This window comes from Pongo abelii, chromosome 4 (genome assembly GCF_028885655.2).
Source record: "Pongo abelii isolate AG06213 chromosome 4, NHGRI_mPonAbe1-v2.0_pri, whole genome shotgun sequence".
In the NCBI taxonomy this organism is placed as follows: Eukaryota; Metazoa; Chordata; class Mammalia; order Primates; family Hominidae; genus Pongo; species Pongo abelii.
Window position 1 is genome coordinate 148,754,704 of NC_071989.2, and position 245,507 is coordinate 149,000,210.

Below are 245,507 nucleotides of genomic sequence, written 5' to 3' on the forward strand. Positions count from 1 at the left end.
CACAAGGAACAAAAGAAAAAAAAACAAATTGGACATCATCAAAATAAAAAACTTCTGTGCACCAAATGACACTGCCTAGAAAGTGAAAAGACAACCCACAGAATGGGATAAAATATTTGCAAATATAAAACTGATAAGGGACCCAAGAGAATTTAAAACTTATGTCCACATAAAGACATACACAAATGTTCATAGCAGCATTATTTATGATAGTCAAAAAGTGGAAATAACCCAAATGAGTCACCAACCCAAACTGATGAATGGATAAGTAAAATGTGTTATATCCATACAGTGAAATATTGTTTGGCCATAAAATGGAATGAAGCACCCATACATGCTACAATAAGAATAAACCTTGAAAAACATCATTCTAAGTGAATGAAGCCAGTTACAAGGGATCATATATTATATTATTCCATTTATATGAAATATCCGTAATAGGCAAATCTATAAAGTCATAAAGTGAGCTAGTGGTTGCCTAGGGCTGGGGGCCTAGGGATAATGGCTATGGGGTGCAGGAATTCTTTTTAGGAGTGATGAAAATGTTCTAAAATAGATGTGATAAGCACGGCATGGTGGCACACAACTGTAGTTCCTGTTACTCAGGAGGCTGAGGCCAGGAGTTAGAGGCCACAGTGTGCTATGATCTTGTATGTGAACAGCCACTGCACTCCAGCCTGGGCAACATAGCAAGATCTCATCTCTAAAAGTTAAAAAAAAAAAAAGATGTGATGGTTGCACAGCTCTGCATATAATAAAAGTTATTGACTTGAACACTTTGAGTGAATTGTGTGATATGTGAGTTATATTTTAAGAAAGCTATTAAGGTGGGGTGCAGTAGCTCATGCCTGTGATCCCAGCACTTTGGGAGGCCAAGGTAGGAGGATTACTTGAGTCCAGGAGTTTCAGGTTGCAGTGAGCTATGGTTGCACCACTGCACTCCATCCTGGGCAACAGAGCAAGACTCTGTCTCTAAAAAAAATAGATAAAAAAAATAAAGCTGTTAAAAAATAAAAAGAATGGTAGGGGCCAGAACCTAACAGCAAGGTCAAAATGGGGAGGTTGAAAACCTCTAGGGCCTCCAAGACCAAAGGAATTACCACTTCTGGACAAGAACTGGGGAATTTTTCAGTACCAATTCCAGGAACCTACTAGCTAAGCGAACCCAAGGGAAGAATCATGGCCTTGGGAAGTTTCTCCAGGTTGTTTTCAGAGACATGTTTGTTCACCTTCCATTAATATATCCACTTACAAAGGGGCTTATAATGTGCAGTGATGCAAACTAGACCATGTTCCTTCACTAGGTCCTCTGCTATTTTCCCTATCTATTTTTGAGCCAGAGTCTTGCTGTGTCACCCAGGCTGGAGTGCATTGGTGGGATGTCAGCTCACTGCAACCTCTGCTTCTTGGGTTCAAGCGATCCTCCCACCTTAACCTCCCAAGTAGCTGGGACTACAGGCACCTGCCACCATGCTCGTTTAATTTTTGTATCTTTTGTAGAGATGGAGTTTCACCATGTTGGCCAGGCTGGTCTCAAACTCCTGAGCTCAAGTAATCTGCCCACCTCAGCCTCCCAAAGTGCTGGGATTACAGGTGTGAGCCACTGTGCCCGGCTTCCTCTGCCATTTTCTTTTTTTTTTTTGAGACAGGTTTCCATTCTTGTTGCCCAGGCTGGAGGGCAATGATGCAATCTTGGCTCACTGCAACCTTGGCTGCTGGGGTCCAAGCAATTCTCCTGCCTCAGCTTCCCAAGTAGTTGGGATTACAGGTGCAGGCCACCAAGCCCGGCTAATTTTTGTATTTTTAGTAGAGACGGGTTTTCACCATGTTGACCAGGCTAGTCTCGAACTCCTGACCTCAGGTGAATCTGCCTGCCTCGGCTTCCCAAAGTGCTGGGATTACAGGCATGAGCCACCACACCCAGCCAAAAAAATTTTTTTCAAAACAAAAAAATTTAATGAGAAGAGTGGCATCTTCAATGTCTGGCTTTATAAAAGCTTGATTCTTATATCTGCTTCTGTATTCAGTCAAATGCACGAATGTTTTGGTTGAAGAATATGAAGAAAATCTGGCTCAACACAGCTATGTAGTTGGAAAAGGAAGAAATACTTCAATAGATTTTTCAGAAAACTGGATACTCCCTTCAATACACCAAAATCCAATAACTGTTAGTTTCTTAAAGGTTGAGACCATAACTATAAAATGTCCATACTCTGTTATATTAAAATCCATTGGTCTATCACATACTTTCATTTTGTGTTGTTTTGAGACAGGGTCTTGCTCAGCTACCCAGGGTGGAGTGCAGTGTCTGCAATCACTGCTCATTTCAGCCTTGAATTTCTGGGCTCAGGCGATCCTCCCACCTCAGACTACAGGCATGTGCCACCACACCCAGCTAATTTTTTATATTTTTAGTAGAGACATGGTTTTGCCATGTTGCCTAGGCTGATCTTGAACTTCTGGGCTCAAGTGATCCTCCGGCTTTGGCCTCTCAAAGTGCTGGGATTATAGACATGAGCCACGGTGCCCAGCCCTAATTAAAAAAAAATTATTTGTAGAGACATGGTGTCCCTATGTTGCCCAGGCTGGTCTGGAACTCGTGGGCTCAAGTGATCCTCCTGCCTCAGCCTCCCAAAGTGCTGGGATTACAGGCCTATTATGTACTTTCTTTTTTTTCTTTCTTTTTTTTTTTTTTTAGATGGAGTCTTGCTCTGTTGCCCAGGCTGGAGTGCAGTGGTGCCATCTCGGCTCACTGTAACCTCTGCCTCCTGGGTTCAAGCGATTCTCATGCCTCAGCCTCCCGAGTAGCTGGGACTACAGGTGCTCACCACCATGCCCAGCTAATTTTTGTATTGTTAATAGAGACGGGGTTTCACTATGTTGGCCAGTCTGGTCTCGAACTCCTGACCTCAAGTGATCCACCTACCTTGACCTCCCAAAATGTTGGGATTACAGGCATGAGCCACCGTGCCTGGCCTAATATACTTTCAATGGATCTTTTACACATGTATGATTTTGTAACATCATGATTGGTCATTTGGAAAACATTGGTTCACTGAACTGTGCAGATCTTTCAAATATTGACACATTTTTATTATACAATATAAAAAAACACATTTATTAATACCATGATTTATCTCATCAAAAAAGTCTTTAAAACTTTTAGAAAACTGTCAACCAGGAATATATACAATTTTCCAAAATTCTCATTTTTGCTCAAAGGTTTTGAATTTTATCATTGGAAATAAATATTGTCAGGTGTTTTCCTTCAAGTGACAGGCTCCAGAGAATGTCTGCCAAATATCCACATCTGAATTACCAACATTTGTCTGTCAGTGCTATTTTCAAGTAAAAATGGTGTTCTATGAAAACAAAAAAGGCCAATGCAGCTTGCAACCAAAATAGCTGTGCTCCTTGAGATAACAAATGTACTTTAATATATAGCAGAAGTGCTCTGTGTATCCTTCTCATTTCCTCACATAGAATATTAAAAACACTTGTACTCAAGGGTCAAGTTTTAATAAAATTAATTTTTACTGCTTCATCAAGGATCCTTAATAAAATCGGCCTTTTCCTGCTTTGAGTGCCCAATGGGGAAGAATACATTTACTGCTAGTACAGTTTGATACCATTGCCTAACACTGTGCTGAGGTACCAGCTATCTTTGTTTGTTTTTTTAGAAACAGGAGCTCACTCTGTTGCCCAGGCTGGATTGCAGTGGTGAGATCATAGCTCACTGTAGCCTTAAACTCCTGGGCTCAAGCAATCCTCCTGCCTCGGCCTCTTGAGTAGCAGGGACTACAGGCATGCACCACCATACCCAGCAGTACCAGCAAATTTTTACCCCCCCCATTGCTTTTGTACCATCAGTGCAAAAGTCAGTATAGTGAAAAATAATATATTAGAATTATAATGAAAATAGTTTTGACTTCATGGATTCCCCCTGAAAAGGTCTTGAGGGCTGCAGGAATCTATAGAGCACACTCTGAGAATTGTGGCAATATGGCCAGGTGCGGTGGCTCCTGCCTGTAATCCCAGCACTTTGGGAGGCAAAGGCAGGTGGATCATCTGAGGTCAGGAGCTCAAGACCAGACTGGCCAACATGGTGAAACCCCATCTCTACTAAAAATACAAAATTAGCTGGGCGTGGTGGCAGGCTCCTGTAGTCCCAGCTACTTGGGAGGTTGAGGCAGAAGAATTGCTTGAACCTGGGAGGTGGAGGTTGCAGTGAGCCGAGATCAAGCCACTGCACTCCAGGCTGGGTGAAAGAGCGAGACTCCATCTTAAAATAAAATAAAATAAAAAGCTGGGTGTGGTAGTGCATGCCTGTAATCCCAGCTACTTGAGAAGCTGAGGCACAAGAATCACTTGAACCTGGGAGGCAGAGGTTGCAGTGAGCTGAGACTGCGCCACTGCACTCCAGCCTGGGTGATAAAGTGAGACTCCGTCTAGCCGGGTGAGGGTAAGAATTCACCGGGTGTGGTGGCTCACGCCTGTAATCCCAGCACTTTGGGAAGCCAAGGTGGGTGGATTACTTGAGGTCGCGAGTTCAAGACCAGCCTGGCCAATATGGTGAAACCCCGTCTCTACTAAATACACACACACACACACAAAATTAGCCAGGTGTGGTGGTGCATGCCTGTAATCCCAGCTACTCTGGAGGCTGAGGCAGGAGAATCACTTGAACCCGGGAATCGGAGGTTGCAGTGAGCCGAGATTGTGCCACTGCACTCCAGCCTGGGAGTCGCAGCAAGACTTTGTCTCAAAAACAACAACAAAATTGTGGTAATATACCCATGTATGTGTGTGTATGTCAAAGTATAAGGGAAATATTTCTTCCCTAAGTTCACATTTCTCTGAGTTAAATGTAACTCCCTAGATTTTGCCCAAAAAAGTACTAACTTTTTAAAATTTTATTTTTATTCTTAATTTGTTGGATAAACATGTTAATAATAACAATAAAGATTTTCAAAAACAAAAAAAAATCTACTAACTATCTGAAGTTTGGTTTTAAGGTAATAACTGGGGTGGTTTTGGAAAATAGTTGTTTGTTACAAAGGTGTTACATACTCATTGTAAACAAATTCAAACAATATATGCACAAATAAAATGATATATTTCTACTAAAAAACTAAAATAAATTCACTTTTTCCCTCACTTGGCAGTGTACCATGCACAATCAGCCTTCTGATTTTCTTCATTCTTTTTTTTTGTATTTTGTTTTTTGTTTTTTTTGAGATAGAGTCTTGCTCTGTCGCCAGGCTGAAGTGCAGTGGCGTGATTTTGGCTCATTGCATCCTCCGCCTCCTGGGTTCAAGCTATTCCCCTGCCTCAGCCTTCCAAGTAGTTGGGACTACAGGCGCGAGCCACCATGGCCGGCTAATTTTTTGTGTTTTAGTAGAGACAGGGTTTCACCATGTTGGTCAGGATGGTCTCAATCTCCTGACCTCGTGATCTGCCCACCTCAGCCTCTCAAAGTGCTGGGGTTACAGGCGTGAGCCACCGTGCCTGGCCTCTTCATTCTTTTTAACAAGTATATTGTAGGTCATGTTATAACTGTACTGCAGCTTACTTAGCCACTTATTGATGGACAAGTAAGGTTTGTTTGTTTTGAGACGGAGTCTCACTCTTTTGTCCATGCTGGAGTGCAGTGGCATGATCTTGCACACTGCAACCTCCGTTTCCTAGCTTCAAGTGATTCTCGTGCCTCAGTCTCCTAAGAAGCTGGGACTACAGGTGTGCACCACCACCCCTGGCTAATTTTTTTTTTTTTTTTTTGAGACAGAGTCTCGCTCTGTCACCGAGGTTGGAGCGCAGTGGTGCGATCTCGGCTCACTGCAACCTTTGCTCCAAGGTTCAAGCGATTCTCCTGCCTCAGCCTCCCGAGTAGCTGGGATTACAGGCATCTGCCACCATGCCTGGCTAATTTTTGTATTTTTTAGTAGAGACGAAGTTTCGCCATGTTGGTCAGGCTGGTCTCAAACTCTCTGACCTCAAGCGATCCACCCGTCTTGTCCTCCCAAAGTGCTGGGATTACAGGTGTGAGCCACCCTGTCTGGCTTTTTTTTTTTTTTTTTTTAAAGTAGAGATAGGGTTTCACCATGTTGGCCAGGCTGGTCTTGAACTCCTGACCTCAAGTGATCCGTCTGCCTCAGTCTCCCAAAGTGCTGGGATTATAGGAGTGAGCCACTGTGCCTAGCCCTGACAAGTAAGGTTTTAATTAATGTCCCTGTACACATTTTTTTTTTTTAGTTAATGTGTGAGGGTTTCTGTGTCACTTTTCCTCCAGAGTTGGAAATGGATTTGCTAAATCAAAGGGTAGTTGCACTTAAAAAAAAAAAAAAAAAAAAAAAAAAAAAAAAAAAAAAAAAAAGAAGGACCGGGCACAGTGGCTCACGCCTGTAATCCCAGCACTTTGGGAGGCTGAGGTGGGTGGATCACTTGAGGTCAGAAGTTCCAGGCCAGACTGGCAAACATGGTGAAACCCCATCTCTACTAAAAATACAAAAATTAGCCGAGCGTAGTGGCGTATGTCTGTAATCCCAGCTACTTGGGAAGCTGAGGCAGAAGAATTGCTTGAACCCAGAAGACGGAGGTTGCAGTGAGTTGAGATCACGCCACTGTACTCCAGCCTGGACGACAGAGACTGTTTCAAAAAAATAAAATGAAGGCACCTCCAAACTTATTTCCCTAAAGATTGTATCAATTACACTACTGCTAATGGTATACAGAGAGTGCAACAGGGAACTTGTGAGAGTAATTGTTGGGCATGAGGATTACCAGGCTCCGAACAGTGGTCAACCAGTGCTTTGAAGGGTTTTTAAATATTTCTGAGCCCTTCAGTCACTCTCCAAGAATTCTAATATTCATTTGAAATCCCTTCATTCTAATATTCATTTGAAATCATTTCAAATATTCATTTGAAAACAGAAAAGTATTGCTGTTTTCTTTGGACTCTCTAGTATGGCTCAATCTTGATTTAAAATGTTGCCAGCTTATGGGTGGAGCCATTGGGACAGTTTAGGGCTTCAACCAAACTCCAGAGGCCACGACAGGCCTGGCCATATGTCCTGCATAACTCTGTAATGGTGATGCAATTCTTTTCAACCGACGAACCTTTTGCATTGACTAAATCTCTGCTGGAGAAGTCCAACTTTGGCTGTTTTTCTTTTCTTTTTGTTTTTCCTTGACATCAGAGGTGTAAATGCCAGGGTCTAAGAAGGGCTTCTAGGTGAAAAGTTTAAGAGTAGAGTCCTGACCACTATATTTCTTAATAGCTTCTGTGAGCTTATATCAGACTCATGTCCGGCCTAGACTTTCTACAAGTGTCCTTTCGGGGCCATAGCCACTTCCTTGGGAAAGAACACTTGGTAGGTGGCACTGTTACCTGCCCTGCAGGTGAACGCCATGCTGTGTCTCCTGATTTATGGTACTGCCTTGATGAAAAAGGGGTGTGGCAAACTGAGTTGAGTTCAAACACTCCACAAGAGTCTCCAAGATCAGCCTTCAGAGTGACTCAGTCCTCACTTATAAGCCCAAATTGCTCTTTGAGTTGGAGTCCTGGGTCTGCTCCTTTCTCATTGTGGTAAGCAATTATGTACTTCAGGTTCTCACAGGAAATATCAGAGGGTAATGGATGGGTCATGTAAAGTCACTTCAGAGATTTTATTGAGAGATACTGATCCTAATGCTCACTCCTCGTTACTCCTCTATTTAAAAAAATTGTAAGGCTGGGCATGGTGGCTCACACCTGTAATCCCAGCAGTTTGGGAGGCCGAGGCGGGCGGATCACCTGAGGTCAGGAGTTCAAGACCAGCCTGGCCAACATGGTGAAACACCGTCTCTACTAAAAATACAAAATTAGCTGGGCATGGTGACACATGCCTGTAATCCCAGCTACTTGGGAGGCTGAGGCAGGAGAATCGCTTGAACTTGGGAGGTGGAGGTTGCAGTGAGTCGAGATCATCCCATTGGACTCCAGCCTGGGCAAGAAGAGCGAAACTCCGTCTCAAAAAAAAAAAAAAAAAAAAAAAAAAAACGCAGGTGGGATTGTGAAAAACTAAAACACCCCTCAAGGGTTCTTCTGACTCAAAAGTACTGATTCACTAAATGCCAGGCCACCATAACCTGTAAAATAAGACGATTCTTGCTGCTGGGGTTGCTATCTAGCTGTTCTCTCATCAGAAAAAGTGCTCAGACCATAAGATTCAAAATTTTCACCAACTCTGGGATCTTCTAAAGTCTGTGGCAGAAGGACATGGTACCAGCCAAGGAGAGCTTCTACAAAAGGTGGGTGTGGCTGCCTAAGTTGCAGTGGTAAGAGGACATGTGAAAAAGGATGTTTGGGGTCACTAGCTTCAGGTTTACCAAGTGTGGAATAGAAGAAGCAGAGGGTTCACTGTAACGCACAAGGTAGGGATCTGGATTTCTCCCAGTAACTTATTGATTGTCAGTTCTTAGAACCCTCTTCTTGACAAAGAGCTTGTGTAACTGTAGACCAGAACATCTGGGCTGAACTACACACTTACTGGTACTTATTTCTCAATGTGACTCTTGGTTTTCCCTTTTTTTTCAGATGGAGTCTCACTCTGCCACTCAGGCTGGAGTGCACTGGTGCAATCTTGGCTAACTGCAACCTCTGCCTCCCAGGTTCAAGCAATTCTTCTGCCTCAGCCTCCTGAGTAGCTGGGACTATGGGCACCTGCCATCACGCCCAGTGAATTTTTGTATTTTTAGTAGAGACGGGGTTTCTCCATGTTGGCCAGGCTGGTCTTGAACTCCTGACCTTGTGATCCGCCCGTCTCAGCTTCCCAAAGTGTTGGGATTATGGGCGTAAGCCACTGTGCTGGGCGGCTTTTCCTTTTCATTAGTACTGAAGTGAGAAAGCTCATAGAATTACTGCTGGCACTCATATTTTCAGTACAATCCTTCCAATGGAAGCAATACACAAAAATATTCACCAAAGACTCACCTGGGGGAAGAGTGGATTAATCTTCATTGTCAACCAATATGACCTTTCTGCAGAGAGATGTTTAACTTTTGCAAAAAGCAAAGCTACAACTTGATGTCTTTTAAAAATTTGGGCCAGGTGTGGTGGCTTACATCTATAATCCCAGCACTTTGGGAGACTGAGGCAGGTGGATCGCTTGAGCCCAGGAGTTTGAGAGCAGCCTGGGTAACATGGCAAAAACCCTGTCTCTACCAAAATACAAAAAAACACAACAAAACAAAACAAAACTAGCTGGGCACGGTGGTGTGCGCCTGTAGTTCCAGCTACTTGGAAGGTTGAGGTGGGAGGGTGGCTTGAGCCTGAGAGGTTGAGGCTGTAGTGAGACTGCACCACTGCACTACTCCAGCCTAGGTAACAAGAGCAAGACCCTGTCAAAAAAAAAAGTTTTCACTTACAGAGTTACAGTAAATCTAACTGTGTTTCTGTCCAGTTGAAGGTTTGAAGGTTTCTGGCTGACTCAGCAAGTAATGTTCTACCTAGGCGAAGTTCTTCTCATTGCTGCAGTCTGAAACCAAACACATAAAGTAAATCCATCACGTTTAGCTTTGTTGTTGTTTTGGGTTTTTTTTTTTTTGAGATGGAGTCTCGCTCTGTCACCCAGGCTGCAGTGCAGTGATGTGATCTCGGCTCACTGCAGTCTCTTGCCTCCCAGGTTCAAGCGATTCTGCCTCAGCCTCCCAAGTAGCTGGGATTATAGCACCCACCACCATGCCTGGCTAAGTTTTGTATTATTATTATTATTATTAGTAGTAGTAGTAGTAGTAGTAGTAGTAGAGACGGGGTTTCACCATGTTGGCCAGGCTGGTTTTGAACTCCTGACCTCAAGTGATCCACCTGCCTCAGCCTCGAAAAGGGCTGGGATTACAGGTATGAGCCACTGCTCCTGGCCTAAGACAAGTTTCGCCTTGAAGAAACTTTCAAACTCTCTTCCAAAATGGCTGTACTGTTTTGCATTCTTACCAGAATGAGAATTCTTGCTGCTCTGCCTTCTTGCCAGTAATTGGTATTGCCACTTATTTGGATTTTAGCTATTCTAATAGGTGGAAATAAAATTTTAAAGAAAGGATCTTGATGCATAATGCCACATTTATTTTCAGAAAGTTTGTAAAGATCTGGAGTAACTTTTGTTCCTATACTCTTTTGTTTCCCACATTTCATCAGGTGCAAAGGTTATACTGATTCTTTTTTTGTTGTTGTTGAGACAAGGTCTCACTCTGTCACCCAGGCTGGCGAGTAGTGGTGCGATCATAGCTCACTGTAGCCTTGACCTCCTGGGCTCAAGCAATCCTCCCATCTCAACCTCCCAAGTAGCTGGGATTACAGGTACACACCTTCATGCTTGGCTACCTTTTTTTTTTTTTTTGTAGAGATGGGGAGTCTTGCTTTGTTGCCCAGGCTGGTCTCAAACTCCTGGGCTCAAGTGATCCTCCTGCCTTGGCCTTCCAAAGTGCTGGGATTACAGGCATGAGCAACTGTGCCTGGCCTTCATGCTGATTACACTTATTGACAGTTTCTTTTTCTCCATTCTGAAAGCCACTTCCCTAATCCGGTGTTCATTATCTCATACCTGGGCAAAAAGCTGCAGCCAGATTGCTTGTTTCCTATACTCCAGTATCTCCTTGTTCTAACCCAATTTACTCAATTCAGCTAAAACAAAAAAAATTTGTAATCTTCCTTTAACAATTTTTATCTTGATAACTTTGCTTTTCAAAAACTATGGTGGGTGGCCTATTGAACCAAATTTATGTATTTATTTTTAGTTTTGTAGAGATAGGGGTCTTGTTATTTTGCCCAGGCTGGTCTCAAACTCCTGGGCTCAAGCAATCCTCCTATGTTGGCCTCCCAATATGCTGGGATTACAAGTGTGAGCCACTGCTCCTGGCCTGAGAAGGATATCCAAAAACCTAATAACATGGTTTGTGTATGAGAGGAGGTCTAGGTATTTAGTGGGGAAAGTAAAAATACTCTTTTCCTCATTTTATATTCTTTTTTTTTTTTTTTTAGTAGAGATGGGGTTTCACCGTGTTAGCCAGGATGGTCTTGATCTCCTGACCTCGTGATCCACCCACCTCGGCCTCCCAAAGTGCTGGGATTACAGGCGTGAGCCACTGCGCCCGGCCCATTTTATTTTTTTCCACATGCCTGCTGTGTCAAATTGTTTTGTTCTTTTTGAAATTTGAACCATGTGAATGTATTAACTATCAGATTTTTTTTTTTTTTTTTTTGAGACAGAGTCTTACTCTGTTGCCCAGGCTGGAGTGCAGTGGCACGATCTTGGCTCACTGCAGTCTCTGCCTCCTGGGCTCAAGCAATTCTCCTGCCTCAGCCTCCCGAGTGGCTGGGATTACAGGGGCCCACCACCACACCTGGCTAATTTGTGTAAACTATTAGATTTTTTAGTGTGAAATTCCATGGTCTAAGAAACTAACAATATAGTTGGAGAAACCAGAAGCCAAGTTTTAAATGTTTCCGACTATTACAAGGGAGGAAGATATATTTGATGGTAGTCAGGGATAACTTCACCTAGGGTGCTGATTAGCAGATTTATAAGAAGGATATAATGGTTGAAGCATGTTTACCTGATTGATGAATTTCCTCTGCTTTTGAGGTTGCCATGAAATCGATGTAATATAGTGGGAAGAGCATGGGTTTTGGGATCAAGCAGAAAAAAATTCAAATCCCAGCTTTTCTATATACTGGCCTTATAACCTTGGGCAAGTTATTTAACAATTTTGAAGTTTCAACTTCCTCATCTATAAAATGGGTAAAATCTGAACAGGATCATTATAAAGGTTAAATGACCTCCAAGTGCAACAAATATGTTGGTTTACTTCTTATATAGATAGGCTGAACTGAGATGGATTGGCATATAGGAATAAAATGTCTGGAGAAAGTGCAGGTTGCATGTGAAACAACTTCATGTAGCTAAAGTCCCTGCATCTATAATTTAGTTTGTCAATCTCATATTATGGGATTTGAAGCCTCTTATTATCTCAGAAGTTTTAGAAACCCTTGGGCTAGCTGGGCACAGTGGCTAACACCTATAATCTCAGCATTTTGGGAGGCCGAGGCAGGAGGACTGCTTGAACCCAGGGGTTAGAGGCCAGCAGCCTGAGTAACATAGGGAGACCTCCGTCTCCACAAATAATTAAAAAAAAAAATAGCTGGGCATAGTGGTCCACTCCTGTGGTCCCAGCTTTGGGAAGCTAAGGTGGGAGAATCGCTTGAGCCTGCGAGGTCGAGACTGCAGTGAGCAGGTGATTGCACCACTGCACTTCAGCCCCGGTGACAGGGTGAGAACCTGTCTCAAAAAAACAAAATAACAAAATAAAAATCCTTTGGCTATACAGTTTTTACGGGTTTTTTTTTTTTTTTTTTTTTTGAGATGGAGTCTTGCTCTGTCGCCCAGGCTGGAGTGCAGTGTTGAGATCTTGGCTCACTGCAAGCTCTGCCTCCCAGGTTCACGCCATTCTCCTGCCTCAGCCTCCTGAGTAGCTGGGACTACAGGTGCCCGCCACCAGGCCCAGCTAATTTTTTTTGTATTTTTAGTAGAGACGAGGTTTCACCATGTTAGCCAGTATGGCCTCAATCTCCTGACCTCGTGATCCACCCGCCTGGGCCTCCCAAAGTGCTGGGATTACAGGCGTGAGCCACCGTGCCCAGCCACGTGTTTTTTATCCTTCTTGATCTGAAAGATGGTCAAAACACAGTGCTTTGAAACACATTATAAGTAGACTCTAAATATTTCCACTGGCTTTTTTTTTCTTTTCTTCTTTATTCCATAGAGACTCAAAATTGCCAATGCTGACTATATTTCAAGTCCATGGCAGGTTATTGGGAAAAGTTTTCAATTAGCAATAATCATGCCTTTGGCTATGATACTGTCACTGAGCAAATCTCCACTCCATTTTTTTTTTCTTGAGACAGAGTCTCGCTCTGTCACCCAGGCTGGAGTGCAATGGCATGATCTCAGCTCACTGCAACCTCTGCCTCCCGGATTCAAGCGATTCTCCTGCCTCAGCCTCCTGAGTAGCTGGGATTACAGGTGCGCACCACCATGCCCAGCTAATTTTTGTATTTTTAGTAGAAACGGGGTTTCACCATGTTGATCAGGCTGGTCTCGAACTCCTGACCTTGTGATCCACCTGCCTCAGCCTCCTAAAGTGCTGGGATTACAGGCATGAGCCCCCACACCCAGCCTACTTTTTGTATTTTTAGTAGAGACAGGGTTTCACCATGTTGGCCAGGATGGTCTTGAACTCCTGACTTCAAGTGATCCACCCGCCTCAGCCTTCCAAAGTGCTGGGATTACAGGCATGAGCCACCATACCTGGCCTGAGTGTGATTTTATTTATTTGTCAAATGTATCACTTGATATTGTGATGATTTATCAATGAGTTTTCAAATTTTAAAACCATAGGAATGTAGTATATATGGAACTATTGAATCACATTTTCTTTTTTTTGAGACAAAGTTTCACTCTTGTTGCCCAGGCTTAAGTGCCATGGTGTGATCTTGGCTCACTGCAACCTCTGCCTCCCAGGTGCAAGCAATTCTCCCGCCTCAGCCTCCTGAGTAGCTGGGATTATAGGCGTGCACCACCACGCCTGGCTAATTTTTTGTATTTTTCGTAGAGACAGGGTTTCATCGTGTTGGCCAGGCTGGTCTTCAACTCCTGACCTCAGGTGATCCACCCGCCTTGACATCCCAAAGTACTGGGATTACAGGCGTGAGCCACCATGCCCAGCCATTAAATCACATTTAATAAAGACTCTATATAGCAGTCACCAAAATACAGGAGACTAGGAGTTCCTAATTCCCATACTACTGTCAAACTACTGACAAGTATCTCAAGTAAAGGTCCTGGTGAAACAAAGATTATTGCTCAATCACATTTCTTTAGCTATACTCGGGGTTAGTTGCTAGGCACTGAGTAAAGAGAGGTTTTCTTCCCTCTCAAATAAATTGAGAAAAATGTATATATATCCAGATTTCCTTTCCCTGTGTCCTTGAGAGTCATTGTATTTGTTTAAAGAATTTAATGAGTTTGTTCAGGGAGTTGCATCAGAAATTATTTTTGTATCAGTAGTAAGCATGACAAGTAGTTCCTTTGTAATGCTGTACCAGTCAATACCTGTTTTTGCCTAAGGATGTATCCATACCAATTCTGGATAATCCAGCTTTGAAGTGGGTTGGGCAGTGCTAGGTTTCTTTTGTTGGTGTTATTAGTTTGGGTTGTGACTTAGTCACACATGCCTTGAAAACTTAACAGCACTGAGGATATAGGCTAATTAAGTTCCACAAATGCTAACTAAAGCCAGTGTACATAGCATTTACATTAAAATAGTTCTCTAGAATAGGTACAAGACTTTTTTTTTTACATTTTCTACAACTTATTTATTATCTAGAAAGAACATTTAACAAACACGTTCTGCTCATAGAAAACACTATCCTTTACATGTGAAATGTCAAAACGAGCAATTACTAAGCCAAAGAAATGTTTATGATCTTCAAAATGTTTTTTAAATAAATGTTTGGCAGAATCCACTTTCAAAGTCATTTTAAAAATCATTATATTCTTATAAAACTTTAAGATCCCAGTTTAAGGATAACGAAATATTAAATATTGCACAGTTGAGATATATAAAGGCCTTTGTTAAAGTTGTAACAGAGAAGAAAATGACTTTTTTTTTTTTTTTTTTTGAGACTGAGTCTTGCTCTGTCGCCAGGCTGGAGTGCAGTGGTGCGATCTCGGTTCACTGCAACCTCCGCCTCCTGGGTTCAAGCGATTCTCGTACCTCAGCCACCCGAGTAGCTGGGATTACACGCACGCGCCGCCACACTTGGCTAATTTTTGTATTTTTAGTAGAGACGGGGTTTCACCATGTTGGCCAGGATGGTCTCCATCTCCTGACCTCGTGATCCGCTCACCTCTGCCTCCCAAAGTGCTGGGATTACAGGTGTGAGCCACTGCGATCGGCCATTTTTTTTTTCAGCCAAATTCTGTTATCATATGGACATTCTCTGGGTCAAAAGATATTTTCCATACAAACCACCAGACTCCTTTTTTGGTCATCTCTGATTAAAGAATTAGATGGAAACAGTTTTTTTTTAATTTAATTTAATTTTTTTTTTTAGACAGGGCACCGCTCTGTTGCTCAGGCTGGAGTTCAGTGGCACGATCTCGGCTCATTGCAACCTCCATCTCCCAGGCTCAGGGGATCCCTCCCACCTCAGCCTCCTGAGTAGCTGGAATTACAGGCATGCACCACCATGCTGGGCTAATTTTTTTTTTTTTTTTTTTTTTTTTGAGACGATGTCTTGCTCTGTCGCCTAACCTGGAGTACAGTGGCACGATCTTGGCCCACTGCAACCTTCGCCTCCTGGGTTCAAGTGATTCTCCTGCCTCAGCTTCCCGAGTAGCTGGGATTACAGGCATGCACCACCACATCTGGCTAATTTTTGTATTTTTAGTATAGACGGAGTTTCACCATGTTGGCCAGGCTGGTCTCGAACTCCTGACCTCAAATGATCCGCCCACCTAGGCCTCCCAAAGTGCTGGGACTACAGGCGTGAGTCACCGCGCCCAGCTCAATTTTTGTATTTTTGGTAGAGACGGGGTTTCACCATGTTGCCTAGGATGGTCTCGAACTCCTGGGCTCAAATGATCCGCCCGCCTCAACATCCCATATTGTTGGGATTACAGGCGCGAGCCACGGCGCCCGCTATAGAATCTGAGCATTTTTAAACCCCCTCTTTATTGACAAGATAAAGACAGAGATAGAGAGATGGATATAGGCAGGAAGAGATCTCCTTAGAGGAGGGAAGGCCACCACAGGTAGCCTTGTTTTGCACCACACAGATCTGATTAGAACTAGAATTAGTTGGGCTGGCAGGACTCAGGGGCGAGCAGAGACTTCCTGAAGGAAGAGGAGACAATAACTAGCAAAAATGAGTCTTTCCTGTAAGTTTGGGACTTTGCTAAGCGCTATGTTATCATCTAATTTATTCATAACAACAACCCAATGAGGAAGGTACTAATATTACTCCCATTTCACAAAGGAGCGAGTTGAAAGTCACAAAAATGAAACAGCAAACGCGCCGAAGTCAGGCAGCAAATAAGTGGCGGCACCAGAACTCGAAACTGCCTCGGAGCATGGACTCTTCACCACCCCGTTCCACCTTGAGGTCGGATTCCGCACGCCGTTCGCGGCATTCCCACCTTCCTACGTGGGACAGTTCCCGGTACTGAGGCCTGGCGCTGTCCAGCCCTCAGGCCCGCAGCCGTCCGCAAGCAGGAGAACGCGGCCCCGCCGGGCGATCCTGCCCGAAGGCGCCCGAACTGCGGCACGCGGCCGGGTCCTGGCGGGCGGGTCGAGTCTCCCCAAGGCGGCCATCCCAAGCAGCTCCCCGGGTGTCCCTCAGACCCGCGCGCTGGGCTCAACTCAGAAAGGCGGGAGGCGCGAAGCGAGATTGGCCTTGCCCCTCGACTTTCCCCTCACCGCTCCCCGTCCTCTATTCCCTCCCAAATAGCCCCGAGCAAATAGTTACGCCTCTTCACCTGTCCCAGAGGTGGTGACTGCTCTAGTGACTGACGCTACGCTCCTCCAACCAGGCAATGGCAGGAAGGTGGAGCCTCCCTAAGACTGATGGCTTCCTTTCTCCAATCCCGGTGCAGCTATTCTTCGGCCATAGTCTCGGCGCCCAGCGGAGAGCGACAGGTGGGAGCTGCGTTACTTCGGCGCCTCTTGCATCCTTGACGTACAAGTTTCACCAAGCGCAGGGTGAAGTCTACTCCAAATTTGACCAATTCTTGCGGGTCATCACTTCAGCAGTCATTTTATTCAGAAGTGGAAATTTCCCGGCCTTTTCCCGTCACCTCAGATGAGGGCGGGATCAATGGTACTCTCACAGGCCAATTGTACCACGCGACGTCCCGCGACAAAGTGACCGACACTTTATGGCGCCAATGAATTCTCCCATTGTTCGGGGTCACTATGACTGACCACAAGGCCAACTAATCCACTTTAAGGTCGTGACGCGATAGTCAGACGGGTTGGCCAATAGACATAGGAAAAGACCGGAAGTCAGCTGGTGAAGGGTGGGAGGCGGGTGTTCGCAACCGCCTAGGCCTGCGCGGGTCAACGCAGCTTGGCGGCTGCGAGCCAGCGAGCGGCGCGTGACGAAGAGCCTGAGCGACGGGTCACTTTGGCCAATGATCTGCAGCCGCCAGGGTATTGCAGCCAGTGGCGAGTCGAGGGGGCGGGAGGCAGCAGGTTAGGCAGTGAGAAGTTAGTGGCGCTGCTGGGACGGGGGGAAGGAGACGCTTCTTCCTCTTGCCGTTCCTCTCGTCCCCGAGATCAGCGGCGGCAGTGACCGCGAGTGGGTCGGCGCCGTCTCGGGCTCCGCGTGCGAACAATGCTGACTGATGGCGGAGGCGGCGGCACCTCCTTTGAGGAGGACCTGGACTCTGTGGCTCCGCGATCCGCCCCAGCTGGGGCCTCGGAGCCGCCTCCGCCGGGAGGGGTCGGTCTGGGGATCCGCACCGTGAGGCTCTTTGGGGAGGCCGGGCCAGCGTCGGGAGTCGGCGGCAGCGGCGGCAGCGGTGCGGGCGGAGGGGACGCGGCGCTGGATTTCAAGTTGGCGGCTGCCGTGCTGAGGACCGGGGGTGGAGGTGGTGCCTCTGGCAGTGACGAGGACGAAGTGTCCGAGGTAAGGCTCCAGGACCCTCGCCTCCCACACAGTGTGAGGCGTGAATTCTCTTTGGGTCGGCTCTGGGCCGGGGCCATCCTCGCGCTTCCCTGGTGGAGTCCTTCTGTGACAGCGGTAGGCTCCATGGCGGCGGTAGCCGCGGTGAGGGCCTAGTGAGCCCTCGGCTTACTCTTTAGCTCGAGCGGGACAGGTTCCCGTCACCATTCGTAGACTCACAATAGGGAGTCCTTTGGTCTCTGAGCTTCGCGCGGGAACAGGGACTCCTCAGGCTGCCTCCCGCCCACCCTGCTTTGGAGTTGGGGGTGGGGGGCGGGGTCTTGCCAGAGTCCCTGCCCTTGGTACTGAGAGAGACAAACAGAGACAGAGACAGAGCTGGTGCAAAGATCGTTTCTCTTCTTTGCCTCTCCTCAGAGTTGAGGGATACGTTTATTTGCCTTCTGCCTTGTGTGTGTGTTACCTGTGTGCTTAAGGACGGTTCTTATTTTCCCTCTTCAGTTTGAGACAGGTTTGAGTATTAGGGATCTCTTGGCTTTTACCCTGAAAAATCACGTGACTCCTCCTTCTGGGACCTTTTGTGAAGTTAGACAGGAAAAGGAAGTTCCAGGGCATCCCTGAGCTTCGGAATAGCTGGGTAGCTGAACTCGGAGGTTTTAGGCTTGGAGAAAGTGGGGCAACCTGTGGAAACCTCTTCTTTTTTTTTTTTTTTTTTTTTTGAGATGGAGTTTCGCTCTTGTTGTCCACGCTAGAGTACAATGGTGTGATCTCAGCTCACTGCAACCTCCGCCTCCCGGGTTCAAGCGATTCTCCTGCCTCAGCCTCCCGAGTAGCTGGGATGACAGGCGTGTGCCACCACGCCCGACTAATTTTGTATTTTTATTAGATACGGGGTTTCATCATGTTGGTCAGGCTGGTCTCGAGCTCCTGACCTCAGGTGATCCGCCCGCCTCGGCCTCCTAAAGTGCTGGGATTACAGGTATGAGCCACCGTGCCCGGCTGGACACCTTCACTCTGCCTTTGCAGTGAAGTCCCTCATTTCTTTGACTCTTCTGTGTGTACTCTAATGTGTACACATTTTTAGGTCTGAGCAACCTGGGATGGTAGGCATTACCTTCTTTTGGGTTCTGGGGAAAAAGGGGCGGGTTTTTTTTTTTTGAGATGGAGTTTCGCACTGTCGCCAGGCTGGAGTGCAGTGGCGCGATCTCGGCACACTGCAACCTCTCTGCCTCCCGGGTTCAAGCGATTCCCCTGCCTTAGCCTCCCGAGTAGCTGGGACTACAGGCGCGTGCCACCACTCCCGGCTAATATTTTGTATTTTTTAGTAAAGACAGGGTTTCACCATGTTGTCCAGGATGGTCTCGATCTCCTGACCTTGTGATCCCAAGGGGCGGTATTTTATGTGTATACTTTTTTCTGTTGACTGTGGCTTGCGTAGAGTACTGTACCGTGATTGTTTTAAGTGCTCAGAGTATTTCTTCTATTTTGGTTCTGAGGTGCCTGATTTGTCACCTGTGACCAGTTATTTTAACCTCTGGTCTTGGTGTTAAAGTACAGGAATTTCTCTGTGTGTACTAACAATCCTGGTTCTTGGATTTGAGAGGAATAAGGAGAAATTATTTGTGGGTTACAGACTGCAGTTAGTATACTGTCTTATCATTCTAGGTCTGAACAGGGTTTTATTTAATATCTAAAACCTTAGTACATTCTGACCCTAACATTTTGCTTTGGAAAAAAAGTGTGTGGGTTATAAGGCGGGTAGTCCCTTGAATGTCTACGTCTTTGAATTTCATGGTAAGGGAAATAACTTCTAAGCCAAGGTGAGAGAAATGTTTTATTTGAGTAGGCAGTTATGGGGAAAGACTCTGGAGTATCCCTACTCTTGGTCTTGTGGAAGGCTTTATTTTATCCTTTCAGTGAAACGTGAGAGATTAAGCTAGAACACAGTACCTTTTAGCTAGGAAATGAAGTGTGGGGGATATCCTTAGACTAAAGATTAGAGCTTATTTTCTTTGAAACTTGTAAATGAGAATCTGAAAGAGTTTGCTTTGGTCTAAATGTGATAGAAAAAGGGGACCTTGATTTTCTTGACCATTTTTACATAATTGTCATGGGTGGGATGAAAGGTCACTCATTTGCCTTTTTTAATTTTAATTTTTTTTTTTTTTTGAGACTGTGTCTTGCTCTTGTCACCCAGGCTGGAGCGCGGTGGCTCAATCTCGGCTCACTGCAACCCCCGTCTCCCAGGTTCAAGCTATTCTCCTGCCTCAGCCTTCCTAGTAACTGGGATTCCAGGTGCCTGCTACCACGACTGGCTAATTTTTTTGTATTTTTAGTAGAGACGAGGTTTTACCATGTTGGCCAGGTTGGTCTCAAACTCCTGACCTCAGGTGATCGCCGTCCCAGCGTGCTGGGATTACAGGCATGAGCCACCACGCCCGGCCTTAATTTTTTTTTTTTTTTTTTTTTTTTTGAGACAGGTTTTGCTATGTTGTCCAGGCTAGCCTCAAACTCCTGGGCTCGGATGGTCCTCCTACCTCAGCCTCCTAAGTAGCTGGGACTATAGGCACACAACACTGTGCCTGGCAACCATTTGTTTTTTTATAAGTAATAGTCTTAAATTTCTTCACAGGTAGAGCACTAGTGTGCCCCCAAAGTCATAAATTTCTCTCTCTCTTTCTGACTGTGCGTGTGTGTGTGTGTGTGTGTGTGTGTGTGTGTGTGTAATGGTCTTTGGAGTCTCCATACCATGTAATTAAAGCTATGGGCAGAATCCATGCCTTTTGTATTTTTGAAGCTTATTGTAGAAGTCATGTGTTGGTGATTCCTATACCCACTTAGTGGTGGCTAATGTTAGAAGAACCCCATATTCTCCTGTTTACTTATGTTTTCTGTGCCTAAAAGGATTTAGAGGTTAAGAGTACATGTAGACCTCATTTTTGGAATGGAAGTTTCTAGGATACCCACTTTAGCCTAATCTAAGATGGTGCTTAGTGGGTGTATAGATGCTTTCTTAATCTGTGTAAGCAGGAAATTTTTTTGGGTCCTGTTTCTCCCATATCACATAGAGAGGAAATTCTTGGAGTATCTAGTCTTTATAGTATGTGTGGTAGAGTATAGTCTGTGCCTTTGTGAATAAAATGACCTGTTTTGGCCAAGCAAAAATTTTCCCTTTTCTTTTTCTGTCTGACAGGATGAGCTGTCTTCTTTTATTATTATTGCCTTTGAATTTTCAGTGTGAAAAGGTAACAGTGTTCTTCAAAAAATACTCATGTAATTGGCATTTGATGAATAATACTAAAATCCTCAGTTTCATCTTTCCTAAATATTTTGTTTATTTTTATTTATTTTTTTGAGACAGGGTCTCATTCTGTCACCCAGGCTGGAGTGCAGTGGCACGATCTCGGCTCACTGCAACCTCCACCTCCTGGGTTCAAGCGATTCTTCTGTCTCACCCTCCTGAGTAGCTAGGATTACAGATATCCACCACCACTCCCAGGTAATTTTTATATTTTTGGTAGAGACAGCGTTTTGTCACGTTGGCCAGGCTGGTCTCAAACTTCTGGCCTCAAGTGATTCTCCCACCTTGGTTTCCCAAAGTGTTGGGATTACAGGCATGAGCCACCATACCTGGCCTTCATTTTTCCTAAATATTTATAACCACCGGGCATGGTGGCTCACGCCTGTAATCACAGCACTTTGGGAGGCCAAGGCGGGTGGATCAGCTGAGGTCAGGAGTTGGAGACCAGCCTGGCCAACATGGCAAAATTCTGTCTCTATTAAAACAAAAAATTAGCTGGGCTTGGTGGAGGGCGCCTGTAGTCTGAGTTACTCAGGAGGCTGAGGGAGGAGAATCGCCTCCTCCAGGCGGCAGAGGTTGCAGTGAGCCGAGATCTCGCCACTGCCCTCCAGCCAGGGTGACAGAAAGAGACTCTGTCTCAAAAAAAAAAAAAAATTAAATTAAAATATTTTAGAAACAAGTACCTAGACATCCAGAAAGATGATGAATTGGTGTGTAGTTTGGGAGTGAAGTTTGTCTTGTTCCTCAAATGGGGCAGGATTAGGTGAGAAATAAGAAATGTGGAGCCCTAGTATTTTTGCTCTAGAATTAGTTGGTCTTCTACATTTTGTGTACAGAGGAGTAGACACTCTAAGGACCTCTTTATATTTAATATCAGAGCCAAGAGCTGAGAAAAAACAAGCTACTCTTTCTTGCTGGCCAAGCAAAAGACCTTTTGGTTAGAGGAATGGACTCACATCTTTCAGTACATTTTTTTTTTTTTTGAGATGGAGTCTTGTCTCCCAGGCTGGCACGATCTCAGCTCACTGCAGCCTCTGCTTCCTGGGTTCAAGTGATTCTCCTGGCTCAGTAGTGAGATTACAAGTGCGTGCCACCATGCCTGGCTAATTTTTCTATCTTTAGTAGAGATAGGTGTTTCACCGTATTGGCCAGGCTGTTCTTGAACTCCTGACCTCAGGTGATCTGCTCGCCTAGGTCTCCCAAAGTGCTGGGATTACAGGCGTGAGCCACCCTTTTGTTATTTTAAACATTGGGGTAAATACCTGCTTCATATTTCTTCAGGCATTCTTAGCATGTTTCTTAGCTATCTAAATAGGCCTTGATTAGAAGAGCTAGCACTGCATTGAATCCTATTGAGAAATGTATCCATGTTCAGAATAGAGGTCAGGTTACAAGTTTCTTAAAAACCACTTTAGGCCTGGTACGGTGGCTAACGCCTGTAATCCCAGCACTTTGGGAGGCCGAGGTGGGTGGATCACAAGATCAGGAGTTCGAGACCAGTCTGACCAACATGGTGAAACCCCATCTCTACTAAAAAACAAAAATTAGGTGGGCGTGGTGGCACGTACCTGCAATCTCAGCCTACTCAGGAGGCTGAGGCAGGAGAATTGCTTGAACCTGGGAGGCGGAAGTTGCAGTGAGCTGAGATCGCGTCACTGCACTCCAGCCTGGGCGACAGAGTGAGACTCCGTCTCAAAAAAAAAAAACACTTTAAAAAATGATTTTTATTTTAAATTTTTATTTATTTATTTATTTATTTTGAGATTAGGATTACAGGTGTGAGCCACCACACCCACCCTATTTTTATTTATGTATTTATTTTTAGAGATGGGCTTTCACTCTGTCACCCAGGCTGGAATGCGGTGGCATGATCATAGTTCACTGCAACCTCGAATTCCTGGGCTCAAGCAATCCTACTGCCTCAGCCTCCCAAAGAGCTAGGTCTAACTAGGGGTGTACTCCACCACTCCACCTGATTTAAAAAAAAAAGTGTTGCCCAGGCTAGTCTTGAACTCCTGGCCTCAAGGGATCCTCCTGCCTTGGCCTCCGAAAATGCAGAGATTACAAGTTGTAAGCCACTGTGCCTGACCGAAAAACCAATTTTTAAATTTTAATTTCAGAATTGTGGTCTTTTAATTTTTTTAGCAAATCGAAATAAAAATACAATTTCTAAAGAAAAGATTGTGTGAGACATGGTTTTTAATTTTTGTCTTAAGAATGAATGTGTGTGTGTATATGTGTGTGTGTGTGACAGCCTCCTTTTAAAATTATTACAAAAGTGGCCGGGCGTGGTGGCTCACACCTGTAATCCCACCACTTTGGGAGGCCAAGGAGGATGGATCATCTGAGGTCAGGAGTTTGAGACCAGCCTCACCAACATGGTGAAAGCCTGTCTCTACTAAAAATACAAAAATTAGCTGGGCATGGTGGCAGGTGCCTGTAATCCCAGCCACTTGGGAGGCTGAGGCAGGAGAATCGCTTGAACCTGGGAGACGGAGGCTGCAGTCAGCCAAGATCATACCACTGCACTCCAGTCTGGGTAACAGAGCAAGACTCCATCTCAAAAAATTGGAAAATAATAAAATTATTACAAAATAGTCACTTGTTGAAAAACTCAACAATATAGATAGTAGGTATAAGGGGAAAGGTAAAAGTGCTTCTTCCCATCCCCATTAATTCTTCAAATTCTACCCTTCAAGGTAACCAATATTAAAATTTTTCGTTCAGTAAATTTTCTAGGCCTATCTTTCTGTGTATATGTGTATATACGTTCATATACACATACTTTAAAGGCATATCAAATTTAAAAGTGTAGCTTTATATCACACTGAGGTTTGTTTCTTGAAGCAGGTGCTGTATTTACAATTATATAAAAGCACGCAGAAATTGTATTTAGCTCTGAAAATATAGCACAAGCTTTGTAGGGATTCCTTTTTCCCTGAAAATTACTTTTAACGTCAAAAGCAAAAGCCATACAGAAATCCCATCCTGATTTTCTCCAGTAGGTAAGGAGTTGGGTCATATCCTTTAAGATTGCTTATGATCTATATATAATCTATTTTTTAATTTTTAATTAATTTTTTTTTACTGTTATGTTTTTTGAGAGATGGGGATCTCGCTTTTTTGCCCAGGCTGGCTGTTGCCCTGGTTACACAGTGCAGTGGCATGGTCATAACTCTCTGTGGTCTCCAACTCCTGGGCTCAAGCAATCCTTCTGCTTCAGCCTCCCAAGTAGTCAGGACCACAGGGGACTATAAGTGTGCACCACCATACTTGGCTAATATGATGTATGATCTAGAGCAGAGTTTCTCAAGAGCAACATATAGACATTTTGGTACAGAGAATTCTTTGTTGTGAGGGGCTCTCCTGTGCATTAGAAGCATCCCTGGCCTCTACCCACTAGATGCCAGTAGAACTCGATTATGATAGCCAAAAATTGTTCAGACGTTGCCAAATGTCTCCGAGGGACAAAATCACTCCTAGTTGAGAGCCACCGGTCTAGAGGCCACTCTTGTCAGGAATGGTAGTTTTGTTATACTCTGTATTCAAACTTAAGGTAAACAAGGTGAGTCACTGCTTTTAATAGCACCTCAGGGCTTACGCTTATAACCTGAACAAGGGAGAAATAGAAGGTACTGAAAGGTTTAATGTAAAACTAGCATGCACTGCTGTAAATTTTCTATGGTAAATGTATCATTTTGGGGAACTTTCACTTAAAATATATTATTTTTCAAAAAGTTCAGTTGTCCATGAAAATGAATTTTTAAAAAACTTTTATGGGGACTTCCAGTTTGTTCAAGGTAGAAATGCTTTATTCCATAAATTATCATTTGTAGTGATAACATAGGAAATATAACTTTGTATTCTAGTGGGCTAATTTTGGAGACTTTGGAAATGTTTATTGAATAAAAAGAGTTATATGTTATTACTGTAACAAGTTTTTTTTTTTTTTTTTGAGTCAGAGGAGCCTTGCTTTGTCACCCAGGCTGGAGTGCAGTGGCACTATCTCGGCTCACTGCAACCTCCACCTCCTGGGTTCAAGCAATTCTCCTGCCTCAGCCTCCCGAGTAGCTGGGACTACAGGCGCGTGCCACCACGCTCGGCTAATTTTTTGTATTTTTAGTAGAGACGGTGTTTCACTGTGTTACCCAGGATGGTCTCGGTCTCCTGACCTTGTGATCCACCTGCCTTGGCCTCCCAAAGTGCTGGGATTACAGGTGTGAGCCACTGCACTCGGCCACAATTTTTTGTATATTGCACAAATATCAACCTTTCACAAGCTTCATGATGTAAAGCCTTAAGACTTTACATATAAAATGATGCATTGATAAGTATATTTATGTGAATGGTGGGGTTGATGCAGAGTTGATTAGTATGGGTGGAGGAAAACTTTTTGGGAAACTTTAAGTATGAGAGGTTTTTGTTGTTATTATTTAGTATATTTTCAATAGATAGTTACATTCATATAGTTCATAAGTCAAAGTAATATAAGGGCAGATACAGTGAAGTCTCAGTCTCACCCTGCTCCCACATACCTTGCTCTTTATACTTTTAATAAAAGTATTATATAGCCTTTCAGAATTTCTTTATGAAAATACACCTATGTGTATTTTCCCTATTGTTACACAGATGGTAAGATGCTACTCATGTGAAATTTTTAAATGGTAAATTTGAGAGGGATTTAGACTTTTTTGAAAAATTAAAGTGATAAATTATGTTATGAATGAAGGTTGGAGGTGAGTTTAAGCACATTCCTTTCTGAGTCTATTTGTTAGTAGAGTGCTGATTGACTAGATGAACTCAAAATCAGTTCTGGCCTTCTGATTCGGTGATCACTAATATAAATAACATATGTTACTTTAAAGGAAAGCAAAACAGTTTTAAACAGTTTTAGCCTTGAATTGGCAAGTAAACAAAATAAATGACAAGTTTACCAAATTTTTTTTTTGGCCAAATTTACTTTCTCAGAACCAAAGTTGTAATAAATAAAATCAATTCTTTTTTTAAACCCACTATAAAGGAACTGTTTCAATGTATCTGTCTTCACAGACCTTATTGATCACATTTCCCTCTCCTATTGCTTGTCTATAGAGTCATAGAATCTTGGTGATAATCCTATCTCATCTCATTTTTAGGTAACTGCTACCATTTATTGAATGCTTATTATATGCCAGTACCGTACTAGATACTTTCGTTATTTTATTTAATCGTTTCATCACCCCTTTGAGGTAGGTATTATCTACATTTTTATAGATGAATAAGTGTAGGCTCAGAGAGTTTTTAGAGTAATGAATCTAAAAAACAAAAAAATGGTTAAAATGTTATATGGCTAGTGACTGGTAAAGGTGGGATTTGAATGTGATACTGAATTCAGAGCCCATACTATTGTTATTTTGCTTCAAATTAAGAAATATGTAGTTTTTGGTTACCAAATGCTGTTTTTTAAATAAATCATTGTTTAGTTCCTATTGAAGTTTTCACAGATGTAAAGTAAAATGGAGAAAATAAGCAGGATGTAGTGAAATTCTAATGAAGCTATTTTTTTCCAGTTTTTTCTATTTTGACAAATACTCTTTCTACTTTTACAAAATGAATTTTTAAAACTATCTGTACTTGACAGAATATCAACTGGAAACTTCAGCTGGGACCCTGGATAAAAGCCTCAGAAGTCTGGGAACTGTTGAGCTAAATGACTTGCCCAGATCACGCAGTTAATGTGTAGCAGTCAAGACTGAAAAATAGGCCATCTGATTCCCATTCTAGTTACCCTACCTTCCAGATTCTCCTAACTTTCTTTTGATGCATTATATTAATGAGTTTAATTAGTTGCTTATAAATGCCTCTTTCAAACTAGTATAGTTTATAATCTGTAGTTGATCTTGTTGGAAAAGTTTTTTTTTTTTTTTGGCTGTTTTTTTTTGGTTTGTTTGAGAACGGAGTCTCACTCTGTTGCCCAGGCTGGAGTGCAATGGTGCAGTCTCGGCTCACTGCAACCTCTGCCTCCTGGGTTCAAGATTCTCCTGCCTCAGCCTCCTGAGTAGCTGGAATTATAGGCACCTGCCACCATACCCAGCTAATTTTTTTTTGTATTTTTAGTAGAGATGGGGTTTCACCATGTTGGCCAGGCTGGTCTCGAACGCCTGACCTCAGACTATCTGCCCACCTCAGCCTCCCAAAGTGCTGGGATTATAGGCTTGAGCCACTGTGCCTGGCCTTTTTTTTTTTTTTTTTTTTTTTTTTTTGAGACAAGGTCCTATTATGTCACCCAAGCTGGAGTGCCGTGGTGCAGGAGTGCAGTGGTGCACGATCACGTGGTGCGATCACGGCTCAGGCAGCCTTGACCTTCTGGGCTCAAGCGATCCTCCCCCGCTTCAGCCTCCCAAGTGTCTGGGGCCACAGGCGCACACCACCGTACCCTGCTAATTTTTAAATTAAATTTAATTAATTAATTAATTTTTTCCGACACACAGTCTTAGTTGCCCAGGCTGGAGTGCAGTGGCGGATCTCGGCTCACTGCAATCTCCGCCTTCTGGGTTCAGGCAATTCTCCTGCCTTAGCCTCCCAAGTAGCTAGGATTACAGGTGCGTGCCACCATGCCCCGCTAATTTTTTGTATTTTTAGTAGAGATGGGGTTTCACCATCTTGACCAGGCTGGTCTCAAACTCCTGACCTTGTGATCTGCCTGCCTCCCAAAGTGCTGCGATTACAGGCGTGAACCACCGTGCCCGGCTATTTTTTTTGTAGTTACGAGGTCTCATTATGTTGTCCAGGCTGGTCTCAAACTCCTGGGCTCAAGGGATCCTCCTGCAGTGGCCTCCCAGAGGGCCAAGATTACAGGCATGAGCTACCACGCCCGGCCAGAAAAGTTTTATATTTTTTAATGAAATTACTGTCATGTAAATCAGCATAAGAGAGTGTACCACTAGAATATAGGAGGAGCACTATTCTAAAGAAGTTTTGTAATGAACTTAATTGGAAAGTTCAGAGCTTTCATTATTCATTTAAAAAGGATTAAGAAATAATTAAAACCACTGAAATAGAAAGGCATATGCCCAACTTTGCAGCTTTGCCAATATGGGAAATATTTGTTTTACAATATTGTTATAGTCTAATGATTTTGTAAAAATTGTAATCTGCTTTTCTATTGATAGTTATAGACAGTGCATGGTTCCTGTGAGTAAAGATCAATTGACTTATGATGATTGACTAGTTTACCTTTCTTCCTGCCAAGTTTACCTAAACCAGGAAGAAAGTAAGGTTGTATATAAAAAAATTTGTTGGACTGAAATTTAGCAACTATTTGTGAAAGAGCACATTTTGCTCTTCCTCTGCTACATAGACTTCTGTTCTCACAAAGTTTTCCGCTTACTGAGTAGATACTGTTTTCAGTAGTAGAAAGGATGTTTTTTAAAAAAAATGTAGATATCCCACTATATCCTAGTGATTGATTCATCTGTATTAGTATGCAATTTTGAAAAGAGAAAGGCAAGTATACCCCTAGAGGTTACCCCTAAGAACCAACTAAGAACCAAAGAGTTAAACAAGAAAACAGTTTATTAAGTTGCCAAGGTAAGTTTGATGTGTTTAAAAGTTTACAGTGAGGACAATTAGATTGAGAATGAGTTTGTTTTTTAGATTTTGGTGAAATAGTCATAACATAAGATCTATCATTTTAACCATTTTTTTGTTTTTGTTTTAAAATTGTGGTAGAATACGTATATATAACATAAACGTTACCATTTTAATCACATTTATACTTTAACCACTGTACATGTATATTAAATGTACAGTTCAGTGGCATTAAGTGTATTTACGTTGTTGTGCAACCTTCACCATCAACCATCTCCAGAACTTTTTCATCTTCCAAACTGAAATTCTGTACTTGTTAAACAATAATTCTCCCATTCTCCCTTCCCCCAACCCCTAGCAACTACCATTCTACGTTTTCTCTCTGTGAATTTTACTACTTATATAATTGGAATCATGCAGTATTTGTCCTTCTGTGACTGGCTTTGTTCTCTTAGCATAATGTCTTCAGGGTTAATCCAGTTGTTGCTTGTGTCAAAATTTTATTCTTTTAAAGTTAAATAAATTCAATTGTGTGTGTATATGTATATGTGTGTGTGTATATATGTACACACACACACACTCCCCATATTTTATTTATCTGTTCATCTGGGTTTTTTTGTTTCTTTTTTTTTTTTTTGGAGATGGAGTCTTGCTCTGTCACCCAGGCTGGAGTGCAGTGGCACTATCTCAGCTCACTGCAACCTCCACCTCCTGGGTTCAAGCGATTCTCCTGCTTCAGCCTCCCGAGTAGCTGAGACTACAGGAGTGCACCACCATGCCTGGCTAATTTTTGTATTTTTAGTAGAGATGGGGTTTTGCTATGTAGGCCAGGCTTGTCTCAAACTCCTGACCTCATGTGATCCACCCGCCTCGACCTCCTAAAGTGCTGGGATTACAGGTGTGAGCCACTGTGCCCAGTCTATCTGTTCATCTGTTGATGGACACTTGGATTGCTTCCACAATTGGGCTATTATGAATAATGCTGTTATGAACATAGATATGCAAATATATCTTTGAGGCCTGCATTCAATTATTTTAGGTATATACCCAGAAATGGAATTGCTGGATCATATGGTAATTCTATTTTTAATTTTTTGAGGAACTGCAATACTGTGTTCTATAGCAGCTATATCATTTGACATTCCTAACAGCAAAGCACAAGGAAGGGTTCTAATTTCTCCATATTCTAGCCAACAGTTATTTATGTTTGTTTTTTGATAATAGCCATTCTAATGGGTATGAAGTGGTATTTCATTGTGGTTTTGATTTGTATTTCCCTAATGATTAGTAGTGTTAAGCATCTTTTCGTATGCTTATTGGCCATTTCTGTATCTTTGGTGAAATGTCTATTCAAATCCGTTGTACATTTAAAAAGAAACTGTATTGCCGATTAGGCACAGTGGCTCACGCCTGTAGTCCCAGCACTTTGGGAGGCTGAGGCACAAGATCATCTGAGCCCAGGAGTTCAGAACCAGCCTGGGCAATATAGGAAACCCTGTCTCTCCAAAAAGTAAAAAAAATTAGCCAGGCATGGTGGCACATGCCTGTAGTCCCAGCTACTCAAGAGGCTGAGGTGGGAGGATTGCTTGGGCCTGTGTGGTCGAGGCTGCAATAAGCTGTGACTGCCACTGTCACTGCACTCCAGCCTGGGTGACAAGAGTGAGACCCTGTCTCAAAAAAAAAAAATTGTATTGTTTGTTTTTTATTGTTTAGTTGTAGGAATTCTTTATATATTCTGGATATTAATCCCTTATCAGATACATAATTAACAAATATTTGCCGTCATTCTGTGGCTTGTCATTTCATTCTGTTGCTGTAGTGTCCTTTCATGAACAAAAGTTTCTAATTTTGATGAACCTAATTTATCTGTTTTTTATTTTGTCGTATGCTTATGATGTCGTGAAATTATTGCCATCTCCAATGTCATGAAGATTTTCAGGCGTGGTGGTTCACGCCTGTAATCCCAGCACTTTGGGAGGCTGAGGCGGGCGGATCACAAGGTCAGGAGTTTGGGACCAGCCTGACCAACATGGTGAAATCCCATCTCTACTAAAAAATACAAAAATTAGCCGGGCATGGTGGCGCCTGCCTGTAATCCCGGCTACTCAGGAGGCTGAGGCAGGAGGATTGCTTGAACCTGGGAGGCGGAGGTTGCAGTGAGCTGAGATCTTGCCACTGCACTCCAGCCTGGGTGACAGAGTGAGACTTTGTCTCAAGAAAAAAGAGTTTTATAGTCTAAGCTTTTAAATTTACGCCTTTGATACTTTTTTTTTTTTTGAAATGGAGTCTTGCTCTGTCGCCCAGGCTGGAATGTAGTGGTGCAGTCTTGGCTCACTGTAACCTCCACCTCCTGGGTTCAAGCGATTCTCCTGCCTCAACCTCCCAAGTAGCTGGGATTATAGGTGCGCACCACGACGCCCAGCTAATTTTTGTATTTTTAGTAGATAGGGGGTTTGCCATGTTGGCCAGGCTCGTCTTGAACTCCTGACCTCAAGTGATCCACCTGCCTCTGCCTCCCAAAGTGCTGGGATTACAGGCCTCAGCCACCGCACCCAGCTGCCTTTGATACATTTTGAGTTAATTTTTAAAAATTTATTTTTATTTATTTATTTTATTATACTTTAAGTTCTAGGGTACATGTGCACTACGTGCAGGTTTGTTACATTTGTACACGTGTGCCATGTTGGTGTGCTGCACCCATTAACTTGTCATTTACATTAGGTATATTTCCTAATGTTATCCCTTCCCTCTCCCCTGACCCCACGACAGGCCCCGATGTGTGATGTTCCCCACCCTGTGTCCAAGTGTTCTCATTGTTCAATTGCCACCTATGAGTGAGAATGTGCGGTGTCTGGTTTTCTGTCCTTGCAATAGTTTGCTCAGAATGATGGTTTCCAGCTTCATCCATGTCCCTACAAAGGATACAAACTCATCCTTTCTTATGGCTGCATAGTATTCCATGGTATACATGTGGTACATTTTCTTAATCCAGTCTATCATTGATGGACATTTGGGTTGGTTCCAAGTCTTTGCTATTGTGAATAGTGCTGCAGTAAACATACGTGTGCATGTGTCTTTATAGCAGCATGATTTATAATCCTTTGGGTATATACCCAGTAATGGGATGACTGGGTCAAATGGTATTTCTAGTTCTAGATCCTTGAGGAATCACCAAGTTAATTTTTGTATATGGTATAAGGTAAGGTCCAATTTCATGCTTTTGCTTGTGGATATCCAGTTTTTTAGCACCATTTGTTAAAGACCATTATTTTCCCATTGAATGGCCTTGGCATCCTTGTCAAAAATCAATTGACTATATATAAGTGGGTTTACTTTCTTGACTCTCTGATCTATTCCATTGGTCTATATGTCTGTCTCTTTGCCACCATCCTCTTTTGATTACTGTAGCTTTGTAGTAAGTTGAAATTAGGAAGCATTAGTCTTTCAAATTTGTTCTTTTTTTAATTTTAATTTTTTATAGAGATGAGGTCTTACTATGTTGTCCAGGCTGGTCTCAAACTCCTGGCCTCAAGTGATCCTCCCACCGTGGCCTCCTAAAATGCTGGGATTACAAGTGTGAGGCACCATGCCTAACCTGTTCTTCTTTTTTAAGATTATTTTGACTATTCTGGGTCTCTTGAGATCCCATATTAATTTTAGGATGGGTTTTTTTTTTTTAAATTTCTGCAAGAAGTGCCATTGAGATTCAATAGGGATTGCATTGAATCTATAGATTGTTTTGGATGAGAAAAACTTTTAATACAAATTTTATGTAATTGTTTTATTATAATAATTATTAGCAAATCAAAGGACTTGATCTTGACAAAATATTAAAAAGCATCTGTGATGGAGAGGCTGCCAGAGCAGTCAACTGATGTTCTCCCCGAAGCCATTGAACCCAAAATAACATGGGATGTTTACTTTGAGTATATGTTTTTGAAATATAATCCTTATTTTTTCCTGATTTATCCTCATATTGACTAATTTGTGAGTGATCAGGATATGTCATATATTGGTTAAATGCTAGAAAGAATATTCTTTATCCTTTATATGATTAGATATGAGCTCAGTCTTGGAAAAATCATCTCAATATGGTATTAAACTTAGATAAATGAACCTGTAGTTATCGTTATGATAAAGGAGCAAATCCCAAAAGGGACAGTAGTGGATACATTCTCTTTTTTTTTCGGTTATTATTTATGTATTTATTTAATTAAAAAAATTTTTAATTACTAAATTTTTAAAAATTTTTACATTAATTTTTTTAAATTAAAAATTTTTTAATTTAATTAATAATTAATTAATTAAAGACAGCGTCTCTGTCACTCAGGCTTGAGTGTAGTGGCACGATCTTGGCTTACTGCAACCTCCGCCTCCAGAGCTCAAGCCATCCTCCCACCTCGGCCTCCTAAGTATAGCTGGGCCTATAGGTGCTTGCCACCATGTCTGGCTAATTTTTGTATTTTTTGTTTGCCACGTTGCCCAGGCTGGTGGTCCTGAACCTCCTGAGCTCAAGCAGTCTGCCTGCGTCGGCCTCCCAGAGTGCTGGGATTACAGGCATGCGCCACTGCACCCAACCCAGTTACTTTTTATTTTGATACAATTTCAAACTTACTGGAAAGTTGTAAGAATAGTACAAGTAATACAAGGCACTTTTCCCATATATTCTTTTTTTTTTTTTTTTTTGAGACGGAGTCTCGCTCTGTCGCTCAGGCTGGAGTGGAGTGGCACAGTCTTGGCTCACTGCAACCTCTGCCTCCTGGGTTCAAGCAATTCTCCTGCCTCAGCCCCCCGAGTAGCTGGGATTACAGACGCCTGCCACCACGCCCGGTTAGTTTTTTTGTATTTTTAGTAGAGATGGGGTTTCACCATGTTGTCCAGGCCAGTCTCAAACTCCCGACCTTAGGTGATCTGCCCTCCTCGGCCTCCCAAAGTGCTGGGATTACAGGTGTGAGCCACCGGGTCTGGCCTTCTTCTTTTTTTTTTTTTGGTGAGATAGGATCTCACTGTTACCTAACCTGGAGTTAAGTGGCACAGTCACGGTTCACTGCAGCCTCAACCTCCCCAGGCTCAGGTGATCCACTTCAGCCTCCTCAGTAGCTGGGACTACAGATGTGCACCACTACACTGGCTAATTTGTTTTTTGTATTTTTTGTAGAGTCAGGGTTTTGTCATGTTGCCCAGGCTGGTCTCAAATTCCTGAGCTCAAGCAGTCCTCCTGCGTTGGCCTCCCAAAGTGTTGGGATTACTGGTGTGAGCCACTAAGCCTGGCCCATTGGTTTTTAATATATTCACAAAGTTGTATGACCATCAACTAACTATTCTAAAACACTTTAATCACTCCCAAAAGAAGCCGTGTACTCCTTAGCAGTCTTTTCCCATTCTCACCTTCCCCCAGCCCCTCATAATCACTAATCCACTTTCTGTCTGTATGTATTTGCCTAATCTGGGCATTTCATGTAAACAGAATCATATAATATGTGGTTATTTGTGCCTGATTTCTTTCACTTAACATATTGTTTTCAAGATTTCTACAACATTGTAGCAGGTATCAATACTTTCTGTTTTGTTTTTGAGTCCGAGTCTTGCTCTGTCACCCAGGCTGCAGTGCAGTGGGGCAGTCATATCTCATTGCAGCCTCCAGTTCCTGGGCTCAAGTGATTCTCGTGCCTCAGCCTCGCGAATAGCTGGGATTACAGGCATGTGCCAACACTACTGGCTAATTTTTGTATTTTTAGTAGAGATGGGGTTTCACCATGTTGCCCAGGCTGGTCTCGAACTCCTGGCCTCTAGTGATCCACCTGCCTTGGCCTCCCAAAGTGCTGGAGTTATAGGCATGAGCCATCATACCCGTCCTACTGCCAGTTCTCTGCAGCTGTACTATTTAACATTCCTACCAGCAGTGTACAAGAGTTCCATTCTTCTCATCTTCACTAACATTTGTTATTTTTCTTTCTTTTCTTTTTTTTTTTATTACAGCCATTCTAGTGAGTGTGAGGTGGTATCTAATTGTGGTTTTGATTTGCATTTCCCTAATGATTAATGATGTTGAGCATCTTTTCATGTGCTTATTGGTCATATGTATATCTTTGAAGAAATATCTATTCAAATATTTTTCCTATTGATTGGGGTTTTTTTTATAGCTATGTGTTTGTTTTTTCTTTTCTTTTTTTTTATTTGTTTTAGGAAAAAAATTCTGGATGCTAGTTCCTTAACAGATCCATGATTTGCAAATATTTTCTCCCATTCTGTGAGTTGTCTTCATTTTCTTTCTTTCTTTTTTGTTTTTGTTTTTGAGATGGTCTCACTCTATCACCCAGGCTGGAATGTAGTTGCCCAATCATACCTCACTGAAGCCTCAAACTCCTGGGTTCAAGTGATCCTCCGACCTCAGCTTCCGGAATAGTTGGGACTACCAGCACGTGCCACTGTGCCTGGCTGATTTTTAATTATTTTGTAGATATGGAGTATCAGTATATTGCCCAGACTGGTCTTGAGGTCTTGAACTCCTAAGCTCAAGTGATTCTCCTGCCTGTCTTTTCTTTCTTTCTCTCTCTCTTTCTTTCTTTCTCTCTCTCTTTCTTTCTTTCTCTCTCTCTTTCTTTCTCTCTCTCTTTCTTTCTCTCTCTCTCTCTTTTCTTTCTTTCTCTTTCTTTCTTTCTTTCTTTCTTTCTTTCTTTCTTTCTTTCTTTCTTTCTTTCTTTCTTTCTTTCGTCCTTCCTTCCTTCCTTCCTTCCTTCTTTCCTTCCTTCCCCCTCCCCTCCCCACCCCTCCCATCCCCTTCCCTCCCCTCTCCTCTCCTCTCCTCCCCTCCCCTCCTCTCCCCTCTCCACATGGTCTCCCTCCCTCTGTTGCCCAGGCTGGACTGTAGTTGCTCCATCATGGCTCACTGCAGCCTCAGCCTCTCAGGCGCAAACAGTTCTCCCCTCAGCCTCCCAAGTAGCTGGACTACAGGTGCACACCACCATGCCCAGCTAATTTTACTGTTTGTACAGACGAGGTCTCACCATTTTGCCCAGGCTGTTCTCAAACTCCTGGCCTCAGGCAGTCCTCCCGCCTTGGCCTCTCAAAGTGCTGGGATTATACGCATGAGCCACCATACCCAGACTTGTCTTCACTTTCTTGTGTCACTTGAAGTTTAAAAATTTTGGTGATGCCCAATTTATATATTTATCTTTTTGCTTGTGCTCTTATTGTCGTGTCTAAGAAACCATTGCGTAATCCAAGATAACAAAGATTTATGATTTATGCCTGTTTTCTTCTGATACTTGCATAGTTTTAGCTCTTACATTTGGGTCTTTGATCCAATTCAAGTTAATTTTTATGTATAAGGTGTGAGGTAGAGGTCTAACTTGATTCTTTTGAATGTGCATACCCAGTTTTTTCAGCATAATTTGTTGAAAAGACTATTTCTATCCCCCTTGAATTGTCTTTGCACCCTTTTCAAAAATCAGTTGACTACATGTGAGGGTTTATTTCTGGACTGTCTATTCTATTCATTGGTCTATATGTCTCCCTATGCCAGTTCCACACTGTCTTGATTACTATAGCTTTTTGCAGTAAGTTTTGAAATGAGAAAGTGTAAGTCTTCTGACTTTGTTATTTTTCATTATTGTTTTGGTTATTCTGGGTTATTGGTTATATTTTTGTTCTCTTGATGTGGTCTTTAGGAGAGGTATAGTAGGAGGTGTTTAGTATGATGCAGAATTTGTGGTAATAGACAAATGATTCAACCCCCTCCTTCCCACTTCCATAACATTCTAGCTCTTGAAATTTCTGTACCTCTCTATATGCTATAGGTGGGGAGAAATTCATGTAATTTAAACCATGTAATTTAAATTTGCCAGACTGCTAGGAGAACAAGTTGTAGTATCAGTGTTTATTTTCCTTTTTTTAACCCGTTTACCCTGTGCATCCCCTCTCTCACAAAGCCTGAGTATATGTTTTAGAAGAGATAAGACTGAAGAGGAAGGAGATGGTTGGTTTGGGTAGTTGTCTTCTGAGTGGACTAGTCTCCAAGAAGAATATGGACAGAATTTCTTTTTCCAGGACAATAAACAAATGGATAATTGAAATACACTATCAAACATGGTAATTAGAGTTTTTACTTTTTTTTTTTTTTTTTTTTGAGACAGTTTCGCTCTTGTCGCCCAGGCCGGTGTGCAGTGGCGTGATCTCGGCTCACTGCAACCTCTGCTTCCTGGGTTCAAGCAATTCTCCTACCTCACCCTCCTAAGTAGCTGGGATTACAGGCGCCCACCACCACGCCCAGCTAATTTTTTGTATTTTTTTTAGCAGAGTTGGGGTTTCACCATGTTGGGCAGGCTGGTCTCGAACTCCTGACCTCAGGTGATCTGCCTGCCTCTGTGTCCCAAGGTGCTGGGATTACGGGCGTCAGCCACCGCGCCTGGCCTAGAGTGGATTTATTTATTTACAATTATTTATTTAGAGCCTACTATTTGTTAAGCTTTGTGCTAGGCTTTGGACTACAAAGATGAAAAAATATGTTCCCTGCCCTTAAAGACATCAGTCTTCCAGCACTTTGGGGGGCTGAGGCACTTTATGTTCTGGGTGGATCATGAGGTCTGGAGTTTGAGACCAGCCTGATCAACATGGTGAAACCCCGTCTCTACTAAAAATACAAAAAAATTAGCAGGGTGTAGTGGTGTGCACCTGTAATCCCAGATACTCAGGAGGCTGAGGCAGGAGAATCGCTTGAACCTGGGAGGTGGAGGTTGCAGTGAGCCAAGATCGCACCATTGCACTCCAGCCTGGGTGACGGAGCGAGACTCTGTCTTGAGGGGGGGGAAGAAAGACATCAATCTTTTCAGGAATATTAATATTCCTGGTAATGAAAAAAGAAGGTAAATTATTGTTTATTTTTTGAGACAGGGTCTCGCTCTTTCGCCCAGGCTGGAGTGCAGTGGTGCGATCATGGCTCACTGCAAACTCTACCTCCTGGGTTCAAGCAATCCTCCCACCTCAAACCTCCCCTTCCACACCCCACCCCTGCAGCTGGGACTACAGGCATCCACAGCCACACTCTACACTCAGCTAATTTTAAAATATTTTTTGGTGGAGGTGAGGTCTCGATACCTAGGGTGGTTTGGAACTTCTGGCCTTAAGTGATCGTCCTTCCTTGGCCTTCGAAACTGCTGGGATTACAGGCATGAGCCACCATGCCCAGCCTATTTATTCAAATTATATTTGTCCTTCTAAACTCTTTTTAGATATTAATAAATTGTATTTGAGTGTTCTAGGCATTGTGCACTTTAATTGCATTACCTCATTTAATTTTCTCATGGTTCTGTGACAGTCCAAGATACCAAATTCAATGTGTGGATCATTGCCCTGTGTTAGTTGGATGATCACTCTAAAGATTGATATTTGAGTGTCTTGCTTCAGGAGATTGATGGGCTCTAAGTGGCAGGTTTAAAGGGGCAGTAATTTAAAATGGAAGGATGCATAGTCCATCAGCATAAGATTGTCTTGTGCTTATTTTTGAGCAAAACCACAACTGCTCCTTATTATGTTCTATAAACTCGCCAAGCCTGTGATGCTTCAGGGCCTTTGGCACTTCTAGTTCCCTCTGTCAGGTACATTCTCTTAGATATCCATGTGGCTTCCCTTTCACTTCTATTATGTTTCATTTAAGAGACCTTCCAACTATTAATACCTACTGTATATATATTGCATAAACATCTCAGGCTCATTAATTCTAAAACTGAACTCATACTTTCCCCTTGCACTCCACTATGATGAATGTGTCCCCCAAAGTTCATGTGTTAGAAACTTGGTTCCTAGTTCAACAGTGTTAGGAGGTTGGGCCTAATAAGAGGTGACTGAGTCATTAGGACTTCTCACAGGAGCTGGTTAACTATCCTGAGTGGTTTTATTGTAAAGCACATTTGGCCCCCTCTTCTATTAGCTCTCTCTCACATGCTGTCTTGTCATTCTGTCACTCTTTTGGCCAAAATCTTTCCCATTTCTTAGATAAAGGATCCAAATTCCTTGGTATGGCAGACATAGTTATTTAGGATTTGGCATTGTCTATCTTTCCAACTATATCCTTATACTCTATTTGCTTTTTATATTCTAGCCATACTAAATTGCTGTTGTTCTTTGAACATATCAAGCTCTTATATACCCTGGTATGTATACTTCCACTGCTTTGGCATCAAGAATAATAATCCTAGCTACTATATATATATAGAGAGAGAGAGAGAGAGAGATAGAGATGTATCACACACACATCTATATATACCTACACGCACTCATCTAGACAAGATCTTGTTCTGTCATCCAGGCTGGAATGCAGTGGCTTGATCATGGTTCACTGTAGCCTTGAACTCCTGGGTTCAAGTCATCTTCCCGCCCCAGCCTCCCAAGTAGCTCTGACTCCACCGGTGCATGCTAGTATGTCTGGCTATTTTTAATTTTTAATTTTATTTTTTGTAGAAATGATATGTTCAAAGAACTACAGCAATTTGGTATGGCTAGAATATAAAAAGCAAATAGAATACAACAAGGATATACTTGGAAAGATAGTCAAAGCCAAATCCTAAATAACTATATATGCCATACAAAGAAATTTGGATCCTTTACCTAAGAAATGGGAAGGATTTTGGCCAAAGGAGTGATATGATTGAACTGGCATTAGAGTTAGTGAGCTTGATAATCAGTTACATTTAATTTAAATTCCAAAGTTATTTTCTGACAATATGATTGTTAGGACAGCTGTAGATTTTCTGTTCACTACACTGGTTAGTATTTGTTTTAGTTACACTCTGTTGTTTAGAAGATTCACTTCATCCACTTTGGTGTAGTGAAAAGGGTGTAAACTTTGTTGTCTGAAACACATAGCTTCAGATCCTCACATGGTTATGTGATCTTGGGCCAGTCACTTAACATTAAGTAGTTAAGATGGTTGAATAAAATAATATATGGAAAAGGCTGGTACATATGAGACATTTTATTAATGGTAGCCTATTATGTTTTTAAAGGTACTTAATAGTAGATTTTTAAAAAGATTTTTCCTTCTCCTGTTTTCATTTAGAGACTTCAAAAGATAATAGATTCTGTGTTAAAGCTATAGTTTTTGTGTTCGAGCAAAGTGGGGATAATTTTCTTCAGCTTTAACGTAGATTTAGGAAAAGCATGATGGTTCTTTCTTGTGCTACGTGAAGCTAACCAATTTCAGAAAACCCAAGATATGATTTCTGTTTTTTATTACTGTTTTTTATTAAGACAGGGTCTTGTACTTTTGCCTAGGCTGGAGTGCAGTGGTGTGATCATGGCTCATGCAGCCTCCACCTTCTGCCGCTCAAATGATCCTGCCGCCTCAGCCTCCCAAGTAGCTGGGACTATAGGTATGCACCACCATGCCCAGCTAATTTTTGTTTTTTATAGACAGGGTTTCACCCTGTTGCCCAGGCTGGTTTCTAACTCCTGAGCTCAAGCAATCTGCTCACCTTAGCCTCGCTAAGTGCTGGGATTACAGGCATGAGCCACTGCCCCAGGCCTCTTTTCTGTTTTTTGAGAAGGGGGGATTTTGAGTCTGAGATTGGGTGGGAATAAAGTTTTCATTGTAGAAAGAACCTTGAAAAGCTTTTATGTCAATGAATATAGCCTTTTTATTCCAGTATTTTAAGATGTTGTTGCTGAGTATATTAGGCCTTCTTGTAAAAACAAAACTCACTCATAAGTTTGTCATTATTTGGTGCTAAATTACAACAGTATTACTTTTTGCCTTTGAGTGGATCTTAGGGCATGATTATGGTGGTTGCTACTGCTGGGATTTTGGAGTACTGTGTGTTTTGCAAAAAGGAATTGTTATGTCCTTCAGTAATTACTTCTTGGAACACTGGCCCATCCTTTTTGCTGTTCTGAGTAGAAATCAACAATAGGCATTCCAAAATGGTGCTGATCCTGACTTAAAGTGGAGGGCTCACATTGGGTAGGGGAAGGATAAGACATTTTGGCCTATTCAAATATACATAAGAAAAAGAGGACTAGCGAGTACATGTTTTAAAAATGTATATTTTGGATGTTTAAAATACCTTCCCATTTTAAATGATCAAATCTGAATTTCTTAAGGGAGCTTCTTTTTTTGAGACAGTCTCGCTCTGCCGCCCAGGCTGGAGTACGGTGGCATGATCTTGGCTCACTGCAACTTATGCCTCTTAGGCTCAAGCAATCCTCCTGACTCAGGCCCCCTAGTAGCTGGGACTACAGGCACACACCACCACGCCTGGCTAATTTTTGTATTTTTGGTAGAGACAGGATTTTGCCATGTTGCCCAGGCTGGTCTCGAACTCCTAACCTCAGGTGATCTGCGTGCCTCAGCCTTCCAAAGTGCTGGGGTTACAAGATGTGAGCCACTGCGCCCAGCTGGGAGCTTTATTTTTGAAGGTTGGTGAGGAGAGGTAGAATGAGATAAAGGTTTAGTCTTTCCTTGAACTTTTTCATAGCTCCAGTTGAAATTCATGAGAGTGGTGATGACTCTTTGTTTTGTTTTTTTTAAATTAACCAGACTAGAATATTATTTTTATTTTTATTGAGACGGAGTCTTGCTCTGTTGCCCAGGTTGGAGTGCAGTGGCACGATCTTGGCTCACTGCAACCTCCGCTGCCTGGGTTCAAGCGATTCTCTTGTGTCAGCCTCCCGAGTAGCTGTGACTACAGGCGTGCACCATGAAGTCTGGCAAATTTTTTTTGTATTTTTAGTAGAGACAGGGTTTCACCATGTTGGCCAGGCTGGTCTCGAACTCCTGACCTCAGGTGATCCACTAGCCTTGGCCTCCCAAAGTGCTGGGATTACAGGCATGAGCTACCATGCTAGGCCTAGAATTTTTTTTTTTTTTTTTTGAGACGGAGTCTTGCTCTGTTGCCCAGGCTGAAGTGCAGTGGCACAATCTCGGTTCACTGTAACCTCCACCTCCCAGGTTCAAGCAATTCTTCTGCCTCAGCCTCCCGAGTAGCTGGGACTACAGGCGCCTGCCACCACGCCCGGCTAATTTTTGTATTTTTAGTAGAGACAGGGTTTCACCATATTGGCCAGGCTGGTCTCGATTTCCTGACCTTGTGATCCACCTGCCTCAGCCTCCCAAAGTGCTGGGATTACAGGCGTGAGCCACCGTGCCCGACCTGTACTAGAATATTCTTAAAGGATACCAGAAATGAAATTTGTGGCTACTAATATTTGACTCTCTAACTCAAAATATAAATTTATTTAACATGTTAAAAGTAAAAATTTCATAATCCAATTCCAAGGGCTCTGTGGAAAACAATGTATTTTTCATTTATATTTAAGAGCTTGGCTGGTGTGCTTTTTTTTGTTCCCTGCATTGTATGACCTGCATTGTAGGACTAGAGAATACATAAACAAATATATGTAATGTACATGTTTTATGATAGAATATTATTTTTTACTATTAATAACTTATTTTCTCTGTTAGCTAGCAATTACTATTTCTAGAAATACAGTCTGAGAGAAGTTAACAATTACTGACCAATGTAATATGAGATTTTATTATTTTATTATTACAGTATAAGACTTAAAGCATATTACTATTATTGGAAGTTTTAATTATAGTGGTACATAGAAACTGTTTTAAAGTGGATGTGAGTTTTGGTTAAATCATAGCTGGATTAATAAATGATTTTTCAAACTAGACTTTGGCCAGGGTGACTGACTGTTCTTTTAGATGGTAGTAGCTGAGTCTGTGGTAATCTCCCTTGGTAACTGTTGCATCCAGTGGTTCATTTCTGAAATGTCAAAATGGAATAAAAATGGACAAAATGCTTGTTCCCCTTCTCCCTACTCCTCCCTTTTGTTTGTTTTAATTGAAGCTAAAAGCCACACTCCCATACTCCTTGTTTTTGTTTTTTGTTTTTTTTTTAAGGCAAGAAGGAAAAATAACTTTTTGAGGAGGAAGACAAAGGTTTTTGTCTTTAGTATTTCAGGAGATATAAGGGAAAAACAGGTAGTTTTTTATGGGCCATATTCCTTTACCACTCTTTTTCCTCCACCCTTTATTCTTGTACCTAGTCAGAGGTAGGAAAAAATATTCTTTGGTGTTTAGAACTTGCCTTTGGCAAAAAATAATACTGCTATAAGTGGATGTATTTATTTGCTGCTGAATGTAGCTACTGAATAGAGATGAGCTATGTAACAGTATCATCAGGCAATAAGAACATTGCTGTGATGTTATAGCTATATGTAAGAAAGTATAAGGCTTTTATATTCATTTGCTTGATGAAGACTAATTTCATTAGACATACTATTATTTTGGGCTTATCTGTTATATATGGACATGGTTTCTGTACTCTATCACCAAGCCTTTTATATTAAGTATACAGAATGTATACAGAATTTGTCACATTTAACATATCTCCACATAGCTATAAATGGTTTCCATCTTTTTTTTTTTTTTTTTTTTTTGACAGAGTCTCACTCTGTCGCCCAGGGTCCAGGTTGAAGTGGAATGGCATGATCATGGCATATAGCAGCCTCAAACTCCTGGGCTCAGGCGATCCTCCCACCTCAGTTTCCTGAGTAGCTGGAACCACAGGCACACGGCCACCATGCCTGGCTAATTTTTAAAAATTATTTTTCGTAGAGACAAGGGCTCACTATGTTGCCCAGGCTGGTCTTGAACTCCTGGGCTCAAGCAGTCCTCCCTCAGTCTCCCAAAGTGTTGGGATTACAGGCATGGGCCACATGTACCCAGCCAGCTGTATTTTGAAGTAATGCTAATGCAATCTGAATTGTAAGAGTATGTTTCAGCAGATTTATTAGGTAAGATATTTGTGAACCGCCAAAAGTAATCTCTCAAATATTTCCAAAATAATAAGCATAATGGGATATTTTGTCCTTTTATTGATTCCACATTGAGACAGACATTTTTAAAGTTATAAAGCGGGTGGGACAAAGGAAACAGTAGTGTTTTTTGGGAAATCTGATTGATACAAATGTATTCATATCATTTATCTGTATGGTTTTGTATTAACTATAACTCATTCTGGGTTTTTTTCCCACAAGTATTGTGGATATTTAAAATTTTATCATATGGGTCAGATCTTAGATGTAAAATGCGTAAAACCACACTCAAAAGTTCAAGTGAGTGCTGATAAAATGCATCGTTAGATTCTCAGTATGATTCTTCTACTTTGAAAAGGTAGAGAAAATAGACACTGTGGTGAGGGACAGGACAAAAGAATTGTAATTACACAGAATCATGTTCTAAAAATTATATTATTTGGTGGTTTATTGTTTCAAAATGCTTTTACCTTCATTACCTCATTTCAGGATTTCAATAGCACTGTAAGGTAGGTGGGGCAGATAGTGTCTTTGTTTATTGAGGCAGAAATAGAATGTCAGAAAGGTTGAGTATTATGTCTGAATTTACACACAATGCCTGATAGAACTGGTACTTTAACCTTATTCTCTTGATCTCCAGTGTAATACTCTCTTCATTATGTCTTACTGCCTAATTGAAACTTGAGTTTACATCCACTGTAAGACGTAGAATTAACTCAAAATACATTGTCTTATGCATTATATTTTCAGAGAAGTTATAAGCCTCTGAAGCAAGGGACAGATCACCATTTTGTATTTTTCTTCTGAAATTGATTCTTCCCAAGCACTTAGGAATGTGCCATCTTATTTACCTGATGCTAACATTATTGACACCCAGGAAGTCATTGCTACTGGTTCTTTCTCTCCCTAATGGTGGTAATCAGGCAGGCAATGAACAATCTGTCACTTTTTATATGGTCTACTCAAATCTATTCCCAGTTGTTCTTTCTAGCCTAATGCCATAGTTGTATTCTAGGTACCTTGTATCTTTTAAAAATTGAGATATAATTCATATGCCATAAGATACAGCATTTTAAAGTTTACATTTCAGTGATTTTTAGTATATTTACAAGGTTGTATAGCAATCACTACTATCTAATGCCAGAACATTTTCATCAATCCAAAAAGAAACTTCAGGCTCACTTACAGTCACTCCTATTCTTCCCTTCTCCACTCCCCAGGCAACCTATTGTCTTTTTCTATGGATTTGCCTATGCTGGACATTTCATATAAATGGGATCATATAATGGGACCTTTTGTGTCTCCCTTCTTTCACTAAGCATAATGTTTTCAAGGTTCATCTATATCATGTATTTATTCCTTTTGATGGCTGCATAATATTCAATTGCATGGATATATATCATATTTTGTTTATTCATCTACTGATGGACATTTGGATTGTTTCTACTTTTTGGCTGTTATAAAGAATGCAGGTATGAACGATTGTCTTTAAGTTTTTGTATGAACATGTATATTTTTAATTCTCCTAGGTATATACCTAAGAAGTAGAATTATTGGGTCATATGGTAATTCTATGTTTAACTTTTGAAGAACTGTCAAACTGTTTCCACAGTGGCTACACCACTATGTTTCCACCAGCAATGCAGAAAGACCTTATATTAATTTTTTTTTTTTAAGAGACAGTGTCTTGCTCTGTCATCCACATGGAATACAGTCGTACAATCATAGCTCAGTGTAACTTTGAACTTCTGGGCTCAAATGATCCACCTCAGCCTCATGAGTAGCTGGGACTACAGTTTTATGCCATGACGCTAGGCGAATTTTAAAATTTTTTGTAGAGACAAGATCTCACTAGGTTCCCAGGCTGGTCTTAAACTCCTGGCCTCAAATGATCCCCCCAGCCTGGCTTCCCAAAGTGCTGGGTTTATAGACGTGAACCACTGTGCTCGGCTCGTACCTTACATTTTTTGAGTGGACAATTCATCTCCAAGCCCCACCCCCTTCCTCCCCCCCAAAAAAACTGGGGATTTCTTTTGGAAATAGTCTTGCCGTGTTGCCCAGGCTGGAGTGCAGTGCCACAGTCTCAGCTCACTGCAACCTCTGCCTCCTGGGTTCAAGCGATTCTTGTGCCTTAGCCTCCCAAATAGCTGATTACAATCATGTGCCACCACACCCAGCTAATTTTGTATTTTTAGTACAGACAGGGTTTCACCATGTTGACCAGGCTAGTCTCGAACTCCTGGCCTCAAGTGATCTGTCTGCCTTGGCTTCGCAAAGTGTGGAATTACAGGCATGAGCCACCACACCCAGCCTCCAAGCCTATTTTTTATTTCATTTTCTGCCTCTATCTGAAGTATACTTCCTCTTCTGCCCACCTCTACCCTTATGTCTAACTACCTATTGAAATTCTGTGCATCCTTCAAAGCCTAGTTCAAATGTTGCTTCTTGTGCAAAGTCTTCACAGGTTACTAGGGCTGGAAGTGATTTCTCCCTCATTAGTGCATATAGTTGTATCATTTATTTCTCTTTGAGGCCTTTTGTAATAGTTGTTGGAATCTTTCTTATTTCTTCTGCCACATTTTTGTATTATCATAGTGAGAGAGAGATATATATATATCTAAAATGGGCCTTTAGTAAATATTGAGAGAATGAGAGACTACTGGAAATCCTTAACTTGGCTTTTTAAAATGTTACATGAGACATATAATATTTATAAAATAGGAATATTAATATCTAAATACCATTTTAAATAAATAATTTTATAATTTTTCCACTGGAATGATGTTTTTACCTGTCCTCCCAACTGGCAGGTATGTATATCTGCAAATATCTCCTAATTTCTTGGCCTTGCATTAAGCTGTTGTGTAAGCAGTTGCTTTTCAAGGTCATTTGACAACTGGTTGCCTGCATGTATCTATTGGATCTGGCATCTTTGTCTGTAGTTACATGTTAAAGAAGCTGTGTTACAGTATAGCTCAATGTTTTTAGGTCTGAAGTTAAAGATTCATTTTGTAAAATTATAGTGCATCATTAGATAATAAAATAAATTATTTTAACTTTACTGTCTTTATTAGGCTATATTTATTTGGTGTCCATTGTGAAAATTGATGACCAACTAGCCAGATATGCCAAATAATGTAGTCCAGATACTGTGGTCCTTTGTTTATAAATGTGTGATATCCTAGTGGTTAAAAGCATGGACTCTGTAGGTATGTGGCCTGAGTTTGAAACCTTTTTTTTTTTATTTGTTAGCTGTGTGACCTTGAAGAAGTACTTAATCTTTCTGTTCCTGATGTTTTTCTCTGTCTACAAATATGTTAATTTTTCCTGGCTATACGTATTTGCATATTACAGTAATTATATAGTATATATAATCTATATATTATACAAATTACATATATGCCATACATGTTTTACGTATATACGTATATATGTATATTATATACATTACATATATTATGTAAATAATATACATATTACATATTACTCATGAGTACTCGTTCATATTTACATATGAACATGTAAATATGTTATGTACATATACACATATGTACATTTAGCAAAATAAGAATCATACTGTTTTGAATCTTGTGCATTTTACTTAATTTTGTGAATATTCTCATATGCCATTAAATATGCTTCAAAAACTTTTTTTTTTTTAATTTTTTATTTCTTCTCACAGCTGAGCCAGTGGTCACAAAAACATTGTTTTTAATGACTGCATAGTAGTCCATCATGTAAATGTACAACGTGTATTTCCCAAATTCTGTATTATAATTTTTCCTCATTTTTGGAATTTCAGTTAATGCTGCAGTGAACATCCTTGCACATTAATTTTTGTCTGGCTTTCAGATAATTTTTTAGTGAGCTTTTTAAGGTATTTTGATACACATTTCCAAATTGCTTCCCAGAAGGGTTGTATATATTTTATTTAAGAAAATTCATTTTGAATTAATTTTATTTGAAATTGGAGGGTTACATGTTTATTTTTGTAAGTTGATTTTTGCTTATACCATTCATTCATTTCAACAAGTATGTATTAAATTCATACTATATGCCAGGTATTCGTAGGCCCAAAATATAGCACTGTAAACAAAGTACAGTTTTTAACCTCATGGAGTGTTCCTGTCTAAAGGACTCCAGGTATCAGTGGGTTAGTTTTTATTTTCCGTTATTTCAGAGTCAGAATTGAATAAATTATTTAGAAAAGAGGAAAACTTTTCTCTTAATGACCTATCTATGCTATCAAGTTTTTGTTGTTGTTGTTGTTGTTGTTTTTTCTATTCTATCTAGTCTATATAGATTTTCTCAGGGTTATGTTCATGTACTTGTTTCAATAAAAAGTAAATGCTTTTATTTTTTTTTGAGATGGAATTTTTGCTGTGTTGCCCAGGCTGGAGTGCAATGGCACGATCTCGGCTCACAGCAACCTGCGTCTTCTGGGTTCAAGCAATTCTGCCTCAGCCTCCTGAGTAGCTGGGATTACAGGCACCCCCCACCACGCCCAGCTAATTTTTATATTTTTAGTAGAAGTGAGGTTTCACCATGTTGGCCAGGGTGGTCTCAAACTCTTGACCCCAGGTAATCCCCCCGCCTCAGCCTTCCAAAGTTCTAGGATTACAGGTGTGAGCCACTGCGCTCAGCCCCTGCTTTTCTTTTTTTAGTATTAATTTTTTTTTTTAAATAGATATGGGGTTTCACCTTGTTGCCCAGGCTGGTCTCAAACTCCTGAGCTTAAGCGATCTGCCCGTCTGGCCCTCCCAAACTGCTAGGATCACAGGCGTGGGCCACTGTGACTGGCCTTAATATTGCTTTTCATGTTCTGTATTAGTCACAGAATATACAATGCTCTTGAGGAAACTTTAGTGTATGTGTGTTATACCTGTAGTCATGTCTGAAGGTAAACAGTCACAATGTCCTTCAAAGTCCATTCCCATGCTCCCTTGTTTCTGTAATAATTTTTCTGCTTATATTTAAGTTCTAATTAAGAAGTCATATTACCTTAAATTGTAGTTATTCTAATCATATTGATATCAGTTTCATGGATATTGCATCTTTATTTCATTAACAGGTTGAATCATTTATTTTGGACCAAGAAGATCTGGATAACCCAGTGCTTAAAACAACATCAGAGATATTCTTATCAAGTACTGCAGAAGGAGCAGACTTACGCACTGTGGATCCAGAGACACAGGCACGACTAGAAGCATTGCTAGAGGCAGCAGGTACTTTATTTTTTGTTTTATCTTTTTCATATCTTTAAAAGTCTAGATCTCTTTACAGTTACATGAGATTATCCCCAAATTCAATAACATTATACAAAATTTAAAATCTCTAAAATTTATTTTAATCTCCCAAAGAAAATGTTCACATTTTGTATTTCTGGGCTCAACTCATATATTTTTAAGGTATTAAGATAATCAGTGTCCGGGCACAGTGGCTCACGCCTGTAATCCCAGCACTTTGGGAGGCCGAGGCAGGCAGATTGCCTGAGCTCGGAGTTCGAGACCAACCTGGGCAACATGGTGAAACCCTGTCTCTACTAAAATAGAAAAAAATTAGCCAGGTGTGGCGGATGCGCCTGTAATCCCAGCTACTCAGGCAGCTGAGGCAGGAGAATTGCTTGAACCCTAGAGGGGGAGGTTGTAGTGAGCCGAGATCACGCCATAGCACTCTATCCTGGGCAACAGAGCGAGACTCCGTCTGAAAAAAAAAAAAAAAAAAAAAAAAAGATAATCAGCTAGTTATCAAGGAAAACTTACCTGTTAGCCATTATAAAATAAAAATGTGGGAGATAAATTTAGTTAATCAGTTTATGACTTCTTTATCTGTACTGATTTAGGGAGCTGCATATTGATTACTTGTGTATTCACTTTAATCTATGTTTAACTTGATTTTAAATAGCTAATTTTTTTATATGTAATGCATATTATCAAATAGCTAAAGCAATGTGAAATATATTAAGTAGATAACAAAACCTTCCCATTTTCTGTCAAGGTTTACATATTCTTCTAGATTTTTCCCCTTATGATAATATAAATACATGTATATGTTTGAACATACATGATTGTTAAAAATGAAGTAGGAATGATACACAAAATACAACTTTTTTTCCCCGTATAATTTATTGTGGGTATCCTTCCATGACAGTTTATGTTGATCTTTCTCCTTTTATTGAAGGGTACCATAATATTCTGCTGCTTGGATGAACCATAATTAATTTTACCAATTTTAGCTTATATCCAGTTTTTCAATATCACAAATAATGCTATAGTTTATAGCCTTATATAACTTGTGCAAGTATCTCTTTAGGACAGATTTTTAGAAAATGTTATCATGGGTAAGAATACATTTGCATTTAAAATTTTAGCAACTGGCTGGGCCCATGGCTCATGCCTGTAATCCCAGCACTTCGGGAGGCCGAGGCAGGTGGATCACTTGAGGTCAGGAGTTCGAGACCAGCCTGGCCAACATGGTGAAACCTCGTCTTTACTAAAAAAAATACAAAAATTAACTGGGTGTGGTGGTGCACACCTGTAATCCCAGCTACTCAAGAGGCTGAGGCAGGAGAATCGCTTGAACCCAGAAGGCAGAGGTTGCAGTGAGTCGGGATCGTGCCACTGCACTTCAGTCTGGGTGACAGAGCAAGACTCTGTCTCAAAAAATAAATAAGTGAAATAAAATTTTGACAACTATTATTAAATTAGTCCCTCAAGTTTGTGCCTGTATTTATTTCTTTATTCACTCAAAAATCAACAATTTTTGAGAGGGCCTCACACCTCAGACATTGTTTTGTCAATTTCATAAATGAAAAATATCTCACCATTTTAGTTTGCATTCATGTTATATCATTAGTAGATTGTGTGGTAGCTCTTTATAAATGACGATATAAATTCATTGGGTATTGTGTATATAATTTTTTAATTTTAATTTTATTTGTAAGAATGAATTTAATTTAAAATGTTGCCCCAGAAGATGGTTGTGACCAAAGGAAGAAACAATTGAATTGTTTGTTATAATATTACAGACTGTCTCCCCTCTGAAGATACTACTGAAAATAGTAAAGACAGATATCCTGTACTAGAGATCTTATGGTGTGACTATGTATTTTGAAAGAAATCTCATTTATTTGATAGACAGCATCATATGAAGTTACATGTGGATTAGGTAGAGGACAAATTAATATTATGTGCATTGTAAAGGTAGAAAGACTAAAACATAGGTGGTTATGCCATGGCCTTTTGACATAAGTGGCAGAATTGAAATGATGAACCTTATCTTCTGTCAACCTAACCTATGGATTCTATACCATTTCTTTTTCCTAGATAATAGTGTTTAGAAATATAATTACAATTTGCACTTTTATACTTTTTTTTTTGTTGTTCTGCACTACCTGATTGATTGATGCACACTGAAGGAATTGGCAAATTGTCAACTGCTGATGGTAAAGCTTTTGCAGATCCTGAGGTACTCCGGAGACTGACATCCTCAGTTAGTTGTGCACTGGATGAAGCTGCTGCTGCACTGACACGGATGAAAGCAGAAAACAGCCACAATGCAGGACAAGTAGACACGTATGTGTTTAATGACTTTTGGATATTAGACATTTTCTTGAATAGATTTTGGGGAAGTAGCCAATTTTGGTTAAATATATCTTTTGGTGGAGCTTATAAACTTTAGCTGAATGAATATTACATTTTAAGTGGATATATAAATGTATATGTATTATGTAGCTATACAAATGGATATTTTTGTTTCTTCATTCAGCTCTAGCCATTGAGCATTCTTGTGGAATATATTACACTAGAGTCTCTGAGAAATCCAAACTGAATAAGATCTGTTTTCCAGTTATAAGGAAGTTACTTATTCTAAAAGTTATTATAGTAAACTCTAAACTGATTGCTTGAGTACTAATACATGAAACGAGTTACTAATGCAGTAGTCTAGTTGCTTGCTACTCAGATATGGTCCATGGACTAGCAGTATCAGCATCACCTCAGAGCTTATGAGAAATGCAAAATCCTGGGCCCTACTCCATATTTACTGAATCAGAATCTGCATTTTAACAAGAAATACGAGTAATTTGTACACATTAAAGTTTGAGACTCGGTGGTCTAGTTAGTCATTCTGTTGTAAAATAGTTTTCTTAGGTTTTCACCTTCACTGTTACTAAGTAAAAATTTCAGCCATAGGATTATATCCCAAAATATCTTTGGGAATCATTATACAAGTAGAGTTTAAAAACTTGTGCATCTAATACAGGGGTGTCCAAATTTTGGGTTCCCTGGGCTACACTGGAAGAAGAAGAATTGTCTTGGGCCACACAGAAAATATAAACACTAGAGGCCAGGCATGGTGGCTCATGTCTGTAACCAAGCACTTTGGGAGGCCAAAATGGGTGGATCACTTGAGGCCAGGAGTTCAAGACCAGCCTGGACAACATGGTGAAAACTCATCTCTCCTAAAAATACAAAAATTAGCCAGGTGTGGTGGCACACATCTGTAATCCCAGCTACTTGAGAGGCTAAGACACAAGAATCACTTGAACCTGGGAGGTGGAGGTTGCAGTGAGCCAAGATTGTGCCACTGCATTCCAGCCTGGGCAACAGAGTGAGACTCTGTCTCAAAAACAAAACAAAACAAAATACAAACACTAATGATAGCTGATGAGCAAAAAGAAAAAAAAATTGCAAAAAAATTTCATAATGTTTTAAAAAAGTTTACAAAAATTTGTGTTGGGTTGCTTTCAAAGCTGTCCTGGGCCATGGGTTGGACATGCTTGGTCTAATGCTTTAAAAAACTTTATTTAAAATTTGTTGTAATATGTTAGGAGATTTTAAAAGATAAAAATGACAGCTGGTTTCAAATTCACTCACTGGCTTTCTGGCTTTGTTGATAAACATGAATAATTGAACTTGCAGACAAAATGCTCAGCAAGTAATATGTTCATATAATTTTTTCTCTTACTGCATTGACATTTTTCTTTGTGTGACTATTTATATTTAATATAACTTATCATAGGACCCCTGAGTCTTTTTGTTTTGGTTAATTGTTGAATGGTTTTGTTTCCAGTCGCAGTCTAGCAGAAGCTTGTTCAGATGGGGATGTTAATGCTGTTCGTAAATTGCTAGATGAAGGCAGAAGTGTAAATGAACATACAGAAGAAGGAGAAAGCCTGCTGTGTTTGGCTTGTTCAGCAGGGTATTATGAATTAGCACAAGTAAGCAGAAATAATCTTTAGTGATTAAAATTGTGGAAGGGTTTTGATATTTTATTTATTTTTGTCACTTATAAGATAGATTATAATTAGAGGCCAGAGTCTTCTCTTCCCCCATCCTCCTTCCCTTTTTGGTAGTAGGTAAAGTAGAAACAGATACACAGTTTATTTTGTTGCCTGTACATGCAACTGAGAATGATCCATTTTTCTGCCACTTACTCAAAGCTACTCCTAATGAATAAGAAACAAATAGATGTAATAATAATTTTAAATTTGTCCTTTGAAATAATATACAACTATAATGGAAAGTAGTCATTATTTTCATCACATTCAGGTTACCCCAATTCTTTTAATTTTTTTTCCTTCTATGTTGGAACAGTACTGGGAATTAACCATGTTTTTACCAGTTTCTGTCTTGTGAGTACAGTTTTGCTGTTCTTTAGCTAGATAACCTCAAGCATAACATTCTTTGACAAGAGCCATCACATTTTATAACAGGATGGCTAATATGATTGTGTACTTTATTTAAATATTAGTATGTAGTGATATTGTAAAATATGTAACCTGGCATGTTAAGCAGTGACTATTGCATAATTTTTTCAAAAGGTCATTATTGATTTTTCCCCACCCCTATTCTAGAAGAATATCTTCAGAGATTCAGTATATTCTCTAGAAATATTATTGAATAGTAAGAATTAACAATTTCTCTGTGTGTATATGTGTTTTAAAGGTATTGCTTGCTATGCATGCTAATGTTGAAGATCGAGGGAATAAAGGAGACATAACTCCCCTGATGGCAGCTTCCAGTGGAGGTTACTTAGATATTGTGAAATTATTACTTCTTCATGATGCTGATGTCAACTCCCAGTCTGCAACAGGTATGTAGAAAATTATGTATTAATTGGGGGAAAAAATTGACATAATTGTTACCTGAGAGAGAGAAAAATTAGATTTCTGAGGAAAATCAGTGTAAACCTACAGAAAAATCTTAGCCCTTGTGTAGAATCTTTGAGTAAAATACAAATTAATTTGACATCCTCAAAAGTCTTTAAAACACACTTGGATTCTCCTTTAGTCAAGATTGAGTTTTTGTGGTATGAACATAATGGAATATTATTCAGACTTAAAAAAAGGAGGAGATCCTGCCATTTGCCACAACATGGATGGACCTGAAGGACATTATGCTAAGTGGAATAAGTCAGACACAGAAAGAGAAGTATTGCATGATCTCAGTTTTTTTTTCCCCACAGTCTTATGGACATATGTATGCATGATCTTACTTACAAGTGGAATATTGAAAATTTACAAAAAGAGTTAAGTATATAGAGATAAGACATTGGTTACTGGGTCAGGGGTGGGGAGAAGAAATGGGAGAAGTAGGTAAAAGGATACAAAGTAGCAAATATGTAGAATGAACAAGTCAAAAAGTCGGATGTACAACATGAGGACTGTAATTAATAATAGTGTATTATATTCAGAATTTTTTGCTAAATGAGTAGATTACGCTGCTCTTGCCACAGGGGGCAAAATTGGGTAACTATATGAGAAAAATATGTTAATTTGTTCTATAGTAACCATTTTACTATATATGTGTCTTACAACAACATGTCTTATATGTTATGTATGTAATATATATGGAGGCAAAATTATAAACTGTATTTCTTATAATTCTTTACCTTCAATACAATACTCTTTAGATTATAGATAAACCTGAGTGTTTACCCTATAGGGTTTTACATGTTGAGTTTGCTGAATACATTTACTATAATAAGATATTCTTTTTTTTTTTTTTTTTTTTTTTTTTGAGATGGAGTCTCACTCTGTCACCCAGGCTGGAGTGCAGTGGCACGATCTTGGCTCACTGCAACCTCCACCTCCCAGGTTCAAGAGATTCTCCCGCCTCAGTTTCCCAAGTAGCTGGGATTACAGGCGAGTACCACCACTCCCGGCTAATTTTTTGTACTTTTTTAGTAGAGATGGGGGTTTCACTATGTTGGCCAGGCTGGTCTTGAACTCCTGATCTCATGTGATCTGCCCGCCTCAGCCTCCCAAAGTGCTGGGATTACAGACGTGAGCCAACCAAGCCTGGCTGAGATATTCTTGTATAGCAACAGTCCCCAACCTTTTTGACACCAGAGACAATTGGAAGACAGTTTTTCCACACATGGGAAGAGGGGATGTTTTCGGGATGAAACTGTTTCACCTCAGATAGTCAGTTGTCTCATAGGAGTGTGCAACCTAAATCCCTCGCCCATCATTTATTTGAACTGAGCAGCTTTGTGCATACTATAGTTGAAACCCTTGAAAGTGGCTCCCTGTATTAATTAAATACAGAAAATATCTCTTATATTTACATAAAAGAAAACAGTTAATGTTAGAGCGTGTTGGTGAACCACCAGATTGATTTACTTAATTTTTTATCTGATTATGAAAATAATATATGCTCATTGTAAGAATATTTGAGAAATGCAGAGAAGTAGGAAGAATAAAAGATTACTCTCCCATAAACTCTGTGGCACAGAAATCACTGCTATTACTGTGTTAGTTTAGTTCCTTCCAGTATTTTTGATATATAAAATTATGTAGTTGAAATTATACCCTATGTGCAATTTTGTTTGACTTCACTTATTTTCTATTTTTTAACTTTTTTTTTTTTTTGAGATGGAGTCTTGCACTGTTGCCCAGACTGGAGTGCAGTGGCGCGATCTCGGCTCACTGCAAGCTCCGCCTTCCGGGTTCACGCCATTCTCCTGCCTCAGCCTCCCTAGTAGCTGGGACTACAGGTGCCTGCCACCACGCCCGGCTAATTTTTTGTATTTTTAGTAGAGACGGGGTTTCACTGTGTTAGCCAGGATGGTCTTGATCTCCTGACCTCATGATCCACCCACCTCAGCCTCGCAAAGTGCTGGGATTACAGGCATGAGCCATCGCTCCAGGCCTATTTTATTAACTTCTTAACAAACTTTTTTAAAGGTTGCATAATATTTCCTTGAATTGATATACCACAAATTTTAGGGGCAGAGGGCATTAATTGGTTGTGAACTATAGCAAAAGTTGTTAAATTAAGATGATAAAATCAATTGCTTTGTTCTGGTTAACAGCATTATGCTATATACACACTCCTTTGAAAAATACTCAAAAAAAGGGCCGGATGTGGTGGCTCACGCCTGTAATCCCAGCACTTTGGGAGGCCGAGGTGGGAGGATCACGAGGTCAGGAGATCGAGACTATCCTGGCTAACATGGTGAAACCCCATCTCTACTAAAAATACAAAAAAATTAGCTAGGCGTGGTGGCAGGCGCCGGTAGTCCCAGCTACTCGGGAGGCTGAGGCAGGAGAATGGCATGAACCCAGGAGGTGGAGTTTGCAGTGAGCCGAGATTATGTCACTGCACTCCAGCCTGGGCAACAGAGCGAGACTCCGTCTAAAAAAAAAAAAGAAAAAGAAAAATACTCAAAAAAGAGGATGCTGCCATCAAGGAAGTTTTAAATTTCTCCTTGAGGATTCTTGGTGATCATCAAATTCAGTGGTTTTTAAGGTTGTTTTCTGTCAAATAACTCTAACTTTAAGCCAAACAGTATATGGAAGCACAGATATAATATCACACAAATAAAGAGGAGTTGATCTAAAGTAGAGATAGTTGGGGGCTTTAATTTCTGGAACCTAGGTCTCCCCATCTTCTGTGCTGAGGAACTTCTTGGAAGGGGGGATTCTAAAGTTCTTTGGAAGACAGTTTGAAAACCACCATATTGTTCTCAGTACCTTTATTTTTAAAAAGTAGGTGAACATTTTGAGAGAGAAAAGGGCTTGGCTGAGATGAAGTCCCCCATTCTTTTTTTTTTTTTTTTTAGCTGAAATAGATACACTATGTAGAAGGACGGGATTATTATATACCATGCAGTAAGCACATGCTCTTTGATAGGCTCCTCCGTACACTCTCCATGTGGCCATTTCAGACATTCTTCTCAAACCCCTCCTCGCTTCCACTGATTTCCTTAACTCATACTTCATTGGGAAAATAGAGATTTCCAGAAGGAAATTGCATTATGTTCTCACCAATAATTTCTAGTCAAGTTCGTATTTTAATTAATTCATTCATTTTGTTCAGTAAGTTGCACCTACTGGCTGCATGTCAGAATCACTTAAGAGAGCTTGTTAAAAATACAGGTTCCCAGAAGTCTTCCTTCTGTACTCCAAAGCAGTCAGTCTCAGGAGAGACCAGGGATGATAAACCATAGCTCTGTATTGCAGCTCTGTGAGGGGATGTGGTCACTATTCTAGTCACCTGCCTTTACTTAATGCATTTTGTTTGGTGCCAGATGTCCTTTTCCGCCTTTACGAATCCTACTTAACTTTTGAGGCCCAGTCCAAATGTAGCTGCTGCTGCTTTTTAAAAAAACAAACAAAAAAAAATCCCAGTTTTATTGAGATATAATTCATATACCATAAAATTCACTTGATTTAAGTATACAATAATGATTTTTAGTAAATTTATAGAGTTGTACAATCATCAGTACAATCTAATTGTAGAATATTCCCATCACCACAGAAAGATCTCTATGCCCGTTTGGAGTCACCTCAGTTATTCAGACAACGATTAATCTACTTTCTGTCTCTATAGATTTGCTTTTCTGGCCTTTTTATATTGTTCCGATCTTTATAACATATAGTCTTTCGTATTGGGCTTTCCAGAAAGTCTTTTGTATTGGGCTCAAGTGATCCTCCCACCTCCTGCCTCTAGAGGAGCAGGGACTACAGGGGTATGCCACCATGCCTGGCTCAGTTTTTTTTAGTAGAGATACTGTGTTGTTCAGGCTGGTCGCAAACTCCCTGGGTTCAAGCAATCCTCCCACCTTGGCCTCCCAAAGTGCTGGGATTACAGGTGTGAGCCATCGCACCTGGCCAGAAAATCTTTTAATTAGTAGGAAAATTGGCTGGGCGTGGTGTAATTGGTGTAATCGGTATAATTGGCATAATTGGCAGATTATACCTGTAATCCCAGCGCTTTGGGAGGCCGAGGCGGGTGGATTACCTGATGTCAGGAGTTTGAGACCAGCCTGCCAACATGGTGAAACCCTGTCTCTCCTAAAAATACAAAATTAGCGGGGCATGGTGGTGGGCACCTGTAATCCCAGCTACTCGGGAGGCTGAGGCAGGAGAATCACTTGAAGCCGGGAAGCAGAGGTGGCAGTGAGCCAAGATCATGCCATTGCACTCCAGCCTGGGCAACAGAATGACACTGTCTCAAAGAAAAAGAAAAGAAAATTAAGGTGATGCTTCTAACCAATGATAATGAAAAAAAATTGAGATAATAGTTGTAGTGATTTGTGTAAGGGAATTGAAGAGGTATACCTAGAGCATTAGCATAATCATAATTGTATCTGTTCTGTCATGATTTTATATTTCTTTTTATTATTATGTTTTTCTTTTTAAATCTTTTATTTTTATTTTTTAAATATGTATTCTGCTCATGTATTATATTTCTTTTTCTTCTTTTTAGGAAACACCGCACTAACTTACGCGTGTGCTGGAGGATTTGTTGACATTGTTAAAGTGCTCCTTAATGAAGGTGCAAATATAGAAGATCATAATGAAAATGGACATACTCCCTTAATGGAAGCAGCCAGTGCAGGTCATGTGGAAGTTGCAAGAGTTCTTTTAGATCATGGTGCAGGCATCAACACTCATTCTAATGAATTCAAAGAAAGTGCTCTAACACTTGCATGCTACAAAGGTACTTAATATATGTATGAATATTTATAATGTTTTTCATAACCACTTTGATTATTTGAGTACTGAGTATTTGAGTTTACTTTATATTGCTTATGTTTTCCCTGTGCTATAAAATTATCTAGTTTATAAGAAATTATATAGAAAGTCTATTTTAGTCTATATCACCTGTAATATAGTTTTCTAGTGTATGTTTATTATTTTAATTCAGATTTATTGGGTTAACTGCGAAGTTAACCCAACTACTTAGCTTAGATTTAGAGGGTTTCCATTATTTAATAACTTTTGTTTTATATGATTTTTCCAATGTTTATTTAAAAAATAGTACATGCCAAAGTAATAATACACACAATACTGAAAACCTGAAAAACACAGAGTAACACAAAGAAAAGAAATTTTTTTTTTTTGAGACAGAATTTCGCTCTGTCACCCAGGCTGGAATGCAGTGGCATGATCTCAGCCCACTGCAACCTCTGCCTCCCAGGCTCAAGTGATTCTCGTACCTCAGCCTCCCAAGTAGCTGGGACTACAGGCATGCACCACCATGCCTGGCTAATTTTTGTATTTTTAGTAGAGATAGGGTTTCACTATGTTGGCCAGGCTGGTCTTGAACTCCTGACCTCAAGTGATCTTCCTGCCTGAGCCTCCCAAGCCTCCCAAAGTACTGGGATTACAGGTGTGAGCCAGCACAGCCAGCTAAAGAAAAGAAATTTTAAAATGACATGTAATGCTACCATCTAAAGATAAAAAAGCATGTATACAATATTTTAGTGTATACATTTCCAGTTTGTTTTTAAGTATGTTTATATACAAACATATATATATATTTTAAACAAAATAGTTATACTCTTAACAGTTTTATAATCTACTTATTTTACTTAGCAGTGTATCATGGACATTTTTCATCTCAATAAATATTCTTTATTTTTTATTTTTCATTTATTATCATTGTTTTTTTGAGATGGAGTTTCACTCTTGTTGAAACAAGAGTGCAATGGCTGGAGTGCAATGGCACGATCTCGGCTCACTGCAACTTCTGCCTCCTGGGTTCAAGTGATTGTCCTGTCTCAGCCTCCCTAGTAGCTGGTATTATAGGTGCATGCCACCACGTCTGGCTAATTTTTGTATTTTTAGTAGAGACAGGGTTTCATCATATTGGTCAGTCTGGTCTCCTGACCTCAAATGATCCACCTGCCTTGGCCTCCTAAAATGCTGGGGTTATAGGCATGAGCCACCGTACCTGGCCTATTTTTTATTATTTTTAGAGGCAGGGTTTTGTTCTATCACCCAGGATGGAGTGCAGTGGCACTATCATAGCTCACCGCAGCCTCAAACTCCTGAGTTCAAGCGATCCTCCTGCCTCAGCCTCCTGATTAGCTAGGATTACAGACTCACACCACCATACCCAGCTAATTTTATTTTAATTTTTTTGTAGAGATGGGGGTCTCACTATGTTGCCCAGGAGGGTCTCAACCTGCAGGCCTCAAGTGATCTTCCTACCTCAGACTCCCAAAGTGTTAGGATTACAGGTGTAAGCCACCATGCCTGGCCTCAATAAATATTCTTACAATGTAACTTTTGATGATTATGTACTATTTCACTATTTCATTTAGGATTAAAATTGGTTGCATATGTCACAAAATCTAAATTAACGATTTGAGCAAGAGAGAAATTCAAAGGTAAGCATTTAGGGCTAGTATGCAGTTCCATTGTCATCAAGAGCTCATAATTCTATTTTTCTGCTCTGCTATCCTAGTATGTGGTTTGTATCCTCAAGGTTACAATAAACCTAAAACCAAGATGATAGCTAGGACCCCAGCAGTTCACATTCTAGGAAAGACGTTAAGGGAGTCTTTTAAGGAGTGCCTCTCAATTTAGTAAGCTCCTTTTAAAGAGTCTTCCTAGGTATGCGGCCTTATAACTACCACTTACATCTCATTGGCTACACATAACTGCAAGATGGGCAGAGAAACATAGTCTTCTAGTCAGGTATGTTGCTGCCCAGATGAAACTGGAGTTCTATTATTAAAAAGGAATTAGAGAATGCTGGGTGCAGTGGCTCACACCTATAATCCCAGCACTTTGGGAGGCTGAGGCAGGAGGATCTCTTGAGGCCTAGATCAGTCCTAGCTACTCGGGCAGCTGAGGCAGACGGATCCCTTGAGCCTTGGAGTTTGAGGCTGCAGTGAGCTATGATCATGCCACTGGGCTATAGCCTGGCCAACAGAGACCTCGTCTCTTAAAGTGAGAAAGAATAAGAGAATGGATATTAGATAGGGAACTAGCAGTCTCTGCCAAATACATCAAATAGATGCACCATAATTGCCTATTGTTGGACACTTAAATTCTTCCCAGGTTTTTACTATTATTAAAAACAGTGATAACATCCTTGTGCAGACATTTTTGCGTAATCTCTGATTATTTCCTTAGGATAAATTCCTGGAAGTGGAATTGCTGGGTCAAAGGGTATGGACATTTTTAAGGGTTTTGCTACATATTGCCAAATTGCCTTCTAGAAAGGTTCAACCAATTTATATTCCCACCAACAATGTTTGAGAGTGCCCTTTGCCCCACCCTACACCCTCACCAACACTGGGTATTATCATTCTTTTTAATATTTGCTATTTTGATAGTAAAAAAATGGTGTCTTGTTTTAATTTGCATTCTTTAATAGGACGGTTTAATATTGTTTTCATCAGTTTAATATTCACTTGCATTTCTTTGTTGAATTATCATTTCATATCCGTCACCCATTCTTCTGGAGTGTTTGTCATTTTCTTATTGACTATCAAGGCTTTTTATATATTCACTGTATCAAGAGGATTGGAATTATTTTAAATGGAGTTTTCTGTGCCTGCTTATTGCCACAGTGGGTTTATGGTTATTTTAAAGCTGTTTTTCTGGAATATATGATGCAAAGATACTTTACTTGGCTTTCTATTTGATCTCAGTGTTTTGATTAGATAAATAATTTATGTATATTCAACCAAGGTAAAAGCATTATTGCTTTACTTAACTTGAATTATGTGCCTTGTACTAATTCAGTCATTAAAGCCTAGATAATAAGACCTTGAAAAAAGCCTGTATATTGCTTTGAATGGACTTTGTAAAACTGTTACTGATTTATTTATTGAATGCAAAATAAGTTATCAAATTCTTGTACAGACATCTGAAGAAAAAGATTCCATACCTCAATATTTAAGTATTAAACTGATAGTGAATTCTTTTAAAATTTTTGTTCCTTTTTTCAAGGCCATTTGGATATGGTTCGCTTTCTACTTGAAGCTGGTGCAGATCAAGAGCACAAAACAGATGAGATGCACACTGCCTTAATGGAGGCCTGCATGGTAATTTTAAATTACACTCACTTGAGATTTTATGGGAAGAAAAGGTCGTATGTGTTTAAGCCTTTAAGAGTGATTAATTGCCGGGTGCGGTGGCTCACGCCTGTAATCCCAGCACTTTGGGAGGCCAAGTCGGGCAGATCACGTGGTCAGGAGTTTGAGACCAGCCTGGCCAGTATGGTGAAACCCTGTCTCTACTAAAGCTACAAAAATTAGCTGGGCATGGGGTGGGCTCCTGTAGTCCCAGCTACTCGGGAGGCTGAGGCAGGAGAATCGCTTGAACCCAGGAGATGGAGGTTGCAGTGAGCAGAGATTGCGCCACTGCACTCCAGCCTGGGCGATACAGCGAGACTCAGTCTCAAAAAAAAAAAAATAAAAGAGTTATTAATGGTGTTGGGTTTATATAATTTCTTAATGCTAAATTAAACAAAGTTGATGCTTGAATGCATCTGCTTTTGGAATAGAACAGTCAAAGTATTTGGCCTTAGGGATATTATTGATAAAACTCTAATTCTGGAGATAGTAAACATAGTTCTTGTGTTTTTACAGTTTCATATTAAAATCTTAAATAGCAAATTGACCTCAAAATATATTGACTCAAACTGTATGGATGGCCTATAAAACATTTAACTGTTTTTTTAAAGGATAATCTAGAATCATACTTTTAATACACAATTCTCTGTGTCACAGAGAATAATCACCTTTAATGCTGTCAATCCAGAAATCCTTTTTCTACTTCTGTAAGCACATATATATCATGTGTATATGCATATCTAAAAGAGAGTGCAAATACAAAGAAACTCAAAGCATTCTCGTAAGTATTTAAGACAAATTTAATGGCAAGAAAATTACCTGGAAGTACAAATGCATTTTTTCAGATGTGATTAAATAAGCTCATCATTACACATGTTAATTTCTATTTTGTTGACTATTGCTGTTTAACAAATCACTCAAAACATAATGGCTTAATGCAGGAGCCACATATTACCTCTATTTTTTTTTTTTTTTTTTTTTGAGACAGAGTCTTGCTCTGTTGCCCAGGCTGGAGTGCAGTGGTGTGATCTTAGCTCACTGCAACCTACCTCCCAGGTTCAAGTGATTCTCGTACCTCAGCCTCCCAAGTAGGTTCAAGTGATTCTCATGCCTCAGCTTCCCAAGCCTCCCACCTGTATCTTATACTGTCTCATATATCATATGATTCTATGGGTTGATTGGGTGGTTTTTCTGTTAGTCTCTCTCTCTCTCTCTTTCTCTCTTTTTCTCTTTATTTTGAAGACAGGCTCTCACTCTGTTACCCAGGGTAGAGTGCAGTGGCACTGTCATGGCTCATTACAGCCTGTACCTCCTGTACTCAAGCAGTCCTCTCGCCTCAGCCTCCCGAGTACCTAAGACTAGAGGGGCATGTTACCATGCCCAGCTAACTTTTAAACTTTTTGTGGAGACAGCATCTCACTATGTTGCCTAGGCTTTAAGAAAAGATTTATTTATTTATTTATTTATTATTATTATTATTTTTGGAATTCCCCTCTTAATATATGTACGCAAGATATGTTAGCAGAATCTATCAAAAAAATATTCAAAAATTTGACTGGGTAAGGTGGCTCATGCCTGTAATCCTAGCACTTTGAGAGGCTGAGGCGGGTTGGATCACTTGAGGCCAGGACTTCAAGACCAGCCTGGCCAACATGGTGAAACCCCATCTGTACTAAAATACAAAAATTAGCCAGGCATAGTAGTGTGCACCTGTAATCCCAGCTACTTGGGAGGCTGAGACACAAGAATCACTTGAACCTGGGAGGTGGAGGTTGCAGTGAGCTGAGATCACACCACTGCACTCCAGCCTGGGTGACAGAGTGAGACTCTGTCTCAAAAAAAAACACAAAAAAACAAAACAAAACAAAACAAAACAAAAACTTCAAAAATTCAAGTAAATTCAAGTAAAACAATGTATCGAGAGCCTAGAGGAGATAGGCAGAATAGCAGTTCCTTGATCTGTTGACATTTATAAATCCTTATTTTCTTTTCAATTAGAAATGTATTTCAACTACCAGATAACTCAGTACAGTAATTTGGTTAAAATATTTTATTTTACATGTATTTGAAGTATTAGTAAAACTAAAATTTTAATGTGAACTCATCTGTTTTTGGCATTATATCAAAAGTGATTAAGGCTGGGCTAGTCAAAGTATAATAAAAATCTTGATGGATATTGAAATTTAACAATTAAGGTTTCTTTATTTAATTCTTTTTTGTTTTTGAGACAGGGTCTCTATCATTCAGGCTGGGTGCAGTGGCGGCATCTTGGCTCACTGCAACCTCTGCCTCCTATGCTGAAGCAGTCCTCCTGCCCTCAGCCTCCCAAGTAGCTGGGACTACAGGTGCACACCACTATGCTTGGCTAATTTTTGTATTTTTTGTAGGAACGTGGTTTCACCCTTTGCCCAGGATGGTCTCGAACATCTGGGCTCAAGCTATCTGCCTGCCTCAGCTTCCTAAAGTGCTGGGGTTACAGTGTGAGCCACCATGCCCAGCCTTATTTCTTTAATTAAAGAACTACTAAACCTTATTTTTCTACTCAGTATTTATTTTTCATTAGCAACATTATGGTCATTTTTGAAATACAGTACAATATAGCCTCTGACCTTATGTGTCACAACAAGCGTTAAGACCTACATAAAGAGCGGTTTCCAAGATGGCCGAATAGGAACAGCTCCAGTCTACAGCTCCCAGCGTGAGCGACGCATAAGACGGGTGATTTCTGCATTTCCAATTGAGCAAACGGCACACCAGGAGATTATATCCCGCGCCTGGCTTGAAGGGTCCCACGCCTATGGAGCCTCGCTCATTGCTAGCACAGCAGTCTGAGATCGAACTGCAAGGTGGCAGCGAGGCTGGGGGAGGGGTGCCCGCCATTGCTGAGGCTTGAGTAGGTAAACAAAGCGGCTGGGAAGCTCGAACTGGGTGGAGCCCACCGCTGCTCAAGGAGGCCTACCTGTCTCTGTAGACTCCACCTCTGGGGGCAGGGCATAGCTGAACAAAAGGCAGCAGAAACCTCTGCAGACTTAAATGTCCCTGTCTGACAGCTTTGAAGAGAGTAGTTGTTCTCCCAGCATGGAGTTTGAGATCTGAGAATGGACAGACTGTCTCCTCATGTGGGTCCTGGACCCCCGAGTAGCCTAACTGGGAGGCACCCCCCAGTAGGGGCAGACTGACACCTCACACGGCCGGGTATCCTTCTGAGACGAAGCTTCCAGAGGAACGATCAGGCCAGGCAGGAACATTTGCTGTTCAGCAGTATTCGCTGTTCTGCTGCCTCTGCTGCTGATACCCAGGCAAACAGGGTCTAGAGTGGACCTCCAGCAAACTCTAACAGACCTGTAGCTGAGGGTCCTGACTGTTAGAAGGAAAACTAACAAACAGAAAGGACATCCACAACAAAACCCCATCTGTACATCACCATCATCAAAGACCAAAGGTAGATAAAACCACAAAGATGGGGAAAAAACAGCAGAAAAGCTGAAAATTCTAAAAATCAGAGCACCTCTCCCCCTCCAAAGGAACGCAGCTCCTCGCCAGCAACGGAACAAAGCTGGATGGAGAATGACTTTAACGAGTTGAGAGAAGAAGGCTTCAGATGATCAAACTTCTCCGTGCTAAAGGAGGAAGTTCAAACCCAATGCAAAGAAGCTAAAAACCTTGAAAAAAGATTAGACGAATGGCTAACTAGAATAACCAGTGTAGAGAAGTCCTTAAATGTCCTGATGGAGCTGAAAACCATGGCACAAGAACTACGTGATGAATGCACAAGCTTCAGTAGCCGATTCGATCAACTGGAAGAAAGGGTATCAGTGATTGAAGATCAAATGAATGAAATGAAGCGAGAAGTTTAGAGAAAAAAGGGTAAAAAGAAATGAGCAAAACCTCCAAGAAATAGGGGACTATGTGAAAAGACCAAATCTACGTCTGATTGGTGTACCTGAAAGTGACGGGGAGAATGGAACCAAGTTGGAATACACTCTGCAGGATGTTATCCAGGAGAACCTCCCCAACCTAGCAAGGCAGGCCAACATTCAAATTCAGGAAATACAGAGAACGCCACAAAGATACTCCTCGAGAAGAGCAACTCTAAGACACATAATTGTCAGATTCACCAAAGTTGAAATGAAGGAAAAAATGTTAAGGGCAGCCAGAGAGAGTGGTTGGGTTACCCACAAAGGGAAACCCATCAGACTAACAGCGGATCTCTCGGCAGAAACTCTACAAGCCAGAAGAGAGTGGGGGCCAATATTCAACATTCTTAAAGAAAAGAATTTTCAACCCAGAATTTCATATCCAGCCAAACTAAGCTTCATAAGTGAAGGAGAAATAAAATCCTTTACAGACAAGCAAATGCTGAGAGATTTTGTCACCACCAGGCCTGCCCTACAAGAGCTCCTGAAGGAAGCACTAAACATGGAGAGGAACAACTGGTACCAGCCACTGCAAAAACGTGCCAAATTGTAAAGACCATCGATGCTAGGAAGAAACTGCATCAACTAACGAGCAAAATAACCAGCTAACATCATAATGACAGGATCAAATTCACACATAACAATATTAACCTTAAATGTAAATGAGCTAAATGCTCCAATTAAAAGACACAGACTGGCAAATTGGACAAAGAGTCAAGACCCATCAGTGTGCTGTATTCAGCAGACCCATCTCACGTGCAGAGACACACATAGGTTCAAAATAAAGGGATGGAGTAAGACCTACCAAGCAAATGGAAAACAAAAAAAGGCAGGGGTTGCAATCCTAGTCTCTGATAAAACAGACTTTAAACCAACAAAGATCAAAAGAGACAAAGAAGGCCATTACATAATGGTAAAAGGATCAATTCAACAAGAAGAGCTATCTTAAATATATATGCACCCAATACAGGAGCACCCAGATTCATAAAGCAAGTCCTTAGAGACCTACAAAGAGACTTAGACTCCCACACAATAATAATGGGAGACTTTAACACCCCACTGTCAACATTAGACAGATCCACGAGACAGAAAGTTAACAAGGATATCCAGGAATTGAACTCAGCTCTGCACCAAGCAGACCTAATAGGCATCTACACAACTCTCCACCCCAAATCAACAGAATATACATTCTTCTCAGCACCACATCGCACTTATTCCAAAATTGACCACGTAGTTGGAAGTAAAGCACTCCTCAGCAAATGTGAAAGAACAGAAATTATAACAAACTGTCTCTCAGACCACAGTGCAGTCAAACTAGAATTCAGGATTAAGAAACTCACTCAAAACCGCTCAACTACATGGAAACTGAACAACCTGCTCCTGAATAACTACTGGGCACATAACGAAATGAAGGCAGAAATAAAGATGTTCTTTGAAACCAATGAGAACAAAGACACAACATCCCAGAATCTCTGGGACACATTTAAAGCAGTGTGTAGAGGGAAATTTATAGCACTAAATGCCCACAAGAGAAAGCAGGAAAGATCTAAAATTGACACCCTAACATCACAATTAAAAGAACTAGAGAAGCAAGAGGAAACACATTCAAAAGCTAGCAGAAGGCAAGAAATAACTAAGATCAGAGCAGAACTAAAGAAGCTAGAGACACAAAAAACCTTCAAAAAAATCAATGAATCCAGGAGCTGGTTTTTTGAAAAGATCAACAAAATTGATAGACCTCTAGCAAGACTAATAAAGAAGAAAAGAGAGAAGAATCAAATAGATGCAATAAAAAATGATAAAGGGGATATCACCACTGATCCCACAGAAATACAAACTACCATCAGATAATATTATAAACACCTCTATGCAAATAAACTAGAAAATCTAGAAGAAATTGATAAATTCCTGGACACATACACCCTTCCAAGACTAAACCAGGAAGAAGTTGAATCCCTGAATAGACCAAGAACAGGCTCTGAAATTGAGGCAGTAATTAATAGCCTACCAACCAAAAAAAGTCCAGGACCAGACGGATTCACTGCTGAATTCTACCAGAGGTACAAGGAGGAGTTGGTACCATTCCTTCTGAAACTATTCCAATCAACAGAAAAAGAGGAAATCCTCCCTAACTCATTTTATGAGGTCAGCATCATCCTGATACCAAAGCCTGGCAGAGACACAACCAAAAAAGAGAATTTTAGACCAATATCCCTGATGAACATTGATGCAAAAATCCTCAATAAAATACTGGCAAACCGAATCCAGCAGCACATCAAAAAGCTCATCCACCATGATCAAGTGGGCTTCATCCCTGGGATGCAAGGCTGGTTTAACATATGCAAGTCAATAAACGTAATCCGGCATATAAACAGAACCAAAGACAAAAACCACGTGATTATCTCAATAGATGCAGAAAAGGCCTTTGACAAAATTCAGCAGCCCTTCAGGCTAAAAACTCTCAATAAATTAGGTATTGATGGGACATATCTCAATAAGAGCTATCTATGACAAACCCACAGCCAATATCATACTGAATGGGCAAAAACTGGAAGCATTCCCTTTGAAAACGGGCACAAGACAGGGATGATGCCCTCTTTCACCACTCCTATTCAACATAGTGTTGGAAGTTCTGGCCAGGGCAATCAGGAGGAGAAAGAAATAAAGGGTATTCAGTTAGGAAAAGAGGAAGTCAAATTGTCCCTGTTTGCAGATGACATGATTGTATATTTAGAAAACCCCGTCGTCTCAGCCCAAAATCTCCTTAAGCTGATAAGCAACTTCAGCAAAGTCTCAGGATACAAAATCAATGTGCAAAAATCACAAGCATTCTTATACACCAATAACAGACAAACAGAGAGCCAAATCATAAGTGAACTCCCATTCACAATTGCTTCAAAGAGAATAAAATACCTAGGAATCCAACTTACAAGGGATGTGAAGGAACTCTTCAAGGAGAACTACAAACCACTGCTCAATGAAATAAAAGAGGATACAAACAAATGGAAGAACATTCCATGCTCATGGATAGGGAGAATCAATATCGTGAAAATGGCCATACTGCCCAAAGTAATTTATAGATTCAATGCCATCCCCATCAAGCTACCAATAACTTCCTTCACAGAATTGGAAAAAACTACTTTAAAGTTCATATGGAACTAAAAAAGAACCCGCATTGCCAAGACAATCCTAAGCCAAAAGAACAAAGCTGGAGGCATCACGCTACCTGACTTCAAACTATACTACAAGGCTACAGTAACCAAAACAGCATGGTACCTGTACCAAAACAGAGATATAGACCATTGGAACAGAACAGGGCCCTCAGAAATAATACCACACATCTACAACCATCTGATCTTTGACAAACCTGACAAAAACAAGAAATGAGGAAAGGATTCCCTATTTAATAAATGGTGCTAGGAAAACTGGCTAGCCATATGTAGAAGGCTGAAACTGGATTCCTTCCTTACACCTTATACAAAAATTAATTCAAGATGGATTAAAGACTTAAATGTTAGACCTAAAACCATAAAAACCCTAGAAGAAAACCTAGGCACTACCATTCAGGACATAGGCTTGGGCAAGGACTTCATGTCTAAAACACCAAAAGCAATGGCAACAAAAGCCAAAATTGACAAATGGGATCTAATTAAACTAAAGAGCTTCTGCACAGCAAAAGAAACTACCATCAGAGTGAACAGCCAGCCTACAGAATGGGAGAAAATTTTTGCAATCTACTCATCTGACAAAGGGCTAATATCCAGAACCTACAAATAACTCAAAAAAATTTACAAGAAAAAAACAACCCCATCAAAAAGTGGGCAAAGGATATGAACAGACACTTCTCAAAAGAAGACATTTATGCAGCCAACAGACACATGAAAAAATGCTCATCATCACTGGCCATCAGAGAAATGCAAATCAAAACCACAATGAGATACCGTCTCACACCAGTTAGAATGGCGATCATTAAAAAGTCAGGAAACAACAGGTGCTGGAGAGGATGTGGAGAAATAGGAACACTTTTACACTGTTGATGGGACTGTAAACTAGTTCAACCATTGTGGAAGACAGTGTGGTGATTCCTCAAGGATCTAGAACTAGAAATACCATTTGATTTCTAGAAATACTAGAACTAGAAATATCCCATTACTGGGTATATACCCAAAGGATTATAAATCATGATGCTATAAAGGCACATGCGCATGTATGTTTATTGCGGCGCTATTCACAATAGCAAAGACTTGGAACCAACCCAAATGTCCATCAATGATAGACTGGATTAAGAAAATGTGGCACATATACACCATGGAATACTATGCAGCCATAAAAAAGGATGAGTTCGTGTCCTTTATAGGGACATGGATGAAGCTGGAAACCATAATTCTCAGCAAACTATCACAAGAACAAAAAACCAGACACCACATGTTCTCACTCATAGGTGGGAATTGAACAATGAGAACACTTGGACACAGGAAGGGGAACATCACACACCGGGGCCTGTTGTGGGGTCAGGGGAGCGGGGAGGGAAAGCCTTAGGAGATATACCCAATGTAAATTAGGAGTTAATGGGTGCAGCACACCAACATGGCACACGTATACATATGTAACAAACCTGCACGTTGTGCACATGTACCCTACAACTTAAAGTATAAGAAAAAAAAAGACCTACATAAATTTTGACATTAAAAATCTGAAATTAAAGAAGGATATTTATGGTGATAGGTAGAATTGATACCCACCATGAGAATATTTTATTGTTAATTGACTATCTGTGCAGATAGGCCATGGTAAAAATTTTTTACAAATGAATGTCTTTATTTTTACATTATTGCAAAATCTTTGCCTCATTGCAACAAGGTGTTGTGATTAGGAAAAATATAGGATAGTGTCAATCCAGAGACGTCTATGTTGGTGACATAATCCCACGTGGTAATGACTTCACATAATTTGTTGTGTTATTTTTTGCTATGCCTTTGTTTCTGAAATAGATGTAATACAGTTTCTACATTTGAATATGACACCTGAGTTTGAGGGTATGACTATATTTGACCTGGCAGTAGTATAATCTAGTTATTTTGAGGTAGCATTGACTATAGATTTCACAGTTTTTTGAACTTCAAAAAATGGAAATTTAAAATATTTGGATTTGTGACTGTTATGTCACCAAGTCTCATTCTTTTGGAGAATTTTGGGCTTGCTCAAAAGTTGGTTAAAATAATTTGAAAATTACTTAAAAACAATATTGATGGACTTTTGATAAGGCTCAGATGAGCATGATAATATATATGCTGTCTATGCTGAATCTTCTAATCTTGTCTTTTTTTTTTTCCTATCTTTTTCCAATCTCTTGCTTTCTTCTCTCCCACTTAAAAAAATCTCAAAACAAAAAATTTCTCTCCTTCTTTCTTTACTTCTGAAAATCTGCAGGATGGACATGTAGAGGTGGCACGTTTGCTTTTGGATAGTGGTGCTCAAGTGAACATGCCTGCAGATTCATTTGAATCTCCATTGACGCTAGCTGCCTGCGGAGGACATGTTGAATTGGCAGCTCTACTTATTGAAAGGGGAGCAAATCTTGAAGAAGTTAATGATGAAGGATACACTCCCTTGATGGAAGCTGCCCGGGAAGGACATGAAGAAATGGTAGCACTACTCTTAGCACAAGGTAAAGCAGTTTTGCTTCTTTTAGAAAAATCAGTTTTCTTTGGATGTTTTGTGTTAGTACTGGTGAAGTTTACTACAGCTAGCATATATATATTGCATTGATGATAAATTCTGAACACCCTGGAGGAAACCACAGAAGCAGAGAAGACAGAGGTGATTATCACAATTCAGAAAATTAATGTCTTTATTATAAGTCTCTTGCAACTAATTTTATCTATTTTTATACTTTCCTAGGAGCAAATATAAATGCCCAGACAGAAGAAACTCAAGAAACTGCTCTTACTTTGGCTTGCTGTGGAGGATTTTCTGAAGTTGCAGACTTTCTTATTAAGGCAGGGGCTGATATAGAACTTGGCTGCTCCACACCTCTGATGGAGGCATCTCAGGAGGGACACCTGGAATTGGTTAAATATTTGCTGGCTTCTGGTATGTGGCTTTAAGATGCCTTATTGCTCAGAAAGACAAATACAAATAATAGTTTATTTATATGTGGAATCTAAAAACGTTGAGCTCATAGTGGATAATAGAATGGTGGTTACCAGAGTGTGGGGATGAGGGTGGGAGGAGAGTACACAAGGAGAGGGGAAATGTTGATCAAAGGGTACAAAGTTTCACTTAGATAGGTGGAATAAGTTTTAATGATATATTGCATAGCAAGGTGACTATAGTTAACAATAATGTATATCTCAAAATTGCTAAGAGTAGATTTAAATGTTCTCACCACAAAGATGTGAGGTGATAAATATGTTAATTAGCTTGATGTAATCATTCCACAACATATACATATATCATAACATCACATTGTACCCCGTAAATATATACAATTATTATTTGTCAATTAAAAATAAAATAAAATAATTAAAATTACCATTTAGAAAAAGACTTACATTGCTTTCTTTAACAATTAACTGTTAACTTTTTCATTTCTATAAAAGTTGAAAGACAGCTGCATAATTTAACTGATCTTAGACTCCTAAGTCTCTAAAACTGATTTTTAAAAAGATTTCTTACTGTTATTAATGTTTGTGTAGTGACCATAAGGTATCTCATTCACCTTCTTTCTCCATCTAATTGTTTGTGGCTTGTGGAAGGGAGATGTTAGTTTCTCCTAGTCTCTGTTAATAAGAGGAGGTGGGGATGATGACATTATTGAGGGTATAATTTGGTACCTTTAAGTCTGTTCATTTCTTGACATTTCTAAGTCATCTGAAAAAAGTGGGAATTAATTTATTTTTACAGAGTACTAATTTTAAAAATATTTGTGCTTTATTGTTAAGCTGTGGTAAGCAATAAGTACTTTTACATAGAATATTTGTAGTTTTATAGAACATACTAAAAAAAAATTAGTCCCAACAGTTGTAAATATATTCTTTGAAAATAATGTCAGATTTTTCTTTTTTTCCAGGTCTGGTGTATTATTTAAAATTTGATATATAGAAAAGTTAATATGTAAAAGAAAATAAAATATTTAGCAAAATTTTATTCATCCTTTTGGGCTTTCATTGTTAACATTAATTTTAATATAGCCCAACCTCAGTTTTTCCTTTGAATTATTATTGAAATGATTTGTTAAACCAGATTTTATTTTATTTTATTTTTTGAGACAGAGTCGTGCTTTGTCATCCAGGCTGGAGTGTAGTGGTGTGAATATGTTCCACTGCAACCTCAACCTCCTGGGCTCAAGTGATCCTTCAGCCTCAGCCTCCCAAGTAGCTGGGACTATAGGCGCATACTACTATGCCTGGCTAATTTTTGTATTTTTTGTAGAGATGGGATTTTGCCACGTTCCTGAGGCTGTTCTCAAACTCCTGGGCTCAAGCAATCCTTCTGCCCCGGCCTCTCAAAGTGCTGGGATTACAGATGTGAACTACCACAGCTGGCCTTAAACCAGATTGTGAATGGTTTGGATGATTTGTGGTTTGGACAAACCAACCATAAATGCTGACTTTTTTCCTGAACAAATACTGATAATCACTCTAGTTATTGTATATATTCAGTCATTTTTCCCCTATCATTTTTAGTAACTGTGTCCTATTCAAGAGTCTTTCTCTGCTAGTGGTTATCTTTGTACATTCTTCCCACATCCCACTCTTAAGCTAAAGTCATGCTATTGTAACATGTTTTTAAAAGAAGGAATAAATGTTTATTAAGAAATTATTGAATATCAGACATTTTGCTCAACTTTTGTGTTATCTCTATTCATTGCCACTGGTTCCTGTGTAGTGAGAAATATTAAACACATTCTTGTAGATGAGGGAACTAATGCACAATGATGTTATATAACTCCGTTTAAGGTAACCAAGCTAATAGGGACAGAGTCAACATTCAAACTTAGAACTCTTGACATTGTTTTTTCTACTGCATTACCATTGATTTAGCTCCTTTTGCTTATTTGAAGTATGTAGCTCGTAGAAACTATCTCAGGGTTTGAGAATCACTTTTATGTGATCACTACCTAAAAGTGTTTTTTTCCCCCCCAGTTTTAAGGGTAATTTATTTACGTGAAGTACTTCTTACAGTGTGGCACTAAAGAAAACTCAAATAAGGCCTATACAATTAAAACAAATTTAACAACCTTTTTGTTATGGCATTTTTTCAAACATATAGAGAATGTAGTATTTGAGATCCTAAGAATCCATCACCTAGTTAGTGTTTTAACATGAATGTCTAATTCATGGCCAATCTTATTTCATCTGTACTTCCTCCACATCCTCATTCTTACAAAATTATTTTTATTTAAAACAAACATTTTTAACTTTTTATTTTTAAAATTTGAAAATTAGTGATTAAAAATGTTACTTTTATAAAAGTGTTAATATTCAGTATTTAAAAGATAATTTTAAAAATAACACAGTACAATTTTCCTACCTAAAAAATTTTAATAAGAGTTTCTTAGCAAATATCCAAGCCGTTTTCATATTTCTCTGATAGTTTTATAAATCTGTATGTATGTATTTAGTGACTTGTTTGAATTAGGATTGAAATAAGATTCATACAATCACTATTAATCAATGTCTCTTAAGCCTTTTTTAATCTATGGGCTACATTTCATTTTTCTTATCGTTCTTCTTGCAATTTTTGGCTGAAGAAATAGAATGTTTTTCCATTAGGCTTCCCAGAGTATGGATTTTCCTGATGATATTGCTATGATTTTGTTTAACTTGTATTTCTATCCTTTGGATTTTCTATAAATTAGTAGTTAGATCTAGAGACTTGACTGTATTCAGGTTTGATTCTTTTTTTTGTTTTTTAATGGGACTACTTCATAGGTGGTATTTGTATACTTTCTTCAGGAGGTAATAAGTATATAGTTGTCTCTCTTTTTGTGATATTATTAGCCATTGATGAGCATTGCTTAGATCCATTAATTCATTAGGGGTTACAAAGGGGTGATACTCTAAGTTCTTTTATTCCTTCTTTGTTTATTCCTTCCTTGAATATCTATAAAGAGAAACTTTCCCTCAACTATTTGCCTGTAAATTAAGTACAAATCATCATATAAGAATGGCAAGAAAGGCCGGGCATGGTGGCTCACGCCTGTAATCCCAGCACTTTGGGATGCCGAGGAGGGCGGATCACAAGGTCAGGAGATGGAGACCATCCTGGCTAACACCGTGAAACCCCATCTCTACTAAAAAATACAAAAAATTAGCCAGGCATGGTGGTGGACGCCTATAGTCCCAGCTACTCAGGAGGTTGAGGCAGGAGAATGGCGTGAACCTGGGAGACAGAGCTTGCAGTGAGCTGAGATGGTGCCACTGCACTCCAGCCTGAGTGACAGAGCGAGACTCTGTCTCAAAAAAAAAAAAAAAAAAGAATGGCAAGAAAAATGTTTGTCTTTTTTTCCCCCTTTATCTGCCAGTTTCCAAAGTGATGAGGTAGTCCCTTAGCATCCTTCAAAGGTCATCAGTGAAGTGTTTTTTTGTTTGGTTTTGTTTTGAGACAGGGTTTTGCTCTGTTGCCCAGGCTGGAATGTAGTGGTGTGATTGTGGCTCACTGCAACTTTGAACTCCTGGGCTCAAGGGATCCTCTTGCCTTAGCCTTCCAAGTAGCTGGGACTACAGGCACGCACCACTATGCCCCGCTAATTTATTTTTTTATTTTTTGTAGAGGTGGGGTCTTGCTTGTTGCCTAGGCTGATCTCGAAGTCTTGGCCTCAAGCAGTCCTCTCACTTTGGCCTCCCAAAGCGCTGGGATTACAGGCATGAGCCACTGTGCCTGGCCCTGTTTTTTTGTTTTTTATTTGAACATCATTTTGAACTTTTGGATTTAAATATATAAGATGGCCTTTACTTCATCACGGTCATTATTATTTTTGATGTAAAAATTGTCAGAAGATGGGACAGTTTGAATATCTTTGGTCAGTAAGGTTAGCTCCTAAATCCTTTTGACATGACCTCATTGTAGTCTCTGATAGTTTCCTTGCTTTCTCATATGGCGAGGTGTTCCAGGCTCATCTTGTATAGTTCCTGCTCCAGCCTTGGGATCAGTCATTTTTCTAAGAAGCCCTAATTTCATTTAGTAGTAAATGGTACTTAGAGACCACAATCTAAGCTAGAGATGCTATTTATGCTTAGTCTACTACCATTGTCTCTAGGCTTTAGTTGGTCAGGGCTGGGAAATATATATTTTTCTTATAGATTAAATATATCAGGAATTCATTGGTCACCTTTGAAGGATGCTAAGGGACCACCTCAGTATTTCCAATTCAGAACCACAAGGGTTTTTTTTTGGTTTTGTTTTGTTTTTGAGACAGAGTCTTGCTCTGTTGCCCAGACTGGAGTGCAGTGGCATGATCTGAGCTCACTGTAACCTCCGCCTAACGGGCTCAAGCAATTCTCCCATCTCAGCCTCCCAAGTAGCTGGGACTACAGGCATGTGCCATCATGCCTGGCTAATTTTTTTGTTTGTTTGTTTGTTTTGGTAGAGACACGGTTTCACCATGTTGCCCAGGCTGGTCTCAAACTCCTGTGCTCAAGTGATCCACCCGCCTCAGCCTCAGCCTCCCAAAGTGCAAGGGTTACAGGTTTGAGCCACCATGCCTGGCCAGAACCACAAGATTTTTACTTAAGTTCAACAATCTTATATCTCACCTAAGGTTGGGAGTTCAAGACCAGCCTGGCCAACATGGTGAAACCCTATCTCTACTAAAAATACAAAAATTAGCCAAGCGTGGTGGCATGTGCCCATGATCCCACCTACTCAAGAGGCTGAGCCACGAGACTTGCCTGAACCCAGGAGGCAGAGGTTGCAGCTGAGTCACGCCACTGCACTCCAGCCTGAGCGATAGAGTGAGACTATCTCTCAAAAAAAAAAAAAAAAATCTTATATCTGTGTTTTCCCTTAACCATGCCCAAAATTTCTGTTCTCACTAAATAATTGCTCATTTGATTTATACCGCAATATCCATAGAACTGTCTCTGAATACAAACCAAAAGTACCACCAATATGATTTCTGAAAAATGGTTAATATTTTTTGGTTTTGCAGCTCTTTTATTCCTTAGGGTATATCTTACTAGTGATGTAAGGGCAAATTACTGTGTTTTAAAATCATTTGGTTTAGTTCTTTTTGGTATGACTCAAATTATTTTTATAAAGCATATTTAAAGGAAAACTAGTATACTTAAAATGCATTTTGATATTTTCACATATTGAATTCTTCAGTTTCACCAGATTGCAAAATTGGACTATCTAATATAATTTTACAGTTCACAAAGTAAATGTATGCTTTTTTGTTTGCTAGGCGCTAATGTGCATGCTACAACAGCAACAGGAGACACAGCCTTAACCTATGCTTGTGAAAATGGACATACGGATGTTGCAGATGTTTTACTTCAAGCAGGGGCTGATTTAGTAAGATATTCTTAATTTCAAATATTTTTGCGTTAATGTTAATATCCATTTATACTTAACATTTAGAAAACACTAAAGATCAATGGTTTGCATACTTTGTATACAGTAACTTAAAAAAAAAAAAAGCTTGGCTACCTGTTCTAGTTGTTGTGTGTATTAAATGTATTTGAAAATACTTAGTGTTGAACGGGGCATACTGTTTCTTTTCCTAGGTAAAACTACTAGTTTGTTTCTTCCTTTCACTCCACCCCCATTTGACATTCCTGTGCTTTTTAAACTGCCCTCTGCTAGATATATCATAAATTCAATGATGTGTTCACAGAATAGAGTAACAAGTCAAGTCACTTTGAGTGATTTATTATTATTTTAATTGACACATGATAATTAAACATATTAATGGGGTACAGAGCGATATTTCAATACATGTATATAATGTGTAATTATCAAATCAGAGTAATTAGTACATCCATCATCACTTTGAATGATTTCTGTTGTTTCTCTGATTAGACATTTCAAAACAAAGCTACTATTGTTAATCATCCTCCTAGTACATTCCTACAAATTCTATTCTTTTTGTGTTTTCTGTTTTGGTTTTTCAAAATTTCAAATTAGGTGGCAGGTTCATATGTGTAATAATCTATATAAAAATAATATTCCATTTAAATGTTCATGCCTCTTGCTGAAATGTGTGCTTTGCCTAGCTTTTATTTTGTGAGAGTGCTTTAAACTGCTTTCTAGAGTTTTTCCCAGAATTCTCTGATACATTTCTTAAAAACCTATATGTGACATACATAGGTTATAGAGAATTAGATTTCTTAGTTTTGCTTATTTAGAAAAAACTATGAAAGTATTACCTTTTAAATCATCCAAGGAGATACCTGAGAACATTATTTGAAAATAATTATTAACCAAAATAAATGTATAGTATGATTGTTATTTATTATCATTTCTACTAATACCAAATATTGTAATGAAAACACTATCATTCATTCTTATTAATTAGGACCTTCCCTGTCAGTTATAATTTTTGGGAGGTATGCTTTTTTGTCTGAGAATTGTGACAGCAATATATGTTAAGCACATCTTAGTCTTTTGACTTCTTTCTATATCTTTTTCCTTTTATAGAGTTGCTTTGAGTCATCTATAAAAATTAGTTGAAGTTCTTCATTCAAAATAAAGAAAAAAGTAGAACTTAAAAGCTTAGATAATATCAGCAAAATTTAATACTCTTATCCCCTAAATTCTTACCTGGATTCTCTCTTCCTTGTATTTTCTACAACAAAGTCACTGTCTTAACCTGTTGGGAGTTCTTCCAAAAAACTGAATAGGGCTGGGTGCAGTGGCTCACGCCTGTAATCCCAGCACTTTGGGATGCTGAGGTGGGTGGATCACCTGAGGTCAGGTGTTCAAGACCAGCCTGACTAACATGGTGAAACCCTGTCTCTACCAAATACAAAAAGTTAGCTGGGTGTGGTGGCACATGCCTGTAATCCCAGCTAGTTGGGAGGCTGAGGCAGAAGAATCACTTGAAGCCAGGAGGTGGAGGTTGCAGTGAGCCTAGATTGCGCCATTGCACTCCAGCCTGGGCAACAAGAGTGAAAACGCTGTCTCAAAAAAAAAAAAAAAGAAAAAAAATTAAATAGGATAAAAGAGGAACTGTCTGGTAAATGTACTCTAATGTATAACAAAACCATACTGATTGTGACCAAGTTAATATGTTACATTTTTAAATATTTTATTTTTACCGTCTTCTGGAATTAGTTAAAATAGAGTGTTTATTATTTAGTTCCTTAGAAGAACTACATTAATTGAACAGATAGAACTATTTGAACTTACCATATTTACTTACATTCAAAACGTAAGATTAAAAATGGCCCAGATAGGCCAGGCGCTGTGGCTAACGCATGTAATCCCAGCACTTTGGGAGACCGAGGCAGACGGATCACCTGAGGTCAGGGATTCGAGACCAGCCTGGCCAACATGGTGAAACCTGTTTCTACTAAAAATACAAAAAAATTAGCTGGGCATGGTGGCGGGCCCCTGTAATCCCAGATACTTGGGAGGCTGAGGCAGGAGAATCACTTGAACTCAGGAGGTGGAGGTTGCAGTGAGCTGAGACCGTGCCATTGCACTCCAGCCTGGGCAACAAGAGTGAAACTCCATCTGGGAGAAAAAAAAAAAAGGCTCAGATAAATACGTATCTTAATTATTCAATACAGAAGTAATGCCATTGTTCTAACATAATTATTCATTTTTTATCTTGCAATCTATTTTTACATTCATGTTTACATGAAATTATAGACACAATATATAATACAGTTGTTTTCTCTTTTTTCACTATGTGTTCTTGTGTTCTATCATAATCTTTACCATATTACTATATAGTCTCTATATTTATAACTCTTGCATCATATTCCATCAAGTTGATGAACCATACTCGTTCATTAATTATGGAACTTTTGCTTTTCATTTTTCACTATTACAAATACTGTTAGATTTAATAACTTTATATGTATAACTTTTTACCTTTTCTTATTTTGAATTATTTTATATATTGATTTTAAGTTTTAAAAATGTATAACCTGTTCCATGCTTTTGATATCTATGGACTGATATCTTAATTTTAATATTATTTATTTTCCTCATTATAAAAAGCAATACTGTTCTTCATATAAAATGTGGAAATGCTGGGCTTGTAGTCCTAGCTACCAAGGAGGCAGAGGTGGGAGGATTGCATGAGCCCAGGAGTTAAAGGCTGCAGTGCACAATGAGCATGCCTGTGAATAGCCATTGTATGCCAGCCTGGGCAACATAGTGAGACCCTTCTCTTAAAATAATTTTTTAGGAGAAAAAGAAAATGTGGAAAGTATGGGAAAGTATAATAATTTTTATATTTAAAACCTATGAATATTTGTGAGTAAAATTTGTGACAGTGAAAAAAATATAAAACCTATGAATAAATTTTATTTCAGGCTTTATTGTAGGCCAGAGGAAAGAAAAAGTTCTAGTCAAAAACAGGGAAACCTCAGAGTAAAGCAGGCAGATTAGTCCCTGAGTCCTGGGAAAAAGTGACTGGTAATTCTTATTAACTTTATCTTACAAGGCAATACCATCTTACTTGTCCTTCATTCTTTGCTGCTGTCTTCTAATATCTGTTTTGGGCTATAATAATTTCCTCCAGCAGTTTGCAGATAGAGGACTGTCCATCCCCCATTGCATGCAGTGGAGATGTGTTTCATTCCTGGTGTCTCATAGATATGTTCTCAGTTTAAGTGTACTAATTCTTTTTTTTTTTGATGCAGAGTCTGGCTCTGTTACCCAGGCTGGAATGCAGTGGCACGATCTCGGCTCAACCTTCTCCTCCTGGGTTCAAATGATTCTCCTTCCTTAGCCTCCCGAGTAGCTAGAATTACAGGTGTGCGCTAAAATCCAGCCTGGATGACAGGGCAAGACACTGTCTCAAAAAAAAAAAAAACGTAGTTTATCACTGACTTTCCTCCCTAACCATAAAGTAAGCCCTCTGACCTTTGTTGCTTTCTTTGGACTGTATTCTGCTGACTGAGTGAACTATATTGGGCATTTTCCAAAAATAGTTGAGCAATTGGAAACTAGGTAATTTAGACATGGGTACATTAGTACTCTGTAGTTCTTCTTCCTGGAACTTATTTCCTTTTAAATGAGATTTGATATGGACCTCCCTTAATAGAAAGAAAAATATCTTATGGATCAGTTTATTATCTATATTAAATCTTATAAATAGAAAACATAGACCAAGTCCTCTTTTATAAGATTTTTTAAAAAATTTAAACAATATATTGTGTATCTCTCTAGACATTTCTGTATACCCAAAATACGTACATTTAATATATGTGATATAACATCTTTCTGTGTTCCAGTAGATTTCCCATTCTTTTTCACAGGTACCCAGTGTTCTGTATAATTTATTAACCATTTATCTACGCATAAACAACTGAGTCAATAGTTTTTAAATATTACAAATGGTGCTGCAGTAAATATTGCTAGGCATATTTATGTATCTTTGCTACTTTTGTGAATATATATAATAGGGATAAATTCCTGGAAGTGAAATTGCTGGTTATAGGGAAATATTTGACTAAAATTTTATTGTTTCGAGAGGTCCACATCTGAAATTTTGATAACTATTGTCAAACTGTTCAAAAATGCTGAACCAGTGTACATCTCTGTTAACAGCTGAGCCCTCCTGACTCTCCCACATTCTCACAAATACAAACTGATTTCTTCTTTCTCCCCTCCTTCCTTCCCTCCCTTCTCTGCCTCCCTCCCACCCTCCTTCCTTCCTTCTTCCTTTTTTAAACAGTTTAATTTTCTAATTTCTGATCACAGCCCCTATGTTTGCATTATCTACAAAAATCTTCTTGCCTGGCACAGTAGCTCAAGTCTTTAATCCCAGCTCTTTGGGAGGCCAAGGAGGGCAGATTGCTTGAGCCCAGGAGTTCAAACCAGCCTGGGCAACATGGTGAAAACCCGTCTCTACCAAAAAAAAAAAATACAAAAATTAGGGGGGTGTGGTTGTGCGTGTCTGTAGTCCCAGCTACTCAGGAGGCTGAGGTGGATCACTTGAGCCCAGGAAGCGGAGGTTGTAGTAAGCTGAGATTGCATCACTGCACTCCAGCCGGGGCAATAGAGGGAGACCCTATCTCAAAAACAAACAAACAAGCAAACAAAAAAAACTTACTGTGCTACAATTAGCCCTATTAATTGCTCCCAAAGCTTTAGCAAACTATAGAAAACACAGGAATAAAATTACTTTCTGGAAGTGTGTGAAGACACCATTTACAAATAGATTTTTAAAAATCAAATATTTATTCAGTATCTATTGACTTCATTCTGAAGGACAAGGAGAGTAATATATCTTTCACCATAGAATTTTCATGAGTTATTTTAATATTCTCCTGGTTATACATTTACATTCTGATTTAGGACCCTATTTCTCATAGTTATTTAAATATATATATATGTATATATAATATTTAAGTTGATTCAGTTTTTACATTGCTAGTCTTTCTTATTATGTAGCTTCATGATTCCTGAATTCCTCAACTTGACTTATCTGTTGGCTGGCTAGTATTGGTATTTTGATTTGAATTTATTCTCCCCCTCAAAAAAGGAGTTAATAGGTGCTTGCATATTTTAGAATGCCATATGTTGTATTTATAAATGAATGTAGCCATGTATGAAATTATTGAATCACTTGTTCTTTCCCCTCAAAATTTTAAACCCACTGTATTAGTGTCTTCTGGTACTGAATATTGCCAAAGCCTGCTTGACTATTCTCTATTATATGTAAGTGTCTCCTTTTTCTGTCTGGATTATCATAAAATTCTTTCATTATACTTAAACATCTGATTTCATCAGGATGTATCTTGTGTTAATTATTCTATATTAATTTTCCTGAGAAACAGTGAATACTTTCTGTCTGAAGACTTTAATAAGTCATAGTCTTTAATAAGTTGTCATAGTATTTTATTTTTTTAATTTTAATTTTTTTTTTTTAGTGGTGACTGTGGGGTCACCTTTTTTTAAAGGAAGGTTTCTTTCTGCTATGTTTTTGACTATTTATTTTTCTATTCTGTTAACATCCTTTAAGATATTTACCATTCATATGTATGGTCTCCCTCATCTCGCTTGTTTGTATTTGTATTATCTTTATGTCTAATACATTTCTTTGTCCTTTTCTTCTGCATTGTGTCTTAAGTCTGTCATCCAGGTCACTATTTTTTTCTGTATACTTGTTTCTGCTTTTTTTTTCTTAAAAGGGACAGGGTCTTGCTTTATCCCCCCAGGCTGGAGTACAGTGGCATAATCACAACTTACTACAGCCTTGACCTCTCAGTCTCAAGCAATCCTCCACTTCAGCCTCCTGAGTAGTTGGAACTACGGGCGCACACTGCCACACCAGCTAATTTTTTATTTTTATTTTTTGTAGAGACGGGGTTTTGCCATGTTGCCCAGGCTAGTCCTGAACCCCTGGGCTCAAGCGATCTACCCACCTTGGCTTCCCAAGTTACTGGGATTACAAATGTGAGCCACCAGGACTGGCCTGTTTCTACTTCTAAATGTGGTTTTCATGGCTTCACTGTTACTGCTCCCTTATCTGCAAAGCTTGGGACCAGAAGTGTTTTGGATATTTTTTTTGGATTTTGGAATATTTGCAGAATACATACCCATTGAGCATCCCTAATCTGAAAATCCAAAATCTGAAATGCACCTTGAACATTTCTTTTGAGTGTCATGTCAGTACTCAAAAAGTTTCAGATTTTGGAGCATTTCAGATTTCAGGTTTTTAGATTAGTGATGCTCTATCTGTATTTAGTTTCTTTTATTCTTCCAATTCACTTTCCAATCTTTTGTTTTATCACTTTGTTCAGCGATTTAAGTAAAGATTCCTTGTTCTCTTTAATTTATTTGAAGGTATTGGGGAATATTTGACTAAAATTTTATTGTTTGTTTTGTAGGAACTTCTCGATAGGTTCCATGTTGGATACTTTGTGCTTATTATTCGTATTTTAATGAGACTTGCTATTTGTTGAAATATGGGGTGAAATATGGGGTAGGGTGGCAGGGAAGAGGAAGTGAGCCTTAACAGCTTCTTAAAATCATGTAGTTGTCTCAGGATACTGTCTTGCTGAATCTATACCATAGGAGCATGCACTTTCTTAGGGTAAGCACATCACGTAGGTAGGAAATTGGAATGACTTAGAGTGAAGCCTTCTCTAGGCCACATTTCTTTTATTTGGAGATTTAGTTGACTCTGGTCAATGACTGAAAAGTTTATTATGGTTTCCTAAGTTGTATCCCTGTCTCACCTTTAGATAGTTTCTCTCTGTTAAGAGACTAGATCTAGAGAAAATACAAACATTCCATTTCTCGAGTTCTTTGAAGGTTCTTGTTTTAGTTGAAAAGTGTAAGCCTTAAGTACGTTTATAATGAGGGGAAAAGCTATGTAACTATTTATCGTACAGTATTTTCCTCCGTCCTCCCAACTTCTGATATGCCCAAATCTCTTGATTTCATTATTTTCTTTGGTTATTTTTAAATATTGCTCTGTTTTTGTGGCTTTAGTTGTTTTTTGAGACAAAGGCATGAATTTAAATAATTCTGCAGAAATATTTCTACATATATTAAGATTTATATTGAAGTTTTATTGGTAAAAAACCATAATATCACCCCCTTAAAAAAATTTATACTCTGCTCCTGACATTACAGTCTCTACAGATGAGAATCTTTTTAGTCAAAGATCCTGAGTTAACAAAGCCCACCATCTGAAGTATCGGTCACAAGGTCTTCATGGCCAAATGTGATTTTCGTTTTTGGAATAAGATCCGTGAGTTCTTCTTTTTCCTTTCGCAGGACAAGCAGGAGGACATGAAGACTATTTTGGAGGGCATAGATCCGGCCAAGCATCAGGTGAGGGTGGCCTTTGATGCTTGTAAGCTACTACGTAAAGAATAGATGTTGTAGGTAACCAGAACTCTGGATATCTGAATTCCAGCCAAGAAGTTCCAGGACCCTGCTGGGTGACAAAGGAAATCCTCCTCAATTGAAAAAGATTATGAAGTCCCAATAAAAAGAGATTTGTATTGCTGGTAGTTTGTTTCCTTAGTCTTCTTTCACAGTGATATTCCTAAAAAAATCTCTTAGGCGAAAATAGATTTTCTTTTTCAGGTAGTTCTTTTACATTCTCCTTTATTGGGAGAGTTAGTATACCGCAGAGAGAAAGTCTCAGTAATAAAGTCCTTTGCATTTAACTTTGTTCATCAAAAATCTGAAACTCAGAGTGATATTAATATATTGGATTGTTTTAAAAATAATAAATAAACAAAAAAATTAGTTTAGCAAAACATTTACTATATAGTTGATGCCCTAATTTCTATAAACTAGAAGTTGAAAATTTTCTTCTTAAAATTGTCTCCTACTATTCTGAAATTGGTTTTTAAGAAGGTCAATATTTTTTCATAGGAAACATTTCTTTTGAAAAAATGTGTGAATTTGTGCCCAGTGGTTTTAAAAGTCAAATAAATTTAATATCCATTATAATCCAAAGAGATTTATTTAAAATCAGGAGCAGTTTTTAATTTTAAAATTATTAATGAATTGTGATTAGATCACAAATAACTTAGGCCATCTAAGTTTCTTTTTTTTTTTTTTTGAGACAGAGTCTCGCCCTGTTGCCCAGGCTGGAGTGCAATGGTGCTGCAGTCTTGGCTCCCTGCAGCCTCTGCCTCCTGGGTTCAAGCGATTATCCTGCCCCAGCCTCCCAAGTAGCTGGGATTATAGGCGCACGCCACCATGCCTACCTAATTTTTTGTATCTTTAGTAGAGATGGGGTTTCACCATGTTGGCCGGGCTGGTCTCGAACTCCTGACCTCGTGATCTACCCGCCTCGGCCTCCTAAAGTGCTGGGATTACAGGCGTGAGTCACCGTGCCCGGCTTAAGTTTCTTAATTCTAAACCCCTCTTAATCATGATGCTTATTAAGTGTCTTCATCATTGGCTTGTTAAATGAGAAGCTGTTTTATTTATTCTGTTTAGTTTTTTTTAATTTCTTTTTTTTTTTTTTTTTTTTTTTGAGACAGGGTCTCACTCTGTTGCTCAGGCTGGAATGCAGTGGCATGCTCTCGGCTCACTGCAACCTTCCTATCCCAGGCTCAAGTGATCTTCCTGCCTCAGCCTCCCCAGTAGCTGGGACTAGAGGCATGTGCCACCATGCCCAACTAATTTTTTTCATTTTTATAGAGATGAGATCTCACTGTACTGTCCAGGCTGGATATATTTATTCTACTTTGAAGTAAGTAAGTTTATTTCGCAAAATGTGGTGTGAACATGTGAGCTTCTACTCAGTTTGTATAATATTATAGGCTCCTATCAAGAATGTAAAGCTGAGTGTTATTTCAGATCAAAGTAATTCTTTTTCCCTGGATTTGTTAGATGAAATGTAATTGTAAATCTTTCTCTTTAGCTGCAAGTCTCAAAACTTAGGACTTTTTTAAAAATGAGTTTTGCAGCCCCACGTTTACAGGTTCAGATTCCATAGATCTGAAATGGGGGGTCTGCATTTGAACTAATATCTCAGGAGATTCTGATGACAAGTTCTCCATATTTTACACTTTGAGACATTGGTAGAGGCCATACAGATTATTCTGCATCATTGCTGAGTTCTTTTCTTTTTCCATCTTTGCTTTATAATCGATCATTTTTCCTCCATCCAAATTGAATAAACTTGGTTTTTCTCTCTGTTACTTGTGATTTTTAGAAAATGTGCTAAACACAAGCCTTAGGACCAGTGCCTCTTAACCTTTTATCCATATCAGTTCTCCTGAGGGGTATGAATCCAATCAGTAATAGTAGATCACTAAGGTAATGATTAATATACAGTAGTGGGTTGAAGGAACATACTCCCCATGGAAGAGTATTGGAATCCTCTAATACATACAGTATCAAACAGTCTCCCTCCTTTTCTCTGTGATTTTGGTCTTTCTCCTTAGAGAATGTCCTCCCTCCAACTCCAAAAGACATAGCCTCTGTGGTATAGTTACAGTCCTTAAATATATGTCTTGGGTGCCCTGTGGCTGTGATTTTTTAAGGGAAATTAACTTATTTTAAATAAAATAAACTTAATTTAAAATAAAATTTTGTTATCTAAAGCCAAATAGAAAAAGAATTCCACATTTTTTCTTACAGTGCTCATTCATCAGAACCTTTTTTTTTTTCTTCTTTTTTTTTTTTTTTGGAGATGGTCTCGCTTTGTCGCTCAGGCTAGAGTACAATAGTGTGATTATAGCTCACTTCAGCTTTGAACTCCTGGGCTCATGGCATCCCCTTGCCTCAGCCTCCTGAGTAGCTAGGACTACAGGTATGCACCACAATGCCTGGCTGATTTTTAAATTTTTTTCAGAGACAAAGTCTTGCTATCTTGCCCAGACTTGTAGTGTATTTTTTATAGATATATTTTTAGGGAGCTTATGAGCTCTAGTAATCCACTTATCAATGTATTTCAACTGTTAGTAATTACCTTACCTTAATAAACTTTAAATGTGACCTTACCTTCCACTTTTTAACTTTTTTATTAAGGAATAGCGTATATACATATTTTTAACTTTACTACTTAAAACTAGGAAACTTTTGTCAATTTCTTAAAAATCTAAAACTACCTATGGAATACACAAAACTCCTAATACATTTCTTTTAAAGCCAAGTTCTCTCTTTCTATGTTATTGTGTATTGAATGAGTTCTTTTCAGCTCTCTCCAGGTTGTTTAAATATAAGTACAAATGACTTCCAGTCAAGAAGGTAAAGTCATTATTAGTATATAGAAAAATGAATCTAAAAATATGTAGTCGTGCCCCAAAACAACAGGATTAAAGATCTCCGTGGACTAGAAGTGAAGCATGGATCCACAGTTTAAGCTGTAGTCCCAAGGAGAATTAAGGGCTAAAAAAATACGCAATGGGGGCTGAGATTTCAGCATGTACAGAGGAATAGGGAATGAATGCATTTCACATGTAGTACGTCAGTAGATCTAGTCTACTTGAATAAAGCAAGGAACCGGGATCTTATTGCCCTACCTGTGAACCAAAATGGATGAAAAAATCTTTGATCAACTATCTAGGGTTATGGTTAGAAATTAGCAAATTGTCATATCCAGGTTATATGTAAAAAACAAAACAAACCCAAAAAAACTTAAAAAAAGGGGAAAAAATAAATTAGCAAATTGTCGTTAGTAGAGGGAAGAAGCAGAGACAACTGTGTAACTAAAAACTTGGAGGACAACCTTCTTGATTTAGGGAACAGAAGTGAAATATCTCTATGAGACAAGAACCTTAGGTGTCCAGCAAAATATCTACATCTGAAATGGACTCCAAGAGCCAGACTGAGGCAACTTCCAAAACATCTGATGAGGAGTACATCTGTGGATGGAAAAGAAACTAAAACAAACACCTCCCATCAAAATGAGTTTCCTCAGTAAAAAAATTATAAAGCTGGAGAGCAAATCTTTATCAAGAAAGATAGTCAAAATGTAAACAAACAAAAAGCAAAATATAATACACTCAAGGAAATTGAAATAAACTTTAATCTTGAGAATTATAAACATGTTTATTTTAAACTATGACCAGTAGCCATAAAACAATGTGAGATAATAAAGCAAAAGCTGATAATCACATAAGAACAGCTGGATATAAAATAAAACTGAAAGTTTTGGGGGTAACCTCAATATATAGGGTAAGACAGCATATTAGACACAGTTGAATGCATTTGTGAATAAGTGAGTGATAAGAAATAATACAATAAAATGTATAATAAAATATAGTAAAGAGATAGAAAATATGAAAAAGAAATTGAGAGAAAGAGAATAGATTAGAAGCTCCACCATATTATCTGCTAGAAGTTCCTGAAGGAGAGGATAGAAATGGAGGGGAGAGGAAATGTTTGAAGAGAATGGTGGAGAATTTTCTAGCATTGTAACTAGACATGAATCCTTGACTGAAGAATCATATCCATCACTAAGCAGAACAGATGAAACTGTGGAACTTTAAGGATAATGAAAAATGTCTTAAAAGCTATCAGAGGAAAAAAACGCATTACCTACAAAAGAACAACCATCAAAGTTTTGACCTTCTCATCAGCAATAATAAATTACAGAAGATGATGGGAAGTAATATCCTCAAAATACCAAGATAAAATAACACAATACAGAATTCTGTACTTAAGTACCATTCTAGAGAAGGAAAAAATAAACATATTTTCAAATCTACAAAGAATAAATGAATTTACCATCATTAGACCCTTGACAAAAGAACTACTAAAAGATATATACATCAATAAGAAGAAAAGTGAGTCCTGGAGGAAGGCGTGGGATACAAGATACTACGGTAAGCAAAGAAATTGATAAAACATATTATAAATAGAAATGTTTGAGTTTAAAAACCTAAATTTTAATGTTTAAAACCAAAGTAGTACTAAAATTCTAGAAAACAATAGCAGGAAATTCAGAAGGATGTGTTAGAGAGTTTAAAAGCCATGCTAGAGTCTTTTATTGTTGTTCTTCAGGAGGAGAAGGTACTGAATAAAGTTTTTTTTTAAAGAAAAATAGAATAGTAATCAGAACAAATATAAAGCTATTAAACTCAACTGTTAAAGGGCAGAGACTTCTGAATTAGAGTCAGAATCAAAATGTAGCAAATGCTCTTTGCAGGAGACAAACCTAAAGCAAAGTGATGAGGAAAGCTTGACAGTGATGGGGAAAAATTATGTAAAGCAATATTAATATCAGACAAAATGGAATTTTAAGCCAAAAGCATTTTTAGAAATGAATAGTCCTCCAACTGAGAAAATAATTACCAATCAGTAACTAACAATCTACCATCCAAATAAAATATAAAACTGCAAAATTGTAAGAGAAATGGTCAGATCTGCATTTGTAGTGGTAGGATTTTTTTCCCACTTCTCAATGAAACTGATGAATCAAACAGATAAAATGATGGTTAAAAATCAAACAATTTTTTATATTACAGAAAGCTAGCATTCTGTTTCCAGTAAATATACTTTATATTCTTTTCCAATACATGGAATATTTATAAAAATTGTCCATGTTTCAGGCCACAGAGAAGTCCAAAGAAACTCCTGAATCTTCATCACGTGGACTACATTCTCTGATCTCTCTTGCCTTAAAATTACACGTCAACAATAAAGTCTTCTTAAATTCCATACATTTAGAAATTGAAGGAAAATACTTTTTCTTTTTTTTTTGAGACGGAGTCTCGCTCTGTCACCCAGGCTGGAGTGCAGTGGCGCCATCTTAGCTCACTGCAACCTCCACCCACCGGGTTCAAGCAATTCTCTTGCCTCAGCCTCCTGAGTAGCTGGGATTACAAGCGCCTGCCTCCGCACCCGGGTAATTTTTCTATTTTTAGTAGAGATGGGGTTTCACCATGTTGGGCAGGCTGGTCTTGAACTCCTGACCTTGTGATCTACCCGCCTCGGCCTCCCAAAGTGCTGGGATTACAGGCATGAGCCACCGTGCCCAGCCAGGAAAATACTTTTATAAAATTCATGGGATTAAGGGGCAATACAGTAAAAATTACACAGTAGAAACTGAGTTACCAGTGCACACCAAAACTTGGGTAGGGAGAATATACCTAAAGTTGTCCTTAGAAGGAAAATTGTAGTTCTGTATATCGATATATTAAAGATGAAAATAAATTTTAAAACAACAGCACAAAGGAAGAAGAAAATAATAAAAGCAGGAGAACACCTTGTTCTATCATATATGGTATTCTGTGGTACATGATATTCTATGGTATAGAATGAGATGTTGCCCAAATGTAGGGAAAAAATATAAAAGCAAAAGTTAACACAATAGAAAATAATTTTAAAAAGAGATACAAAAAATATAGGGATGAAGAGTGAAATTAAAAGCTGGTTTTTAAAAAAAGACTACCAAAACAGATAAAACAAGCCAGGCTTTTTTTTTTTTTTTTTTTTTAAAGGGGAAAAGGCACAGATAACAATAAACTTAAAAGTGAATTGTAATTATTTTATAAGTAGAGATCTTTAAAATTCAATCAATAAATGTGAATGTTCAGATGAAACGAATGCTAATTTTTGCTAGAAATATATAAATTATCAAAATCGACTCTAGAATAGGAAACCATGTATTACAAATTGAATCAGTAGTTTACCCATCTATAGAAGGTAAGAGGTTCAAATGGATTTATGGGTGAATTTTACCAAATGTTCAGGGTTTTTTGTTTTTTTTGTTTATTTGTTTGTTTTTGAGACAGAGTTTCGCTCTAGTTGCCCAGGCTGGAGTGCAATGGCGCAATCTTGGCTCACTGCAACATTCACCTCTGAGGTTCAAGCGATTCTCCTGCCTCAGCCTCCTGAGTAGCTGGGATTACAGGCATGCACCACCTTGCCCAGCTAATTTTGTATTTTTAGTAGAAATAGGGTTTCTCCATGTTGGTCAGGCTGGTCTGGAACTCCTGACCTCAGGTGATCCACCTGCCTCAGCCTCCTAAAGTGCTGAGATTAAAGGCATGAGCCACTGAGCCTGACCAAGAAATAGGTTCTTTCTTTCTTTCTTTTTTTTTTTTTGTTAAGATAGAGTCTTGCTCTGTCACCCAGGCTGGAGTGCAGTGGCGCAATCTTGGCTCGCTGCAAGCTCTGCCTTCTGGGTTCATGCCATTCTCCTGCCTCAGCTTCCTGAGTAATGGGACTACAGGCACCCACCACCACGCCTGGCTAATTTTGTTTTTTTTTGTATTTTTAGTAGAGACGGGGTTTCACCATGTTAGCCAGGATGGTCTCGATCTCCTGACCTCATGATCCCCGTGCCTCGGCCTCCCAAAGTGCTGGGATTACAGGCATTAGCCACCATGCCCAGCCGAAATAGATACTTTCTATATTATTCTAGCTGTTCTCAAGAACAGAAAAATAAGGTTAAACTGCATGATGTTTAAGTTTGTAGCCTTGGAAAATAATTTTCTGCGTTTATGAAGGGAAAAAACTCAGAAACAATTTGTATCCTAAACTTTTATTAGTATTGAACAAATAGTGGCTATATGACTAAATCCAATGTTCATAAGTAGTACGATGTATACAACTTTGATTACCATTATATACATATATGCATTGATTCCCATGATATGCACACATATATGTATATACATACATTATGCATATATATTCCCATTATTGATTCTCATATACATTTATGTGTTCCCATTATATGTATGTATTCCTGTTATACATGTATATTCCCATTATATACATACATATGTATATATACATTGATTCCCATTATATACATACATTTGTATATATACTTATATATACACATATATATACATATGTATGTATATGCATATATATGTGTGTGTGTATATAATGGGAATCAATGAGAATATCTGTGTAATGTATATATGTATGTATATAATGGGAACCAATAATGGGAATATATATGTATAATGTATGTATATAATAGGAATCAATGTATTCCTATACATATACATACATATATATGTATATAATGGGGATTTTCCATATATACATATATAGATATATTATTATTTTTTTCTTTTTACTGCTTCTTGCACAGCAGGGCTAACCCATAGGGAGTGTGCCCAGAGTAGCCTGATTCCCATTTTAAAAGAAGGATTTAGTAGTCAGATATTTTGGGGCAAATATTGTGTGTTGTGGGATATACATTATTCATTTTAAGACACAAAATGTTGTAAATACAGAGTTGTGGCATTGTTTTATCAACTTTTTTCAAATGTGATTATGTTATTCAAAACTAAGGGAATGAATGTATATTTATTTATAGAAAGGAAAATAAAATAGGTAGCTTTTCACCCCTTTTATTTCAGGAATTATATTAATATGTTGAATTTTGAAACGACTTGGTGTGAGGATATTGGGACTGTACTTTCTGATTTCTTGTCTTTTAACAACTATGGTAATATTTTAAATATACAGAATTAACAGTTATTTTTTAAAGTTTATTCTAAATCAGGGCTGAAAGCTTTGAAATCATTTGTCTTTGCCATTACTCACGGGACCTAATTATGTTGATATGACCTAATTATGTTAATCACTGCCAGGCTTAAGAAATAAGAAAGAGAAAAGGGTAAAGTAAGGATAAGTGACATTAATATTGCCCAACTATGTTCTAATAATAACATATCAGTTGCAAATAATCAATGTCTTACTCTCGGGCTTAACTACTACTCTTAATTTCTTGTTTAGTTGACTTTCCTTTCTCTTATTTACCTAGTAGAAAATAATAAAAACTTCAAACCTCAGTGCTATGAGAGGGAAGATTTGAGAGTTCAGTTATGCCTAGTTTCCTGCATGATTAAACAATATTTAATCACTCCATTGTTTTAAGCATTATGTGTACAGTGGCAAACAAAAAAAGACAAGATCATTGCTCTCATGGAGCTTACCGTTTAGTGGAGGAGACAGGTTAGCTAAATATAATACTTACACAGACTAAAATATGATTGCAGTTTATGAAGGAGAGGTTCATAGAGATGTATATCCATAATAGGAAGAGTGATTTAGTCAGGAAGTTCAGGGAGGTCTTCCTTGAGGAAATAACACTTGACTTGAGATGTAAAGGATGAAAATGAGTTAGTGGAGGAAAAGCATTAAAGAGAAGAGAGACCAGTATATGCGAAAAAGTTGTGAGGCAGGAAGGGAAAAAACAAGTTGCTAAATGGGCAATTTATTTCCAGGATGTAGTTGATTGTAATGATAATTCAGAAATAAGTTGGATAGAAAAACTGGACAAACAACTTTCTAGGTCTTTCCGAGTAAGGTCTTTGTGATACGTATTCAGTTTTATTTGAAGTAAATTGCCAGAATATTAGATTTACCTAAATTTGAATGTGAGTTCAAGATCTATTCTAAAGCCAAATTATTTTGGCATTATCTATAGTTATTCGTTTTTCCATAATCTAGAGTTAAAAGATTATTTAATTAACATGTATAACAATTAAAAAATCAAAGCATAAAGTAGTTTTTTAAGTAGGTTTAGTGATACTACACTGTCAAGATTTTTTTTTAAACCTATTTTAGGGAGGAATTCCTATCACTTTTCTGTGAGGTTTCCATTGAGTTGACAGTCTATTCATTTCTTATTGTTGTTTTGCCTGAGTTGTAGATCAGGATAATTAAAATGTAAATAGACTAAATTGTATTCTATTGGGAGAGCACATATTTTAAATTGATCATGTGGTAATTATAGGATTTTCAGAGTTAATTAGAAGAATATAGCTGAAATAAAGCCTTAACTTAACCACCAGTCTTTATCAGTTTTTTCTTAGTAATAAAAGAGAACCAGAACAACAGAAATTCGTGTTTGCATACATAATGAAAGAGGGGATAGGTAAGAGAACTTTTCAAAGAAGCAGTATATAAGCTACATTTTAATACTTAGATGAATTTAATGAGTTCATAATTCTCCCAACAGACAGTATTACTCACCATATAAGCAAGCTCCTTTTAGTGGCATTTGATGTGAGGCATGCATGGTTAAAAACTGTTTTATCATTCATTCCTCTTGCTGGCAAACTTCCTAGAAAGAACAATCTTTCTGCTATTAGGAGTTGTATCTTTTGCCTTTGACTATTCAATTATTTAATTTCTACTTAAAAAAAAATACTACCCATTGGTATATTTTTCTTCTTCATTTTTCCGTTACTCCTAAAATACCATAGTGTTTTTCTTCAGGGAATCATTTGCATCCTTTGATAGTGCTTTTATTGGCTTCCGCTATAAGATCAAGATTCTTCTAATCATTTCACAGGACTGAGGTTCCTTTTTCACAATCCAGATAATAGTTGGGAAACATTTTTTAAAACTTAGAATTAGAAAAATGCAGTGATTTCTCTTTGGGAACCAAACAAAACATTAATATTATCTTTAATGGTTATTACTTGGTATGCAAAACTGAACTTGCCCTTAGAAAGTTACATTATCTAGTTTGGACTGAAAATCCTGTATATTGGGGGAATTGAGGTAGGTGGTATAAAGTGTCTACAATGAGTAAGTATATTAAATCCTTGTTATTTCTCATTTCATCAGTACTGTTTTTAAAATAGATGGTTAGACTGTTGGCATTGATGGATTATTTTTTCCATTTCTTTAACAGGAACATGAATCTGAAGGTGGAAGAACACCTTTGATGAAAGCTGCAAGAGCTGGTCATTTGTGCACTGTGCAGTTTCTTATTAGCAAAGGTAAAGAAAGGTCAAGTGATCATTTCCAGGAGGCTACAGTTTATGGAAAAAAAATCCTAAACTGTTGCAATTTATGTTATGGCTACTTTACCTACAGTAAAGTATTGTATTCTTGCCTTTTGTTATTATATTTTATTTAGTAAGCATAGAGTTTCTGAGTTGTTTACCGGAAATTTTCTTTATTAGTTTTGAATTTTAAGTTTTCATCAACCAAGCAACATGTGGTTGCTCCCAACTTAGAAAAGCCAAAAGTAAAATGTCCCACTATGATTAGGTGGATATTCAACAGCTAATGATGAGTCTGTTCTGCTGGAGGTGTGGGTGGAGGACAGAGAGTAAGTCTGCTACTGTGGTACTTGTTTGTGGTACAGTTGAATTAACTGAGTTTGTAAGGGTCTTATTTATAATTTTTATATTTCTTTAGAAATTCTATTATTAGAATTATATTTATTTAGGCAAAAAATTTCAACTGTTGGATGAAGAATTAGCTTAAGACTGTTTACTGCAGAAAAATAAAATGCTGTGGAACCATTGTTAGGTTTAACCATATATAATTATCATGTTATGAATTAAAAATGGTAATGTCAGCAGTTTCATTTGGTTCAGCCTAACTCTTTGTATAGTGTCAGAAATACTATGGCATATAATGAAACATCCTAGGATAGGATGATAAAAATACAAGGAAGATTCACTCAGGTGGTGTTATGTTATTAAGATAAAAACTATATTTATATTTTAATAGATTTCTGACATTTAGTGACATTAAAAATGCAGGGTAAGATTTTATCATATTGTTATTTTTTTTTTGAGAAGGAGTTTCACTCTTTTTACCTAGGCTGGAGTGCAATGGCGCCAACTTGGCTCACTGCAACCTCCGCCTCCCGGGTTCAAGTGATTCTCTTGCCTCAGCCTCCCGACTAGCTGGGATTACAGGCATGCACCACCATGCCCGGCTAATTTTGTATTTTTAGTAGAGACAGGGTTTTACCATGGTTTGCCAGGCTGGTCTCAAACTCCTGACCTCAGGTGATCCGCCTGCCTCGCTCCCAAAGTGCTGGGATTATAGGCATGAGCCACCGCACCTGGCCAGATTTTATCATTTTAAATGTACTTATTTTCTTCTGAATTGGATAAAACTAGGTTTATTTTCTTCATATTGCATTTTTGCTGTCAAGTAAGGCATATCTTTACATAATATAGTCTGTAAAAGCTGTTTACCTCAACCACACAGAAATAAATAGATGGATAACCTCTGGAGTTCTCTTATGCTTCTTTACTAAAGAGAATACCTAATCATACCCAACAACAACCTGCTAAGAATATAATCAGGCTTGTCAGAAATAGGAACACATTGATTATATCCTTTCTATGTTAAATAATCCTGTCATCTAAAATAATTTCATGTTGCTAATCTCAGGATGTTTATTGCTGTGTTTTACCTTTCCCAAAAGGTACTTTTATGAAAGTTAGGATTAGATTCAGCTGGATATTTTCTGAAAATTAGACAAACTAATAATAGTAGTTTAACCCACCGACTTATTTTTCTCTTAAATAAGATAGGTAGAATTAAGGAAGAATGAATATTTCTATAGTCTTAGCTTTCTAGTTGAGATCTTTTGGAATTGTTAAAGGTAGCTGAACTAAAGTTATTTTTTCCAGGAGTCAAAAATAATTTATCAAAAAAGAAACTAAGAAAAGACTTTGCATTTAGACACTTTTCAGGTCATGTTATACACAGCTATTGAACAACTTGCCTTTCAGATAACATATCTGGATAATATTCTGTCTTCTTTCCATATCTAGGTCCCCCGACTCTTAAAATACACAATATGAAGAATTATATATCTCTTAAACATTGCTTAAAAAAATCTGTTTTCTCTACTTTGAGACCTGGCTATATTGCCACTTTCTAGTAGATAAAAATTGTCTTTGAAACATTTTGAGTTATGTACAGTGGTGTTATTTGATGCTTACATTAACCTGTATATATTTATTAATCTTAGTCTTCTAGATTTTCCATTTTAAAAGTGATATTGAATGAACGAACTACAGCTTCATGCAACATTGTGGATGAATCTCACAAATATAATATTGAGTGAAAGAAGCCAGACGCAAAAGAGTACATTGTATGATTCCGTTCATATAAAGTTCAAAAACTAAAACCAGTTTGGAAGTCAGGGTAGTGGTTACCATTGGGAGGCTGGGTAGTGACTGAAAGGGAGCACAAGATGGGGCTTTTGGTATGTGGATAATGTTCTGTTTCTTCCTCTGGGTGCTGGTTACACAGGTGTGTGTTCATTTTGTGAAAAAAGTTCAAACTATACACTTAGGATTTGTATACTTTTTTGTATCTACATTATACTTCACAAAAAATTTTTAAATGATATTGACTGTGAACTGGCTTGATTTCAACCTTTGCTAAGATTGCGATTTATTTTTCTTCAAAGGTGCCAATGTTAACAGGGCTACGGCCAATAATGATCATACAGTAGTGTCGCTGGCATGTGCAGGAGGCCACCTGGCAGTTGTTGAGCTTCTCTTGGCTCATGGGGCTGACCCTACTCATCGACTCAAGGTAGTCTACTTAAAAATAAGTAAACAGGCTGTGTGCGGTGGCTCATGTCTATAATCCCAGCACTTTGGAAGGCTGAGGCGGGTGGATCACTTGAGCCCAGGAGTTTGAGACTAATCTAGGCAACATAAGGAGACCCCATCTCTATTAAAACACACACACAGACACGTATGTGTGTGTGTGTGTATATATATATGTATAATATGTGTATAGTTATAAAAATATGTTTGATCTATCTTAGTGCTTAGTATTTAATACTGTTTAAATGAGTTTTGATTTTATATGAGCTGCTAAGAAACTATAAAGAATTAAATATCATGGCAATTCTTTTTCAGGATGGTTCAACAATGCTCATTGAAGCTGCAAAGGGTGGCCATACTAATGTAGTTTCTTATCTGTTGGATTATCCAAATAATGTTCTGTCAGTTCCCACCACAGATGTGTCTCAGCTCCCTCCACCTTCTCAAGATCAGTCTCAGGTAAAATAAAATGGAGCTTGTTTGTTAATATAAATATTCTTCAACGTGATTAGAAGTTTTTGTTTAAAATCAGTTTTAAGCAAAATGGACTTGTTTTTATTTTCTGTTACATATTGAGAAAATCATGATTCTAAATGCTTCAGGATTTATTTTCTTTAAAGGTACACTGAAATTTGTTATTGCCTTATTTATTGAGAATAGTGGTTTTTAAAAACCACTTAATATCAAATATAAATGTAAGTATTCTAAGTTGTTATCTTATTACAACTAGGTTTTTCAGGGTTTTTTATTTGTTTTTTAAAAAGAGAATCAAGAGAAAGCTTTTTCTTTTTTCTTTTGTTTTTTTTTTGAGATGGAGTCTTGCTCTGTTGCCCAGGCTGGAGTGCAGTGGCACAATCTCAGCTCACCGCAACCTCCGCCTCCCAGGCTCAAGCAATTCTCTTGCCTTAGTCTCCCAAGTAGCTGGGACTATAGGTGTGCGCCACCATGCCCGGCTAATTTTTTGTATTTTAGTGGAGACGGGGTTTCACCATGTTGCCCAGGGTGGTCTCAAACTCCTGAGTTCAGGCGATCTACCTGCCTCGGCCTCCCAAAGTACTGGAATTACAGGCATGAGCCACATGCCCGGCCGAGAAAGCATTTTCTTAATACCTCCCAAGGTAGTATTAATTATCCTAGAGATAGTGACTTTTGTCAACCATGAAAGTATAGGTAACATAAGCGCTAAAAGTTCATTAAAGTAACTTTTAAACCTACCTTAAATTATGGAGAAAATACAGAGATTTTACTAGTATATTAAGTTGGTGAAATCTAAATTCTTTTCTACAAAGTCATCCTGAAAACTGCTAGCATACCCCAATTCAAGAAATATATTACATTTTTGTTTTCTTTTGATCTATGTAGAATTTGAACAAGGGTAAATTGGCTAGTGGATAGTGAATATGTGACTTGTACCCCTAGCTACAATTGGAACCAGCAAGGCGTTCTATTCAGCAAAAGTAGTGTTATTTCCATTTAGCTTAAAATCATTGACTATTTGTAGATTCCCCGACTGTCTAATCATTAGTCTCAAAAATTATTGCTTGGTGAAAGCTTTTTTTAAAAAAAGCTTCAGGAAACAAAAGCGCATTTGGTGGTATATGAAGATAACCTAAAACAGGATATCTGTTTCATTTATGGGCCTTTGTCTTATTCTTTGGTCTGAGATGATTTTTTTCTGAGTTGACTTTTTAGGTTCCACGTGTGCCAATGCATACACTTGCCATGGTTGTACCTCCCCAGGAACCTGACAGAACTTCACAGGAGAACTCTCCTGCCCTTTTAGGAGTGCAAAAAGGTTAGTTATTGAATTATTTTTCTTAAAATGGGTATTTTTTTCACCTAATTGATAAATCCAGAAATGTACTTTAATGATACAGAGTTACTGTGTACCCATGGCTAATTGAGGTAGATAATTCTGACAAATGCAAATAGTCTTTCTATCTAAAACCAAAAAGACATAAGTGTTAGGAAAAATGACTTTTTATTATTTTCCTGTTAACATACTGATAGATGTAGCTTTCATCTGGCACAGATGAAAATACTTAAGAAACAAGCCGAGTTCTTGATTATATTTAAGTAACCATAGTTTATCATTCATTTTTCATTTGATAATTCTTTAGCTAACCAATAGTATATGAAGAATAAAAATGCATATTTGCTATCTAGTTAAGTCTTTGTAACATTGATTCAGTTAATGAGTGAGAAGTTTAAGAATTACATTCAGTTGCATTTATGCAATGCTGAATATAGTAGATTATCATCTGTCACTGTGTGAACCTGGACAAATAACTATCAAAATAAAATGTGTACAAGTAATATCCAAATGACTATTAAGGAGAGTATACTACTTAAAAAACTCAAGTTTATGAGCTCTGATATGTTTCTGGTGTCTTTATATTTGTAAATGAAAAGTACCTTCATGTATAAATGTACCTTCACTTCATAATTATGTATAGTTGTAATATCTGAGTTTTCTGAAATAAAGAAAATAGTTAATATGTAGGATGTTTAAAACTATGTAAAAACCAACTTAAGAACATAGTTCATTTAGTGTATGATAATCAAGTCCTAGATATTGAAATCACAATGAGGTGTGTAAGTGTATATTAATATCTGTAACACTGATTTAAGAAAAGTTGGTTTGGGTTGACTGTTATAGCAGCAAACAGAAACTTCTTTCAAATTATGCCAATTTTAGTAATTTAAAGTATTGGGGGCCTTCACCAGGGCTAAACTATTAATTTCAGAGTTGAAATATCCGTAGTCTCTCTGATTTAAGCTAATTCTAGCAGTTTTTCATGGAACACCTAGCTATTCAAAATTTTCCTGCTGTTTTTAATCTTAACAATTAAAAAGCAAATTAAACATGCATCCGTAAATATCATAATCAGCTGATATTTAACCTTTAGTAAAATATTTAAAGCTAAATGCCTCTGTTTTTGTTTTTTTGTGGCGGGGGGGGTTATTTGGCTAAACCTTATAGAGGACTGTAGTAACTTTGGCTTTGGAAATTCAGTACTAAATAAGAATCATTGGCCGGGCATGGTGACTCACGCCTGTAATCCCAGAACTTTGAAAGACTGAGGCCGGTGGATCACCTGAGGTCAGGAGTTCAAGACCAGCCTGGCCAACATGATGAAACCCCATCTCTATGAAAAATACAAAAAATTAGCCAGGCGTGTTGGTGGGTGCCTGTAATCCTAGCTAGTCGGGAGGCTGAGGCAGGAGAATCGCTTGAAGCCAGGAGTTGGAGGTTGCAATGAGCTGAGTTCAGGCCATTGCATTCCAGCCTGGGCAACAAGAGCAAAACTCTGTCTCAAAAAAAAAAAAATCATTAAAAAAATACAGGCCACGTGTGGTGGCTCACGCTTGTAATCCCAACACTTTGGGAGGCTTAAGCAAGTCAATCACTTGAGTACAGGAGTTTGAGACCAGCCTGGCCAACATGGTGAAACCGCATCTCTACTAAAAATACAAAAATTAGCTGGGTGTGGTAGTGCACACCTGTAATTCCAGCTACTAGGGAAGCTGAGGCATGAGAATCACTTGAACCCGGGAGGCAGAGGTTGCAATGAGCCGAGATCTTGCCACTGCACTCCAGCCAGGGTGATGGAGTGACTCTCAGAAAAAAATTAGGGCCAGGCACAGGGGCTCACACCTATAATCCCCGCACTTTGGCAGGCCAGGTGGGCAGATTGCTTGAGCCCAGGAGTTCGAGACCAGCCTGGGCAACATGGCGAAACCCTGTCTCAACAAAAAAATACAAAAGTTAGCCAGGAGTGGTGGCACAAGCCTGTAGTCCCTGCTGCTAGGGAGACTGTAGTGGGAGGATCACTTGAGCCTGGGAGAACGAGGCTGCAGTGAGTCATGAGTGTGCCATTGCACCCCAGTCTGGGCCACAGAGCGAGACCTTGTCTCCAAAAGAAAAAAACCAGAAAAAGAAAAAAAAGTTTGGCTGTGTGCCGTGGCTCATACCTGTAATCCCAGTGCTTTGGGAGGCCGAGGCAGAATGATCGTTCAGCCTGCCCAGCATAGGAGAACTTGTCTCTATTAAAAAAAATTTAAAAATTAGCCAGGCATGGTTGCCTGTGCCTGTAGTCCCAGCTGCTCAGGAAGCTGAGGCAGAAAGATCACTTGCACCCAGGAGCTCCAGGCAGCAGTGAGCTATGATTGTACCACTGCACTCCAGCTTGGGCAACAGCCTCAAAAAATAAATAAATAAATAAATAAATAAATAAATAAATAAATAACACAGATCCACAAAACAATCAAGAAATAAGCTAGATAGAGTGTATGCCAAGAGGAAATAAAAACATTTTAAATTTAGGTTTAATATGTAAATAATCTGAGATGTTTAGGTAGTGATTTTTTAAGTTTATACTCTAGTGAGTAAACATATTTTTGCTTACTGAAATATCTTGGATTATTTAGTTATTTTCTGCATTTTGATGTTTTATTACTTACTAAATAGTATAAACATGGACTACCTTTCTAAGGAATCTTTCATTTTACTAAATTATTAGGGTTATCCCTAATTAACATTTGTATTTAGATCACTTGGGCACTTGCTACTGCTATCAACCAAATGGCATTGGCAATGTAACAGTTATTTATGCAGGATCAAACTGCAATAATGCATTGTGTTAAAATGTCATGTTAGTATAAATCATGCATATCATAGAATATTATGTTGCTATGAATTAGGAAAAATCATTTAATTATGGAAAAGAACACACTGAATTACCAGGATAGGAAAACCTCTCTTAAATAAAGACTTAACTTTTTTTTTTATACTTAAAGCTCCTTTTTCTTCTTAAAGCTTCTCTTTTATGTCTCTGGAAAAGCTCCCTTGAGTGATGAAATTGCTGTTTGACCCTTTTGTTTTTGTTTCCTCTAAGTCCATATATTCTGTGTCGTGTATGTGATTAGGGATGGGCAAAGGGTTCTTATTCTCTAGGACTCTCTTTTTTCCTCTTCCAGCAATCATCTTTTCAGGTTCTTATAACATTTTACTCCTGTCTGTTTTCAGTAAATCTTTTTATTATTCATATCCTCATCCTTTTAAAAATGTATTAATGCCCATAAATCTTACCCAGGTGTTTGATATATGTTCTACTCAGATATTCTTTTCTCCCATGTATACCAGTTGTACAGGCTCTGTCCATCTTGATTCATATCCTCCCAATTTAGGCAACTTGATCTCACTTGTCTGTTGTTGGTTTTCAAGGATTCAGGATTCTAGGTGGCATCTAACAGAGGCCTCAGAATCACGTCCATAAACAAAATATGAAACTCAGAGTGACATGCTCAGTTTTCTAGCATTATTTAACTTTATTACCTGCAGTTACAAATATTCAGATGGGAAAGGATACATAAGTAATGTAAATCCGTTGCCTTGTTATAACTGGTTCTACAGAAGTTTTAAGAGAAGATTCATTTTGGTCTTTTGCAAGTTGTGTAACTTAGAGTTAATCTGCTGCAAAGCATTTAAAATTATGTCAGGATAAACAAAACACGTCTTTTGTGTATACCTCAAGCCCTCCTGAGGAGTAATTTCCTTTTCTCTGAAATTCTAGAGTACTTCATTGGATCTTCCTTCCAGTTCTTGTCACTTTTGCTTGCTCCCCTCCCCTTGGGACCTCAAGTGTAGAGGGTTGAGTTAATCATACTCAATTTCTGGTGTATACCTCAAGCCCTCCTGAGGAGTAATTTCCTTTTCTCTGAAATTCTAGAGTACTTCGTTGGATCTTCCTTCCAGTTCTTGTCACTTTTGCTTGCTCCCCTCCCCTTGGGACCTCAAGTGTAGAGGGTTGAGTTAATCATACTCAATTTCTGGTGCTTTATCACCATAACTTCTCTCTTGTTTCATTTATTCCCCTTTATTTCTCTTTCCATTCCCCTGCTTCCCCCATAGATAATCATTTCAATATTTGATGTGTGTATTCTTTTGTTCTTATAAATTCTTATAAAATATTTATTTTTTATACGTGTGTGTATATATATGTGTGTGTGTATATATATATATATATATATATATTTTTTTTTTTTTTTTTTTTTGAGACAGGGTCTCACTTTGTCACCCAGGCTGGAGTACAGTGGCACAGTCTCAGCTCACTGCAGCCCCAACCTCCAAGGTTCAAGCAATCCTCCTGCCTCAGCCCTGCAGGTAGCTGGGACTACAGGTGCCCTGCCACTACACTTGGCTAATTTTTTGTATTTTGGTAGAGACAGGGTTTTGCCATGTTGCCCAGGGTGGTCTTGAAGTCCTGAGCTCAAGCGATCTGCCCGCCTTGGCCTCCCAAAGTGCTAGGATTACAGGTGTGAGTCACCACACCTGGTGATTACCTTGTATTTTTAATTTACATAAATAGTATTGTGCTACAGATCTCATTTTGTTTTTTCCCTTTGTTTACTCAATACTGTTTTTAAGATTTATCCACCTATCTCTAGATTGTTTCTACCTATAGCATGGTGCTTCACACCCTGTATATCCTCCATGTTTTACCTGTCGTTTCTCCCAGTGACGAATATCCTGATTGCCTCTATTTTCTCACCCCCACTAACAATGCTTTGATGAAAATATTTGTATAGTCCCTTTATGGATCTATATAAGAATTTCTTTGGAACATCATCTCCCCACTTAGACTGTAAGCTCCTTAAGGTCAGGGTTTATGTTGCTTATCTTTATATGGTCTACTATGCCTTGCTTGTATTAGATGTTTAAGTACTTACTGAATAAATTAATGAGTGCGAGGCTAAGAATATAGATTATTTTGAAGGCAGAAGAAAATTCTTAAGCATTTTTAAGAAAGACATTGTGATTAAAGAGATGTTTTTAAAAAGTAATCAAGAAGTAGCATTCTAGAATGGTGGGAACGAGATTGAAAACAGAAGCGTAAATGTAAAGTAAGAATTAAATTGGCATGCTGCTTTTATATGGTAGAGTTGCTTTTTGGAGTAAGTGACATGAAAAGTTCTCACATTTTTATATCAAATCATTAAAATTATATAGAAAAATTGTATATACAGTGAATGATATTGAGTATTCCTCTGGAAACTTTACTGCTAATATTGTTTAGTCACTTTCCATTATATAATCATTCTTATATGGATTTACACATGCCCAAATTTGAGAATATCTTTTAACATATAACTGCTTATAGTAATAGGAAGAAGATTGAATTAATCTGCTAACATGTAACACAGATGTTTCTTTGGACACCCTTGTTTAAGTGATTGCTATGTTAAAATGTATAATGTGTCCTGTTAGTTTGGGAAATTTTGAGACGAATATTTAGACATAAAGGAAAAATAAGTCAATTCTAGGTTAGTGGCTTTCATTTTTGACTATGATCACAATAAGAAGCATTTTATATTGAAGCCCAGGACACATCATACATCTGTTTATCAAAACAGAAATTCCAGTGGATAATAAACACTCTACTACATTTGATGCACTGTGTTATTTTTAGTTATACTTTTTCAACCTGATTTTCTATTTGAGATCCAGTAGGGAATGCTGTTTAAAAATCATTCTAGTAGGGTGCTGTGTGATGATGTAAGCAAGGGAATTACAGAACAAGGTTTAAGTTTTATAGACAAAACTAAGTAAGGAAATACGAAATCTAGTCTAGATCCTTCTGTATATCATGTTTTTCCCCATTGGCCATTATTTTTCCATTGTACAATGCACTAATTATTTTAGACACAAAAATGATTGATAGGATTAAGCTCAATCCAATAAAAAACTAAATATTTGGCAAATATATGTTCACCTCAGTCTTTCACTGCCAATAAAAAAATAAAGGCCATGTTTAAGCTGTCACTAGATCATGGCTTCTACTACAGATTTTTCTAGTTTTGTTAATGGAGGGAAAGTGAGAGGCAAAGGAATAGGATAGAAACCAAACCAAAAAGATGAAATGGCGACTTTACCTGTATTTCTTTCTTTGAGACGGAGTTTTGCTCTTGTTGCCCAGGCTGGAGTGCGTTGGCACGATCTCAGCTCACTACAACTTCTGCCTCCTGGGTTCAAGCGATTCTCTTGCTTCAGCCTCCTGAGTAGCTGGGATTACAAGCATGCGCCACCACACCGGGCTAGCTAATTTTACATTTTTAGAAGAGACAGGGTTTCTCCATGTTGGTCAGGCTGGTCTAGAACTCCCGACCTCAGGTGATTCACCTGTCTTGGCCTCCCAAAGTGCTGGGATTACAGGTGTGAGCCACCACACCCGGCCACCTATATTTCTAAATAGTACTTTATGATATCATTCACTGATACTAGTGAATAGATTTCTTTGTATCTGACACTGTAAGCTGTTTGAAGGAGATAGAACCCTTTTATTTTCTGGTATCTTATAATACTACTTACTACCTGTTGAAAATTTTGTTGCTAAAAGAATACTTGTCATAATCTCTGCCCAGAAAGTGTAGATGTTGCTTTAGTTTCTGGGACTAATTAGGCGACATTATCTGTTTTTCACCAATCTGTTTTATTCTTGATGTTATAGCTTGTGTTAGTGCTTTGATGTGTCTTTAGGCAATTCCACTAACTCCATGGCTATTTTGAGATGAACCACTTTTTATGCATCATTTTTGCCATCTTCCATTTTTAATGCTACATACGTTCTGGCCTTATAGTTTGTCTATTCATAAGTTACTCTCAGTAATCTTGTGTTCCACACTTCTTGGGTATTATTTGTTAACAAGATAGACAGGGCCATTCCTATCTGTTACAGTCCTCAAAATTCTACTCTTATTTTGGATTATACTATGTATAAAGATTTTAAATCTGTGAATGTCCAGTGGGGTCATAACATAATTACTAACCAGTCTGGTTAGTGTTGAACTCTTACCTAGTTTTGCTGAATCTTAAATACAAATTGCTTAGTAACTATACAAGGGTGTTTTGAAACTAATGGATGTTTAAAGGACCGTGAACCATTCAGTCTTTGTAGAACTTCTAAATGTACTTGAGTGATGTCATTGAATTTATTACATGACTGAATATTTGCTTGTTATTGCTGTGGATTTGTACCTTGCTATTTGTGACCATTTACCTTCCTTGTTGATTGTCATTAGGCACTTTAAACAAATACTGTAAATCAAAACAGGGACTCCTATATGGTCTTAGGAAAGTAATAATAAAATTAGCTCACAAATCTAATGGCTTTTGCTCTGAAAGAATAAAGTCTTTTTCCATCATTTTACTCAGATAGAAATATAAATTGAGGAAGGTTGAGGCTGGAGAATTACTTTAGGCCAGGAGTTCAAGACCAGGCTGAGCAACATAGCAAGACCCCATCTCTTAAAATTATATATATATAAATTGAATATAGACAGTGTACTTTGCAATTTAAGGAATAACTAAGCCTCTGAAAGTGATTGCAGTGATATTGAAATTGTGGTCATCTTAACCTTATTAAAGACAGTATGTAGGGGAAAAACTTAGACTTTTTTAGTAATGACATATGTTGCATATGTTTGAGCTACCTGCAGTTTTGAGATCTCTATTCTAGCAAAAAAGCAGATGAATCTCTAATTTTTTTTTCTTCAGTAGTTTTGTCACCCCTTTGAAATTCAGAACATTTTATGTCTCTAAATGACCTTTTTTCCTTTGGACTTGAGAATCATTTTGAATACAACGGATGATTTTATTTTAAAAATTCCCAAATTACCTATGTTATTCATATATGTTGACTGCAATTCAAAATAATAGATAACTTTTTTACCCAACTTTTTTCAAACAGCTTTATTGTTTAATTTATATACCATAAAGTTCCCTTGTTTTAAATGTACAATGCAATGAATTTTAGTAAATTTACAGTTGTGTAATCATCATCACTATCTAGTTTTAGACCATTTCCATCTGCCCAAAAAGATCTCTTATGCCTGTTTGCAATTGATCCTCATTTTCACTGTGATAACCTCAGGCAGTCACTACTGTCCCTGTCTCTATAGATTTGCCTTGTCTCTGTAGATTTGATATGAGTGGAATTACACAATGTGTGGTCTTTTGTATCTAGCTTCTTTCACTTAGTATAATGTTTTTGAGGTTTACTCATGTTGTAGCATGAATCAGTAGTTTGTTCCTTTTTGTTGCTGAATGGTCCTACTTTTTTTTTTTTTTTTTTGAGATGGAGTCTCGCTCTGTCGCTCAGGCTGGAGTGCAGTGGTGCAATCTTGGCTCACTGCAAGCTCCGCCTCCCGGGTTCACACCATTCTCTTGCCTCAGCCTCCTGAGTAGCTTGGGACTACAGGCACCCACCACCATGCCTGGCTGATTTTTTGTATTTTTAGTAGAGACGGGGTTTCACCGTGTTAGCCAGGATGGTCTCGATCTCCTGACCTCGTGATCCGCCTGCCTCTGCCTCCCAAAGTGCTAGGATTACAGGTGTGAGCTACTGTGCCTGGCCTAGTCCTACTTCTTCTAAACAAGATTAAGCCTTAGATTTGCCTCAGAGTAGGTATTGTGCATCAAAAAATTTATGTCCTTCATTTCATGTCCAGATGTTAGGATTATTAATATTGATAATTATTTTTCAGCTGATTTGTTATGCAGGAAGGAACTTAAGTGTAATTTAAAACCTTAAAATAATGTACATTGCCATTGTTTGTTAACATATACTGTCAGCATGAGTAACCCTAAATGGGAAGTCTGATTTTCTCCTAGGATCATTTATTGTTTCTCTCATAGGCAGAATTTACTTGAAGTGTTCATTTAAATGTAAGTTGTCCTTTGCATAGTAAGTTTAACAGTGTTCCAGTACAGATGTGTTAAAGGTATATTTAATGGAGAATTTTAGAAAGACATGTCTTGAAAAAACTGATTTCACATTATATTTCAATATAAGAAGAAAAATATTTTGACTGAAAAACACTATCCCCTACTTTGATCTGTAAGTTTTGGTCTTTTGCATTAACTCTGCATTGCTTGCAGAGTTAATATTGCTAAAAGAATGATTGTTCTAAATGGGCAGTTAACATTTCTGGTATTTTCAACGCTATTTTGATACTGCTTTAGATTTGGTGTTCTTTAAAAAGTCCAATCTAATCAGCAGAATTTTGAGATTCCCACTTCTTCGTTTTCCTTTCCCTGCCCCTGACTTAATTTCCAAAGTCCTCCTATCCTAAAGAGTAGATTTTTAAAACTTCACAGTTTTTGAATTAGCAACATCCTAGTTTGTGCTGCGTGAAATAGATGAGTATGGGCTTTAACCTGCCTAACACTGGTGTGACTCTGAACATTCATTCTATAACATTAGTTATAAGGGTTTTGGGAGGGAGGTCCGTGTGTGTGGGAGGGGAGGCTGGTTTTCTTTTTTTGTTTTTTCTTTTTTTTTTAGCATGGCACTCTTTCAAACATTTTTCATGTGCTTAGGTACATCCAAGCAGAAGTCCAGTTCCCTCCAGGTAGCAGATCAGGACCTACTGCCATCTTTTCACCCATACCAGCCTTTGGAGTGCATAGTAGAGGAGACTGAAGGCAAGCTGAATGAACTGGGACAAAGAATTAGTGCTATTGAAAAAGCACAGCTTAAGTCACTGGAGTTAATTCAAGGTGAACCTCTGAACAAAGATAAGATAGAAGAACTTAAAAAGAACAGAGAAGAGCAAGTCCAGAAGAAGAAGAAAATATTGAAAGAACTGCAGAAAGTGGAAAGGCAGTTGCAGATGAAAACACAGCAGCAATTTACCAAAGAATACTTGGAAACCAAAGGTCAGAAAGACACAGTGTCTCTACACCAACAGTGCTCTCATAGAGGAGTCTTCCCAGAAGGGGAAGGAGATGGTAGTCTCCCAGAGGATCACTTTTCAGAGTTACCTCAGGTTGACACAATCTTATTTAAAGATAATGATGTTGATGATGAGCAACAGTCTCCACCATCGGCAGAACAGATTGATTTTGTCCCAGTCCAGCCTTTATCATCTCCACAGTGTAACTTTTCCAGTGACTTAGGTTCTAATGGGACAAACTCTCTTGAACTTCAGAAAGTATCAGGTAATCAGCAGATTGTAGGACAGCCTCAGATTGCTATTACTGGACATGATCAGGGGCTGTTAGTTCAAGAACCAGATGGACTAATGGTTGCAACTCCAGCTCAGACGCTTACCGACACTCTTGATGATCTGATAGCAGGTGGGTTAAGAAATATATCTGTAATAATTTCTCTTTAATCTGTGTGCTCAACTTCTTTATATACCCCTCCAAAAACATAGACTTTGTACTTTTCCATTTTAGAACTATCTTTGTAAAATTACCCATTTCTCGAAGTCTTTTGGAAGTGAATTAACTAAGCTCAATAGCACTAACACACAAAAGTGTGTTTCCCCCTCTTCTTTTTTGTCATATTGCAAAGGCAAAGAAATAAAGTTGCCACAATCCTTTATTTTAAACCGTTGGTATCAAAACCACCATGTGCTGTGACTTGGGTAGGAGATCTCAAGTAGAATTTCTTTGTAGGCTTTAGAAGTATTCGTATAAGATTATACTTAAAATTTTCCTGCTGTTGATTTTCATGTTTGGAAATTTTAAATCACACAGCTTTTTTAATTTATAATTTTATTAGATCAACTTACATATTTCCAATTAAATGGGATGTTCAGAGAAAACTAAGTATTCCATATTATAATATTTGTGGTTAGAAGATAAGGTGCATTAAAATTATTGTCACTTGATGATTTGAAGATTGGGATTTTTGCATTAACTTTCTTAATGAAAGCACACAACCACACCCCCCCTCCGCCCCACACACACAGAAAAAAAGGCCTGATAACCTTGAAGTATATGTTTCTGTTTATTGTTGTGTGGAAAATTACAACTAGATATGAAATGAGGTGCACAAGTTTACTTTCCCTTTCATTGTCCTTGCAGCAGTGGGAAAACAGTGCAATTAATCATTTACCTTCCTAAAGATGGCTGGTGAATGTATCACCTCCATGAGAGCCCAGTTCAGAAATGCAGCCAGAATGGCTGTTGACAGTGGATGAAGACCAAGAACTAAGATGTAGCTGGAGTGATATTCAAAGGCAGGCCAGTCCTCTGTCTCTTGATTGCAACATTTTTTTCCTTACTGTTGTCTGTTGCCTCTTGTCATATTCTCCTCCCCTTCTCCCATCCCAATTATGCTATCTCAGTTTCCTTTCTTCTTTTGTGAGCCTTTAGTCTTCCTGATCTTTACTGAATCTTTTTAAATGTGGAATAACATTACTGAAATCAGGAATTTTATTGGGCATGTGTTTGACTTCCAATGGTTATAGAATTGTGATATTGCCTTTGAGGCTCCTCTGATATGTGATAGGTATCATTGTGCAGAGGAGGAATGTCTTAGTTTTCTTAAAGAAAATTAAAATTCTGGGAAATGTTTTAAGGAGTTAGGCTCTTTGTTCTTTAATTTGGGTTTTTATATCTTCAGTTGGTAGACACAAATTAACTTTGTATTATTAGCATTGAAAGTTGTTATAAGTTGTGAATAAATTCTTGTAGTTCATTTGGAATTCTAGTTTATAATCTGGGTAAAAACAGATTTTAGAACGTGAAGTATGATTACGAATAATAATGATGAAACTGGTGAACTGGGAATAACATTTTTAAGATGTAGTGTTCTGTAGCATTATAATGTTCCTAATTAAGTGCATAGTTTGCAGTTATGAAATCTGTGTTACTGATCAGTTCAGTTATGTTAGAACTTTTTTTTTTTTAAAGAATGTAGAAACAGCTCTAAAAGGAACTTGTAAGTGTTAAGGAACATCAAATTTTATTTCACTGAAGTATTTGTTAAATTAGTCTTTTACAAAGTTTGCATGAAACTTAGAAAATTGGCTTAGAAATTATCTTTTTATTAATATAAACAAAATTTAATTTGTGTTAGACATTAATACCTACCACATTGTACAATATGCTTTTTATTAATAAGTTTTAAATTTTAAATCAGCCAACAGGTACAAAAATTTTCTTCATGTAAAAATTTCCGTTTTTATGAAGGTTATGTGTTTTGAACTATATGGCAGCAATTATATTTTCTTTATTCAAGATGATATACCTGTCTTAAATTTAAATATTGTATTTTCCTAAGTCAGTTTGCCTTAATTTTCTTAGTTGAAGGTAAAATAAATAAGGCAAGGGTGAATTAGGTTAATACCTAATGCTGCAATTGTAAAACATATTAACATGTTGGTAAGATTATAGAGTAGGACAAATATATAATTAATTTTACTTAACTCTAGTTCTTACCACTCGTATTAGTAAAGGAGAGAATACTGTACATCTTAAAATTTACTTTAGAATTTTACTTTAGAAGTAAATTTTACTTCAGAAGAATTTTAGATGCATGATAACAATACATTTTACTTTTTAAATATAGGAGTATTATTTCCTTACTGCTATTCTTTCAAAATATTTGTTGTGATAAGTTGTTTATATAATTTATTAATGTTGCAACTTGATTAGCTGATTAACTTAGCCCTTTAGTGTGTTGTTTGATACGTGTCATACATGATGTAGTTCCAAACAGACTATATAAATTATTGATTAGGAACATGGTTCCTCAAGTCCTTCTGAAAGTGAGCATTGGGTTTTTAGCAGTTACCATAATAGCAAGTGATTCTCAAAGTTCAAATGTCTAGGAATATAAAGTAATTTAAAGAAATTCAAAATAGCTTTTACCTTTGAGCAGTTCTAGAAATACTTAGTAAAATTTTCTTTTTTTTTTTTTTTGAGATAGAGTCTCACTTAGTCGTCCAAGCTGGAGTGCAGTGGCTTGATCTCAGCTCACTGCAACTTCCGCCTCCCAGGTTCAAGTGATTCTCCTGCCTCAGCCTTCCGAGTAACTGGGATTACAGGCACCTGCCACCACACACAGCTAATTTTTGTATTTTTGGTAAAGACGGGGTTTTACCATGTTGGCCAGGCTGCTCTCAAACTCCTGACCTCAAGTGATCCACCTGCATCGGCCTCTCAAAGTGTTGGTTTTACGAGCGTGAGCCACCGTGCCTGGCCAAAATTTTCAATTCTAATGTAGAAAGAAGATTGGTTAAAAATCAACTAATATCAATTTATTTACATTTATTGAGCATTTACCATGCACCAACTTCTATGATAAATGCTAAATATACTTTATCTCATGGGCTAATTATAATAATACTTTAAATAAGTCCTTTTCCCACCTCTATTTTTCTGTTGAAAAACTGAAGCTGGCCGGGAGTGGTGGCTCACGCCTGTAATCCCAGCACTTTGGCAGGCAGAGGCGGGTGGCGGATCACTTGAAATCAGGAGTTCGAGACCAGCCTGGCCAACATGGTCAAACCCATCTCTACTAAAATACAAAAATTAGCCGGGCATGGTGGTGCATGCCTGTAATCCCAGCTACTTGGGGGACTGAGGCAGGAGAATCGCTTGAACCCAGGAGGCGGAGGTTGCAGTCAGCCAAGATCACACCACTGCACTCCAGCATGGGGCAACAGAGTGAGACTCTGTCTCAAAAAAAAAAAAAAAAAAGAAAAGAAAGGAAAAACTGAAGCTTAGGGAAATTAAGTTGCTAGTAAGTACCAAGATTCAAACTCAGTTCAGCCAAGTTTAAGAACCTTAGATGTAATATGCATGCATATGTGTCAACTTAAAGTTCTGATTTATCTTTAAGTATTGTTATTTCCATAGACTTCGAAATTCTATTCATCATTTCCCTTATTTTTATATTAAGATTTGATGTACATGTAAGTTTTAATACAGTTTTTGACTTTTTACTATGTTGTTACTATCATTGGCATCTTAATAGGCTCTTAAATTGTAATTTTAAAGTATCTTTAACTCTGTTTAGTGAATATAAGTTTAAGAATTAAAAAGTAATTAAGAAATCCTCTTAAGGAGATTTGCTATAAAATCTTTAAATAATTATTTCTAATTGACTGTAATATTTTATTTATAGATTTTTTTTTTTTGAGACAGTCTCACACTGTCATGTATCTCGGCTCACTGCAACCTCCACCTCCCGGGTTCAGGCGATTCCCCTTGCCTCAGCCTCCCAAGTAGCTGGGATTACAGGCGCCCACCACCATGCCTGGCTAATTTTTTTGTGTTTTTAGTAGAGACGGGGTTTCACTATGTTGGCCAGGCTGATCTCGAACTCCTGACCTCGTGATATGCCCGCCTCGGCCTCCCAAAGTGTTGGGATTACAGGCTTGAGCCACCACGCCAACCATAGGTTTTTATTTACATAGAACTATTTAATAAGGTCACCAATACATAAAACAGATGACAGCAATTAAATTTCTTAAAAACTCACAACAGCTGGGCACTGTGGCTCACACCTTTAATCTAACCAGCACTTTGGGAGGCCAAGGTGAGCAGATCATGAGGTTAGGAGATCGAGACCATCCTGGCTAACACAGTGAAACCTCATGTCTACTAAAAATACAAAAAAATTATCCAGGCATGCTGGCACGTGCCTTTAATCCCAGCTACTCGGGAGGCTGAGGCAGGAGAATCCTTGAACCCAGGAGGCAGAGGTTGCAGTGAGCTGAGATCGTGCCACTGCACTCCAGCCTGGGTAACAGAGCGAGACTTCATCTCAAAAAAAACTCACAACATATTTTATGTATACCTAGTATCAGTGAGATTTTTTAATAATAAGATTTATTATCTTCCATATTGCCTACAAAACTTTCTTCAACTTCATAAAAAGTCAAGTAACATACTGTACTTACTTCTTCTCTCACCTCATTTTAAAATAGTGGATAAATTATCAGACACAGTGATTCTGCACCTGTAATCCTAGCTACTTGGGAGGCTAAGGTGGGAGGATTGCGTGAGGCCAAGAGTTCAAGACCAGCCTGAGCAACACATAGAGACCCTATCTCTTAAAAAAAAAAAAAAAAAAGAAAAAGCATACCGTATAAGTTTAATTTGAATTATATATAGACGTTTGTGGTAGCAGTCTGTCTTGGTCACTTTCAGAGATATTTCATTCAGAGGTAGGAAATATTTTAGAATTTATGACAATGTCATAGTCTTGGTGTAATTTTCTCTTAATACAACCTTTATTCCACATGCACTTTTTAAATCTCTTGCTACTTTCTAGTTTTAGAACTTTTCATTTGTAATTAGTCCTGTTAAAGGCACTTGCTATGGAATGTTTCTGACTGTCATTATTACATGGAGTGAAAAAATGCTTCTAGGATAATGTAGTACAAAAATGTATAGTAATTATTGTAACAACACATTTTTGTTAACAAAGCTGTTAAATGCACAAAAGTACTTTTTAGAAGCCAACTCTGTGAAGAAGTTTCTTATCACATTCTGGCATAGCACTCTAATCAACTATTCAAAAAAATTTTTATATACCTGTTTTTCATAATAAAAAAAGAGAGAGATGAGATAACATAAATAAAATACTGATAGAAAAGTAGTTCTTTACTAAAGTATATGTTAATAATTGTGGGACCACTATTGAAGTCTTACTGTTAGAAAGGTTCTGTAACATATTAATCTTCAGTGTCTTGTTTTTTCAAGCAGTTTTCCAAACATATCAGCTATTTCGAGGAGGTGTAACAAAATAGTATCTGCTTTTAACTCATTGAATGACAACAATTTTTCATTATTACTATTATTTTTTTCTTGGCCACTTCTTCCAGGAAAAAAATGACAAAAAATTTTAAGGCTTTGTTTCCATTTTGCATATTCTTATAGGTGAAACAAACATATGTAACAATTATTCCTATTTGTAACTAAATAGTTAAATTATGTTATTTATGTGATGACAGAAGCTGGAGAAATTTGTATTGCCAAGATGGTTATATATGTTGGTGGGGATGAGCTGGGTAGCTCATGTAGAAATATATCTGGGCATCTTAAACTTTGCTCACTTATTTAAACTAGTAATCTACTAAACTGAGTCATTCACACTTGTGAATAGTATCTTTGAATGGGATCTAGTCATATCAAAAATTCTAGACAGAAAATATTTTCCAACACTTAAAATGCTTACATTTTTCTTTAAGTCCTACATGTTTTTGACTGACTTTTAATCTGGGTGCAAATGTAAGGTTATTGCCATCACTGATGCTTTGTTGATTTTTTTGTATATTATTACTGATTATATGTTTTTTTCTGAGTTTTTCCTTTCTTGAGTGAATAATGTTTTTATTTTTCAATACAATGAATAATAATAGACAATCCTATAAAATATCTGATAGTTACATCTATTGAGCATCCACCATTTGCTAAAAACATTGTGTTAAATGCTTTATATACAGTATCTCTTAGACTACTCACAACATCCCTGAGATAGGTCCTGTTTCCCCCCGTGGTCAAACTCCATCTCTTATGAAACATAAGAAATTTTCAGAGATATAAAATACATAATTTCTTTTAACTCAGTTTTCTTTTTTTTGAGATGGAGTCTCTGTTGCCCAGGCTGGAGTGCAGTGGTGCGATCCTGGCTCACTGCAACCTCCGCCTCCCAAGTTAAAGCGATTCTCCTGGCTCAGCCTCCCGAGTAGCTGGGATTACAGGCGCGTTCCACCACGCCCAGCTAACTTTGTGTTTTTAGTAGAGATGGGGTTTTGCCATGTTAGCCAGGCTGGTCCTGAACTCCCAACCTTCCTGACCTGAGGTGATCTGCCCACCTCAGCCTCCCAAAGTGCCAGGATTATAGGCGTGAGCCATTGCTCCCAGACTTAACTCAGTTTTCGAACCACATTTTGAGATCTCAAATAGAACTTCAATGTTCATTTTAAAAATAGTTGGACTTTCAGATACTGATTTTTAAACAAAGTTTCAAAATAAATATTGAATTTAGAAAACACATACTCCCTGCTATTTATGTGAGAAAACTTGAACTTGTCTCCCTCCCCCTCCCCGCCGCCTTTTTTTTAGATGGAGTCTAGCTCTGTCACCCAGGCTGCAGTGCAGTGGCGTGATCTCAGCTCACTGCAGCCTCCACCTCCTGGGTTCAAGCAATTCTCCTGCCTCAGCCTCCCAAGTAGCTGGGATTACAGGCATGTACCACCACACCTGGCTAACTTTCTGTTTTTTTAGTAGAGACGGGGTTTCACCATGTTGGCCAGGCTGGTCTCAAACTCCTGACCTCAGGTGATTCACCCGCCTCGGCCTCCCAAAGTGCTGGGATTACAGGTGTGGGCCACTGTGCCCAGGCCCCTTTTTTTTGAATTGTACACAGGATATTTTTATCTAATTGACTTTTTTACAAACTAAAATCTAGAATTCCTTTTATTTACTTTTATTTTTGGAAATTTTTTTTCCTCCCTGTTGGCAATGTAAAAAGCTACTATTTAATGCATGTGCACTAAATATCAGGTGCTATGTTAAGTATTTTATATGCATTGCCTCATGTGGTCTTTCCAGTAACCTTCCAAGGCAGGTACCATTATTATCCCCATTCTACATATAGGGAAAATTGAAGCTCAGAGAAGTTAAATTACTTGCCCAAGATCAGAAAGTCACTGTTGGAACTAATATTTAAATGTAGGTCTGTCTGATTCCAAAGCTTGTGATTTTACTATTACTATATATTACTGCTATGGAAATTTCTGTTTTTGTGTTTTTCTGTGTACAAATAACCTTCTCTTTTAAGTGGAATTTAGCAATATGAATATTGTTTTTCAGCTGTGAGTACCAGAGTGCCCACTGGTTCCAACAGTTCTTCTCAGACCACAGAGTGTGTTACACCTGAATCCTGTTCGCAGACTGCAAGCAATGTGGCTTCCCAATCGATGCCTCCTGTGTATCCTTCAGTTGACATTGATGCACATGTGAGTAGACTGCTTTATTTAAACTTATTTTGCACATTCTGATCTTCTTTGGAAAGGAAAATTATTCTGCATTTATTGTGAAAAGAAATATTATTTGCTCTTAAATTGATAACTTCTGTTAAAAAAAAATTTAACTTATTTTTTTCTTCTCCTAGACTGAGAGCAATCATGACACAGCATTAACACTAGCTTGTGCAGGTGGTCATGAAGAACTTGTATCTGTGCTCATTGCACGGGATGCCAAAATTGAACACAGAGACAAAAAAGGTAAATATCAATCAGAAATAAAATCCAAGTGTAGTTACATCAGAAAATAATTAACTTTTTTATTATTGATAAATAGTTCCTAAACTATCTCAGTGATAAGATGGATAAGCATATTTCAATTAGGAATATCCGGATTCATTATTCTGCAGAGCGAAATAATTCTCAAAAAATTAAAAAATTAGACTGTAGATCATTAGTGAAATAGAGCAAGTTGTGGTTGCCTTTGTTAATCCAAAGGTAGTTCATACAGAGGCATCAAAGTTCATTATGAGTATAAACTTTAATACTTTTTACTGACTTAGTTTTTTAATTAGGTGTTTATGGGTTTTTTGTCACTAACAAATTAGGGTTTAGAGCAGTTTTATGTTAACTCATTATCAGTGTCTGCCCTGAAGGATTTATTTTGCTAAAATGCTAGAGAATTGTAAACAGTGGCTTTAAAATAAAATAAAAAACATAAATTTGTTTAAGATTTTCATTTTCTGATTTAGGTTTCACACCACTAATCCTGGCAGCAACAGCAGGGCATGTTGGAGTTGTTGAAATCCTTTTGGATAAAGGTGGAGATATAGAAGCACAGTCTGAACGAACTAAGGATACTCCGCTTTCATTGGCATGTTCTGGTGGACGTCAGGAGGTGTGTTAATGTTAATTTTCATTTTGTAAATATTTTGCTTGTATTTGAAAATATGCATATGATTCGTATTTTAGCTACATGAATAAAATTTGCATGTATTTTATGTGTTTGTTTTTCTGAGGCAGGGTCTTGCTCTGTCTCCCAGGCTAGAGTACAGTGGTGCAATTACAGCTCGCTATAACCTTGAACTCTGGGGCTCAAGCAGTCCTCAGCCTCCCAAGTAGCTAGGGCTGTTTTGTAGAGATGGGGTCATGTAATGTTGCCCTGGCCGGTTTCAAACTCCTGGCCTGAAGCAATCCTCTCTCCTCGGCTTCCCAAAGTACAGGGATTATAGTTATGGGCCAGCATGCCTGGCCCTGCACGTATTTTAACATGTTCCATATACTTTCTGAGGAATGGGTACTTCTGTTAACTTTTATGGGAATGTAAATGCCCTTTTTTTTTGGCGGGGGGTTGTGGAGGGAACAGGAGGGTGGAGATGAGGTCTCATTATGTTGCCCAAGCTGCCCTTAAACTCCTGGCCTCAAGGGATCCTCCTGCCTCGGCCTCCCAAAGTGCTGGGATTATAGGCATGAGCCACCATGCCTGGCCATAAATCCCCTTTTAAAAAATCTGTTTCTTGCCCTTAAAGCCAAATAAAAATTATCTTAATCCTTACATTTATTCGGATTGAATGAATCACAATTCTAACACATATGAAATGCAAATTTATTGCCCAATAAATGGCAAATAGAAAGGGTAACATCTTGTTATTGCAGTATAATTGGGATTTCAAAACTCTGAATTCCTGAAATTGAATCCATTTCTCTAGTGTTGATATTTCAATATTTAGGGTCTAATGAAATGTAATTAAAATATCAGATATTTAGATAAGGAAGTTATAAGTCCTGTTTCTTTGTGTTTCCTTCATTATAAGTTGAGCCCTTGGTGTAAACTCTCTTCTCTATCCATATTTTACTTTGTAGGTGGTAGACTTGCTGCTGGCTCGAGGTGCAAATAAAGAACATAGGAACGTATCTGATTATACACCACTGAGTCTAGCTGCGTCTGGAGGATATGTTAATATCATTAAGATTCTGCTTAATGCTGGGGCAGAAATTAATTCAAGGTATTGCCTGTTCATTTTATTGTTCATGTTTTAGTAAGTGACTACTTTGGAATTAAATGTCTACCTCTTAACGTTTAGACAGATACATTTTAAATTAAGATAGTACTAAAGTTGCAAAGCCAACGATTATACCTATAATGTGTTTATAAGTAATCTCAGCTTATTTCAGTAATGTGGCTGCTTATAAAGAGGTCTCATTTCAAAAAGTATTTTTTTCTATGGCCTACCACCCTAAATGTGCCCAATCTCATCTGATCTCAGAAACAGTATTTTGTTATATATAGTTGGAAATTTATAATCCCTAAATAGGAATTACATTTTATTTTTTAAGTTATTTATTTTTTGAGATGGAGTTTCGCTCTTGTTGCCCAGGCTGGAATGCAATGGTGCGATCTCGGCTTACCGCGAACTCTGCCTCCAGGGTTCAAGCGATTCTTCTGCCTCAGCCTCCCAGGTAGCTGGGATTACAGGCATGCGCCACCACACCCAGCTAATTTTGTATTTTTAGTAGAGATGGGGTTTCTCCATGTTGGTCAGGCTGGTCTCAAACTTCCGACCTCGGGTGATCTGCTCTCCTTGGCCTCCCAAAGTGCTGGGATTACAGGCATGAGCCACCACGCCCGGCCGGAAATTGTTTTAAATTGTGACATTTTCTTATTCTTTATTATTGGTCGAAACAAGTAAAATCTATTCATTGATGTTAGAAACCTCTCTTTTTAGTGAAACCTTTTCATCTTTAATGCTTTTCTAAAATAATAGGCAACATATTATTTTAATTTTCTAAGCATGTTTCCCCCTTTAGGACTGGGAGTAAACTAGGTATTTCTCCCCTGATGTTGGCTGCAATGAATGGACATGTTCCTGCAGTAAAATTGCTGCTCGATATGGGTTCAGACATTAATGCCCAGATAGAGACCAATCGGAACACGGCTCTCACCCTGGCCTGTTTCCAGGGCCGAGCAGAAGTAGTGAGTTTGCTTCTGGACCGAAAAGCCAATGTTGAACATAGGGCAAAGGTAAGCATTTTTTACTTGTCACCTATTTCAGATACATTTCTGTAGAAAGAACATGGCATTTTAACGCAAATTGAATGTAATATTTTAAATTATCATAAATTAAAACTGATGCCAATGCAGAATTGAGGGATTATACTGTATAGTAGTGAGTGACATACTGTCACCATCATGACTTTTATTAAGGACAATGAAGAAGACAGAATTAGTACTTTTCCCAACCTCAGCCTTGAGTAGCTTTCTGTTAATACTGCAGCTTACAACTTTTGAATGTAGTAAGATTATTTTGTATTAACTCTTATACTGTACACTTTTAAAGAACTCCTTTAATGAGGCATGTGCTTATCATTGTAAAAATCCCAAGCAAAAATTTAATTCATAAGTTATAAAATTAGGGCAGCTAACATCTAATTTGACCATGGCAGATTTTGACAGTTTCATGACTATTTGGTATTAAGAAAATAGGAGTTAGTGGTGGCTGGGCGTGGTGGCTCACTCCTGTAATCCCAGGACTTTGGGAGGCCTAGGCAGGTGAATCACATGAGGTCAGGAGTTTGAGACCAACCTGACCAATATGGTGAAACCCCTTCTCTACTAAAAATACAAAAAATTAGCTGGACGTGGTGGCAGGCGCCTTTAATCCCAGCTACTCAGGAGGCTGAGGCAGAAGAATCACCTGAACTTGGGAGGTGGAGGTTGCACTGAGCAGAGATCATGCCATTGCACTCCAGCCTGTGCAACAAGAGAGAAACTCCATGCCACCCCCCGCCCCCACAAAAAAGAAAGAATAAAGGAGAAGTCATAAGATAATCTCCATAGATACAGGAAACACACACAGAGAAAAGAAAATAGGAGTTAGTATGTCATTGGCTTGAATTTCTTTGCTTAGAACTGCACGGTTCTTAGAACTCTGGAAAGATGTAGGTTGGGTAGAATTTTTAATAATTAGTCAACAGCGAATCTAGTGCTCATTTGAAATTGGAAAGATTTGACTGGAAATCTCGTACTTTTTCCCTGAAATTCCTTTTACTTCTTAAAGTTTAGTGCAACATTTGCATTCTTTTAATCTAAGTAATGAGGAAGTGTAGTTTTTCCGTGGCTTTTTACCACACAAAGAGAAATGAGTCTTTCCTGTCATTCAATTTGTCTTTTTCTATTACAAGTATTCATTGTGTGCCACTTATCCATTAAAAGTCCTAGAGATATCTGTGTTATTTTGGATAGTACCAGTAGGAAATGTCCTTTGAAAAAATGTTGGAGACTAACGTACCAAAGGCACATATGCAAAAAATTTATAAAGTGATTTTAATCTAGTTATTTTTAATATCTCTATTCATTGTGCAAAGAAATTATCTGAGTAAATTCATAAAAGTATAGAAGTTACAGAATTGTTTTTAGCATGAGATAACATGTTTTAAGTTCATTCTAGCACGTCTGAATCTAACAATATCTACTGCTGTTTAGTAAAATTCAAGGCAAAATATTGCTTAGCTCTTTTATGAGAGCTAATCAGAACTAGAATTGTCCTAAAAGTTAATTGCTTCAGTTTTTTAAAGAAATTATGTAGCTTAGTTTTGGTCTATGGAATAGTTAAAAAAAGAAATTATGTTGCATAATTTATTGGTTTAAACAGACTGGTCTTACCCCCTTGATGGAAGCAGCTTCTGGAGGGTATGCAGAGGTTGGAAGAGTTCTTCTAGATAAAGGAGCAGATGTTAATGCTCCCCCTGTGCCTTCCTCAAGAGATACTGCTTTAACAATAGCAGCAGACAAAGGTCACTACAAATTTTGTGAACTCCTGATTCATAGGTGAGTACTTTTCTATTATATGTAGAACTTCTCATGGTCATTTTCACTTTTCAGAGCTTTTAAAGTTAATAACATTGTTTTACTTTATTGACATTGTTAAGAAAAGATTATTTGCAAGTTATTTTGTAAAAGAAGAAGATAGAGAAAACTAGAAAAAGCCAGCCACTTCTTACAGGAAACAAACTATTAATATGCCTTGTTTACAGGGGAGCCCACATTGATGTTCGTAACAAAAAGGGAAATACGCCACTTTGGCTGGCATCCAATGGAGGTCATTTTGATGTTGTGCAGTTGCTAGTGCAAGCAGGTGCTGATGTGGATGCAGCAGATAACCGGAAAATCACACCTCTCATGTCAGCATTTCGCAAGGTAATTTGATATGGGGGAAGAAAGGTCAATTTTAAGCCAATTCTAAGTTAAAACCGTGTGAGAAAGATAAGTTTATCTTGGAGAATTGAGTATATTTCCATAGAAAAATCACTGCTATCTTTCCATTCTTTTTTTTTTTTTTGAGACGGAGTCTTACTCTGTCACATAGGCTAGAGTGTAGTGGCATGATCGCGGCTCACTGCAACCTCTGCCTCCCAGGTTCAAGCGATTCTCCTGCCTCAACCTCCTGAGTAGCTGGGATTACAGGCGTGCGTCACCATGCCCGGCTAATTTTTGTATTTTTAGTAGATATGGGGTGTCACCACGTTGGTCAGGCTGGTCTTGAACTCCTGACTTTGTGATCTGCCCGCCTCGGCCTCCCAGAGTGCTGGGATTACAGGCTCCCGACCTTATCTTTCCATTCTTTTGTGGCCAAATCTAAGAGCTATGTGGTAGTTCACTATAAGCAACTTGGTTGTTAAATCACTTGGTGTCTTGACTATTTGTGATATATTGTTCATAAAATAGAAGATTTAAGAAAAACTATTATATGCAGATGGATTTTTTTCTGCCTAAAGAGGAACAAAAAGGAGTAGACTTCCATAAAAACTTACTGTATCTTCTGTGTGTGTGTGTGTGTGTGTGTGAGTGAAACAGGGTCTCAGTCTATCAACCAGGCTGGAGTGCAGTGGCATGATCATAGCTCACTATAGCCTCAACCTCCCAGGCTCAAGTGATCCTCCCGCCTCAGCCTCCTGAGTAGCTGGGACCACAGGTGTGCACTACCATGCTCAGATTTTTTTTATTTTTATTTTTTGTAGAGACGAGGTCTTGCTATGTTGCCCAGGCTGGTCTCAAACTCCTGGGCTCAGCGATTCTCCCGCCTCTACCTGCCAAAGTGCTGAGATATGGGCGTAAGCCATGCCTCTCATATATCTTAAAGTTCATGCCCGGCCTCTCATATATATTAAAGTTCACTTATCTGCTATATTTTTAAAAGCCTTCCCATTGGTATAGCTTCCCAAACTATAAACTACTTATTAGGGCCTGTAAAGACCTGCATAATAAGCTTCATGTCAGCCTCCCCAGACAAATCATTTATGCTACTATCCCCTTTTGCTCACTGTGTTTTCTAGTTAACTGGCTTAGAATGCACTAAATTTTCAACTGCCTCAGGGCCTTTGCTCACTGGTTTTCTTTTCCTGAAATGTTTTCCCTTGCTGTTCACCTAGCTCACCTCTCTACTCATCTGTTAGCTCCAATTTTACATGTCACTTCTCAAAGAGTATTTCCCTAACACCAAATCTGAAAAAGGTCCCTCTGTTTCTCTTTTATAGTTGAGTTTTGATTTTCCTTATCCCAATTTGTAATTATATCTTCAAACATGTACTTACCATTTTAATGCCTGTCTCGCCAACTAGACTGGTAGGTCCATGAGGACAAGAGTCACGACCATCTTTTTCAGCACTGTTTATATACCCAGTTGTTTAGCACAGTGCAATTTACATATAGTGAAATGCGTGAATCTTAAGGTATGTGGTTTACTTTTGATAAATGTATACATACATGTAACCCATACCCCATAAACATGTAAATTATTTCTGTAACCCTAGAAGGTTCCCTCTTGCCCGCTTTTAGTCACTTCCCTGCCCCAGAGGCAAGCATTTCTCTGATTTGTATCTCCATCACACTAATTCTTAAGAATGTTTTAGAACCTTAGTAGGAAGGGAAACTATGCAAGCTTGGTTACATTAAAATAGATATGCTGGCCGGGTGCGGTGGCTCATGCCCATAATCCCAGCACTTTGGGAGGCCGAGTCAGGTGGATCACCTGAGGTCAGGAGTTCAAGACCAGCCTGGCCAACATGGTAAATCCCCGTCTCTACTAAAAATACAAAAATTAGCCAGGCGTGGTGGTGGGCGCCTGTAATCTCAGCTACTCTGGAGGCTGAGGCAGGAGAGTTGCTAGAACCCGGGAGGCGGAGGTTGCAGTGAGACGAGAGCGCGCCATGGCACTCCAGCCCGGGCAACAGCAGCGAGACTCCCATCTCAAAAAAAAAAAAAAAAAAAAAGATATGCTTAGAATTGATTACAGATCTTTCAACCCTTGATAATGGCATTTAGAAAGTGTTTTATTTAGATTCAAGTCCTAAGGCTCAGAAAGTTGTGATAGTCCACCTTGTTTAGTTAGTGAAGTAGAGGCGAAGTAAGACTTTGAAATTTAAAAAAAAATTATTTTAGGACTCATTTCCCTTTTACACTGAGGTTAATTTTACATCACCAATGTTTGTTTAATTGATTTATTCTAGGAGATACTGTTTTTCTACAAAAGCTTTTTCTACTTTCAGTGGGATTAAATTCAGGAGAAATGTCATCTAGTCCACCGTCCATTCCTGAGCATACATTCTTGTTTTTATGCTTTTCTTTTTATAAGTTGAATGCTGATCTTATTTTTATAATTTTAATTTTAAGCTTAATATTCTATTTGGAAGTATTTGCCTTTTTATTCTTAAATTGGTAGGCATATATGCAAAATCAAGGGATTGTTTTGTAATTCTTTTGTTTTACTTTCTTTTATTCTTAAGAATAATAATTTTTCTTTTCATGCTACCTTGTCTAAGATTGTTGTACTTCTTATAGGGTCATGTAAAAGTTGTTCAATATTTGGTAAAGGAAGTAAATCAGTTCCCTTCTGATATAGAATGCATGAGATACATAGCAACAATTACAGATAAGGTAAGTTTAATATGCTACTGAAACACATTTTTGTTCTTTGTGGAATGATATGCCAAAGTGTGCAGTTAGGAACTTGTTCTTTTTATATTCTGAAAGGTTGGTCACCTGATCTCTTTATGCTTTCGTTTCTCCATTTGCAAAATAGAGGGGTATAATACTTTTGATAAACTATTTTGAGATTTCTACTGTGGACCATAGTCACAGTGACTACACTAAGGTACTAAACCATTAGCCTAATGAGAAGGCTTCCTAAGGACATGCAGGTTTTTAGGGAAATGGTGTCTTATTTTTGTGAAAGATTGATACATGACTGGACTCAAAGGATAACTTAATTTGGTTTAGTGACTTTTCAGTTTGAGCTTTAACCTCTGGACTTTAATGTGCTCATCAGCTTAAGTTTTATTTGGCCTCTTTCATTATATATTTACATAATTCTATTTCCTGCTGTAGGAACTGTTGAAAAAATGTCATCAATGTGTTGAAACCATTGTGAAGGCTAAAGACCAGCAAGCCGCAGAAGCAAATAAGAATGCGAGTATTCTTTTAAAGGAACTTGACCTGGAAAAGGTGAGTGGGAAAAATAATTTTCCTTTTTAGAAATTAGTGAGGGTGGGGGCCGGGCACGGTGACTCACGCCTATAATCCCAGCACTTTGGGAGGCCGAGGCGGGTGGATTACCTGAGGTCAGGAGTTCAAGACCAGCCTTGCCAACAAGGTGAAACCCTGTCTCTACTAAAAATACAAAAATTAGCCAGGCGTGGTGGCACACCCCTGTAATCCCAGCTACTCGGGAGGCTGAGGCAGGAGAATTGCTTGAGCCCGGGAGGCAGAGGTTGCAGTGAGTTGAGATTGTGCCACTGCACTCCAGCCTGGCTGACAGAGCGAGACTGTCTCAAAACAAAACAAAAAAAAGAAATTATTGAGGGTGGGCATGGTGGCTCACACCTGTAACCCCAGCACTTTGGGAGGCTGAGCCTAGGAGTTCGAGATCAGTTTGGTCAACATAGAGAGGATGGCCTGAGCCCAGGAGGCAGAGGTTGCAGTGAGCTGTGATTGTGCCACTGCAGTCTAGCCTGGGTGACAGAGTGAGACCCCGTCTCTACAAAAAAAATTTTAAAAAACAGTTGGGCATGGTGGTACATGCCTGCAATCCTAGCTATTCAAGGAGGCTGAAGTGGAAGGATCACTTGAGTCCAGGAGGTCGAGGCTCCAGTGAGCCATAATTACACACTGCAGTCCAGCCTAGGCAACAGATTGAGACTCTATCTCTATTTAAAAAAAAAGGAATTGCCAGATGTCATGGCTCATGCCTGTAATCCCAGCACTTTGGGAGGTTGAGGAAGGTGGACTGCTTGAGCCCCAGAGTTTGAGACCAGCCTGGGCAACATGGCAAAACACCATCTCTACAAAAAACAAAAAATTAGCCAGGCATGGTGGCAGGTGCCTGTAGTCCCAGCAACTTGGGAGGGTGAGGTGGGAGGATGGCCTGAGCCCAGGAGGCAGAGGTTGCAGTGACCTGTGATTGTGCCACTGCCCTCTAGCCTGGGTGACAGAGTGAGACCCCATCTCAGACAAAAAGAAAATCTGCTAGAATAAACTTGTCACCTGTATGACCAATATTCTTAACAATATATGATTCAAAGAAAATAGGTAATAGATTCTTGAACCACCATCAATTTTTTTATTCTGCCCTGTCATTCAAAAAAATATATTTTGAGCCCAAATATAAGGGAAGGACTAGATTTTGAGCAAGATCCCAATTTACGGCTGGGTGCGGTAGCTCACACCTGTAATCCCAGCATTTTGGGAGGCCTAGGCAAGAGGATGGCTTGAGCTGAGGAGTTCGAGACCAGGCTGGGCAACATAGTGAGACCTTGCCTCTACTAAAAGTTTAAAAAATTCACCGGGCATGGTGGTGCACACCTGTAGTCCCAGCTACTCAGGAGGCTGAGGCGAGAGGATCTCTTGGGCCTGGGAGGTTGAGGCTGCAATGAGCTATGATTATGCCACTGCACTCCAGCCTGGGTGACAGAGCAAGACCTTGTCTCAAAAAAAAAAAAAAAAAAAAAAAGGTCCTGTCTGGGCGCAGTAGCTCATGCCTGTAATCCCAGCACTTTGGGAGGCCGAGGCGGGCAGATCACCTGAGGTTAGGAGTTTGAGACCAGCCTGGCTGACATGGAGAAACCCCATCTTTGCTAAAAATACAAATATTAGCTGGGTGTGGTAGCGCATGCCTGTAGCCCCAGCTACTTAGGAGGCTGAGGCAGGAGAATTGTTTGAACCCAGGAGGCAGAAGTTGCAGTGAGCCAAGATCACGCCACTACACTCTAGCCTGGGTGACAGAGCTAGATTGTGTCTCAATAAAAAAAAAAAAAAAGATCCCATTTTACCAAATGACATCATTACTGCTTAAGTGGTTTTAACATTGGTCTGCGAAGAAATTTAGTAAAGCATTGGAAATCATATGTTTATTGTAAGATCTGGTTACAAGTGGTTTATTAGATTCCCAATTAAAGACTATCCAGTATCCTAGGATGTGTGCTATAATGGAAAAATTAAAACAAACAAACTAAAACATTGCCTTTCTGAGGCTCAGTCTGCTTACCTGGAAAATGAGAGTGTTGATACTGAGTTTGGAAAGTATATTAAAAGAAAAAACATCATGATCAAGAAGAGTTGTTCTAGGAATGCAAGAGATAGCGTAACATAAAAATATTTTGTTGATAATTAAAGGAAGAGAAAAATATGATTATTGAGAGATGCTAAAATCTTGACAGCAAATTTTGGTTTAAAAAAACTTCGTAAGCTAAAGAGAGAAGAAAAGGTTGCTTACAATCAATCATTGAGGAGAAAAAAAGATAACTTATCCATAATAAAAAATGATCATGTGAACAGGCAATTCACAGAAAAAGAAATACAGGCTGGGCATGTGTGGTGTCTCATGCCTGTAATCCCAGCACTTTGGGAGGCTGAGGCAGGAGGATCACTTGAGACCTGCAGTTCAAGACCAGCCTGGGCAACTTAGTGGGACCCTGTCTCTACTTAAAAAAATAAATTAAAATAAATTCTATAAATGGGAAAGAATCATTTTTGTAATAGCTTCTTGTCAGGATTTTTACAGTGAAATTTATCAGTCTTTTTGTAAAGATCATGAGAGTTGCATTTTAGGCACATAAATAGATGCCACATAAATTTTTTTTAAAATAGTATTAGTGAAATTCACTCCACAAACCATACAATTTACCCATGTAAAGTTACATAATTCACAGTTGGACACAGTGGCTTATGCCTGTAATCCTAGCACTTTGGGAGGCTGAAGTGGGCAGATCACGTGAGGTCAGGAGTTCGAGACCAGCCTGGCTAACATGGTAAAACCCCTTCTCTACTAAAAGTACAAAAATTAGTCAGGCATGGTGGTACACGCCTGTAATCCCAGCTACCTGGGAGGCTGAGGCAGGAGAATTGCAGGAACCTGACAGGCGGAGGCTGCAGTAAGCCAACATCGTGCCACTGCACTCCAGCCTGGGCGACAGAGCAAGACTCTGTCTCAAAATAAAATAAATAAAGTTATGTAATTCAGTGGTGTTTAGTATATTCACAGAATTGTACATTTATCAGCACAATTTTGGAACATTATGACTATCATAAAAAGAAACCCTGCACTCCATAAATATCATATTCCCATTCCCCCGCTGCGATCCCTGTGTCCTAGGTAACTGCTAATCTACTTTCTGTCTGTATAGATTTGTCAATTATGGACTTTTCACATAAATGGAATCATACAATATTTGGTCTTTTGTGGCTGGCTTTTTCACTTAGTGAAATGTTTTCAAAATTCATCCATGTTATAGCCAAAATCAGTACTTTATTTCTTTTTATTGCCAAATACAAAAACAATTCTATTCTGTAGATATACCACATTTTGTTTATCTGTTTATCAGTTAATGGTCATTGGGTTGCTTCCACTTCTTGGCAATTATAAATAATGCTCAATGATTGTAAGCAACCTTTTCTTCTCTCTTTAGCATACTACGTTTTTTTAAACTAAAATTTGCTATCAAAATTTTATCATCTCTCAATAATCATACTTTTTCTCTTTAATTATCAACAACATATTTTCATGTTAAGCTATCTCTTGCATTCCTAGCATAACTCTACTTGATCATGATGTTTTTTCTTTTAATAATGCAATTATAAATAAGTATACAGTTTTTGTATGAAAATGTTTTTATTTCTCTGGAGCATGTACCTATGGATGGAATTACTGAATCATATGCTAGTTCTGTGTTTAACTATTTGAAGGATTGAAGGAGTGCCAGATTATTTTCCAAAGTGGCTGTACCATTTTACATTCCTACCTGCAGTGTATGAAGGTTTCAATTTCTCCACATCCTCACCAATATTATTATCTGTCTTTTTGATTGTAGCCATCCTAGTGGGTGTGAAGTGAATATTTTGTGACTTGGATTTGATTTTCCCTGATGGCTAATGATATTGAACATCTATCTTTCTCTGTGCTTATTGGTCATTTGTGTATTTTCTTTGGAGAAATGTCTATACAGATCCTTTTTCTATTTTTAAAAAATAGCTTTATTGAGGTATATTTGACAAATAAAAATTTGTGTATATTTAAAATGTATAACTTGGTTATTTTTAATTAATTTTTTTCTTTTTCCTTTTTTTTTTTTTTTTTAAGAGACAGGGTCTTACTGTGTTACCAAGGCTGAGTGCAGTGGCATGATTATAGCTCACTAGAGCCTCAAACTCCTGGGCACATGCAATCCTCCTGCCTCCCAAGTAGCTGGGACTACAGGCATAGGTCACCATGCCTGGCTAATTTTCTTATTTTTTTACAGAGATGGGATCTTGCTATATTGCCCAGGCTGGTCTCAAACTCCTGGGCTCAAACTCCTGGGCTCAAGCAATCTTTCCTCCTCAGTCTCCCAAAGTGCTTGTATTACAGGCGTGAGCCACCATGCCCAGCCTGCATATAACTTGATGCTTTCATAAGCATCAAGTTATATGTTTTTTAAATGGACTGTCTTTTCATTCGTGAGTTGTAAGATTTTTTTTATATATTATAGATACAAGTCCCTTACCAGTTGTATGATTTGCAAAAATATTTTTCCCATTTTATAGGTTGACTATTTACTTTTTTTTTTTTTTTTTTTTTGAGACAGTCTCACTCTGTCGCCCAGGCTGGAATGCAGTGCCATGATCTCGGCTCATTGCAACCTCTGCCTCCCAGGTTCAAGTGATTGTCCAGCCTCAGCCTCTCGAGTAGCTGAGACTACAAGTCCGTGCCACCACACCCAGCTAATTTTTGTATTTTTAGTAGAGATGGGGTTTCGCCGTGTTGGCTACATTAGTCTCGAACTCCTGACCTCAGGTGATCCACCGACCTCGGCCTCTCAAAGTGCTGGGATTACAGGTGTGAGCCACCACGCCCAGCTGATTTTTTACTTTCTTGATGAGTCCTTTGAAGTACAAAAGTTTTTAATTTTTTATAAATTTATAAATTTTTTAATTTTTTATAAACAATTTTTTATAAACTGGTGTCCAGTTTATTTTTTCTTGTTGGCATTTATAAATGTGTTTTGAGAGTAACATCCATGGAAATCCGTGTGTATCATAAAAATATCATTTCATTCTTTATTTTACATTACTGCCTTCTTGGTAAAATTATATACCTGCATTATTTCCAGTCAAGAGAAGAGAGCAGAAAGCAGGCTCTTGCTGCTAAAAGAGAAAAAAGAAAAGAAAAGAGAAAAAAGAAAAAAGAGGAACAGAAAAGGAAACAGGAAGAAGATGAAGAAAACAAACCTAAGGAGAATTCAGAACTACCAGAGGATGAAGATGAAGAGGAGAATGATGAAGATGGTGAGAAACAAACCATCTGAATTAACGATAAAATTCTCCTTTGTTTATCAACTTCATTTTGAGTGCTCTTTGCTCTAGTTAACTCTAGTTAAACATTTGATTACTTTATTAATCTGAAATGGACAATGTCTTTTATAGTAAATATTTCTAAGTGTTTTGCATTGTAAATTAATGCAGAGAAACAAGAGGGAAAACAAGCACATAATTTGAATAAATTCAGTTGTAATTTAAGTCACCTTGTAAAACACTGCATATATACTAAAAGCAATACAGTAAGAAGTTTGCCACCTTTTTTTGAGATTCTTCTCTAAGTCTTCCTCTCCTGATTAGAAGTACAGTTTCTCAGTTTATTTTTAGCTGAGATTCAGGCTCAAAGATATAGAGGCCTGAAATGTCAGTAGGGATGGGTTTAGTACTCTCAGAGTTATTTATTGTACTGTCTGGCAGTGCTTGTAGTAGGCAAATAATTTTGTTCCACTTGAATTCTAATTCTAAAATACTATTTGAAAAATGTCCTAAATTCAAACTATATTGTGGTTTGGGTTCATGAGACTAGAATTCAGAATATTAAGAATATTGGGCCGGGTGCAATGGCTCACACTTGTAATCCCAGCACTTTGGGAGGCCGAGAGCGGATCACGAGGTCAGGAGTTTGAGACCAGCCTGACCAATATGGTGAGACCCCGTCTCTACTTAAAAAATAAATAAATAAATAAAAATAAAAATAAAAATGCAAAATTAGCCTGGGATTACAGGCGGGGTGGCACATGCCTATAATCCCAGCTACTCAGGAGGTTGAGGCAGGAGAATTGCTTGAACCTGGGAGGCGGAGGTGGTGAGCCAAGTTCACGCCATTGCACTCCAGCCTGGGTGACAGGAGCAAAACTCTGTCTCAAAAAAAAAAAAAAAAAGAATATTAAGAATGTTGCTAGTATGTGTGTCCTATGCCACCTTAGACAAGAAAATATAATATTTTATATTTGTTCTAACAACAAATATTTATTAGGCTAACAAGAGCAAAGATTTTTTGTGTGTGTTTTTTTGAGGTGAGGTCTCCCTCTGCCACCCAGGCTGGAGTGCGGTGGTGCAATCTCGGCTCACTGCAACCTCTGCCCGCCAGGTTCAGGTGATCCTCCCACCCCAGCCTCCCAAGTAGCGGGGACCACAGGTATGCACCACCATCCCCAGCTAATTTTTGTATTTTTTGTAGAGACAAGATTTCGCCATGTTGTGCAGGCTGGTCTTGAACTCCTGAGCTTAAGTAATCAATCCACCTGCCTTGGCCTCCCACAGTGCTGGAATTACAGGCATGAGCCACTGCACCTGACCACAGTAAAAGATTTCTTTATTTCAGCCGGGCGCAGTGGCTCACACCTGTAATCCTAGCACTTTGGGAGGCCGAGATGGGTGGATCACGAGGTCAGGAGTTTGAGACCAGCCTGGCCAACATGGTGAAACCCCGTCTCTACTAAAAGTACAAAAATTAGCCGGGCATGGTGGCGCACGCCTGTAGTCCCAGCTACCCGGGAGGCAGAGGTTGCAGTGAGCCAATATCTCACCACTGCATTCCAGCCTGGGCGACAGAGCAAGACTCCGTCTCAAAAAAAAAAAAAAAAAAAAAAAAGATTTCTTTATTTCTTAGTGAATACTGGTGAAAGGAAAATATGATGTAAAAGACTGAATTATTATGAATTATCAAATATATTCTGTCAGAATTTGTTTTGAGATCTGTGACTCAGTATGATTTTTATTCTTCTTAACAATTTCAGTGGAGCAAGAAGTTCCCATAGAACCTCCTAGTGCAACCACCACCACCACGATTGGAATCTCTGCAACATCTGCAACATTCACAAATGTGTTTGGGAAAAAAAGGGCCAATGTGGTGACAACTCCCAGCACCAATCGGAAAAATAAGAAGAACAAAACAAAAGAAACCCCTCCTACAGCACATTTAATTTTACCAGAACAACATATGTCTTTAGCCCAACAAAAGGCAGATAAAAATAAAATAAATGGAGAACCTAGAGGTAGTGGTGCAGGTGGGAATAGTGATTCAGATAACTTGGACAGCACAGACTGCAACAGTGAGAGTAGCAGTGGTGGTAAAAGCCAAGAGTTAAATTTTGTGATGGATGTGAATTCCTCTAAATACCCCTCACTGCTCCTTCATTCCCAAGAAGAAAAGACAAGTACTGCTACTTCCAAAACTCAGACACGGTAAATTTTTCTGATTTGTTAACTCTACCTGCACCTTTCCTTTTTCATGCCTGGCACAAGAATTTGAAGTATATTATCCAAGTACAAGTTGTGTTAAACAATTGAAGTCTACCACATTATCTATCTTCAATATTCAAAACTGAAATTCACCCATGTCCTCTTCATCATTTGCTAGTTAGGAAATGAGATTATTAGAAATTTTTGTAGGATTCATAGTCTGAAGTTGAAAATATTTGTATGCTTTGATTTTATCTATGTCATTTTTATTGATTATAGTCTAATTTTTGGCATCTGAATCCATTTTAATACTAAAATAAATGATGGGCTCTTTGCTCTATTTCTGTTTTTCTGACTCATTGATTATTTGATGTGCCAGAGTTTAATATGAATATTTCAGTGTAACTCTGGCTATAAAGGAATAGTCTCTTGAGTTTCTATCTTAAAACTTATCTTTTATTGTACTTGCTATTTGTCTCTTCTTAGACTTGAAGGTGAAGTGAATCCTAATTCCTTGTCAACCAGCTACAAGACAGTGTCATTGCCATTAAGCTCTCCAAACATAAAGCTGAATCTCACTAGCCCTAAAAGGGGTCAGAAAAGAGAAGAAGGGTGGAAAGAAGTTGTACGAAGGTAAATAGAATTAGTTCCATCTTTTTAATTTTCATGTATTTTCCCTTTCTCATGTGAGATGGCTACCTAGTTAATTAATGAATAATTTGAATGTGGTTATTATTTTAAACTGCATTGCCACACTAAATCCAGAATATGCTAAAGCAAAATTAGAAGCAGTATATAAATTTTGCATGCATATTTTATATGACACAAGAAATTTTGGCTTTTTTGGATAACTTCAGTTGCTTTTTATGTAGTTCAAATGTAAAGGCTTTCTCTTGCTTTTTTTCTTTCTCATGTCTCAGTAATTCTAGAACTAAAGTACTAATAATCAACTTTAGATTCAGAATACATGTCAGCTCATCATTGACCTGAGGCTTTATTTTTTATTGCTAAGTATGAGCTGTTGATACTGGTTTAAAATGAATATGCTAGCATAGTTATTCTGTGTGGATTTTAATAATATGCTATTCATTATTTTAACAAGGTCATTGCAGTTTAGTTGATGTGTAATATTTTGGGCAGATTTGAATGCTTATATTGTGAGTGATTTAAATATAATTTTTGTTTTGAATGGCAGTGTAATTTTTAAAATTAGGTTCTCTGAAACTGCAGAGGCAATGTAACTTTTAACTTTACTAAATTCAATTCAATATTACAAGAGATCAGTTTCTAAAATAAAAACTTTTAATAATTTCCTCTTTAGCATTTAAGAAATGTTATTCTACAAAATGTCCATGAACATACTTACTAAGACTAAGACATCTTTTTTAATAAAGAGACATTTAATTTCATAAGCTCATGTGTATTCTTCATTTTATAGGTCAAAGAAATTGTCTGTTCCAGCCTCAGTGGTGTCCAGGATAATGGGAAGAGGAGGATGCAACATCACTGCAATACAAGATGTTACTGGTGCCCATATTGATGTGGATAAACAAAAAGATAAGAATGGCGAGAGAATGATCACAATAAGGTAATTGTGCAAAATGTATACTGCTAGTTCTGAGTAGAAATTATAAGAAGCATACCTTTGTTAGGTATGGTATAATTAAGAACTTTATTTGATGGTTAACATTACCTTTTTTTTTTTTTAATGTTTTTGGTCTTGTTTCTGTTTTTTTTTTCCTCAGGGGTGGCACAGAATCAACAAGATATGCAGTTCAACTAATCAATGCACTCATTCAAGATCCTGCTAAGGAACTGGAAGACTTGATTCCTAAAAATCATATCAGAACACCTGCCAGCACCAAATCAATTCATGCTAACTTCTCATCTGGAGTAGGTACCACAGCAGCTTCCAGTAAAAATGCATTTCCTTTGGGTGCTCCAACTCTTGTAACTTCACAGGCAACAACGTTATCTACGTTCCAGCCCACTAATAAACTTAATAAGAATGTTCCAACAAATGTACGTTCTTCTTTCCCAGTTTCTCTACCCTTAGCTTATCCTCACCCTCATTTTGCCCTGCTGGCTGCTCAAACTATGCAACAGATTCGGCATCCTCGCTTACCCATGGCCCAGTTTGGAGGAACCTTCTCACCTTCTCCTAACACATGGGGACCATTCCCAGTGAGACCTGTGAATCCTGGCAACACAAATAGCTCTCCAAAGCATAATAACACAAGCCGTCTACCTAACCAGAACGGGACTGTTTTACCCTCAGAGTCTACTGGACTAGCTACTGCCAGTTGTCCTATCACTGTCTCTTCTGTAGTTGCTGCCAGTCAGCAACTGTGTGTCACTAATACCCGGACTCCTTCATCAGTCAGAAAGCAGTTGTTTGCCTGTGTGCCTAAGACAAGTCCTCCAGCAACAGTGATTTCTTCTGTGACAAACACTTGTAGTTCCCTGCCTTCTGTCTCCTCTGCACCTATCACTAGCGGGCAAGCTCCCACCACATTTCTACCTGCAAGTACTTCTCAAGCACAGCTTTCTTCACAAAAGATGGAGTCTTTCTCTGCTGTGCCACCCACCAAAGAGAAAGTGTCCACACAGGACCAGCCCATGGCAAACCTATGTACCCCATCTTCAACTGCAAACAGTTGCAGTAGCTCTGCCAGCAACACCCCGGGAGCTCCAGAAACTCACCCATCCAGTAGTCCCACTCCTACTTCCAGTAACACACAAGAGGAGGCACAGCCATCTAATGTGTCTGATTTAAGTCCTATGTCAATGCCTTTTGCATCTAACTCAGAACCTGCTCCATTGACTTTGACATCACCCAGAATGGTTGCTGCTGATAATCAGGACACCAGTAATTTACCTCAGTTAGCTGTACCAGCACCTCGAGTTTCTCATCGAATGCAGCCCAGAGGTTCTTTTTACTCCATGGTACCAAATGCAACTATTCACCAGGATCCCCAGTCTATTTTTGTTACAAATCCAGTTACTTTAACACCACCTCAAGGCCCACCAGCTGCAGTGCAGCTTTCTTCAGCTGTGAACATTATGAATGGTTCTCAGATGCACATAAACCCAGCAAATAAGTCTTTGCCACCTACATTTGGCCCAGCCACCCTTTTCAATCACTTCAGCAGTCTTTTTGATAGTAGTCAGGTGCCATCTAACCAGGGCTGGGGAGATGGTCCACTGTCCTCACGAGTTGCTACAGATGCCTCTTTCACTGTTCAGTCAGCGTTCCTGGGTAACTCAGTGCTTGGACACTTGGAAAACATGCACCCTGATAACTCAAAGGCACCTGGTTTCAGACCACCTTCCCAGCGAGTTTCTACTAGTCCAGTTGGTAAGTTATTAACTATTGCTGCAGTTCAGTTTGGAGCTCCTGTGGCCTAATCTCACCTTAAGTGGACAAAAAAAGTAGCAAGAGGTAAATCACTTACATATAATGAGCTGCCTTAGATTCTCTCTATGATCTTTCTGTCCCTCATAGTAAGGAAGTTATACCATGGTGTAAGTCCATTTTCTTGGAATTGGTGTCTATTCATATTAATAAAAAAAAACTCCAGGGATGTTTCAAGGATTCCAAATTTACAGACTTAAAAAAACATAGTGATTGTTTGCATTTCTTAGATTTAAAAAATTGAAGTTGCAAAGGTGTTTAAGCGCAAGTTCATAATTTACATTGTTTAATAGTACTCTGTTGTTTATTTTAGGTATAGCTATTTGTTTTTTATGTATTTTATTTTTTATTTTTATTATTTTATTTTATTTTTTTGAGACAGGGTCTCACTCTATCACCCAGGCTGGAGTGCAGTGGCCCAGTCTCAGCTCACTGTAACCTCCACCTCCTAGGCTCAAGCATTTCTCGTGCCTCAGCCTCTCAAGTAGCTGGGACTACAGGCATGCGCCACCATGCCCGGCTAATTTTTTGTATTTTTAGTAGAGACGGGGTTTCGCCGTGTTACCCAGGCTGGTCTCGAACTCCTGTGCTCAGGCAATATCCGCCTGCCTTGGCCTCCCAAAGTGCTAGGATTACAGGTGTGAGCCACCGTGCCCAGCCTAGATACAGCTATTTGAAGAGACCCAGTCATTTATAGGCTCTTACTTTTGAAAGACCAACGTAGATTTAGCTATTGCTTCTTCGAAATTATAAATTAGCTGCCGAGGCATTATGAGAAATATATAGACAGATTTGAGGTCAGTTTTGGCTTGGAGATATTTGGAGAACCAGAATCTATTTTCTATAGTTTAAGAGCCAAATTTTAGTCTAATCTGCACTGTTCTGAAAAACAAATTAAAAATGTGGCTGACCCAGAATGTGTCATTATTGCCTCTTAGCATTTCTCTTCCAGTTGGAAAACTGCCCCATATCCCATGCTACTTTGTTGCTAATTATAAACTGACCTATGTTGTTTAAAATTATTTGTGAGTTATGAATATGGCGTAGCCTTAGCTTTCATTTCAGATATGTTTCCATTTACTTGTCTTTTCAGGAAAACATAGCTGTTATATTGTATTTCAAATAGAAATAGAAGCCTGCATATGACTATCTATGGTCCAAAATATTCTCTAAATTTTTTTCCCTTCCTCTCTGTAAATAGGCATCTATTACAACTTTTCATCTGGGGAAAGTAGTATAGACTTAGAGAAGCCCGAGGGTGAAAGAAGAGCTCATTGCCAATACCCAGGATGTGATAGGAAGCATTAATCCTTGACCTTCCTTCTAGGGCCTGGGATTAATAAGCTTGGCCCCATTTCTTAACTGCTTGTATGGTTTCTTTTATTGATGCTCTTTTCACAGATATAGTTTACTTTCCTAGTTTTCAGGTAAGAAGTAGTAATACTGACTGAGCGTGGTGGTTCATGCCTGTAATCCCAGCACTTTGGGAAGCTGAGGCGAGTGGTTTACATGAGGTCAGGAGTTTGAGACCAGCCTGGCCAACATGGTGAAACCCCGTCTCTACTAAAAATATAAAAAATAGCCAGGCATGATGCTGCAGGTCTGTAGTCCCAGCTACTTGGGAGGCTGAGGCACAAGAATCACTTGAACCCAGAAGATGGAGGTTGCAGTAAGCCGAAATCATGCCACAGCACTCCAAGCCCGAACAAAAGAGCGAGACTGTCAGAAAAAAAAAAAAAGTAGTAATACTTAAGATGGGGAAAGATAATAGAGAAACTGAAACCATCATACATGGTAGGTAGGAATGTAAAATGGTACATCTGCTTTGGAAAAACAGTTTCACGTTTCCTCAGAAAGTTAGACATAAGAATGATCATATGATCCCATTATTCTACTCCTAGGGAAGATATATATGTCTATAGAAAAACTGGCACACCAATGTTCATAGCAACGTTATTCATAATAGCCAAAATGTAGAAACAACCGAATGTTCATTAACTGACAAGCAGATAAACAAAATGTGGTATATCTATAGAACGTAATATTTTGTATTTGGTATAAAAAGAAATAAAGGGCCGAGCGCGGTGGCTCATGCCTATAATCCCAGCACTTTGGGAGGCCAAGGTGGTTGGATCATGAGGTCAGAAGTTCGAGACCAGCCTGGCCAACATGGTAAAACCATGTCTCTACTAAAATACAAAACATTAGCTGGGTGTGGTGGTGTACTCCTGTAGTCCCAGCTACTTAGGAGGCTGAGGCAGGGGAATCACTTGAACACAGGAGGTGGAGGTTGCAGTGAGCTGAGATCGCGCCACTGCACTCCAGCCTGGCGACAGAGCAAGACTCTTAAAAAAAAAAAAAAAAGAAGTATTGATTCATGCTATAACATGGATGAACTTTGAAAACATTTTACTAAATGAAAGAAGCCAGTCACAAAAGACCAGATATTTATTTTATGGTTCTATTTATGTGAAACATCCAGATTAGCAAATCCATAGAGACAGAAAGTAGATTAGTGGTTACCTAGGATGAAGGGATGATTGGAGGGTGGGTGATAGCTTAGGGGTACAGAATTTCTTTTTCTTTTTTTTCTTGAGATAGGGCCTCACTCTGTTGCCCAGGCTGGAGTGCCGTGGCATGATCATGGCTCACTGCAGCCCCAACCTCCTGGGCTTCAAGCAATTATTCTTCCTTGGCATCCCAAAGAGATAGGATTGCGGGTGTGAGCCACCACGCCCAGCTTCAGCGTTTCTTTTTAGGATAACAGAAATGTTCTAAAATTGATGTGGTCATGAACGCACAATTCTGTGAATATACAAAAAGCTACTGAATAATATAACTTTAAATGAGTAAATTGTGTGGTTTGTGAATTAAATCTCAGTAAAGCTATTAAAAAGTACATTTATGTCCCTAAAATGCATATCATGATCTTTAAAAGCTGTCATGATTAGCTGGGCAATGGTGGCTCATGCCTGTGCTGGGAGGCTGAGTTGGGTGGATCACTTGAAGTCAGGAGTTCAAGACCAGTGCCTGGCCAACATGGGGAAACCCCCGTCTCTACCAAACATACCGAATTTAGCCAGGGTAGTGGTGGGTGCCTGTAATCCCAGCTACTTGGTAGGCTGAGGCAGGAGAATCGCTTGAACCTGGGAGGCAGAGGTTTCAGTGAGCTGAGATTGTGCCACTATGCTCAGCCTGGGCAACAGAGCAAGACTCTGTCTCAAGAAAAAAAAAAAAAAAAAGCTATCGTGATCTTTACAAAAGACTGACAGATTTCACTGTAAAAATATTGACAGTGGCCAGGTGTGGTGGCTCACACCTGTAATTTGAGTACTTTGGAAGGCCAAGTTAGGAGGATCACTTGAACCCAGGAGTTCGAGACCACCCTAGGCAGCATAGTGGGACCCTGTCTCGATAAAAAATAAATTTCAAAATTAGCTCAGTGTGGGACCAGGCACAGTGGCTCACGCCTGTAATCCCAGCACTTTGGGAGGCCGAGGCGGGCAGATCACGAGGTCAGGAGATCGAGACCATCCTGGCTAACACGGTGAAACCCCGTCTCTACTAAAAATACAAAAAAATTAGCCAGGTGTGGTCGCAGGCGCCTGTGGTCCCAGCTACTCGGGAGGCTGAGGCAGGAGAATAGCGTGAACCCGGGAGGCGGAGCTTGCAGTGAGCCGAGATCGCGCCACTGGACTCCAGCCTCGGCAACAGAGCAAGACTCCATCTCAAAAAAAATAAATAAATAAAAATAAATTAGCTCATTGTGGTGGTACACGCTTGTAGTCCCAGCTACTCAGCGGGGCTAGGCAGGAGGATTGCTTGAGCCCAGAGGTGGAGGCTGCAGTGAGCCGTGATCACACCACTGCACTCTAGCCTGAGTGAGAGAGCAAGACCCTGTCTCAAAAAAAAAAAAAAAAAAAAAACCAAGAGGTTATTACAGAAATGATTCATTTCAATAAAAAAAGAAAGAAATGATTCACTTCCTACTTATAGACTTTTTAAAGCCACATTCAGTATTCTCACTACCTCTAGGTTTTGCTAACATCTACTTTGGTTAGCACTAGAAAATTTAATTTTTTTTGTCCAGGAAAGCATGGTAATAAATTGCCTACTGTTGCCTACCACAATAATGAAAGTCTGAAATAAGTAGGAAATGCATTGTTACCCACATGTCCAGAGTAGGCAAATCTATAGAGACAGAAAGATTAGTGATTGCTTAGAAATGGAAATATGAGGCCAGGTGCCATGGCTCATGCCTGTAACCCCAGCACTTTGGGAGGCTGAGGCGGGTGGATCATGAGGTCAGGAGATCGAGACCATCCTGGCCAACATGGGGAAACCCCGTTTCTACTAAAAATACAAAAAATTAGCCGGGCGTGGTGGCAGATGCCTGTAGTCCCAGCTCCTTGGGAGGCTGAGGCAGAAGAATGGCATGAACCCGGGAGGCGGAGCTTGCAGTGAGCCAAGATCGTGCCACTGCACTCCAGCCTGGGTGACAGAGCAAGACTCTGTCTCAAAAAAAAAAAAAAAAAAAGAAATGGAAATATGAGGGTGAGGACCCAATGAATGACAGGTAATGAGTATGGAGTTTCTTTTAAGGGAGACAAAAATGTTCTAACATTGATTGTGTTGATGGTTGCACAATCCTGTGAATATACTAAAATCCAATGAATTATATACTTTAAATGGGTGAATTATATGGTATGTGAATTACATCTTGAAGTCGTTTTTTTTAATGATGGGGAAATCAAACTCTGAAAATAAGACCTGCTTAAAAGAAATTTTGACAGTCGATGTTGATATTAACTACTTTTTCCTGAAATAAGAAACCATAATCCTCTTCCAGACCTTCATCCTCTTTTCCTAATACATTCTCCAGTGAAAGCAGTGGAGTTTGAGAAGATGGCTAAGTTCAGATTTATACAAACTAGATAGAAACTTTGATAATAGTTTGCAACTGTTGATATTTTCTATCAGATAGAATACTGAAATTATCCTCAGTAGTATGCTTTTCCTCCTTGTGAGGAAGGAAACATTGGTAGATTTTGTTACTTATCTTCTATAGGAAATGACTATAGTTATACAGATGAAAAGCTGTACTTTGAGATTGACTACAAAAGGGAATGCAGAAGTTATTGTTGGATGCTACTTAGTTACAGCATACTCCCATTTCATATCCCCTCCAGTTAAAAGCTTTGAGACTCATCTAGAACATTACTCCAGGTGACTGACACTCTTAAACATTGAGCCCATTTTTCTGTATCTAGTGCTGTTTGTTTCTTCTGGACTGTAAGGAAAAAATGGATTTGGCCATACAGTATCACATAGATGGATTGTTTTTGTTGTGGTCTATGAAAATGAGCCACATGCTATCTTTTATTTATTTGTTTGGTTATTTTTACAGCTTATCTCACTTTGGTGGAAGTCTTCTTGGGCTTTCAATTTTAAACTTTTAGCTAATTGGATGTCTTGGACCTGTTTTATTTCAGGATTACCATCCATTGACCCATCAGGCAGCTCCCCATCTTCCTCTTCTGCTCCTCTGGCAAGTTTTTCCGGCATACCAGGAACAAGGGTTTTCCTGCAAGGGCCAGCTCCTGTTGGGACTCCTAGTTTCAACAGACAACATTTTTCTCCCCATCCTTGGACAAGCGCCTCAAACTCATGTAGGAATCCTGGAGGAACTCTTCCCAAAGAGATTTGAATAAGTTATTAAATCATTTATTTCAGTTACAACACCATGTTGTAACTTTAGTAAACTAAGTGGTATACAGATGCCCAAGCTTTGTTCTATGGTCATGTGAAAAAATTGTCAGTCATTTTTAGCATAGAAAACTTGAGAATTATTCTTTCAAGCCAAAAATGTTTTACACTAGAACTTGGATCAAGAAAAGAGGTACTAGGCTGGGTGCAGTGGCTGACACCTGTAATCCCAGCACTTTTGGGAGGCCTAGGCAAGAGGATCGCTTGAGCCCAGCAGTTGGAGACCAACCTGGGCAACAGCAAGATCCTGTCTCTATTTCAAAAAAAAAAAAAAAAAAGAAAGAAAAAAAAAGTACTGCAAGTAGTTTTACAAAAGGACCCTTTGGAAGCAGTGTTGTAAAATTATTTCTTAAATCTGGAAAGAAGTTGAATTTTTGTATATGGTCAGTTTGGTGTGATTTCTTATGTATTTTTACATTTTATGAAACTGTATTGCCTTTTATAAGTTAAAATATTCCTTTGTTCTATTGATTGATTGGTTGATTGAGACAGAGTGTCTCGCTCTGTTGCCCTGGCTGGAGTGCAGTGGCACGATCTTGGCTCACTCCACCTTCTGCCTCCCAGGCTCAAGTGATTCTCCTGCCTCAGCCTCCTGAGCAGCTGGGATTACAAGTGCCCGCCACCACGCCTGGCTAATTTTTATATTTTTAGTAGAGACAGGGTTTCACTATGTTGGCCAGGCTGGTCTCAAACTCCTAACCTTGGGTGGTCCGCCTGCCTCAGCCTCCCAAAGTGCTGGGATTACAGGCGTGAGCCACCTGCCTGGCCCCTTTGTTCTATTTATTTCAATGTTTAGAACAGATGAAGTATGTGGAATTGAACAGAATTGGATTTTTTTTTTTATTTTAATGAGCATCACGAGGTAGTCAGTGAGTATTGGCTTTTTTGACAAGGAAAATTACCCAAATCACCCAAGAGTTCCATTAAGAAACAAAGCTGTGAATCAAAATCATATAATGCTTTGCTAACATTTGACCTTATTCCTTATAGAAACAAAAAGGGCTGTAGAAAGGGAAAAAAGAAAAGACTAACAAGTATAGAGGGTCACCAGATGTTTTCTAGAAAATATGCTAGGTACTGTGCAAATATTGCCACATTTTAGTTAATTTTAAAATGTGGCTGGGCGTGGTGGCTCACGTCTGTAATCCCAGCACTTTGGGAGGCTGAGGCAGGCAGATCACCTGAGGTTGGGAGTTCGAGACCAGCCTGACCAACACGGAGAAACCCATCTCTACTAAAAATACAAAATTAGCTGGGTGAGGTGGTGCATGCCTGTAATCCTAGCTACCCAGGAGGCTGAGGCAGGAGAATCGCTTGAACCCAGAAGGCAGAGGTTGCAGTGAGCCAAGATCACGCCATTGTACTCCAGCCTAGGCAACAAGAGCGAAATTCCGTCTCAAAAAAAAAAAAAAAAAAAAAAGTGACACTAATGTTTTGAGCAGATTATTTAGAGCTAGAATAAAAACAAATGTGGCCTGCTTCCTTTCTAGCATTGTTTAGTTCAATTGGGAAAACATTTTTTAGACTATTGTATACTTATTGTAGGCAGAAATCATGTAGGATAATGTTTATAGAAATTATGTTTTATTTGAATGTTCTTTTAAAATGAAAATTTTCTTTACAGAACCTATGTTGTGGAATAGATCTTTCCAACAAGGTTTCTCATATTCTTATAGTTTTTTATATGTAATAAAACAATAGAGAAATATTTTGCCACCAGGTGACTCTCCTATTCCATCTGTTTCTTCGGGATCATCTTCACCTCTTTCAGCCACTTCTGCCCCACCAACATTGGGCCAACCAAAAGGAGTCAGTGCCAGTCAGGATCGAAAGATACCTCCCCCGATTGGAACAGAGAGACTGGCCCGAATTCGGCAAGGAGGGTCTGTTGCACAAGCCCCAGTGGGGACCAGTTTTGTCGCTCCCGTTGGACACAGTGGAATCTGGTCATTTGGTGTCAATGCTGTGTCAGGTACAATTGCCTTGCTCTCTCTCTGGAGGGATATCTTAAGTAAGCTGTAAGTTTGCCATTAAAACTTAGTTCCTTAGAAAAACAAACAAAAAAAACTTAGTTCCTATGTTTAACACTCAATTAGGGAAGGGTGTTTATATCTTTGAGTTCAATCCAATTTCAGAGTCTGCAATATTGGTTGAGGTAATATATAGAGTTAATCAGAAACAAAAGTTTCAAAGTGTGTGTCCTTTCTCTCTTAAGTAATCATTTGAGTTCTTTCAGAGAGTACTTAATCTTTTAAAAGACAGGGTAAAGTGGAGTATTCGGAAGACTTTACCTAGTTTTTCAGGAACTGGTTTTTTTTGGCTAGCAAGACTGTGATAAATATGCTTTGAGCTCTTCAGAGGAAAGATTTCAATAACATTTGGTAATGTTTGGTAATAACAGTGGTAATGTTTTGTTGTTTTATCCAAATAAATTTAAAAGTTTGTTTTCAATTATTCTTTCCAGAAGGCTTATCAGGTTGGTCGCAATCTGTGATGGGGAACCATCCAATGCATCAACAATTATCAGACCCAAGCACATTCTCCCAGCATCAACCAATGGAGAGAGATGATTCTGGAATGGTAGCCCCCTCTAACATTTTTCATCAGCCTATGGCAAGTGGTTTTGTGGATTTTTCTAAAGTGAGTTGACAAACATCACTGTAACTTGTTTGACACTTTGTCAGCCAATGTAGTCACATTAAGGAATACCTTGTATTGAAATAATGCTCCCTTTTGTTTCTGTGGCTTTGCTAGATCTTTTGCTTAATTTCAGGAGTGCACAGAGTTGTCCACAGTAGTTTGTCCTAAAGATGTCCCCATCCCCCGAAAACACCTGAGAGATTTGGGTTTTGCCACTTTGTGCTCTGCTACTACAGCTTTGAGGGAGGCCTCTACCCCTCTTAAAAGCTGGCCATGAGTTCACTGATGCTTACTTGTCTGCTCTGACAGCTTTAAGTCAGCAATCAATCATGTAGAGTTCCCATTTTCTTCTTAGCTCAAGCTTATTCATGAAACTAAAATATGGGAAAGTTGAGGTTATTTTTATCAAATATGAGAAACTTCCTGATGATTTCATATTGGATTTAGTTTCTTTCTCTCTCTTCTTTTTTGTTGAAAAGCTTTGCAGATGCAGATAAACATTTTGTTTTCTCAACACTGCCATACTGTACTTATAGGATCTTTTGGAGTTCTTTAAATGAGGAACATTAGAGAAGTCTAAGCTGGTATTATGGGATTTATAGTAATTTTATAATTTATAGTAATTTTATGATTGAATCTTTCTTCCTGCTGTTTTAGGGTCTGCCAATTTCCATGTATGGAGGCACCATAATACCCTCTCATCCTCAGCTTGCTGATGTTCCAGGAGGCCCTCTGTTTAATGGACTTCACAACCCAGATCCTGCTTGGAACCCTATGATAAAAGTTATCCAAAATTCAACTGAATGCACTGATGCCCAGCAGGTAAAATGGGCTTAATGCTCTTCTGTTTTTTAGATTTGTCATGTCATTCTTTTTGTTTTGTGAGAAGTATAAGTACTGAATATCAAAAGTCGTAATGGACCATTTCGATCTGGATTGCTTTTTCAATATCAAGATGATGCTACTGAACACTTTATTTCATATATGTGTATTCTTCCTAGGCAGAAACAGTGAATTGCCATTGCATTTATATATTCATTTTGTAACTGTCTAAAGATTCCTAATTAGAAATTCCAATTTTTCCTCCCCCTTTTCAGATTTGGCCTGGCACGTGGGCACCTCATATTGGAAACATGCATCTCAAATATGTCAACTAAGTTAGAAGGTCTTTACTCTTTAGCCTTGTTTAAGAAACCTATGACCTTGGAAGAACCATGGGGATTTTTTTTTAATGTGCCTAAGAAATTTTCTCTGAGGCTTTAGCAATGGAAATTTGATTGCCCATTGTATAAGAACAAATTGATTTCCTATCCACCTGATTATGTTCTCTGGTTAGTTTAGCCATTTTGAACTTAAGATCATATGACCTTAGTGCTTTTGGCTAAACATACTGAATACTACTTGTATGCAGAAGAGAATTAGTTGATTACATGTTTCAACCTTTTAGGGTGATAAATACATGTATAATTGTTTACATACTTAAAAGGAAAAAGTTGAGTAAATTTCTTGTCATATAGTGGCTGTGGCTCTACGTAATGTAGCCTGTATTAATGTGAAATATTTACCAGAATATTCAATAAAAAGATGAACAGTCTTTAGAAGTGGGGTGTGATCCTTTCAGTGGTCATGCAGGTACCACTCAATCCACATTATATTGAACCAGATGGTTAATATTATATTTGTAACAGGCTTCTCACATTTAACACTTTGAGTCCCTTCTTAGACTGCCTTGAAAAAGCACTTTTAAGACTATTTACCTATTTATTCTGTGTTAAATATTGCTTGTTCCCTTGTTGTCTTCCATAATCCTTTAACATATGAGAAAGTTTCAAGCTCTGGCAATGTGTCTTATCTGACTTTAGCTAGCAGATAGGCCACTGATAGGTTTTTTCTCTATGGATCATGAGAATGTCAATAAGGACAATTGGATTTAAATCAGATGACACTAAACAAATGTAGGGACACCTAAATTATCAACTTCAGGTTCCTTCTGTGCTTCCTGACCTTTTTAATCTGAAAGATTTGTCTGGTTATAGATACTTTAAGCTTTATATGAGTTGGGACATAAGAGGGAGGTGACTCCCATCATTCTGTTGTATTATTGAATCAGCTGAGTAATATTTATAAATATGTGAGTAATTCTGGGCTTAGTTCCATGGCCCTAAGCATGGATAGTCAATATGTTAAATAAGCTAAACAGAGGAACCCTGGAATGGGCTGCTTTGGCCAAACCATAGGCTATGCCGAGAATCAGCATAGAGAAGGAAAAGTTATCCCACTGAAAAGTGTAGTCATCAACTTATTTGTGTTTTAATATAGCTGAATTTTTCCTGGTCAGTATAGGCAATACAGAAAAGAAACAAGAAAATGTTTGGAGCTGATGGAGAAGCCAAAACTCATATCAAGGCAAAGAAGGATGCACAGAAAAAGAGTAGTAACTAGGGACAGAACTATATTAGCAGCACCTTTCTACACTTATGCCAACAGGAATTCTTAATTTTCTTTGCCCAGGTCCTAAAGCCAGGACCACATCAGACACACCATGTTTGTTCTGTGTCAGATATACCTGCTTCTTTAATCTTCTATATCATCTTACATATGAGAAAGCTTCCTTAATTAAGCTTATGTCTTATGTTCTGTTTTGAATGGATTTTGAAAGTGTTGTTTATATTGAAGCTACTACTTTGTAGTGATTGATAACCACATCAAGTATCATTAAGGGGCCCCTTGACCTTTGTGGGGGCAGTTGGGTGGGGCACAAAAGACTCCTTGGATCACCTGTATATCTTGCTGTTTCCACTTACCATTAACAGCAACAAGAAAAATCACCTAAAATTGGTGAAATGAATGAAACTACTCTTGATGAAATATATACTAGTGAGAAATAATATTAAATAAATTATTCAGTGGGACAAAAAGGTGAGTTTTATTCTATCTTAACTGTCTACAATACATTTGAATTGTCTGGAGGAGCCTTAAGTCCATATTCTGCACCTTGAGGACAACCAAATGAGAAATTTTATTTCAGGTCAGTAACTAGATTTTATGAAGAGAAAGGAGATAATTATGAGGAATCCCTAGGAAAATTGGGAGGAAAACTACAGTCATGCAGTTGGGAGTAGTTCTTTAGGATGCGCTTCTCCCTTCCCTCTTACCAGCACTTCCTTCCTTTCTTTCTGACTATTTGGATCCCAGTAGCCTGCTCCCAACCTCATTTCGCCTGCTAAATCTCTTCTTCCTCTGCCTGCCTCTTCCTGGCACTACTTTACTGCTATTTTACCAACCTGAACATTTGGATAAAACCTAGCTCAGGTAAGAACTTAATTACTTTCAAAATATACAAGGGATATGGGAGGAGACAGCATGGATACAGTGGAGCAGTAGTCAGTAGTCAGAGCCTAAATTCTATTTTCATTTCTGCCACTTGAAGCGTTATGGCCTTAGGCAAATCATCTCACCTTTCTGGGCTTCACTTTTCTCATCTGAAATTGAACTCAAGAGTCTTCTAGTTCTAACACAGGATTTCTTCTTGTGAATGAGAATATAAGATATGGAAATATTTGAAGCCATTAGATTGTTTACAGTGCTGAGATTTGAGAGCCCCTAGCATTGGTTATGATAAGGAATTGAAATAAATCCTGCCATTATTATGGGGGCCAGTATTGAGATTTTAGCGGAGGTAGAAGAAGACCTTGCACATCTTTAGTGAGCCTTCAAGTTGTGAAGAAACATCCTGCTAAGGTATAGATCAAACCCAGTGAAATGAAACTATAGGAATGAAACTATATCATCAAGGTTTCTGGACCCACTTATTTCAACTTGTATTCAATGTAATAAAATTCCGCTACCAATAAAATTATTGATGTTTTAAGACCCTTTAAACCTATTGTGGCTACAGTGTGCTGACTTGCCCTTTTATAGGCCAGTCTGCTTCCTTCAGTCCCTGCTCTCAAAGGGGAAATCCCATCACCTCAGCTAACCAGACCGAAGAAGAGAATTGGACGGCCGATGGTGGCCTCTCCTAACCAGAGGTAAGAAATTTCAGGACTTGGAACTATGGTTTCCCTCTCTTCATGCAGATTCTGGCCAAGTCCTTCTCCCAATCCGAAAACTAGTGCAAGAGAGGACCATCCTCAGTTTTAGTTAACTTATAGAAGCGGAGGCCGGGCATGGTGGCTCACGCTTGTAATCCCAGCACTTTGGGAGGCCGAGGTGGGTGGATCACCTGAGGTCAGGAGTTTGAGACCCGCTTGGGCAACATGGTGAAACCCCATCTCTACTAAAAATACAAAAGTTAGCCAGGTGTGGTGGCATGTGCCTGTAATCCCAGCTACTCGGCAGGCTGAGGCAGGAGAATTGCTAGAACCCAGGAGGTGGAAGCTGCAGTGAGCCAAGATCATGCTACTGCACTCCAGCCTGGGCAACAGAGCAAGACTCTGTCTCAAAAAAAAAAGAAGGGGAAAGGCTGGCTACATTATAATTTCAAGCCAGAGAGACGAGTACTTAGTATATGTGGTTCCTTCCCACTGTTTAAGACCTTTGGGGCCGGGTGCGGTGGCTCATGCCTGCAATCCCAGCACTTTGGGAGGCTGAGGCGGGCAGATCACCTGAGGTCAGGAGTTTGAGACCAGCCCGGCCAACATGGTGAAACCCCGTCTCTACTAAAAATACAAAAATTAGCCGGGCGTGGTGGCATGCACCTGTAATCCCAGCTACTCAGGAGGCTGAGGCAGGAGAATCGCTTGAACCCAGGAGGCGGAAGTTGCAGTGAGCTGAGATCACGCCATTGCACTCCAGCCTGGGTGACAAGAACAAGACTTCGTCTCAAAAAAAAAAAAAAAAAAAAAAAGACCTTTGGACCACATTGTAAATCCAAGAAAAGGCAAGCAAGCCTGTAGGAAAACAGCTTCTGAATGAACATCTTGTTCTCTGACTAGCAAGAAGTATTTCTACCAAGACATACAACTGGTTATGATGTCTTTCCAGTGGACCCTGCCCCCTGTAGTGAGGGGCTCTGGTAATGCTGCATTTTCTATTTATCCTCAGTGATTTGTCATTTGCAAACAGGCAGGTTCATGCGCCTCCATCCTCTCCTTTAGACAATGGGTGAGAGAAAGGTGGTTTTAAGCATCAAAAACTTAAGTGTGTTAAGACTACCTCCAATAAAAGGCATGACCCTGGGCTTCAACCCCTAATTTGGAAAAGATCATGAATCAGACGATCTTGTTTGCAAACCTATTTTGTGATTACTTTTCACATTCTGTTTTATCTTGATGGTATATTAATGTGAATCCAAAGTAATTTGCCTGATAACAGAGTCCTGGTATTTCCTTATAGGTTTAATCAGATCTCTGGGGGTGGGGCCTGGGCATAGGTATTTTTTAAACACTTTCATATTCTAGTAGGTAATTAGTTGTTTTTTGTTTTTTAATGAGACAGAGTCTCACTCTGTTGCTTAGGCTGGAGTGCAGTGGTGCCTTCTTGGCTCACTGCAACATCCGCCTCCTGAGTTCAAGCAATTCTCCTGCCTCAGCCTCCCAAGTAGCTGGGATTACAGGCGCACACCACCACACTTGGCTAATTTTTGTATTTTTAGTAGAGATGGGGTTTCTCCATGTTTGCCAGGCTGGTCTTGAACTCCTGACCTCAAGTGATTCGCCCACCTCAGCCTCCCAGAGTGCTGGGATTACAGGCGTGAACCACCTTGCCCAGCCAGTAATTAGTATTGACCCTCTGATTTAAATTCTTGTTTCTTCATCCAGATTGCGTGGATGATGAATCTGGCTTTCTCTCTAAAGCCAACTACCTATTCCCCAGCCCTTATAGCACACAGTGACTCCAGAAGAGTTAGCTGCAAGCAGTAGTCATTATAGTAATAGTAACTGTGGCTATTATTTTGTGGTAGAGATTAGTAGCAGGAAGACCTCACTTCAGCAATGACCATTCTTGAAAATCTCTGATACTTTTCTCCTGATTCTCCTATTTCCGACTCATCTTTCTCAGTGTCTTTTGGTGAATTCTTTTTCTCTACTACCTTTTAAATAAATAAATGTTGATGTGCCCAGGTTTCTACAATGTATCTTCTCCCCAGATGATCTCATCCCACATTTATTTATTTATAAATAGAGATAGGGTCTTGCTGTATTGCCCAAGTCTTGAGCTCCTGGGCTGAAGCTGTCCTCCCACCTCAGCCTCCCAAAATGCCAGAATTAACAGATGTGAGCTACCGATCCTAGCCCATCCCCACACTCTTGAATTTCACACCACCCAAATTTGAGCCACTCAGAGTTCTCCCCATGGCTTCACTATATCTAGCTTCCTACTGTGCTCCATCTGAACACATATTATTCATTCCCTCATATAAGATATGCTGCTCCTCTTGTTTTCCCTATCATATTAGTTGGTGCTACTAGCCACCAAGACTCTCAAGCCAAAAGACTGAAAATTATCCTAGTTTACACTTTCCCTCACCCCACTCTTAATCAATCACTTTATTCTTCCTCTGAGTATCTGAATCTCATCCACTTCTCTCCATCCTCACAGCCATCGCCCGTTTGCCCACCTGGTTTCACTAGACTGGACTCTACCCTCAAATCTCACCATCCTCCACCCTATTCTCCCATTCCCCCTGTCAGACACTTCCTCACCTTGCATAAAAGGTTAGTTATCATAAATGATTCACTACAATCTGTTCCCAAGCTTTACCCTCCAGCACTGCTAAGACACTTCATTTTGGCATGCACCATTTTGTAAGATACTCAAAATCCTTTTCGGGACAATAAAATATACATACCCTTGCTACCCAAAGTGTGTTTCTGAGGCCCTGAAGCATTTGCATTACTGTATTACAAATTCACAATTGCAGTCGGACCCGGTGGCTCATGCCTGTAACTCCAGCACTTTGGGAGGCCAAGGCAGGCAGATCACTGGAGATCAGGAGTTTGAGACCAGCTTGGCCAACATAGTGAAACCTGGTCTCTGCTAAAAATACAAAAAATTAGCCGGGTGTGGTGGTGGGTGCCTGTAATTCCAGCTACTCAGGAGGCTGAGGCAGGAGAATCGCTTGAACCCAGGAGGCAGAGGTTGCAGTGAGCCAAGATGATGCCACTGCACTCTAGCCTGGGTGACAGAGCAAGACTCCATCTTAAAAAAAAAAAAAAAAAAAAATCAGCCAGGTGTGGTGGCTTATGCCTGTAATCCTAGCACTTTGGGAGGCCGAGGCAGGCAGATCACCTGAGGTCAGGAGTTCAAGACCAGCCTGACCAACATGGAGAAACTCTGTTTCTACTAAAAATACAAAATTAGCTGGGTGTGGTGGTACATGCCTGTAATCCCAACTACTCAGGAGGCTAAGGTGGGAGAATCGCTTAAATCCAGGAATCGGAGGTTGCAGTGAGCCAAGATCATGCCATTACACTCCAGCCTGGGCGATAAGAGCGAAACTCCATCTCAAAAAAAAAAAAAAAAAAAAAAAATCCACAATTGGCTGGGCACAGTGGCTTATGCCTGTAATCCTTGTTTGGGAGGATGCCTGTTTGGGAGGATCACTTGAGCCCACGAGTTTGAGACCAGCCTGGGTAACATAGTGAGACCCCGCCTTTACAAAAAATTTAAAAATTAGCCAGGTACAGTGGCATGCACCTGTGGTCCCAGCTATTCAGGACACTGAAGTGGGAGGGTCACCTGAGCCCAGGAGGTTGAGGCTGCAGTGAGCCATGATTGTACCACTACACTCCAGCTTGGGTGACAGTGAGACCCTGTTTCAAAAAAAAAAAAAAAAAAAAAAAATCCAAAATCTCACCCAGACCAATACTGTATCAGAATTCTCATTTTAACAATATCTCCAGATGATTTATATGCATAGTAAAGTTTAAGAAGCTGGCCAGGTGTGGTGGCTGACACTTACAATACCAGCACTTTGGGAGGCCGAGGCAGGTAGGTTACTTGAGCTCAGGAGTTCGAGACCAGCCTGGGCAACATGGTGAAACCTTGTCTCTACAAAAAATCCAAAAATTAGCCCGGTGTGATGGTGGGCGCCTGTGGTCCCAGCTACTCAGGAGGCTGAGGTGGGAGGATGGCCTGAGCCCAGGAGGCAGAGTTTACAGTGAGCTGAGATTACACCACTGCATTCCAGCCTAGGCGGCAGAGCAAAACCCTATCTCAGAAAATAAATAGTCTGAGAAGCAATCTTTTTTTAAATGAGTGAAGAAATCAGACCTAAGGAGAAATCTGATGAAGCCAGAGCTGAGTTAATATTGATAAATGGATGCAGTCAGATGGTCTATACTTAATTTTTGGTGAGGGGAAGGGACAGTGGAGGCAGTATTGATTTTGAGGAAGCCAAACAGGACAGCCGGATGAATTCAAGATTTCCAGTGTATATACATCTTCACCAATCCCACCACCTTGTTCCAGCCTGTCATATCACTGTGTTTACATAAAAAAAAGAAGACATCTCCAAGGCCAAACTCTCTGACCTTTCTTTCCTGCTAAAGACCAAGCCCTCCTCACTAGCCCCCTGCCTTTCCTTAGTTAACTGGCAAAGAGATCAAAGGGGAGGCCTTCTGACTGGTGATGCCTCAGCTGTAGCCCCCAAACTTGACTCATCCTTTTATTAGTCCAGGTACCACTTCTTCAGAAAGATGACCAGCGCTCCCTGACCTTCCCCTTCCTGCTGTGCTCCAGGCCATCAAGGCATGTTTCACCCTGTACTGTTTTTGTTTGTTTTGAGACAGGGTCTCGCTGTGTCACCCAGGCTGGAGTGCAGTGGTGCAATCTCCGCTCACTGCAACCTCCGCCTCCTGGGTTCAACCTATCCTTCCACCTCAGTTTCCCGAGTAGCTGGGTCTTCAGGCGCATGCCGCCAAACCCGGCTAATTTTTGTATTTTTAGTAGAGACTAGGTTTCACCATGTTGCCCAGGCTGGTCTCAGACTCCTGGGCTCAAGCTATCCACCCGCCTTAGCCTCCCAAAGTGCTGGGATTACAGGCCGTGAGCTACCACACCCGGCCTTGTACTGTTACCGTTTATGGGAGGCAGTACACAGCTGGGCTTAAGGGCACAGTCCTGGAATCAGATGCAGTCAGATTTGAATCCCAGCTTCCCTTCCTGCAAGATGTGTGACTTTGGCTAATCATAGTGCTTTACTATCCAAAAGTTGGCGAGGAATGGGTGAACTAATACAGGATAAAAACGCTTGCCCTACTTCACCTGCCCCCAGCTCCCAGCTATAAACAGTAAATAGCTGAGCTGCTGCAGCACTCAGGCAGGTTGGCCAGCGCTGGGCCAGCACGAACTGGAAGCCGGTGCGGGGCCTGGGACTTTGGACGCATTTCCAGCTTTCTCTGAACCGGGCTGGCTTCCTAGCAGATAGGGCGGGACCGTCGGGTTGAGTGACGGCCGGTGGCCCGTCCTGGGCGTGACGTTGTTCTAGTGTTGTTGCCAGCAGCTGCACGTGGTCGGCTGAGTCCGCCTCAGACTCAGAGCTGCCCTCCTCGACCTCAACGCCAGGCGGTTACTTTGCTGCTCCTCCCGCTCGCTATGTCAACGTCCACTAGCTGCCCGATTCCCGGGGGCCGGGACCAGCTGCCCGACTGCTACAGCACCACGCCGGGGGGCACGCTATACGCCACTACCCCGGGAGGTCAGCGGGCCGGGCAGGGGTCCGCAGGCTGCGGACATATTAGCGCTTGCGTGCTGTTGCGGGGCGGGGGTAGGGGAGGGACAGGCGTAAGACTTGTCCGCAGGCCCCTCTACAGGTTGTAGCTTTGGGGGAGAATGTTTGGAGCGGAAGCTCAGTTCCCAAAAACTTCTAAGTGATGCAGCAAGGCCATGAGCCTAGCTTCCGGGTGTTTGGGCTGTAATCCTTCACTGGGGCCTGGGTTCTTGGCGCCTTACACATGCTCCTTACCCCTCGCGACTTTCCTTCCTAGGAATAGGGGCCAGGGCCCCCCACTGAGCGTGACCTCAGCCGGAAGCACCGGGTCTTGAGAAGTGGAGTAGTTAGAACAGTTGGGGCAGTTGCTCCGTTTATGTGCTGCTGGCTGGCGTCTGTTTGGTTGGGCGAGCAGCCTGGGATCACGAGCTGCTGGGCTCCCGACCCAGGGATCCCTGCCACGCGGAAGCGGAGGGGAGGAACAGGGCAGGGCCCTTTGAGGACATTATGCGGGCCAAGTTCCTCTGAGCTAGTGTGAACCTTATAGGACCTGGGAGGGGTCAGGATTAGAACAGTTCATTTCTCCTCCCTGCAGGAGATAGCCCAGGTGACAGCACTGGGTGGAACCCTTCACAACTGCTATTTCACTTGAACCACCTGAGGCTGTTAGTCTAGGTCACACCTTCACTGGTGAGACCAAAGCAAGGTGGTTTCAGAGTGGTAGAGGAGCAGCATGAAGTACCTGAACTCAAAAGTTTGGTGTTCCTCTTAGAGCCAAGATCTGAAGCTCTCCCAAACATAAAGCCCCTGCCTATACCAGCTGGGATGCCCCCTTGCTTTATACCCACATCTTGGTTAGGTCTGGAAGATTTTAAGCACTATGAAGTCTTGTCTGCTGAGAACCTAGCTGGGCTTCAGAGCAGATGTCCTTTGATACACAGGGAAATTCGACACCACCCTCACCTCCAGGCCCCAAAAGGCCTGAGTCTGGGACCCCAGTCACCTCGGTACCCAAGCTCCTGACTCTTACCTCAGTCCCAACCCCTTGACAGGCACCAGGATCATCTACGACCGAAAGTTCCTGCTGGAGTGCAAGAACTCACCCATTGCCCGGACACCCCCCTGCTGCCTCCCTCAGATTCCCGGGGTCACAACTCCTCCAACAGCCCCTCTCTCCAAGCTGGAGGAGCTGAAGGAGCAGGAGACAGAGGAAGAGATACCCGGTAAGGAAAGCAGGAATTAAGAATTGTCCCAGCCTTTGAGTTCAAATGCCACTGTGACACAGTGTGGGGGTTCAGTTCCAAGAGGGGTTTCTACACTGATGCTGAGCCTGTAGATCCTCAGACCAGCAACCTGTCTTCCTGCCTTTTCTCTCTCCAGATGACGCACAATTTGAAATGGACATCTAATCCAGTGCAGATGACCTGGCATGTGGAGTTACAGAGGGATCCCTCATGCCACTGCTGCCACCACCTCTTCCTGGGGCATCCAAAGGCCAGCTGGCCTCATCAAATCTGGAAGGGAGTGACTTGTTAGTTCCAGGCCTCCTTTAGTTCTGAGGCAGCTAGACCAGGGATAGGAGTGGGCAACTTGCCAAGCCCTTAACTCTTCTTCCTCTTCGGTCTGTGGTACTCCTCCTAACCCTAAACCCTCTATGCTCAGGGGCTGGAACTGGGGAATGGAGTAAGTCACCTTCTGACTGCTTAGTAAACATTAAAAGAAATGCCTTGGCTCGTGTTCTCCTCAATGCTGATTTTCTCATCTCAGCCACACAGCTGAGGGCCCTGGCAGGCCTGGTTAAGCTCAGAGGCCTCAGATCCATTCCCAGCTCCCACCAGGCCCACTTCCAGCAGCAATTAGAACCTGAGGCACACTACAGTGTTAGGTTACATGAGCCTCCAAACCATAAACAGCAATAGCTTGGCCACTGACAAGGGCTGTTCCTGTCTTCCCAGGAAGCAGCCTTCCTGGAACCAGGCCCCCCAGCAGCCCCTCCCCTATCCATTCCAAAGCAGGACTCTTGGAAAAGAGGTGCTGTCCCAGCCTATAGCCATCCCGTCTCTCCCCATGCCTTTTCTGCTTCCCACCTCTAAGTACCAGTTCCTCTATTCCATCACCAAAAACCTTGTACCCTTCCCACAGCATGATAATCCACCAAGTACCTCTCTCAAAGGGTTACAGGAGACCTTAGAGTTCACACTGAAACCCAAAATGAGGCAGCAGCTTGTTTGGCAAGTTAGAGTTACAATCCCAAATCTCAGTAATCTGGTCTTTTTCTCCTTCGATTTACACAGCAAAAACCCCACTCAATGTAGTTCTAATCTCTGTAACACCTGTATCTCAAGGGTGATACAGTGCAAATAGGACTGTCTTTCCTTTTGTTGAGGGAAAAGTCTCCCTGTTCTATTTGAGTCTGTTCTCATGCTGAAATGAAACCATCCAAACACAGCTGCTCCGCCCAGCACAGGATGTGCTTTCAGTCTAATTTGGGAAAAAGAGGTAGGCAGTAGTCTGACTATACCCAGCAGATCCCTTCCTGATGAATGGAGAAGGGAGAACAGAGGTTTGCAGATGCACAGGGAGCAGGGCAGTCGAGGACACCAGAGGGGACTAGCTTGGCATAGGAAGGGTTCATCTCTCCTACCCAAGGCCCACCTCAGAGATGTTTTTATTGAAATGCATGTTATGAGTAACACATGAACTCCCTCTGGCCCAGGTGGGACTTCTTCCCTCATAGGTGGGTCAGGCCCAGTGGGACAGTCTTGGTGGTGGTAAGAAGGGAGCCAAGTGATAGAAGGCCTCCAAGGCATAGGAGATGGTGTCCGGTTAGTCTGGGGAACCGAGGACTATGGAGCCTGCTGGAAGCCTGGTATGGTACGGTTCTTCTCAGCTGTGGCTGCAGATTTCTCTTCATTGGCTGCCTCCTCTGAAAACAGACTCCTCTTTTCTGCAATTAATCTTTTAACTCCTACCATCCACTGACTGACCTCAGTCACATGGTCAACCATGAGGGAGCGGTGGATGTCATCTGCTGCGTCCCACTGGTGGCTTGAAAGCTCTGAAGAGAGACAGGGGTTGAGCAAGCAGCCTGTGGTACAAGAGCTTCCATTCCTCCCTTCCCAGTCAATCAAAATCTCAGCACCTGCTCCAGCACAGCCAACCACAGCAGGAAAGGGATTTAGGCTATACCAAAGTACCCACCCATACCTTGCACCAGCAGAGCCATTCTCTTCTTTACAGGTATTGACAACTTTCCTCCAGCCCACTGTTCCTGCAGCAGTGCCAGGCGTCGGCTGATGTCATCACATACCTGCTTCTAAGAGACAGAAGCCCCCCTCCGATTCAGTGCTGTCAGCCCAATGAGGGGAGGAGAGGGGAAGACAGCACCACATAGGAAGCACCTGCTTTCTCTGGCCCACACTTTAGAGTTCTGGTTCTTTACCCAAAGATTAGAGGCCCCACTGAGAAACTGATGAAACCTTCCTTTCCCTGCTGTCTTCTGACACTGCCTGATGTTTCATTGAAAAGTAGAGGTCATTAAACAGGAATTCTCTCATCTTCCCACCACCAGTCTTCTAACCCACCTCCTCCTATGACTAGAATTTTAAAATTTCAGGGGCTTCTCAGACTCTCAGAAGCTCATCCTGTAGCGTTACTTCACAAAAAGAAAACTAAGCGCCAAAGAGATGAAATGACCATGCTACTTTCCCTTTCTTTTAAGACATTCTTCAGATCTCTTTTTCTAAGAACTAAGAAAACACTATAGCTAGAAGAGGTTTCTTTTCCCTAACTGGGCACAATATAAATTTCCTGAGAATAAAATCAGCAGCTTCTGCTCTGAATGGCATGGAGGTACAGAAAATCAGGTTGTTCACTAATAGGAGCTGAATTCAACTCTTGTTCCCACAGCATCTTCTACTGATTGGTCTTCAAAAGTCTTGTTAATGCTCCTGAAATCCTGTGTTCATTTCTCTGGGAAGGCCTTAGCGATTCTGAAGGAGTCCCTAACTCTCAAAGGATTAAGAACCTGTCCATTGGGTCAGAGGGTCTATCTCTGGGAACCATTCCTGCATTTGGCTGTGGATGGGAGCCCTCTCTAACCTCTGATGTGCCAGGGCTTACCCTTGTGTGGCCACGGCAGTCTTCCAATGCTTGTTCCAAAGGTCTCAGCACATCCTCCATCACAGCCTCAGACTCGACTGGGAAACTTGTGGGCTCCACGCCAGAGGCAGGACCACTCCCCACAGGTGGAGACCTGGGAGCCTTACTTGAAGGAGGTGGAGGCCCCATTGAGGGAGGCCCAGGAGAAGTCTCTGATGCGGGGACTGAAAAGGTACAGCAGGATCAAGCAACATGGCTTAAATGGGTAAGAAGCTTAACTCTAAATTCACCCCTTCTAAGAAGGGCTACTCTCTGAGACAACTTATTCATTCAAAAATATGCATTTATGAAGTCCCCACTCTACGCCAGACAATATGCTAGGCACTGAAGATTAGAAAAGTAAACCAGGTGGCTGGGTGTGGTGGCTCACGCCTGTAATCCCAGCACTTTGGGAGGCTGAGGTGGGCAGATCACCTGAGGTCAGGAGTTCAAGACCAGCCTGGCCAACATGGCAAAACCCCGTCTCTACTAAAAATACAAAAATGAGCTGGGCATGGTGGCACATGCCTGTAATCCCAGCTACTCAGGAGGCTGAGGCAGGAGAATCACTTGAACCCAGGAGGCAGAGGTTGCGGTGAGCTGAGATGGTGCCACTGCACTCCAGCCTGGGCAACAAGAGTGAAACTGTCTCAAAAAAAAAAGAAAAGTAAACCAGCCTGGGCACAGTGGCTCACACCTGTAATACTAACACTTTGAGAGGCCAAGGTAGGAGGATCACCTGAGTTCAGGAGTTCAAAACCAGCCTGGGCAATATAGTGAGACCTCATCTCTACAAAGAAATTTAAAAGTTAGTCAAGTGTGGTGGCACACACCTATAGTCCTGGCTACTCAGGAGGAAGTAAACCAGACAGATTAAGTTCCTGACCTCAGAGAGCTTAATTCTAGAGGGAGGGGAAAAAACACAAAATTACTAAATTATGTTACATGCTACCAAGAAATAAAATGGTTTATGCAATAAAGAGAAATGGGAGAACCTATCTAGACTAAGTGTTCAAGGAAGGCCTTCTGAGGTACGTTTAAGTTTATCTGAGCTCACTTGCTATGTGACTTTCAGCAAGTTACTTTCAACCAGAGCTTAGGTTCCTCTTCTGTAAAATGGGGATGTATATAATGCCACTTATTTCACAAGGTTACAATGAAGATTAGGAATACAGGTCCAGGCTGAGTGTGGTGACACATGCCTCTAATCCCAGCACACTGGGAGGCTGAGGCAGGAGGATTGCTTGAGCCTGGGAGTTTGAGAGCAGCCTGAGCAGCATACTAAGACCCTCTTAAAAAAAAAAAAAAAAAAACCGCTGCTAGACTAGTATGTAGCAAAAAGTACAAACTTAGGTGTTTTTATTAAATTGAGAACTAATGGATGAGATAGATGCAGCTATGAAGAGTTGAAGGAACATGTACTAGGTAGAGGTGAAAGCAGTGCCCAAGAAGCAGGAAAACTTTCCATTTGTTCAAGAGACAGGAATGAGGCCTGTGTGGCTAAAAATTATTATCACTGAAGAAAGTAGTATGAGCTATCATTAGAGAGGTAAGCAGAGGATCCAGACCCTGCGGGGCTTTGGAAGAGTTTGGTCTTGAGTCAATGGTACTGGGAAGCCACTGCAGGTTTATAAAAGCAAGGGGTGATGTGACCAGACTTATTTTTAAACATGTATGCTCTGTGAAAAACTGATGAAAACAGGTCAACAGTGGTGGCAGGAACACCAGTTGAAAGGTTGAGTAGTTCAGGAAAGAAATAACGCTGGCATGGACTAGGGTAAAAGAGTAGACGAGGGGAATGGAGTAGTCTGAGATTTACTTAGGAGGAAGTAGCAACAGGAGTGGATTGGGAGTGAGGAAGAGAGAAGTCAAGGTGACGCTTAGTTTCTGACTTTAGTAATGGGAACCACTAACAGAAAGAAGACTGGAAAACAAAAGTCAAAAATTTACTTTTAGGTACCAACATCCACAAGGATGATTAATTCATCTAATAATTTGGTGTTTCAGTTGACCTCTTCACCTCCAGTGATCATTTTTTCCCACCCTACATCAGCCTCTCATCCCCCTGCCTTGTTCACAACACTATCACCTCCAAAATCTGATCACCCCCTTACCCCTTCCAGCTCAGCTACTTTGATTTCAATGTACATTAACATCACCCCCTTATAAATATTTTTACCTCCTTTATCTCCTCCCATTGTCCCACTTTCCTGGTTAAACCCAACTTGCTTGCACTTGGGAGGGAAAACAGAGCCATGCTGATAGTTTAAATTCATGGCCACAGATTTTAAAAGGTACCAAACACTGCCTGGACATTTTGGCTCATTTTTTCCACTCTTCAGAACTTCTCTTCCTTTCCCTGCTATCTTCTTCTGACACTGCCTAATGTTTCATTGAAAAGTAGAGGTCATTAAACAGAACTCTCTCATCTTCCCACCACCATCTTCCCTCCTAACCCACCTGCATCTGTGGCCACTTTTCTTCCTCTTGTAATAGATGAAAAGGTTCCTGCTCCTATCAAAAGCCATCTTATCAGCTGTACTCTGCATCCCAGCCTCTCTTGTATTCTCTAGACTTCCCTACTGTAACTATCTTCTCTTGCATCATCAGTTCCCCCTCTCTACTGAATCATCCCATTAGTGTACAAACATGCTCTAGTATATTACTATCAAAACACTCCCTTACTTCACATTCCATTTTCAGATACTGTCCCATTTCTTATCTCCACAGCAGAATTTGAGTGAGCTCTTTATAGTCACTCTCTCTACTTTTCACATTCTCTCCTCAGCCCATTCCAGCTGTTTCTGTTCTCACTACTGCAGAGACTGCTCTTGTTATGACCACGAGTGACTGCTATGTTTGTCAAATCTACTGGTTCCCTGTCGCTCTTTTTTTTTTTATTGAGATGGAGTCCCAGGCTGGAGTGCAATGGTGCGATCTCAGCTCACTGCAGGCTCCACCTCCCAGGTTCAAATGATTCTCCTGCCTCAGCCTCCCAAGTAGCTGGGATTTCAGGTGCCCGCCACTACACCTGACTATTTTTTGTATTTTTAGTAGAGACGGAGTTTTACCACGTTGGCCAGGCTGGTCTTGAACTCCTGACCTCGTGATCCACCCGCCTCGGCCTCCAAAGTGCTGGGATTACAAGAGTGAGCCACTGCGCCTGGCCCCTTGTCTCTATCTTGATGTCTCAGCAGCATTCATCACTATTGATTCATGTCTTTACGCTCTCCTATTTTCTTTTTTTATTTTGGTTTTGGTTTTGTCACAGAATATCACTCTGTCGCCCAGGCTGGAGTGCAGTGGTGCGATGTCGGCTCACTGCAACCTTCGCCTCCCAGGTTCAAGCGATTCTCCTGTCTCACCCTCCCAAGTATCTGGTATTACAGGCCCAGCTAATTTTTGTATTTTTAGTAGAAACAGCGTTTCGCCATGTTGGCCAGGCTGGTCTTGAACTTCTGATCTCAGGTGATCTGCCCACCTTGGCCTCCCGAAATGATGGGATTACAGGCGTGACTCACTGCGCCTGGCCTCTCCTATTTTCTTCTTTGGCCATTTCCCAATCTCCTTTGCTGATTCCTTCTCAACCTTGAAATGCTAGAGTACCCTACGGCTGTGTCCCTGGCCGTATTCAAGCCCATGACATCAAATACCATCCTTGTAATGGTGACTTATTTCTCTAATTCTGGCCTAGAACTTTCCCCAAAAGTAACAGCCTAAACTTCACATGGCCCCCCAAAAAAACTCCCCCTCCCCAAAACCACTATCCCCCAGTGTTCTTATATCAAGCAAAAAAATTTAGTTATATGGATTCTTCCTAATCTACTCATTCCTACTGACCTTCTCCATCTCATATCCATCCAACTCCTACCACCGACTCCCACCCTTATGCAAATCATTAAATCTTGCCTATATTACCATAATAGCTGTAATTTGTCTTTCCACTTCCCTAAAATCTTGTCTTCACACAGCAGACACAGTGATCTTTCCAAAATGTAAATCAGTCCCTGGTTCTCAAGCTAGGAAGATAGTGCCCACAGGGAAAATGTCTGGAAACACTTTTGGCTATCACAACTGGGTGGATGCTACTGACATCTATTGGGTAGAAGTCAGAGTTGCTGATAAACGTAAGACACAGGAAAGTCCCTCACAAAGAATTATTTGGCCACAACCTATCAATACTGCTGAGTTTAAGAAACCAAGCCTTGTATCATTCTTCTACAGCAAAAAGGGTGTGGAGAATGGAGGGCCACTGAAAGAACCAAACCTGAGCCCCTTTATGGGGGCCACGGCACAGCCCATTTAATGGTTTGGAAAATTCTCGGGGGGAAAGGTGGCTCTCCTCTACTTTAAACTTTTCAATGGCTTCCAACTTTATGTAGATTAAAATACAAATTCCTTATCCTGCTTTACAAAGCCCACTATGCTGTAGCCAGCCACTCTATATTTCATCAGTCTCTGAATTGGCCAAACATTCCTTTTGCAGCTGTTTCTTTTGCTTGGAATGCTTTTGTACATGATCTTTGTGTGGCTTAAATGTCAGCCCCTCAGACACCTCGTTACCCAGTAATATTACATCACCACTTATTTTTCTGTAGCCCCCTCACCACTATTTCATCTTTCAGCCCATCTCCAATGCTGCAACGTGGACTCCCTGAAAGCAGAGATCTTTTTTCTTTCTCACTGCTGTCTAGTTGGCCCTCAAACAGTGCCTGACTTATAGTAAGTGCTCAGTAAATAATAGTGATTAAATGAATGAAAAACTGTGAAGTCTGATGATTATCATATACCTAAGTGAAGACAGAATGGACAAATGAATATGCCACTATAAGGTTCTGGGAAGAGGTATAAGTTAACGAAGAAAAATAACTTGAGGATTAAAACTATATTAAAAGCCACGGGTCTGGATAAGATCACCTAGGATGAAAAAAATAGTCTTTTTAAATCAATACACCACTAACCTGAGCAGCAGAGAAGGGGCTCGGAAAAGCACCTGCCCTGAGACCCTTACTGGAGCCCCAAAACCTCTCTTCTTAAGGAGCCCTCGAGAAAGAGAAAAAAGCCTTCCAAACAGGCTTATGCCTTACACCCCCCATTCTCCGTCAGTCTCCGAGCACAGGGGCCCCACGCACCTCTGGGGAATCCATCCTGGGGTGCGGCAACCCTCTTGGTAAGCAGCGAGCGCCTGGGTCCGCCGGCCTGGGTCTGCAGCCCGTATGAGAACTGCGGCGGGTCGTTCCAGCCGCGCTCCTTGTTGCCTGCGGAGGCGAGGGATGTGTGAAGCGAGCCCGGAACTCCACTGTTATCTTATATTGGGGCTGGGGGAGACAGAGGGTCCATACTCCGCGCCGCAACCGCCCCCAGCCTAGGCCGGGGCGACGACCTAGTGCCCTAACCCGCCGGTTGCGCTCACCCGGCTTCACGTACAGCTCCGCCATCTCCACTTCCGCTTGGCCAGTGGGGCAGCGCGTCATTTCCGGGGCGGCCCCTCACGCGGGCCAGTTGAGACACGTCCAGGGCCAGGCGGGTTGCCGGAAGCCCTGGAGGATGAATGGTGGCTGGTTCACAACCGTCGGGAGCCGCTGTGGGGACCCTGCGGCAACTCCCTAAGACTCGAAGTCTCCATCTAATGAACCATCGGGGCCCTGGTCACAAGGCACCAAAGGAGGTTGCTGGCCAGGAGCCAGCGCTCTAGGAGGCCTCATCCTCTCAGGAGCAAGTTCAAAGAAGCTCCTACCCCACATACGCCCCGCTGTGATCTAGCCAGGTTGACTTATACAGCTTCCTCTTGCATTGCCCTGCACAATCTCCACATTCACGTCCGGTAGCCTCACTAACTAGTACTCATCTTCTTTCAGTTCTCAGTTCAGATGTCAGTTCTGCGGGAGGCCTTCTGGAATGTCTCAGGCCAGGTTAAGTGTCTCACTTGAGCTCCCACAACCCTACAACCCTCTGAGATTTCGTAGGTGTATTACATCACATCTTCTGTCTTATTTGACTCTTGTTCATTTCCCTGTCGGACAGTCTTAGAAGGTGGGACCTTGACTATTTTATTACATTCCCAGTGCCCAGCTTAGTGCCTGGCACAGGGAACTCCTTAGAAAATATGTTTGTTGAATGAACAAAGTCAGATCTCCATCACACCCATGCTGTCATGTGACTACAGAGAGCCACCAACATGAAACACAGACACAAAGACACTCATCTCACACAGGCTGTTAGCCCCCAGCCCTGTCCCAGGCCCAATATATTCACATCCAGTGAGGTCACTGAGGGATTTTTATTTGCACTGATTTTGCTATAAAGTATTACTGAGGTAGAGCCAACTGTCCAGGGTTGGACAGGGGCAAGGAACACAAGGACCCAAGGAAAGGGGAGCCAGGGTCCTACACTGTGGTGCAGTACCTCCCAGTCATCCGTATAAACAATAAATTGGGCAATAAATAGACGGTGGACAAGGATCAGAGGGACAGGCAGAGAAGGCTTCAAGGGGTGACAGGCTATGGGCCTTGAGGAATAAAACGGTACAGAGTTAGGCATGGACCCAGAGCCTACTTCCCCAGCCTTCCCAGATAAGTTTAGGGCATATGGAGCAGAGAGGGTTTCAGCCGGAAGGCATCAAGAAAAGAGAAGACACCCCGCTTTCGAGGGGTTGCCCCTGCACCGCCAACCCCTCCTTTGAGCAGGGGGAGGGGCAGGGGACCTCCTGGGGAATCCATGGAGCTGGTCCGCTTGAGCCGCAGGCGGGCACGGGCCTGAGCACCCCAGGCCTTGCCTCGAGCTGCAGAGGCCACAAGACACTTCTGGTACTGAACCTAGGGAGAATGGGAATGTGAGGATCCAGCTACTTTCTGCCTCTAGACTCCCTGAAAGCTTCTGCAGGACAGGGAACTGGCTAAAGCTTCTGTCTGATAACAAGGTTGGTAGTCAGCCACATGTGGAGTTTCTAGAGCATTCCCACATAGCTCAGTAACAAAATCATAAAACATGTATCAGACACTTAAGGAGGGCGGGCTGGACACTGCTAAGTGCTTTGTATAATTCAGTTATTTATGAAGGGTTATTATCCCTGTTTTGCAAATGAGGAAATTGAGATTCAGAGAGTATATGACTTGCCCAAGGTCACAGAGCCAGAGAAAGGCAGAAATGGCATTCAAACCTAGTTCTCTCTGATTGCAGAGCCTAAATTCTTAATTACATGTACCACTATGTTGCCTCTTTTCCGTCTCTCACTGGTGGGGACTAGTCCCTGGCAAAGCAGATTCCCTAGTCAAGGGTAAGGGTGTACAACTCAAACTCCAGCCCCAATGCAACTGCTCCCAGTCATCTCATCTGAACAGCTCAAAGGTGTCCTAACTGGCCTTCCTACCTCCTATTACGTCCTCCAAATCTTTTACCCATACTATAGCTTAAGTGGTCATCCTAATCCATAACCCTGACTTCACTGTCGGGCTTCAATGCTTCCTAGTGCCTCCAGATAAACTCATCACCCTGACCTATGAGGTCCCCCAAAGCTGGCTTCTGTCATTCTCTCTGATCTCATCTCTCACTACATCTCCCTTGCATGCCAGATACACTAGATTCTTTCAGATACTCTCATCCACTAATATCTCTCACCTTCACAGCTAAGGTTCCCTGTACTTGGTACACCTGCCCCACTCCCCTTCACCTGGCTAACTTCCCTCTTGGACTGTCGGTTTTCTATCACCTCTTACAGGTACCCTTCCTGACCCTTAAAGGGGCCACCTCTTCCATCAACCAGTGGTGTACAACTTATTTCTGGTCTATCTTGGCTCTATCCTAAGTGTTTTGTGAAGGCAAGGGCTGTGCCCTCTACAGCACTAAATTCGCAGGGTCAACTATGGTGCCTCAGACCCTGTAGGCACCCATATTTGCTGAATGAATGAGCAAACTGAACTAACAAAGTGTAAGCAGCCCACACTCAAATGCCCACAGATGCCAGGAAATAAACCTAAATAAGACAAACAGGAACAATGTCAACTCTTTAGGGCACAGCTTCTGCACAACTCTGGCTGCATGCTGACATTTACACGTGTGAACTGAGTGCCAGAGCTCTTGATATTTTAAGAAAAACAAGAATAGCGATTATTATGTGAAATGTCCTGGCCTTTAAATATTGGCAACTAATTAAAACTTACTAAAAACAACATGAGGGCCAAAACATTAATGAACCAGAATCAGCCCAGGTTTGTGATCTCTGAAGAGGCTGCCGACCCAGAGCCCCAGTAAACAGTGGAGAGCAGCTGCAGGGCAATCCCACCCACCCATTCTCACCCATGACTCACCATACAGGCAGCCTGCACAGCTTCGGAGAGTCCCCCTGCATGGGGCTGGCACCAGAAGGCTGCGCACTGGAAGCTCTGACGGCCCAGGTCAGCGATGAGGCCAAAGGTGTGTGGGTCGCGGCCAACACCAATAAATGTCACAAGGCGCACAGGGCACTGCCACAATGGCTCCTCCTCTGTACTGGCCTCTGCCTGCCCACACCAGGCCTAGTCACTAGAGGGCCAAGCACGGGCCAGACCCACTTAACTTTTCCGACAGCAAGCAGTGACCCCTCAGCATCCCTGCTGACCCCTCCAAAGCCCCCAACTTCACCCTCTTCTGGTACCTGAATGGGGTGTGCAGTCATGAGAGAGTCAGACACACTGAGCATGGTTGGGACCCAGGCATTCCGGTCCCCCCCGGCGGTGAGGGTACCAATGGCCTCGTTCAGCACATCCATGCCTGGGGGAACACGCCCAGCGTGTCTCCCAGTGTAAAAGAAAGAGTCTGCAGGGAGTGTCTAGCCCCCTCTCACTGATTTGGGATTCAGAGATAGGGAATAGGATAGCTGGGGCAAGGCTTAGAATTCTGAGTTGGGAAGGCTGGTAGATCCCAGGCCATAACAAGGCCATGGGAGGACTCTTGAGAAATGATAATGGGCCCCACCTCACTCACCTTCCCCTTGCCTCACACAGCCCACCACATGCAGCCCCCTCAGTCCTCACCCATGGCTTTGGTGACTGGCAGTGTCCCCATGTACAGTGCCTCATACTTCTGAGCAGCTTGGCTTACTGCATCCAGCAGCTCCACTGAAATATACACACCAAGTTGGCCTGGCAGCTCATTCAATTACCCTTTTCCCCACCCTTCTGACTGGGCCAGGACTCAGGTCAGAGCTGGTGCTGGTAGAAGAAAAGGCTCATAGATGCTCCTCCAACTCGTGACTTGGGATCCCTGAGACCAGACACCTCAGAAATTTATCCACAGAAGTATTAAATAACCAGAAATCGCCCCCCCCCCCCACAAAGCAGCACCAAAGCAGCCCAATGCCACAATGCAGGTCTCCCCTCCCCATACCTTGCCGTGGCAGGTCTTCAGGAGAGATGGGGTCTGGGGAGCAGCAAGAGGCATCACCACTGACCCCTACTCGCTCTGACAAGATCTAAAACACAATGAAGCCAGCATGAGCCACAGGGAGAGAGGGGAATTAGGGTAAAAGGGCCAATACCACCCCAACTACCTTAGAAGCTTCAGACCCAACCCCTTACCCACATTCCCTGCCCCACCCCTGACACTTACCTGGGCACAAAGCCCATGTAGGGCACTGGCAATGGCCTTGGCAGGGACATCACAGTGAAACACATGGCACTTGAGCATACAGCTATCTTTGTCACTTGCCACAAAAGCGAAGTCCCTAGCAGGGGCAGAGATGGGGCTGGGGTAGAGGCTGGTTAGAGGCAGGAGCCTGCAGGAGGCTGGAAAGTCAGGCTAGGGATATAGCAGGGATGGAGTAGGGACGTCAGGGATGGGGCTCAGGATACCTGGTTTTCACTCACCTGTCACTGTTCCGGAAGCATGTGGGAGCACAGAAGGGAATCAGCCCAGCCTCTCGGACTCTCCCCCATCTGTCCCTGCTGAGCTGGGCCCACCCTCCCCAACCAGGGCTGGACCAGGCAGGGGAAGCAGTCCTGGGTCCACATCAGAGGATCTGTGTCCAGGGGTTCAAGTACTGGGGATCAGCACAGTGGGGATCACAGCCTGCAGCAGGGAGGGAGAAGTAGCTCTTGCTTGGGGGATGTAGGCATCCTCACCGGCCTTTGGAGCTCCCCACGCCCCACACACGGATGTGCACCAGAGGCTGGCAGTGGATCAGACTGTGGTCCAGGGGATTCACTAGGCTCATGGCATTCTTCTTCAGGATCATCAGCATGTTCTGGCCCTGCCAAGGAGAGAGGTCAGCCCAGAGCTCAGATAAAGGTCATTGCCATGAGAAATAGGCAATTCAGGGACAGCTACCTCTGCTGGGCCCTGGGCCCAACCCACTGAAGGGCCCAGCCAACTCACCTCACCCCAGGCACCATCTGGAGGCTGGCTCCGGCTGCGGGTCTGGGCCAGCTGCTGGATACAGTTATTGACTGCAATACTGCTCTTCCCCGGTGCCAGGTCCTCTTCAGGTACCTCTACCCAGCCCAGAGAGCGGACTGCAAAGCACTGACAGGTTGGGGGAAGAGACAGGAATTAATAAGGATGGAGTAGGGTGGCAAGTGCCACAATACATACTCCGTCTTCACCCTTGATCACCTCTGCTCAGTCCAATCCCACCCTTGTCTTTCCCTTGGGACCTCCCAATGCCCTCAGGCCCAAGTCACTACCTTAGCCCCTGGCTCCATGCTGTGGATGTAGGATTCCTCACCATACCAGGACAGAGAGTTACTGAAACAGAGCAGAGCTGTTAAGAGGATCACATTTCCTACAGTAGGGACACTGGTGAGGCCTAGACAACTTGATAAGCACAGGACGAGGGGCAAGACCCAGAATATAGCACCAGAAATATAAAACCAGAGCAGGGTAGAGCCCAGGACATATCAATGTGACATAAAGTGTGACTTTAGAATTTGAGGGAAAATTCAGGACACAGGACCCAGACACAGGACATAGAATAAAAGTCACAAGGCTAGGTGCAGTGGTGGCTCACGCCTGTAATCCCAACACTTTGGGAGGCTGAGACGGGTGGATCACTAGGTCAGGATATTGAGACCATCCTGGTCAACATGGTGAAACCCCATCTCTACTAAAAATACAAACATTAGCCGGGCATGGTGGCGTGTGCCTGTAGTTCTAGCTACTCAGGAGGCTGAGGCAGGAGAATCACTTGAACCTGGGAGGCGGAGGTTGCAGTAAGCCAAGATCGTGCCACTGCACTCCAGCCTGGGTGACAGAGTGAGACTCCATCTCAAAAAATAAAAAATAAAAGTCACAAAATGGAACAGGGTCCAATATGTGGACCAGAACCCCAAAGTGGGACAAGAGACCCTAGAACAGAGGACTTAATGGCCAAGGTCTAGAACATGATAGGTTAGGACCAAGAATATGAAAAACATGTAGCTACAAACAAGAGCTTAGAACAAGGGATAAAACTCAAAATACTGACAGTTAAGAACTTGGGACAGAGCCAAGAACATAACAGAACCCAAAACATGTGACGGAATCCAGAACCTGGGCTGGAAAGCAGACCATGGGTTCAGCTGCGTTTTTGAACACCATGGAACCCCAAGCCTTTCATTTTGCCTGGGCCACCCGTTACCTCCGGTCCAGTGAACTCTCCAGGCTGGAGAAGGATCTCCCTTTGGGGGGTCGCAGTCCCCAGATCCCCTCCGTTCCCTGTAGAGTGGGAGTTAGTCAGTTTAACAGCAGACCTAGGTCCACACACGGGCTCAGACCTCCTCCTCACACTCCACCTACCGTGCCTGGGTCCTCTGCATCTCCTAGTTCCCAGGTTGGGCGCTGCCACTGGGTGCTACCGCTGGGTATATGCCAGTAGTAAGTACCTGCAGCATCGTGGATCTTCCTCCAGCCAGGAGGCAGGCCAGCCTCCCCCTCCAGACTGTGGTCCCCCCACAAGTCATCTACAGGAACACCGGATTAGAAAGGAGGGAGCATATGATTTGTGAGTTCAGAATAACATGCTGTCATAATCCCCTCTCCATCCCCAAAATGGGTCAGTTCTTAGGCTGAAGATCCAAGCTCCTCAATCTTGAAGACATCACATGTAAAGATCGGGTTCATTCGCTCCCTGGTCCCTACACACAGAGGTATCCCCCACCCTGTCTTTGAGCCCCAGAGTAGCCTTTCGGATTCCCTCGTCCTCCCTCAGCTCCTGGTCTTCCCACCAGGCCCCTCCGTGCACACCATCGCAGTTGACCAGAATGATGGCCAGCATGTAATCCTTGCCCAGCATAACCCCGGCTGCTCCCCGCCAGCCTCTGCCGGCCCGCACTCTCAGCCCAGCGCGACCTCTGGAGCTACTGCGCCTATAAGCCCAGCCTCTCTGCGCCGCAGGCTACCGGGCCAGCTGGCGCCGCACAAATACCGGGCGGGACACGGGGCGGGACACGGGCCGGTCCCGGGGGAGGGCCTGAGCCGCACAGCCCGCCCAGGGGTGGTGCGTGTAAACGGGCGTCTGGATCCCCGAATGGTTGCGTGTTTCCGTGTGTGGGTCCGGGGGAGGCCCACGAACGCCAGCGAAACCGCTGACACCACCGCCCAACTATGAACTCATCAGGCGCCCGAAGACCGACACGCCGAACATGCGCCGCGCGCACTCGCGCACGAGTGAGATCATCGCGCCCCGGTCGTGAGTGCGCTCACACGCAGCCTGAGACTCGACGGGAGGGAGTCACGTGGAAGTATCTGAGAGAAGCGGACTTAGCCACTAGGAAAGCGCCTCCCCCTTTCCAAAAATGCTCCGGAAGTGCCTTCGCCCTCAGTAAAGATGGCCGGGGCAGTCCGCATGAGAGAGACGGGGATGCGCCTGCGCAACAAGTTCGGCGGGGAAGATGGCGGATGACAAGGTGAGTGGCCGTGGGGGTGATCTGCAGCCGGGCGTGGTCTTCACTCTCCTTGACCTTTTTAGTTCCGGGGAGAACCGACTCTGGAGCGGCTCAGGAGTGAGGATGTCCCTTGTTTCTTCTGAGGCTCCTGTCAACTGCCTCAACAGTGTGGAGTGGTGTGGGGAGAGCATTCGGCGAGGCGGGAGGAGCTGTGGATCCCCCAGATGTCCCCTCCTGGGAACCATCACGAACCCCAGTTACTAGCACAGACTCAAAAACATTCACCCTTAAACACTCCTCACTTTACCCCGTTCCCTAGCTCCCGAAATTTTCTTCCCAGTGACACGATGTTTCCAATCACACGGACACTCACACCACCCTCATTCAAACACTCCCTTGCATGCACTCTGAATTTCATACTTATATGCGATCAAAATCACTCAGTCCATTTACTTACACACTTGCCGACAGTCTTTTTTGTCATTCTCACTCACATCCAGTCACTCACATTCAGTTTGGGATGTCCTTGGGAAGAAAGAGGTAAAGCCCATCCAGGAACCAAGACAATAAAATTGTCCAGGAAACTGCCTCGGTCCATTACTCACCATTGGTCTAGAAGCTCAGCATTACCCACACATTTACTAAATGTCAGGCACTAGAACATAGTAGCCAAGACAGACTGGTCACGACTTTCAAGGAGCTCATAATGGAGTCAGTAGTGGTTTCCTGATGGACCTAATTAAAGGTCCCTAGCTGTCCCTCCTGCCTTTCCTACATACTACTTGCTATATAAAATTCTTGTCGAGGTTGATGTAAGTTACTGGTTCAGATCCCATCTGTCAGTACCTTCCTGGCCCTCATTTGAATTCTGTGCTTTTCAGTGCTTTTCTTCCTTTGCCACTGCCATCTCAGGAAGCTTTTATAGGAAAAGGTCTTTCTGGCTCACCCCCCCCTCCCAATTCCCAGCTTCTGATGGAATTGAGCAAGGGGTGGGGTTTAGTCAGACTGCTGGAGCCAGCCTCTCGCTTGTCCTAGGATTCTCTGCCTAAGCTTAAGGACCTGGCATTTCTCAAGAACCAGCTGGAACGCCTGCAGCGGCGTGTAGAAGACGAAGTCAACAGTGGAGTGGGCCAGGTAAGGACTGTCCCACCCCACCCCTGCCTTAGGCTTTATTGCCCAACATGCTCTTGAGAGTGTTAAATGGATGGTAGAGATTTATTCAGCAAATGATTATTGAGGGCCTATTCTCAATCACCCTAAGGACAATTTTTCTGAATGGCACATGAACTAATATCTTAAGTAGTGGTTAAGTAGGTGAAGAGGGGAGGAAAGAACATTCCAGGTAGAACAGCATATGTAAAGGCCTTGTGGTAGGAAGTAGCATTATAAACATGAGGGGTGAAAGGAGGTCCATTTGGCTACAGTAGTTGGGGAGCATGCTAGGAAATGAGGCTGGAGAAACCGGCAGGGCTAGGGGCATCTCTGACCTTGTGTGGCAGTGGAGTTCTATGGTTGGAGCTTTCTGACCCCAGGGTTCTGAGACTGTGTGATCAGAACTGCTAGGTTCTTTTTCTGGCCCCAGAACCTTGGGAAAAATCTGGAGAAAATACCACGGTTGTCCAGGGTGAGGAGGAGCTGGTGGTGGAATGCTCTAATCCCAGCTTGAGTAGCCCCTGGACAGAGTCAGGAAAGAGCCTAGCTAAGGTTCCTTCTGCATTTTTCTCTGCAGGATGGCTCGCTGTTGTCCTCCCCGTTCCTCAAGGGATTCCTGGCTGGCTATGTGGTGGCCAAACTGAGGGCATCAGCAGTATTGGGCTTTGCTGTGGGCACCTGCACTGGCATCTATGCGGCTCAGGCATATGCTGTGCCCAACGTGGAGAAGACATTAAGGGACTATTTGCAGTCGCTACGCAAGGGGCCCGACTAGCTCTAGGTGCCATGGAAGAGGCAGGATGAGCAGCTCGGCCTTCAGGTGGAGACACTTTGTCTGGATTCCCCAGCTGTCATCCATTTGCTATCTCCAACTTTCCTGCCACCTTCATCCTTGCCTCCCTTCCTGCAGATTGTGGACAGTAGTTCCTCAGCCTGCACCCTGGATTCCTTCTTCCCCTTCCTAACTCCATGGGACTGGCCCCAAGACTGTGGCTTCAAGGACCACCAGCCCCTTACTCTTCAAGCCCTGACTGTGGAGTTGGTAGATGCCTCTGATCCTCAGTATTCTCTCTGGCGATCTTCCACAGCTCCTCCTTCCTGGGAGCTGGCTCCATAACTTGATTTTCCCCAAACGTGTTGCAATCCCTGCTGCCCTTTAGCCACCCAGGGGCTTGTGTGGGTATGAGTGTAGAGGATGGGGGTATGCCAGGCCTGAGCCGTCCCAGGCAGGCCCGCTGGACCCTGATGCTACTCCTATCCACTGCCATGTATGGTGCCCATGCCCCATTGCTGGCACTGTGCCATGTGGACGGCCGAGTGCCCTTCCGGCCCTCCTCAGCCGTGCTGCTGACTGAGCTGACCAAGCTACTGTTATGCGCCTTCTCCCTTCTGGTCGGCTGGCAAGCATGGCCCCAGGGGGCCCCACCCTGGCGCCAGGCTGCTCCCTTCGCACTATCAGCCCTGCTCTATGGCGCTAACAACAACCTGGTGATCTATCTTCAGCGTTACATGGACCCCAGCACCTACCAGGTGCTGAGTAATCTCAAGATTGGAAGCACGGCTGTGCTCTACTGCCTCTGCCTCCGGCACCGCCTCTCTGTGCGTCAGGGGTTAGCACTGCTGCTGTTGATGGCTGCAGGGGCCTGCTATGCAGCAGGGGGCCTTCAAGTTCCCGGGAACACCCTTCCCCGTCCCCCTCCAGCAGCTGCTGCCAGCCCCATGCCCCTGCATATCACTCCGCTAGGCCTGCTGCTCCTCATCCTATACTGCCTCATCTCAGGCTTGTCTTCAGTGTACACAGAGCTGCTCATGAAGCGACAGCAGCTGCCGCTAGCACTTCAGAACCTCTTCCTCTACACTTTTGGTGTGCTCCTGAATCTAGGTCTGCATGCTGGCGGCGGCCCCGGCCCAGGCCTCCTGGAAGGTTTCTCAGGATGGGCAGCACTTGTGGTGCTGAGCCAGGCACTAAATGGACTGCTCATGTCCGTTGTCATGAAGCATGGCAGCAGCATCACACGCCTCTTTGTGGTGTCCTGCTCACTGGTGGTCAATGCCGTGCTCTCAGCAGTCCTGCTACGGCTGCAGCTCACAGCCGCCTTCTTCCTGGCCACATTGCTCATTGGCCTGGCCATGCGCCTGTACTATGGCAGCCGCTAGTCCCTGACAACTTCCACCCTGATTCCGGACCCTGTGGATTGGGCGCCACCACCAGATCCCCATCCCAGGCCTTCCTCCCCCTCCCATCAGCAGCCCTGTAACAAGTGCCTTGTGAGAAAAGCTGGAGAAGTGAGGGCAGCCAGGTTATTCTCTGGAGATCGGTGGATGAAGGGGTACCCCTAGGAGACGTGAAGTGTGGGTTTGGTTGAGGAAATGCTTACCATCCCCTACCCCCAACCAAGTTCTTCCAGACTAAAGAATTAAGATAACATCAATACCTAGGCCTGAGAAATGACCCCATCCTTGTTGGGCAGCTCCCTGCCTTGTCCTGAATGAACAGAGTTGATGAAAGTGGGGTGTAGGCAACAAGTGGCTTTCCTTGCCTACTTTAGTCACCCAGCAGAGCCACTGGAGCTGGCTAGTCCAGCCCAGCCATGGTGCATGACTCTTCCATAAGGGATCCTCACCCTTCCACTTAATGCAAGAAGGCCCAGTTGCCACAGATTATACAATCATTACCCCAGCCACTCTGACAGTCTCCCCCAGTTCCAGCAATGCCTAGAGACATGCTCCCTGCCCTTTCCACAGTGCTGCTCCCCACACCTAGCCTTTGTTCTGGAAACCCCAGAGAGGGCTGGGCTTGACTCATCTCAGGGAATGTAGCCCCTGGGCCCTGGCTTAAGCCGACACTCCTCACCTCTCTGTTCACCCTGAGGGCCATCTTGAAGCCCGCTACCCACTCTGAGGCTCCTAGGAGGTACCATGCTTCCCACTCTGGGGCCTGCCCCTGCCTAGCAGTCTCCCAGCTCCCAACAGCCTGGGGAAGCTCTGCACAGAGTAACCTGAGACCAGGTACAGGAAACCTGTAGCTCAATCAGTGTCTCTTTAACTGCATTAGCAATAAGGTCTTAATAAAGTCTTCTAGGCTGTAGGGTGGTTCCTACAACCACAGCCATGATTGTCTTGTGTCTTCTGTCTGCACAACTCCCCTCAAACAATTTTGTTCCTCTGGGGTCCTGAGTATCTTAATTCTGGGATAACTTTTAGACTAAGAAAAAATTGTTTTCTCCAAGCTGTTGCCAGTGGCATTATTTCCTGTGAGAGTTCCATGGAACTGAGACATTTCCCTGTCACAGAGCTTTTGAAATTTCCCTGGAGCACAAAACTTGGGCCCAGGGAAATGTGGAGGGAGTCTTGGGAACAGCAGGTGCTGGGCCAAGCAGGGCAAACCAGACTCTAGGCCGGAAAACTCTAAGAAGCCAATGTGGTTTTGGTTTTCATTTCCTCTGGTTCCCTTACAATTTCTGCCTGTCATCTGTCTTAAAATCATGGCCAGGGGAATGTTAGGCCCTGATTCTGTGATAGAATATGTGGTGAGTTTCTAAAAAAAACAAAGGCGGGTGGGGAGGGGGGGTGCCCTAGGCCTATCTCAGACCTATTAAAGCAGAATCTTAGGGAGTAGTGTTTGGGAATCTTTTTCTTCTTTCTCTTAAGCTCCCTAGGTGGTTCTGATGCACACAGAAGCTTGGAAGCCACTACTGTGCAGTGTAGAACTATGGACAGACTTGAATTTGAATTCTGGATCTTCCACTTAGCTGACTGTTCTTGGGCAGTTATTTAACCTCTCCTAGCTTTAGTTGCCTTATCCCTGAAATAAGGATCAAATGGTACCTACGATATGTGGTAGCTGGAGAGGCTAAATAAAATAATATTAGGCACTTAGTAAGGACTGGAACAATGAGACATGGTTTGTGTTACTATCCATAATAAGGATCAGCTTGGTTTTGTCTCACCGTTTTCTCCCTTCTAGGACCCTCCAGAATGAGGAGACAAGAAACTTCCTCTAAAGGGTTCCTGTTAAGGTTTCTCCCCAGGACAGCTACAGCATGACTACCCCCAGCCTAGTCTGCACCCTGCTGAAGCTGCTGGTTCTCAGCTCGGAGCTCCTGATTCTGTGTGGCCAGGTTGATGGTTTCTTCCAGGATGCCCGCCAGCAGGCTGCAGTGATGATGCTCTGTGGTCATGGCTCGCTCCTCCCACTGGCCCTGTCAGGCTCGGAATGCGTGTGCACAGATTCAGAGATGCCTGTCACTCAGCCAGCCTTGGAGCCAGCTCAAGGCCTACCCTCCATCCCCACTGACCCGCAGCACATGGTGTGTCTGAGCTCGGGTGGCCTGCACATGCAGGTCATAGAGGGCTGCCAGGTCCTGCTCTGCCATGTCCCGCTCTTCCTGAAGGGCCTCCAGCTGGAATCTCAGCACCATCTGTTCCTGCTGCCATCTCTGCCTCTCCTTGCAGGCCTTCAGTGATAACACATACTCTTTGTTGAGTGCCACCTGTGTGCCAGGCTCTGTGCTAAATACTTCAGGTGTATTATTTTATCCAATAACAACCATATGTGGCATTGCCGTCTTACAGATTTGGCAACAGTAGATCAGAGAAGTGACCTAACTTGCCCAAATTCTCATGGCTAGTAAAGGTCAGAGCTGACATGGCACATGCCTTTCAATGGTTTGCAACTCTCCTTGGGGTAAAGTCCAAAGCCAGAGCTATGGTACACACTTGTCTCTTTAGCCTCGCTTCTGACCATGCACCTGTTCAGCTCCAGCCAGATTGGAGAATTTGCAGTTCCCAGACCCACTTTGCCATTGCTTCCCTCTGAACCTTTGCTTATACTGTTTTGTCTTCTCTGAGAACATGTCCCCACTCCACCCACCCCCCATCAGTTACTGATGAGCAGTAACTGCCCTTGTTAAGCTCAGTATCCAGTGAATTCCCCTGGCTGATTTCTGCCTGTCCTTTAAGGCTCAACTTAGATTCCATCTCCTCTGATCCACTCCAGCCTGGATCAGATATGCCTTTTTGGTCCCACATGCCCCTAGCTCCCCCATCCCATCACTTAGCACTGAGAATTGCTTCATCTATCCCTGACAAGGCTGTGAGGGCCATGAGAGAGGGTATGAACCGGTCGATTGTGATTGATGATGGATCCCAGCCCCTAGCACAGTGCCTTGACCAATTAGAGCCTCAAGTCCCCTATTTGACCCTCCTTACCTCCTCTTCAGCCACCAGGCCTTTGACCTGGTCATCTGCCACCTCCTCCTTCTGTTCCAAATGCTTCAGCTTCTCTCAAATCCAAATTTGGTGCTGCTCCCTCAGTCTCTGCCTCCGGGCCTGGGCCAAGAAGAACGGCCGGGCCACATCTGGTACCTGCTGGGCTCAGTCAGAAGTCCATGTGTATGCACAGATTTAGGACCAGAGCCCAACTTTTCCAATAGAACCTCATCACCAGAGCTGCTCCCAGAACAACATCCAGGACCTAACTAGCCTGGAAGAGCTCGTAGCCTGGGCAGAGACTCAGGAGGCCATGGTGGGGAGAGGAAGGTAGTGGCTCTGCCAAGAGGTGCCATAGTGCCTCTAAGGATCCTGTACCCTTAATCCAATAAGTAGGAAAACAGTCCCTCCCCATGGCCCTGCCTTACGGGTCTAGTCACCCTCAGGTCCTTTATTTGTCAAAAACTTCATATTTCTCCCTGATATTGGGGCAGGGTAAGCAGGGGCACATTAGCTGGGCTCTGCAGCTCTTCACTCCCCCTATGGCTTCTAGTCATTCCTGGGGTACATGAGGTATTACCTGCTCCTTAGGCTGCCTGAGAGGATTCTTTCGGTGGAGCCCACGCCTTAGAGTTGCCATTCTTCCTGCCACTAGAGGAAAATGTAATTAATCACACCAAAGGCAGGGAAGACCTCCCACTCCCAGCTCATCCCCAAGTCCCAGACCCACCTTGGGGCTCCCCCTCGAGGCATGGGCTCTGGCTTACTGGTGACTCTATCACCTGCTGAGAAGATATTAGAAGTGATTGTTCCACACCTTTCCTCCCAGGACAGTGTAGGTTAAGATCAGGGCTTGGAAATCAGACAGATCAGGGTCCCAGCCCCTCCTCTTCTTAGCTGAATGACCTCGAGCAGGTGACTGGCCTAGTCTCCATGTGCTTCTCTATCAAATCGGACTGATAAAAGTTGTGGAGAGAATGAAATGAAGTACTGCACCGAAAGCACTGAGCAGTAAGGCACTTGCTCAATAAATAGGAGCTACCATGCCTGATTCCCAAGCCTCAAGGCTGTAAAAACAAGTTGTAAGCAATTATGAAAAAAGAAGAGAAAGGCCAGGAGAGGCTGGACAGGGACAGGGTTTCAACTACCCTGTGATAAATCATGGAAGACCAGAAAGGCCATGCAGCCTAAGGAGATGAAAGAGCACTAGATTAGGAGTCTAAGGATTTGAGTGTGATTATACTTCTGCTGCTCCTGATTACGCCTGTGACCCCAGGCTCACTGGTCTCACATCTTTTCTTTTATTTTTCTTTTTCTTTTTTATGACAGTCTCGCTGTGTCACCAGGCTGGAGCGCAGTGGTGCAATCTCAGCTCACTTCAACCTGCGCCTCCCGGGTTCAAGTGATTCTCCCACCTCAGCCTCCTGAGTAGCTGGGACTACAGACATGCGCCACCATGCCTGGCTAATTTTTGTATTTTTGAGTAGAGACGGGGTTTCACCATGTTGGCCAGGCTGGTCTCAAACTCCTGGCCTCAGGTGATCTGCCCATCTCAGCCTCCCCAAGTGTTGGGATTACAGGCGTGAGCCACTGCGCCCAGCCCTCTCACATCTTTTCTTTTCTTTTTTGAAATGGAGTTTCACTCTTGTTGCCCAGACTGGAGTCCAATGGCGTGATCTCGGCTCACTGCAACCTCTGCCTCCTGGGTTCAAGCAATCCTTCTGCCTCAGCCGCCCGAGTAGCTGAGACTACAAGCGTGCGCCACTACACCAGGCTAATTTTTGTATTTTTAGTAGAGACGGGGTTTCTCCATGTTGGCCAGGCTAGTCTTGAACTCCTGACCTCAGGTGATCCGCCCACCTTGGCCTCCCAAAGTGCTGGGATTACAGGCGTGAGCCACTGCGCTCAGCCTCACATCTTTTCTTTAAGCCTCAGTTTGCTCACCTGAAAAGGGCACAGTGTTCTTTCCTGCTTAAAATACTTCTGTGGCTCACCTATGACCTTTAAGACAAAGTCCAAACATCTCTGTTTTACAAAGCCCTGTGTGACCTGGCCCCTGCTGTCCTCTCCAGTCCTTCTCTCCTGACTCTTCCTCAAGTTCTATTCTCCAATAAATTGAGCGACTTGCACTCCCTCAAGGGGACCAAGCACTTTCTTGCCTCTGGGTCTTTGCCTGTCATTCTCTCTGCCTTCAGGTTCTTCACTCATCTTTGTTGACCTCCTTCAGGAATCACCTCCTCCATGAAGTCTTCCATCCCTCCCTTGCCAAGGCTAACTTAGATGCCCCACAGAACTCAGTGTTTATAAGCCTTTCAGAGCACCGATTATGGTGGTGCAATTGTTTCTTCCCAGGAGATTATAAACTCCACGAGGGCAGGGAATTCCCAGGGCCTATGTGGCACTGGGCCCAGCACACAGTGGGTGGTCAATAAGTGTTTGGGAATCAATAAGTCAATGAATGAATGGAGGTCTTCCTCAAAGTGCTTTGGAAAGAGGACAAGAAGGCAGACACAAATGTGGCTCCCAAAAGGGTGAATGCGAAGACATACCTGTGGTTCTGGAGGCCTCATCACCTCAGCTCTGGCCCCTTGGAGCATCTGGTTTCTTGGGTGCTGGCTCCACGCTTTTACCACCTATGGAGAAAGGGTTCAAGGTGGGTACTGGCCATGGCTAGCCCAGGTCCCCTCAGGCTTCACCTTGCTCACCTCTAGCTCCCGCAGTGTCCTTCCCAGCTGTCTTAGCCCACTGTCCGTCAGGGCGTCCTCAAGGAGGCCTAAACGCAGGGGCCTCAGGCCAGCCCGGCGGGCCCGAGCCTCTTCTACTGCATCTCACAGGATGGGCCTCACCTGTTTCACCCGCATCCTCCTTCCTGAGGCCCCCAACAGAGCAGCCTGGAGCAAACTGAGGGAGCTAACTAGTAAAGGGACACTCCAAGTGAATTACTCCTTCCTGTGGACTCCAAAGCATGCTGCTTGTGATACTTTTACTTTTTATTAGTAGTACTATTCATAAAAATACCTAACCCCCACTAGGCTTTTACATATGCTTGATGGCACTTCACTAAGTCTGTTCATGGATTGCCTCTTTTTATCCACACAACACTCCAATCAGGCAGAAGCTCTAATCTATCCTGCCTCCCCCGACATTTTCCAGATGAGGCAAAGAAGTCAAGCAACTTCTTGGCAAGTGGCAGAGCCTAAACTCAAGCCCATGTCCTTCAACATGATACCAAACTGGCCTGAAGATAAACACGTCTGGCCCTCACTGCTTTATCCTTGTGGGTGTGAACTGCTCTAATCTATCTTCCTCATTCCAAGGGACCTCCCACAGGGGAGGTCTGGGAACTTGCTAGCCAAATGAATGTGTGTTTGTTGATTTTGGAGACGAGGGCCAGACATTTTTTTACTCTTTTATTATGGAAAATTTCAAACATATACAAAGTATAGGAAATCCTGTCTACCTATCACCTAGCTTTGACAGTTATCAACTCATGCCATTTCTGTTTGATCAATACCCCCACCTCGACCTCCCCCAAATCCCTGACATCATAACATTTCAGAGGCTTGATTTTTTCTCTTTTTTTCTACCAGCATCTACATTAAGGACACAGAGGCTTTGTTTTTTTATTTTTTATTTTTTTGAGATGGAGTCTCACTCTGTCACCCAGGCTAGAGTGCAGTAGCACAATCTTGGCTCACTGCAACCTCTGCCTCCCAGATTCAAGCAGTTCTCATGCCTCAGCCTCCCAAGTAGCTGGGACTACAGGCGCCTGCCACCATGCCCAGCTAATTTTTGTATTTTTAGTAGAGATGGGGTTTCACCATGTTGGCCAGGCTAGTCTCGAACTCCTGACCTCAGGTGATCTGCCCACTTCAGCCTCCCAAAATGCTGGGATTGCAGGCATAAGCCACCACACCCAGCTGAGGCTTGATTTTTAATGGGTGTATGAAAATAGGAGACTCCCTTCTCTTCTCTTATCCTCTCTCTCCTCATCTATAAATTAGGCCTGCCTCTCTTTCCTTATTTGTAAATTATATCTGCCTCATGGGGTTGTGGTAAGAATCAAAGGCATTTGTGCAAAAATGCTTGGTAAGTGGTTTAAGGCCTCTGAAGGGTGAGGGGTTACTTTCACTATTGACCTTACTTTGCCTCTCCAGTCTCTATCAGCCTAGGTACTCTGGGGCCATCTTGGAGGGTCAGACGCTCTCTCTGGGCTGGGGTTGGGGCTGAGGCTGGTTGGGTGATGGGTGAGGCAGGCCTAAGGACAGATCTCAGAGCTTCCCAAAGAACTCCACACTCTTCTCCTGGCCACCTTGGGGTCCAGGCGAAGAAGTAGGCCACTGTAGTTGTTTCCTTCCAAGAGCCGTGAAACAATCCAGGGCAAAGAGCCCTCCGCCTCCTCACCAACAACTTCACCAGCCAACACCCGCAGCAGGGGGCAGTCTCTGCAAGAGGGAGAGGAAGAAAGGCGATGTCCACTGGTGGATGGGGAAAGAAACTGGACAGAGTTACACTCTGATGGAAAGGGCAACTATTTCCAGAAACTTTTGTGTATCACCAGACAGATTTGAAACATTGTACAGATCTTTATTTTATTACTATTATTTTTTAAATTACAAAAGTAATACATTCTCCACTGGCACGGGGGCTCACACCTGTAATCCCAGCACTTTGGGAGGCCGAGGCTGGCGAATCACTTGAGGTCAGGAGTTTGAGACCAGCCTGGCTGACATGGTGAAACCCTGTCTCTATTAAAAATACAAAAATTAGCCAGGTGTAATAGCACATGCTTGTAATCCCAGCTACTAGGGAGGCTGAGGCAGGAGAATTGCTTGAACCCAGAGAGCGGAGGTTTCAGTGAGCCAAGATCACACCACTGCCCTCCAGCCTGGGCAACAAAGTGAGAGTGTGTCTCAAAAATAAAAAAAATTTTTTTAAAAAAGAAGTAATAGATTCTCATGGTAAAAAATTTAAATTGTGTACCTGAGAAGTGACTTGTACCCACAATATATAAAGAGCTCTTACAACTCAATAATAAAAAGACAACCCCATTTTAAAATGGGCAAAAGAAGATGACATCAGTGAAAATGGCAGAGTAGGGAACTCCAAGAGTCAATTCAACCCCAGAAACACCAGCAAAAATGGCCAGAAACAACCTTATTTTAACTCTGAAAGATAGAGGTTTACAGCAACCAGTGCTTAACCAGGAGAAAGGCAACTTAAATACGGTAAGAGATCTCTGTGGTGTTTTAACTTACCCTAGCTCCAACCCCTCCCCAGCACAGGGCTAAGCTTGAAGAGAGCAGCCTAAATTTCTGGTGGGGGTTCCCGGTTAGGGAGGGAGCAGAGAAGATCTTGATCCCAATGAATTGTGTTTATCTTTTTTGATTGTCTGGAGTTTCCCCCGAAGAACTGATGAAAGGGAATTCTTTTTGCTTCGCCAATCTCAGAACTTTCTCAAGGCAGAGCAGCTACACAGAGGATGTTCCCTGAAAACTGCTAAAGAACAAAAGAACAAGGAACTGCTGCCTGAAGCAAAAATAACAGTTGAGGCAAACAACTGACACCCTGAAAGACTGGGAAAAGTTTGGAAGTGATATTTTTGGGAGAATAAGGGCTTCAAAAAGTTCCCATGTATACTAGAGAGAGCAGAAAGCACACTCAGGGTAGGACTCATGTGCAGAAAAGGCCCAATAAGACAATAAGCTTTCATCTCTGTCTGGTCTTTGGGCTCAGCACAAGCAGGAAGTGAAGGCTAAAACGGAGCTGTAAATTGCCTGGCTAAGCTTAGGAGTGACTCCACACAGAGCCAAGCTGCAAAGACCTAGAAAATTCTTTCTTTTTCTTTTTTCCTTCCTTTCTTCCTTTGTTTTCTTTTTCATATTCTTCTTTATTCTTTCTGTTTCTTTTTTTGTTTGTTTCTTTCTTCTTCCTTTTTAAAAAACAAAACACAACTTTTTTTTTTTGGTCGCAGGCATTTAAGGAATTCTATGTTAGGTCACTGGCTGACTACTAAAATAACAAAATGAAGCCTTCAGTGAATACAAAGAATACAGTCTGCAAAAAAAAAACAAAAACCCACAAAGATAAAGAGAGAATCTTGAAAACAGCAAGAGAGAAGCAGCTTACTATATGCAATGGATCTTCAGTAAGACTAAAAACAGACTTATCCCTAGAAACCATGGGATAACATAAAGTTGGCCTTTTATATGCATAGGCTCTGCACCTGTGGATTCAAGCAAGCATGAATCAAAAATATTTGGGAGAAAAATGGTTTTGTCTGTACTGAGCATGTACAGACTTTTTCTTGTCATGATTCCCTAAACAATACAGTATAACAATTTACATAACATTTACATTGTATTAGGAATTATAAGTAATCTAGAGATGATTTAAAGTATGTGGGAGGATGTACATAGGTTATGTGCAAATACTATAACATTTTATTTTTTATTTTTCATTTTTATTAGTTTTTTTGTGTGTGTTGTTGTTTTCCTTTTTAGATAGAGTCTCGCTCCATCACCCAGGCTGGAGTGCAGTGGCGTGATCTCAGCTCATTGCAACCTCCACCTCCAGGGTTCAAGCAAATTTTCCTGCCTTGGCCTCCCCAGTAGCTGGGATTACAGGCACCCGCCACCACACCCAGCTTATTTTTATATTTTTAGTAGATACCGGGTTTCACCATGTTGGCCAGGCTGGTCTCAAACTCCTAACCTCAGGTGATCCACCCACTTTGGCCTCCCAAAGTGCTGGGATTACAGGCGTGAGCCACTGTGCCAGGCTAATTTTCGTACTTTTAGTAGAGACGGGGTTTCACCACGTTGGCCAGGCTGGTCTCAAATTCCTGACCACAAGTGATCCACCCTCATTGGCCTCCCAAAGTGCTGGGATTACAGGTGTTAGCCACCACGTCCAGCTATTTTTATTAGTATTTTTTTAGACAGGGTCTTGCTCTGTTACCCAGGCTGGAGTGCAGTGGTGTGATCATGGCTCACTGAAGCCTTGACCTCCTGGACTGAAGCTATCGCTTCAGCCCCTCAAGTAGCTATTATTATTTTTTTTGCAGTCCTTTTTAATTTTTATTTTTTTGTAGTGACAAGATCTCACTATGTTGCCCAGCCTGGTCTCAAACTCCTGGGCTCAAGCAATCCTTCTGCTTTGGCCTCCCAAAGGCTAGAATTACAGGCGTGAGCCACTGTGCCTAGCCCACACCATTTTATATAAGACACTTGAACATCTGTGAATGTTGATATCTGTAGGGGGGCCCTGGAACCAATCCCCAAAAAGATACAAAGAGACAATGGTATTTAAAGTGCTTTAAAAAATCCTGCCAATCAAGAATTATATATCTGGCAAAACTATCCTTCAAAAATGAAGGCAAAATTATGACACTCCCAGATAAATCAAAGCTGAAGTAATTCATTGTTAGTAGACTTGCCTTACCAAAAATGCTAAAGGGAGCCCATCAGCCTGAAATGAAAGGACACTAGATAGTAACTTGAAGCCATATAAAGAAATAAGGAACAATAATAAGGTAACTACATGTGTAAACATAAAAGCCCATAATATTGCATTGTTGGTTTGTAACTCCTCTTTTTTGCCTATATGATTTAAAAAACAAATGCATAAAACAATAATTGTAAACCTATGATAATGGACACACAATGTATACAGATATAATGTGTGACATTGGCAACATAATGGGAAAAGATGCAGATATATGGGGTAAAATCTTTATAGATATTGAAGCTAAGTTGGTATTAATTCAAGCTGGATTGCTATGTGGTTTTTGTTTTGTCTTTTTTGTTTGTTTGTTTGTTTGTTTTTAGATGAGGTCTCACTATGTTGCCCAGGCTGGTTTCAAACTCCTGAGTTCAAAAGATCCTTCTGCCTCAGCCTCCTGAGTAGCTGGGATTACAGGTGCATACCCTTGTGCCTGGTGAGACTGTTTTAAATTTAAGATATTAGCTGGGTGAGGTGGCTCACGACTGTAATCCCAGCACTTTGGGAGGCTGAGGCAGGCAGATCACGAGGTCAAGAGATCAAGACCATCCTGGCCAACATGGTGAAACCCCATCTCTACCAAAAAATACAAAAATTAGCTGCACCTGTAGTCCCACCTACTCCGTAGGCTGAGGCAGGAGAATCGCTTGAACCCGGGAGGCGGAGGTTTCAGTGAGCCGAGATCACGCCACTGCGCTCCAGCCTGGAGACAGAGCGAGACTCTGTCTCAAAATATATAAATAAATAAATAAAATAAAATACATTTAAGATATTAATTGTAATCTCCAAGATGGCCACAAGGAAAATAAATGGGGTTTTTTTGTTTTGTCTTGCTTTTTTAGACAGGGTATCACTCTGTCACCCAGGCTAGAGTGTGGTGGCACGATCATGGCTCACTGCAGCCTCAACTTTCCAGACTCCAGTGATCCTCCCACTTCAGCCTCCTGAGTAGTTAGGACCACCACAGGCCTGCGCCACCATGCCTGGCCAATAGAAAAATAACCTTTAAAAATATGGAAAAACCCCTGTTCACTTTGCCAAATGGATTTGTGTCTTTATTGCTCATTAATTGGGGCAAAGGAAATATCCTTTTAAAACTCAGGCAAACTGAGTGTTTGTCTTATATCCTGTCAGAGGAAAGAAACTGAAAAAGAATAAAAAGGAAAAAAATATCAAAAAGGTAATGCGAAAAAAATCAACACAGCACATTGCAAAAAATCAATTAAATACAAAAGGCAATATTAGAGGAATTAAGAAACAAAAATATATAGCCAAATAGCAAGATGGCAGGAGTAAGTGTTTGTTATCAGTGATTACTTTAAAGGTAAATGGAATAAACTCCCCAATTAAATAACAGAGTTTGGAAGAATTTTTTTTTTTTTTGGTTGGAAGAATAGATTTTTAAAAACCCATAATTTATCTATGTGTTGTCTACAAGAGACTCATTTTATTTTCTTTATTTTTTTAAGAGACAGGGTCTCACTCTGTGGCCAAGGCTGGAGTACAGTGATGTGATCATGGCTCACTGCAGCCTCAACCTCCCAGGCTCAAGTGATCCTCCTGCCTCAGCCTCCAAGTAGCTGGAACTACAGGTGTGTGCCACCATATCTAGTTATTTTCATTTTTTTGTAGCTATGGGATCTTACTATGTTGCCTAGTCTGGTTTCAAACTTCTAAACTCAAGTGATTCTTCCACCTTGGCCTCTGAAAGTGTTGGGATTACAGGCATGAGCTGCCGTGTCCAGCCAAGACCCACTTTAGATCCAAAGACACAAATAGGTTAAAAGTAAGAAGATGGAAAAAGATATAAAAGCGTCTGTGGTGGCTATAGAAATATCACACCAAATAGACTGTAAGTCAAAAATTGTTACAAGAGACAAAGAAGTATATTATATATTCATAAAAGATTCAATTCATCAAAAAGATAAATATAAACATGTATGCACCTGACAATAGACCAAATATGTGAAGCAAAAATGGACATATATGAAGGCAGAAATAGGTAGTTCTACAGTAATAGTTGGAGACTTCAGTACTCTACTTTCTTTTCTTTTCTTTTTCTTTTTTTGAGATAAGATCTCACTATATTGCCCAGGCTGGTCTTGAACTCCTAGGCTCAGACAATCCTCCTGCCTCAGCCTCCTGAGTAGTTGGAATTACAGGTGCATGGCACTACACCCAGCTTCTCCAGTTTCAGTACTAAGTAGAACAAGTAGACAAATGATCAATAAGGAAGTAGAGGACTTAAGTAACACTAAACAATTTAGACCTAAGAGACATGTTTAGAACACTCAATCCCAAAATAACAGAATACACATTCTTCTCAAGTGCCTGGAACATTCTCCAAGGTAGACCATATGCTAGGCCACAAAGCAAGTGTCAATCATATTTAAAAGTTAAAATCACACAAAGTATCTTCTGTAGCCATAGTGGAATAAACTAGAAATGAGTAACAGAAGAGAAACTGGAAAATTCACAAATATGTAGAAATTAAATAACCAATGGGTCAGAAGAGAAATCACGCAGAGAATTAAAAAATACTTTCAGAGGAATGAAAACAAAAACACAACATATCAATACTCATGTGATGAAGCAAAATAGTGCTCAGAGGGAAATTTGTAAGTATAAACACCTACATGAAAAAGGAAGCTCTAAAACCAATAATTTAACTGGACACCTCAAGGAACTGGAAAAAGAGAAAAATAAACCCAAAGCTAACAGAAGAAAGAAAAGAATAAAGATCCAAACAGAGATAAATGAAAAAGAGAATATAAAATAATAGAAAATCAATGAAAACAAAGTTGATTCCTTGAAAAAAATTTTTTAATGAACAGGAGTGGAGCCGCTGGAGGAGAAAGAAACGCAGGTTGCTGCATGGTTAAAATAAATATTTGGAGATCATCCCATTCCACAGTATGAGGTGAACCCACGGACCACAGAGATTTTACATCACCTTTCAGAACCCAACAGGGTCTGGGACAGGGATGTCTACTTGGTAACAGAGGACTTGAAGCAGAAAGCAAGTGAATATGAGTCAGAAACCTATAGTATCTTCAAGACCTTCTCATGGATAGTGTGAATTTTTCCCCTGCCAATTTCTCTAGCACTGGTTCCAGGTATCTGAATGCATTGGTTGACAGTGCGGTGGCCCTTGAAACAAAGGATACCTCACTAGCTAGTTTTATCCTTGCAGTGAATGATTTGACCTCTGATCTCTTTCATACCAAATCCAAAGGTGAAGAAATCAAGATTGAACTGGAAAAACTTGAAAAAATCTAACTGCAACTTAATATTAGAAAAATGTCTACAAGAGGATCTCAAGAAAGCAGAGTTGGATCTGTCTACAGAAAGGGCCAAAGTTGATAATCATCATCAGAACATGGACTTTCTAAAAGCAAAGTCAGAGGAATTCAGATTTGTAATCAAGGCTGCAGAGGAGCAACTTTCAGCCAGAGGCATGGATGCTTCTCTGTCTCATCAGTCCCTAGTAGCACTGTCAGAGAAACTGGCAAAATTAAAACAACAGACTATACCTTTGAAGAAAAAATTTGAGTCCTATTTAGACTTAATACCGAATTCCCCTCTTGCTCAAATGAAAATTGAAGAAGCAAAGTGAGAATTAGATAGCATTGAAGCTGAACTTACAAGGAGAGTAGACGTGATGGAACTGTGACAAGAGCCAAATAAACATCCTTTTCCCTAACAAAGTAAATTGAATAGGACTTTATAGAGTTCTTTTTCCTCTTGCCATTTCTTAATAACAAAATTTTCTGTTTGTAGATTACAGAATGTCATAATGAATAGAATATGGTTTCTTACTGTGTATTGCATTTTTGTCCCCAAATACATAGTTTTCATATTAAAGAGGCTTTTCTCTCTTTTTTTTTTTTTTTAGTTGGAATCTCGCTCTGTCACCAGGCTGGACTGCAGTGGTGCGATCTTGGCTCACTGCAACATCCAACTCCCTGGTTCAAGCAATTCTCCTGCCTCAGCCTCCCGAGTAGCTAGAATTACAACCATGCCACAACGCCCAGCTAATTTTTGTACTTTTAGTAGAGATGGGGTTTCACCATGTTGACCAGAATGGTCTCGATCTCCTGACCTTGTTATCCACCCACCTTGGCCTCTCAAAGTGCTGGGCTTACAGATATGAGCCACCGTGTCCAGCCAAAAAGGCTTTTCTCTTTTAAAAAATTTTAAAATGGACAAACCTTTAGCTAGATTGACTAAGAAAGACAGAAGATTCATATTACTAACATTAGAAATGAAAGTGAGGACATTGCTACCAACCTTACAGAAATAAAAAGGATTACAAGAGAATGCCACAAACAATTGTATACCAACAAATTAGAGAACTTAGATGAAATGGACAAATTCCTAGAAACACACAAATGATCAAAACTGACTCCAGAAGAAATAGAAATTCTGAATAGACCTATATCAGGTAAAGAGATTGAATTGGGCCGGGTGCAGTGGCTCACGCATGTAATCACACTTTGGGAGACCGAGGCGGGTGGATCATGAGGTCAGGAGTTTGAGATCAGCCTGACCAACATGGTGAAACCCCAACTCTACTAAAAAAAATACAAAAATTAGACAGTCGTGGTGGTGTGCGCCTGTAATCCCAGCTACTCAGGAGGCTGAGGCAGGAGAATTGCTTGAACAAGGGAGGCGGATGTTGCAGTGAGCTGAGATCATGCCACTGCATTCCAGCCTGGGCGACAGAGCTAGACTTCATCTCAAAAAAAAAAAAAAGTGAGATTGAATCAGTAATCAAAAACTTCCCAACAAAGAAAAACCCAGGACTGAATGGCTTCACTGGTGAATTCTAGCAAACAGTTGAAGAATAAGTAACACCAATTCCTCTCACACTGCTCCAAAAAATGGAATAAGAAGGAAGACTTCCTAACTCATCCTATGAGACCAACATTGCCCCGATACCAAAACCAAAGACAACAGAAGAAAATAAAATTACACACCAATATTCTTTTGAATGTAGACTCAAAAGCTCTCAATAAAATACTAGCCAATGGAATCCACTGAGTATTAGAAGAATTATACATCATGACCAACTGAGATTTATCCCAGGAATGCAAGGGTAGTTCAACCTGAAAATAAATCAATATATAATATACCACATTAATAGAATGAAGAAAAAATCTGATGATAATTTCAACTGATGCAGAAAAGCCTTTAACAATATCCAACATCCTTTCATGAGAAAAATACTCAACAAAATAGGAATAGAAGGGAAATTTCATAACATGATTAAGGGCATATATAGAAAAACCCACAGCCGATATCACAAGCAATGGTGAAAGACTAAAATCTTCTCCCTCAGATCAAGAACAATATAAGTATGACTACTATCACCACTGCCATTCAACCTTGTATTAAAAGTTCTAGCCAGAAAAATCAGGCAAGAAAAAGAAACAAAATTGTTGAAATAGGAAAGGAAGAAATAAAACTATCTCAATTTGCAAATGATATAATTTTATATACAGAACATCCTAAAAAATCCACATCCAAAAAGAACTATTAGAACTAATAATCAAATTCAGTAAATTTGCAGAATGCAAAATCAACACGCAAAAATCAGTTGTATAGCCAGGCATGGTGACTCACGCCTGTAATCCCAGCACTTTGGGAGGCCAAGGCAGGTGGATCATGAGGTCAGGAGTTTAATACCAGCCTGGCCAAGATGGTGAAACCCTGTCTCTACTAAAAATACAAAAAAAATTAGCCAGGCATGGTGGCAGGCGCCTGTAATCCCAGCTACTCAGGAGGCTGAGGCAGAGAATTGCTTGAGCCCTGGAGGCGGAGGTTGCAGTGAGCCAAGATCATGCCACTGCACTCCAGCCTGGGCGACAGAGCAAGACTCCGTCTCAAAAAAAAAAAAAAAAAAAAGAATCAGTTGTATTTCTTTTTTCTGTTTTTTGAGATAGGGTCTAGCTATGTCATCAAGGCTGGTATGCAGTGATGTGATCAAGGCTTACTGCAGCCTAGACCTCCCATGTCAGCCTATTGAGTAGATGGGAGTACAGGCGTGCATCATCATGCCCAGCTAATTTTTTTATTTTTTTGTAGAGATGAGGTCTCACTATATTGCCCAGGTTGGTCTCAAACTTCTGGGCTCAAGCGATCCTCCCAGCATGGCCTCCCAAAGTGCTGGGATTGCAGGCATGAGCCACAGTGCCCAGCTGAAAATACTTACTTTCCATACACTAGAAATGAACAGTCCAAAAAGGAATTTTTTTTCTTTTTGAGATGGAGTCTGACTCTGTTGCCCAGGCTGGAGTGCAGTGGTGGGATCTCAGATCACTGCAACCTCCATCTCCTGGGTTCAAGCGATTCTCCTGCCTCAGCCTCCCAAGTAGCTGGGACTACAGGCACCTGCCACCACAGCCGGCTAATTTTTTATTTTTAGTAGAGATGGGGTTTCACCATGTTGGCCAGGCTGGTCTCGAACTCCTGACTCCCACACCTGGGATTACAGGTGTGAGCCACTGCTCCTGGCCAGGAAATTTTTTAAATTCCACTTATAATAACATCAAAAATAATAAAATACTAAGAAATAAATTTAACCAAGGAGGTGTAAATCTTATACCCTGAAAACTGCAAAACACTGCTGAAATAAAGAGAACCTAAATGCATGAAAAAACACCCTGTTCTCATTGTTCATGAACTGGAAGACTTCATATCATGAAGATGACCATATTCCCCAACAAATCTAGAGATTCAATACAATGCCTATCAAAATCCCAATGGCCTTTTTTTTTTTTTTTTTTTTTTCAGAAATGGAAAAGCCAAATCCTAAAATTCCTATGGAATTGCAAGGAGCCCTGAATAGCCAAAACAATGTTGAAAAGAAGAACAAAGTTGAGGGCTGGGCGTGGTGGCTCACGCCTGTACTCCCAGCACTTTGGGAGGCCAAGGCGGGCGGATCACAAGGTCAGAAGTTCGAGACCAGCCTGACCAACATGGTGAAACCCCATCTCTACTAAAACTACAAAAATTAGCTGGGAGTGGTGGCGTGCGCTTGTAATCCCTGCTACTCAGGAGGCTGAGGCAGGAGAATACGTGAACCCAGGAGGCAGAGCTTGCAGTGAGCCAAGATCACGCCACTGCACTCCAGTCTGGGCAACAGAGCAAGAGTCTATCTCAAAAAAAAAAGAAAGAAAAGAACAAAGTTGAAGGACTTACACTTTTCCATTTCAAAGCTTACTACAAAGCTACAGTAAATAATATAGTGTCAGGCTGGGCCCAGTGGTTCACCCTTGTAATCCCAACACTTTGGAAGGCCAAGATGGGAGGATAGTTTGAGCCCAAGAATTTGAGACCAGCCTGGGCAAAGTAATGAGCCCTTATTTCTACAAAAAAAATTTTTTTTAATTAGCTAGGTTTGGTGGTGTGCGCCTGTAGTCCCAGATACTTGGGAAGCTGAGGCAGGAGGGTCACTTGAGCCTGAGAGGTCAAGGCTGCAGTGAGCCTTGACCACATCACTGCATTCCAGCCTGGGTGACAGAGGGAGACCCTGTCTATAAAACAAAATTAAATTAAGTTAAATTAAATTAAAACAGTATGGTATTGCCATGAGGATAGCCTTTGACAAGAACTGACACCTTTTCATGATTAAAAAACATTCAAGAACGTAGAAATAAAAGAGAAGTTTCACAAAATGGTAAAGGCTATATAAATCAATGTAATATAATTGAGCATCTTGACATAAATCCATGTATATGTGGCCAACTGATTTTTGACAAGGGTGCCAGGACCAGTCAATTGGAAATAATAGTCTCTTTAGCAAATGGTGCTGGGAGAACTGGATAGAATGAAGTTGGACCATTACTCCATACTAATACAAAAAATTAACTCAAAATGGATCAATGACCTAAATGTAAGAGACAAAGCTATAAAACTATTAGAAGAAAACCTAGGGGTGAATCTTCCTGACCTTGGATTTTGCAATGGTTGCTTAGGTATAACACCAAAAGCATGAGCAACAAAAGGAAAAACAGATAAATTGGGCTTCATAAAAATTTTAAAGTTTAGTGTATCAACGGACACTATCAAAAAAGTAAAAAGATAGCCAGGTGCGGTGGCAGGCACCTGTAATCCCAGCTATTTGGGAGGCTGAGGCAGGAGAATTTCTTGAACCCAAGAGGCAGAGGTTGCCAATGACGCCGTTGCACTGCAGCCTGCGCAACAAGAGCAAAACTCCATCTTAAAAAAAGAAAGAAAGAAAGAAAGTGAAAAAACCTACAAAACGGAAGAAAATGTTTGCAAATCACATAGCTGATGAGGGTCTAGTATACAGAATATATAAAGAACTCATAACACACAAGAAAGACACAAATAACCCAATTTAAAAATGGGCGAAGGATTTGAATAGACGTTTCTCCAGAGAAGATCTAGAGATGGCCAACAACCACATGAATAGATGCTCAATATAATTAGTCATTAGGGAAATGCAAATCAAATAAAAATGAGATGCCACTTCAAAACCACTAGGTTGGCCATAATCGAAAACATGGAAAATAACAAATGTTGGTAATTGTGGAGAAGTTGGAACCATTGTACATTGCTGGAGGAAATACAAAATGGTGCAGTGCTGTAGAAAGCAGTGTGGTAGTTCCTCAAAAGTTAAACATAGACTTACCATATGCATATGACCCAGCTATTCCACTCCTAGGTAAATACTCAAAATAATTGAAAAGAGGTATTCAACCAATACTTGTACATGAATGTTCGTAGTAGCACTATTCACAATAGCCAAATGATGGAACTAGATAGTTCCTACATTGTGAATGTACTAGGAGTCACTAAATTGTACATTATAAAATGGCTAATGGTTAATTTTATATTATGTGGACTTTACCTCAATAAAGACAAACATACAAACAACTTTTAAGACATTTACCATATGACCCAGCAATACCACTTCTTGGTATGTGTCTGAGATAATTGAAAACACATGTCCAAATAAAAACTTGTATGTGAATGTTCATAGCAACATTATTTAAAATAGCCAAAAGTGTAGCTAGGCATAGTGGCTCATGCCTGTAATCCCAGTGACTTGGGAATCTGAGATGGGAGGGATCGCTTGAGGCCAGGAGTTTGAGACTAGCCTGGGCAACAAAGTGAGACTACATCTCTAATAAAGGGAGAAAGAAAGAAAAGAAAAGATGGCCAGGCATGGTGGCTCACGCCTGTAATCCCAGCACTTTGGGAGGCCGAGGCAGGCGGATCATTTGAGGTCAGGAGTTCGAGACCAGCCTGGCCAACAATGAAACCCCATCTCTACTAAAAATACAAAAATTAGCTGGGTGTGATGGCAGGTGCCTGTAATCCCAGCTGCTTGGGAAGCTGAGGCAGGAAAATCACTTGAACCTGGGAGGCAGAGGTTGCAGTAAGCCGAGATCACGCCATTGCACTCCAGCTTGGGTGACAGAGCGAGACTCCATCTCAAAAAAAAAAAAAAAAAAAGAAAGAAAAAAGAAAGAAAAGAAAAAAAATATATAGTAGCCAAAAGTGGAGACAATCCAAATGCCCATCAATGGATGAATGGATAAACAAAATGCAGTATATCCATATAATGGAATATTATTTGTCAATAAAAAAGAATAAAATTCTGATTCACACAAGTGGATAAACCTTGAAAATATTATCCTAAGTGAAAGAAGCCAGACAGGAAGACCACATATTGTATGGTTCCATTTACATGAAAAGCCCGGAGTAGCAAATCTACAGAGACAGAAAATAGATTAGTGATTGCCTTGGGCCAGAGTGGGTGGCAGGATGAGGAATGCTTGCAAATGGAAACGAGTTTCCTTTCTGGGGTGATGAAATGTTCTAAAATTAGATAGTGCTGATCAGTGCACAACGTTGTGAATATACTAAAAACCACTGAATTGTACATTTCAAAAGAGTGAACTTTAGGGTGTGTAAATGATATGTTAATAAAGCTGTTATTTTTTTTAAAAAAGAAGCATACATAATAGAAGAAAGGACTTTATAATAGTTGGGAATTTAGGGTATATTTTCCCCTTCTTTTTTGTTTTACTGCAATTTGTTTTCAGGCACCTCTGAATTCGGCAACATTTCCATGATATTACAAATACGCAAGCTGGTTTGAAATAACTATTTCCTATCATTACTTCATATTTTCGTAACTTTAGAGCACTGAGTAAAGGATGTAAAGTGGGGCTTGAAGATATGATTTTTTGGGAATTTCCCAGTCTTGGCTTTGAACATTTAGGTTCTTTCCAAGTTTTCAATCTGATAGATCAGAAGAGATATAAGTAGCTGAAAAGGAATTAGTAATGTAAAAATAAAAAAGTGGTAAAAAAAAAAATCTGAAAAATCAGACAAAAATGCTTGAAGACGCTATTTGCAAAACTGTCCCTGGTGTATCAATCTGTAATTTCTTGCCCAAAGTAAGGTTTTTCTTTGCTATTATTTTACTATCATTTATTGGAGTCTTGAAGGGCCTAAAGTGTATACATTATTCCTTCTAACAGCAGCATCCCCTTCTAATTTGTGGGTGTGTTGGCCAGGCTTTAATTAGAGAGGAAGAACCAGTGTTTTTCACATATATACAAATTTGTTAAAGGAAATGACTTACAAGATTGTGGGTGCTGGCTAAGCAAGTCCAGAATCAGGAAGGTCATGGGCACAGACCACGACTATTGTCTATGGGCAGTCAGGAGGGAAGAGAATGAGCAGAATGGAACTCCACAGGCACAAGTACAGCAGATGCCACTGCCCGTGGTTGGAATTTCTTTTCTTTTTCAGGGAAGGTTCAGCTTTTAAGGCCTTTTTAGGCTCCTGCTTTTAAAGCTTTTCAACTGATTGAATTGGGCTCACCCAGATCTTTCAGGATAGTCTTAATATCCATCACATCTGCAAAATACCTTCACAGCAGCACCTAGCTTAAATAACCAGGGACTGTCACTGAGCCAAGTTGACACGTACACACACACACACATACACACACACACACACACACACACACACACCATCACAGTGGGTTTACCAGTAAATTTATTCACCAGTTTCCCATAACTGGGCATTTGGTTTACATTCTTGTTGTTGTTGCTGTTGTGTTTATAGACTTATTTAACATTATACTTACAGAAGCTTCTGTAGGGATTTTTTAGTTTATGGATAAGGACATCAGAACCATCAGTTACAGTAAACTGCCTAAGCTGTTCTCTTATGCTGTGTACCATTAAGAATAAAAGAAATTTCGTTCTTTTTCTGAATTGCTGTCATAGATGGGACGTGCTCTGTGGAAGCTTAGGAACATCTAAGCTACTTTAATGTACTCTCACTTAAGTCATTTAAAGATGGACAGAGGTGCTGAGAACTAAGTAAATATGACAATAAGAAGTGGGAATGGCAGGGCCTTAGGTGCCTACCTGCAGACTAGAGTGCTCTGTAGGGCCAGGCTGTGCCCCGAGCACATCTGGGGTGTATGGACGGTGTCTGATACACATCTCAGAACACAGAGTGGAACTGAAGAGAATCAAAAAGCTGCTTCACCTTCAGCAACAATACATGCCAGTGTTGCTTTTCCATAGAAATAAAAAGTGATGAATCTAAAATTGCATGGTATTTTGCTGTAAATAGCAGCTATTTTTATTAAGGTTATCTGCTAATAATACAATGAAGATAAAATACATTTAACTTTTGCATTTAAAAAAATGTCCCTGGTGGACTTATCAACATATGAAAAAAAAAACAGTGGCTGGAAATATTTATTTATTTATTTATATTTTTTGAGACTCACTCTGTCACCCAGGCTGTAGTGCAGTGGTGTGATCATGGCTCATTGCAGCCTCAATCTCCTGGGCTCAAGCCATCCTCCCACCTCAGCCTCCTGAGTAGCTGGGACTACAGATGTGCGCCACCATGCCTGACTAATTTTTTTTGGTATTTTTTGTAGAGATGGGGTTTTGGCAGGTTGCCCAGGCTGGGAAATATTTATTTTTATTTATTGGTTTCACTAACTCTCTATCCAGTTGCTTTTGACCACATCATCTGCCAACAACGGGGCTTAACTTGTGTTCTGGGATGCTCTTATTATGGGGTTGAGGAGAGGAGAGACTTTGATGCTACCTTGGGCATTTCCATCTGTAACTCAGCTCCCCACCTCACCCTTCAATGCAGTCAGAAGGCCCCCTCAGACTTAGGGGGCTCCTGGGAGCTGGAGGATCCGTAGAGCCCCTTGCCACACACGCTGGGTCCCGGGCCCCTCAGGAGGGTCAGGCCCTGGGCAGGACACTGTGAGAGTGAGCAGACAGCAGACCCTGTGGAAGAAAGGGTGGACTCAGGCCAAATGCCTAGCAGGCATGGGGTGACAGATACTCTCCTGTCCTCACCTGCCTTCATCTGCGGTGGCCTGCAAGTACAGTTCTGAGGCAGCTTTTGAGTCAGACACCTCCACTTCAGTGGCATCTTCTACCACCCTGGAGGAAGCAGAGGCTGAGCTCAGCTCTGAAGCACCAGGGTTCTGTCCAGCCCCCTAGAACCTCTATGTGGGGAGCCCTTGGAGGTCCCCATAGCCTGTAACCTCCCTAAACGTTTCTCATCCTCGTGATTTTATTTTCCCTCCTGTGAACAGGGTAGTTGAGATCACTCCCATTTTACAGATGGAGAAACTGAAGTCCTGCTCAGTGAGATGCTCAAAATCACCCAGTGTGACAATGACTGAGTCAGGACATGGAGCTGGGGAATAGAGTTGAGGTGGTGTAAGTTGAAGAGGTGTAAGTGGGGTGAGGGGAGTGAGAGGGATGGGCACATGAGATTAAGGAAGAGGGTGGGAGGGGATCCTGAGAGCAGCCCCTGACCCTGTAAGCATGACCCCAAGCTCAGAGCTTTCTTCCCCTGGGATGGCAGTAGGTGGAGACCCCCAAAAGCTCAGCTTCTGGGAGGCAGACATGCCTTAAGACAAGCACCCTCAGACTCCACTGGGCCCTGAACACTCACAAGCCCAGAGGGGCCACGTCCAGCACCGACAGGTTCTCCACCCCTGGAGAGAGCAGGTCCTGGGTCCTTCCACTGGGGCTGAACTGGGGTCACACAAGCACACTTGTTACAAACTGAGCCTTTCCCTACTTTCAGCTCACATGATCCTCCTGGGGTCCAAACATGGCACCATGAATTCAGCCTTTTTGCAGCCAGAGGAGAGGAGACCTCAGAGAGGCACGCCCATGCCAGTGAGCAGTAGAGTGAGGCTGGACACACACTCTCGGGCTCCCCACAAACCTCGGGCTCCTTCTGCAACATTGCCCTGGCCCTGGTTCCCAGGTCCCACTCTCTCCCCTCCTTCAAGGGTCTCACCTGCACCAGGCTAAGAGTGCTAAGCACAGGATCAGAGCAGCTGAGGGGCAGAGCTTCCTCAAACAGCATCTGCAGCAGCTAAAGTGGAGAAGCGTTCAATGAGGATTAAGAAAGCATGAGTCTGTCCTTCAACGTTTCCTGAGCGCGAAGTCTGTGTCATGCCCCATACTACTGGGGACATGGTATCCAGGACAGAAATAGCACCAGTCTTCATATTCACAGCAAGCCATAAAGTGAGCAGACATTCTCAGTGGGACCTGCTGTTTGCTGCACAGGGATCCACGACAAGTTCTGAGGCAGCTATTTTGGTTTGGGGGCATTTTGACGAAGCCCCCACAATAAAGCTTCCAAGCTTATAATTAGTATTCACCAGGAACTGTGAAAATCAGATCTCCCTGGATATTTGAACTTTTCACGCCACCCCTCTCTAACCCTCACCCTATCAGCCCATCTTCCTTTATTTTATTTTTTAATTAAAAAAATGTTTTTGTTTTGCCTTTTTTTTTTGAGACGGAATTTTGCTCTTGTCGCCCAGGCTGTAGTGCAGTGGCATGATCTTGGCTCACTGCAACCTCTGCCTCCCAGATTCAAGTGATTCTCCTGCCTCAGCCTCCCAAGAAGCTGGGATTACAGATGCCCACCACCACGCCCAGCTAATTTTTGTATTTTTAGCAGAGATGGGGTTTTGCCATGTTGGCCAGGCTGGTCTCGAACTCCTGACCTCAGGTGATCCACCCACCTAGGCCTCCCAAAGTGCTGGGATTACAGGTGTGAACCACCACACCCGGCCCATTCCCACCTTCCATGACCTCCCAGTAGCTGCATAAATTGACCCTGGCAAAACATCTTGCGTGGACCAACAGGGTGCTTGCTGTAGGAGCCCCAGTGAGGGCTGATGTGGGGAGGGAAGATTCTCAGAAGTCTGGGGGAGGTAACCCCTGAGCTGCATGAGGCCTGTGCCCTGGTGGCTCCTCTGGGACTCACCTGAGGCACAAGTCGGGGTGCCTCTGTTTCCCTCCCCCGGAGCAACAGGGCCACACTGTACCCTCGGCCCACAGAGCCCAGTGTGGATTGGACACGTGCCAGCAGCTCCTGCTCTGCCTCCTGCAGGGACACACAGGCACAATCCACTGACTCAGGTGCCCTGAGCAAAGGAGCTCTGGAGGCAGCTGGCACCCCAGGATCCAGGGGCCCGAGGGCTCCCACCCTCCTCTCATCACCCTCCCAGACCTCCCTACCTGAGCAGCGTCAGGGCCCAGGACTCTGTCATAGGTGAAGCTTTGTTCCTGTGGGCAGGGCTGGGGTCAACCATGATATTCCCATCTTCCCCTGCACTACCCTTTCCCCCGTCCCCCACCCCAACACATACACAAGGCCCATCCGCCTGAGTCTCTAGAGTCCCAAAATGAAGCAAACGGAGGTTTGTGGGCCCCACCAGGAGTGTGGGGCTACAGCTGTCCTCAGGGCCTAAGAAAGGTAGACTGCATATCAGCTCTCATGAGGAAAACTGGCTCTGGGATTCCTGAGTCCTGCCCTCAAACTTTGCCTCAGTTTTCCAACCTAAGCTGGCCTAACCCTCCCCCTCTTCCAAGAGACTCTCCTGGACTGCACTCCCTCTGAGTAAAAACGGGGAAGGCATCTTACCTGAACCCCTCCCCGACTCCACTTCTACCACCACAGTCAGCACGGCATGTGGGTTGGGAGGGACCATGAGGGCTCCTCAAGGAGGCTGAGTTGCCTGGGCCAAACCAGCCCCTGCGCTCACCACCTCTCCATAGTCCATGCCCTCTATGCCTCTCAGCTTCCCCTCAATAATTCATGAATCTCATCTGAGGGCTAGGGAGGGGTGGATCTGGACCTCATAACCTACTAAGGGAAGTGACATTCCCTTCTTTTGTGAGAGAACACTGCTTAAGGTTCTTTTGTTTTTTTCCTTTTATGAAAACTTTCAAACATGTATAACACTGGAGAGAATAGTATAATGAACCTCCCGGTACCCAGCTTCAGAAATTACCAAATTCTGGCCAATCTTACTTCTTTTGTTCTCCTCCCATCCCCAGCGGATTATTTTGAAGCAAATCTCAGACATCCCAGTATTTTATCCATAACTAGTTCAGTATACCACAGTTAATTTTAGAACGTTTCCATCACTTCATAAGGAAATTTGGTTCCCTTTAGCTATTACCTCCCTAACCCAAGCCCACTGCACCCCCCAACCCTAAGCAACCACTCATCCATTTTCTGCCTTTACAGATTAGCCAATTCTGGACATTTCATGTAAATAGAATTATACACTGTGTGGCCTTTTGTGTCTGTTTTTTTCCATTTAGCATTATATTTTCAGTGTTCATCTACGTTGTAGCGTGTCTCAGTACTTCTTCCCTTTCTATGGTGGATAATGTTTCATAATAGAGTTCTGTCACCAACCTCCTGGAGTTCAGCCAAGTTTCACCATAAAGGGCATTGTCCTCTGTGAGACTGCACTTCTGAGAACAGTCTCAAGTTAAGAGGTCCCCAGGCCTTCCTCACTCCAGCTGTCTACAGGTTTTGGTGTTCCTCTAACTGCTTCAGGCTTGACAATTCACTAGAACAGCTCGCAGAACTCAAGTAAGTGCTACAGTTACTGTGTCTGACACTAATTCTCTCACACCAGCTGAGTGTCCTATGATTCAATTCAACTCTGATACTAACTGCCTGGAGTTAGTGTCAGGTCCCGTGAGTTAAAATACAAGGTCCCCAACAAGACTGCCCTTAATTCAAATGCCAGCTGCAAGTGGGATTGGCAGGCTACTCACACATTTGTCTGACTTGGCTACAAATTCAGGGGTTTCCCATGACCCTACCCCAGATTCAGTAATTCACTTGAATGACTCGCAGAACTCAGAGAATTGCTTACTTACTATTACCTTTTTATTATAAAGGGTAGAAATGAATAGTCATATGAAGAGGAATAAAGGGAAAGGTTTGGAAAGGTCTTAGGTGCAGGAGCTTCTGTCCCTGTGGAGTCAGGGTCCATCACCCTCCTGGTATATCAGTGTCTTCACTAATCGGAAAGCTCCCTGAGATTCATTGTCCAGAATTTCCATGAAGGTTTCATTATGCAGGCATAATTGAGTAAATCACTGGCTGCATGATTGAACTCAATTCCAGCCCCATTCCCCTCCCTGAAGTCAGGGGGAGGGACTAAGAATTCCACCCCTCTAGTCACATGGATGGCCCTTCTCCGTCTCATAGTCATCTAGAGGCCCTGCCAAGAATCACCTTGCAGAACAGTTATTCTGGTGGCCTTGAACTGATCGAGTTCTCTCTTTTTTGCTTATAGTTCTCAAAAATAACTAGAATATTCTGTGAATGCAACATCCAGTGATAAGGAGCGACTGGCTGGAACAGCCTGGGATCTGTTCCAGTCCCCCCTAGAAACAGGATGTCCTTCAACACTTTAGCCCAGCATGTCATGTTACCCCTGGGGTATAAAGCCCAGGGTGGGCTGCTATCCAGGGTTCCTCAGCTGTGGTGCAAGTGGAGTATGTACAGACAAAGCTTCATCTACCTTGGTAACCTTCCTGAGCCTTGGAAGACCAGCTCAACATGAATCCTAGGCTTCTGCTGTCCTTTGCTGTCTTTCTGTAAGTAATAAATCTACTTCATGTAATTTGTGTGAGGGTGTTGTGTCTCACCAGCTTCAGATAAATTGGTAACCAGTGCAGAGTAAACTTGCCTTGCACAACTCATTAGCATAACAGGCTCCTATAATTCTAAAGATTTTTGAAGCTCTGTGCCAGGAACTGGGATTGAAGACCAGACATATTCTTTATTATATCACAGGCCACCCCCTAGCCTTTTCAGCAAAAGGATCATACCTGTCTGATCATCCACATTTGGTGTAGCATTTATATAACAGATACAGCAATAGTACCAACATGAATATGCCTAATATTTGGAGAAGTCAGTGTGGGGTAGGGATAGGAGGTCTTAAATCCAATTTTGCAATACATTTGGCTATCAGTTTCAGTACAGTATTATAATCTTGCCAACAATGGCTGTATTATATCAAATTGAGGTAGATGTAATATAAAATACAAGAGTAATCAGTTCATTATCATATTCTATGACCAAAATGTCTCCCACAGAAAGGCCACCCAGGTGTGCAGGTTTCCATTCAACCTTGTTAAATTCCAAAAGCAGGTGTGGTCTCAGCAAAATATGGCTTCATGCTTTCAGACCTCTGGCATAACCATATCATCCCTTGCTCTGGGTCTCTTTCAAAGTGTTAGCATAATATTGGATTTCCCTAATTGTGTTATTCATTCCATACCCTCAGCTATTATTCTTCCTTCTCTCATTTATACCCAAACTTTTCTACCTTTGGAAGGGACGTTAGGAGAGGCCACTGTGCTAGTCCAGATTGCTGGCAACAATAGTAGTTTAACAAGTGCCTCCCCTTCAGTCCACTCCAATTTATATAGATTAGGGCTATATAGATACAGGACTAATGGGCTATCTTAGCCACTGGACAATACAGCAGCATTTACTGTCAACTCAAATTTTGCCAGATGGGTTGAGGGCACAACTTAACCTATAGAGTCCTTAGAAATGCTGAAATAAAGATTTAAAGGTATAGTTACAATGTCTTGCCTAGGAATTATCTATGCTTCTGGCACCTGCAGATGTATCTCTAGTCCTGGAACCTCTGCATCAGACGGCAAAAAAGAAAGTTGAGGTGATGTGGGCAAGAATCATATAGTCATACCAGCACCCTCCCTCAACCCCTCTCCCCTAGATTTTCCTAGAAAAAATGGAGGAATCTCTCCACTGGGGATTCTCCCTTGGCCCCTCATGGTGCATGTGAGCATACCCTCATGAAAACATTTAAACAAGCGCTTCATAACTTTATCCCCTCCCCCATTTTATTTGATTTTTAAATTTTATTTTCTTATATTATTTGTTTTTTCTTTTAGAGACAGGGTCTTCTTTTTTTGCCCAAGCTGGAGTGCTGTGGCATGATATCTCACTGCAGCTTTGAACTCTTGCGCTAAAGTGATCCTCCCGCCTTGTCCTCCCAAAGTGCTGGGATCATAGGCATGAGCCACTTCACCCTCACCCACCTCATTTTAGACAATGAATGTTTCAATTGCTCATTCCAATTCCCTATTAAACTGCTACTCTGAGGATGACAATGCAACGTGGTATGTCTGTTTGATGTGATATCTCTTTGTCCACTGTTAGACATCATGGGCTGTAAAGTGTGACTCTTGGTTTGAAGAAATGTAACTTGGTGGTCCAAATTAGTACAGTATCTTTTGTTCCAATAATTTAATAGTATTTTCAGCATTTGTATCTACCACTAGGTGTGCAAAGTCCAGTCCAAAGTAAGTGTCTATTCCTGGCCGGATGCAGTGGCTCATGCCTGTAATCCCAGCACTTTGGGAGGTCGAGGCAGACGGATCACCTGAGGTTTAATTTTGAGACCAGCCTGGTCAACATGGTGAAACCCAGTCTCTATTAAAACTACAAAAGAATTAGTCAGGTGTGGTGGCGGGCGACTGTAATCCCAGTTACTCGGGAGGCTGAGACAGGAGAAAGGCTTGAACCCAGGAGGAGGAGGTAGCAGTGAGTGGAGATCACACCACTGCACTCCAGCCTGGGTGACAGACCAAGACTCCATCTCAAAAACAAAAAAAACAAAAAACCAAAGTAAGTGTCTATTCCTGTCAGAACCCATTTGTAGCCCCCCAGGGCTGCCAGCATTGGTTCAATGTAATCTATCTACCAGCTATGTGTGAGGCCTTCCAACTGGGGAATGTGCCCCAGGGCCACCTGCATTCTCTGTCTCTCTTGCTGGCAGACAAAACAGTTCTTGTCGGCATTTTGTGCTTCAGAGGGTGCAAGAGGAATATGTCTAGATCTCTACATTGCCACAGTATTCTTAGGTCCACTCATTTCATGGACCCAGGTGGCCACCTCAAGTGAGCACACTGGGAAATTCACTCACTGGTGCCAATCACCCTCCAAACCAGGAAAGTGATTCTTCTATTGGGCATCAATATGTCCTACTTTAATCTATCCCTCAAATTTCCATAGTGATTTTCTTAGGGGATCCCTTTAAGAGGGCAGTTTTCTATTGCTCTTCAGCCTGACCATATGATCAGGTCGGTATCCACCACCCATGAATCAGTAAAAACCCAAATGTAGTGGCAAACAGAATGCAATAGCCTATAAGGTAAGTTGTTTTTAGCTTCTTAGCCTTCCAAACAAGATGCTGCACATTCACCTCGGAACTGCGATTATAAACCAAGAAGCTCTTTGCTGTTTATAGGACACTCTCCAGGTAGCAGTAGAATCTGACAGCTCCAGCCGGGTGCTGTAGCTCACGCCTATAATCCCAGCACTTTGGGAGGCCAAAGAGGGCAGATCACCTGAGGTCAGGAGTTTGAGACCAACCTGGTCAACATGGGGAAACCCCATCTCTACTAAAAATACAAAAATTAGCTGGGCATGGTGGTGCACACCTGTAATCCCAGCTAGTCGGGAGGCTGAGGCAGGAGAATCGCTGGAACCTGGGAGGCAGAGGTTACAGTGAGCCGAGATCGTGCCATTGCACTCCAGCCTGGGTGACAGAGCAAGGCTCCATTTCAAATAAAATAAAATAAAATAAAATAAAATAAAATAAAATAAAATAATAAAATAAAATAAAACAAAATAAAATAATCTGGCAGCTCCTCAGGTGGTTCAAAAGTCAATTCTAGGGGAAAAAGTCTATCTGCTTGGAAATATGGTATCTCTTGGCATTCCCCCAGTAGTATGTTCTGTCACAAACAACTTCCATTTTGTTATGGAGCTCTTCTGGGCGCTTCTCTCCCCATTGAATGGTTTCTCCAACACCATCCAAAATGTTATGGGTATTTTATGTTTAAGATTATTTTATATCTTTCAGTTATAGTGGAAGTTTTACTTAATGTCTGATAACAAATAAATAATTTCCCTGCAAATGGGAATTCTCTGGTCCAAAGTCCCAGCAGTTATTGCTGGGTGGCACTCACAGACTTTTGCCATAAGCTCCAGCCTATACTTCACACAGGGCTATTGTACAGAGAATTTTCCCTACTGGCACTTCAGCTTCTATTTTATACTGTTTGAAATTAACAATCTGTGTGACTTGGGCCATCTTATTTGTTCCCATTTTAGCACATCCAATTAATATCGCCCATAGGGTGAATTTTTTTTTGTTTGTTTGTTTTTTTTTTGAGACAGAGTCTTGCTTTGTCATCCAGGCTGGAGTGCAGTGGCGCGATCTCGGCTCACTGCAACCTTCGCCTCCCGAGTTCAAGTGATTCTCCTGCCTCAGCCTCCTGAGTAGCAGGGTTACAGGCGCCCGCCACTGTGCCCGGATAATTTTTGTATTTTTAGTAGAGACAGGGTTTCATCATTTTGGCCAGTCTGGTCTCAAGCTCCTGACCTCATGATCCACCTGCCTCGGCCTCTCAAAGTGCTGGTATTACAGGTGTGAACCAGTGGGCCTGGCCCCAAAGGGTGAATTTATGTGCCTTCTGTTTATAATACCAGGGAGGGGAAATGTTCCACAGTCAGATACAATATCCCCATACTACATTCAACGAAAAGAGATACTATTCACACATAAAAACTGTTCAAACATACGAATTTTAATCCAAAGTTTTTTTCACCTTAGTTTCATCAACCCTTGCATCCCTGACTGAAGCTTCCACTAGGACTTCACCAACAGATTTTCATTTTATAAATACTAGGTGGGGAAAGTGTACCCCATTAAGATATAATATTCATTCTCTTAAAACATCCGTGTATAGGAGCTACAACCACTTCATATAAATCCCATCTAAACACTCTATTTTTATCCCTTAATCCCATCCACCCTTGATTTCTATATACTTTTGTTCTCGTTGTGGTCTTAGTGAGGGCTCACTAGCAGGGTACTACAGTGTATGTGGCTCCTATGTTAAGGAGTCCTAGAAATGTCCCTTTTCCACCCTGACAGTTTTTCTCACTGATGTGTATAAGGCCTTGGGTCTGCAATGGCTGTGGGGGTATGGGTTGGTGGTGGTAGTGAACCAAAGGAACCTGACCCATTTGTCATCAATCCTTATACTGATTTGGTTATGGGACCATTGCCCCAGGTGATTCAAGGTAAGGTTTCTTGAATTCCTCCAAACAAGGTTGGATAAATCATATTTGTCCAGGGCCCTTCATGTTGGGACAACAGCAGGGGCTCCCTTTGGTCCATCTCAGCCTCTCAGAGTACTGCTCTAAGACCGTTGTTTTGACCCCATTCACGTCAGCTTTATTCCATTTATTTTTTTGAGACAGAGTCTCGTTCTGTCACCCAGGCTGGAGTGCAGTGACACAATCTCAGAACTATCGTAATATAATGCTGCTTTCCTTATAAGGATGACGTAAAGCAGTGTTTCTCAAAGTGTATTCCCTGTGCCAGCAGTCTCAGCATCTCCTGATAATTGAATTAAAAGGCAAATTTCAGGCGTCACCATACCTGTTGAATCAGAAACTCTGGTTTCTGTGTTTTAAGACTTCTAGGAGATTCCAATGGAGTCTAGACTTTGAGAACAACTGTTGATGAGATTAAGTGAGTTAACAATAAGCATTAGGATGGTGCCTGGCACATACTAAGCAGTATATTCATGAATATTTTTAAGTGAATACAATAAAATATGGTCAACATATAGAAAGTTTAATTTAGGCAACAAGATGTTGCCCATGCTGTTCCCCCAAGAAATAAATCCTGCTTAATTCCTTGTCCAAAGGCATCAACATGGACTGCCAAACCCCTCATCATGTGGCTTCTGCCTTCGTTTCCTACTATTTCTATTCTCCATATACGCTAGGTCTCCAACTTTTCTAGTACTCAGTATGAGAATTGCTTACTCACACCTCCAAGGCTTTGCCTATTCTGTTCCCTCTGCGTGGTTCCTTCTCTTCCTTTTTAAAAAAGAACCTCTTTTCTCTCACTTCCTGCACTTGCAATCTCCCGAATTCCTACATATCCCTCAAAACCCAGCTCCAGTGTCACCTCTGTGATGACCTCACTGCTGTCCAGTCGGAGCCAGGCATTTGCTAGGCCTCAACACCTCCCTACACATCCCACTTATAGTACTTAGAGCAGTTTGTAACTGTTTACAGTTTCATTTCCTCTTTTTTAATTTCTTTTTTTTTTGACAATTTAAGCATTTTTTTCCAGAAACATATATCTATTCCATAGATACCAAATCGATTACCGTATAATTGAGTTTGAAAGTATACAAAATATTTGTTGTTCTTACATACTGAAATTAAAACCTAATTTTAAAAAGTGCACGGTAAAAACAGCATAAGGAAACCTACAATATCCATGATATATGTATTGTTTTCCATTTATTGCCGACATCAACTTCTGTATTTGCCTCACTGGTTACAAATATGTTTTAAATATTTCAAGGCCATTTCCAACACTGACTAGTTTACTAGGTCCAGCAATACTTTAGCTTCCTAAAGGCAGCCAGCATGGACGTGGTCTCAGCCCTGCGGCTCTGTGCAGCAGGAGCAGGTCTGGAAAGAACAGTCGCCAACCAAGCTATTTCAAAACTGTCGACTCTTGTTCTTTTTAGAATTCCCCTTACTGGACATCTTTAGCGTGTCAATCTCTTCTCTCTGTTTAGATAATGTCTCATTCATGCTGCACAGGTGGTCACTCATCATACTTAACTGATCCTCATAACTCCTCTTGGTAGTTGTCAGCTCATGCTCCCAGACGGGGCGGCCGGGCAGAGGCGCTCCTCACTTCCCAGATGGGGCAGCCGGGCAGAGGCGCTCCTCACTTCCCAGACCTGGCGGCCGGGCAGAGACGCTCCTCACTTCCTCCCAGACGGGGTGGCGGCCAGGCAGAGGCGCTCCTCACCTCCCAGACAGGGCGGCCAGGCAGAGGCGCTCCTCACTTCCCAGACTGGGCGGCCGGGCAGAGGCGCTCCTCACCTCCCAGACGGGGTGGCCAGGCAGAGGCGCTCCTTACTTCCCAGACGGTGTGGCGGCTGGGCAGAGGCGCTCCTCACTTCCCAGATGGGGCAGCCAGGCAGAGGCGCTCCTCACTTCCTCCTAGACAGGGTGGCGGCCGGGCAGAGGCGCTCCTCACCTCCCAAACGGGGCGGCCGGGCAGAGGCGCTCCTCACCTCCCAGACGGGGTGGCCGGGCAGAGGCGCTCCTCACTTCCCATATGGGGTGGCGGCCGGGCAGAGGCACTCCTCACTTCCCAGATGGGGCAGCCGGGCAGAGGCGCTCCTCACTTCCCAGATGGGGCAGCCGGGCAGAGGCGCTCCTCACTTCCTCCCAGACGGGGTGGCGGCCAGGCAGAGGCACTCCTCACCTCCCAGACGGGCGGCCGGGCAGAGGCGCTCCTCACCTCCCAGACGGGCGGCCGGGCAGAGGCGCTCCTCACTTCCCAGACGGGGCGGCCGGGCAGAGGCGCTCCTCACTTCCCAGACGGGGCAGCCGGGCAGAGGCGCTCCTCACATCCCAGACGATGGGCGGCTGGGCAGAGACGTTCCTCACTTCCTATACGGGATGGCGTCGGGGCAGAGGCGCTCCTCACTTCCCAGATGGGGCGGCCGGGCAGAGGGACTCCTCACATCCCAGACGATGGGCGGCCAGGCAGAGACGCTCCTCACTTCCTAGACGGGGTGGCGGCAGGGCAGAGGCTGTAATCTTAGCACTTTAAGAGGCCAAGGCAGGAGGCTGGTAGGTGGAGGTTGTAGCGAGCCGAGATCACGCCACTGCACTCCAGCCTGAGCACCATTGAGCAATGAGTGAGCGAGACTCCGTCTGCAATCCCAGCACCTCGGGAGGCCGAGGCAGGCAGATCACTCGAGGCCAGGAGCTGGAGACCAGCCGGGTCAACACGGCGAAACTCCGTCTCCACCAAAAATACAAAAACCATTCAGGTGTGGCGGGGCGCGCCTGCAATCCCAGGCACTCGGCAGGCCGAGGCAGGAGAGTCACAGGAGCCTGAGGCAGGGAGGTTGCAGCGAGCCGAGATCACGGCAGTACAGTCCAGCTTCGGCAACAGAGGGAGACCAAAATAAGAAGGAGAGGGAGACCGAAGAAGAGACGGAGAGGGAGGCGGAGGGGGCGGGAGACCGAAGAAAGGGGAGAGGGAGAGGGAGAGGGAGAGGGAGAGGGAGAGGGAGAGCTGAATTTCTTAATTGAGGTGAAATTCATGTTACATATAATTAGTCATTTTAAAGTGTGGCTGGGAGTGGTGGCTCACACCTGTAATCCCAGCACTTTTCAGAGGCTGAGGCAGGTGGATCACTTGAGGTCAGGAGTTTGAGACTAGCCTGGCCACATGGTGAAACCCCGTCTCTACTAATAATACAAAAATTAGCCAGGTATGGTTGTGCATTTCTATAATCCCAGTTACTTAGGAGGCTGAGGCAGGAGAATCACTTGAACCCGGGAGGCAGAGGTTGCAGTGAGCCGAGATAGTGCCGTTGCACTCCAGCCTGGGAAACAAGAGTGAAATTCTGTCTCAAAAAAAAAAAAAAAAAAAAGTGTATGATTCAGTGGTATTTAGTGTATTCGCACTGTTGTGCAACCATCACTTCTTTCTAGTTTCAAAACTTTTCCATCATGCCCAAAACGCATGCCATACCCATTAAGTAATTACTTCCCATTCCTCCCTCTCCCCTCCCCGGGTGACCATTAAGCAGTTTTCTGTCTTTATGAATTTGCCCATTCTGGATATATTATATAAAAGAAAGCAAACAATAACAACATGTCACTTTTAGTGTTTGGCTTATTTTATTTTATTATTTTATTTTATTTTTATTTTTTTTGAAACAGAGTCTCACTCCATTGCCCAGACTGGAGTGCAGTGACGTGATCTCGGCTCACTGCAACCTCCACCTCCCAGGTTCAGCGCTTTTCCTGCCTCAGCCTTCCAAGTAGCTGGGATTACAAGTGCTCGTCACCACACTCAGCTAATTTTTGTATTTTTAGTAGAGACAGGATTACACCATGTTGGCCAGGTTGGTCTCAAACTCCTGACCTCAGGTGATCTGCCCGCCTCGGCCTCAGAAAGTGCTGGGATTGCAAGTGTGAGCCACTGTGCCTGGCCAGTGTCTGACTTCTTTTACTTAGCATTAGTTTAAGGTTCTTCCAAGTTGTGGCATGTATCAATATTTGGGGGTTTTTTTGCTGAATAATATTCCATTAAATGTACATATCACAATTTATTTATCCATCATCTGTTGATGATCATTTGGGTTATTTTCACCTTTTGGTTATTATGAGTACTGCTACTATAAACATTTGTGTGCACGTTTCTGTGTAGATATATGTTTTCATTTCTCTTGAGTATATACTAAGGAGTAGAATTGATGGGTCATATGGTAATTATATGTTTAACTTTTTGAGGAACTGCTAGCTGTTTCCAGAGTAGCTGCACCATTTTACATTCCCAGTAGCAAGGTATGAAAGTTCCTGTTTCTCCACATCCTCACCAACACTTGTTATTTTATTTAAAAAATTTATCATTTTAGCAGTATGGTGAGTGTGTAGTGATATCTCACTGTGCCTTTAATTTGTGTTTCCTTTATGATCAATGATGTTGAACATCTTTTCACATGCTTGTTAGCCATTTGTATAGCCTATGTGGAGAAATAGCCATTCAAGTTGCTGAGACCAGCCTGGGCAACATAGCTACACCTTGTCTCTACTAAAAATCAAAACAATTAGCTGGGTGTGGTAGTGTGCACCTGTAGTACCAGCACTCAGGAGGCTGAGGCAGGAGAATTGCTTGAGCCCAGGAGGTAGAGGCTGCAGTGAGCTGTGATCATCCCACTGCACTCCAGCCTGGGCAACACAGTGAGATTCTGTCTCAAAAAAATAAATAAAAAATAAAATTGGATTGTCTTTGTTGTTGTTGAGTTGTAAAAGTTCTTTATACATACTGTATACTAGACCCTTATCAGATGCATAATTTTCATAATTTTCTCCTATTCAAAGGCTGTATTTTCACTTTCTTGATAGTGTCCTTTGATGTGCCAAAGTTTTTAATTTTTATGAAGTCCAATTTATCACTTTTTTTGTTGCTCATGCTTTTGGTGTCACATCTAAGAATTCATTGCCAAATCAGAGGTCATGAAGATTAATCCCTAGGTTTTCTTCTAACAGTTTCATAGCTTTAGCTCTATTATTTAGGTTGTTAATCTATTTTGAGTTAATTTTTGTATATGGAGAGAGGTAATGAGGTAATGGTCCAATGTCATTTCTCTTTTTTTTTTTTTGCTTATTAGCTATCCAGTTTTCTCATCATTATTTTTGAAGAGAATTCTTTTTTTCATTGAATAATCTTGGCTTCCTTATCAAAAATCAGTTGGTTATAGATGTTTGGGTTATTTCTGGGCTCTAATCCTATACAGTTGTTCTGTGTCAATATTAAGTCTTCCAATGCATAAACATTGAAGGTATGTCTTTCCATTTATTTAGGTCTTCTTTAATTTATTTCAGCAATGTTTTCTAGTTTTCATTTTATAAGGTTTTAACCTCTTTGGTAATTGTATTCCAAGGGATTTTATTCTTTTTGAAAACATGTAAATGGAATTATTTTCTTAATTTCCTTTCTGGATTTTAAATTGCTGTTGCATAGAAACAACTAATTTTTGTGTGTTGATCTTGTAGTCTGAAACTGCTTAATTTGTTTATTATCCCTAATAGTTTTTTTGTGAATTCTATGAGATTTTCTATTTATAGAATCATATCATATGCAAATACAGTTTTACTTCTTCCTTTCCAAATTGGATGCCTTTATTTATTTATTTTTCTTGCCTGGTTTCTCTGGCTAAAACTTCTGGTACAGTAGTAAACAGAAGTGGTAAAAGTGGCATCTTTAGGCCAGGCGCAGTGGTTCACGCCTGTAATCCTAGTGCTTTAGGAGGCCAAGACGGGTGGATCGCCTGAGGTCAGGAGTTTGAGACCAGCCTGACCAACACAGTGAAACCCCATCTCTACTAAGAATACAAAAATTAGCTGGGCACGGTGGTGGGCACCTGTAATCCCAGCTACTTGGGAGGCTGAGGCAGGAGAATCGCTTGCATCCAGGAGGCAGAGGTTGCAGTGAGCTGAGATCTCGTCATTGCACTCCAGCCTGGGTTACAGAGCGAGACTCCGTCTCAAAAAAAAACAAAACACACACACACACACAAACACACACACACACACACACACACAAAGAAAGAAAGTGTTTCCTCCTCTTCTATTTTTTGAAAGAGTTTAAGTAAGATTGGCATTAAGTCTTTTTAATATTTGGTAGAATTCACCAGTGAAGCTATCTGGTCTTGAACTTTTTTTTGTTGTGAGATTTTTGGTTACTGATTCAATCTCTTGTTATAAATATGTTGTTGAGGCAGTTTTGGCAATAAGTGTGTCCTAGGAATTTGTCCATTTCATCTAGATTACCTAATTTGTTGGCATATCGTGTTCAAAATATTTTCTTTCAATCGTTTTAATTTCTGTAAGATCAGTAGTAATGTTCCACTTTAATTAACCTTCCTTCTTCCCTCCTTCCCTCCCTCCCCCTTCCCCCCCTTCCTTTCCTTCCCTTTCCTTTCCTTTTCCTTTTCCTTTTCTCCTTCCTTCCATCCTTCCTTCCTTCCTTCCTCCCTCCCTCTTTCTTTCTTTCTTTCCCCCCTTTTTTTTCCCCAGGGTCTCATTCTGTCACCCAGGCTGGAGTGCAGTGGTGTGCAGCCTTGAACTCCTGGGCTCAAGCACTCCTCCTGCCTTAGCCTCCCAAGTAGCTAGGACCACAGATGTGTGCCACCAGGCCTGGCTAAATAAACAAAAAAATTGTAGAGATGGGGTCTGACTATGTTGCCTGGGCTGGTACTTTCATTTCTGATTTTAGTTATTTGTACTTTCTTTTTTTTCTCAGACTAAAGGTTTGTCAATTTTGTTGATCTTTTAAAAGAACCAACTCTTGGTTTTATCGATTTTCTATTTTTTCCATTCCTTATTTTGTTTATCTATGCTCTAATTTTTAATTTTAATTCTGGCAATATATACATAGTCATGCACCACATAATAATGTTTCGATCAAACTTGAACAGTATAAACAAGGGTGGTCCCATTAGATTATAATGGAGCAGAAAAAGCTCTATTGCCCTGCTGGGTGTGATGGCTCACGCCTGTAATCCTAGCACTTTGGGAGGCCGAGGCAGGCAGATTGCCCTAGCTCAGGAGTTCGAGACCAGCCTGGGCAACACGGTGAAACCCTGTCTCTACTAAAATACAAAAGAAATTAACCGGGCATGGTGGCATGCGCCTGTAGTCCCAGCTACTCGGGAGGCTGAAGATGACAGCTCCATGCTTATTAATTGTCCCTGAAGACCTTCCAGTGGGACAAGATGTGGAGGTGGAATACAACAATGTTGATGAGCTTGACTCTGTGTAGGCCCAGGCTAATGTGTGCGTTTGTGTCTTAGTTTTTAACAAAATAGTTTAAAAAGTAAAAAAAAAAAAAAAAAAAATAATAGAAAAAAACTTATAGACTACTGTTTAAAATAAAATTTGCTATTTTGGCCATTTTTAAGTGTATAATAAATACAGTGGTATTAATTGCATTCACAATATTGTGCAACCATTGCTACTATTTACAATGCTTTTCAGCATCCTAAACAGAAACTCTGTACCCATTATGCAATAACTCCCTGTCTCCTCTCCCCCTAGACCCTATTAACCTTTAATCTACTTACCATCTGACTAAGCTTGCCTATTATAGACACTCAGCATAAGTCGACTCATACAATATTTGCCCTTTTGTGTCTGGCTTATTTCACTTAGCATAATGTTGTCAAGGTTTATCTATGTTGTAACATGTATCTGATGTCACTACTTTCTGTGGCTAAATAATATTGCATTGTCTGTGTATACCACATTTTGTGTATTCATTTATCCACTAGTGGACACTTGAATCATTTCCATGTTTTAGCTATAGTGTATAGTGTTGATATGAACATTTTGGTACAAAATTTTGTTTGGATATGCCTTTCCAATTCTTTTGGGTATATAATGAGGAGTAAAATTATTGGATTATATGGTAAAATTAATTATGTATTTAACTTTTTGACAAACTGCCAAAATATTTTCCACAGTGGCTGTACCATATCACATTCCCACCCAACAATTTATTAGGGTTCCTCCTTCTCCACCTTCTTGCCAACACTTGTTTCCAATTTTTTTTATTGTTGTTATTGTTGATTAGCGCTATACTAGTGAGTGTGAAGTGGTATCTCATTGTGGCTTTGCTTTTCTTTTTCTTTTTTTTTTTTTTGAGACAGGGTCTCGCTCTGTTGCCCAGGCTGGAGTGCAATGGTGCAATCTCTGTTCACTGCAACCTCTGCTTCCCAAGTTGAAGCGATTCTCCTGCCTCAGCCTCCCAAGTAGCTGGGATTACAGGCACTCACCACCAGACCTGGCTAATTTTTGTATTTTTGGTAAAGACAGGGTTTTGCTATGTTGGCCAGGCTGGTCTCGAACTCCTGACCTGAAATGATCTGCCTGCCTTGGCCTCTCAAAGTGCTGGGATTACATGCATGAGCCACTGCGCCCAGCCTCTTGTTGTGTTTTTGGTTTGCATTACCTTAATGGCCAATGATTTTGAGCATCTTTTCTTATGTTTGTTAGTCATTTATTATAATTTCTTTGTGACAATGTTTAGTCAAGTTCTTTGCCCAGGTTTTAATTTGGCTGTTTGTTTTTGGCATTTTACTAATGAATAATAATGTTGAGCATCTTTTCATGTACTTTCAGGCATTTGTGTACCTTTGGAGAAATGGCTATTCAAGCCCTTTTCCCATTTTTTTACTTGATTTGTTTGCCTTTTTGTTGCCGAGTTGTAAGAATCCTATATATACTCTGGGTAGTAAACCATTACCAGGTATATAATTTGCAACATTTTCTCCCATTTTGTAGGTTGTCTTTTCACTTTATTTGGTAATGACTTTTGATGCACGAAAGCTTTTAATTTTGAAGTCCAGTTTATTATTATTTATTTTGTTGCTCAGGAATTTGGAGTCATATCTAATAATCCACTGCTAAATCAAAGGCCACAAAGATTAGTTTCTGTGTTTTCTTCTAAGAGCTTTATGGTTTTGGCTCTTACATTTAGGTAATCAATTAATGTGGAATTAATTTTTGTATACGATTTGAGGTAAGGGTCCAACTTCATGCATCTGCATATGGATATCCAAGTGTCCCTTTGCCATTAGTTGAAACTAATGTTTCCTTATTGGATATTCTTGACAACCTTGTCAAAATAAGTTTCCCATAGACACATGGGTTTATTTCTGAACTCTCATTTCTATTCCATTGATCTCTCTGCTTATCCTTATGTTACTACCACACTGTCTTAGTTACTGTTGCTTTGCAATAATGTTTTGAAATCAGGAAGTGCGAGTCCTCCAACTTTGCTCTTCTTTTACAAGGTTGTTTTGTTTATTCTGCACCCGTTGAACTTCTATATAAACTTTACAATTAGCTTGTCAATTTCTATAAAGAAACCAGCTAGGATTCTTATAAGACTTTCATTGAGATTGAAAAGGAGCAGCCATGGCTCTGTGCCACCCCATGACTGGGGTCTCAGCAAGGGCCCAGGTAATGATGGGGTAAGGAGAAAGCCCAGGCTCAGTCGCCGCCACCATGGGCACTTCACCAAGCACACTGTGTTTGTGCAGACCTGGCCTGAAAGGGGTATGGCTTTGCCCCAAACGAGTGGCATGCCATGGAGTTGCTTGAGGTTTCTAAGGACAATTGGGCCCTCAAGTTCATCAAGAAAAGGGTGGGGACACACATCTGTGCCAACAGGAAGCAAGAGGAGCTGAGCAACATCCTGGCCACCATGAGGAAAGCAGCTGCCCACAAGGAATGCGCCACCCTCCCCTGTGAGCATAATAAAATCTTTATTTTATTATGGAAACTGTGGTCCTCCTCAGCAGCCTCCCTGGCATTGGGAGGGAGGGGAGGTCCAGTCTGTTCATCTGTTTGGGACCCACCCCAGGGCAGGACCACACCCTGTCCTGGATCCAAGCCCCCTACCTCGGGCATGGGGCAACAGGCATAGAAGCAAGTGGTGGAAATGATTTCTAATCATAATCAAATATCTCATACACACCAAAAAAAAAAAAAAAAGAATTTCATTGAATCTGTAGGTGAATTAGAGGAGAATTGTCATCTTGACAATCGTAAGATCTATGAGCATGGGATATTATTCCATTTACTTAGATCTTCTTTAATTCCTTTCAACAACATTTTGTAGTTTTAAGAGTGTAAGTCTGCTCTTCTCTTCTTTTGTTATATTTATTCCTAAACATGTTATTCTTTTTGCTGCTGTTGCAAGTGGAATTTTTTTCTTTTTTCTTCTTTTGAGACAGGGTCTCACTGTCACCCGGGATGGAATGCAGTGGTACTATCACAGCTCACTGCAACCTCAAGCCCCAGGGCTCAAGTGAGCCTCCCACCTCAGCCTCCCAAGTAACTGGGACTACAGGTGCAAGCCACCATGCCTGGCTAATTTTTTTTTTAAGTTTTGGTAGGAACAGTCTGGGCACAGTGGCTCACACCCGGAATCCTAGCACTTTGGGAGGCCGAGGTGGGTTGATTGCCTGAGCTCAGGAGTTTGAGACCAGCCTGGGCAACATGGTGAAACCCCATTTCTACTAAAATAAAAAAAATAAAAAATAAAAGCCAGGTGTGGCAGCATGTGCCTGTAGTCCCAGCTACTCAGGAGGCTGAGGCAGGAGAATTGCTTGAACCCGGGAGGTGGAGGTTGCAGTGAGCTGAGATCATGCCACTCCACTCCAGCCTGGCAACAGCACAAGACTCTGTCTCAAACAAAGAAACAAAAAGTTTTAGTAGGAACAATGGTTTCCTTATGTTGCCTAGGCTGGTCATGAACTTCAGGGCTGAAGCACTCCTCCTGCCTCAGCCACCCAAAGTGCTGGGATTACAGGCATGAGCTACCACACCTGCCCAGAGTTGTTTACTTAATTTAATTTTCAGAATGTGCATTCTAAGTGTATTGACATACAATAGATTTTTGTATATTGATTTTGTATTTTGCAATCTTGCTGAACTTGTTGATTAGTTTTCATGTATTTTAGTGAATCACTAGGAGTTTTTAATATATGTGATTATATCATCTATGAATTGACATCATTTTACTTCCTACTTTTCAACCTGGATGCCATTTATTTCTTTTACTAATTTTCATGGCAAGAACCTCTAGTACAATGTTGAATAGAGGTGGTGAGAATATACATCCTTGTTTTGTTGCTGATCTTAAGGCAAGCAGTCTTTTACTATTAAGTATGATATAAACTGATTTTTTTTTTGGCAGATGTCCTTTACCATGCAAGAAAGTTCCCTTCCTTCCTTTTGTTGAGTGCTTTTTCGTGAGAGGTGTTGAATTTTGTCAAATGCTTCTTCTGCATTTATTTAAATAATCACATGGTTTTTTATTTCTAATTCTATTTTTCTGATGTATTACATTAATTTTCAGATGTTAAAACTGTAAGAATTAAAGAGAAAAGAAACATGAAAGGCAGCTCAACAAAGACAGGTTTATTTTGGAGCATAAACCTGAGAGGGGCTTCTGACCAAGTTAGGTCAGAGCCACTCTCCCTTACAGACTAAGAGTTTTTAAGCGTTCAGGGCAGGAGAGCTTATCACAGGCTCAGAATGTTTCCGTGTCTCTTTGTCTTGCTTATCTGGGAGGGAGAGTTTTGTGTCTGTTCCCATACATCTTCCTGCAGCTACAGGCATACTTCCCATTGCTCCCACCACCCCCAGTCTGCTTTTAGCTTCCCTATCTCAGTGCACCTAAAAGAAAAGGAATGTGTTTATCAGGGCCCACTGTTTTACTGGGGCCTATTGTATGAGTGTGAAGTTTGGTGGTTACCCAAGAGATTTTCCCCCCTCCCTCTGTGCCTGAGCTGTCTTGTCTGTGTTTTACTGTCTGCACTTTGTGGCTGCTTGTTGTTAGAGTAGAAATGATTTCCTTGAAATGCATGAGGTTAGAAAAGGAGCTGGAACTTAAAGTGGTGGTGTTTGTCCAAAATGACAGTGCTCCTGCTCTGTCAAAACCATTGTTGCACTCCTGGCATAAATCCCGATTGGTCATGGTGCATAATTATTTTTATATGTTGCTTGGTTTGGTTTGCTAGTGTTTTGTTGAGGATTCTTGTGTCCATAGTCATAAGACATATTGGTCTGTAGTTTTCTTTCCTTGTGATGTCTTTGCAACCAGTCTTTCTTAAACTTAACCACAAGATCAGAGCTATCATACACAATATCATATGTAAAAAAGAATAAGCAGTTTTTAGATAGCCTAAAAGATTCAAGTCAGTGTTCAATTTCTTCCATTACATGTGATTTTAAATGTTTTATAAAGAGCCTCCCATGATCTGGTAAATGGGCTCTGAGCATTAGAAGAAGTGGGGTTTGTATTGGAGAAAAGAAGACTGGATGGGAGAGAGCAAGTTTTTTTTGAGAGCAAAACTCTTGACTTAGTGTAGAACAACAACAACAACAAAAACACGCTAACATCAGTTTGGTTCCAGATGACAGCGCGGGAGCAAAAGAGGAAGTTTACAGGGAAACTGATTTGGGATCAGAAAAGGAAGTCCTACAACCACAACATTCCACTGTTTCAGCATAAAGTCTGTCACATCACACCAAATATCCGACCACAAAGTGCCATGTAGAAGTGGAGCCCTTGCATCTCTCAGTCCATTTCCCCCTCCTTGCCTCACTTCCTTCCCTGTTTAGGGCGCATTATTCAGCCTTGCTTTATTAACACAACTTGCCCAATTTTTTTTGGGACAGAGTCTCGCTTTTTCACCCAGGCCGGAGTGCAGTGGTGCTATCTCCGCTCACTGTAAGCTCCGCCTCCCGGGTTCACGCCATTCTCCTGCCTCAGCCTTCCGAGTAGCTGGGACTATAGGCGCCCGCCACGGCGCCTGGCTCATTTTTTGTATTGTTAGTAGAGACGGGGTTTCACCGTGTTAGCCAGGATGGTCTCGATCTCCCGACCTTGTGATCCACCTGCCTCGGCCTCCCAAAGTGCTGGGATTACAGGCGTAAGCCACTGCGCCCGGCCAACTTGCCCAATCTTAGGGCCTCTCTGAGGATGCCCTGCATCCCGACCTCCGACCTTGGTTGAATGAATCCTGTCCCCAGACTGCTGGACAAAATCGAAAACAAAAGATCACAATCCTTGAGACTGGAACCATGACACATAGTTTATGGTCTTCAAACTCAATTCAGCAAATATTTTTACTTGACTTTAGTGAAGTAAAATACTATTCACTGTTTCCTCACTTTCCTTTTGGTCCAGTCTTCAGCCCACTCTTCAATCAAATCAGTGAAGATTTATGGAACACTTGCCATGTGCCAGGCACTGCTTTAGAGGCTGGAGATACAAAACTGAACAAGAGCAACACAATCTCTAGTCTCATGGAACTTTCAACCCAAAAAAGATACAAATAAAGAAGACAATTTCTGATAGAGATAAATGCTGTGAAGAAAATCATGCATGATGTTAGGATAGAAATGATGCCAGGAGGGGGCCGGGCACGGTGGCTCAAGCCTGCAATCCCAGCACTTTGGGAGGCTGAGCAGGCCAATCACAAGTTCAAGAGCTCGAGACCATCCTGGCCAACATGGTGAAACCCTGTCTCTACTAAAAATACAAAAATTAGCTGAGTGTGGTGGCACGCACCTGTAGTCCCAGCTACTTGAGAGGCTGAAGCAGGAAAATCGCTTGAACCTGAGAGGCAGAGGTTGCAGTGAGCCGAGATCGTGCCACTGTACTCCAGCCTGGCAACAGAGTAAGACTCTGACTAAAAAAAAAAAAAAAAAAAAAATTGGTGGCAGGAGGAGCTCCTTTCAGATGGGGTGACATCTGAGTTGAATTCTAAACAGTGAGCCACACCTACGCATCAGCATCTTTGCCCAGAAACTTTGCCTTCCAGCAGAGTGAGACTACAAATTGACCGTTTCAGTTTTTACACTAAAGCCAATCCCTCCACTTGTGAACTAGGTACCAGTCCCTTTTATTTACTCAAGAACATTGCTCCAGCAGGACTCCCTTTTCTCCTGTTTTCTGTCTACTGTTTCTATCTTCATACAATCATGCTATTTCTATTATTATTATTATTATTATTTTAAATACAGTTGTGCCCAGCTGGAGCATAGTGGTGCAATCATAGCTCATTGCTCATTGTAACATCAAACTCCTGGCCTTAACCAATCCTCCTGTCTCAGCCTCCCAAAGCGCAGGGATTACAGGCATGAGCCACTGCACCAGGCTCATCTCTCATCGTTTTTATTTTGTTGTTGTTGTTGTTTTTTGAGAAGGAGTCTCACTCTGTCGCCCAGGCTGGAGTGCAGTGGTGCGGTCTTGGCTCACTGCAACATCCACCTCCCCGGTTCATGCCATTCTCCTGCCTCAGCTTCCTGAGTAGCTGGGACTACAGGCGCCCGTTACCACGCCCAGCTAATTTTTTTGTATTTTTAGTAGAGACGGGGTTTCACCGTTTTAGCCAGGATGTTCTGGATCTCCTGACCTCCTGATCCACCCGCCTTGGCCTCCTGAAGTGCTGCGATTACAGGTGTGAGCCACTGTGCCTGGCCATCTCTCATCTTAAAAAACAAAACAAACGCGGCCGGGCACGGTAGCTCATGCCTGTAATCCCAGCACTTTGGGAGGTTGAGGCGGGCCTATCACTTGAGGTCAGGAGTTCAAGACCAGCCTGACCAGCATGGAGAAATCCTGTCTCTACTAAAAATACAAAATTAGCTGGGCGTGGTGGTGCATGCCTGTAATCCCAGCTACTTGGGAGGCTGAAGCAGGAGAATTGCTTGAACCTGGGAAGCAGAGGTTGCAGTGAGCCAAGATCAAACCATTGTACTCCAGCCTGGGTGGGCAACAATAGCGAAACTCTGTCTTAAACAACAACAACAACAAAAAATCTAACAGCATACTCACTGGTGAGAAATTGAAAGCTTTCCCTCTAAGGTCATGAACAAGGGAAGTACTTTCTTTCTTTAATTCTTTTTTTTTTTTTGAGACAGAGTCTCGCTCTATCACCCAGGCTGGAGAGTGCAGTGGCGTGATCTTGGCTCACTGCAAGCTCCGCCTCCCAGGTTCACACCATTCTCCTGCCTCAGCCTCCCAAGTAGCTGGGACTACAGGTGCCCGCCACCACGCCTGGCTAATTTTTTGTATTTTTAGTAGAGACAGGGTTTCACCGTGTTAGCCAGGATGGTCTCAATTTCCTGCAGGCCTCGGCCTCCCAAAGTGCTGGGATTACAGGCATGAGCCACCTTGCCCAGCGGGAAGTACTTTCAATACTTCTATTTAACATAGCACTGTAAGTCCTAGCCAGAGCAAGTAGGCAGGAAAAAGAAATAAAAGGCATCCAAATTGAAAAGGAAGAAGTAAAATTATCTCCATTCATAAATGACATGATCTTATATGTAGAAAACCCTAAAAATTCCAAAAAGCCTGTTATAACTAATAAACAAATTTAGTAAAGTTGCAGGATACAAAATCAACACGGAAAAATCACTGCTTCTATATACTAACCATGAACAATCTGAAAAGGATATTAAAAAAACAATTTCATTTACAATAGCATGAAAAAGAATAATAAAATACTGAGGAATAAACTTCACCAAGGAGACAAGACTTATGCAATGAAAACTACAAAATGTTTCTCAGAGAAATTAAAGATACAAATAAACAGAAAATTAATCCATGTTCATTGGTAGTCTTAATATTCTTATGATATCAACACTCTCTAAAGTGATTTACAGATATAATGCATTTCTTAGCACAATTCAATGGCTTTTTCTTTCAGAAATGGAAAAATTCATTTCAAAATTCATATGGAACCTCAAGGGATCCTGAATGACCAAAACAATCTTGGGAAAAAAAGAACAAAGTTGGAGATCTCATACATCCTGATTTCAAAACTTATTACAAATTTGCAGTAATCAAAACAGTGTGGTACTAGCATAAAGACAGACACATAGACCAAGGAATAGAATAGAAATCTCAGAAATAAGCCCTCACATATATGGTCAAATGATTTTGACAAAGGTGCCAAGACTATTCAATAGATAAAAGAAAGTCTTTTCATACTATGGCACTGGGGAAAATAGATATTCACATGTAAAAGAATGAAGTTGGATCTTTATACCATATGTAAAAATTAACTAAAAATTGATCAAATTGCTATAAGAGCAAAAATTATAAAACTCTTAGAAGAAAACATAAGGCTGGGTGCGGTGGCTCATGTGTGCAATCCCAGCTCTTTGGGAGGCCGAGGTGGATGGATCACGAGGTCAGGAGTTCAAGACCAGCCTTGCCAACATGGCGAAATCCTGTCTCTAGTAAAATACAAAAAATCAGCTAGGCGTTGTGGCAGCCACCTATAATCTCAGCTACTCAGGAGGCTGAGGCAGGAGAATCACTTGAACCCGGGAGGTGGAGGTTGCAGTGAGCCAAGACCATGCCACTGCACTCCAGCCTGGGCAACAGAGCGAGACTCCATCTCAAGAAAAAAAAAAAAAGAAGAAGAAAGAAAGCATAGTGAAAAAAAACTTCATTAGATTTAGCAATAATTTCTTGGATATGGCACCACAGCCAACAAAAGTAGAAACAGATAAAGGGACTACATTAAAATCTAAAACTTTTGTGGCCCAGGCATGGTGGCTCATGCCTTTAATTCCAGTACTTTGAGAGGCCAAGGCCAATGCGGGAGGATTGCTTGAGTTCAAGAGTTCAAGACCAGCCTGGGAAACATAGTAAACCACATCTCTACAAAAAAATTTTTAAAAATTAGCCGGGCATGGTGACATTGGCCTATAGCCCTAGCTACTTAGGAGGCTGAGGTGGGAGTAGTGCTTGAGCCCAGGAGTCTGAGGTTGCAGTGAGCTATGATCACACCACTGCACTCCAACCTGAGTGACAGAGAGAACTTGTCTGTAAATAATAAAAACATTGAAAATTTAAAAAATAAATAAGACTCTGTGCATCAAAGGATGCAATCAACAGAGTAAAAAGGCAATGTATGGAATAGGAGAAAATATTTGCAACTCATATATCTGATAAAAGGTTAATAACTAGAATATATGAAGAACTCCTGCAACTCAATAACAGCAAAACAACATGATTAAAAAATGGGCAAAGATCCAGGCATGGTGACTGATGCCTGTAATCATAGCACTTTGGGAGGCCAAGGCAAGCAGGTCATTTGAGCTCAGGAGTTTGAGACCAGCCTGGGTAACATGATGAAACTCTGTCTCTACAAAAAATAAATGTTAGGCAGGTGTGGTGGCACGTGCCTGTAGTCCCAACTACTCAGGAGGCTGAGACAGGAGGATCACTTGAGCCTGGGAGGTGGATGTTGCTGTGAGCTGAGATCATGCCACTGCACTCCAGTCTGCGCTACGAAGCCAGACCCTGTCTCAGACAAAAAAAGAAAAAAAAAATCAAAGTACTTGAATAAACATTTCTCCAAAGAAGATATATAAATGACCAATAAGCACATGAAAGATACTCAAGGTCTTGGCTGGGTGTGGGCTCACACCTGTAATCCCAGCACTTTGGGTGGCCAAGGTGGGCGGATCACTTTAGGTCAGGAGTTCGAGACCAGCCTGGCCAACATGGTGAAACCCCGTCTCTACTAAAAATACAAAAATTAGGCTGGGTGTGGTGGCTTACACCTGTAATCCCAGCAGTTTGGGAGGCTGAGGTGGGAGGATCACTTGAGGTCAGGAATTCGAGACCAGCCTGGCCAACATGGCAGAACCCCATCTGTACTAAAAATTAGCCAGGTGTGGTAGTGCACACCTGTAATCCCAGCTACTAGGGAAGCTGAGGCAGAATTGCTTGAACCTAGAGGGCTGAGGTTGCATTTAGCCGAGATCGCACCCTGTACTCCAGCCTGGGCAACAGAGTGAGGCTTTGTCTCAAAAAAACAAAATAAATACAAATGCAAATACAAAAATTAGCCAGGTGTGGTGGTGCATGCCTGTAGTCTTAGCTACTCGGGAGGCTGAGGCAGGAGAATCGCTTGAACCCAGGATGCGGAGGTTGCAGTGAGCAGAGATCATGCTACTGCACTTTAGCCTGGGCAACAGAGTGAGTCTCTGTCAAAAAAAAAAAAACAAACTCAAGGTCTCAAATCATTAAGGAAATGCAAATGGAAACCACAATGAGATACCTCCTCACACTCATTATTATGGCTACTATTTTTTAAAACCCCAGAAAATAGCACGTGTTCAATATTGGCGATATTTGAACTATTGTGCACTGACAGTGGGAATGTAAAATGGTGCAGCTGTTATGAAAAATGGTACGAGCAAAAGGCTCAGAATAGCCAACATAATATTGAACGGGAAAAACAAAGTTGGAGGACTGACACTACCTGACTTCAAGATACTATAAAGCTACAGTAATCAAGACAGTATGGTATTAGTGAAAAAAAATAGAACAATGGAAGAGAATAGAGAGCCCAGAAACAGACTCATACATATTGTCAACTGATCCTTGAAAAAGGAGCAAAGGTCGGGCTGGGTGCAGTGGCTCACACCTGTAATCCCAGCACTTTGGAGGCTGAGGTGGATGGATAACCTGAGGTCAGGAGTTCGAAACCAGCCAGACCAACATGGCGAAACCTCATCTCTATTAAAAATACAAAATAAGCCGGGTGTGGTGGTGCATGCCTGTAATCCCAGCTACTTGGGAGGCTGAGGCAAGAGAATTGTTTGAATCTGGGAGGCGGAGGTTGTGGTGAGCCGAGATCACACCATTGCACCACGCCAGCCTGGTTAACAAGAGCGAAACTCCATATCAAAAAAGAAAAAGAAAAAGGAGCAAAGGCAATACAATAGAGAAGAGAGAGCTTTTTACTTTTTCTTTTTTTTTAACTTTTATTTTAGGTTTGGGGGTACATGTGTAGGTTTGTTATATAGGTAAACAGGTGTCTTGGGGGTTTGTTGTACATATTATTACATCACCCAGGTATTAAGCCCAGTACCCAATAGTTATCTTTTCTGCTACTCTCCCTCTCCCACCGTCCACACTCAAGTAGACCCCAGTGTCCATCTTTTCCTTCTTTGTGTTCATAAGTTCTTATCATTTAGCTCCCAGAGAGTTTTTTCAACAAATGGTGCTGGAACAACTGGAAATCCACATGCAAAAACATGAATCTAGACACAGATTTTATACCTTTGAAAAAAATTAACTCAAAATGGATAAGAGACCTAAAGGTAAAACTCAAAACTATGAAGTTCTTAGACGATAACACAGGAGAAAATCTAGATGACTTAGGGTTTGGCAATGAATTTTAAGATACCACACCAAAGGCAGAGTTCATAAAAGAAAGAATCGATAATCTAGACTTCTTAAAAATTTAAAAAGTCTCCTCTATGAAAGACATTGCCAAGAGAATGAAAAGAGAAGCCACAGACCAAGAGAATATGTCTGCAAAAGACTTACCTGATGAAGAACTGCTATGCAAAATATACAAAGAACTTTTAAAACTTAACAATAAAAAACAAGCAACTTGATTTGATTAAAAAATGGGCAAAGACTTTAATAGACACCTCACTAAGGAAAATATACAGATGGCAAATAAGCATATGAAAAGGTGCTCTACATGATGTTATTGACAGAGCAGGACCACCATCATCTCGGACAAACACAGCCACTTTAAGTTCCAGCTCCCTTTCTAGCCTCATGCATTTCTAGGTAATCACTTCTCTTCTAACTACAAGCAGCCAAAAAAAGCAAACAATAAAACACAAATAAAACAGCTTGGGCACGGAGGAAGGTGGGGGGAATGTCTCTTGGGTAACTGCCAAACTTTACCCTCATACAATGGTCCCCAGTAAAACAGTGGGCCTTAATAAGCACATTCTTTTCCTTTCAGGTGCAATAAGTTAGGGAGGCTAAAAGCAGACTCGGGGGGTATGCCTGCAGCTGCAGAAAAATGTATAAAAACAAACACACAACTCTCCCTCCTAAATAAGCACAACAAAGAAAAAAAAAAAAGCAGTCCATGCCTCTAATAAACTCTTCCACCCTAAATCCTTAAAAACTCTTAGTCTGTAAAAAAAGTGTGCCTCTAACCTAACTGGGCCAAAAGCTCCTCTTGGTTTGTTTTCTCCAAAATAAACCTGTCTTAACTGTCAAGCCATCTTTCATGTTTCTTTCCTCTTTCTTTAATTATTACAGTTATCAGGAAAATGCAAATGAAAAGAACAATGAGATATCACTACACACCTTTTAGAATGCCCAAATCCAGAGTACTGACAACAACAAATGCTGGTGAGAATGTGGAGCAGCAAGAACTCTCATTCATTGCTGGTGGAAATGCAAAATGGTATAGCTACTTTGGAAGACAGTTTGGCAGTTTCTTACAAAATTAATCATACTGTATTCTTACCTTAAGATCCAGCAACCACATTCCTTGGTATTTATCAAAGGAGTTGAAAACTTGCTCATGGATGTTTATAGCAGCTTTATTCATAATTGCCAAAACTTGGGGGCAACTAAGATGTCCTTTAGTAGGTGAATGTATAAACTGTGGTATATCCAGACAATGTAATATTATTCAGTGCTAAAAACAAATGAACTATCAAGCCATCAAAAGACATGGAAAAAACTTAGATCCATATTACTAAGTGAAAGAAGCCAATCTTAAAAGAATACATACTGTATAATTCCAACTACATGACATTATGGAGAAGACAAAACTATAGAGACAGTTTAAAAATTGGTGCTTGCTAAGGGTTGCGGGGAGGGAGAGATGAATAGACAGAGCACCGAAGCTTTTTAGGGCAGTGAAAATACTCTGTATGATGATATAATGGTGGGTACATGTCATTATACATTTGTCCAAACCTAAAGGATATACCATACAATGAGTGAATCCTAACATAAACTATGAACTTTGAATGATAATGATGTGTCAGTGTAGGTTTATCAATTGTAACAAATGCACTACTCTGGTGGGGGTTGTCGATAACGAGGGAGGCTATGCATGTGTCAGACCCAAGGGTATATGGAAAATCTCTGTGCTTTTCTCTCAATTTTGCTGTGAATCTAAAACTGCTCTTTTTAAAAAGTCTTAATGGGTGTATGTGTGCTAGGGAGGTTGGGGTGGGTGGCTCACACCTGTAATCCCAGCACTTTGGGAGGCCAAGGCAGGAGGATCACTTGAGCCCAGGAGTTCAAGCCCAGCCTGGGCAACATAGTGAGACCTTGCCTCTACAAAAAAATTTCTTTAATTAGCCAGGTGTGGTAATGTGCACCTGTAGTCCCAGCTACTTGGAAGGCTGAAGTGAGAGTATTGCTTGAGCCCAGGAGGTCGAGTCTATAGTCAGCTGAGATTGTGCCACTACACTCCAACCTGGGTGACAGAGTGAGAACCCATCTCAAAAAAAAAAGTCTTTAATGAAAAAACCTAAAAATAGAATCACCATATGATCCAGCAATTTCACTCTGAATATATGCCCAAAAGACCTATCATCAGCATTTAACCCACTATTGGACCCACTGCCTCCCTTGGAATCAATTTCTTCACTTGGCTTCCAGGACATTTCTCTCTTCTGTTCTACTTCCTTCAAAGACCATTCTTTCTTAGTATCCTTTGCTGATTCCTCCCTGTTGCAGGAAGTCAGGGACCCCAAACGGAGGGACCAGCTGAAGCCGTGACAGAAGAACGTAGATTGTGAAGATTTCATGGACATTTATTAGTTCCCCAAATTAATACTTTTATAATTTCTTATGCCTGTCTTTACTGCAATCTCTAAACATAAATTGTAAAGATTTCATGGACACTTATCACTTCCCCAGTCAATACCCTTGTGATTTCCTATGCCTGTCTTTACTTTAATCTCTTAATCCTGTCAGCTGAGGAGGATGTATGTTGCCTCAGGACTACGTGATAATTGCATTAACTGCACAAATTGTACAGCATGTGTGTTTGAGCATTAGGAAATCTGGGCACCTTGAAAAAAGAACAGGATAACAGCAATTGTTCGGGGAATAAGAGAGAGAACCTTAAACTCTGACTGCCAGTGAGCCAGGCGGAACAGAGCCATATTTCTCTTCTTTCAAAAGCAAATGGGAGAAATATTGCTGAATTCCTTTTCTCAGCAAGGAACATCCCTGAGAAACAGAATGCATGCCTGGGGGTGCATCTCTGAACTGGCCTCCCTGGGCGTGGCCATCTCTTATGGTTGAGGCTGTGGGAGTGAAATAGACCCCAGTCTCCCATAGCGCTTCCAGGCTTATTAGGAAGAGGAAATTCCTGCCTAATAAATTTTGGTCAGACCGGTTGATCTCAAAACCATGTCTCCTGATAAGATGTTATCAATGACAATGGTGCCCAACACTTCATTAGCAATTTTAATTTCACCTCGGTCCTGTGGTCCTGTGATCTCGCCCTGCCTCCACTTGCCTTGTGATTTTCTATTACCTTGTAAAGTACTTGATGTCTGTGACCCACACCTATTCGCACACTCCCTCCGCTTTTGAAAATCCCTAATAAAAACTTGCTGGTTTTTGCAGCTTGTGGGGCATCACGGAACCTACCAACATGTGATGTCTCCCCCGGATGCCCAGCTTTAAAATTTCTCTCTTTTGTATTGTCCCTTTATTTCTCAAGCTGGCCGACGCTTAAGGAAAATAGAAAAGAACCTACGTGAATATCTGGGCAGGTTCCCCGATACCTCCCCATTTTTGTGACTTCTTAATGTTGCAGTGTCCTGGGCTCATTCCTCAGACATTAACAAAAAAATCTAGAAAATGAAGTAGCCCCTCCTATCTGCTCAAGTGTATTCCTCCAGCTGCTTTCCAGGGTCAGGATACACAGGAGTGGAGGTGTTAGGGGCTGGAAGTAGACTCTGTCACTGGCTGTAGTGTTGACGTTTTCAAGCTGCTGTTGCTTCTGCTGCTAAGAGAGCCATCTGCAAAAGGATGTTATACAAGAACAGTGAAAAGAAATTCAGAACTGTTATTCCACATACATGGAAAGACTGTGTGAAGAATATTACAGAAAGTGGTGGAAGGGAACAACGAAAATAAGAAATGTGCTAGAAGCTTGTACACCAGCTGGGTTCTCCTTACTGCCAGGGCTTTAGCTACAGAAAAAAAAAAAAAAAAAAGAAAGAAAAAGAAAATGGCTTCTGAGCAATGCATGGGGAAACATTTTTGGACACCAAAAACTACAAGCAAGTATCTGACTAGAGGGACTGAAGAAATTTCTGGCTTTCTGTATGATTTTACTTTATTTTTTATGTATTTATATTTTATTTTTTAATAGAGACTGGGTCTTGCTGTGTTGCCCAGGCTGGTCTCGAACCCCTGGGTTCAAGTGATTCTCCCAGCTTGGTCTCTCAAAGTGCTGGGATAACAAGCATGAGCCACCATGTCTGGCTTTGATTTTGCTTTCTGCTTTGAATTCTCAAGGTATAACACAGATATTCTGGAAGAGGAATTAAAAGAAATTAAGGAGTGTGTAAGCAGAAACTAAGTTGTATGTAAGAAAACCCAATTCCCCTTGAGAAAGAGAAAGAGCTGGAGTCCTTTAAAAACTAACTGCCTATTTTTCTATGGCTAGTGAGCCTTATCTCTCCTCCTTTCCCAGGCATTGTGAAGACGCTGTTTCCCTAGCTGTGCAGCTGCAAAGTCACTAGACAGATAAACTCAAGTTGCAAAACATGTTTTTCCTTGAAAAGTAAGAAATGATGTAATGCATGTCTCAATTCATTAAATAACTGTCTTTGTTTCTCACTTCTGTAGCATGCTTCCCCCTGTACAGATCTCCCCCACCCCACAAAATGCTTAAAACGTAACTTAACTCTTTCTTCAGGGCTCAGTCCTTTGGATGTTAATCCGACTGGGCCAGTGCACCTAAATAATTAATAAATATCGTCCTGAACCCCATCGGTCTCTCTGATTCCTTAAAAATCCCGCAATAGTTCAAGTTACAAAATAACATGTTTTAAGACAAATAATTAAGTTTAAGCCACAGGGCGAAATGTATCTATGCTCACATCTTTAGTGATTTCATCAAGTCTAATAACTTAGGCCTCAAACCATAGAGTCATCCTTGAGCTCACCTTTTTTCTCTTTTTTAAAAATTTAATTGAATTTTTATACTTAAAACATTTTTTAAAAATAGAGATGGAGGGTCTCACTATGTTGCCCAGGCTAGTCTCAAACTCCTGGCCTCAAGTGATCCTCCTGCCTTGGCCTCCCAAAGTGCTGGGATTATAAACATGAGCCACCTTGCCCAGCCATCCTTTTCTCATGTTCCACACTTTATATGTAAAAATCCTGTGAGCTCTGTCTTCAAAAAACACACATAATTTGACCATTTTCCCCCACCTCTACTATCCTGATCCAACTGTCACCATGTTTTTGTGTGGGTTTTCTTAAACAGCTTTATATTGAGTTGTGATTCACAACAAATAAAATTCACCCTTTTAAAGTATTCAATTTAGGCTGGGCATAGTGGCTCATGCCTGTAATCCCAGCACTGTGGGAGGCTGAGGTGGGCAGATCATGAGGTCAGGAGTTCGAGACCAGCCTGACCAACATGGTGAAACGCTGTCTCTACTAAAAATACAAAAATTAGCCTAGCCTGGTGGTGCATGCCTGTAATCCCAGCTACTCAGGAGGCTGAGGCAGGAGAATCACTTGAACCCGGGAGGCGGAGGTTGCAGGAGCCGAGATCCCACCTTTGCACTCCAGCCTGGGCAACAGAGTGAGACTCCATCTCAAAATAAATAAATAAATAAATAAATAAATAAATAAATAAATAAATGTATTCATTTTAGTGGTGTTTGTTATATTACCAGAGTTGTGCAACTACAACCACTCTTTAATTTTAGAACATTTTTATCACCCCAAAAAGAAATTCTACATCCCATTAGAGGTCATTCCCCTTGACCACCCCACTTCTAAGCAACCACAAATCTTTGTATCTCTGTCTATCATCATTTCTTTTTTTATTTTTGTTTTTGAAACAAAGTCTCACTCTGTGATCTTGGCTCGCTGCACCTCTGCCTCCCAGGTTCAAGTGATTCTCACACCTCAGATTCCCGAGTAGCTGGGGCTAATTTTTTTTGTATTTTCAGTAGAGACAGGGTTTTGCCATATTGGCCAGGCTGGTCTTGAACTCCTGACCTCAAGTGATCCACCCACTTTGGCCTCCCAAAATGCTGGGATTACAGGCATGAGTCACTGCACCCAACCTCACCATCATTTCTTTCTTTCCTTTCTTTCTTTCTTTCTTCTTTCTTTCTTTCTTTCTTCTTTCTTTCTTTCTTTCTTTCTTTCTTTCTTCTTTCTTTCTTTCTTTCTTTCTTCTTTCTTTCTTTCTTTCTTCTTTCTTTCTTTCTTTCTTTCTTTTTGAGATGGAGTCCTGCTCTGTCGCCCAGGCTAGAGTACAGTGGCATGATCTTGGCTCACTGCAACCTCCGCCTCCCAGGTACAAGTAATTCTCCTGCCTCAGCCTCCTGAGTAGCTGGGATTACAGGCATGCACCACCAGGCCAGGCTAATTTTTGTATTTTTAGTAGAGACAGGGTTTCACCACGTTGGGCAGGCTGGTCTCAAACTCCTGACCTCGTGATCTGCCCACCTCAGCCTCCCACAGTGCTGAGATTACAGACATGAGCCACCATGGGATTACAGGCGCTTAGCACCGCGCCTGGCTAATTTTCGTATTTTTAGTAGAAACGGGGTTTCACCATCTTGGCCAGGCTGATCTCAAACTCCTGACCTCATAATACACCTGCCTTGGCCTCCCAAAGTGCTGGGATTACAGGCATGAGCCACTGCACCCGGCCTCCATCATTTCTTGGCTGGGTTATTGGTATAAATTCCCAACGAGTCTTCTAACTTACTCTCTGTAGTTTACTTTCAACATAGCAGCTAATGTGATCCTTTAAAAATGGAAACCAGTTTATGTTACCCTCTGTCAATATCCTCAGGTGGCTCTCTATTTCACCTGAGTGAAAACCAAGCTTCACAGTGGCCTGTGAGCCTTAAACAACAATTGAGGCCACTTGCTATCTCTCTGATATCATTGCCAATATCTTCCAGGGCCTTTGTACTGGATATTTCCTCTTCCTGGACTGCTCTTCCAGCAGATAACTGCAAGGCTCACTCTCTCACCTCCCTTAAATCTTTGTTTAGAAGTCACCTCATGTGAGGTCTATTCTAACAACTATAGACTTGCAATCCTTCACCCTCATGCCCAGCAATCCTGACTGCTTTGGCTCTGCTCCATTTTACCCATAGCACTTACCATCATCTAGCACTCTATACTTTCTTCTCCCCACTGCAATATGAACACTTTAAGAGCAGGAACTTTTGCCGCTTTGCTATCACTGTAAGTGCTTTGTCCTCAGCACTTCCGAAGTGCTTGTCAGGTAGTGGGAGCTCAATAAATAATTGTTAAATGGATGAATAAATGAATGACCAGAACATTCCGGGCAGAGGGAAGAACAAGAGGCAAAGGAAAGAATGGCTAGAATATGTTGGGGGTGATGTTGGTGTACAAGGTGGAGATGACAGTAGAGGAGGCATAGGGAGTTGCTGACCATGTCTCCCTATGTTCTCTGTCTCAAGTTCTAAGTTATCTTCCTATTTCTCTGTCTCCTTTGAAGACCCTGCTTTCTCCATCCTGAAATGTTGACTGATGTTTCCCAGTTTCCTTCTTTAGCACAGTCTCTTCTTTCTCCCCTCCTGGCCTTGGTGAACTTACTCATGGCTATTCATGGCTATGGTTTCCACAAGCATTTCTACACTGATGGCTCCCAAATTCTTATATCCAGGCCAAACCTGTCCCCTAAGCTCTAGCCCCTATGGCTAACTGCCAGCTGGACTGTCCACCTGCGAGTGGCTCTAAGCAACCTATGCCCAATCTTTTTTTTTTGAGATGGAGTCTTGCTCTATCACCCAGGCTGGAGTCCAATGGTGTACTATTAATGTCAAACCCAATTCTTAATAAAACCTTATAGACAAAGATATCCAATTTTAATCAGTTTGACCATAAGGTAAGAGTCTCATAAAACTTTTATAACCCTTTATATGTTTCTTCTTTATTTTTAAAGACAGAATCTCACTTTGTCACCCTGGCTGGAGTGCAGTGGCACGCTTTCAGCTCACTGTAACTTCCGCCTCCTGGGTTCAAGTGATTCTCCTGGCTCAGCCTCCCAAGTGTCTGGGATTACAGGCACTATATCCCATTAGAGGTCATTCCCCTTGACCACCCCACTTCTAAGCAACCACAAATCTTTGTGTCTCTATCTATCATCATTTCTTTTTTTATTTTTATTTTTGAAACAGAGTCTCACTCTGTGATCTTGGCTTGCTGCACCTCTGCCACCATGCTACCATGTCATGCTAATTTTTTGTATGTTTAGTAGAGATGGGGTTTTGCCACATTGCCCAGGCTGGTCTTGAACTCCTGACCTCAGGCAATCCTCCTGCCTTGGCCTCCCAAAGTGCTAGGATTACAGGCATGAGCCAAAGTGCCCAGCCTATATTTTTCTGTTAAAGAGCAGATCAGTGCTCTAAGAAAACTCTATTGCGCTTTTATTCCAATGTTCAATTCATGGAAAAGTTGAATACCCCTTTAACTTTAGCCAGTGTGTCCACAGACAGATTTTATATTTCACAAACCTGCCACAACTTGCTCAAAGCTTCTACTTTTCCCTATCCCACTTAAAATAATACTTTAACTCCCTAAACTAGGCAAAAAAAAAAAAAAAAAAATCCACATTCCTGTGCCTTCTTATAATCTTTTGCCAAAAACACATTCACTTTCCTTACACACTTTCCATGTAAAACTGTTTCTCTACTAGTCTCAATTGCATGTGTTACAATGTTAAGTCTCAGCAACTTTTTTTTTGGTGAAAAACCTGGTAAGTAAGCAATTTTAATTATGCACCAGGTGTGGAGCCTAGGACACCAGACAGAAGTGCAGATAAGGTCTGACCTTTCCAGCATAGCTAGAGGGCATGGCTAACTCCACATGTATCTAGGCATTATCTAGAATCTAATGGTTCCAAAGCAGGTAAGTTGAACAATGATCATATCAAGGAAGCAGTTTATGTAGTTTAGTAAACTCAGTGTCTGACCTGCCTAATTTAGACCAAATGTCTAAATTTTGAAGACATTTTTATTTTACCAATAATCTTTAAAACTGTCTTTATTTCCCAAGGATTACTAAAGTCACATGAACTAAAAGGCATTAAAGTTTTAATTTTTCTGACAAAATATTTAAGTGCTTTTTCTTTAAGCCAATTAATTAGAGCTCTTTTATATAAACATTACACACACACACCATATGTAAATAGACAGAAGAAGATCCAGTAGTTGTAAGCTTTTTCATTTGCCAGTTTTTATATTTTTCTTTTCTTTTTTTTTTTTTTTTGAGATTAGCCAGGTGTGGTGGCGGGCACCTGTAGTCCCAGCTACTCAGGAGGCTGAGGCAGGCGAATTGCTTGAACCTGGGAGGCAGAGGTTGCAGTGAGCCAAGATTGTGCCACTGCACTCCAGCCTGGGTGACAGAGTGAGGCTCCATCTCAAAAAAAAAAAAAAACAAGTAACATATCTGATTGCAATATGCTGTGAAGACAAGTAAAACAGAGAAAGGGAGCAGATATTGTTGTTGAGGATTGATATGTGTACAGGTTGACTATCTTTTTTTTTTTTTTTTTTTTGAGACAGAGTTTCACTCTTGTTGCCCACACTGGAGTGCAATGGCGCAATCTCGACTCACCACAACCTCCGCCTCCCAGATTCAAGTGATTCTCCTGCCTCAGCCTCTGGAGTAGCTGGGATTAGAGGCATGTGCCACCACATCCGGCTATATATTTTTTCCCCATTTTATGAACCCTATCACAACTTACACAGACCATCTATGACATGCTTGGACATTCTGACTTGTCCTATATTTCCTTCTTTCCTAGGTCTGTTTCTGTTCCCTGAACTGTAAACTTGTGACTAAGATACCTAACCTCCTGAAATTGTGGCCCAGCAGGTCTCAGTCTCATTTTATCCAGCCCCTGTTCAAGATGGAGTTGCTCTGATTTGAATGCCTCTGACAGATGCACTTTACGGCTTTTCTTTTCTTTTCTTTTTTTTTTTTTGAGACAGAGTCTCACTCTGTCACCCAGGCTGGAGTATAGTGGTGAGATCTCAGCTCACTGCAACCTCTACCTCCCAGGTTCAAGTGATTCTCCTGCTTCAGCCTCCCGAATAGCTGGGATTACAGGAGCACACCACCACACCTGGCTAATTTTTGTATTTTCAGTAGAGACAGGTTTCACCATGTTGGCCAGGTTGGTCTTGAAGTCTGGAGACCTCCAGTGAGCCACTCACCTCGGCCTCCTGAGGTGCTGAGATTACAGGCATGAGCCACTATGCCCAGCCATTTTATGGCTTTTCTTGGCATATCTGAATTGTGGGCATCACTATTCTTGCACTTGGGGTCCATTAGTAAGTAAAATAAGGGTTACTGAATACAAGCACTGCTATATGGTAACTGTTGATCTGACAACCCAGACAGCTCCTAAGTTACTAACGAGCTAGTAGTGCCTACAGTGTAGATACACTGTACAAAGGGATGATTCATATCCTGGACATGTGATGGGTTACAATCCAAACAGTTAAAACTTTAGGTTGGGTGCAGTGGCTTATGCCTGTAATCCCAGCACTTTGGGAGGCAGAGGCAGGTGGATTACCTGAGGTCAAGAGTTCACAACGAGCCTGGCCAACATGGTGAAACCCTGTCTCTACCAAAAATACAAAAAGTAGCAGGGTGTGGTAGTGCATGCCTGTAATCCCAGCTACTCAGGAGGCTGAGGCAGGAGCATCACTTGAACCCCAGATGCAGAAGTTGCAGTGAGCTGAGATCAAACCACTGCACTCCAGCGTAGGTGACAGAGAGAGACTCTGTCTCAAAAAACAAAACAAAACAAAAACCAAAAAACTAATAAAAATTAAAAATAATAAATAAACTGTTGCAGTATTTGCACATAACCTACATACATCTCCCACATGCTTTAAATCATCTCTAGATTACTTATAATTCCTAATACAATGTAAATGCTATGTAAATAGTTGTTATACTATATTATTTAGGGAATCATGACAAAAATATTGTATAAAGTTATCTTAAGGCTATTATCTAAAGTGTATATGAAACATAAATGAATTTTGTATTCAGACTTGGGTCCCATCCAAATCTATCTCATTATATGTATGCAAATATTCCAAAATCTGAAAAAATCCAAAACTTCTGGTCTGGAGCATTTTGAATAAAGGATAGTTAACCTGGCTGGGTGTGGTGGCTCATGCCTGTAATCCCAGCACTTTGGGAGCCCAAGGCAGGCAGATCACCTGAGGTTGGGTGTTCAAGACCAGCCTGACCAACACAGAGAAACCCCGTCTCTACTAAAAATACAAAATTAGCCAGGTGTGGTGGTGCATGCCTGTAATCCCAGCTACTTGGGAGGCTGAGGCAGGAGATTCACTTGAACCCAGGAGGTAGAGGTTGCAGTGAGCTGAGATTGCACCATTGCACTCCAGCCTGGGCAACAAGAGTGAAACTCTGCCTCAAAAAAAAAAAAAAGATAGTCAACCTGTATAACATATCAATCCTCAACAATATCTGCTCCCTCTTTTTTGAGATGGAGTCTCACTCTTTCGCCCAGGCTGGAGTGCAGTGGCATGATCTTGGCTCACTGCAACCTCTGCCTCCCAGGTTCGAGTGAGCGATTCTCCTGCCTCAGCCTCCTGAGTAGCTGGGATTACAGACACATGCCACCACACCCGGCTAATTTTTGTATTTTTAGTAGAGACAGGGCTTCACCATGTTGGCCAGAATGGTCTCGATCTCTTGACCTCGTGATCCGCCCACCTCAGCCTCCCAAAATGCTGGGATTATAGGCATGAGCCACCACACCTGGCCCAGATATATTACTCTTAAAAATTTTTTTTTTTTTCAATCAGATATGTTACATCACCACTACTGCCTTAGTCAGCTCAGGCTACCATAATAAAATACCATAGACTGGTGGCTTAACCAACAGAAATTTATATATATTCTCACAGCTATTTCTCACACATAAAAAAATATCTTTTATGTGTTCCCCTGACCCCCACTGGATTGGAATTTCCTAAGGGCATGGATGTTTCTGATTCATCTTTGTATTTCAGGCTTTAGCACAAGGCCTGAGGTGAAATGTGGTTCTATAACCATTTGATGAAGTGTGATCAGAACTATTCAAGGGAAGAAAAAACTGCCTTGAGATGATTAATTCTCTGATACTAGAAATTTCTCAACTGGCTGGTTGAAGGCCCCTTGGGGACATTCCAGTGAGTGTCCAGCTAATTTAACTGTTTCTGACATATTTTGAGTCTGGTTCTGGTAATGTCTGTAACTCTCTTATCAATGTTAATTTCCATTCCCTATTCCTATCTGTGTGGCTCTGGACATTGGCCAGAGGCAGGTGCTGGGCCTATATGCCTCCTCCCACCTCTCTCCCATGCTCCCTGTGAGGCAGGCATCTAGCTCTCTGATGGATGTGGCTGCCTCCTCATTGAAATGAAGAAGGGACTCAGAAGAAACAGCACCTCTTGATGGCTGATGCTCTAGGTCTCTGAGCTAATGTGGACTAGAGGACACATCCTGTTTATTCTGAAGTTTTGAAGAGTCTGAGATGCTTTCCTATTTGCCAATCAGTCAGCCTGAAAAGGTTATCTACATATGTACTAACAGAACACAGTACCTCTAATTCAGAGACCGACTGTATCTTGCGTCAGTTCCCCAGGCCCAAATTCCCCATTATGTCGGGGAGTGACACAGTGAAAGCCTCCGGGTGTAGAGAGGTTTTACAAGAGAGGAACCCTAATATTATGAAACTCAGAGCTTTTGCAGGATAGGAGGCTGTCCCTCTTCCTTGAGCGGTAAGGGAGACAGACAGAGAGGGAGAGGGAGGGTGTGTGAGTGTGTGTGTGTGTGTGTGTGTGAGAGAGAGAGAGAATAAGGAAATAAGCAAATGGCTGTGGGTTTTATTATCTTTGAAAGGGAGCAGCTGGCTCTTGGGAAGTGCATAGGAGAGGAAATATTTTGTATCTTCCAAATATCATGCAAATACCTTTTAATCCAGATGCCAATAATCTGCTCAGAAAGCCCTGACTGCACACTCATTGCTTCTCCCATGTAGCCCTAGCCAGGAGTCCTTTCCTGGCTCCTTCTATCCCCGCAGTACTTTTCTTGAGGAGGACAGATAGGGTTTCTTAGGGAGTTAGGATGAAGAAAGCCTAAGTATGATGAATTCCCCATCCAGCACTGTGCCCAGCACATAGCAGACATCCAATAAAAGTCTGTTAAATGAATGACACGGACCCGTTGTTTAAGATTTTAATAAAGGTGGGGCAAAGGGTTGAATTGGTCGAAAAGTCCTCAACGTCCTGACGGGACTCCCCTGAAGCCAAGGCAGTTTGAGTCCATTCATTGTTCTCTCTTGGATCTTAGGCAAAGCCCCGGGCCCCTTGGAGCAGCACCAGGGTTCCCGACACCCCCACCGACAGGGTCGAACGTGCACAGGCTGGGACCACGCCGGAGTTCATTGAGCCCTCTTGGGGGAGGGCAGTTCCAGAGACCAGGAAAGGATTCCCGTCCAGTGTCAGGTTATCCACCTCGGGCAGCTCGTCAGGCTGCGGCGCCCTGTTCAGTCTGTTGCAGCTGAGATCGAGCACTCTGAGCTTGGCTGGCAGTCCTTTAGGCACCTGTTCCAGCCCAGCGAACGACAGATTGAGGGAGTTCAGGGCGCTGAACCACATGCATCTCGGAGCGCTAGGGTTTACGGTGGCGCGCAGCGAGTTGTGGCTGAGGTCTAGGCTGTGGGGCTGCACACCTGCCGCCGCCAGTGCTGCGCACACGCCTGTGGGCGTCTCCATTCCTGTGTTGCGCAGCGCTAGATTCTGGAGGGCCGGGAACTTGTGGGGACAGAGAGCCGCGATCAGTCCGCGTTCGCCCAGTCCAGGATTGTCAGACAGGTCTAGGCTGGTAAGGGCCGGGAAGGCGCGAACCTGTTCGCAGGAAAAGGCAGGCGGGTGTGCTTGGGCAATGCTCAGTACCTTGAGGCCTGGCTTGAGCCACTGCTGCAGCTCGGCGAGCCAGGAACGCCCTGTCGCCCAGGACACGTTGCGTAGGCGCAAGCTGGAGAGTGCAAGTCCTGTGGCTTCCAGAGGCAGCGGAGGCATGGTGCCGGTTATCTTTAGGTCCTCGAGCGTCAATTCCTTGAGGCGGGAGTACGCTAGCACACGCAGGGCGCCTACCAGTAGCTGAGCAGGAACCTGTGCGGCTCCCACTGTGAGCCGCCGCACGCGGAGAGCCTTGACCGTGTCAGCATACTGCCGCGGGTCGGCGTCCGCATCGACGCGCTTTAGAAACGGCTCTAGGTTGAGACCGCCGGCACGGATCTCCACCTCTACTGCAGACACACACTGGAAGGCTTCGGACCAGTCGGGCTGAGGTTCGGAGAAGTTACAGACGCAGCGGAAATCTTCATCGTCCAGCTCACAAGGTTCTGGCGTGGTCGCAGAGACGTGCACCAGCGGCAGCAGCAGCAGCAACAAGCAGGACGCGCGCTCCTGGGGAGAGAGCAGAGGTGTAGGAGGCCCCATCCGACCCCTGTGGCTCCCGAGTGGCACGCGTTCGACCCCAAGACCCTATACTCACCATGGTCGATAAGTCCTCCGAACCTCTGAGCTCCGGACAGGCTCTGGAAGTGCTTTAGCTTCTTTCCTACACAGCGGCACCCGCTGGCTTCCAGGCTTCACACTTGTGAACTGTTCGGCCGCTTCTAAGAGTTTATGTAATCCTGGGATGTCATTCACTTCCCTCCTCTGTGAACCCTGACCACCTCCCCACCTCTCTTCCTCCGAGCCAGCCCCCTTCCTTTCTTGGAAATATTGCAATGAAAGATGTTTCAGGGAGGGGGGACGTAACAGGAAGGATCCTGCAGGGCATCTAGGGTTCTGTGTCTCCTGGCAGTGTCCTGATGACTCAGGCGCCCCAGGCGGTGAATGCCCTGGATGACTCGGACGCCTGAGGCTTCTCTGGTGGGTATGGGAAAAGGATGATCCTCAGTGCCTTAGGCCAGTACCATACTCTGCACTATCCAACCCCCCAATCCCCCCACCTTATATCCCAGGTAATCTACTTGATTCGTTTCTTTGACTTCTTCCTTGTCTTGGTTTATGTTGATCTCCCGCCACCCAAATCCAAGTCCCTGAATATCCTCAGATATTTAACTGCATGTTTTGTGGAAGAGATTGTGAACCTCATCTGTTGGCACCAAGGGGGGTAGAATTAGGTTCAAGAAAAGGAAGTTGGTCTGAAGAAAAATTCCCCCTTCCTTTTTTTTCCCTTGCTCCTTTGATTAAATAATAACTTTCTTAAAAGTGGAGGTATTTAACAGAGACACATTGGCCAAGTCTCTGGGTCACTTACAGTATCCATTTTCTGTCCTGAAATTGTGAAGCAAGGTATTTTGAACCAGTTTTCCCACTTGCACGTTGCTGTCTCCTGCCCTCCCCTCAGTACCATCTCTGTGCCTTAGGAAGGAAGGGGTGGGACTATGTTGAATGAGGATTAATTAGTAACTCACCAGTTTTGCAAAAAACAAACAAAAACAGAAAACAATACAAAATGAAAAAACAGCAAACAAAACAAAACGAAAAAACAACAAACGTCTCAGAGGATAAGGAGCTATGCATTTACAACAGCCCTCACAGGTCCACATCCCTAGACCTCTGGGGAAAGAACTATATGAAAGTTTTGTTGTTGTTGTTGTTGTTGTTGTTGTTTTTGAGACTGAGTTTTGCTCTGTTGCCCAGGCTGGAGTGCAGTGGCGTGATCTTGGCTCACTGCAACCTCTGCCTCCCAGGTTCAAGCGATTCTCTTGCCTCAGATTCCTGAGTAGCTGGGATTACAGGAGCCCACCACCACGCCTGGCTAATTTTTGTAGTTTTAGTGGAGACAGGGTTTCACTATGTTAACCAGGAACTCCTGACCTCAGATGATCCGCCCGCCTTGGCCTCTCAAAGTGCTGGGATTACAGGCGAGAGCCACCACACCCGGCCTGAAAGTCTTTTTTATTTTTATTTATTTATTTGAGACAGAGTTTTGCTCTTGTTGCCCAGGCTGGGCACGATCTCAGCTCACTGCAATCTCCGCCTCCCAGGTTCCGGCAATTCTCCTGCCTCAGCTTCTCGAGCGGCTGGGATTACAGGCATGTGCCACTACACCCGGCTAATTTTGTATTTTTAGTAGAGATGGGGTTTCTCCATGTTGGTCAGGCTGGTCTCGAACTCCCGACCTCAGGTGATTCACCCGCCTTGGCCTCCCAAAGTTCTGGGATTACAGGTGTGAGCCACCGCGCCCGGCAGAAAGTCTTTTTTAAATTCCCACTTCCTCTTTAATTGAGAAGTAGCTGCAGATTTGTCCCCGATCCAAACAAGAAGGCTCATCACTGCCCCCTGCGGATCCTGTTGGGCATACCCCAATGCACTGGGCCATGCCCTGGTGCCATGCCAGGCCTCTGTGATATCCCTGAGGACCAAGATGTGAGTATATCTGACTTGAAGTCAGATAGCCAGTCTTGGAACCCCAGCTTTACGACTGAGGTTGTGAGACTTGGGCCTCCCTTCTGTAAAATGGAGATGATAGTATTACCTGTTTGTGAGTAAAGTCTTTGGCACAGAAGCACATCTTTTCAGTGTAGTCTTGATGACTAGTCTTCTTAGAGTCTCTGCTTTCAGAGAACTCAGGCCTCTGAAGTCTGATACCTCATCATCTTAGGGGAGGCACTCTGGGTGGGGAGTTCCAAGTTAAAAGGGGCAACGGTGGTTCTGCAAAGATCTCCAACTCACAGCTTGATTCAACAAATATTTATCATTTGTCTACCGAGTACTAGGGTTGGTAGAAAGCCCTGGGACACAGACATGACCAAGACAAGTCCCTGAAGTGCTCCAGGAGGTGAGTAGAGCAAACATGAACCCAGAACTTCAGTCCACAGTGCAGAGGGCTCTTACGGAAGAGAAACCAAAAGCTTGTGTTGTTGTGGGAGAGGGGCGGCGGGGAGGAACATGGTCTGGAGAAAGGAACAGCCAGCCCTGTACAAGACAGGACATGGGGCTGGTTCTTACAGGGTTAACAGTGTTGCTAGACAGGTAGATACAGAAAGGCAATTTGGGCAGCTGTAGCTGTCTGAGGAGACACCGGGCAGAATATAGCTTTTGGCTGGGAACTTGTTTCATCTCCCCCAGCTGGAGCACGTGTGGGTTTTGTTGTTGTTGTTATTGTTGTTGTTGTTGTTGTTTTAGATGGAGTTTCACTCTTGTTGCCCAGGCTGGAGTGCAATGATGCAATCTTGGCTCACCGCAACCTCCACCTCCTGGGTTCAAGCAAGTCTCCTGCCTCAGTCTCCTGAGTAGCTGGGATTACAAGCATGTGCTACCACGCCCGGTTAATTTTGCATTTTTAGTAGAGATGGGGTTTCACCATGTTGGTCAGGCTGGTCTTGAACTCCTGACCTCAGGTGATCCACCCGCCTCCATCTCCCGAAGTGCTGGGATTATAGGCATGAGCCACCTTGCCAGGCCAAGTGTGGGTTTTAGAAGCTAGCCTGGGTTAGGTGCAGTGGCTCACGCCTGTAATTCTAGCACTTTGGGAGGCCAAGCTGAAAGGATCATTTAAGGCTGAGTTCTAGGCTGTAATAAGCCATGATTGCACTACTGCACTGCAGCCTGGGCAACAGAGCAAGACCCTGGTTCAAAAAATAAATAAATAAATAAAAATAAAAAAGTTTTTCTTGGAGAAATAAGAAAATAAAATTTTTTAAATTAAAAAATTAAAAAAAGAAGCCAGACAGTTGCATGAGGAAGGGATCAAGATCCAGGCCCTATCCCTGGACAGAGCATGGTGCACAGCAGGTACTCAGTAAATGGCTCTCCAGGGGCTGGATGGATACTGGGAGAGAAGATATGGAGGATGGAATGATGGCCTGTAGATATTTTAACATGCTGTTTTGTGGAAGAGATTGCAGACTTCATTGATTAACTCCAAGGGGTAGAATTAAGTTCAAGGGAAAGAAATTGGTTTTAAGAATAACCTTTTTCCTAGATTTGTACTTAATTGAACCTTTGCCTAAGTTATATGGCTTTTTAAAAATTAGAGGTTTCCTGTAAAAATTCTTAGATGCCACCAGGACCCTTATCTTCTGGAGCTGCCAAGGGGGTCTGGGAGGAGACAACATCAAATAATTACACTACAACTTAATGATAGCTGTGAAAAGGGTTATGAAGAAGCTGGGTCATTGGTACAATGGTTCTGAGTAGGTGACACTGGACTTGACATGTTGAGAAGGGTGTTGAGGGAAGGATGCTGGTAGAAAGAAAAGGGAAGGATGCAGGCAGAGAAAACAGCTTGTGCAAGAGCCTCCCCCAAGAGTGGGAGTAGGGTGGAGGAGGAAAAGAGCAGGGCTTGTTGACAAAGAGAAGGTCCCAGAAGAGGTGAGTCCAGATTGGAGAGGTATGCAGGGGTTAGACCATGTAGGGCTAAGTCGGCCACAATTCCAATTTTGAATGTGAGGAACACGGTTTTTTATTCACTAGTGTTTCCTCAGTGCCTAGTAGACTACTGGCGCTCAACATTTGGTGAAAGATTTTATCCTAAAAATTATGGGAATTCAGTTTTATGCAGAGAAGTGAAATAATGATATCTTTCTCATTTTCATCACATATAAAATGAGAATAATGGTCATTGTGGTGAACATTCTGTAAAGCAAAAATAAAATTCTAAGGCCGCCCCCCACAACCATCTGAATGAACTTCCTCCTCAGCCAGGGCTCTTTCAAAATTTAACCCGAGTGACCGTTTCAGGCCATGATGGGAAGTAGGGGTTGAACGTGCCTCATTATACCTCTCCACCGTTAACATCAACACAGACTTTAAGTTTGATAAGAAACATTTTACAACCCATTCTCTCTGAAGCCTAGGATTTGAAGATTTCCTCTGCAAATAAGAACTTGGGTCTCCACAATCCTTTATCTTAACCCAGACATTCCTTTCTATTGATTTCAGGTCTTTAGAGAAATTCAACCAATTGTCAACCAGAAAAATTTAAAATCTACCTATAAGCTGGAAGCCCCCCACTGCCCCACTTCGAGTTGTCCCGCCTTTCTGTTGTCCCACAAACCAATGTCTTTCTCTCTTTCTTTCTTTGTCTCTTTTTCTCCCTCCCCTCTCTTCCCTTCCTCCTTTCCTCCTTTCTTTTCTTTTTCTTTCTTTCTTTCTCTTTCTTTCTTTCAGGAATAACGC

At 41.3% G+C, this 245,507-nt stretch overlaps 8 protein-coding genes, 1 long non-coding RNA gene, 2 other non-coding genes and 2 pseudogenes across 20 annotated transcripts; 7 read left to right on the forward strand and 6 right to left on the reverse strand.

Moving 5' to 3' along the window:
- Positions 1–12,787: 12,787 nt before the first annotated feature.
- LOC112133684 (U4 spliceosomal RNA) lies at positions 12,788–12,909 on the reverse strand (annotated as a pseudogene).
- A 4,459-nt stretch (positions 12,910–17,368) lies between these two features.
- On the forward strand, positions 17,369–146,767 carry ANKHD1 (ankyrin repeat and KH domain containing 1). Of its 7 annotated transcripts, none has more exons than XM_024247080.3 (35): positions 17,369–17,722; positions 48,478–48,631; positions 50,824–50,980; positions 52,479–52,626; positions 53,354–53,501; positions 58,124–58,357; positions 61,606–61,700; positions 71,078–71,315; positions 71,549–71,740; positions 77,058–77,167; positions 84,560–84,616; positions 94,866–94,953; positions 97,401–97,528; positions 97,861–98,004; positions 99,238–99,340; positions 108,926–109,684; positions 117,167–117,312; positions 117,468–117,579; positions 118,071–118,216; positions 119,182–119,324; positions 120,127–120,340; positions 121,971–122,146; positions 122,353–122,515; positions 125,156–125,251; positions 125,702–125,818; positions 130,957–131,131; positions 132,901–133,348; positions 133,832–133,978; positions 134,784–134,933; positions 135,091–136,703; positions 142,253–142,429; positions 144,247–144,498; positions 144,991–145,166; positions 145,824–145,988; positions 146,264–146,767. In XM_024247080.3, the coding sequence occupies exons 1-35, from the start codon at positions 17,429–17,431 to the stop codon at positions 146,321–146,323; spliced, it is 7,725 nt and encodes a 2,574-aa protein (XP_024102848.1). In that variant the 5' UTR covers positions 17,369–17,428; the 3' UTR covers positions 146,324–146,767. The 7 variants fall into 7 exon arrangements, with proteins under 7 accessions (XP_024102848.1, XP_063580570.1, XP_024102850.1 ...); XM_063724500.1 differs by having other exon boundaries at positions 144,991–145,139; XM_024247082.3 differs by having other exon boundaries at positions 144,298–144,498.
- LOC112133619 (small nucleolar RNA SNORD45) lies at positions 134,256–134,332 on the reverse strand. The gene has a single exon (XR_002915250.1). It is a non-coding gene; the product is annotated as a small nucleolar RNA SNORD45 (small nucleolar RNA).
- A 7,867-nt stretch (positions 146,768–154,634) lies between the features above and the next one.
- On the forward strand, positions 154,635–156,546 carry EIF4EBP3 (eukaryotic translation initiation factor 4E binding protein 3). The gene is made up of 3 exons (NM_001204075.1): positions 154,635–154,809; positions 155,874–156,044; positions 156,202–156,546. Exons 1-3 carry the CDS (start codon positions 154,707–154,709, stop codon positions 156,228–156,230), a joined length of 303 nt encoding a protein of 100 aa, NP_001191004.1. The 5' UTR covers positions 154,635–154,706; the 3' UTR covers positions 156,231–156,546.
- A 926-nt stretch (positions 156,547–157,472) lies between these two features.
- SRA1 (steroid receptor RNA activator 1) lies at positions 157,473–167,430 on the reverse strand. Its single transcript, XM_002815966.5, has 6 exons — positions 167,268–167,430; positions 164,375–164,501; positions 164,094–164,219; positions 158,944–159,146; positions 158,029–158,137; positions 157,473–157,879 (listed from the first exon to the last, which is right to left on the reverse strand). Exons 2-6 carry the CDS (start codon positions 164,433–164,435, stop codon positions 157,668–157,670), a joined length of 711 nt encoding a protein of 236 aa, XP_002816012.3. The 5' UTR covers positions 164,436–164,501; positions 167,268–167,430; the 3' UTR covers positions 157,473–157,667.
- Positions 165,223–171,571, reverse strand: APBB3 (amyloid beta precursor protein binding family B member 3). 4 transcript variants are annotated; one of them, XM_002815965.6, is made up of 12 exons: positions 171,157–171,571; positions 170,710–170,873; positions 170,552–170,628; positions 169,620–169,680; positions 169,312–169,458; positions 169,059–169,186; positions 168,547–168,661; positions 168,325–168,409; positions 167,973–168,056; positions 167,594–167,709; positions 167,268–167,459; positions 165,223–165,776 (listed from the first exon to the last, which is right to left on the reverse strand). In XM_002815965.6, the coding sequence occupies exons 1-12, from the start codon at positions 171,203–171,205 to the stop codon at positions 165,540–165,542; spliced, it is 1,455 nt and encodes a 484-aa protein (XP_002816011.3). In that variant the 5' UTR covers positions 171,206–171,571; the 3' UTR covers positions 165,223–165,539. The 4 variants fall into 4 exon arrangements, with proteins under 4 accessions (XP_002816011.3, XP_054411936.2, XP_054411938.2 ...); XM_054555961.2 differs by having other exon boundaries at positions 168,547–168,682; positions 171,157–171,559; XM_054555963.2 differs by lacking the exon at positions 167,268–167,459 and having other exon boundaries at positions 168,547–168,682; positions 171,157–171,558.
- Positions 171,572–171,640: 69 nt separating this feature from the next.
- On the forward strand, positions 171,641–176,057 carry LOC129059540 (SLC35A4 upstream open reading frame protein). Its single transcript, XM_054555965.2, has 3 exons — positions 171,641–171,818; positions 172,833–172,931; positions 173,527–176,057. Exons 1-3 carry the CDS (start codon positions 171,804–171,806, stop codon positions 173,722–173,724), a joined length of 312 nt encoding a protein of 103 aa, XP_054411940.1. The 5' UTR covers positions 171,641–171,803; the 3' UTR covers positions 173,725–176,057.
- SLC35A4 (solute carrier family 35 member A4) lies at positions 171,794–176,058 on the forward strand. The gene is given in 3 exon segments (NM_001132314.2): positions 171,794–171,818; positions 172,833–172,931; positions 173,527–176,058. A coding segment is annotated over 1 exon segment (975 nt). The 5' UTR covers positions 171,794–171,818; positions 172,833–172,931; positions 173,527–174,131; the 3' UTR covers positions 175,107–176,058.
- An 805-nt stretch (positions 176,059–176,863) lies between these two features.
- LOC103890737 (uncharacterized) lies at positions 176,864–200,718 on the reverse strand. Its single transcript, XM_063724588.1, is given in 11 exon segments — positions 176,864–177,167; positions 177,246–177,406; positions 178,161–178,319; positions 180,710–180,793; positions 182,473–182,605; positions 198,047–198,133; positions 198,654–198,736; positions 199,008–199,085; positions 199,992–200,151; positions 200,246–200,474; positions 200,652–200,718. Coding segments are annotated over 11 exon segments (1,545 nt in total).
- Positions 186,683–186,808, forward strand: LOC112133626 (small nucleolar RNA SNORA27). The gene has a single exon (XR_002915257.1). It is a non-coding gene; the product is annotated as a small nucleolar RNA SNORA27 (small nucleolar RNA).
- Positions 187,884–189,336, forward strand: LOC112133404 (HAUS augmin-like complex subunit 1; annotated as a pseudogene).
- A 38,809-nt stretch (positions 200,719–239,527) lies between the features above and the next one.
- On the reverse strand, positions 239,528–241,005 carry CD14 (CD14 molecule). Its single transcript, XM_002815967.6, has 2 exons — positions 240,865–241,005; positions 239,528–240,776 (listed from the first exon to the last, which is right to left on the reverse strand). The coding sequence occupies exons 1-2, from the start codon at positions 240,865–240,867 to the stop codon at positions 239,652–239,654; spliced, it is 1,128 nt and encodes a 375-aa protein (XP_002816013.2). The 5' UTR covers positions 240,868–241,005; the 3' UTR covers positions 239,528–239,651.
- On the forward strand, positions 240,539–241,365 carry LOC129059546 (uncharacterized). Its single transcript, XR_008525522.1, has 2 exons — positions 240,539–240,668; positions 240,905–241,365. It is a non-coding gene; the product is annotated as an uncharacterized LOC129059546 (long non-coding RNA).
- Positions 241,366–245,507: the final 4,142 nt, after the last annotated feature.

Coding starts and splice junctions, on each gene's coding strand:
- ANKHD1 (XM_024247080.3), top strand. CDS start 17,429: ATGCTGACTGATGGCGGAGGCGGCGGCACCTCCTTTGAGGAGGACCTG. Junction 61,701..71,077: donor CCTTAATGGAGGCCTGCATG/GTAATTTTAAAT, acceptor GAAAATCTGCAG/GATGGACATGTAGAGGTGGC. Junction 133,349..133,831: donor ACTTCCAAAACTCAGACACG/GTAAATTTTTCT, acceptor GTCTCTTCTTAG/ACTTGAAGGTGAAGTGAATC.
- EIF4EBP3 (NM_001204075.1), top strand. CDS start 154,707: ATGTCAACGTCCACTAGCTGCCCGATTCCCGGGGGCCGGGACCAGCTG. Junction 154,810..155,873: donor ATACGCCACTACCCCGGGAG/GTCAGCGGGCCG, acceptor ACCCCTTGACAG/GCACCAGGATCATCTACGAC. Junction 156,045..156,201: donor GACAGAGGAAGAGATACCCG/GTAAGGAAAGCA, acceptor TTCTCTCTCCAG/ATGACGCACAATTTGAAATG.
- SRA1 (XM_002815966.5), bottom strand. CDS start 164,435: ATGACGCGCTGCCCCACTGGCCAAGCGGAAGTGGAGATGGCGGAGCTG. Junction 159,147..164,093: donor CCAGGATGGATTCCCCAGAG/GTGCGTGGGGCC, acceptor GTACCTTTTCAG/TCCCCGCATCAGAGACTTCT. Junction 158,138..158,943: donor ACTGCCGTGGCCACACAAGG/GTAAGCCCTGGC, acceptor TCTGTCTCTTAG/AAGCAGGTATGTGATGACAT.
- APBB3 (XM_054555961.2), bottom strand. CDS start 171,205: ATGCTGGGCAAGGATTACATGCTGGCCATCATTCTGGTCAACTGCGAT. Junction 170,629..170,709: donor ATGCAGAGGACCCAGGCACG/GTAGGTGGAGTG, acceptor CCCACTCTACAG/GGAACGGAGGGGATCTGGGG. Junction 169,187..169,311: donor CAGATGGTGCCTGGGGTGAG/GTGAGTTGGCTG, acceptor TCTCCTTGGCAG/GGCCAGAACATGCTGATGAT.
- LOC129059540 (XM_054555965.2), top strand. Junction 172,932..173,526: donor TCAACAGTGGAGTGGGCCAG/GTAAGGACTGTC, acceptor TTTTCTCTGCAG/GATGGCTCGCTGTTGTCCTC.